Consider the following 276,105-nt stretch of genomic DNA (forward strand, 5'->3'; position numbering starts at 1 on the left):
CGGAATCACGCTCATTGGCAACAAACAGAAATCACGCTTATCAGCTAGATCCAGCTCCCTTTTAAAAATTAAATTATGTTTATCGGCCATATCCGGCTTCCTTTAATAAACATAATCCCCTTTATCCGATATATCTGGTGCCCTTTTATAAACAAAATCATGTTAATCGGCTATATCCAGCAACCTTCTATAACTAAAATCACGTTAATCAGCTATTTCAGACACCCCTTTTTCCAGCCACCCTTTTTACATGGAAAGAAAGTAGGGATAATAAAAATTGCCAAAATTGCTCAAATGACCTAAATTGGTCAGGGATGATTCCCCTTCCAAAAGGAGGGGGAAGTTACAGAATAAAGGGGAAAGAGGCGCCCAGAGAAGATAAAATGAGTAAAAAACAAATAAAATGAAAAAAGCTAGGTGGCTTACCTCAATGAAGACAAATTCACGTATTAATAGAATTTTTTTGCACTGGCAACAAGTTTTGTGGGTGCATACCCACTTCCCCAGGCCAAATAACAGTACCTAATAGTGTTTGTAGCCACAAATAAGGCGCCTCTCTGCGCCTTATTTATGGCTACAAGCACTATTAAGCACTGCTATTTGACCTGAGGAAGTGGGTATGCACCCAGGAAACGCATTGCCAGTGCAATTAAGTTCTATTAATACGTGAATTTGTCTTCATTGAGGTAAGCCACCTAGCTTTTTTTCATTTTATTTGTTTTTAACGCATTTTATCTGCTCTGGGCGCGTCTTTGCCCTTTACCGTTTTTACATATACACGTTTTTATTTCTGATGTGCCCTTTTACTATGTGTAAAAGCGGTAGGATCAGCCATACTATGCCAGGGAAAAAAAACACATATATAAGTAGATAAACACTTGATCTACTTACATAACACATGTATTATACTGTCCACGTTTTGATTTCAGTGAATGTTATATAGTAAATTACGAGAATTCTGTTCATGGTGGGGGCCATGTCTTTTGCCCACAGTTAAGGCTAACTCGTGATGTCATTTCTGCCCTTTATTTTTTTCTTGTCTCCTCCAATCGCTGAGTCACCTCAGCCTTGCTTGTAAACACAAGTGAGTAGGGGATTAGGTTTCAGATAAGAAGCTGGCAGGGAAATAAAGGGAAGAGGAGGAATAGATTATAGATAAAAAGAACCCCCAGCATGCAATTCTTTGGCACGACTACTAAAGGGCCAGTGTTCCTTAATTATGTGATAACTCTAAATCATAACAGCAGAAAACATTTTGAAAGTTTTGAATGCAGGATGAGCATCTTTATCACTTAATACACTCAGACCAGTTGCTGTTGAAATTTGATTTTTATGGTGACGATACCGCTTTAATAGAGTCTGTATTACACATATTGCACATTTTTGGCTATCTTTTCTAATTACACTGCAGAATTATACTGGATACTATATATGAACCCCTCTATCACAGTCACTGATGCTTAGGTATCACTTTCTGCATTAAGGGAAGACAAAAACTAAATAGGGTCAATGTATGACTACCCTTTGCTTTTAACATCTGTAATTTTTCTTCTCTGGTATACACTGAAATATAGATATTATTTAATCCTCCATATAGTAAGGAAGAGAAATGGGCATTCTTGATTTCTTTCCACAACATGAGAGTGTCCCCCACACAATCTGGGAATAGCTACAGAGCTATAGACAGGTAGAGATAGCAAGGAAAACCTGGAATTGCCGCATATCAAACCATTTTTATTGCAGTGTTAAAGCCATGCACAGGTGACAGAGCGCTGATAAGCCTTGCAAGCGTCACTATCGAAGTATAACATTTTAGAGATACCTGGGAGCTGTGCTGTGGGTGGTAGAGAATACAGGGCGGCCTAAAGACTGTTTTGTGCTCTCACGCTTCTTCAGAGACATTATACCCGGAGCCTCCGAAGAAGCATGTTACATTTTAAGGACTTGGTAAATATATCTTCTAGCTCAAAGGTATTTTTTTTCCTCAGCACCAGACAGGAAATGTAACATCAACACAATAAAGCTTTATTTTACACCCCTGCTTCAGTAATCTTCGGTCTTTTTCACCGGACTGCCTTGTTTTTTCTACAGCTAATCTGTTAAGATGATGTACCTGAGTGTAACCACACAGCGGTTTCTGATGCTAAAGGGTTACCTACGCTTCTGCAACTTCACTGGTAGATAATTATTTACATTATGGTTGTAATCAGGGGCGTAGCTAGAAATGATTGGGCCCCATAGCAAAAAAAAATGTTATGGGCCCCCCCTGCCCCACGACCTTCCAACCCCACAAAGCATATAGGTTAGCCAGACATGCGTGACACTGCCACCCCCCACAGCAAATAGGTTAGCCAGACATGGGTGTCACTGCCTCCCCCAGCATATAGATTAACCAGACATGGGTGCCATTGCCCCCCCCAGCATATAGGTTAGCCAGACATGGGTGCCACTGCCCCCCCCCCAGCATATAGGTTAGCCAGACATGGGTGCCACTGCCACCCCAGCATATAGATTAACCAGACATGGGTGCCATTGCCCCCCCCCAGCATATAGGTTAGCCAGACATGGGTGCCACTGCCCCCCCCCCCAGCATATAGTTTAGCCAGACATGGGTTCCACTGCCCCCCCCCCAGCATATACTTTAGTTTAGCCAGACATGAGTGCCACTGCCCCCCCCCCCCCAGCATATAGGTTAGCCAGACATGGGTGCCACTGCCCCCCAGCACATAGGGTGACCATATTTTGATTTCCAAAAGAGAGGACGATCACAACAGCATGTGGGCATGGTCATGGGTGGTGCCAAATATACAAGACCTTAGCAATGTGCTGTCCAACTTTGCGGGCATGGAGGGCCGTTTTTTTTTCCAGACCACATGGTGGAGGGCCGGCCGACCACAAAATGCAATCTTATTGGCAGCAGATTTCCCCACAAAATGCAATCTTATTGGCAGCAGATTTCCCCACAAAATGCAATCTTATTGGCAGCAGATTTCCACACAAAATGCAATCTTATTGGCAGCAGATTTCCCCACAAAATACAATCTTATTGGCAGCAGATTTCCGCACAAAATGCAATCTTATTGGCAGCAGATTTCCCCACAAAATGCAATCTTATTGGAAGCAGATTTCCCCACAAAATGCAATCTTATTGGCAGCAGATTTCCCCACGAAATGCAATCTTATTGGCAGCAGATTTCCCCACTGCAGCCCCCCCCCCCCCCCATATAGGTTAGCCAGCCATATAGGTGCCACTTCAGCCCCCCATATAGGTTAGCCAGCCATATAGGTGCCACTGCAGCCCCCCCACCCCATATAGGTTAGCCAGCCATATAGGTGCCACTGCAGCCCCCCCGCCCCCATATAAGTTACCCATACAGGACAGGTACACACATACATACTTACACTGGCGTGGGGTCAAGTCGGGTGACGGGTCGGGTGCGGGTCGGCTGATGCACAATCCAGGCAGGCCTTCAGCTCCAGTCACAGTCTGCGGTCTGCTGCACTCCCTCTCAGTGAGGCCGTTGATGTCACTCACTCCTCCTCCTTCCTCGCCGGCCCGCTCTTAGGGGGGGGGGTGCGGGTCGCGGGCCAGCATTATTATAATAGTAAAAAAAAAAGTCCTCTGACCCCGGGCCCCCTGTGACGTAGGGCTGCCCCAGGCCCCATAGCAACCGCTGTGGTTGCTATATTGATTGCTACGCCCCTGGTTGTAATGTACATTGTTTACTTTACATTACAGCATAATATTGCATATATGTTACCCAGTATGGAGGGCTTTGCAGGAGCGCCGTAAATAATTTGAGGACAGGGATGGTAGAACTTCCTTTATGTGAAAAAAATGTAGTTTGGCCATCTTTTCAACCTGGCATGTTCACTCTAGGAACAATTTAATATTTTGGTGAAACACAAACGAAAATGCACCCGACCACCGGGAGCCCGATCTGGTGTAATATCGCCTTATTGGATTTAGGGTGAAGTAATTTCGGTGAAGATATACTCACAAGTCTGGGTTGCTCCAGAGGCAACCACTCATTAGAGCAGATGGAGAAATACCGTCCCCACTCGGCCTTTTCTTGTTAGATGTCGGTCGCAACTCCAAATGAAAAAATATTCGGCTCGCTATACAAGCGGGGCAAATAAACCCTACTAGGTAGGGTGCAAGTATCAGTGGATAAGATAGGAGGCGCCCAATTAGAAATTTTGTATAAATTGTATCAGAGCTTGTATCTGACGACACATGCTCTTAGTAATGAAAACATTGATTCGTAATAGAATAAAAATATCTTTTCATTTATTGTATGCAATCAGCACTGTGACGCCGAGAAACGCGTTGTCACAGTGCTGATTGCATACAATAAATGAAAAGATATTTTTATTCTATTACGAATCAATGTTTTCATTACTAAGAGCACGTGTCGTCAGATACAAGCTCTGATACAATTTATACAAAATTTCTAATTGGGCGCCTCATATCTTATCCACTAATTTAATATTTTGCATTTTTTATTCAATCCCTTTATACGTGCATTATTATCTTACCATCAGTTTCTGTAACTCTGCTTCATTATCATCCCTCTGAGCCTTGCCTTCTGCATGTCTTATTTATGCTGCTCCCCCTATAAACAATACTTTAAATATTCTCTTGCTTCCATATTCATATGGTGGGCAGGGTTAGAACTGAGCTCAAGCATGATATCAGGCAGCATCAGGCAGTCTGTGCACATATGACAGGAAAAAGCTTAAGGGCATAAACTGATTCCCTGTGCTGAAACAGCAACACTCTGCCTGCTCTTTACAGCAGTCCTACATGTGTGCAATGCAGTGACACAGCAGCCTGGACACTATCAAGTGATAAAGAAGGTAAGTTACACAACTTCTATGCTGATTTTCAAAAACTTAAACTCATATTAGTACTTACATCCTTCTTAACATGTTATTGGGGGTGGTTTCCTTCTTTTCTGGAAAGATGTACAGCAATAAACATATTTATTAGAAAGATTAGAAAGATGTCCTGACTGCAAAATTAATTTCTAGAATTCTTTAAAGTTATTTACACAATGAATGAGAACAATTGTGCTTATTTCATTTGTATAATATATTTATCCAGCTAGGGCATTATCTGCACAGAGTTTGTATGTTCTCCTCGTGTCCGTGTGGATTTCCTCCGGGCATTTCAGTTTCCTCCCACATCCCAAAAACATACAGATAAGTTAATTGGCTTCCCCCTAAATTGGCCATAGACTACACAATACATACACTACACGATACATACATAGACATGTGACTATGATAGGGGTTAGATTGTGAGCCCCTCTGAGGGACAGTTAAGTGACAAGACAATAAACTCTGTACAGCGCTGCAGAAGATGCTGGCGCTATATAAATACTAAACAATAGTAATGCTATGTTTTATAGATGCATTTATGTGCTAGGAACCAAAGTGTTGACATCTTCTGTAGTGCTCTACAGAGTTCATAGCCATGTCATTAACTGCCCCTTTAAGAAACTCACAAACGATTGCACTTAAAATAGTCATATTCTGATATTTACCATGGTGTAAGGCCAGTTTTTGGGGAACAAATTAACTGTTTTTAGGGTGGTGGAGGAAACCAGAGTGACTGGAGGCAACTTATGCAACAATCATACAAAACTTCATCATACAAAACTTCATGCAGATAGTGTCATGACTGGAGATGGTCAGTTAGATGCAAATATTTCTGGCTTGCATTAAAATGTAATGCTAATTGTATGCATCTTGAAATTGGGACAATTGGATTCACTTACTGCTGAATATGATTGGCCCAATTCTAAATTGAATGTGATTTACATTGAATATCAACGGAAGACAGAATTATTTGCATTTCACAGACCATTGCTAGTCCTAATGAGGGACTCCAGTGTGACAAGGCAAACCTGCTATCCTCTATGCCATCATGCTGCCCACATGCATTTACCGGTACTTATACTCTGAACTCTACATGGTATAGCTGAATACTCAGATTTAATCCACAATCTGATCAGCTGGATTTGCTCATTTTATGTCACATATTATGATCAATAAATAAATGTAGTGCTGAAATGTATATCCAGTATGTCTGCATCTAGAATTGTGCATTGCTTCTGCTTCTAATCTCTTGGCAGAGAAGTAGGGATGTCAGAGCAGCAAGATAGAGAAGTCTAGCCTAAGGGTAATTTTACAATGTATGAACTGTGGCATTACACGGTATTGCTGTAGTATGACCCATATAGTGCAGCATACAATCCATACACTTTATCATTGCACCTCATCAGTCAGCCAGTAATGAACAGCATGCTGTACTTTATTATGCTGGAACACGCCACACCGCATCGGAAGTGCGTCCATGTATGTAGTGTGGTAAGACCCCAATACTATAAAATCCTGCATGTTAGGTCCCTTTCACACTATGTCTTCTGCTTAAGGTCCTCTCACTACCTACATTCACTTTATCCCTTCTTGACACTCTCTATGTAATGAGACATTTTCACTGATACCTTCAGTGCAGGCTGAGACCTCTAGGTCTTAGGCCAAACTAACGTCCATTTGGGGAAGTTAAATGGACACTCTTGATTGTCTCACAAAATTACAACTCCAGGATATGGATAAATAAAATGACCAAGGTTCTATTAGTTAAATACTTACTGTCTATTTCAGTTTTAATTTAAATGAACTCAGTTTGGCCAAACCTCCTGCAGTGTTAATGATAAACAATGTATTTAAGTCAGACACTCCATGGAGTTCCCCTTTGATTATTCTGTTAAGGTCATACTTTAAACTGTTACTTTGTATTCTTAAATGTATATTTGATTCATCAGTACTGTTTCAGCAAGTCTTATGCCATTTTAAGAGAAACTTTAGTGAAAATTACATAAAAAATAAAATTGCTTATATTTGAAAATATTCATTTATAGGTTATTTAGTCGGTGTTTGCCCATTGTAAAATCTTTCCTCTCCCTGATTTACATTCTGAAATTTATCACTGTTGGTGACATCTTTTAGTTCTGCCAGGTGATCTGTACGAAATGTTTGTTACTGACAGTTCTATGTTTGCTTGGCAGTTGGAAAAAGTCTTAATTTCCCACAATGCAACAAGACACAGACAGCAAGCTGTCAGGACCATGGTCATGACATCACACTGTGGGAGGGGTTTAACCACAATATCTGCCATGGGGTATCAGCTACTGATTGGGATGAATTTCAATCCTGGGTTAAAGTTCCTCTCTAGGCCTCTTTTGCTGAACTGCACACTTTTCAGGCAGTTCAGCCTCCCAATCTTATGTAGTAAATTTCAGAGTTTGTCACGGGATGCAGAGGCCACAGCCAGACGTGCCTTAAAGGGATGGATGCCTGTCCAGTGCCTGTGTTGAGCACTAGCAAGTGTCTGGCTGGTGAACAGGGCAGCTGATAGAGGAGAGTAATTCGCCGCTTTCTGCTGCCCATGTAAAGACGTAAGTGTGGCAGTTGCACCATATAAAATAACAGCACAAGTCAGTCTCAGTACTGTCTTTACTCCCTAAACGGGTTGCACACAGGTTTTTGCTACATTTCAGGTTCTTGTTAACCTTTCTGGTTTAAAAATCCAAAAATACCCCATTCCACCATTGTCAGGACCCTGCCAATCCTTGGCCAAGCCCCTGCCACCACTTATGACCAAGCTACTCCCCTGGCTACATCAATCATAGACTGGCCTTGAAGCCAATGCAGTAGCAGGATACTGATCACATGGAAAAGGAGGTGGGGGTTGTTATATGAGTCCATAGAGCAATCTCATATAGAGGCTTATTGCATCTCTCGAAATCTCAGTTAGTGAAAGCCAGTGCTTCTGGAGTGGTAAAGTTGCTCAATATGCAACACTGTTACCTATTTAGACAAGTGACCCACTACAAGGTCACTTTTATGATGTATTGATTAAATAATGTTTTAATGGTTAGACATGTAAACAATGCAAACACAGAAAAGTAAGAGCCACATGTGTCTCTCTAGTAGTTATAACTAGATCTCGGTTCGGATCGGATTATCTCATACTAGATATCATAGTTCTTTGCTGCAAAAGTTTGATGGGGCCTCCACTTATTCAATACATTTTCTTCTGAGTTTTTCCACCATAGTTGTTGTCCCATTGTGTCTTCAAAATACCCTTTTAAAACCTTGTAAGTGAAAAAGTACTTATAACTAATACGACGAGGACTTATTCCGAGGACCTTTTTGCTTGATGGGCACTAAATAAAGGTATTTTAATGATAAGATATGAAAACATCTTCAGTGAGAAATCACAGAAGAAAAGTTGAGCCAGGGTCTACAACACCCACTTGAACGTACAAATCCCTATACATCACAGGAACTAAAAATATGAGTATGTGTCATGTTTCACTTCTTTCAAAATGAAATCCACCATTAGTAATGATGATCACTAGGCCCTTATGCTTCCTATTAACAACTGCCTCTTGTTACAGTAGTCCAAGTGTGCGTGTAATAAATCTCACCTGAGCTTCCTGCTAACAAGTCATTGTACCTCTCTCCCCCAACCCCCCATCAAGTCTCTGCCCAAGTATGGTAATTTGAAATCTGTCCCGAGTACAGCTGAAATGAAATGGGCCTTGCCACTTTTATCTGGATCATATGAGATCATAATGAGCAATGTGGAACAGTTAGTGAGTTAGCGTTCCTGCAGTTCCAGTCACATACGTACATCTATGCTGAAAACTTTTTATTAAAACCTAAATAGGCTGAATCTTTTTAAGTAAAAAAAAAAAACTTTATCTGCAACAGTGTAAATTCAGCAATAGTAAAACAAGTACTAGTTCCCTTTCAAAAAGCCACACTGTTGTCCGGGGAGAGCAGTTAATTCTTACCATACCCCCAAAATTGTAGACAATATTTAATAAATATATGCCAGGTATGTACAGTCACTTATGATCACTTATGTTCTCTAGTTAAATTCAGCCTGGAGAACCTCAGTAAATCCGACCCATTGAGAAATCCAAAAAGACAACTTACTCAGGTAACCTTTTTTGAAAAGTTAAGCATGTTGTTAGCAATTATTACAGCTTCAGAGAAGACATTTTGCTCTTGATCAAACAGTCCATTTAAAATTATGCATTTTTTTCCCTCTAAAATGCTCAAGATTTTCTTTTTTCTAAGTTCACAGATGGCTTAATGCCGTAGAATACATAGGTAGATAGATGTGATAAATTACATATGTGACATAAAAGAGCGAGTGTTAGAAATAATGTACTGCCATTTCCTGCCTCCTGGAGATAGTATGGTGTTGGACTATCCTGGACTTTCGCCATCCACCAGCAGATGGCCTTTCACTGTGCTCAAGGACTTGCAGTTCCCATTCTGGCCTACAGGTAATTAAGGAGCACTGTCTGTAGATTCACACTATAGCTGCATACAGCTGTTATCATGTATGGACTAACCCCCTTGCCGGTCCAATTCTTACGGCAAGGGGGCAGCGCAGCACTTTAAAAAAATTTTTTTTTAATCATGTAGCTAGCCTAGCGCTAGCTACATGATAGCCGCTGAGCAGCGGCATCCCCCCACTCACTCCGATCGCCTCCGGCGATCAGAGTAAGCAGGAAATCCCGTTCAGAACGGGATTTCCTACTGGGCTTCCCCGGTCGCCATGGCGACAGGGCGGGATGATGTCACCAACGTCATGGACGTCGGGACATTAGAGGGAATCCTGATCCACCCCTCAGCACTGCCTGGCACTGATTGGCCAGGCTGCGCAGGGGTCTGGGGGGGGGGGCGGCTCGGCACGGCGGGTAGCGGCGAATCGGTGGGTAGCGGTACCACATGCAGCTAGCAAATTCTAGCTACGTGTAGGGAAAAAAAAATTGCAAAAATCCAGAGCAATCCTCCTGTGTGAGTTACCCCAAGCTCAGCTCGGGATAACCGGCAAGGAGGTTAAAAATTGCCCCTTCCTCCTGCTAGTTGTCAGATCTTAGTTGCTTCCAGGTTTCCTGTTCAGTAATCATATTTGCAAGTGGTGCTGACCTTCTAATCTCAGCAATAAATCAATGCCTGAACCAATGGCCCTTTTATCTGGTCCACATACTCCCAAGGCTATAAGAATATATATAGACACTTGAATTAATGGTTGCACTCACTTAATTATACAACCTTGGGCAATTTGAATGTGCTCACTGCAGTGACTATAAATCATAGATCTTTTATTAGACATTACTTTATGAACTGGTAATATATTGTATGATCACATTCATTTGTATCAGACATCTTAATTGTAGATGTCTGCTCCATAAAAATACCAATATGTACAGTATATGATCTCCTTAGAATTGGCTGAATTCCATCAAATTGTATGCACCCTAATTTCATGTCTCTTGTTTTATAGAGGATAGTTAATGTGGCTTTGCAAATAACTGCACCTTCTGAAAAAGAACCACAAAATACTGTAAAGCTGGCCCCTGATTAGTAACTCAATATGTTTGCCCTCTTGGTTTTTCATCACATTGGTTATTTACTGGAAATGTCTCTTTGCTGCGTAATTCTGGAACATATTTTTTTATGCTGCCCCAAACTGTCCTTTCTAAGCCCTAAGCTCCTAATAGTACTAATGTTTACCCCATCACCAACCAACCTTTTCCTCTTGCTAATGACTAATACTAACCTTAACCATTAACTTCTGGTAACTGAACAATTACCCATAGCCTTAACCCAAACTTTGGGCCAAACTAAAGGCCATGTCCATTACAAATTACCCTTTTTCTATCCTGCCCCCCCCCCCCCCTTTTCACTTCTCATCTAATGCTAGTAAGAGTACATACCCCTCAAACACCTTCAGGTACCCTCAAAATCTCCCCCAAGCCAGTGTCCTGCTCTTTGCGGAGGATGGCCATTATGTCATTGAATTGATTTGGTCTCCTGCAGTCCATTCTAGAAGAGAACATGTAGCACGCACCACTTGTGGGTTGCTTCAGACAGGGTCCTGGAATGCAGTAATGGAGGTTATTAGGGATGACCCACCATCCAACTCCTTTTTATTGTTCCCAAAGTTAGTAACGGCGTTTAAACATACAGATGGCAACCCTGGAATTTGAAAATTGTGGATCAATTTCAGTAGGAAAATTGTAGTAATAGTCATTCACTGACTAGAGAGTCTTCCTTTCCTTCACTTCGTGCCAATATCTGCAGTAGAGTTGTAGTTCCGAGAATAAAGCTGAATTGCAGGAACTGGAATGTGAGCGGGTTTCACATATAATAACAGGGAGCTTTACTTCATGCATAAAACAGAAACTTCAGGACATTTGTTTTTATTGCTGCTAGCACATATTTTTTAGAGTTTTTTTTTCTCTATTGGCCTATGTGGCTAGCTGTTGTCATACATACAATACACAAGCAACTCTTTTTTTTTTCATTTATTAATGTAATAACATTGCACTGCAGAACAGCAGGCATCCAAATCTGCAGTCAACCACTTAATATGTAAGAAACATAAAAATGTATAACAAACTTGAAAAATATTGCACAGAATTTAAGGTTAACAAACATACCAAATGTTTACACAGTTGATAGTTCCAGTTACTCTCCAGGTTTCCTGTTGATCTCTTTAACTTTGCCAATGCTAACAAATGTTTGTTGGCTGTAGCCAGCAGAATGTTGTAAGCAAATGTACTGTACATGCTCATAGAACTAAATGTCCTACTCCCAAATGCTTCCATTTCTTAGATGTTCAGTTTAGCAAGAACACATCAGTCACTACCCATCTTCTCAATTCTGCACTTGAATTTGAAAATCACTGTACAGATATTCAAGGAATGCTATCAGCTTGGGCTAATGAGTATGTGTTGGCAATGGCACTCATGCACTTTCTTACAGCATCAGCATTCAGGTTAATTGCAGGACTCTTATATTCTAAAAATGGTTCCCCTACATGATCTCTCCTGCCTCTGATTCCACTTTTTGACTTTAACTGTAACCTCCCAGAATGCCAAGCCCTAATATTAATCTTACCTCTTTCCCACTAGTCATACTTTTATCCTCTCTGTTACGCTCCCCATCTTGACATGCATAGATTAAGGCTGGTTTCACAGTGGGACGTTAAAGTCCCATGTTACAGCAGCCAGTAACGCAGCCTAACTCACAGCACTGTAAAATCAATGTGCTGTTCACAGTGCACACGTTGCGTTATATAGTAACGCAGCACGTTTAAATAAAGTGCTGCATGCTGTACGTTATACTGGGCTAAGCCACGTTAGACTGTTTGCACATGCTCAGTAATGTTGGAGGAGGAGGTCTCCCCTCCTCCTCAGCAGCCAGCCACATGGCTAATTAATATTCCCTGCACTGTGGTGACTCGTGGTGGGACTGTTGTGTTGTCCGGATCATGAACGAATCCTTCATTTGATCCGGATCTTTTTTGTGAGTCAAATCATCCGGATCATCACAATGAAAGATTCAGTTCACAGTGGATGTCTGTCTGGAAGAAACAGGAACATACAGAAAGTACAGTGCGGGGAAAGTCCTGTCCTGCTAGTCATTTCACCCAGTCTGCTTCCCTAGTAAAATGATTCAAATTATTCGGTTCAAAGATCCGGATCTTTTCAACGATCCGATTCAAATGATCCGAATCCTTAAAAAGATCCGGACTTCCTATCACTAACCTAGAGCGGCTGCTTTGAGAGCTGCATAACGCAGCTCAATCTGACGTCAACTTCAACACCACCATGAGTTGCGTTAGGGGCACGTTATGCGACCATAACGTCCCCTAAAACGCAACGTCTTGGTGGAAAAGTAGCCTTAAATCTACAGCTAATCTGAATACTTTCCCTGAATAATTCTTAACATTTACCTAGTGTTGGGCGAACAGTGTTCGCCACTGTTCGGGTTCTGCAGAACATCACCCTGTTCGGGTGATGTTCGAGTTCGGCCGAACATCTGATGGTGTTCGGCCAAACTGTTCGGCCATATGGCCGAACTAAGAGCGCATGGCCGAACGTTCCCCGAACGTTCGGCTAGCGCTGTGGTTGGCCGAACGGGTCACGTGTAGTGTTGGGCGAACATCTAGATGTTCGGGTTCGGGCCGAACATGGTCGCGATGTTCGGGTGTTCGAGCCGAACTCCGAACATAATGGAAGTCAATGGGGACCCGAACTTTCGTGCTTTGTAAAGCCTCCTTACATGCTACATACCCCAAATTTACAGGGTATGTGCACCTTGGGAGTGGGTACAAGAGGGGAAAAAAATTTAGCAAAAAGAGCTTATAGTTTTTGAGAAAATCGATTTTAAAGTTTCAAAGGGAAAACTGTCTTTTAAATGCGGGAAATGTCTGTTTTCTTTGCACAGGTAACATGCTTTTTGTCGGCATGCAGTCATAAATGTAATACAGATAAGAGTATGTAGAAGCTTTCCAGAGGCGCCAATAGAATAAAAATCACTTAAATGAGCTTAAAACCGATGGGGCAGTGGTGGGCCTATCCCATCCATGCAGACAAAGCAAACAAAGGAAGGACTGTGGCATCAACAGTCAAACAACAATTTATTTATACTCCACAGTAAAAATAGGCAACGCGTTTCACAGGCTCAATCCCGCTTCATCAGGCCAATCAAAAAGGAGCATACAGCTGAAAACAAAGTGTCAGAGGACATAGTGTAAGGCAGGTTTTGTGAGTATCACTCATGTTCACAAACAATTCAATGTCAAAACATAACTATATGAACATCAAAACATATTCAGAGGTACTTATTATGCAACACTCTTAAATCATGCAATTCTTTGCAAAGTGATTTTATGCAGAACATTTTCCTGTAGAAAACTCGGGATTTAGCCTATTAGCTCTACTGGCCACTGTATTCCTTTTGCTTTTGATGCAACAGATATAAATAGAGGTACATTTGATCAGGTGAATAAATGCATGTAAATTCATGTACAGATAAGAGGTTCCAGGAAAAGGGACCGGTAACGCTAACCCAGCAGCAGCACACGTGATGGAACAGGAGGAGGGCGGCGCAGGAGGAGAAGGCCACGCTTTGAGACACAACAACCCAGGCCTTGCATGAGGACAAGAAGCGTGCGGATAGCAATTTGCATTTTGTCGCCATGCAGTCATAAATGTAATACAGATGAGAGGTTCAATAAACAATAAACAGTAATTGGTGTTGTCCAGAATGCGCACAATGCGTAGGTCGCGTTCAATGCAGTCCTAGGCCGAAGAGGTCATAGCCTAGGGTCACAAAAACCTGTTTATTTGGGCAATTTCAATGGTGGCGAGTCTGACGTACATAAATCGCAGCAATGGCCGTTAGCAACGTCTGAATCTCAAGAAATGTCTCATGCAGGTAGAAGACATATTGTTAGACTTGGGCTCCAAAGATGGGTTCCCTACATCTCTGCAAACCAGAGTTACAGGGCTCCAAATTTGGTAAAATCCCCCATAGGCTTTCATTGGGCCTCCTATTTACAGTTCCAAAATCTCACATCTTTTCAAAGGGCAATTGCTCAGCAGGGGCAAATTTTCTAGCATTGTAGGGACCCTTAGGAGGAACATGACTGGTGAGTTTCGGGCCCCTAGGCCAAAGAGGTCATAGCCTAGGGTCACAAAAACCTGTTTATTTGGGCAATTTCAATGGTAGTTATGCTGACGTACATAAATCTCAGCTATGGCCGTTAGCAACGTCTGAATTTCACGAAATGTCTCATGCAGGTAGAAGACATATTGTTAGACTTGGATTCCAAAGATGGGGTCCCTACATCTCTGCAAACCAGAGTTACAGGGCTCCAAAATTGGTAAAATCCCCCATAGGCTTTCATTGGGCCTACTATTTACCGTTCCAAAATCTCACACCATTTCAAAGGGCAATGGCTCAGCAGTGGCAAAACTCACCAGTCATGATCCCCCTAAGGGTCCCTACAATGCTAGAAAATTTGGTACTGCTGAGCCATTGCCCATTGACTTGGATTCTTTGGAATCCAAGTCTAACAATATGTCTTCTACCTGCATGAGACATTTCGTGAAATTCAGACGTTGCTAACGGCCATGGCTGAGATTTATGTACGTCACCATCACTACCATTGAAATAGCCCAAATAAACAGGTTTTTGTGACCCTAGGCTATGACCTCTTTGGCCTAGGGGCCCGAAACTCACCAGTCATGTTCCCCCTAAGGGTCCCTACAATGCTAGAAAATTTGGTACTGCTGAGCCATTGTCCTTTGAAAAGATGTGAGATTTTGGAAAGTGAAATAGGGAGGCAATGAAAGTCTATGGGGGATTTTACCAATTTTGGACCCCTGTAACTCTGGTTTGCAGAGATGTAGGGACCCCATCTTTGGAATCCAAGTCTAACAATATGTCTTCTACCTGCATGAGACATTTCGTGAAATTCAGACGTTGCTAACGGCCATGGCTGAGATTTATGTACGTCACCATCACTACCATTGAAATAGCCCAAATAAACAGGTTTTTGTGACCCTAGGCTATGAGCTCTTTGGCCTAGGGGCCCGAAACTCACCAGTCATGTTCCCCCTAAGGGTCCCTACAATGCTAGAAAATTTGGTACTGCTGAGCCATTGCCCTTTGAAAAGATGTGAGATTTTGGAAAGTGAAATAGGGAGGCAATGAAAGTCTATGGGGGATTTTACCAATTTTGGACCCCTGTAACTCTGGTTTGCAGAGATGTAGGGACCCCATCTTTGGAATACAAGTCTAACAATATGTCTTCTACCTGCATGAGACATTTTGTGAAATTCAGACGTTGCTAACGGCCATAGCTGAGATTTATGTACGTCACCATCACTACCATTGAAATAGCCCAAATAAACAGGTTTTTGTGACCCTAGGCTATGACCTCTTTGGCCTAGGGGCCCGAAACTCACCAGTCATGTTCCCCCTAAGGGTCCCTACAATGCTAGAAAATTTGCCACTGCTGAGCAATTGCCCTTTGAAAAGATGTGAGATTTTGGAAAGTGAAATAGGGAGGCAATGGAAGCCTATGGGGGATTTTACCAAATTTGGAGCCCTGTAACTCTGGTTTGCAGAGATGTAGGGAACCCATCTTTGGAGCCCAAGTCTAACAATATGTCTTCTACCTGCATGAGACATTTCTTGAGATTCAGACGTTGCTAACGGCCATTGCTGCAATTTATGTACGTCAGACTCGCCACCATTGAAATTGCCCAAATAAACAGGTTTTTGTGACCCTAGGCTATGACCTCTTCGGCCTAGGACTGCATTGAACGCGACCCACGCATTGTGCGCATTCTGGACAACACCAATTACTGTTTATTGTTTATTGAACCTCTCATCTGTATTACATTTATGACTGCATGGCGACAAAATGCAAATTGCTATCCGCACGCTTCTTGTCCTCATGCAAGGCCTGGGTTGTTGTGTCTCAAAGCGTGGCCTTCTCCTCCTGCGCCGCCCTCCTCCTGTTCCATCCCGTGTGCTGCTGCTGGGTTAGCGTTACCGGTCCCTTTTCCTGGAACCTCTTATCTGTATTACATTTATGACTGCATGCCGACAAAAAGCATGTTACCTGTGCAAAGAAAACAGACATTTCCCGCATTTAAAAGACAGTTTTCCCTTTGAAACTTTAAAATCGATTTTCTCAAAAACTATAAGCTCTTTTTGCTAATTTTTTCCCCCTCTTGTACCCACTCCCAAGGTGCACATACCCTGTAAATTTGGGGTATGTAGCATGTAAGGAGGCTTTACCAAGCACGAAAGTTCGGGTCCCCATTGACTTCCATTATGTTCGGAGTTCGGCTCAAACACCCGAACATCGCGGCCATGTTCGGCCTGTTCGGCCCGAACCCGAACATCTAGATGTTCGCCCAACACTACATTTACCTAAGTTATCACATAACCAACATCCTCCTTTAACAATGCCAAACCATAGCTTGCCACCCAATCTATTGGTAATGCAAATTGAACCCTATATTTTCCCTTCATTATCAACCATTTTCTGATTCTAACCTAAAGCCAACTACTGTTTGAATGGAGTATCCAAATAACTGCTTTGGGTCACACCTTGAATCAATCAGTTGCAAAAATGTGACCACTTATGTGCGCTTGTGTCTTGGATCAGACATTGCCAAGTTCGGAAGTACTTCACTTTTAGGTTAAACACATATCCTTACTTGTGTTTCAGCTTTATGAGCTGCAGTACTGAATTGCATGTTGGTATTGGTTTAACCTTACTAATTTACCACATTATTAGTTATTTGAGAAGGCAAAGGCCTTCGGAAATGTAAGGGATTTGCAATTTAATAACTTATGATTGTACATTTTTTTCTTTTAGATCATATAAATCCACAACTGCATTCAAAATGAAACCTTTTTGTATACTCCCCATTCTTACAATAATAATGCATATACACTCTATAGAAGGACAACAGAGACAACAGATAAATGAAGAAGATACTCAAGCAGGTATGTCCCGTGTTTGTTTGCAAAAAATAAATGTGTAGACACAGAAGAGATTAGCATACTTTAGGGCCCGTTTCCACTTGTGCGGTGGGAATCGCTGCGATAAAAATTTTCATGCGGATGCAAATTTTCATGCGGTTATATGTGAATTTTCATGCAAATTTGCATATGCTTTTGCATGGATGACGATGTATGCGAATTTAACCATGGCAGTGCCTGTGTGCTTTTCCATTGATTCCATGCGAAATCGTATGCGAATTCGCATACCAATACCGCATGCGAATTCCCTATTAAATACATTGTATGCGATTCGCATAGCGGTATGCGGTATGTGAATTTTTTCTGCACAGAAAAACGCAAAGGAATCCTGACAAGTGGAAACAGTCCCATCCACTTGTATTGGCTATGTGAATTCGCATGTGTAAAAACACATGCGAATTTGCGATAGTGGAAACAGGGCTCTTAGGGTAATGCAACTTAAATACAAATAAATGTAAACATGCACATAACATCTAAAATCATCTAGATACTTATAAGTAGGCAGTGGAGGAGGCTGAGGAAACAAAGAGCTGCATTGGGTAATGGTCAGGCAAGAAGGGTACTGTCACACTTAGGCTGTCTACATGTAAAAACTGCTGGGAAAGTAAACAGTAGAGATGACAATCAGAATCAGAATCAATTTATTTTCGCCAAGTAAGTTTGCACCTACAAGGAATTTGTCTTGGCAGTTGCTTAACAAACACAAACAAAAACAATACTAGGACAGACAATGTGTATATTACAGGTCAAAAACATTATAAGTATAGTGGCAGTAAGCAATGTGAGAATTGTTCATTTTCAGTCCTGTGCTGATTACTTTCAAGTCCTAGCAGCTCTAACGTGGTTCAGCATTAAGTATGGCTACCGCTTGAGGAAAAAAGCTGTTCCTGTGTCTGGAGGTTTTGGTAGCGATTGACCGGAATCTTACTCCTGAAGGCATGCGCTGGAAGATGAAGTGAGCAGGGTGAGAGGGGTCAGAGGCAATTTTGGTCGCTCTCTTTCTGCACCTGCTAGCGTAAAGATCCTGCAGGGGAGGTAAGCTACAGCCAATTATCCTTTCCACTGATCGGATGATGCGCTGCAATGCTAAGGAGAACTCATGGAGAAGCATGTGAGAAGTTTGATCAGCTGATAGATTTCTAAGGTTCTGATTTGCTGGGCATGATCATGTGCTAAACCAGGAAGTCATCACAGCAAATCAGAACCTTACAAATCTATCAGCTGATCAAACTGATCACATACTTCTCCATGTGTTCTTCTAAGTGTTGCCATCCCTAGTAAACAAATTGCAAGAGAGTTCTTAGCTCCCTTCAGACTGTAAAATCTGTATCGCTAATGCATCCACACAGCATTATTAATCAAGGGTCAATTTTGCATTGAAATTACACATGTTAAAGGTTATTTATTCTTTAATTTAATAATTCTAGAAAATGTATACAACATGATAACTATTATTGCAGACACAATGGGCCCAGTCTAATGCATTTTTTCTCTTAAATTTTATACTAGGTGAGAGTTTCACATCTTATCAATAAAATGCCTTTTAAACAACCAGCAAGCAAGAAAATACTCAGAATAAATTTGACAGTACTTTTTTTCACCTACTTTTTGGTACTTTTTCAATGCAGAGTGCTGAAACGTTATGTTAAACAGAAGATGAAAAGTTATCTCATTGGAGAAAAAAATCATTGGAGCTTCATTGCACAACTACTGTATATATTGTAAAGAGCTACAGTCTCTCAGTTATATGCCCATCACATTACCTCATCTAACATCACCCAACTTTTGACTAACATCATTTAAAGGTTGTCTGAAAGTGAACCTGAACAGTCTCTTAAAAAGAGGTGGTAAGATTGTACTACAAAGCCTTACTATCCTGTGCACACTCAGCACTCTAAAGCCCCATCTACAGCATACAATTTTTTGTGTGATTTGATTCAATCCGACATGTCCTATCGGGATTCGATTGGATTTGCCATTGTTTTGCAATGGTGAATCAAATTGAATCCCGATCGGACAGGTCGGGTTGAATCAAATCAAATCGATGAATCGAATCACACAAAAAATTATATGGTGTAGATGGGGCTTAAAACAAGTCTCTACTTGGCTGATGGTGTAATGGTTAAGGGCTCTGCCTCTGACACAGGAGACCAGGGTTCGAATCTCGGCTCTGCCTGTTCAGTAAGCCAGCACTAATTCAGTAGGAGACCTTTGGCAAGTCTCCCTTACACTGCTACTGCCAATAGAGCGCACCCTAGTGGCTGCTGCTCTGTTCTGGCGCTTTGAGTCCGCAAGGAGAAAAGCGCAATATAAATGTTATTTGTCTTGTCTTGTCTTGTCTACTTAGTCTAGCAGGGTCCCTCTACTATGTAAGGACAAACTTGCAGGGAATTCCAGTCACATCCCTCTCAGCCATGGCAATGCTCCCTCTGCCCATGGACATGTCCCACATGGCCGCAGCTATGGCCGCCATCAGAGGGTACAGGTAGTACTGTAGTATCAGCCCCAAGAGGGGACCTAAAGTATACATTTTTATAGAGCTTACAAACTTTTATATGGATTCAGATAGTAAACATGTCCATGGCCATGGATTCTCACATTCCAAGCATGCCTCATTAAACTCCACAGACTGCATCCAGAGGGAACATGTGCAGGACTTAAGATGAGTCCAACTTGGACTCTTGGGGGACACACTGGGGCATAATAGATAAACATTTCACAGCACTAAAATGTATTTTTAACCCAATTGTGTCCTTCAGAACATTTTGTCATTGCTTTTAATAAAATTGTGTGCCAATGTGTTTTTTAGCTGTAAATAGAAGATGCTGTACAATTTCCAGCCTTTTTCATATTAGATTACTTCATGAATGATTTAAAGCCCTAGTAGACCCAAAATGAATAAAGGCAAACACCGGTGCTGATTAGGATTTATTTTTTTCCTTAATACACTTGTATTCTCAACAATTCTTCCATTTAAAGCACAAATAGAAAAAGTACATCAGTACAAATATTTCAGTCATATGTATACAGACATCATGGCATTATAGCTTTCAACAATCCCAGGAGGGGTTTAGGAAAAGGCAAAAAAAATATGCTCGTATTCTGGTTTTAGTTATCACTCCGTATGCTTGTATTTTGACAGGTTGCAGGACAGCAGTGAATGATTTGGTTTTTATTGTGGACGGGTCCTGGAGTGTCGGCTACAAAGACTTTGACATAGCGAAGAACTGGCTGATCAACATAACCAGCAGCTTTAACATTGGACTTGCTCACACACAGGTGGCTGTGGTTCAGTACAGTGATACACCAAGGCTGGAATTTCAGCTTGGACAACATTGGACAAACCAACAACTTCTTACTGCCCTGAAAAACATTAAATATTTGGGAGGGAATACTCAGACAGGCCGTTCAATTAAATTTGCCACTGAAAATGTATTTCCCTCTTCTCAAAGGCCAAACCTTGCCAAAAACAGGATTGCAATAGTGGTCACAGATGGGAAGTCCCAGGATGATGTGGTGGAGATTGCTGCACAGGCCAGGGCTCAGAAGATAATTCTGTTTGCAGTGGGTGTTGGTTCTGAAATAACAAAGTCTGAATTGGTGGCAATAGCCAACAGTCCTTCCACGGATTATGTCCTGTATGCAGATGACTACACTACAATAGACAGGATTAAGGAGACAATGCAACAGAAGATATGTGAAGGTAATGTACTGGAATTCTTTTCTCTTAGCTTATTTAGATATAAATTGTTTTTCATTTCAGCATGTTGATCATATTTTAACTACATAAGACAATGTAAAGGAAAGATATCATTGGTTTATTATGGTACAGTATGTAAAGGCAAACTTGATCACTGTGCAAGCAAATTATATGCAGTAGGTAAAAAGCTAAACCAGTACAGACATTAAAGGATCATCATCCAATCCAGTTGTTTATGGTTGCAGCAGACAGTAATCATGTGTCTGTATCGACCTTTCCAATAAAGACAGGTTCTCAAGAGTTAAAATTACTTTTTCTAACAAAAAATACAATTTTGATTCTCATAAAAATGACTATATTTTATTTTTAAATATTCATGAGGGCAGCCCCTATGAATTAGCTGTTCCCATTGTATATATACAGGTCTGTCGGTCAGTTATTTATATATACTGTACCTTTTTGAGTTTCTAGAGAAGATATGTGAGCTTTGTGAATGTACTGAGTTTGGAATGCTTGCATGCAAACCGAGTCAACCCCAGTAGCGGACTAGTTGAACAGGATGGAGTGGGCAGAGGATAGCCTGTGAGATTGGAGGAGTATACAGTGTACTGGTTAAGGGCTCTGCCTTTGACATGGGAGACCAGGGTTCAAATCCTGGCTAGGTCAAGTATCTATTCAGTAAGGAGTTCAAGGCAAGACTCCCTAACATTGCAGGGTGGCCTCTTGAGCGCGTCCCAGTGGCTGCAGCTCTTGAGCGCTTTGAGTCCGACAGGAGAAAAGCGCTATACAAATGTTCTAATTATTATTATTATTATTATTATATGCCTATTGAGCTGGTCTATAAAATGGTCAGCAACCGGCTCTGGTGAATGCACATTAGTACTTCATGAGATTGCAGGTGAAGGGGCATGCAACGTGTTGTGAGCACTGTACTTTAAGAGAGCTTGTGGTGGAGAAATTTTAATGTCCTGTTTGAAGCTATTTTGTTCATCTGATTGTCTATTTGAGAACAATCAGAAGACCTACTAAGAGACAGCTGGCATATGAAAGTTGCAAGGAAGAGTGAATATTTGTTTGGCGTTATTTGGTACACTTTGACTTGTAACGTTAAAATGTAGTGTTGAGCGCTGGTGCACATGATTAGCTGCAGTGGTTGTTTCTTTCATGCTGGAATTATCAGTGGCCAACATAGTGCATCAGAATGGGGTCTAAGAAATGTAATTTATTATACACTTTAAACCTGAACTCTGTGCTGTTTTTTGTTTTTTGGGGGGCAGTTGTCAGATAACTTAAAGGAATCTTGAACAGGAGAGTTCTGACTGGAGGATCAGTGTATAGGCAGAGTTCAAAATGGGTGTTTAGTGTGGCTTTGATTTTATGATTTAACAAAAAAAAAAAAAATAGAACTGTGCAATTTCACCCACCCCTAGTACTCATCATCTCAAAGCAGACTTGTTTGGGGAATAGTAATGGGCAATCACTGTTGCATTCTACCTTAGGAAGAGAACAGAAGTTTGCATTGTTTAAACTTGCTATTATTCAGGTTGGAGTGAGCTCTAAATTGTCCCACAGTGCATCACTGCTCAATATGCCAATCATCTCTTTGTTGTCCCTGATAGCTAACTCACCTCCAGAACCACAGGAATGCAATAATGTGTCAACTTGTTAATATTACGGAGCCAAACTAATCCAATATGCATACAGACTGTTTTGGATTGGTTGATCCTAATCAGTGCATGGCATGGATTAATATGGTTCTGTGTGGTAGGGCTTGAAACATCCAGAGTTACAGATTGCCCAGCAAGCGTTCAAAAAGCCCTCTTACTAAAATTCTACACAAAACAGAAACAGTCCCACTACCCTTCCATCAGCCTTGTACATTATGCTATGATTATGGTAAAAACAAGGTCTTTCAGTTCAAAGAAACTATGAAAAACATTTTCCCTCCATAGTGCAAACACACACCATGTAAGACAAGCCTCATTTTATGGTGATTTGGGGCACTCAAGCTGTAAATACAGGCTCTTTAGATAAGGACAGCTAAAAAGCATATGCGAATCAGTACCAGGTCAGAGGGTTATCTTGTTAATTATGGTCTAGAACAGAGGTAGGGAACCTATGGCTCGGGAGCCAGATGCGGCTCTTTTGATGGCTGCATCAGACTCGCAGACAAATCATTAGGGGTTGATTCACTAAGCTATGCTGCTCAAGCAGCGCAGCTTAGTGTGGCAGCACAAGTAACATTTTTAATGTAGACACGCTACTGCTGTAGCATGCACTACTAACTTACTCACGCTACCCCACAACTAACAGCCGCTCCAATTGTACTTGTATTTAGTTTGAAACATATTGTATGGCTCTCACTGAATTACATTTTAAAATATGTGGCGTTCATGGCTCTCTCTGCCAGAAAGGTTCCTGACCCCTAGGGATGGTGAGTGAGTTCCTGGCCTACTAGCAAGCTTATGTTTGCATTTAATAATCTCCATGCTGCAGGCAGTTGTGTGAATCCTGATATTGAAACTCTTGAACCGGAATCCTGTTGAACTATGTTGTGTATTTGAAATCCTGATCCTGTATTCCATTTAACCCACCCTTAGAGTCTGTGATTTACCTTGAATTTGCTGTCCATTATCTGGTGAACTTTGGTCTCTTCCTGGATTCTGATTGTTTGCAGCTTGCTTTTTGTCTTTGATTGTTTATGGATTTGCATCTGATTTTCGGAACCTCACCTGGATTTACTTACGTAGTTTATGAACTTGTAGTTTCCTCTAGCAATGCCATTTGCCAGTTACTGCAATTGCACTGAATTGTAGCCAGCAAAAATATGCCATTCATAACACAGCCAATAGATAACTGCACTGTTCTAGTCCCTCTGCTGTAGTCCCAGCAAAATACGCCCAGTGTTGTGCTAGGCTTTTCCGTCAGACCTGTTAGCAGGGCCGGAGCTACCATAGGAAAAATTGGGCAATTGCCCCAGGGCCCCAGAGCCTGTAGGGGCCCCCAAGGTGTCCTTCCCCCATCTTAACTGTTGCTCCCCAGGGACTCTGCAGAGTCTTTGGCAGAGTAGCGTCTCATCTCTGCTAGTGAGCAGGCGAGACACTACACTGACATAGATACTGCAGAGGTCCTAGGGAGCACAGTTAAGTTGGGAGGTGATTGGGGGAGGGTCAGCAGCCAGCTCAGGGGCCCAGGAGTGAAATGTGGCTGCAACAAAAGGCCCCTAATGACGCTTTTGAGTTGGAGGGTGACTGTTGGGGGGCCCCCAGGCTAATTTTGCCCTAGGGCCCAATTGTTACTTGAACCGGCTCTGCCTGTTAGTTCCTTTTGGGCTACTATAAAAATCCCAGTGTTTCTGGTTCTCCATAACTTAAAGCCCCAGCTCACCCTCCTGGATTTTTCTTTATAAACAAAGGTGAATTGGGAGGGGCTATTCACACCACTTTCACATGTGAAACAGCAGTTCAAAAAAGTTCCTTTGGAAAAGGCATTTACATGACCATGACCCATGCAAGCAAAGAGCTGGAGTTTCTTCATCTGTAGAGCTATTGCCTTGCTATACCTTCTTCCTCCCTCTGCTCCCTCACATGGAGCACAGGGAGAAGGTGGGCAGGGACAGCTCTATGCTCACAGGAAAAGACTGCCTGGTGCCCCTTCCAAGCTCCTTTCTGACTAACATCTATGTGTGATGATGAGATGGGGAGGAGACTGAACAGTTCATAGATTGATATTTAGTCCAGTCCCGCTGCATCTGACAATCATATAGGAAGTCAGTATTGCAAACCTAGACAGACAGGTAATAAAAAATAATGTAAAATGGTTCAAATGCAATGCACAAATCTTGATAAAACTTCTGGATGGATTTTGTATGTTCTCCCCAGGAATGCATGGGTTTCCTCCAGGCATTCCAGTTTTCTTCCACATTCCAACAACATATAGGTAAGTCAATTGGTTCGTACACACACTCACCAAAAATTGCTGCAAATAAACAACCAGTGTCATAGAAACAGCTTTATCGACGACAAAGACAAACGCTAGTATTTCCAACGACATTGTCCACACGCTGATATTGCAAATGACCAACTCTTTTGAATACTGCATATGCAAGTGGAAGTAAGATTCTGTAGAACAACATTTTTCTCACATGGCTGACTGCACGATATCTGCCCAACAACCATCTGAGTTGATCCACTGGATGGATTGGGCCTGATATCAGCTGCTCGTTGTTGTTTGGCTACATTTTTTAACACTATTGTTGTCTGATATTGCAAAATCTGTGGTTTGTAGGACATTTCAAACGACTTTTGTTAAGCATGTGTAGCTTTAAACTATGATAGAGACATTTTATGGTAGGGATTAAAATGAAATCTCAGCACTAGATGTCAGCACTATACTGTATAAATATGCAATAATAATACATTGTGATATATTCCATACATTAGAAAATTGATAGCAAACATGAACCTTAATTAAGGCTTTAAGTAGTTCACACTGACCTCAGTGGATTTTCTATGTTGTTAGCATGTTGATATATATAGATAGATATTCAGTAATGTAGGCTCTGTCTTGCACTGCGCAGCTGAGTGAATGCAGTCCCAGATCTAACATATGAATGGTTATGATGAAGCAGAGAGTATGTTTGCTTAACATTTGTAAAGCCTCAACTCAAAAACATGTCAAGCTCTAGGCATGCCAAATGTGAACAGTGAACATAGCTGTGACATTACTAAATAAAGAAAGAATCCTCCAATAAAAAAAAGCAGGTGACAACATCTGTTAGATGCTAGAACAAGTGTGCACTTTCACAGACTCAATTGTGGGGTGAAATGAAAGAGTTTAGAACATAACCTGGAGTGACTCTACATTCAGGATGAAATATTTTGTCCCTATGGGTCCCTGTTCTGCATCCCACTATTTATTCTACACACATCCCTCTTCACTTTCCTCAGCATGCTTTGATGCCACCAGGGCCGGGCCAAGGCATAGGTGAGAGAGGCCTCAGCCTCAGGGTGCAGTGTAGGAGGGGGCACACAACTCACTTAGGCATCATTCCCCTATTGTTTTTGAAGCAGAGATAAATAAGAAAGGGGGATACATGGCAGTGAATGCAAGCCTGATAACTACAGACTAAGTTGTGTGTGTGTGTGTGGGGGGGGGGGGGGGATTGGGGGCCCTTGGGCGCCTCTTAGTCTAATAGCAGTGGGGGGGGGGGGGGAATGGGGGCCCTTGGGCGACTCTTAGTCTAATAGCAGTGGGGGGGGGGGGGAATGGGGGCCCTGGGGCGCCTCTTCGTCTAATAGCAATCAGTGTGTGACGGCTGGGGTGGGAGGGATGGAGGAGCACAATTTGGTGCCTCAGCCTTGGATGATGGAGGACCTTGTCCCGGCTCTGAATGCCACTTATATTCCATGACAGCCACAACATTTAGGTTTACTTGAAACTCAGCGCACAGAGTTCATCACTAAGAATATTCAATATAACTCCTAACTCAGCTAAGTCAGCAAGCTCAATGACACTACAGTGCCTGTTTCTGAAGAGGTAAAATTCTAGTTCTGATCAAATTCTATATCATGCCTGAAGAATTCACTTTAAAGGACTTACGAGCCCAAACCAGTAAAAAAATGTCTTTACCTGTATGAAGTTGTAAGGCACGGAGGACGCCATCCGCGCCCTCCGTGCAGCTCCGCCGGGTCCCCGCTGCCTTTGCTCCCCCGGCCGGACCCCGACCCCACAGCCCGGGTCGGGCTCTCCTTCCTCCTCAAATATGGCCGCTGGAGGAGGCCGCGGCTGCGCAGTCCGAACCGACGCGAGTGCGGCTGCGCAGCTCTAGGGCCTCCCTCCCCGGTCCACGCTACGTAGGGGTCAGGGTCCGGCCGGGGGGAGCAAAGGCAGCGGGGACCCGGCGGAGCTGCACGGAGGGCACGGATGGCGTCCTCCGTGCCTTACAACTTCATACAGGTAAAGACATTTTTTTACTGGTTTGGGCTCGTAAGTCCTTTAAAAAGTTTTGAAAACTTGGAAGGAAATCTTGTACAGTTGCTCATTAAATGTATTACCATAAAGGCATTGTTATGTATTCGGAAAGGTACTGAAAGTGCTCTTATGAAAAGGTAAACACCACTTGCAGCCTAGGATCATACAGTAGAGTCTCGGTTATTCGGCACTGATGGGGATCAGCTGATGTCGATAAGTATGTTTTCTGATTGCTTGAGACTCAATGTTAAAATTAGGCCTAGCTAACACAGTACTATATACCCCAACTCTGCATTAAATGTTGAAATACAGTCATTGAAAAGATATTAACCTCGGGAAAGGGGTGGAACCCAGTCTTTAAGCAAACAAGAGCCTACAAACAGCCTGAGAAGTTGGCCTTCACCAATGTGAGTACTTCCAGCGATTTGTGCTGGTTAGCTGAGACTCTTGGATAGTTGAGTTCTGGATAACCGGGACCCTACTGTACTTTTTTATAGTATCTTGAAGGACACTGAAAAAGGAAAAATAAACTCACTTGCAGACTCTCTTCTCTTAATGCCAAGATATTGTGGAATCTTTATTTATACTTGATCAAGGGCTTTCCCTATGCCACCTTACAAAGGCAGCAGTCTAACCACAAACCTAACTGACAAAGAAATCTAAGTCCTTTTTCCCTACAGTCCCTTTTATATTCCTGTTAATATATTCCTCCTTTTAGGCAGTCTCTTTCTGTCAGTCCAATCATCACTAGCAAGTGGCAGCTTGCACCTCCTGACTGGGTGGGTCCACTGTGTCTTTCAAGATCACCTCAGGAGAATTCCTTGTAGGATAAGTTCTGTGTTTTGTTTCTGCCTTTGACTTTCATTTCTCCTTTATGACCTCAGGGACAGCCAGCCCTGGAATCTGGTTCAAACCGCCCTCTCAATGGACTCTCCTTTGTCCTCTGGAAGGTGGAATGTCACTATAAGGATATAAGAAAACTTGGCACAGTAACTGAGCTCCATATTCATATTCATTTGGTTACATTACGATAATTCTTAAAACAATACTATAATCATATTCTTAAAGCATCACTCTAGCACACTAGTTTGATTATATTAGAATGATTCTTTCAGCAGCATAGGAATATGAAAGGTATACTCACAATTAATTATAAAACCTTCGTTGATTCTTTCCACAACACCATACCCACTCCAGGTGTGCTAAACAACTGATACATACCAAAAAATTGGTAGTATCTCAATCAGGCTGATAACCATCACATGAGGAGCTCACAAGGCTGGGCAAATACACAGAGCAAAATTAAAAGGGACCTGGGCTCAAAACTCACAGATAGCCAGCGGTTAAACCATCATCCCAATATAAACAAGATTGTTGGTGCCAGATATCCAGCAGGCATGTGGGTTAAGCCCCTCTCCTAAGGGGGTCCCTATGCTAATGGTGGATTCTTCCGCATCCTACACATATAATGAGCATATCCATGATTGGATAAACATCTGATATAGTGTAAAAGCCTAAGAGCAAACTTACCTGGGTTCTCCCTCAGAGCCATGAGCCTCTAACCTTGTCGGGTGAAGTCTAAGATCAGGGGGCCACCAGCAGATTACCCCTGTGCCTCTGCACACAACAAAAAATACACTGGTGTGTGGAGAGGCACATGGGGAATCTGCTGGTGCGCCCCCCTACCCACCCTTGGAATCACTCCCAAAAGCTAATCCTTCAAGTAACTGTTGTTAATGCAATCCTGTACAGTACTCTTCTTTGTGTTATTTGGCTATCTGAATACTTACTGTACAATCTTTATTTCATGTTGGTAGTTACCCTATGTCATTGCACTTATGTTACTGTCTGTCTAGAGTTCAGCTTTAAAGTACACCTGAAGTGCGAAGCACATGGTAGCTGCCATATTTATTTCCTTTTAAACAATACCAGTTGCCTGGCATGCTGCAGATCTCTTTGGTTAGAGTAGTGTCTGAATCACACACCTGAAGAACTATGCAGCTAATCCAGTCAGACTTCAGTCAGAAACATCTGATCTGCATGCTTGTTTAGGTTCTATGCCTAAAAGTATTAGAGGCAGGGGATAAGCAGGACAGCCAGGCAATTTGCATTGTTCAATAGGTAGTAAATATGTCAGCCTCCATATTTCTCTCACTTTATCTCACTTTCAAAAATATTCTCCCCCCCCACCCCCCCACCCCTTAAGTATTTTTCCTGCTCTGCTCCTACTCCTCCCATTGCAGATGCCGATTGGTCTGCCTAATATATGGATATGCCCTTTAGTGAGTATATACAGTGGGATGCGAAAGTGTGGGCAACCTTGTTAATCGTCATGATTTTTCTGTATAAATCGTTGGTTGTTACAATAAAAATGTCAGTTAAATATATCATATTTTTGCTGATAATTGACTGCTTTGAGTCTATTTGGGGAGGTAAGTCTACCATTGTCTCCCATCTTAAACTGATTTTAAGGTTTTTATTCTGCTTTTGGCCCCTCTGTTTAAATATTAATCACAAGTAGGGATGAAGTTTTACATTAAATTTTAGGTAAGTTTACAGCTTTACATGTTGCAAAGTGTGAAGGAGAAATATTTGAGCAGTGAAATTAAGTTTATTGGATTTACAGAAAGTGTGCAATAATAATTTAAACAAAATTAGGAAGGTGCATAAATTTGGGTACCACAAAAAAGAAATAAAATCAATATTTAGTAGATCCTCCTTTTGCAGAAATTACAGCCTCTAAGCGCTTCCTGTAGGTTCCAATGAGAGTCTGGATTCTGCTTGATGGTATTTTGGACCATTCCTCTTTAAAAACATATCTAGTTTATTCAGGTTTGATGGCCTCCGAGCGTGGACAGCTCTTTTTAACTTACACCACAGATTTCAATTATATTCAGGTCTGGGGACTGAGATGGCAATTCCAGAACATTGTACTTGTTCTTCTGCATGAATGCCTTAGTTGATTTTGAGCAGTGTTTAGGGTCGTTTTCTTGTTGAAAGATCCAGCCCTGGCGCAGCTTCAGTTTTATCACTGATTCCTGGACATTGGTCTCCAGTAACTGCTGATACTGAGTGGAATCCATGCGTCCCTCAGCTTTGACAAGATTCCCAGTCCATGCACTGGCCACACAGCCCCACAGCATGATGGAACCACCACCATATTTTACTGTAGGTAGCAGGTGTTTTTCTTGGAATGCTGTGTTGCTTTTCCTCCATGCATAATGCCCCTTCTATGCCTGAATAACTCAATTTTAGTTTCATCTGTCCACAGCACCTTATTCCAAAATGAAGCTGGCTTGTCCAAATGTGCTTTAGCATACATCAAGCAGCTCTGTTTGTGCTGTGGGCGGAGAAAAGACTTCCTTTGCATCATTCTACATACAGCATCTCCTTGTGTAAAGTGCACCGAATGGTTGAACGATGCACAGTGACTCCATCTGCAGCAAGATGATGTGGTAGGACTTTGGTGCTGGTCTGTGGGTTGACTCTGACTGTTCTCACCATTCGTCGCTTCTGTTTATCCGAGATTTTTCTTGGTCTGCCCCTTCGAGCCTTAAAGTGAACCCGAGGTGAAAATAAACTGATGAGATAAACAATTATATTTATTCTCCTACTCCTAAAAATGACTTTTAAGAAATCCCAGTATTTTATTTTATATTTAAACATTTAGAAAGTAGATTGAATGTTTTGTTGTCTCTGCTCAGTTGCAGTCTATTAAGTGTCCCTAAATGAAAATACATGAACTATATTGACCCTTTCTCTCTCCATCTGCTCTCAGAAATATGTAGAAAATGTATTTTGCCACAAAAAACTTTTATGGTTGTAATTTGCTTATCAGTGATGTTTACTATATTCCTGACAAGGTTCTGACAAGACAGAAGCTGTCATTTCCAGCTTAAAAAATTAACTATTTCAGGCAGCAAAATAAAACAAGCAAAACACCCTGGTTATTAACCACTTTACCCCCAGCGGTACGAATTTCTCCGCCCCTTTTTTCCCTCCTAAAAAACCAGGGACGGAGAAATCCGTACCTTCCACGCTACCGCCGCTGTCCGCGCTCCCGCCGCTCATGCGCGCGCACCCGCCGCTCGTGCACGCCGCCGCCCGCTCGCCCGGAGATCAATGAACGGGAAAATCCATTTCCGTTCGTTGATCTAGCCCCCGCAATGATCTGCTGCTTCTTTCAGAAACAGCGAGATCATTGTGAGTCTCCCAGCCTCCTACTGCTTCCTGTAAGCGTCCTTCCGGACGCTTACAGGTCGCATGTAAACAAACACTCTGTGGCCATCTTGTGGCCAAATAGTAAACTACACCCTAAAAGCATTTTACATATACAAACATTACATTTACACAATAAATTAACTCATTACCTCCCACACTCCCCAATTTTTTTTTTTTTTTTGTAATTAAAAAAAAAAAAAATACAATAAAAAACAAAACATAAATAGTTACCTTAGGGACTGAACTTTTTAAATATTTATGTCAAGAGGGTATAACACTGTTACTTTATAAACTGCGGGCTTGTAATTAGGGATGGATGTAAAACTGAAAAAAATGCACCTTTATCTCCAAATAAAATATTGTCGCCAAACATTGTGATAGGGACATAATTTAAATGGTTTTATAACCGGGACAAATGGGTTAATACATTTCATGGGTTTTAATTACAGTAGCATGCTTTAGTTAAAAACTATAATGGCCGAAAACTGAAAAATAATAATTTTTTCCCACATTTTTTCCTATTTCCCCATTAAAACACATTTAGAATAAAATAATTCTTGGCATAATGTCCCACCTAAAGAAAGCCTAATTGGTGGCAAAAAAAACAAGATATAGTTCATTTCATTGGGATAAGTAATAATAAAGTTATAGACGAATAAATGGAAGGAGCGCTGAAAGGTGAAAATTGCTCTGGTGGTCAGGGGGTAAAACCCCTCAGTGGTGAAGTGGTTAATATGTTTAGTACTGTACCTACACATGTTTATCTCATCATGTCACATGTCACCTCGGGTACACTTTAACTTCCATTTCCTCAATATGTTCCTAACTGGGGAAACAGACAGCTGAAATCTCTGAGACAGCTTTTTGTATCCTTCCCCTAAACCATGATGGTGAACAATCGTTGTCTTCAGGTCATTTGAGAGTTATTTGGAGACCCCCATGTTGCTACTCTTCAGAGAAAATTAAAAGAGGAGGGAAATTTACAATTGACCCCTTAAATACTCTTTCTCATAATTGGATTCACCTGTGTATGTAGGTCAGGAGTCACTGAGCTTACCAAGCCAATTTGAGTTCCAATAATTAGTTCCAAAGGTTTGGGAATCAATAAAATGACAACTGTGCCAAAATGTATGCACCTGCCTAATTTTATTTAAACAAATATTGCACACGTTCTGTAAATCCAATAAACTTCATTTCACTTCGCAAATATCACTTTGTGTGTCTCCTATATGATATATTTAACAGACATTTTTTATCGTAACAACCAACGATTTATACAGGAAAATCATGTTGATTAACAAGGTTGCCCAAACTTTCGCATCCCACTGTATGTACATGGTGCTATTTGGGTATTTTATTACTGACCTGATGAAACAGAAAGTGGCTTTTCTGTGAAATGTGTCATCTTGTATCATTTTATGCCTCCTCTATGAACAATAAAGTACTTTTGTCATACACCCTATTGTTACATTAATATATTATTTCCCATATCGCCGCAGCGCTGCACTCCAGCACTGCATGTGATGACCTCTTTCAGAGACCGTGTGACAGCCACCCCTCCTCCCTTGCATAGTACCGAGTGAGAGAGTGGCGTCACGCACACACTGCCTTTGATGATTCACGCCGGCCGCCGACCCCTCCCACCTGTCACCACCGCCAGCTGACTGCTCCTATGTACTGATGAAGTGGATAAGGCTGGAGCGATCGCAAGCCTGGTACCCGGCGTAAGAAGGACACAGTCCTCTTAGGCTGATCCTTCTAGATGGCCACCATACATCAAGTGAGACCTGTCCTGGCTAGGAGGGCAGCTGCCAGCTTTTATTGTTGACACTCAGAGCTCTCTATTCTTTTATTTAACAGTGTTCCAGGGGATATCTTTAGAGCTGCCTGAATCCAGGATTGCCTGATCGCACCATAGGGGCATTTTTCCTCACCCCCCACATTGCTCCATCTTTTTGATAGCTCAGACTCAAATAGCAGTTACTCCTCTTATAGCCTGAGGAAGCGGGCTTGGACCCGAGAAACGCGGTGCAAATTTTGGAGTTACGAATAAAGTATTTTTGCTGATAATTGACTGCTTTGAGTCTATTTGGGGAGGTAAGTCTACCATTGCCTCCCATCTTAAACTGATTTTAAGCTTTTTATTCTGCTTTTGGCCCCGCTGTTTAAATATTAATCACAAGCAGGGATGAAGTTTTACATTCAATTTTAGGTAAGTTTACAGCTCCACATGTTGCAAAGTGGGAAAGAGAAGGGCAGACAAGCCCGGCAGACTGCAAAATAGGTGAGTTGAAAAAGAATGTGGGTGACGATGGGAGAGAGTAATGTACGGAAAATAGCATACAGTATGTTTAAAAGAATAGAGTCTGTGTGGTCAATGTGTCTATACTGTATATATTAGGTTCCAAGCCTAGATCTCTGAATATCTCATTGAAATACTTTCAGAAAAGTTGGAATTTGCACAAACACACGGCCCAAAGTAGTTCTCAATCTTACATGGTGACAGATGTGGGGGACCTAGTCTTCTGATACTACTCAGAGGTCAAAAGACCTTGAGAGCTAACTAGGGGGCTCTGGTCCCTTGTCTATCTCAGTGCTTTCAGTTGACTCTGATGGCAGCCTTAGGGTAAACTGATTTTTACTAGCTCACTACATGAACACTTTTACTTATATTACAATAATACACCACAAGCTTTTTCTATTTATATTAGCATAGCATCTCAGTATTTGTTACTTTTATTTTGTTACAATGATTTTTTTATATTTCACACAGAATCGGTATGCCCAACGCGAATACCTGTAGCCTCAAGGGACGAGAAGGGGTTTGAGCTGCTTGTAGGAATAAACATTGATAAAAAAGGGAAGAAGATAACTGGGTCATTGATCTCAGAAAAGGCATATCTTCTTACAACAGATGTAGACCTGACTGAAAATACCAGGTACAAGATGACTGGAACTCTAAACACTTCCAGTGTGAATGTGTCTATATGTTTTGCTTAAGATGTAGGTATACTTAGACCAGACATAGGGGTATATTCACTAAACTGCAGTAAGCACAATACTGTAAAGTCTTATGCACTATGAATAGAGTGTAATGCATGGCATGTAATGTATCGCATTGTACACTACTCATCGTGCGGTAAGACTTTATGCACATTATTCTGCTTACCATAGTTTAGCGAAGACATCCCATTGGTGAGTAATTTTGTTAGGAAAAGTGCCTATTGTTGATGCTTGGGAAAATGTACCCTGGGATGTCTGTGAGGCATCAGAACCAAAAGAGTAGTGTGCTCTACTATATGTGCTATTGTGTACTGGGAGACTAAGCTATAGAAGAATGGCCTATACTTGTTATGAGTGGAGATAATCAATAAAATGCTAATAATCAAATGCAGTAGGTACTGACTTCATTCGGTCCAACTCCAGGCAGTATAAATTTGCATACAATGAATCTAAAATCAACTAAATAGTTAGCATCTCGTTACCATCCAAAAAGCCAGTCCTAGACTTTTTGCTGCCTGAGGCGAACTTGTGAGGATGCCCCAGCCACCCCCTCCCCCCATTTGGAATGATCACAGAGCACCAAACAATTTACTCTGCTTCATGTAATATTCTCATTCAGCAAGGGTGCATATGCAACAGCTTAAGACATGAAATGCTGTAGCTCAACACAATAACACACTGGCTGGCTGCAAGTCTGTGACAAACTAACTGCTCACCCTCAGCCAGTCAGCCATCCTGCATTCCTTCTCAGTCAGGACAGCAGTGCCACCTCCTCCCTTCAGCCATACAAGTCAAATGAATCACTGCTGCTCTCCTGCCTGCCTCCCTCCTCACTCAATGTCAGTGATGACCTCTTCACCTCACTCGCTCTCCTCTCGCTTCTCCTCTTACTCATACGGCATGCTGTAAGTGTAAACACACAGTACAAACATGCCTCCCCTGTAATCTCCACACCTGATGCAAGTGTTTTACCTTGCTTCATGAGAGAACCGGCTCTGACCATACCTAGCTTTGAGCCATTCCTTTATAGACACCCCTCCACATACACAGTACTTCTAGACCTTTGCACTGTACAGAAACTGAGAAGAACACTGTCTCAAAGCAGGAGATTTGGTTGTGGGGCTCTACAGGAATCTAATTGACACCAATGCTAAATATGGTTAATTGGGCACCCAAGTGGTGTGTTGGGCGCCCGATGTAGGAATAGTAACTAATTGGCTGCATAAGTACCAGTAGTGGATCAGATGCTGTATAGGTTTTTAGTAGCGTACTAACTGATCAGCTACAAACAGCTGGCGCTAAGCAGGAAGTTTGGATTAGGCATTAGAAAGGGGTTTTGTTTTAGGCATTAGGTGGAGGGGTGTTTTGGTTTTAGGTACTGGCCTGGGAGGGGAAATTAGTTTTAGGCACTAGCAGGGGGGATTCGTTTTTGGCACTAGGGGGAGGGTCCAAGCGAGAATGGGTGCTGGGTGTGTCTATAGTAAAATATCTGTAATTTAAATTATCAATATTTTTATTATTGGTAACTCCTGTGTGTCCAACTCATGTAGTGGCTGCACTATATATATTGTGGTTTGCAAAAGTATTCGGCCCCCTTAAAGTTTTCCACATTTTGTCATATTACTGCCACAAACAGAAATCAATTTTATTGGAATTCCATGTGAAAGACCAATACAAAGTGGTGTACACGTGAGAAGTGGAACGAAAATCATACACGATTCCAAACATTTAAAAAAATAAAAACTGCAAAGTGGGGTGTGTGTAATTATTCAGCCCCCCTACTTTGTAGAACCACCTTTTGCTGCAATTACAGCTGCCAGCTGTCTTTTAGGGTATGTCTCTACCAGCTTTGCACATCTAGAGACTGAAATCCTTGCCCATTCTTCTTTGCAAAACAGCTCCAGCTCAGTCAGATTAGATGAACAGCAGTTTTCAGTTCTTGCCACAGATTCTCGATTGGATTTAGATCTGGACTTTGACTGGGCCATGCTAACACATGGATATGTTTTGTTTTAAACCATTCCATTGTTGCCCTGGCTTTATGTTTAGGGTCGTTGTCCTGCTGGAAGGTGAACATCTGCCCCAGTCTCAAGTCTTTTGCAGACTCCAAGAGGTTTTCTTCCAAGATTGCCTTGTATTTGGCTCCATCCATCTTCCCATCAACTCTGACCAGCTTACCTGTCCCTGCTAAAGAGAAGCAACCCAGAGCATGATGCTGCCATTACCATATTTGACAGTGGGGATGGTGTGTTCTGAGTGATGTGCAGTGTTAGTTTTCCACCACACATAGTGTTTCACATTTTGGCCAAAAAGTTCCATTTTGGTCTCATCTGACCAGAGCACCTTCTTCCACATGTTTGCTGTATCCCCCACATGGCTTATGGCAAACTGCAAACGGGACTTCTTATGCTTTTCTGTTAACAATGGCTTTCTTCTTGCCACTCTTCCATAAAGGTCAACTTTGTGCAGTGCTTGTCTAATAGTTGTCCTATGGACAGATTCCCCCGGCCTGTGAGTTTATGTGGACGGCCTTGTCTTGGTAGGTTTACAGTTGTGCCATACTCCTTCCATTTCTGAATGATCGCTTGAACAGTGCTCCGTGGGATGTTCAAGGTTTGGAAATCTTTTTGTAGCCTAAGCCTGCTTTACATTTCTCAATAACTTTATCCCTGACCTGTCTGGTGTGTTCTTTGGACTGCATGGTTTTGTTGCTCCCAATATTCTCTTAGACAACCTCTGAGGCCGTCACAGAGCAGCTGTATTTGTACTGACATTAGATTACACACAGGTGCACTCTATTTAGTCATTAGCACTCATCAGGAAATGTCTATGGGCAACTGACTGCACTCAGACCAAAAAGGGAGGAATAATTACGCACACCCCACTTTGCAGTTATTTATTTGTAAAAAATGTTTGGAATCATGTATGATTTTCGTTCCACTTCTCACATGTACACCACTTTGTATTGGTCTTTCACATGGAGTTCCAATAAAATTGATTCATGTTTGTGGCAGTAATATGACAAAATGTGGAAAACTTTTGCAAACCACTGTACTATACACTGTTCTGGTGCCTGCTAGGTGAGGCTGTTGGATAGCTTTATTCTAAGCATCTGAGGCATGCATATCCATTACCAAAAGTACATGATAGTTTAAAAGAAATGTAATAAAACAATTAGACTGATTCACTAAGTTTCTGCAAGGCTGAAAACCACTGAAGGAGATAAGTGATGCTGCATGCTTGCCTTTAGTAATAACAGTGCGAAGGCTGTTGAAAGCAGTGGTGTAACTATCATGAAAACAGCCCTGCAGCCCCAAAGGGAACAAACTGACCACAAAGATGGCAACATAGGAAAATGCCTTGATTAACCACTTCAGTACCAGCAGTCTCTGGCCCCTTAAAGAGAACCTGAGCTAAAAATAAAAATTCAAAATAGCCATAAATAGGTCATACTTACCTACTGTGTAGTCTACTCCTCAATCTCTTTCTCCTCTCCTGCGTCCCATTTGTCCACTGTAATCAATGGAATTCTCCGTCCATTTTAAAAATGGCCATTACCCCATAACAGCTTCCTGGTCAGCACACTGTTAAAGGGGCACTATGGCGAAAAATTTTAAAATTTAAAATATGTGCAAACATATACAAATAAGAAGTACGTTTTTTCCAGAGTAAGGCTGCTTTCACAGTGGGACGTTACAGGCTGACGTTACAGCAGCCTGTAACGCAGCCCAACTCACAGTACTGAAAAATCAATGGGCTGATCACAGTGCCCATGTTGTGTTACAGTGTAATGCTGGACATTGTATGAAAGTGCAGCATGCTCTGCGCTCTAAGCGGTTTTAGCCGCGTTAGACTGTTTGCACATGCTCAGTAATTTGTTTTTTTTAATTGTTTTGTGCAGGAGAGGAGGAGGGGAGAGTCCGCTATTGCGGCCAGCCACATGGCTAATTATTATTCACTGCACTGCAGTGTTTACTTCCTGGAGCGGCCGCTGATTGGCTGGCGGCACCACGTGATGCAGAGTGTTCCAATCACGTGGTCTCCACCGGCGCATGCGTCAAAAAGTATGCATCACGGACGCATCAAGAGCCGCATAACGCAGTTCTATGTAGCGTCCTCCTTTACCACCACCATGCGTTGCGTTAGGGGACGTTATGCGACCTTAACGTCCACTCTAACGCAACGTCCAAGTTTGAAAGAGCCCTAAAATGAGCCATACATTACTTTTCTCCTATGTTGCGGTCACTTACAGTAGGTACTGGAAATCTGACAGAAGCGACAGGTTTTGGACTAGCCCATCTCTTCATAGGGGGTTCTCAGGGACTTATTTTTTTTCAAAAGCACTTAATGAATGACAGTTGCTCTGTCCAACTGCCAAAAAACTGTGTAGCGGACAGGGGAGCATGGCCAGCATCATTGTTTAAATCCTTTTTAGGGAATATCTTTATAAAGAATAAAAGCCTTACTGAGAATCCCCTATGAAGAGATGGACTAGTCCAAAACCTGTCACTTCTTCAGATTTCTACTACCTACTGTAAGTGACAGCAACATAGGAGAAACTGCAAAATATTGTCAGAACTGAAAGGGATCACTGTAAGAAGAAAATGGTGAGCTTCTGAGAGGAGCTGACGGTGAGGTTAGTATGTAATATTCATTTTCAGCTACGTCATGTGTTTACTTTAAATAATTTTACTCACTACAGGTTTCCTTTAACGACCAGAGACTGCTGGTACAAAAAAACGGGGCTCCCTGATGTCATGCCGCACGGACCCGTCACTCTCGCCACTCCACCATTGCTAAAGCCCACTCGCTCTTCTGTCTCTATGACAGCAGAGCCCTGTGAACCGGTCAGGAGCTGATTTCATTGGCTCCTAGCGTGAGTGGCGGGAGAGCAAAGCGATCGTCAGTAGAAGGTGGGTCCATGCAGCGCGCTAATTGAAATCTACACCCTGGCAGAAAAAAGTGCGTAGGTTTCAATTGGCATGGCCCAGAAGTGGTTAAAAAGACTGGACACTATTTTGGCAAAACTCTAAGGCCATAAGTACACTATAGCTTTACAGTTTTGCAGTTTTCTGCAAATACAGATGGTTGTGTGCTTTGCACAAACACAGGGCAATTGTGTTGCAGTACTGACTGGGACTGACTGTATACTGAATGAAAAAGACCGGCACCGCTGTCTATAGTTAAAGCTCTTCATTAGCACCCAGTGGCAGCAGTGACAGACCGCCCCCTCTGTTTACAAAACCCTTCTTAAACTGCTCATAGCCTATGAGCAGTTTCAGAAGGGTTTTGTAAACCGAGACAGCGGTCTGTCACTGCTGCCACTGGGTGATAATGAAGAGCTGTAACTAAAGACAGCGGTGCCGGTCTTTTTGCTTTGGATGGACTGTTCTCCCCAGGAGGCACTGTGGTGAGACCTGGGCACGCTGCTTTCTCTCTTTGGAATGGTGCTCCCTTCCTTCAGTTTTTCTATACTGAATGAGACAGCATTGCTTTGCAATTACAAATGCATCCAGTAGTACACTGTCGGAATGCACAGCTACACAACGCATAAGTGTATCCTTTAGACAGTGCAGTCTATGCAACTACTCTACGTTCCTGAGTATAGAATACTGATACGCATTGCTGAATCATCTCAGAAATGCGTAAGTGTGCTCAAGCCCTCAGTATATACTTTGAAAACATTATTACATTGTCATCCATCAAAATAGAGTATAATGTTAATTTAGGTCTTTTTTTAACTTTGTACAAAGATACTTCAAAGAAAGTACATAGAACCAGTTTAAATATTGGTTACAACCAATATCTGTCACAGTCATACACGCAGATATGATACTGTAGTTTTAAAATGGTTAAAGTCCAGATTTTCTAGCAATGCAGACTGGGAGAGCAAAACCATGCAAACACAGGGAGAACCTAAAAACAACAGCTGATTGGGCCTTTGGTGGGAATTTAACATAGATCACCTCAGGTGCAAGAGAAGTATGCTATTTACTTACCAACCATGCTGCCTGGAAGAATGGCTTGTAGATGCAATGAGCTTCTGGAGAAGAGAAATGGTTGTCGGGAAGTAGGACAGCAAGAGGATAGTACAGTGGGATGCGAAAGTTTGGGCAACGTTGTTAATCGTCATGATTTTCCTGCGTTGGTTGTTATGATAAAAAATGTCAGTTAAAGCGTTTTAAAACCCTGACATAATATTTGATAAAAACATGTTTTCCTACTTTTTATATGCCATATGGTTATCATATTTGCATTTGTGCATAAATATTATTCATTTATAAGTTATAAGTTTCCAAAAGTACAGTTTTTTGCTTTGTGAGCTGACTTTGCATTTTATTAATAACTAGTTTTATTAATTCAGGCAGACATGCTTTGACTCTCTTTTTGTGTCCAATGCTTCTCCACAGTCAGAGAATGTGTCACATTCCTTACTTGATACATTTAAGTAAACACAAGATTACATTATGTAAACTTCAGATGTGGCATGCTCTGCTGGCAGGGAAGCTTCTAAAGCCTGTGTTTAACCCTTTGAATGATGTTCTAGTAAAAAAAAAAAATGCTGGTTGTATATAATATGCTGTGAATAATCTATTAGAGCAAAGAAGAAATTCTGGGTTATATTCCGCTTTAAATATATCATATAGGAGACACACAAAGTGATATTTGAGAAGTGAAATGAAGTTTATTGCATTTACAGAAAGTGTGCAATAGTTGTTTAAATAAAAGTAGTCAGGTGCATAAATTTGGGCACTGTTGTCATTTTATTGATTCCAAAACCTTTAGAACTAATTATTGAAACTCAAATTGGCTTGGAAAGCTCAGTGACCCCTGACCTACATATACAGGTGAATCCAATTACAAGAAAGAGTATTTAACCACTTGAGGACCGTGTGGTTTACCTATGATCTGTGCTGCGTCGGCTATTCAGCCTGCAGCACAGACCAGATTTCAGGCAGGGCGACCAGACTTCCCGCCTTTTTTCCCCACTAGGGGGATGTCCTGCTGGGGGGTCTGATCGCTGCCAGCTGTTTGAGGGTAGCGGGGAGGGGGGCTCCTCAAAGCCCCCCTCCGCAGCGCTATTCCCCCCTCCCTCTCCTTCCCTCGCTCCTGTCCTTTCTATGGGCGGTACAGGACGGCGATCCGTCCTGTACAACCTCTGATAGGCTTCAGCCTATCAGACGGCGGCGATCCCCGGCCATTCAGAGGCCGGGGATCGCTGATCTCCTTTACGGCGCTGCTGCAACAGCAGCGCCGTAGGATGTAAACACAGGGGATTTCTTCCCCGCGTGTTTACATTTCGCCTGCGAGCTGCGATCGGAGGCTCGCAGGCTGTTCATGGAGACACCCTCCGTGAACTGACATGGACCGTTTCCATGGAAACCCACTTACGCCCAGCCGAGGCGGTCGTTAAGTGGTTAAGGGGGACAATTGTAAGTTTCCCTGCTTTTTTTAACAAATCAATTTTTGTTTTTCAATAAAGAAAGCAAGATACAGAACTGACATCACTGAACTCCTACATGCAGGAGAGAACAATAATAATAAAGTAACAGTAACAAATGATAATAGTCTCATGCTTTATCATTACAATGAGTATTATATAAACCATTACATATAAATAACAGAGCCAATGTATAGTACATAGTATATAGGTCATTAATATGAGCAAGTATACCTATCATGGAGAAGGAGAAACAGCGCTGCCAAGGAAGGAGAGAGCAGAGAAAAAGGTAAACAAGAGTGAGGAGAGAAAATAATAGAAGAAGAAGAAGAAAAGAGAGAGGAAAGAAGAGAAGACTCCAAACCCATTCCCCGGCCCATCCCTAGAAACTACCAATAGCACAGATTAACACATTGTATGCAGCAGTATAGAGAAGTGATGCATTACATTTCTGGGTTAGATCCAGCTGTGGTAATGTTGTTATACCATGGTGCCCAAATTTGAATGAATCTTTGTGGACAGTTTCGATTTTTGTATGTCATTTGATAATAGTGGAAGGGCTATATTGACAGTACGTTTCCAATAGTTTATAGATGGGATGGTATCTCCCTTCCAGACCCTTAATATTTCCTTCCGAGCATAAAGGCATAAAATACGTACCAAATATTGAGTATGCTTATTACATGAGGGTTCGTCAAATAGGCCTAGTAGTGCTAGTTTAGGTGTACAATCAAAATGGGAATCTAAAATTTCATTTATAATAATAAATATATTGTTCCAAAAAGAGTTAATTTTATCACAGCTCCAGAACATGTGGAAAAAGGTGCCATCTTCTATGGAGCATTTTGGACATATTGGATCGTTTGCACTGCAGATGCTATGCATCCTCACAGGAGTAAAGTATGTTCTGTGTAAGAATTTGACCTGTATCAGTCTATCTCTGGCTGCAATGGGAATTTTCACAAAGTCTTCTGAAATATCCTCCCAGTCAGTGTTATCTAGGCCATTAACATCTTGAATCCATTTTTCTTGACAACGAAGAAGTTTGTCATTGTCATTGTTATAAGATAGGATTGCTGAATATATTACTGATAAGGGTTTGTCTAGATACTGTGTCATAAGGAGTTGTTCAAGAGCATTTGCTTCCAAAGTAGGGGCACCATCGGGAAATTGTGCTGAAAAGGCATGTCTAAGCTGTAGATAACGGAAGAACATTTTATTGGTAATGGGGAATATTTGCTTCAAATCATTAAAGGTAGAGAGTGAGCCATTATTGATAATGTGTTGTAGATGCTTTGGCCCAAATTTTGGGGTCTGGAATTTGCGTGAAGTGTTGCAGGTTAGGATTATCTCATATAGGGGTATAAGGGGAAATTTGGTTTCCAACCTAGGTATTTAACCACATCAGACCAGACCTTACAGACTGTTTGCATCAGAACAGTACATCATTCATCATTTGAGGTGCCTCTAAATAGTAATAGCGTAAGCCTTTCGTAGGAGCCTAAACGGGCTGCCTCTACTACCACTGCAGGGTTATATTTATCTTGTGCAAACCAACATCTAGCTGTGACTAATACTGCCGCGTAATAGTATAGTTGCATATTGGGAAGGGCCAGGCCCCCTTGATCTATGGGTAGCTGTAATGTGTTAAAGAAACTCTGTAACAAAACTGTCAGCCTTATTTCTTCTATCCTATAAGTTCCTATACCTGTTCAAATGTGGTCTAGCTTACTGCAGCCTTTTCTAGTTGCACAGTGGCTGTGTTATCTCTGTTATATAATCTAATCTTCTCTCTTCTGTCGGCTCTGTTGGGCTCAGGCGGGAATTTGCTGTCTGCTGTTACCTATCACAAGCTTTTGTTTGTTAATACTGTCTAAAACTGGCAATTACAAGCCAGGATTGCAGCAGGGAGTGGCAGAAACAGCACAGAGGGGCCCAGGAGAACACAATTAACAGAATGGTATGCTTTTTATTGTAAGAATTTTAGAGTACAGGTTCTCTTTAGGGGCAATTTTAGGGGTCTGACCCGTCCAGATAAAAGTTGAGATTAAGGAGTGTAGGTTTTTAAAGAATTTCTTGGAGATTGTAACTGGTGTATTGCAAAGAACACATAAGAATTTAGGTTGATAGATCATTGTAAAATATTGATTTTCCCAATAAGGGAAAGTGGTAGGTTTTTTCCAGATTTGAGTTTTCTTCCGAAAAGCCTTTACTACCGGTTCAATATTGAGCCTATAGTAATCTTGAACATGACAGGTTATCAAGATACCTAGATGTTTAAATTCTGATACCCACTGCAAGAGACTGGGGGACATAGTAGGATGGATATTATCCAAAGGCATGATGACAGACTTATCCTAATTAACCTTAAGCCCAGAAAATGACCCAAAGGTTGTAATGATTTCTAGTGCTATAGTTAAAGAGTGCTATGGGTCACCCAAGTAAAGTAAGGTATCGTCTGCATATAGAGATATTCTCTCTTCAATACAACCAATTGGAATTCCCCGGATTTGGTTAGATTCACATATAAGAATAGCCATGGGTTCAATTGCAAGAGCAAATAGGTATGGGGATAGTGGGCATCCCTGACGAGTACCTCGATGTAGTGGAAAGGGTTCTGAAATAGTATTACCAGTACAAATCCTGGCCCTTGGTGGCTGATACAAGGCTTGGACCCAGTTAATAAATTTGTTGCCAAACCCATAACGACTTAAAATTTCCCACAAGTATGGTGTAACGAGCGGCGGGGACACGACCACCGCCGTCCCCGCCGCTAAGCTCGAGACCCCGCGTGCTGGCTTGTCGCCGGCGCATAGCATCAGAGCAATGCGCGCGTGCAGCCAGCAGCAAGACCTTTACGCGTCTCGCAGGCGCGTCAGCTGACCAGCTGGTCGGCTGACGTCACAGGGAGCGCTGCTCGCTCCTGATTGGCCGAGCTGGCGGGGGCGTGTTTGGGAGTCCCCTGCCAGCATAAAGACAGCGAGCTGCCATTAGCTCGCTTTCTGTCGTTGCGAACACTTCGTGCTAGCCCTCAGACCTTAGACTAGTATCCGGGTGTTGAAATCAAGGACTTCACACCAGATTAGGAATTGTATATGTATATTATTTGATTACCTGTGTATGATTCTGGCTACCCTCTGACCTCGCTACTGCTGATTGATTCTGTACTTCTGCCTATCTGCCTCTCTGTTGCGGAACCTCTGCCTGATTACCGTTTACTCTCCTGCCTCACGATTCTGTACCGATACTTACCTCTCTGTTGCCGAACCTTGCCTGTCAGACCATTCTATTCACCAGTGGGCTCTAGCCACTAGTGAGGTGTGCTTTCTGTTGGAACCCACCAGCTGCTCTGGTTAGGTCTCATTAAACCAACCAGTTACTGTTGCACCAAGCACTTACACTTTGCATCCTTTTAGCTATTCTTGTATTATTGGTGATACTGCAGATCACCACATAATCAGGAATAGCGTCTCTATTATAGGTGATTCTGCAGATCACACATAATCAGACATCTGAGTTGCAGCACCCGATCGTTACATATGGCCATTCCAATGAGTCAAATGCCTTCTCGGTGTCCAGCGAGGCAACAACCCTACGGCCGGACCCCGAGGATGGCACAGAGATATTGATAAATAACCAACGCAGATTAATATCTGTGCCCTTGCCGGGCATAAAGCCTGATTGGTCTTCATGTATTAATGTAGTTATTACTGTTTTGACCCTATTGGCTAGTATTATTGCAAGGATTTTGGCATCCGTGTTTAACAATGATATTGGTCTGTAAGACCCACACTGAGTTGGATCCTTCCCAGGCTTAAGTATAAGTATTATTATAGCTTCCAAGAATGACTCAGGTATAGGATGTCCCTCCAGAACCCCATTAAACAAGGAGCAGAGTTTAGAAGCTAGAATTTCAGTATAGCAATGGTAAAATTCAGAGGGCAGACCATCTGAGCCAGGAGTTTTATTAGGTTTAAGCTCGGCAATGGCTTCTTGAACTTCCTCAATGTAAATTAATTTGTCAAGTAATAAACTGTGTTGCTCCGAAAGGTTCGGCATATCAATTTCCCTGCTCTTTTAAATTTCTCTGAAGAGTAGCAACATGGGGGATCTCAAAAAAATTCCAAATGACCTGAAGACAAAGATTGTTCACCATCATGGTTTAGGGGAAGGATACAGAAAGATTTCTCTGAGATCCAGCTGTCTGTTTCCACAGTTAGAAACATATTGAGGAAATGGAAGACCACAGGCTCAGTTCAAGTTAAAACTAGAAGTGGCAAACCAAGAAAAATCTCGGATAAACAGAAGCAACGAATGGTGAGAACAGTCAGAGTCAACCCACAGACCAGAACCAAAGACCTACAACATCATCTTGCTGAAGATGGAGTCACTGTACATCGTTAAACCATTCGGCGCACTTTACACAAGAAGATGCTGTATGCAGAGGAAGCCTTTTCTCCGCACAGCACAAACAGAGCTGCTTGAGGTATGCTAAAGCACATTTGGACAAGCCAGCTTAATTTTGAAATAAGGTGCTGTGGACTGCTGAAACTAAAATTTAGTTATTTGGGCATAACAAGGGGCGTTATGCATGGAGGAAAAGCAACACAGCATTTCAAGAAAAACACCTGCTACCTACAGTAAAATATGGTGGTGGTTCCATCATGCTGTGGGGCTGTGTGGCCAGTGCAGGGACTGGGAATCTTGTCAAAGCTGAGGGACACATAGATTCCACTCAGTATCAGCAGATTCTGGAGACCAATGTCCAGGAATCAGTGACAAAGCTGAAGCTGTGCCGGGGATGGATCTTTCAACAAGACAACGATTCTAAACAGTGCTCAAAATCCACTAAGGCATTCATGCAGAAGAACAAGTACAATGTTCTGGAATGGCCATCTCAGTCCCCAGACCTGAATACAACTTAAAATCTGTGGTGTGAGTTAAAGAGAGCTCTCCATGCTCGAAAGTTACCAAACCTGAATGAACTAGAGGTGTTTTGTAAAGAGGAATGGTCCAAAATACCTTCAACCAGAATCCAGACTCTCATTGGAACCTACAGGAAGCGTTTAGAGGCTGTAATTTCTGCAAAAGGAGGATCTACTAAATATTGATTGTATTTCTTTTTTTTGGTGCCCAAATTTATGCACCTGCCTAATTTTGTTTAAACAATTATTGCACACTTTCTGTAAATCCAATAAACTTCACTTCACTTCTCAAATATCACTGTGTGTGTCTCCTGTATCAACCAACAATTTATACAGGAAAATCATGACGATTAACAACGTTGACCAAACTTTCGCATCCCTCTGTATGATGTGTGGGACAGTGTTGAAGGGAGTGGTCCATATCATCCAGCTATCTGTGACCATATGCCTAATACTGACAGGAAGGCAGCATTGTGTAGGAAATTATATTTTTTACTATTGTTTTTGTTTTATATTCTAAAATGAAATCATTCATTATCTCTTTAGCTTAATTTGTCCTTTAAATAATCTATTTGAGTATTATACAATCTTATATGTCATTATGTGCCCAACAGAGAAATTTTCCCAGAAGGCTTGCCTCCCTCCTATGTATTTGTGGCTACCATACGCTTGCAGGCTCCTGAAACACAAGCGGTTATTGATCTATGGAGAATACTGTCCAAAGCAGGAGAGGTGCAAGCGGCTGTCACTCTAGATGGCACAGACAACTCTGTTATCTTCACTGTCACACAACTTGATGGAAATTTCCAAGTGATTAAGTTCAAAGATCCCAAATTAGAGGTAAGAACAAACATACACAGGTACTCCTAGACAGGTATAGCTACAAAGAGCAGAAGATAATATTCTTGATTGTCTTTGGACTTTAAAAATAAACTGGTTCTGCAAGTGCAAACTGATGCAAGCATGGCAAGGAAGAAAATATAAGTTCCCCACAGATGGGCAGAAAGTAAAACCAGGTCTTCAGAAATTGTTAAAAATTAGATCCTTTTAAGCCCAATCTAAACGATACGATTCTTTATACAATTCGATTACGATTCTATTTACGATTCGATTGAATCCGACATTGTTTTGCAATTGCAAATCGAACTGAATCTAATCGAAAGCCGATTGGACATGTCGGATTTAATCGAATCGTAAACAGAATCGTAATCGAATCGTACAAAGAATCGTATTGTGTAGATTGGGCTTAAAAGCTCATATATTATTTTGCTAACAGGGACAATAAATGTAAGTTCGCTAAGCCATTTTTATAATATTGTTTGCTGAATTTTGCCCCTCTGCTTCCCCCATGTATTTTAAGATGTGGTAAACAACTGGTATTGATATCACCTTGCTGTATGCCCTCACTTGGTAATGTCAGCAGAGATGTGATCAAATATTCCTGTCCCCACAACAACCACAGGCTTTGTACTGTATTGTAGATGTAGCACGAAGCCAGAGAGTCTTGTTCTCATCAGACTTTCCCAGTCATAGTTTGAGTGACAAGAAAAATAGAAAATTGATTGAGCGGACCTAATGTTTAACCTCCCTGGCGGTTTATTTATTTTGCCAGGGAGGCTGCGGGAGGGTTTTTTTTAAATTAAAAAAAAAATATTTCATGCAGCCAACTGAAAGTTGGCTGCATGAAAGCCCACTAGAGGGCGCTCCGGAAGCGTACTTTCGATCGCCTCCGGGAATCGAAAGTAACAAGATAGGCCGCAATGAGCGGCCTATCTTGTTTCGCTTTCCTCGTCGCCATGGCGACGAGCGGAGTGACGTCATGGACGTCAGTCGACGTCCTGACGTCAGAGCCGCCCGATCTAGCCCCTAGCGCCGGCCGGAACTGTTTGTTCCGGCTGCGCTGGGCTCGGGCGGCTGGGGGGACCCTCTTTCGCCGCTGCACGCGGCGGATCGCCGCGGAGCGGCGGCGATCGGGCAGCACACGCGGCTGGCAAAGTGCCGGCTGCGTGTGCTGCTTTTTTCAGAACTCAAATCGGCCCAGCAGGGCCTGAGCGGCGACCTCCGGCGGCATACCCCGAGCTCAGCTCGGGATTACCGCCAAGGAGGTTAATAGACATTTATGTGTATATCAAATCTAATGTCTAATCTATCTTTTAAACCAAGGCAAACTTAATGCAAAAAATTAGATACCTACCTATGAGTGGGAAGTTTCTGGATCCTCCAGAGGCGTCCCCCTTTCCTGCTGAAGATCACTGTCGCCACGATTGGACCCTCGGGATATATCTGACAAGGCGTGTATCAAAAAAGGGCGCCTGGAAAAAAGGGCGCGGGGTATAGCCGAAATTTTAAGTTTTAATGCAAAACCATATTTTTCTTTTAAGGGGTTGTAAACGAAAATTTAGTGCTAAATAGATTAAATAAACGGAAATGAAATGGCAAAATACCGTCTATAACAACAAACGAATTCTGAAAAAAAACGTCAAATAGCGTCTATAACAAAAACGATATTTACTAGGGCTGCTCGGTAAATTCCACGGAATTGTTAATTCCGTGATTCCGGACAGAATTAGATCAATTCCGATTCCGGTAGTCGGAACAGAGTTGTTAAACCTCTCAAACTGAATTCCGCGGAAATTTTTCTATTTCCGCGGAATTTTCCAGGGATAACACACACAAAAAATCTCTCCTCTCTCTCCTCCTCTCCTCCTCCTCTCTCCTCCTCCTCACATGTAGTGTGGTTGGTGGTCTAGGAGGTAAGACAAATACCTACTACACACTGAGACCTGGGTTCAAATCCTGGCTAAGGTATGTAAGCTGGCTTATAAAAAAGTACAAATCCTTAATCATGCTACTTTTTCTATTGAATTGATCATAATGGTACATGCATTGGTATAGCAATGCAAAAGTAGGTTTTACAGATATTTTACTGTAATTATACCTAACTGTAGGCTCACACAGATCTCTCCCTATCCCTATCCCTAACACCTAGACCTCCTCTTTATTTAAATATACATAATTTAATAAATTGTATATATTACATGTATTGTGCTGTAAATATACCTAACCTTACTCTCACACAGGCCCTCCCTGTACCTATCCCTAACCCCTAGACCCCCCTGGTGGTGCCTAACCCTAAGACCCCCCTGGTGGTGCCTAACCCTAAGACCCCCCCTGGTGGTGCCTAACCCTAAGACCCCCCTGGTGGTGCCTAACCCTAAGACCCCCTTGATGGTGCCTAACCCTAACCACCCCCCTGGTGGTGCCTAACCCTAACCACCCCCCTGGTGGTCTATATTGCACTGTAACTATACCTAACCCTCCCTGTACCTAACCCTAACCCCTAGACCCCCCTTAGTGGTGCTTAACCCTATCCACCCCCCAGGTGGTGCCTAACCCTAACCACCCCCTGGTTGCGTATATTATACTGTAATCATGGGCGTAGGGCCCGTGGTCGCAGGGGTCACTGTGGCGACCGGGCTCGCCTCCTAAAGAGGCGGGGGAGGGGCCTGGGGGCCTGGACCCCCCAAGTGTTGAAATCCCGGGGACTGGCTCCCGAAGGCAGAGCAGGATGCTGCAGCGGAGCAGCCAGTTTCTCCCGGAGGCAGAGCAGGGCTACGTCAAGATGGCTGCCGAAGCCCTGCACTAGAGACTATTTGTGTCTCCAGTACAGGGCTTCAGGCGCCATCTTCCCGTAGCCCTGCACTCTGCCTGTCAGCGAGGGAGAAACTGGCTGCTCCGCTGCAGGATCGTCGCTGGAGGAGCTGCACGAGGGAGGCTGGTTGCACGTCGGGGAGCTCATGTCAGAGGCTGGCCAGGTGAGTGAATTTTTTTTTATTTGTACAGGTTTATTTTCTGGTGACTGCCCCCACATAACGATTATTTTCTGGTGACTGTCCCCACATAACGATTATTTTCTGGTGACTGCCCCCACATAACGATTATTTTCTGGTGACTGCCCCCACATAACGATTATTTTCTGGTGACTGCTCCCCACATAACGATTATTTTCTGGTGACTGTCCCCACATAACGATTATTTTCTGGTGACTGCCCCCACATAACGATTATTTTCTGGTGACTGCCCCCACATAACGATTATTTTCTGGTGACTGCCCCCACATAACGATTATTTTCTGGTGACTGCTCCCCACATAACGATTATTTTCTGGTGACTGTCCCCACATAACGATTATTTTCTGGTGACTGCCCCCACATAACTATTATTTTCTGGTGACTGTCCCCACATAACGATTATTTTCTGGTGAATGCCCCCACATTGCGTTTATTTTCTGGTGAATGCCCCCACATTGCGTTTATTTTCTGGTGAATGCCCCCACATTGCGTTTATTTTCTGGTGAAAGCTCCCACATTGTGTTTATTTTCTGGGGAAAGCTCCCACATTGCGTTTATTTTCTGGTGAATGCTCCCACATTGCGTATATTTTCTGGTGAATGCTGCGCACATAACGATTATTTTCTGGTGACTGCTCCCCATAATGCGATTATTTTCTGGTGAATGCTCCCACATTGCCATTATTTTCTGGTGAATGCTGCGCACATAACGATTATCTTCTGGTGAATGCTGCGCACATAACGATTATTTTCTGGTGAATGCTGCACACATAACAATTTTCTGGTGAATGCTGCGTACATAACTAATATTTCCTGGTGAATGCTGCGCACATAACAATTTTCTGGTGAATGCTGCGCACATAACAATTATTATCTGGTGAATGCTGCGCACATAACTAATATTTTCTGGTGAATGCTGCGCACATAACGATTTTCTGGTGAATGCTGCGCACATAATAATTATTATCGGGTGAATGCTGCGCACATAACAATTATTTTCCTTCAGACTGGCATCTTGCTACTAATTGCCCTATTTCCTCTGGGTGCTGCGTATGTTTGCAAAGTGAACGTGGCAGCCATGCTGCTGGAAAGTGGAATTGATATAGCCATGCCATGCACAGCTATGGGGATTTGGATATGTGTGTGCTTCGGGTGTTGCGAGGGGGGGAGGGGCTGTTGTTGCCGGGAGGGGGGGCCCACATCCAGATTCCGCATCGGGGCCCAGAGGTTTCTAGCTACGCCACTGACTGTAACTATACCTAACCCTGTAGCTGTACCTATCCCTAACCCCTAGACCCCCCTGGTAATGCCTAAACCTAACCATCCCCACCGCACAAACACCCTAAACACATATAAACAATAATATATTTAATCCTTAAAATACTTCTCTACAAATAACATGAATAAAATAATTTATATATTTTTAATAGAATAAATAGCCCTAAATAGCCTTAAAATCACGTATACATTAATATTATAAATAGAGAAAAGTATATATAAATATATACAATACAATAGATAGCTTTACAATCACGTATGCATTAGAAATCCTAAAATAACAGTAATATTAAAAGCGATATTTTAGTAACTATAATCAACGCATTATAAGTGTAAAAACAAAGTTAATACCAAAAGCGATGTATTTCTAATACAATAAGGTTGAAAACTGTATTTACGCATTATACATATGAAAACAAATTTTTAAATGATCAAAGAAGTGTAAACGAAAATTTAGTTGTTATACTTTTGTAAGTGAAATATTTAAACTAACAAAGAGGTATAACACAAACTCAAAACGAACTTGAAAACGATCTTTGTTATAAACCTTATTCTGTAAACGAAAACTTTTGTTAACACGATCCCTGTAACCGCTATTTTTCGGGCTCCCTTTTTTCCTGTCGGGTGCAGAATAGCCGATATTTTGCATTGCAGTCTATGGTGGTGCCCTTTTTGTCCACTATCCCTGTGCGCCCTTTTTTACTAGCACCTCTGACAAGAGCTTGTCAGATATGTTACCGTGACTGCAGTCCCTGTTGTGTATGAATGTGGTCATACTGTGCCGGTGCGACTATGGACACGCCTGTGCAGTAAGCCAGAGCCGTTCGTCTACAAGTGCTTCCCTGCTACTGCACAGGCATGGCCGGGCTCACATGGGTGCAGTACAGCCACAGTTGTGCACAGCGGTGAAGACGGACACAAAGTTCACGAAGGTCCCAAGAAGTGGCAGTGGTCTCAAAGAGGACACAGGAAGCCTCTGGAGGATCCAGAGGTCTCCTTCATAGGTAACTATCTCACTTTTTGCATTAGGTTTGCCTTTGGTTTGCTTTAACTGTGTTTTATGACCCTTTAGGTTTTTTTTTATTGATTTATGGAGAATGTGACAGGAAAACATCAAGAGATACATGAATCCAGCAGGACACTTAAACCAACAATGCTATTTATATGGAATATACCCCCTTTCAAGATGCTTAAAGTGCTAAAAAAAATATTCTGTCATAAAGCGCATGAGATGGCAGACATTCATGTACTTATACTGCATACTAGTTCAGAGGCAATGCAGCATGGCCTATTCACTGAGCCATTGTCTAAGATATAATATAGAGGGAACAGCTGCTTCTGTCAGAGCTTTCTCGTACAGGTGTTTAACTTCAGGACACAGTTCCTTAATTTAACACTATGGTCTTTCCTGCTGTCAGATTTATTACACACAGAAACACAGTACACATTGCCCTGATTTTACACAGGGATTCAGGTCTCTTTCTTTGACTTGAAACTCTGCCAGATGTAAAGTAAAGTCGTTTGCTGGCTTGGCATATATAATCAAAACATCCTTCCATGAGATCACTCCTTCATGGTTCCCTGACCCATCAGAAATATTTATTTTAGAATTGGGCAAGCAATAATAGTGACAGAAATATAGTAGATATGATATAATAACAGCAGACTTTTTGTGCAGGAACTCTTTGATGAAAAATGGCACCAGCTGAAGATCCTTATTAGAAACAAAAATGCCATCTTATTTCTGGACGACAGTCTCATGGAAAGCCAGGTGCTGGAGGAAATTGGACCAATATTCATCAATGGCAAAACTCAAGCTCTAAAAAAGCAGGACACGGATGAGTCTGTTAAAGTAAGTTACATTTCATGCCTAAAAAGGGGCTCTAACTTATACAATGCTGATGTAACAGAAGTTAATTTTCTGAACGTCTGTATAGAGGGGCAGACAGCTCCTGATCATGGTCAGAAAATGTGGTGACTACTAGGAATACAGAGTGGAAGGCAGAGGCCAGCATTCAGCGGTTTAGCCAGAATTTGAAGCAAGCTGGAGTATAGAGTAATTATGTGCAACAACCTGAGATCTGATGACAGGGGATAGTGGAACAGATGCCAAAGAACAGATTAGGCATACATAAAGGGTTGAAAGTTTAGTTAGTCCCTTCTACTGATGGCAGTCTCTTTCTTTCGCTGCCTGAAAGAGTTAAACATCCGGTATGTAAGTGGCAGTTCCAGGACTGGATCAGACTACAATGTGACCCTCACTAATAAGAAATTACAACTATAAAACACTTTCCTAGAAGAAAATGGCTTCTGAGAGCAGGAAAGAGATAAAAAGTGTCAATAGCTCATAGATTTTAGCTCTGGCATAAGTCAATGAATGAGTTATTGAGAAAAAACAATAAAACCGTACAAAGTAGGTTTAAATCTAAAATAAAACTGTAGAATATCTTAAAAAGTCATTTTAGGAGAAGGAGGATAGATTGTGAGAAAACGCGGAAAAGCCGCCGCGTGTACTGACAGCAAGGCAGCTGGCTCCGCGTCCAGCGCGGCGGTTTGTATGCAGCAGCATGCGTCTGACACTATGATGGAACGCGGAAAAGCTGCCACATGTACTGGCAGCAAGGCGGCAGTTTCCACGTCCAACACGGCGGTTTGCACGCAGCAGTGTGTGTCTGGGATGGCTGGCTCTGTTAGTGCACCTGGATGGAGAGCTACGCGCGCGCGCGCCAGAAGTCAGGACCTTTATACCAGCTGGAGATGGATCAGCTGATCAGGACGATCAGCTGATTCCTGCTGGACTCCTAATTGGCTGAGTGCTCGGGCGGGGCGGCAGATTCCTGCAACTATATTTACTGCTTGCTTGCCAGTTGCTGGTTGTCTGCCATTGCGAACACTTACGTGGAAGCATTCAGACCATAGTCAGATCCTACAGTGTGCTTGAACCAGGAGGACCTGGGAATTCACACTGAGCCAGATTACTTTTGATTATCATTTGTGTTATACTCCAGACTAGTTCCAGGGTGCTGAGACCACGGACCTCGCATCCAAGACTAGGGAATTGTATTATCATTTGTGTTATACTCCAGACTAGTTCCAGGTTGCTGAGACCACGGACCTCGCATCCAAGACTAGGGAATTGTATTATCATTTGTGTTATACTCCAGACTAGTTCTAGGGTGCTGAGACCACGGACCTTGCATCCAAGACTAGGGAATTGTATTATCATTTGTGTTATACTCCAGACTAGTTCCAGGGTGCTGAGACCACGGACCTTGCATCCAAGACTAGGGAATTGTATTATCATTTGTGTTATACTCCAGACTAGTTCCAGGGTGCTGAGACCACGGACCTCGCACCCAAGACTAGGGAACTGTATTATCATTTGTGTTATACTCCAGACTAGTTCCAGGGTGCTGAGACCACGGACCTCGCATCCAAGACTAGAGAACTGTATTATCATTTGTGTTATTCTCCAGACTAGTTCCAGGGTGCTGAGACCACGGACCTCGCATCCAAGACTAGGGAACTGTATTATCATTTGTGTTATTCTCCAGACCTGCTTGTGACGCCCATCTTCCAGGGGTCACTACCCACCGGGTCTTCTTGCTACTCAGCCTGGGACTCTGCCCCCTTGGATGTCTCAGGCTGTACCACATGTGTGGCACTTTTTTACACCCTAAGTACGCTAAGGGGCCAAAAGTCCAATGAGTACCTTTAGGATTTCACAGGTCATTTTGAGGCATTTGTTTTCTAGACTACTCCTCACGGTTTAGGGCCCCTAAAATGACAGGGCAGTATAGGAACCCCACAAGTGACCCCATTCTAGAAAGAAGACACCCAAAGGTATTCCGTTAGGAGTATGGTGAGTTCATAGAAGATTTTATTTTTTGTCACAAGTTAGTGAAAAATGACACTTTGTGAAAAAAAAAAACAATAAAAATCAATTTCCGCTAACTTTTGACAAAAGATAAAATCTTCTATGAACTCACCATACTCCTAACGGAATACCTTGGGGTGTCTTCTTTCTAAAATGGGGTCATTAGTGGGGTTCCTATACTGCCCTGGCATTTTAGGGGCCCTAAACCGTGAGTAGTCTGGAAACCAAATGTCTCAAAATGACTGTTCAGGGGTATAAGCATCTGCAAATTTTGATGACAGGTGGTCTATGAGGGGGCGAATTTTGTGGAACCGGTCATAAGCAGGATGGCCTTTTAGATGACAGGTTGTATTGGGCCTGATCTGACGGATAGGAATGCTAGGGGGGGTGACAGGAGGTGATTGATGGGTGTCTCAGGGGGTGGTTAGAGGGGAAAATAGATGCAATCAATGCACTGGGGAGGTGATCGAAAGGGGGTCTGAGGGGGATCTGAGGGTTTGGCCGAGTGATCAGGAGCCCACACGGGGCAAATTAGGGCCTGGTCTGATAGGTAGGTGTGCTAGGGGGTGACAGGAGGTGATTGATGGGTGTCTCAAGGTGTGATTAGAGTTGGGAATAGATGCAAGCAATGCACTGGCGAGGTGATCAGGGCTGGGGTCTGAGGGCGTTCTGAGGGTGTGGGTGGGTGATTGAGTGCCCTAGGGGCAGATAGGGGTCTAATCTGATGGGTAGCAGTGACAGGGGGTGATTTATGGGTAATTAGTGGGTGTTTAGGGTAGAGAACAGATGTAAACAATGCACTTGGGAGGTGATCTGATGTCGGATCTGCGGGCGATCTATTGGTGTGGGTGGGTGATCAGATTGCCCGCAAGGGGCGGGTTAGGGGCTGATTGATGGGTGGCAGTGACAGGGAGTGATTGATGGGTGGCAGTGACAGGGGGTGATTGATGGGTGATTGACAGGTGATTGACAGGTGATCAGTGGGTTATTACAGGGAAGAACAGATGTAAATATTGCACTGGCAAATTGATAAGGGGGGGGTGTGAGGGCAATCTGAGCGTGTAGGCGGGTGATTGGGTGCCCGCAAGGGGCAGATTAAGGTCTGATCTGATGGGTAACAGTGACAGGTGGTGATAGGGGGTGATTGATGGGTGATTGATGGGTAATTAGTGGGTGTTTAGGGTAGAGAACAGATGTAAACACTGCACTTGGGAGGTGATCTGACGTCGGATCTGCGGGCGATCTATTGGTGTGGGTGGGTGATCATATTGCCCGCAAGGGGCAGGTTAGGGGCTGATTGATGGGTGGCAGTGACAGGGGGTGATTGATGGGTGGCAGTGACAGGGGGTGATTGATGGGTGATTGACAGGTGATTGACAGGTGATCAGTGGGTTATTACAGGGAAGAACAGATGTAAATATTGCACTGGCGAATTGATAAGGGGGGGGGGGGTCTGAGGGCAATCTGAGCGTGTAGGCGGGTGATTGGGTGCCCGCAAGGGGCAGATTAAGGTCTGATCTGATGGGTAACAGTGACAGGTGGTGATAGGCGGTGATTGATGGGTGATTGATGGGTAATTAGTGGGTGTTTAGGGTAGAGAACAGATGTAAACACTGCACTTGGGAGGTGATCTGACGTCGGATCTGCGGGCGATCTATTGGTGTGGGTGGGTGATCATATTGCCCGCAAGGGGCAGGTTAGGGGCTGATTGATGGGTGGCAGTGACAGGGGGTGATTGATGGGTGGCAGTGACAGGGGGTGATTGATGGGTGATTGACAGGTGATTGACAGGTGATCAGTGGGTTATTACAGGGAAGAACAGATGTAAATATTGCACTGGCGAATTGATAAGGGGGGGTCTGAGGGCAATCTGAGCGTGTAGGCGGGTGATTGGGTGCCCGCAAGGGGCAGATTAGGGTCTGATCTGATGGATAACAGTGACAGGTGGTGATAGGGGGTGATTGATGGGTGATTGATGGGTAATTAGTGGGTGTTTAGGGTAGAAAACAGATGTAAACACTACACTTGGGAGGTGATCCGACGTCGGATCTGCGGGTGATCTATTGGCGTGGGTGGGTGATCAGATTTCCCGCAAGGAGCAGGTTAGGGGCTGATTGATGGGTGGCAGTGACAGGGGGCGATTGATGGGTGATTGACAGGTGATCGGGGGGATAGAGGCATACAGTACACAGGGGGGGTGTCTGGGGGGGGTCTGGGGAGAATCTGAGGGGTGGGGGGGTGATCAGGAGGGAGCAGGGGGCAGTTTAGGGAATAAAAAAAAATAGTGTCGACAGATAGTGACAGGGAGTGACTGATGGGTGATTAGGGGGGTGATTGGGTGCAAACAGGGTTCTGGGGGGTGGGCAGGGGGGGGGTCTGAGGGGTTCTGTGGGCGATCAGGGGTCAGGGGGGGGGGAAATCAGTGTGCTCGGGTGCAGACTCGGGTGGCTGCAGCCTTCCCTGGTGGTCCCTCGAACACTGGGACCACCAGGGCAGGAGGCAGCCTGTATAATAGGCTTTGTATACATTACAAAGCCTATTATACAAATGGATCGGCGGATTTCTTCCTTCCTCCGCCCGCCGGCACTGCTAAGTGGCCGGCGAGCTGGAGGCTAAATCCCCAGCCATCGATCCCCGGCGGAGGATCGCGTCACGGATGATGCGATCGCTCCACCCATGCCCGTACAAGGCCCGCCGCCTCTCGTACATGCGGCGGTCCTTGCGGGATCCACTTTCCGGCCGCCCATGTGCAGTGGGCGGTCGTTAAGGGGTTAATATACTTAACCAAATATAACAAATTTAGAGTTTTAGAAAATGATCTTCTTTAAACACCACCAAATTAGTATTTTAGCTAAAAGCAATAGTGCCGGTAGATGCTTGGAAATTGTTTAGAACCAATTATCATCTACTTCTACAATTTAAATATATATTTGTCAAGGGGTACTTGTGATAATGTTTACCATGCTAGTAGGTACTTGGTGAGTACAGGGTTTTAAAAGGGGTACATACTAATAAAATCTTGAGAAACACTGCTCGTCTAGAGTACCTAATTAGGGATGGCCCTAATTAGGAGAACTCATGGAGAAGCATGTGATCAGTTTGATCAGCTGATAGATTTGTAAGGTCCTGATTTGCTGTGATGACTTCCTGGTTTAACACATGATCAGGACCAGCAAATCAGAACTTTACAAATCTATCAGCTGATCAAACTGATCACATGCTTCTCCATGAGTTCTCCTAAGCAGGGCCATCCCTATAACTAATCTCAGCAAGCTCTGCAGTGTGCTAAATTTCAGCGAAGCTCGGCTGAGTACAGTGAATCTCTCTGAAAAACGTACTGTACTGTTCATGAGGGACCTTCATGTGTATTATTGCTTTTTCACACATTTTAAGTATCCTCAGTACACCTGTATAACTTTTGTTATTTTAAGCAGCTCGTGTAAGTTAAATAAAACTATTGGCTGATCTGGTAGATCATGCTATTTTAAATTCAATTAAATGAAATGTGTGACATGAAATTGTACTGTACTTCTGTAACATGCAATATCCCACTGCTTATTTAGATGGAGATACAGAAACTGAGATTATACTGCGATCCAGAGCAGAGCGAACGCGAGACAGCCTGTGAGATTTATACTGTGGTGAGTGCAATGAAAACATAATAAAGCAAATAACTATAAAAATATTATATTAACATGCATTTATTTCAATACCTTTTGTAAAATGTCAAACCTGCACAGAAATCACCACGCAAATAATCTAAGTTTAAATGTTAATTTATTTTCTTTTGTTCTTCTTACAGGATGATCCAAGGGTGAGTATATTTTGCATTTCATCAAAGTACCGGTACTATTTACAGAGAGAGTTAAAGGGAACCTAAACAGAGAGGGATATGGATGTTTCCTTTTAAACAATACCAGTTGCTTGTCAGTCCTGCTGATCTCTTTGACTGCAGCAGTGGCTGAATCACACACCTGAAACAAGCATTCAGCTAATCCAGTCTGACTTCAGTCAGAGCACCTGATCTGCATGCTTGTTCAGGGACTGTGAACGAAAGTATTAGAGACACAGGATCAGCAGGAGAGTCAGGCAACTGGCATTATTTTAAAAGGGGAAATCCATATCCTTCTCAGTTTAGGTTCCCTTTAAAGAGAACCCGAGGTGGCCTTGTATTACGTTAGTGGGGCACAGAGGCTGGTTGGGCACACTAACACCAGCCTCTGTTGCCCCATCGTGTGTCTCAAAGACCCCCCTGCTCGCCGCTATACTCCCCGCAGTGCTGGCGACACGCAGCGCGTCGCCAGCACAATGTTTACTCTAGCGCTGTCTGTCAGCGCCGCTTCCACGCCTCCTCCGCATCGCCGCTACCCGCCCTCGTCCCTTCCCTCCAATCAGCGGGAGGGAAGGGACGAGGGCGGGTAGCGGCGATGCGGAGGAGGCGGTGGAGCGGCGCTGACAGACAGCGCTAGAGTAAACATTGTGCTGGCGACACGCTGCGTGTCGCAAGCACTGCGGGGGTATAGCGGCGAGCAGGGGGGTCTTTGAGACACACGATGGGGCAACAGAGGCTGGTGTTAGTGTGACCAACCAGCCTCTGTGACCCACTTACGTAATACAATGCCACCTCGGGTTCTCTTAAATGTACGTTTGTTTCTTTCACTGGAAGAGTAATTCACTATTGTAATGTTTTTGTCCCCCTTTTGACACTCTGCACATGCACATGTATGCACAATGTGTGCACCGTGCTGTCAAAAGTATCAACAATGGTCATATATGGCTACTACAAATTTATCTGATAAATGTGTGGGGAAACAGCCACCTGGGTAGTGTGATGGTTGTCTCCCATTTCATATCTCCATGTGCAGCTGAAGCTGCAGCTGCAGGTATACTGAGAGGCAGTAACTCTGGCACTGTCTGTATACCACTAGTGCTCACCTACTGCTTATGCAAACATGGCAGCACTAAGCTGAGGACCACAGTCTGCAATCCCTTGGCTTGATGGATGGCCCCCACACAGCTTATTATGAAGGTGCCCGCTCTGCTGGGAATACACCATTACTTTTTTCGGCTGACAGATGGCTCAATAAATCAAATCAGACCTGTGGGAAATTGATTGTTTTTCTGATCGATCAGAAAAACGATTGGAAAATCAATTGGAAAGTAAATCTGCCAAAATAACTCATTGTGTATTCCCAGCATATTGATACAATCTTGATCTTTTACAATCTAACCACTTTTAGGGCTCTTTTCCACTACGGCGTTTGCGATGGCTGAATCCCAAAACCGCAAACCACTAGTGATTTTTCAAATCGCTACAGTTTGCTTTTAACATAGGAATCGCGGTAGGTCATTTCCACGATTCGTTTTTTACCTGATCGCGACCGCACGGCGGAACGATTATTGCCGCGATTTTGCTATACAGTGCATAGCATAGCAAAATCGTAATCGCAAACGTCGGAAAATCGCCGCGAAATTTTGTGCATTTGCTGAATCGCAATCACTAGAGTTCAGCGCGAACGCTAGTGATTGCTAGTGGAAAAGGGCCCTTATGGAATATGAGGGACTACCTTAAAGCTTACCAGAGACGAGTAAACTTTTACCATGTACCATCGGTGCGGATGGGGCTTGAGGAAGCCCCAGGTATGTATAAAACTTTTAAGTTTACTCGTCTCTGGTTTCTTTTAAGTATCCATGCAAAGTACTGCATACCTGTCTAGTACAAAGATTCAGTAAAATTGTACACTCAAGATAGTGGGTACGTTTACACATACAACAAAAAAAGTTTACATACTGTTAAAACTTTTCATGTTGTCATTATAGAAGTGTATATATGCTAATATTCAGCCTTTTACAACCTATAGTGCCCACTTGAGCGCGTTCCATCTCCTGCTTGTCAATGCCCGGAGGGTCAGCCTGAGATCGCTGCAACATCACAACCAGAGGTACATTTCAACATTGAAAATTAATTAAATAGTTCCAAAAATGTTCAGTTCTGCATAATCTAATCCTTGCCATGCATAGAGACACGTGGAGGCTTAGGGCCTGCGAACATATACTACCGTGCATTAGGTTCTTACAACGATTGAACTGTGTTGATATTGCCATTGTGGTGCATTAGTGTATTTGTTCATTTTACAGTATTCATCATGTTGCTTTTATCACTGTCATTACCACTTCTGTATTTTGTATTCTGTATCATTTTTTGTATTTTGTCACTAGTTATGTATCTTGTATATTAGTGTACACCATTGTCTGTATTATGTACCCCATGTTTGTTCTTACTTTGTACAGCGCCACGGAATATGTTGGCGCTTTATAAATCAATAATGATAATAATTTGTTATTTTCCAAACACAGCAGAATAGAACTTGCCACATTTGAAAAATAATTACAGATCACCCATTGTTCAGCGACAGTAAATTTCTCATCTTCACAAGCAATTATAAGGAAACATTGCACTACATGGTCCTGTCTTTATTCAACACTAACAATATTTATTCAGGGAATGCAGATCCCTTATCTTACACTATATACAGTAATAAGGAGATACATATATTTTTAAAACAGAACCGCAACCGTCTTAGACATGGCCACCCTGAACTCATAGCATGACATTCAATGGCATCATACGTATGTTACTTCAGCAACTATTACTTGCAGTTTTCACTGTAGTGAACTTCTGCTTATTTATTTGTTCACCAATGTATGTTATACTATATTTATAAAAAAAAAATGAAAGTAACTGTAACACTTCTAGAATTTGAAGGTCAAAATGATAAAGTCCTGATTTCCAGTGGGCTCTGTTTGTGCTTGCATTTCTCAGTACTGAACATGGTGTCATCCTCTCTCCTCTGCACCAATGTAGAGAATGAAGCTGAATGATAGGCAAGACTATAATCCACAAACCCTTCAATCCCTGTCTCTCACAGGGGCACAAGAACACAACTGAGGTCCAATTTAACTATACAAATGGCCCACTTACTGGTTCTATTTTTATTGCATGTAAAATCATGTCAGTCTAAGAAACCTTGCTGTATCCATCATCATCACCAATAGAAACTCTTGCAAGTGACATTCTCATAGCTCTGCATTGCATCAGACAGTGCAAAGCTGGTGTGTGTGTGTGTTGGGGAAGGGGATGATGGATATCAGGCAACATTATTGCTGAAATCTTGTCCTATATCTAATGGTGGTGGAACAGGTAAACAATCAATGAGTCTGGCGCTTGTCCAAACAACTCGATCACAGCCTTCATGATTAAACAAAGAGTCCTTCTGGGGACTGTTTCAGTTTTTCTGGGATAACTTGTTTCATGGCTATCCCACCGCTATGGGTACTCATTTTTTTAACTTACCAATTTAATGTAAGTGCAAATCGGGTGTACTTCAAGGATTAATATAAAAAAATCAACTTTTTATTCTAAATTCACATATATAATGAACAATCACATACATTTCACTAAAAAATGCCTAGAGATTAGACTCAAAGTGTAACTGTACTACCTGCTGTGGCCACAGCAAAAAACTGAAGCAAAAGCAGCCTATTGACCAATAAAGAGAAACAGTTCACTAGCCTGATAAAAGGCTATGGTACTCCCAATTGGGAGAATCCAGTTTCCATAAACCCATGTCAGAAATCGTTCAGATGCAAAGCTTATATCCACGCATTGGTTAAAGTGCGCTTATTCCATTATGTCACATCAGTTCTGAGAACACAGTTCTCCAAGCCAGTAATCAAGTCAGAGATAAAATAATACACTGTTCCAGATTTGATAGCCCGTTTTATGATGACCTCTGGGAGATTTAAATTGTTATTCCTGAGGCAACAGTTACCCAAACCAGGCGTGAACAGAAGAATGTATTTCAAAGCTACATTTATGACGCAAAGATACTCCACATCAAGATATACATCTGGGGATGAATTATATACTTTGACTCTTGATATCCATAGTACATCCCACAGTGATAACTGCATTTTCACAAAAGGAATGTGTGATGCTTGTCTATATGTTTGTCTACAAAAGCATGTTATTGAAGACAATGCAAGGGAAACATATTCTGTAATTTCATTTATTTCTTCCCATAGGATGATAAATATGCCATTGGAGAGCGGGGTGCCCCGGGAGCTGACGGGAAGCCGGTAAGTATTAAACATACAGTATTTTTATACGGTTAATTTGAACATAATAAAATACAATAACCTTGGGTTTCTAACATTTGATAGACTAGGAAGGAAGTATTATTAACCAGATTACATTGACATCATTGCTCCATCGAGTTTTTTTTATTTCATTAGATCACTTAGATCAAATCTACCTGTGATCTTTTTCCTTACAACTTTCTGATCGATAAACTTCTTATAGATGTCAGACAATTTATTGACTGAATGTGTCACAAGGAGTGACAGTAATTGTTCAGGTTCAATCGCTGTTCCACCAGATTTCTAAGGGATTCTATCTGAGACTAATGCCCGGTTCACATTAGCATTCCCTGTCCGGATTCGCCGGCCCGGAACCGGACGGTAAACTGTACAAACGGAACGTACGTTCCGCATAGCAATGCAAAGGCTATGTGGAAGTTCACACGCGTCCGTTCCTTACAGTACGGAGCCGGACCGGATCCGGACTCCGGACACTTTTCCAACATGCGCTATTTTTCGGTCCGGATCATCCGGCCCAGGCACCCGGACTGGAGCCTGACTGCACCATCCGGAAATAGGAAGCAATGGGAAACGGAAGCCCAGAACACACTGGCTACAAACACCTGACGTTCTACCCCACTGCCTATGCGTATTCTAGCGGCGATTTTGGATGGGGACACATGGGAAGCATTTTGGAGTGAAGCAGCGGTGACCTTAACGTGCTGGAGCTGCTTGGCAGTATGTCGGAGGTGGAGGTGAGGCCGAAACAGCGAAGGACCTGATTCCACAGGTGCACCTTCTGCTGACCTCCCAGACCCCAAAATTTTTATTTATTTGTTCTCTCTTTTGCCAAACGGATCCGGATCACAGCCTGATGTACACCTGATGCAACCTGACCGGATCCGGATCGGATCCGGATCAGAACCGTACTGTTCCGATTCAGATCCGATCCGGATCCGGTCAGGTCATCCGGTCCGTTTGTCAGAGAAACGCAAGTGTGAACGGGGCCTAACTGATGCATTCATTGCTACCTACAATTGAAAGTCATACATTTGCATAATTGTGTAACTGGTGGTATGAAAATTAAGAATGTCACAGGAGTGCCAGAATATCACAGTTATGAATACTTGTTGCAGATGAATGATTATGAAAATATCATAGCCAGAGGAACAGCAATACAGTTAAAAAAATAGCATTTTTTATATGGCGGCCAGCACAACAGCCTTCATATATCGGCATGACAGGCATAATTTAAGAAATAATTCAGACACTAATTATGCTGAAGTACAGAATCAGGGTGACTGAAGACCAGCATACACTGATGAACAACGCCTTTTAAAGGCTCGTAGACTTTTTGCATCTGCTTCTTTAAAAGACACCAAAAGTGAGAGAGGTAAGGGGGCTGCCATGTGTATTTCAGTTTAAAATACCAGTTGTCTGGCGTCCTGCTGATCTTTCTGGCTTTAGTAGTGGTTGAATCTCACTCCTGAAACAAGCATGCAGCTAATCCAGTCAGACTTCAGTCAGAAACATCTGATCTGCATGCTTGTTCAGGGTCTATAGATACAATATTACAGGCAGAAGATCAGCAGGACAGCCAGACAATTTGCATTGGCATCCATATCCCTCTCACTTCAGGGGCCATATGCAATTCACTTTTTCACCTGAGTCTTCTCCTAGGTGAAATGTTCAAACTTCTGAATAAAATGCTTTTTAAACCATCAGCAAGCAAACAAAGACTCAAAATAGTTTTGATAGCACTTTTTCACCTACATTTTGGTACAGAGTGCTAAAAAGTTATTATAAATTGAAGATTAAAAATTTTCTCCTAGGAGAAAACTCAGGAGAAAAAGTTAATTGTATTTATCTCCAGGTGTGTTAATAGCTTTTACCAAGACATTGTCATGAACTAATCATAAATGATTGCAGAAGTTTATTTTACTGTTCTTCCACTTCAACTTTTCATCATTTGGATAAAACACATTCTGGTTGATTCACAGAGGTTACTTATTTTTCACCTTAAGAAGTGCTAATGTAGGAGATAGACAATTAAGGAGATATAATTAATGAGATAAATAGATAAGGAGAGCTGAACCATGATTTAAGTCAGTTAAGGAGAGTTAAGGAGCGTACACACGCTGTATTTTTACAAAAGACATGCCTGTCAGAACCGCCGAGCGGATCAGTCTGCTGACAGCCTGTACTCACGTGCTACTGTCGGCAGAACGACCGCCCCGCTGGAGGCGTGTAAAAATATGGCGTGTGTACGTGCCTTTATACAATGAATTAAGTCGGTTAAGGAGAGTTAAAACATTAGTTAAGTCAGTTGAGGAGAGCTAAATCATGAGTTAAGTCATTAAGGCTGGATTCACAGTGGTCAGTTGCATAATGCATGTGTTATAATGACTGAACTGCAATGGAGACCTGCCATAGTCTTTAATACAAAGCCTGCATGCAGGGAGTTAGAAAAATGCAATCCGTTACTGTGAACAGGCCCATAGAAATGTATGGGCAGTGAGTTGACATGCAGATTTTTTTCTGCAACACAACTGAGCACTGTGAACCTAGCCTTAAGGAAAGATAAATTGCGAGTTAATAAGTAAGGCGAGATAATTGAACAGAAAAGCTTTGTGAATCAGGCCCTTTGACATGTAAATTACAATTTTTTTGAGGATATGTTAAAGGTTCACTGTTTTTGTAGGGGATGTCAGGACCTCAAGGACCGCCTGGAATACCTGGATCTCCAGGACAAAGGGTAAGTTTATCATTGAATAGATCGCAGTATGAAGTGAAAGAACCACGGTTCAACCTTAACTAGAGTTGCACATGTGCAGCATAACTCATGAGGAAGTATCTGATCAGTTTGATCATCTGATGTGTAACGCTCTGATTTGCAGTCATCACTTCCTATTTAAAGGGGAACTTCAGCCTAAACAAACATACTGTCAAGTTATGTTAATTTAATTAGATGCAAATGTTTGTGATTTAATGGGGGCAGCCATCTTTTTGGTTGAAAGGAGGTGACAGGGAGCATGAGACACAGTTCCAAATGTCTAGCAATGTGCTAGCTGCGTGTTTGAAAAAAAAAATGATGTAAATCGGCCCAGCAGGGCCTGAGCGGCACCCTCCGGCGGCTTACCCCGTGTCACACACGGGGTTACCGCCAAGGAGGTTAATGGGAAATTGGACATGGTGTGCAATATTATGCTGCAGAATGGTTTTTTTCTTGCATTTGAAAATCACATTTAAAGGGGAACTGAAGAGAGAGGTATATGGAGGCTGCCATGTTTATTTCCTTTTAAGCAATACCAGTTGCCTGGCAGCCCTGCTGATCCTTTGCCTCTAATACTATTAGCCATAGCCCCTGAACAAGCACGCAGCAGATCAGGTGTTTCAGACTTTAAAGTCAGATCTTACAAGACTAGCTGCATGCTTGTTTCTGGTGTTATTCAGATACTACTGCAGAGAAATAGATCAGCAGCGCTGCCATGCAACTGGTATTGCTTAAAAGTGAGCCATCCCAATTAAATTGCATTGTAATGCAATTTTGCATGTACAAGAAAAAGGAACCTATGTAATTCAATATAATCTCCATAATCTACTGGAGTAGGGTGTATTTAATTGGCAGATAACCATATTTTATTGTCTATTTGTTTCATTTGTATAGGGTCCCAAAGGACCATCTGGGCAACAAGGTGATCCAGGGCTACCTGGTGTGCAGGTAAATGTATTACACAAATACAGCTTAACCTCCTTGCCGGTTATCCCGAACTCAGTTCGGGGTAACCTGCGCAGGAGGATTGCTCAGGCGCCGCTGGGCCGATTTGCATAATTTTTTTTTGTTACAAGCAGCTAGCACTTTGCTAGCTGCTTGTAACTTCCGATCGCCGCCGCTCGCCGCCGATCCGACGCAATCCGCTGCGCCGAGCCGCTCCCCCCCCCCGCCCCAGACCCCTGCGCTGCCTGGCCAATCAGTGCCAGGCAGCGTTGAGGGGCGGATCGGGATTCCCTATGACGTCCCGATGTCCATGACATCGGTGACGTCATCCCGCCCCGTCGCCATGGCGACCGGGGAAGCCCTGCAGGAAATCCCGTTCTCAACGGGATTTCCTGCATACTCTGATCGACGAAGGCGATTGAGTGGGTGGGGGGTTGCCGCCGCTCAGCGGCTATCATGTAGCGAGCCCTCGGCTCGCTACATGATTTAAAAAAAACAAAAACAAAAAAAAACCTCCTGCGCTGCCTCCTTGCCGGAGGAATTGAACCGGCAAGGAGGTTAAAGAGGTTGCGAAAATCGTAAAATTTAAAAAACATACAAATAAGAAGTACATTTTTCCTAGAGTAAAATGAGCCATAAATTATGTTGCTGTCACTTACAGTAAGTAGTAGAAATCGGACATTACCACAGATTTTGGACTAGCTCATCTTCTCATAGGGGGGTTCTCAGGGCTTTCTTTTTTTTTAAAAGCACATAGTAAATGGCAGTTGCTCTGTCTAACTGCCAAAATAGTGTGCAGTGAGCAGGGAGGCTGGCCAGCATCTTTGTATTAATCATTTTCAGGGAATGTCTTTATAAAGAATAAAGGCCATGCTGAGAATCCTCTATAGAGAGATGGACTAGCCCAAAATCTGTTGGTAATGTCAGATTTCTCCTAACTACTGTAAGTGACAGCAACATAGGAGAAAAGTAATTTTTTGCTCATTTTACTCTGGAAGAAATGCACTTCTTAATTGTATGTGTTTTAAATTTTTTTGCGACCGTTCCTCTTTAAAGGCCACCCAAGATGAAAATAAACTGATGAGAAAAACAATTATATCTATCTTCCTTCACCTAAAAATGACTTTTTTTTAGATATCCCACAGTTTTATTTTATATTTTCATCTAGTTTTTAAGTTTTTACTGTTTTATTGTCTCTGGTCAATGACACCTTCATTGAAGTATGCCAGAGTTCAAATCTATGAATTATTGACCCTTTTATCTCTTTCCTGCTTTCAGAAGCCATTTACTGACAGGAAAGTATTTTATGGCTGTAATTACTTATCAGTGAGGGTTGTTCTATAGTCTGATCTGATTTCTTCCTTTATTTAAAAAAACACGCAAAAAACAGCCTGACAGCCACGATTGCGGGCTGGAAGGCTGGTCTCCGTGTCCCGCTATGCCGGCTAACGGGCGCTCACGCTCGAGCAAACTCCCGTCTAATCTCACGCATCGCAAGATGACACAATACTGTGTTAGGCGGTCCCAGGGGAGCCACTCTGCAGCCACCATCTTGCGTTAGGCAGTCGCAGAGTGGTTAAAGTGTGGGGCTTGTAACTTCAGTGGTATGTACTCTAATTTTACTCTAGTACCAGTTATATAACAGATATTACAGGGATTAACAGAGAGGAAAAGTCACCTTGCATGCTTTGCATACAGTCCATGAAAAGTATGCTTCACTGGGACTGTTAATGCAAGCGTAATGCTGTAATGGACTGCATGCTCTGCATTGCGATACTGGAGTCCGTTGGATTACATTGCATCATCAGTTGCACTCTAAATGTCTCATAGACTTACAATTGCAGTGCGATACTGTACATTAAATTGCTCCCATTACATTGCACCGCAACACCCCACTGTTTGTGTGGGTTCATATATGGTTCTACTGTTCATTTTGAAGACCTCCTTGGACGCAGCAAAGACCAGCGCTGGTTCTCTCATGAAGCAAGGTAAAACATTTGATCAGTCGGCAGAGATTACAGGGGCAGCATTTTTGTACTGTGTTTACACTTAAAGCATGCAGTCGTAGTAGGAGGAGAATCGAGGGGAGAGCAAGCAAGGTGAAGAGGTCATCATTGGGGAAATGCCACTTGTGGCAGGAGAGCAGGGTGGGGGAGGCAGGAGAGCAGCAGTGTTTCATTTGACTTGCTCAGCAGAAGGGAGGAGGTGGCACTGTTGTCCTGACTGAGGCAGAATGGAGGATGGCCGACAGGCTGAGTGTAAACAGTGTGTTTGTTGCAGACTTGCAGTCAGCCAGCCAGTGTTTTATTGTGTTGAGCTGCATCATGTCATGTCTCAGGTTATTGCATATGCTCGTTTGCTGACTGAAAATATTAAATGAAGCAGAAATATGACATGGCATAATAGCATTTCATAACAAAACTCACAACGCAGTTGCAAGGAGGGGAAGGCAGGCGCATCCACCCAAGTTTGCCTCAGGCAGCAAAAAGTCTCGAACCGGCCTTGGAAAAGACGATGATGATGGTAAAGTAATCAACAAAAAGTTTGAGAAATATTAATTCAGAATGTGGCTACCAATAAAATGTATAATTGTATCTAAATACTTCCCCACCCCTTTTTAACCTGATATATTACAACATAACGCTGGTTTAAACTTTTAAGATAGTGCTCTGAAAAAGTACAGCGCCGTCCTGCCAAACATTGTTATCTGTATTTTTGAAAAATGAACTACCCAATAAATAGGATGTGAAAAATATTCTCTGGACACAGGTGGAGAAAATAATTGAGCCCATTCTACTTGATAAACCACTCCTTTTTTTTATTCAATGCCATCAATTAATCTGAGGTGTGCTACAAAGTGCTACAACCTCGGCCCTTGAGGACTGGCATTCAACACCCTGGTGATGTGCACAGCATTAACTTTATTTTTTATGAATTAGCATTACAGATTAGCAATAGCTCACGTTATTTTAGTAAAAATCCTCTTAAACTGTATGTTTTTGTAGGGCCTGCCTGGAAATAATGGTGTTCCTGGACCAATGGGACCTAAGGTAAACAAAAAATAAGTAGTAAATATCCAGTTTTGTAATCAGTATTCTAAACAGCCAAAGTTAGAGCACTAAATTATGATAATACTTGGTTCAGTGTGTTGGAGAGTCCAGTTCTATGTTTGGGTAGGTTTGAAACTATAGAAGTCCTGTGCAACTGCCTTGTTACTGAATACGCAAGAAGGACTTTGCTTTGTACTGTCTTCACAGTGGCGTAGCTATAGTGGATGCAGAGGTTGCGACTGCACCGGGGCCCCTGGACCAGAGGGGCCCACAAGGGACCCCTACTTCATCCATCTTTTTAGCTTTTCATTGGTGCTCTGCTGGTAATTAACACCTCTATATGTGCATTGAATAGTGGCAATCCTTAACAAACTGTTTCCTTACTCTGATCACACCTCTTTGACACTGAAACTGTCCTTGGTAGGTTTTGGGGCTCCATATCAATATAGTGCTTGGGGCCCCATGTAAAACTCGCACCGGTGCCCCAAACTCCTTCCTTACGCCACTGTGTCTATATATAATACTTATGGTAATCAACCCCCCCCCCCCAGATAGGTTGTTTTGCTGAATTTATTTTGATAAAATAAATAATTATATTCTTAATTTAATTTTACTAACCTCTTTCCTTCCTATACATATATAAAAATATATATTTTTATTTCAGTGGCATGGCTTAATCATTTTTAATACTTTTTCATGTCAGGGCCCAGTCGGACCAGCTGGTCAAGCAGGAATTCCTGGAATTCCAGGAAAAAAGGTAACGTTAAAGTTTTGTTGTCATGGTGAGAGAGTAACTAAAGTGACATGTGACACAATAGGATAATCAGAGTACATATAGTATTATTCCTACTAATAACTTCTCTAAGATCTTTTTTAATGTAATTTTTTTTACATTGTAAGAGCTAAAAAAAACTGCTTTTATCTATGCAAAGAAGGCAGTTGGGCAGCTGTCAAATTCAGCCTGGTTTCTTCTGAAAAGGAAATAGAAGCCTTCTGTTTGGCAGAGGAAACACAGTTGATAACAAGACAATTAACAAGGACAGTGAAGTTTAATGAGCTATAATTCATTTTGTTTTGCAGCTGAATTAAGCAAATTTTACGTGACACTGTAATGGCTGCTGTTTATCGTTCAGCCTTAGAAATTCAGTCTGTGGTGTACGAGTGAAATTAACTTCTTTGGCGCTGCTCTGGCCCCCTTAAAGACCAGCCCCTCCCCCCTTTTTTCCCTTTATGATAATTGTGATTGGCTCACAGTGACTGATCACAGGTTCTAAAGGCAATGAATTACCTCCCAACCAGCTCACGGCAGTCAGCTATCCTTATGCACGGAATACACAGTACTTTTTTGCTAAGAATCGTTTTGATAGATGCCTCCGATGATAAAATTCCGACATGTCCAATGTTCCGCTCGATTTGATTCTGCTCGTTTTCTCATAGAAGTCAATGGAAAAAAGATAAGAAAAACGAGTGGAAGATAAGAGAATCGAGCAGAAAACCGAATGGCTAATTGATCGTGCGCCAAATCGAACGCGAAAAATGTACTGTGAATTCCCAGTATTAGACAGCTGGATTTAGTGGAGATAAGCAGCCACAAACAGGACATAGATTTCAATAAGCTGCATACAGAAGAGATTAACATCCTGTGACTGTTTTGACTATCAGTGTACTGTATGCATGAATATCCGCCCTATGTCATGCTGTCTGCAATTCAATGGGTGGAGTTCAGGAACAAGAACAGACTTTTTAACTGCTTTAATATAGTTTTGCGATCCTACCTATAATAGGATCCACATAAGCTTTGGATTGGGGCAAAAAACCCGGAGACTGAGCAACATCATTATCATACTGAATGGTTTTGCACATTTCAGACTTGACAGAAATAACCTCTTTATTTGTGGTTGCTAGGGGCAACGAATCTTTTGGCTGACAAGCCGAATCCGAAGATTGGCCTGCAAGCACCAATTCATTAACATATGGTAATGACACAGAAATGTTGCATAACCCAATCTGATCAGCATCATGCACTGCAGGAAAAAACTCATAGAAATAACCTGGCAGGGGAATTCCCAACTTACGAGAAAATACATGACTCCGAAATCTGCGAGGGTTATGTCTCAGATTCTTGTGTCTGGCATACTCATCCGCCCACACAAACAGATCCCCTTGGAAAAGATTGTAAGCAATCTGACCACTCCAAGTGGAAATATTGGTGGCCTGAAATTCAGGATTTGCCAAGAATCTGGAACATTCTGATAAAAACTCATCTCTGGTTTCAGAGTCCAGTATCTTAAACCTCTTAAAGACACAGGACCCATATTTGACCAAATCGTACAAATCGGAAATTCCCTCTACACTGGGAATTTCGGTTGGGCTGGTCATACTGTAACGATTGTGGAATTCTCTCCGTGATCAGCGCACAAGACGTGCGCTGACACTGCGGAAATCCTCCACAAGCGTGTAATTTGAGGAAACCCAGCAAAAGGTGCAATGCACCTGTAGAGGGAAATTCCTGTCGGCAGGTGGAGCTGTGGAGTGCAGAGGAACAGCTCCTCTGCCCTGCCACAGATGCAAGACAGGAATTGCACGAAGTGAAGAAACGCAGGGCAAGATAGCCCTGAAGGAGAGAGAGCAAAGCGACAGAGGGTATGTGTGTGCACCAATCTAGTCACCAACCCGCGACAGTGCATACACAACCATGAAGAACAGGAGAGAAGGCAATCGCCAGAGATGGCGATTGCTAACAGCGACACAAGACTGAATAAGCACAGATGTGGAATGTATGTATGTCCACCAATCTAGCCGCCACCCTGCGACGGCGGACAAACAACAAAGGAAACCAAGTGAGAACGCAATCGCAAGAGAAGCGATTGCGAAAGAGAATGAGCACAGGGACAGATTGTATGTGTGTGCACCAAACTAGTCGCCAACCCGCGACGGTGCATGCACAACAGCAGATATGAAATAGGAACGCAATCGCGAGAGAGGCGATTGCCAGAGGTGACACAAGGCTACAGCAAGGCAGAGCACGAGAGTAGCAAAGGCACAGCAAATCATACAATGAGAAGATAAGGAAAATAACAAACGCTAGCTAAACGCGAACACCGCACTTATTCGCAACAGTGCACGCGTTTATGCGCGGTCTCCGCTTGTTAAGCACAACAGAGACAAGCATGCCTAACTAACCACCGACAGACAAACATGAAACAGTGGACGCAAGCGCTTGCTTAACGGTTACCTCACCGAGCCTCCAGCAAGCGTTCGTAGCAGACAAGACAGATACACGAAAACAGGAATAAGCGAGAGATAGGATCCACAGCACTAGCGCAAGAGGCTAGTGCGATCCAGGAAGACAGATCAGAAGGGGCTACCAGTAACAACCGCTGTTCCGGTTAGCACCCAGACACACAGAACGATTTCCTGTCGACCACCACTGGGACAGGACAATCGCAACAGACAAACAAAACAGATATGCAATCCTAACTGCACTAGGGAAACTGCCTAGTGCAGTCCCAGGAATTACTATAAGCTAATCTTCAACAATGAGCAAGGCTGACACTCCACCGAGTGTTTCACAGGACTAACCCTTATGACCAGCAAAGGACTCTGGGAAACATAGCTCTTTATACTGCCAGTCATCAAAGGAGGCAGGTAAGGGATTTGCATAACGAGTATATGCAAATTCCTCAGCAGCAGAACAGACCAGAAACTTGTAATGGAAAGACAGGTCTCTCTTGCAGAGACCTGCAGCCCACAGACTAGAGGAATGGTCAAACAGCTGTCTGCCAGTGCATCCAGCTAAGCGGATCATTACAGCATCACTTGAGAATTCCTAGATGATTATTCAACAAAACAGAGACCCAATGCTATCAATGACTGGAATTGTGTATTTGTCAAAGAGTCTGCAGAAACCTATAACAGTTAGGGAGCGTTCATTCTTCTTCTAGCGTTTTATGCATTCGTTATGCACAATTTTGCATGTAAACCCTATGTTAGGGAAAGGATTTCTTACGTGGTTCATGTTCTTTTAGGTCTGTGGAAAACATTTACCCAGGTGATTGTTGGGCGAACAGTGTTCGCCACTGTTCGGGTTCTGCAGAACATCACCCTGTTCGGATGATGTTCGAGTTCGACCGAACACCTGATGGTGTTCGGCCAAACAGTTCGGCCATATGGCCGAACTAAGAGCGCATGGCTGAACGTTCGGCTAGCGCTGTGATTGGCCGAACGGGTCACATGGTTTGGACCCGAACGTGCTCTGATTGGCCGAACGGGTCACGTGGTTCGGGTAAATAAATACCCGATCCACGTCATTTCTCCGCCATTTGTCTGTGGGTTTAGCTTTGGGTAGGCAGGAAGGGTAGTTCTCTCTCCAGCCAGGCTAGCCAGGGTCCCCCCAGTCATTGTGTCGCTGCTGGGAACAGTAGTACACCGCTCACCCACACTATATAGCATTGTGTTTACTGCCACTCTGTGTACACCGCTCACCCACCACTGTATAGCATTGTGTTTACTGCCACTCTGTGTCTCTGCTGGGAACAGTAGTACACCGCTCACCCGCCACTGTATAGCATTGTGCTCTGTGTCGCTGCTGGGAATAGTAGTACACTGCTCACCCACCACTGTATAGCATTGTGCTCTGTGTCGCTGCTGGGAACAGTAGTACACCGCTCACCCACCACTGTATAGCATTGTGCTCTGTGTCGCTGCTGGGAATAGTAGTACACCGCTCACCCACCACTGTATAGCATTGTGCTCTGTGTCGCTGCTGGGAATAGTAGTACACCGCTCACCCACCACTGTATAGCATTGTGCTCTGTGTTGCTGCTGGGAACAGTAGTACACCGCTCACCCACCACTGTATAGCATTGTGCTCTGTGTCGCTGCTGGGAACAGTAGTACACCACTCACCCACCACTGTATAGCATTGTGCTCTGTGTCGCTGCTGGGAATAGTAGTACACCGCTCACCCACCACTGTATAGCATTGTGCTCTGTGTCACTGCTGGGAATAGTAGTACACCGCACACCCACCACTGTATAGCATTGTGCTCTGTGTCGCTGCTGGGAACAGTAGTACACCGCTCACCCACCACTGTATAGCATTGTGCTCTGTGTCGCTGCTGGGAATAGTAGTACACCGCTCACCCACCACTATATAGCATTTCTGTACTGCCACTGTACTGCTGCCAGTCAGCGTGTACTTTAAGGATAAGTGAAATGAAGAAGAAATCCTGTGAAAGAGGGAGGGGCAAGGGAAGAGGTGTTTCCCCTGACGGTTCACGTACAGGCCACAGTGGAGCACCGAAGAAAACCCACTCAATACCGCCCATGTTGTCCAGGAAATCAACCTTCACAAATCCAAAAGAACAGGACCAGATAATTAATTGGATGACCTCTCAAGCGTCCAGCAGTGGGTTAAGCAGCACCAGCACATCACGCACAAGGTCCGAGTCCTCAGCCAGTTACAAGGAGCCAGTGGGCACAAAGCTGACACAACCGGCAGCGACACCACGCACACAACTGCCAAATAACCAGTCCGAAGAATTTCCTCAGGACACAATGGGGTATAGTTTTCTGACACCCATGCAGCAGCCCACAGAACAGCAAGCGTGCAGATCCACCTCCAACACCGATCGCCTGGAGAAGATGGTCAAGGACTACATGTCAGATGGCGTAGCTGTGTTGAACAATCCATCTGCACCCTTGAACTATTGGGTATCGAAGCTAGACACCTGGCACGAACTGGCAATGTACGCAATAGAGGTGCTGGCTTGCCCGGCAGCCAGCGTTATGTTGGAACGCTGTTTCAGTGCTGCCGGAGGCATCGTCACAGATCGGCGTATCCGCCTCTCCACAGAAAATGCAGACCGTCTGACTCAAATTAAAATGAATCAATCCTGGATTGGAAACGACTACGCAACACTCCCGGACCCCAACCAAGTAACATGAACAATGAACATCTGTGATGGGTTAGCGTTTCCGGTCCCTGTTTATTGAACCTCTCATCTGTATTACATTTATGACTGCATGGCGACAAAATGCATTGCTATCCGCAGGCTTCTTGTCCTCATGCAAGGCCTGGGTTGTTGTGTCTCAAAGCGTGGCCTTCTCCTCCTGCGCCGCCCTCCTCCTGTTCCATCACGTGTGCTGCTGCTGGGTTAGCGTTACCGGTCCCTTTTCCTGGAACCTCTTATCTGTATTACATTTATGACTGCATGGCGACAAAAAGCATGTTACCTGTGCAAAGAAAAATGACATTTTCCGCATTTAAAAGACATTTTTTCCTTTGAAATTTTACAATCAATTTTCTCAAAAACTATAAGCTCTTTTTCAAATATTTTTTTTTCCTCTTGTACCCACTCCCAAGGTGCACATACCCTGTAAATTTGGGGTATGTAGCATGTAAGGAGGCTTTACAAAGCACGAAAGTTCGGGTCCCCATTGACTTCCATTATGTTCGGAGTTCGTCTCGAACACCCGAACATCGCGGCCATGTTCGGCCTGTTCGGCCCGAACCCGAACATCTAGATGTTCGCCCAACTTTAGTGATTACTGATGTGTCCTTTGTATGATCTTAGCTTGAAAACTAAAGCATTTACATGTCTGGAATGCTTATCGATATCTGAAAACGTAATCTTTGCTGGTTATTATCTTTATAGTCACATAGTAGTTACCCTACTATGGGAGTCAGGTTAGTTGTAGTATTGCATTTTGTAACTATGCTGCTTTTTTAATCATAGTTTTTGAATAACGGCATTTCCAAAGTGCAGTATTTACACTTTGCATTTTATGCTTTCTGTGCAGGTTAGGAAAACAGGCACATTATTTGTGAAGTGCAAAGCCAAAAGCTTTTTCAGGCCTTACAAACAGATGAAACGGATAACATATTACTGCCGTGTCCCAATGACACACAGAAAGCAGGATGTATCAAGACTAAATTAGCTGGAAATGGTGTTTACATTCTAGGATTCCTCTAAGGCCTTAGCTTAGGGTGCTTGAGAGCAAAGGTGCAAATAGCAGCCGTGTGCATACCGTGAATCCAGGGAGGGTCTATAATGGTTGCGGGCACCCACTGTAGGTTCTCCACAGATTCACGGTATGCACCCTGCTTTTGTTTTTGGATGCAATTTACAATCTGTGTTACAATGCAGCTTCCATTCAATAGACTACAAGATTAACTGCAGCATTGCCAGGCATCTTTTGTCTATCAAAGATATTGTTGCAATGTGATGTTCTTTTGTACCTAGAGCATGCTGCTCATGCGCACCGTGAACCCTTGACTGATCTGGTCATAGTACTGTAGTGCTGACTTTGCTCCTTCTTTGCTATACTAAAGTGTATTATGCACTGTGTATATATAGTTACCTGACGTTTTCCCATGAAGATTGTAGAATATATTATTGCGTATTGTATATGGGCAGTCTATGAAAGGATCAGAGAGCGTTCAGGGCACTTCCAGACTAAGTTTACCTGTTTTATGTTGGGATCATGTAAACTAAAGCCTTGTAGGACAGAGGCGCTATTGCTCAGAAGGGGGTGGCTGATGATAGTGGGCTTTGGGTAGCAAAAAGCACAAATCCAGCCCTGCCTATAATAGAGCATTACGGACGTGTTTAAATCCAGACTGAAAACCCACCTGTTCAGTTTGGCATTTGCAGAAATATAACTTTGGTTGCGTGAATACTTCATCCTCCTACCAATTACTGAATCTGAGAGAGCCTAAGTGCTTTGAGTCCGATGGGAGAAAAGCGCTATAGAAATGTTATTGTATTGTATTATGCTGAAAGGCAATGGAGGAGTTTATAACAATTTTCAACAGAAAGAGGAAGGACAGTTTGCAATACAGCGACTTTAAGGAAGTGCGGAGGGTAAGCGTGTATAGCATCCGCTCATTAAAGGACATCCGAGGTGAAAATAAACGGATGAGAAAAACAATTGTATCTGTCCTCCTTCTCCTAAAAATGACTTTTTTTTAGATATCCCACAGTTTTACTTAATACTTAAATCTATTTTTTAAGTTTTTACTGTTTCATTGTCTCCATCAATGACATCTTCATTGAAGTATGCTAGAGTTCAAATCTATGAATTATTGACTCTTTTATCTTTTTCCTGCTCTCAGAACAAAATGTTTCATGGCTGTAATTCCTTATCAGTGAGGGTTATGCTAGTGTGACCCAGTCCAACCCAGTCCCGACCCCAACAGAAACTGTCCCGATCCGGACAGAAACTGTCACTTGATACTTGACTCTTTCAGGCAGAGAAAGAAAAGAAGAAACACAGTCTAGTTATTTCTGTGCTTGGCACTGTACATACACATGTCTATCTCATCATGTCACATGTCACCTCAGTTGTCCTTTAAAGGGTAAATGAAGCGAGAGAGATATGGAGGCTGCATATTTATTTCCTTTTAAAGTGGTCTGAAAGTCAGCATTTCTACTTAGCTCTAAAAGATTCCTCACAGCTTGAAAGCTACTATCCCAGAATTTTTTTTTAGCAGAACATCACTGAAATGGTTAAACAAAGCACTTTGTCCTGCTATTCAGCTTCAAATCTGCATCCAAACGGGAGATAACAGTATCTTTGTTTACATTCCAATGTAGACACATTGGGCTTGATTCACAAAGCGGTGCTAACCTACTTAGCACGTCTAAAGTCTTTAGACGTGCTAACCAGGGTGCTAAGTAGGTTAGCACCGGATTTCTCAATCAGATCGCGCGCTAACTTTGCGCGCGTAAAGTTTTACGCGCGCAAAGTTTTACGCGCGGTAAGTCCCATAGGCTTTAATGGGCACTTCGCGCGGTGCGCCCTGCGCTCTGTGCAGTACGCGCGTAAAGTTTTACGCGCATAAAGTTTTGCGCGCGTAAAGTTTTATGCGCGAAAAGCTTGTTTAGACGTGCTAAGGGGGTCTTCACAGACGTGCTAACAGTTAGCACCGCTTTGTGAATCAAGCCCATTGTGTGTAACAAGTAAAAAACACTTTCCGAGAAGCTGTCTTTGCTCCAGGCACACACACAACTCAGGAACAACTCATTAGAAGATTTTAATATATAATAAAAAGCAGTTGGCATAAAATGCAATGTAGTAGTTCCGGGCAAGAAAAAATACACTTTGGAAACTTATAATGTGTAGACAGACAATATTACTTGTGCACAAAAGCAAATATGATAACTGTATGAATAATAAAATGTGGAAAAACACATTTTTATTGACTGTTATGTCAGAGTTTCAGACCACTTTAAGCATTACCAGTTGCCTGGTTATCCTGCTAATTCTCTGCCTCTAATACTTTTAGCCATAGCACCTGAACAAGCATGCAGCATAACAGGTGGTTTCTGACATTATTGTCAAATCTAAAAGATTAGCTTCATGCTTGTTTCTTACATTATTCGGATACTACCGCATCCTAATAGATCAGCAGGACTGCCATGAAACTGGTATTCTGTAAAAGGAATACATATGGCAGTCTCCATATATTTCTCACTTCAGTTGTCCTTTAACCTCCTTAGCGGTAACCCCGTGTGTGACACGGGGTAAGCCGCCGGAGGGTGCCGCTCAGGCCCTGCTGGGCCGATTTACTTCATTTTTTTTTTGCTGGACGCAGCTAGCACTTTGCTAGCTGCGCCAGCACCGCGATCGCCGCTGCCGCGCGCCCGATCGCCGCTATCCGGTGCGGCGCGCGGCCCCCTCCCCCCAGACCCCGAGCGCTGCCTGGCCAATCAGTGCCAGGCAGCGCCGAGGGGTGGATCGGGTCTCCCAATGACGTCCCGACGTCGCTGACGTCGGTGACGTCATTCCGCCCCGTCGCCATGGCGACGGGGGAAGCCCTCCAGGAAATCCCGTTCTTTGAACGGGATTTCCTGATCGCCTATTGCCGGAGGCGATCGGCGGGGCTGGGGGGATGCCGCTGAGCAGCGGCTATCATGTAGCGAGCCCTCGGCTCGCTACATGATTTAAAAAAAATAATAATTAAAAAAAAACTGCTGCGCTGCCCCCTGGCGGTATTTTTCATACCGCCAAGGGGGTTAAGGAACACAGAGTGCTTTGGCTATGGTACTTCGAGATATGGTGAGTCAAACACACAATAGAGCGGTGGTTTGCACTGCTAAGTTCCTTTAATCATATAGTAATGCAGAAATGATCACTGTTATATTACATAAGTGAATACAGTTCATTGAACTTGCACATACCAGAGCGTGTGGAAGGGTGATGGGTGCCGGGAACTAAGAGCAATTTCACGTATAGTGCTTCATCCAAGGCTGTGAACAGAGTTTATAACAATCATCCACTTACACCAAAAGATTTAAAAAAGAGAAACTGAAAGTAGAATTTGCCACTAAGGGAAAAAAAAAATCTAAATTCAGATAAAATGTAGAATCTACTGTAAGTTATGGGAACAAAACTGATATCTCCCCAGGAAAACTCCCTCCCTGGCCCTGCTCTTCTCTTCTAAGGTTAATTGTCAGCAGTCCCAACAGCGACGTTTGTGGCCGATGTCTCTCCTCTGTGAAGCTCATCCATCCTCACTCTTTGTGGACACTGCTCTGCTGATATGGTAACAGACATGTCTGTCAGAGCCACCCCACAGAGTTGAGTACTGCAGAGAGCATAACTGGTGGCCATCTTGGATTAGGTATTTCTGCAGAATTATGGCAAGAACATTGGTACAAATGTTCTCATTCCAAACAGACACTGTAACAAGAAAAATCCCTGGGGGATACTTACCTTGGAAAGGGATACTTACCTTGGTAAGGCTTGGTGGGGAGGGAGGGGCTTCCCCCATCCTCCTAAGTCTCAGGGATCCAGCTCTGTCTCCCCAAAAATATAGCCGAGAAGGATGTTGCCGAGTCTGCTAGAGCAGACCCAATCGGGCTCAGCTATTTCCGCTTGATCCCAATCAGAAAGCCACTACTGCGCCTGCCAGATTGTGGTAGGTAAATATTTACCTCACCGGTGTTAGGGGGGCTGCCAGTGCTGAATCCTGGAGGTCAAGAAAATGGGGAAGCCCTTTAGGATTCAGTCTTTCATCTTTGTGCAATGGAACGCACGCTTTCCTACATAATTTATTATAATGGTTAAATATTTTAATAACTAAGGTTTCCTTTATCAACTGTATTTGTGATATATTTCTCAAATTGTTATTTTAATATTTTACGTCTTGCTACGAAAATTGCCTAAACTTTGGAAACTTTCCATTTTAGGGCAGTAAAGGTGAACGGGGACTAACAGGTCCCCCAGGACATCAGGGGCCACAAGTAAGTAATTTTTCCTTTTCTATAACTAGGTTGTGCAAAGCTATTAGAGTGTCACTATTAAAATGTCTTAAATCTGAGAGGACAGTAAGGCTGCATGTGAGTCACTGGATTGTTGTCAATTGTACCCTAATGGCAGAACTGCCTAGCAGTCCCAGCAATTCCCTGTGTTAATACTGTGTTTATCTAAAAATAATCCCTAGCTTGATTTTTTTGCAAATTTTGAAGATGCTCAAAATATAAGCCTTACTCCGAAACCCTGACGAATGCCAATTGCCTGAAACATGTATGCAGGCGGAGTCTGGACAGCATGCCAAATTTGAGCTTCTTTTGCCTATGCTGATCCCCACCGAGCAGGAGTGGAGCTATGAGAAGATCGCGGGCATCTCTAAACCCCCCATGCTAACTAGCTCCAACGACTATGTTGGCCACACTACATGAGTCACACTAGCGGAATATTTGAAGACGCTTGCCTGCATGATCCATTTGCAAAACACTCATATTGAGATGACATTTGTGCCTCATATTGAGGGCTTAGTGTTGGCTTAATGCTAATGTTATACGTGCATTCTGATTGTTTTGTTGTCTGACAGCCTTAACCCCTCCAGGACTATTATATTCAATCAAGTCCACGCATATTAGAAGAGGAGTTACTTTATCAGCTGCACAGCTTTAATCCATTTGGCTGATGAGTGATGGCCATATATGCTTGCAGTATGGTGGTGTGGAGAGGTGAATAAGTAGAAGGTTGACCACCGTCAGTGGCGTATCTAGAGTGGTCAGGCATGGCTTGTGCCATGGGCGCCATAGCACCATGCCTGCTCCTATGCCGCCCGCCATGCCCGCCCCTGTGCCTACCTGTCACTCAGACCTCAGATCATATTTTGTTATCTGGGAAACATGGCTTCTTGATTTATGTTTATATAGGGGTAACTTGGCTATTTAATTACTCTATCTTGACTCACCTGGCTAATTAATTTGTTTAAATTTATTTAAATTAATTGTTTATATTTTTACTGGAGAGGTATGGAAATATTTGATTCTTGTATCTGGAATAATATTTCTATATTTAATTAATTGAGAGGCACATGGCTACTTAATTCTAATATGTAGGGGACCATGGAGCCAGAATTTCAGTGTTTGCCATAAGCGCTATATTACCCAGAAACGCCCCTGCCTCAGTTCATTTTTTGTAAATTTGAAATTTGAAATGGTTTTATTATGTATGTGTACCACTACCTGCATGATTGATTTTAGCTCTGTCTAATGTACTGATCATTTCACTGACAATGTTTACAGAGAGTAAAGACTCACCATTGGCCATGGCCACACCCTGTATTCAAAATATGGTGAAGTCCTAATGAAATCACACGGGGATGATAAAGAATGCAAATATACCGTTCCAAACAAGAGACAAGGGGCCTGATGCTATTCAAGGTGATAAGTAGCTTGCAGATGCGAGCTACTTATCACCTTGCCATCGCACGAGGATTACCGGCAAATCCTATTGCCAGTTTCACTCATGCGATGGCCGATCATTAGGGAGCATTACTCAGGTGAAAGCCTGAGCGATGCTCCCTTGTCACTGGCGATAGGGAGCGAGGTTTACCCTGTGGTGCTGTCCATCAGCACCACGGCCTCACTCCCCACACATGCGCACACCCGCCGAGCATCCACCGCCATCTACCGCCGCTGCATCTGGGGGTCTCCTTTAATAAGGAGAGCCCCAGAGCTCCCCGCCGGCTGCTGCTAGTCTGTGTAACCCCCAACGTAGCTGCAAAAATATTTGAAAGCAATTTCCCTACCGCTTCTTAACACCCGCCGGCCGCCGTATCTCGCCGCAAGTTCCGCCGTGTAATTACAGTGTATGAGTCACTGTAATGACTCTACAGCAGAGTTCTGGCAAAGCATCTTTGAATCAGCTGCCGGGGCTCCCTATTGGTTCACAGGCTGGACCAATGAAAATGGCTCAGACTGTGAACCAATGGGGAGCCCCGGCGGCTGATTTAAAGATGCTTTGCTGGAACTCTGCTATAGAGAAATTACAGTGACTCATACACTGTAATTACCCAGCTGAACTTGCGGCGAGATGCGGCAGCCGGCGGGTGTTAAGGGCGGTAGGGAAATTGCTTTCAAATATCTTTGCAGCTACGTGGGGGGTTACACAGACTAGCGGCAGCCGGCGGGGAGATCTGAGGGTCTACTTATTAAAGGAGACCCCCAGATGCAGCGGCGATGACATGTGATAGCATGTTTAGACCTGCTTTTTGCAGGTCTAAGCTAACGCTCATGTCTGCTTGGAAGCATCGCTTCCCGGAGGCATGCAAAGTGTAATAGGATAGGGTGTAAGGAACTTGCTGGGCGATAATATCGCCCAAGCAAGTTTTATTAACACCTTGCCTAGGGCTAAATGCAATTGGATCAGGCGACTTTATTGTCGCCTGATTATCGGAATCACCAGCTTTCAATGCTGGCGAATCTGACAATTGCATCAGGCCCAAAGGAGGGAAGGAAAACTTCAGAAGCAGTAGTTGTAAGGATCCCTCCTGTAGCATATTCTGTCTGTTGCAGTGGAGCTGCAAACGGACAGTTCTGGCTTATCTCCATGCATTCGGTTGTGCATTCGTAATAAGTCTCATTGTCATTTGCAATCGCTCTGCAGTTCTGGGCAGCTCAGGATGCTGTCATCATTCCACCAATTGCTTGTTGCAGTTGAGCTGCGGCCAGATAGCCCTGGATTTCCTGCATGCAAGTTGTTACATAATGCTGCATGTATTTCTTATGGGAGTCCTTTGCATTCACAGCCAGCTAGCAAATGGTAATCAAACCAGCTCAGGATTGAATGATTACCATTCAGCTGTGTGGGAATTTGCATACCTGCATCCATTGGCTGATACCAGCATAAAAGTCTGCCTCCCATTTCAGACCCCGCCTGACATAGCGTTCAGCTCTCTGAGTTGTCGTTGGGTCTATGCTGTGAGAGTTATTATTGTAAATGTATAATGCCTTGCTCTGTATTGTCATGTCTGCTGGACGTTTGCTGACCTGCAGGGGTCAGTGAAGTCCTTCTGATCCTGATAGTTAGATTCTGCCAGCACCACGTTGGTGACTGTTAGTATTCCTTCTAGCCTTGTTCTTGAGGATGAACTATAGCAGCGGTTGGCATTAGTTCACTCCTACTTGTTAGTCTTATCTATCTCAGTGTAAATGTTTCCGTCGCTGAAACAGCGACTAGATTGGCTGAGCATTCCGTCTGTCTGTCTGTTGTCTGTCTTGTTAACTGTCATTACTTGTGCTTTAGCTAGTGAGTTATTTGAGAGCTACATTTCATATGTTGCGCATCAGCATGATATATTTGTACTCTAGTCAGTCAGTATTGTATTATTGTAATATTGTATTGTGTACTGACCTTTGCCCGCTTCTCGACTACGAATCTGCCTAATCTTCCAATACGACTGACATCTGAATTAACGTGTATGACCCAAGCCTGTTACTGACTACGTCTGTTGTGTATTGTATCACATAGCATCTAGCCTGATAGGCGGCCCAGAGCTGCAGTTGCTCTGGGCAATCTTGCCGCCTTGTTCATTACTCCTTTGTCCATCTGTAGAGCCTCTTCCATTATCCAGCTACTTAGCCTTGTTGCGCTGGGTGGTCAGAAAGTATGACGCCCCAGCATTACAGTAGTATCTTTGAAGCACATTTTTAAAGCTAGGGACTTGCATGCACAGGTGTAGTTTCCTTACTATCACTATAGTAAGGATACTATACTGTTCACCTTGTTGATGGCCTGCTGACATTATAAAATGGGGCAAATTAATTATGGAAGTACATGTTCCTTTTTTTTCATGGTCACATTTAAGACCTTTTAAGAGCATTAATGGAAATAAATGGCTTGACTTCTTGTTTTAGGGTGAACCAGGATTATCTGGAAGAAATGGTGCTCCTGGGTCTCCTGGAATGAAGGTTAATTGTTCTCATGTATTACCATCTATATTCCTTTGTAAATGTTATATATTGTTGTTTAAAAAATATGACTATTATTATAATTTTATAAATAATAAGCATTTTATTAAATTAAAGATAGGAAATTAAATATCATATAACCCTCTTAAAGGGACACTGAGCTGTACTTAAAAACTGAATTTGGACTTACCTGGGATTCCCTCCAGCCCACCCCCCCCCCCCCCGTAGCCTTCAAGGTCCTCCGTCATCCTTTTCTTTCTTCTCCTGGTCCCTCTAGTGGCTCAGGTCATCGCGACTTCTGGTTTCACGCATCAACAACCAGCATGATGGCGCAACGGGGGCACTCACGTGCGACGTCACCCAAAGTCGTTGATTACCGGAGCCGCCAAAGGGACCATGAGAAGAAAGAAGAGTATGTTGGAGGACCTCGCAGGCTACAGGGGGCTGGAGGAAGCCCCGGTAAGTCAAAATTAAATTTTTAAGTACAGCACAGGGTCCCTTTATACATGTCTAGAAACATACTACTAACACATACACGAAACCAAGCACTACATATCTGGTGTGTACATCCTGGGGTGGAGCTATCAGCCCACACACAGATTTAGCACAGCTACTTTTACAAATCAGATTCCATCAGCACGCCATGGAGGAAGATGTAAAGAGAGTTCTAATATCAACGTGCAATAATACTCCAATGGGTTTCCAATTAGTATAATGTCAGACAAAAATTTGCCACTCCTAATAGACACACTTTTAATTCAGAAAGATGCCAACTTTGACCTGAACATAACACATGTGGTTCTGGAAAGTTAGAAATGAGCATCTGCATGTATGAGGTCACAAACTTTGATGCAATGCAAAAATGTGCATTTTGCATAGTTTTATGTGCTCAATGATAATTATGTGTACTTAAGTACACATGTGGCTTTTAAAGTCAACGGGGTTCATTGCCATTGTTATATTATCAACTAGGACATGGCTTTATATGAAAACAACACAGGATAGCTAAAGGTAGAAGGCAGGTGATCTTGCAATACATAAAAACTGCAACCTCTCTCCCCCCCCTCCCCCTCCCCCCAAAAAAAAATCTTCATATGACACTTAGATCATTATTTGGTCCTGCCATTTGGGTAGCCATAAAAGGGTTACTGTGGGCAGCATTCCTGCAGCTGCCCTTTCTTAGCCATGCCAGATGCCTGTTGAACATTGAATTGTGTACCGTACAAGGAAGGCAGGCAAAGCCTACATACTTTGGAAAATACTCTTACCCTTTCACACCAAGATTCTGATCCAGTTTTTGGAACACTTGCATTGCATTTCGCCGATCACATGGTTGCCACCTTTATAATGGGAATCTGTAATCCATTTTCTAACCAAGGAAATGAAATTGTCTCTGCTGGTGGCTCCACTGACCGCACCCCAGGTCTACCTACTAGAAATGAACCATCCTTTCTCTGCTATAGCAGGACAGATTCTCCATGGAAATACAACATTTTGAAATTGCAAATTTGTGCATTTTCAAAACACCAAAATAACCTTTGTAGTTAGCTGTTCATGCAATCATTGTTCATCTGATGTTTTTCTTTTTTAACTCTGGAAAGCCTACTGATGCCTGATAACCAATTACTTATATGTTTGCAGGGAGAGCAAGGTCACCACGGTCAGCCTGGAACTGATGGGACTCCCGGATTACCAGTAAGAACAGCCACAGAAGTTACTGTACTTGTCAGAAACTGTCATGTCTTTTTAAAGTATATCCCAACAGTAAAACCTTGGATTGCAAGTAACTAGGTTTAAGAGCGCTTTGCAATGCAAGCAAAAAATCTCATAAAATTTTGACTTGATAAGCAAGCAACGTCCTGATGTACAAGCATAAAACATTTACACGCCGTGTTCATGGAGGCTGAGGTCGCTGGGTTAATGGAGCCACCAGCGGGACCACGGAGGGGACCCAGAGGACTCTGAGGGACTTTACGGGCTACGGGGGGCTGGAGGAAGCCCAAGGTAAGTCCGGATTTCCTTTCTTTAATGCTGCTCAGGGTCCCTTAAATTTGAGTGTAGTGACTGTGCAATGTCACCTTTCCGTGAAATCTTCAAAAGTAGGTAAAAGTAACTGTCACTGGCAAGTTCCTTGTTAAAGCCACAAATAAAAGGGTTAGGGCAGACCAACAGATAGCAATGATTCTGTTAGTTATAGAGAAAGTCTTTTCTTCAGCTTTTACTTTATAAAGTACAGTACTTTGTATTAAATATTTTTCTCTTAAGGGCTCTTTCACATCAGAGCTTGCGTTGGAGAACGCTCAAAGCATGCGTTTTGTTGTATGCCTTTTAATGCGTTTTGATATGCGTTGCACTGCAGTGAGTGTGCGTTTTTAATCCGTTTTCAATCCGTTACTGCACATAGAAAAACGCAGGTAATTTTTTTTTCTTTTAGTTTTCAACTTTCTACATTGTTCCTCTGTTGCATTCTGGGACTGATTGCCTGCGTTAACGGATTGAAAACGCGCATAGTGTGCGTTTTACATTGACTAACATTGTAACGCATAAAGCTAGCGTTGGCTGAAAAACTGCGCCTGGGTGCAGTGTAACGCAACGCACAAAAAGGCTGCGTTATATGTGAAAGCTAAAATGAAAGTCTATGGACTTTCATTTCACCTTGGGTAACGCAAACTTTACCCTTTGCGTTGAAACGCAGAAAATCTGCCCTAATGTGAAAGAGCCCTTATGTTTTTGGATTGTGGTATGAATCATCAGAGTTCCCATTAATCCTTATGGGGAAATACACTTTGATATAAAAGTGCTTTGGAGTACAAGCATGTTTCTGAAACTAATGATGCTCGCAAACCAAGGTTCCACTGTCCATACAAGCGTGAAACAAATGCCTGCTTCATTAGACATGTGATGGGAAGAACTACACTTCTAAACATACTGATTTATCATTTGTCTTAGGGTTTTCGTGGTGCTCCTGGTCTTCCTGGACCGTTAGGAATAAAGGTATCTCCAAATATATTTTTTTCTTTTAAGCGCCATTATACTTGTTCCACTTTGTACAAAGCTAAGCAAAATTTCACATAAACTGCATGAATATACAGTATATGTTATGAGGAAAATGAACTAAACAAAAAAAAAGACAGCAATTTTTAAATTTGAATAATACTACAAGTATTATGAGAGAAAAACAACAGTCTGACTTTGTCTAAAACAGCTGACAGTATCATACAGAGTACCCTGAATCTCGGAATCTAAAGTTGTCTCTGCCTGCACTGTATTTTAGTGGGGCACAAATCAATAGACTTTTTTTTAAAGCCTTGTTTTTTAATATTTCATTTAAATCTTGGCTCACATAAAGCTATAATTAGAAAAGTATTCATAGTTCACAGCTATATCTACTTATTTCCAGGGAGAAAGAGGAATGCCTGGACCAAAAGGAATCATTGGCATCCCTGGCCTCAAGGTAGGCACAACATATGAGCCCATATGCAATTCACTTTTTCACCTGAGTTTTCTCCTAGGAGATCATTTTTCATCTTCAATTTCAAATAACTTTCCAGCACTTTTTAACAAAAAAAGTACCAAAAAGTAGGTGAAAAGTACTATCAAAATTATTTTGAATATTTTCTTGCTTTGTGGTGACATAAAGGGCATATTATTGACAAGTTTGAAAATATCACCTGGGAGAAAACTCAGGAGTAAAAGTTAATTGCATGTGGGCCTGGAGTTAAAAAAAATCTGTGAAAAAACCTTACTGTAATAAGGTTATCTAATATTTGCTTACTGTGCTGTACAGTATAAAGGTAAATATGACTATAATAGAGTTAGATTGTAAGCTCTTCTGAGGGGCAGTTAGTGACAGGACTATATATCCTCTGTAAAGCGCCGCGGAAGATAACGGCACCATATAAATACTAAAAAATAATATAAAATGTAGTTGTTACAAGATGAACCTGGGTTCTTGATAACTTTGCTACAAGGTATGCATTCACAAAGACGGTTTGCAATGATTGTTACACACTGCCCCCATGTGGTAGTTGTTGGAGTCTCAGACACTTCAGCTGCTGTTTCTCTGCATTTTTGCATTTGTAATTGTAGTGAAAATATTACACTAAAATTACTCCTATGAAAAAAAAAACTTGGCTGGCATTTTTTTCAATGGAAAACACAGCAAAGTGGAGAGCAGGATATCAAAGATAATCATCCAACAGCCAAATCGAAGAAGAAGTTCCTAGTTTTCTACTAAACATATCAACTTATCCGTTTCAGGGCCTACCTATCTCCTGGGTGCCCCACTGCATAGTCTCTGGGCTTGTCTCAACCAGTCTGCAATCACTCTGTTTCCTCAGGCAGTGTAGTTAGGGTAAAACCATGCCTTTTTAGCCAGCTCACTTTTCCATAGGCCCTTTGAGCTTTACCAACACCTGGAATCTTCTCATACTAAGGCCTCCTTCACATGAGCAGTTGAAGGCACAACATTCACCTCTCACCTGCTCCTATGCACTGGAAGGGGGCATAATAGCCCTCGTTACAAGCAGTGGAGAGGCATCCATCTCGTTGAGACACATCTGGGCCCAGCAGCGGCCACACTCTGCAGATGCCACATTCCTGCCGCCAGGTAACCGCATTGGATGTCAAATGCTGACACGCATGAGATTACAAAAGCTGTCATTTGGCTGCATTAAATTTCAGCCAGAAGTTACTTAGGTGCCAGTAGATCGGGGGCTGAACAGTGCACTACAAGTGACATCTGTGTGATAGACACCTTAGCCAGGAAACCTGCAGAGCTGCTTCTTCTACTCTCAGATACAAGCTGTCTAACAGAATAACCTTACAAAGGCTCTGGCACTGTGCACCACACTTACCACTTGAGAGCCACCTGAGGCTGGCATTTGGTCTCAATCTCTCCTGCACAGGAAAGTGATTCTCTTTTTTTTGGTCTCCATAAGGTACAGTAGTTTCACCACATTCCTAGCCTGGAAAAGGAACCTGCAACTCTACAACTGTTTGGAACAGCATCCAGTTCCTTCTCCTTTTCTCCAGTGGAAATGGGGAAAACATAATGCCATTTTAACTCAGATCCTGACACTCATTCCCAATGTGATTGTAATGTACAGTATGTGAAGTACGGTACTTAACATGAGAATGACCTTTCCAATGAAATATGTGGCATGAATTATGTCGCCGCAAAGACATTTCAGTCCCTGTTCAATTCACCTTTTTTTTTAAAGTTTTCTCTTAGGAGACCATTTTTCATCTACTGTTTAAAGTAACTTTTCAGCACTCTGCAATTGAAAATGTGCCCAAAAGTAGGTGAAAAAAATGCTGTTAAAATGATTCTGAATATTGTCTTGCTTGCTGGTGGCATTTTACTTATAAGGTGTGAAAATATCACCTAGGAGAAAAAAAATGAACTAAATAAGAGCCATTGTGGCTTGATTTTGTTTTTGTAGGGTCACATGGGATCTAATGGACTTCCAGGACCAGCAGGACCTCAAGGGTCAAAGGTACTAATGAGGCTGCTTAGCCAGGTTAAAAAAAAAAAAATAATAAAATATGTAATTAAACATTTATCTTTACATACTTCAGGGTCTTCAAGGTGAACTGGGACCTCCAGGACCACCTGGATCACCTGGGCTGAAAGTGAGTAGAGATCTTCCAAAATCTTGATGGATTAATCTTGAACTTGTGTGATATGAACTTCTCATGATTCATCATAATTTATATAAAACAGCATTGGGAAATTCAGAAATTATGGCAATATTCCTACTTATATTCTTTTCAGTAGAACAGTGGATACCTTGTATATTTTGTGGAATAGGGAACCTTTAAATATGACCATACACTTTGATTGTCCTTTCTTATACTAGACTGTTTTTAGTATGGGAGAGAATGGGAAATGGCTTGCATTTGCCACAGGGACTTACTGCTGCCTGTATAGGGGACAGAGACAGCAGTCAAATCCAGATAGATGTTCAAACTTTCCTAACTTTACTATGGGAGTGTTTTTTGGTTGTTTATGTCCCACAGACAAGATTTCTCCCTCAGTAAGAGATGTGTCTGTGTTCACCAGAGTGCTGCAGCTAATGGACTGAACACATCACTTGCTCACCTGTGCATCCCGAAATGTTGGTTTTGTGTCTGGATGAATAAATTATATGAAAATTGAGGAAGTTCCATCCGTGTTGTATTGTATATGAACTTGTAGAGGGGGACCGGTCAATCACCCCAAGCATTTGGCTTCAGTATGTCTGATTACTTAATATTGGCCTAAACCAAGGGTGGATGGATTGAACACAATTGCTTATTCCCTCTCTGTTAGAGAAGTCAATGGTCGATAAGACAGGAAGGGATGGGAAATATTCACAATAAGGAATCAAAAGTTTAAAAATATAATAATAAAAATGATTCCACATGATGTATTCTCCCTCTTGGTATATTCATAAATCTTTTGATGACAGCAACTCTGGTTTACCCAATTACACAGCATGGTACAACAAATCATAGTGGTACAAATGATAAACATACATAGATAACAAGTACTATCTGTAACATAGACTACATACATCATACACTATGCAACATTTTTTATGGATGTTAGATTTGTTAAAAATATTGAATCCAACAAAATCTGTTGAAAGTCTTCTTGATTGATAATCTATCGAATAATCGTTTAGATCAGTGGTCCTCAAACTAAGGCCTGCGGGCCGAATGCGGCCCCCTGAGGCTTTTTTACCGGCCCCCCACATGCAAAATGTATTACTTATAGATGCGGTCAGTTATATATTTAAATATTGGTGGTCCACATATAGAATAGCAGTGCTGGCACCACCCATCCACATGGAATCCAGAAAGCAGTAATTTTGCTGGTTTCCAATCAAATTCCACATCAGGTGACACTGTTGTCCAATTGGACTTCAGTTTCTCACCTGGGTATGCGTCACTGTCTGGCCCGCAAAGACATCATTTTATGTATACTTCGGCCCCCCAGCAGTCTGAAGTATGTTGACCCGGCTCTCGACCCAAAACGTTTGGTGACCCCTGGTTTAGATAACCTATCAAATAATCGTTTGATGAAACTTTAATCAATTAAACATTTATTGAGAGATTCTACATATAATTGAGTAAGTTGGTGCACAGGTTGAGGGGCTGCAGGTAGGAGAGGTGGAAAACAATCTAATCAAGTTTTGTATCCTGATCATGGTTATAAAGTGACATCTGAAGGGCCACACAAACTATATACGTTTTTGTTAGTAGTTTAAAGAGGACCTTTAACCAAAGATTGAACTTCGTACTGGTCAGTAGCTGATAGCCCCTATTCCACAGGAAATCTTTACCTTTTCTCAAATAGGTAATTAGGGACATCTATATGGCTGATATTGTGGTGAGCCCCCTCCCACAGTGTGATGTTAGGGCCCAATTTCTCTCTGTGAAACTTGCTGCACAGTGTGAAATAATAGCTGTTTCCAACTGCCAAGCAAGCAGTATTTCCCTCTGTGCATAGCAATTGTAGAAACAAACATTCCCCAGAGATTACTTGGCAGAACTAAAGATGTCACCACCTGTGATACATTTCAGAATGTAAATCAGGGAGATGAAAGATTTTACAATGGGAAAACACTGACTAAATAATTTATAAATTTGCAACTAAGTAAAGTGGGATGTAGCATTATTTCCCAGAAAGGGAATGTGATGCCTTATACTGTATGACACACGATTCTCGAGGTGATTGTTTAATTTTTTTTTACATTTTAGGGTCAAAGAGGAGACACAGGTCTGCCTGGTTTGGAGGGTTCAATTGGAAGCCAAGGACCAAAGGGACACAAGGTAACTCAGAACGCAAACATCATTCTACTGACCTGCAAACATATAACATTTGTAAGTTATATCTTTGCAGGTTATATCTTTGCAGGTCAGTATAATGACCTTCAATGTAACCTTTAGACTTTCCATTCTTCATTATAAGCTTTTTGTTTAATAAAAATGTAAAAGATAATAAATTTAAACAGTGAAATTAGTACCGGTATATTACTTACACAAGGCGCACAAAATATACTTGTCAGACTAAGTATATATACACTTAGACTGATGACCAGTAACATCATTCTTTGTTTAGAAAGTAGTGATGTTACATCCACTGAAATACAGCATTACTAATAGGTATAGTCCCTGAGATGCTTGCAGCTGCTGCTAAATTTGATTGATCTATTTACAAACTACATAAGTTTGCATAAACTTAGCATCCAATTTGCATAAGCATGTATTAGTTAGCATCTAATTGACCATCCCTTGTTACTGATAATAGTAATTTCAGGTTGTCTTGTATGCATGGGGTTAAACATACTATACGATACTTCATAATTGAAGTTCAAAAAGGGACTGCTCTGCCTCACCTTATATGGATTGTGCTGTGCAAAGATAGAATGTACTGGAAGTGGGAGCATCACGCCAAACGATCATCACAAAAGTTTCCGCACTTCTTTGATATGGACAAAACATCAAAATCCTTTATTAAAGCATCCAATAAAAGGTACAGCAATGGTACATGTCAGCAACAGCAACAACACTGACACGCTTCTAATCTTGCTGGGTCAGAAATGTGTCAGCTCTTGTTGCTGACATGGACCATTGTTATACTTTTAATAGATGATCAATAAAAGATTTTGATGTTTATCAATATAAAAGGAGTGCAAAAACTTGATTTTGTAAAACTTCATAATTGCATGAGAAAGTAAAAGATTTGTAAGAAAAGATTGTACATAACATTGATTTGATTTTGATTGCAGGGTGACAGTGGAGATGAAGGAGCTAAGGGAGACCAGGTAATACCTTTGGAAACTACCACTTTATATTTATTTTGTGACTAATACACTGCATCTAGTATTTAAAGAGAATCTGTATTGTTAAAATCGCACAAAAGTAAACATACCAGTGCGTTAGGGGACATCTCCTATTACCCTCTGGCACAATTTCGCTGCTCCCTGCCGCATTAAAAGTGGTTAAAAACAGTTTTAAAAAATGTGCTTGTAAACAAACAAAATGGCCACCAAAACAGGAAGTAGGTTGATGTACAGCATATCCACACATACAAAATACATCCATACACAAGCAGCCTGTATACAGCCTTCCTTTTTAATCTCAAGAGATCATTTGTGTGTTTCTTTCCCCCTGCAGCTATCTTCCACTGAAGTGTCAGGCTGTTTCTTCCTGCAGAGTGCAGACAGCTCTCCCCATATGTAATTCCTCAGTATGTGAAAGCCCAGCCAGCTCAGAGGAGGATTTATCCAGCTTGTAAAAGATAATAGAGCAGAGAGATGTAAATAACACACAGGCAGTGTGCAGAGAGGGGCCTGGAGGGGGAGATGCATCACAGAACCACAACACTGAAGAACTTGGCAGCCTTCCAGACACAGGCTGACAAGTCTGACAGGGGAAAGATACATTGATTTATTACAGAGACTGTGATAGTGGAAAGTGCTGCAGTAAGCCAGAACACATTAGAATAGCTTTTGGAACTTGTAGGATGATAAAAAACAGGAAGCAATTTTTGTTACGGAGTCTCTTTAAAGCAAACCTGAAGTGAGGAAACTCGCGTCAGGCTAGATACATACCTATGTTAAGGGACAGCTCTGGATACTATAGAGCCTTCCTGGTCCTTGGTCCATCCTGTCATTCCAGCAATGTCCCCTATTAAATTTCTGCGACCGCTTATATTTTCGGTAGTCCTTAGGCAGCCTTCGGTAAGACTTGCATTCCCAAGTGCTTCCGAAGACAAGCCCGGACTCGCATGTGATGTACTCATCTTCAGAAGTACTCAAGGATACAAGCACTTCCAAAGACTGCCTGAGAAGTGCCAAAGAGGTATTCAACATAGCAGGGTTAGGTTTAGCTGTAGTAAAATATCAGTAACATTTCCCGATATTTTACTTTGGAATTACCCCTGTAAAATAGTAGAATATCAGTAAATGTTACCAATATCCTAATATTGGCTATTTCCCAACACATTTATTTACCGTGTGCAAGCTTCAGAGCTCAGCTCACTTTAGTCTCACTTCCACTCAGTCTTCTGCTTCAGTTTCTGGAACTACTGGAAATTTACCCCTGCAGATTTCACCGAAGGTAACCTCTGATTATGTAGTTTATCCTCATATGAATTTGTCTTGCTCAAGTTTACTTCAGAATTATATTTAGTATCCCTACTCCACTACACAGAATGCAGTCTCTGTAGGTTCTGGGAGGTTCACTAGATGAATTTCAGGTTTGAAAACTCAGGTACCGGTAAGAAAAGTAGACAAAAAGAGCACCAGGGGCCTGATTCACAAAGCGGTGCTAACAGTTAGCACCCTGGTGAAAAGCCCTTTATCATGCCTAAACTCAGTTTAGGCATGATAAGTTTAGGTGTGATAAGTTTAGGTGTGATAAGTTTAGGCATGATAAGTTTAGGTGTGATAAGTTTAGGCATGATAAGTTTAAGCACCAACTGCGTTAGCACCGCAGTGCACAGCTGATCAAAATTTTATGCTAGCAAAGACTGGCGCACTTCGTATAAAGTTTAATGGCGCTGCTTTGCGTGCGGGACTTTGCAAGCGATCTAAACTTATCTAAACTTATCATGCCTAAATTTATCACACCTAAACTTATCATGCCTAAACTTATCACACCTAAACTGGCTTTTCACCAGAGTGGTGCAATGGTTATCATGCCTAAAGTCTCTAACTGGGTTAGCACCGCTTTGTGAATCGAGCCCCAGGAGTGTCAATAAGTGTAGTATTTCTAAAAAAGGAAAATGTAAAGAAATAACAACTACTCACAAATATTGGTTGCTATAGGCAACCACAATTTCAGCATGTGGAGAAGAACCATCTCTACTCAGTTTTGATTACTTAGTTGATCAACGTGGGTCGCGCTCCAGAAAAAACAAAGGACCACCATATGTAGTCACTGAGGTAACCCTTGGGACAGGGGAAGAGACAATGCAAGATGGAAGTAGGCGCCCCAATTGTGATACAATGTGTAGTGAGTGGAGGTAAGTAATAGGAACAGTCTTACCTCGTGATAAGAGGTTAACATTTTTATTGTTAGTTACCAATAAAAATACAACTCATTTCACAGGACCTGTGCGCTTCCTCAGGGTCAATATGAGACCGTGTCTGAGCTGTGTACCTCTGTTTCAGAGCACCAAATTTGGCACTCTGAAACAGAGATACACAGCTCAGACACGGTCTCGTATTGACCTGAGGAATTGGTAATTCTTTTTATTGGTGTATAACAATAAAAATCGTAACCTCTTGTCACGAGGTACATAGTTACATAGTTACTTTGGTTGAAAAAAGACATACGTCCATCGAGTTCAACCAGTACAAAGTACAACTCCAGCCTGCTCCCTCACATATCCCTGTTGATCCAGAGGAAGGCGAAAAAACCCTTACAAGGTAAAAATTCCTTCCCGACTCCAGATGGCAATCAGATAAAATCCCTGGATCAACATCATTGGCATTACCTAGTAATTGTAGCCATGGATGTCATTCAACGCAAGGAAAGCATCTAAGCCCCCTTTAAATGCAGGTATAGAGTTTGCCATAACGACTTCCTGTGGCAATGCATTCCACATCTTAATCACTCTTACTGTAAAGAACCCTTTCCTAAATAAATGGCTAAAACGTTTTTCCTCCATGCGCAGATCATGTCCTCTAGTCCTTTGAGAAGGCCTAGGGACAAAAAGCTCATCCGCCAAGCTATTATATTGCCCTCTGATGTATTTATACATGTTAATTAGATCTCCTCTAAGGCGTCTTTTCTCTAGACTAAATAAACCCAGTTTATCTAACCTTTCTTGGTAAGTGAGACCTTCCATCCCACGTATCAATTTGGTTGCTCGTCTCTGCACCTGCTCTAGAACTGCAATATCTTTTTTGTAATGTGGTGCCCAGAACTGAATTCCATATTCCAGATGTGGCCTTACTAGAGAGTTAAACAGGGGCAATATTATGCTAGCATCTCGAGTTTTTATTTCCCTTTTAATGCATCCCAAAATTTTGTTAGCTTTAGCTGCAGCGGCTTGGCATTGAGTACGATTATTTAACTTGTTGTCGATGAGTACTCCTAAGTCCTTCTCCAAGTTTGATGTCCCCAACTGTATCCCATTTATTTTGTATGGTGTTAGACCATTGGTACGACCAAAATGCATGACTTTACATTTGTCAACATTGAATTTCATCTGCCATGTATGTGCCCATATAGCCATCCTATCCAGATCCTGTTGCAATATAACACTATCTTCCTTAGAGTTGATGATTCTGCACAATTTTGTATCATCTGCAAAAATAGCAACATTGCTCACTACTGTATCCACTAGGTCATTAATAAATAAATTGAAGAGCACTGGACCCAGTACAGACCCCTGTGGGACCCCACTGCTAACAGTCTCCCATTTTGAGTATGATCCATTGACCACAACTCTTTGTTTTCTGTCCATTAGCCAGTTCCCTATCCAAGCACACAGACTCTTCCCCAGTCCTTGCATCCTCATCTTTTGCACCAGACTTTTGTGGGGAACAGTGTCGAAGGCCTTAGCAAAGTCTAAGTATATCACATCTACAGCATTCCCAATATCCATATTAGCATTCACTACCTCATAAAAGCTGAGCATGTTAGTCAAACAGGACCTGTCTTTAGTAAACCCATGTTGATGCTGAGAAATAAGATTATTTTCTACTATGAAGTCATGTATAGTATCTCTTAGTAACCCCTCAAATAGTTTGCATACAACTGATGTTAAGCTTACAGGTCTATAATTTCCTGGATCTGATTTTTTGCCCTTCTTAAATAATGGGAAAACGTGGGCTGTACGCCAATCCACTGGGACTCTGCCAGTTGCAAGAGAGTCACAAAAGATAAGATAAAGGGGTTTATCTATAACTGAACTTAATTCCCTTAGGACCCGAGGATGCATGCCATCCGGGCCAGGTGCCTTGTCTATTTTTAATTTATTTAGTCTTGCCTTTACTTCTTCCTGCGTTAAGTATTTAATATTACAGTTAGAAGATTGAGACTCTTCCGCCTCTGTAATTTGCAACAGTGCTGTTTCCTTTGTAAAGACAGAAGCAAAGAAAGCATTTAATAACTCTGCCTTACCTTGGTCATCCACCATTGAGTTTCCACCTTCATCCTTTAGGAGTCCTATACAGTCAACCTTTCTTTTTTTAGAGTTGATGTACTTGTAAAACTTTTTTGGGTTAGATTTGATATCCCTAGCGATTTGATTTTCAGCTTCGATCTTTGCTAGCCTAATTTCTTTTTTACAATTTTTATTGCACTCCTTGTAATTGCTGAGTGCAGCCTCGGACCCCTCCTGTTTTAGGACCTTATAGGCATTCTTTTTCCTCTTCATTTTATCTCTAACCTTTCTATTCATCCATAGAGGCCTTTTTTTATTCCTAGACATTTTGTTTCCATATGGGATATACATACTACAATATTGATTGAGAATACGTTTAAAAGCTTGCCATTTCCCTTCAGTGTCCTCCCCTTGTAGTACATTATCCCAGTTCACCAAACTTAGTGCCTGCCTAATTTGAGGTAAGACTGTTCCTATTACTTACCTCCACTCACTACACATTGTATCACAATTGGGGAGTCTCTGTAGATTGTACCATGAAATCTTATTTTGTGTGGATGAAGGCTTCCATGGTCTATATAGCCCATAAAAAAAGGCTCAAGCTACCTCATCAGTGCTACTGTAATTCATTATGCTCCCTCAAGCACACTTTACAGAAGTAAACAGCTAACATGCAATGTAAACGCCCCACCAGAGGACTACAAATGGTGAGTGAGCAACAAATCAGGAAAGTGATCACAAGGGGCACTATCTTCTTAAAGTTTGGATGTTTTCCCCATGCATGTTTTTCCCTCGTGCTTCATTTTTTTTCCAACCTCCAAAATCAAGTTGCCCCTCCATTTTTATTGAGTATGGTAGCAACATTATGGCCCATACTCACGAGGGACTTTTGTCGCCTCAACACGCGGCGCGTGCGTGTTGCGGCGACAGGTCGCCCGTGAGTATGGGCCGTCGCGCGCGCGCGCACCCCGAACTGTCGCCCGTCGCTCATGTCGCCATGCGATTGAAAGTTTCAATCGCATGGCGACAGTCGCCGCCGCACCTCCCCCGCAACTGTCGCTAGTCCGCGTGAGTACGCGGACTAGCGACAGCAACCTCCATTGTGGTAAATGGAGCTTCCGGCGGGGGGAGGAGGAACGTCGGCGACAGCTTCCGTCTCGCCGCTGGTCCCTCTTCCGCGTGTGTACGCGGAGGGACCTGGCGAGGAGCTGTCGCCGGCCTGTCGCCCACACGCTCACGTGTGCTGGCGACAGGCCACTTCTGCAGCCCGTGAGTACGGGACATTAGATTGTAGGCCCCATTAAGAAACAGTAAGTGATATAATTTGTTCAATGCTTTTTTGTAAAGTGAAATAAAGAATGTGTCAGCTAAAAGTTGTAGTTGTTTGATATAACTTCGGATTAGGTTGAGCAAATTGCATGGATTAATCTCTGATGGTAATCAAATATTTTACCAATATTTAAGGGGCACAATTTATTTTTTTGTATTTATTTTTTATTTCTAATTTCGTATACATAAATATTCATTTTTTTCCAGGGTGAAAAGGGAGAAGCAGGCCAGCCTGGGATTCCTGGGATAAGGGTGAAAAAGCCATTTTTGTTTTTTCATTAGTAGAATATGAACATTATTTATCAATATTACACAATCCTGACAATTTTTTCAATCTACAAATTTCATGTAGGGGGAAGAAGGCAACAAAGGAGCAAAAGGAGAGGTAATACAACCATTATGCATGCACTTTCTTTATTGCTTATTAATAAAAGGGATGTCAAGTAAAGAGATTAAAACAAATAATAGTTTGTTGATGCACAAAAAAACATCAAAAAACAGAAACGAAGCAGGTAAAAGCCAGCAACTGCTGATCAATTTGCTGCCAGCTTGTTAATTGACCACCTGCTAGTGGCCTTGATTGACTCAGTTTGACTGTCTCTCTGTGTCAGTGGAGCATTGCATGTTAAGAGAACTCATCACTACTACAGTACTATCATGTTCACAGTAATAAGGGCATGAATTAATAAATGGAATCGACAATATTTTTCAATAGTAAGCGTTTTACTTGTAAAGGTTGGACAAATTAACTAGACAGCCACAAAAATCTATCAAATCATTCATTGTTTGATAACAGCTGTAAAAGTAAAAGAGAAATGCAGTTTTTGTACTAAAACAAATTCGAGGTAAACTATTACACATCACAAAGATTTTAGCAAACACTATTGCAGATTCTTACCTATGTCCCTCTCTAGTGTCTGTACATATGTAAACAGAAACTCCAGTAAATGAGTTCATTATATACAGAAAAACACTGGATTGCAAGTAACTTGTTTTAAGAGCTCTTTGCAAGACAAGCACATGTTTTAATGAAATTATGATAAGCAAGTAATATCTTAATATACAAGCATAGGACGTTTACGTGCGTCATGTCATCACAACTGAACTGATGGTTCTTTAACCTTTGATGCTGCAGGCTTGTATTTAATTTGAGTGTAGGGACTGTACAATGTCACATTTCCGTGAAATCCTCAAACACAGGCAAAAGAAATTGTCATTGGCTAAGTTCCTTGTTAAAGCCAAACACAAAAAAAGTTGGGATGAACCAAAAGATAGCAATGATTTAGTTATAGTGAAAGTATTTTTTTACATGTTTACATAGTAGAAATGTTTTTCTAGTTTCCATTGATCCTTATGGGTAAATTTGCTTTGATATACAGTGGGTTGCAAAAGTATTTGGCCCCATTGAAGTTTTCCACATTTTGTCACATTACTGCCACAAACATGCATCAATTTTATTGGAATTCCATGTGAAAGACCAATACAAAGTGGTGTACATGTGAGAAGTGGATCGAAAATCATTCATCATTCCTAACATTTTTTACAAATAAATAACTGCAAAGTGGGGTGTGCATAATTATTTGGCCCCCTGAGTCAATACTTTGTAGAACCACCTTTTGCTGCAATTACAGCTGCCAGTCTTTTAGGGTATGTCTCTACCAGCTTTGCACATCTAGAGACTGAAATCCTTGCCCATTCTTCTTTGCAAAACAGCTCCAGCTCAGTCAGATAAGATGGACAGCGTTTCTGAACAGCAGTTTTCAGATCTTGCCACAGATTCTCGATTGGATTTAGATCTGGACTTTGACTGGGCCATTCTAACACATAGATATGTTTTGTTTTAAACCATTCCATTGTTGCCCTGACTTTATGTTTAAGGTCGTTGTCCTCCTAGAAGGTGAGCCTCCGCCCCAGTCTCAAGTCTTTTGCAGTCTCCAAGAGGTTTTCTTCCAAGGTTGCCCTGTATTTGGCTCCATCCATCTTCCCATCAACTCTGACCAGCTGCCCTGTCCCTGCTGAAGAGATGCACCCCCCGAGCATGATGCTGCCACCACCATATTTGACAGTGGGGATGGTGTGTTCAGAGTGATGTGCAGTGTTAGTTTTCTGCCACACATAGCGTTTTGCATTTTGGCCAAAAAGTTCCATTTTGGTCTCATCTGACCAGAGCACCTTCTTCCACATGGTTGTTGTGTCCCCCACATGGCTTGTGGCAAACTGCAAACGGGACTTCTTATGCTTTCTGTTAACAATGCCTTTCTTCTTGCCACTCTTCCATAAAGGCCAATTTTGTACAGTGCACAACTAATAGTTGTTGTATGGACAGAGTCTCCCACCTGAGCTGTAGATCTCTGCAGCTCGTCCAGAGTCACCATGGGCCTCTTGACTGCATTTCTGATCAGTGCTCTCCTTGTTCGGCCTGTGAGTTTAGGTGGATGGCCTTGTCTTGGTAGGTTTACAGTTGTGCCATACTCCTTCCATTTCTGAATGATCGCTTGAACAGTGCTCCTTGGGATGTTCAAGGCTTTGGAAATCTTTTTGTAGCCTAAGCCTGCTTTAAATTTCTCAATAACTTGATCCCTGACTTGTCTTGGACCTGTCTTGTGTGTTCTTTGGACTTCATGGTGTTGTTGCTCCCAATATTCTCTTAGACAACCTCTGGGGCCCTCACAGAGCAGCTGTATTTGTACTGACATTAGATTACACACAGGTGCACTCTATTTAGTCATTAGCACTCATCAGGCAACGTCTATAGGCAACTGACTGCACTCAGATCAAAGGGGGCCGAATAATTATGCACACACCACTTTGCAGTTATTTATTTGTAAAACATGTTTGGAATCATGTATGATTTTCTTTCCACTTCTCATGTGTACACCACTTTGTGTTGGTCTTTCATGTAAAATTCCAATAAAATTGATTCCTGTTTGTGGCAGTAATATGACAAAATGTGGAAAACTTCAAGGGGGCTGAATACTTTTGCAACCCACTGTACGAGTGTTTTGGATTACAAGCATGTTTCCGAAACAAATTATGTTCGCAACTCCATTATGTAATGGCTTGTCAGTCAAGGAGGATTGTTCTCGCTGATCACAATTTATCCTACTTGAGGCTTCCACAGAATTATTGTGTAACAGCTTCAATGATCTCATTCTAGGGATGGGGCAGTGAAAACTGCTGTACTGTCTTCTGCTTTGCTTTCAGGAAGGTTTTGCCTGGTCTGAGAAGCAGCACTGTGAAATAGTTATACACAGAATCGAAAAAGAAGGGAGATCTAGCAAGCAGATGAATGCGGGAAAAATGTATTAATGATCTTTCAAAATGCTCTTTGTAGTATCTTAGTCCTCTGAATTACTGTTACTAGCGAAATGTTATAAACTGAGACCTTAACCACCCTGGCGTTCTGATAAGATCGCCAGGGAGGCTGCGGGAGGGTTTTTTTTTAATTAAAAAAAAACTATTTCATGCAGCCAACTGAAAGTTGGCTGCATGAAAGCCCACTAGAGGGCGCTCCGGAGGCGTTCTTCCGAACGCCTCCGGCGCCCAGAATAAACAAGGAAGGCCGCAATGAGCGGCCTTCCTTGTTTTGCTTAGATCGTCGCCATAGCGACGAGCGGAGTGACGTCATGGACGTCAGCCGACGTCCTGACGTCAGCCGCCTCCGATCCAGTAGAGATGGGAAGTTCGGATCTTTTCAATGATCCGGATGATTCGAATCGGATCATTGAAGAGATCCGGATCTTTGATCCGAATCTCGGATCATTTTACTACCGGAAGCATTCGGGGGTGAAATGACTAGCAGGACAGGTCTGTGGACAAGAGAAGGAGAGGGGGTGGACACACAGAGAAGGGGAGAAGATGGACAGAGGGCAGGGAGTGGACAGAGAAGGGAGGAGGGACGAGCAGAGAGCAGAAATGTTTGCACGTAATACCCACATGCTGAAGTCATATGCTTTACATATATTTCACCTATATGCTCATCTGTACACTTTGAAAGAAAAGGTCGCACAGTGAAAGAAAGCATTCCCAGAAGTGTAGTGCAGCTGTTTAGAGCGAGTGCAGGAGGATCATATTACGCTGCAATCACAGTGCCTGCAAAGTTACTGAGCTGTGCTGAGCTGAGCCAAAAGCTTCCAATGTGATCACTGTGCAGCACTACGGAACAGACAGCCTGTAATGAGCAGCACATTGCAGCCAGTACGTGTGCTCTACACATATCTGGCAGTGGCACCCATGTCCCCTCTACCTGTCCCTGCAAGGCTGGCTCCCCTGAGTCCCCTCCAACAGAGCAATCCATCTCTGCTCTGCTTCCAGGACCCCGCTGCTACCCGCTGAGAGGGGGCGTGTCGCTCCTGGCCCCGCCCTTTTTGCGATCCGAATCACTCATTTTGATGATTCGGATGATCGACTCATAAAATAGATTCGGATCAAAGATCCGAATCGTTCATGATCCGGACAACACTACGATCCAGCCCTTAGCGCTGGCCGGAACTTTTTGTTCCGGCTACGCTGGGCTCAGGCGGCTGGGGGGACCCTCTTTAGCCGCTGCTCGGCGGCAATCGGGCAGCACACGCGGCTGGCAAAGTGCCGGCTGCGTGTGCTGCTCTTTATTTGAAGAAAATCGGCCCAGCAGGGCCTGAGCGGCAGCCTCCGGCGGTGATGGACGAGCTGAGCTCGTCCATACCGCCAGGCTGGTTAATAGCCTCTGACTGTCACAGAATGAAGTGCAAATTACTAGCCCACATTGGGAGATTTCTACACGCAGTTGTAAGCCAACTCTGGCCATAATCTAAAGGGGCCCATACACCTAACGATTTTCCCACCGATATACAGCAGATTCGATCACTGTGATCGAATCTGCGGTGAACAATTGATTTCCATCCGAAATCAATCGTTCCCGTCGAGCCGTCCATGCGGAAGATTTTGCTCGATCGCTGGTGGGTCGGAAGTGCGTCGATAGCGTCGTTCGAATGCCCAACGACCGACGCAATACAGCGGCAATACATTACCTGTTCCACCGGCGTGAGTCCCCACTGTCACCGCTGCTCCGTCTCCACGCTGGGCTCCGAGTCCGACAGGCTGCACTTCTTCCTGTCTCGGCAGGAAGTTTAAACAGTAGAGCGCCCTCTACTGTTTAAACTTCCCCGGACAGAAACAAGTGAAGCCTGCCGGTCCGGAAGCCAGTGGAGAAGAGACAGCGGTGACAGTGGGGACTCGCACCGGCCAGAGCAGGTAATGTATGCAGGGGGGGGGATCGGGCGGCAGCGGCAGCACAACCACAGATTGTGATCGGTTTCATGCTGAAATCGATTCACAATCTATTTGCAGTAAAGGCAGCCATACGATCCCTCTCTGGTCAGATTCGATCAGAGAGGAATCTATCTGTTGGTCGAATCTGATGGCAAATTGACCAGTGTATGGCCACCTTTATCCTGTCCATTGCACTGATTAACTTTCACTGCACGATGGCAAGTTTGATCTGGGATCATGTTATTGCCATTTTTCACCTAAAATCTACAATGAGTGGGTAGAGCAGTGCCTTTAGTTTCAATCCTGGAATGCCAGCTTAAATCCACAAAAGAGTAATGAAACCTTCCTTACTTGAAATAGCTTGGTGGTGTTTGGTCACATTGACAAAATGGGTGAGCAGTACTAGACCAATGTCACTATTGCAGGGGTGCCCACACTTTTTCAACATGCGAGCTACTTTGAAACTTACCGAGCCCCAGAGATCTACCAACATTTAAAATCCCCACCCCCCATCATGATTGGGCAAAGGCAGATTTTTCCACTTACTACCAAATTATCATGGGGACTTTCCTTCCCCCAGTACAGGTAGCCAGGCATGGGTGCCCCCAATATAGGCTAGCCAGGCATGGGTGCCCTCAGTATAGGTTAAACAGGCATGGGTGCCCCCAGTATAGGTAGCCAGGCATATGTGGCCAGTACAGGTAGCCAGGCATATGTGGCCAGTACAGGTAGCCAGGCATATGTGGCAAGTACAGGTAGCCAGGGATATGTGGCCAGAACAGGTAGCCAGGGATATTTGGCCAGTACAGGTAGCCAGACATATGTGACCAGTATATGTAGCCAGGCATATGTGTCCAGTATAGGTAGCCAGGCATGTGTGTCCAGTATAGGTAGCCAAACATATGTGTCCAGTATAGGTAGCCAGACATATGTGTCCAGTATAGGTAGCCAGGCATATGTGTCCAGTATAGGTAGCCAGGCATATGTGTCCAGTATAGGTGGCCAGGCATATGTGTCGTCCAGTATAGATAGCCAGGTATATCTGTCCAGTATAGGTAGCCAGGCATATGTGGCCAGTATAGATAGCCAGGTATAGTTAGCCCAGCATATGTGTGCTAGTATAGATAGCAAGGCATATGTGGCCAGTATAGATAGCCAGGCATAGTTAGGCAGGCATTTGTGGCCAGTATAGGTAGCCAGGCATATGTGGCCAGTATAGGTAGCCAGGCATATGTGTCCAGTATAGATAGCCAGGCATATGTGTCCAGTATAGGTAGCCAGGCATATGTGGCCAGTATAGGTAGCCAGGCATATGTGGCCAGTATAGGTAGCCAGGCATAGGTAGCAAGGCATATGTGGCCAGTATAGGTAGCCAGGCATATGTGGCCAGTATAGGTAGCCAGGCATATCTGTCCAGTATAGATAGCCAGGCGTATGTGGCCAGTATAAATAGCCAGGTATATCTGTCCAGTATAGATAGCTAGGCGTATGTGGCCAGTATAGATAGCCAGGCGTATGTGGCCAGTATAGATAGCCAGGCGTATGTGGCCAGTATAGATAGCCCGGCGTATGTGGCCAGTATAGATAGCCAGGTATATCTGTCCAGTATAGATAGCCAGGCGTATGTGGCCAGTATAGATAGCCAGGTATAGTTAGCACAGCATATGTGTGCTAGTATAGATAGCCAGGCATATGTGGCCAGTATAGATAGCCAGGTATAGTTAGCCCAGCATATGTGTGCAAGTATAGATAGCTAGGCGTATGTGGCCAGTATAGATAGCCAGGTATAGTTAGTCAGGCATATGTGCGCTAGTGTAGGTAGCCAGGGATTGCTCACCCACCCCCCCTCCACCGGCCACCCTCTTCCTCTGCCCCTCTCCTTCACACGCTAGGATCCCACTCACTGGGGCTGCAGGCAGGGCTCAAAGACCTAACAGCGCGTATATGCGCTGTTACTACGCCACCGCTCTCCTCTGCACTGCGGGTCGCCGCTGATTTGAGGTCTCCGACCCCGGCATGCAGCAACAGCGAGAAGGATCCCAAAGAGCAGAAGAAGAGAGAGGCTGAATGGCGGCTGGGGAGGAAGTAAGATGGACCCAAAAAGAAGAGGTAAAAGGTCCGCCCCGGCTCTCCCTTCGCCTCCTCTGATTGGCTGTGTGCATAGGGCAGCAGAGCAGCACACATAGATAGCACGCCGGCGCTGCACAGTCAGCGTCCGGTGCACTATTTTCCAAAAGTCCTTCGCTATCTACTCAGTAGTCCTTCGCGATCTACTGGTTGATCGCGATCGACGCATTGGGCAGCCCTGCACTATTGCATCCTTATTTTGACAGATTAGCCAAATATTTCTGGGATAACTTGTGTACACATAAAAATCTCTTACAAAAGCCAAAAATATATGTTCCGAATTTTAACTTGTATATCCTCAAATTTAGGAAATATGACAGGTAACCACTCCTCTCAGGCATCATGCACAGTGACAGGCCTGCATTGGAAGTAGCACTTATTCCATAAACTGTTATTTCCTGCTTTTTGCAATTAACATACTGTAAGATACCTTCAGGCTACATTCATAGTGGCCATTGGGATGTGCAACGCAATGGATTGGGAGATAAGTGCCACATTATTGGCTCGTGTTGCGTTGGGTACAGTGACCAATACAGTCAATGAAAACTACTGTATGTTTCACCACCACTGTTAACGCTCACATTTACCGACTTCTAGTTTCATGCAGTGCGTTATCATACTGCAACCCATTATACTGCAGCGCACCTGCTGCCCTGTGAACATTACATAGGTGATGCATTGCAAAGCAGAAAGCTCCATAACAAAGCAACTGTTACACCACACTGCCATGCTCCACTGTGAATGTGGCCTTAGTAGAAAGTATAACTGCAAGAAGAATGCTTCAGAAAAGAAAATAGGAAAATAATTATTACATTCCTTAGTTGCACAGCTGTTGTACCATCCATTTTGGAACTTGTAATTTGTTCTAATAGTTCAGTAACTACTTTTCAGCTGTCACTGTGTTTCAATACCTGTGTGTTGGATTACAGAAAGGTGAAATTGGTGACATGGGCGAGAAGGGATCGGATGGGAAGAAAGGAGAAGTCGGTGGACTTGGATCCCCAGGGCCTCGAGGTTTTCCAGGTGAAGGTGGCCTACAAGGAAGGTCTGGAATACCTGGAACTCCAGGAAAACCGGTGCGTAGAAATTAATCTGTTTGAATGTAATAGAAAAAAAGTCGGGGGGGAGGGGGGGGTTGTCCAAAACTAATGATAAATGACTCATCATTCAGAAATAAATTGAGGACAGTTAGACAAATGATCCACAATGATTCTCGTGCATTTGGAATGACCGGCATGATGGATCACTTCCAGATAGCTGTTCATAGTCAGCAGTGTATACAGAGCTATGAACAATTATTAAATGATGTGTTTACAAAGTTTACACCACTTTGCCTACATCCGCCATCATTTAACTATTTGATTGTTTATGGTATCATTCGTAGTGTTTTAATTCCATTGACATCACATAACACCAATATCTTGAAAGATAGGATGATCGTTTATCAGTCGTTAAACATGATCTATGTTTCTGTGTGTACGTAGTTTTACTAATTACTCAGCTCTTTTATTTTTTTTATCACAACGTGTTGGGAAGGTTGGTGAAAACAATCCACTGATAAATAAGTAACTTTGTGTATAGGCTAGGTATAGTGGACCTTGGAAGATGGTGTCCTGTGTCATTTCAAAACATCCTTATCAAGAAAATGGACCTATGACCTTCAGTACTCTGTATACAGACGTGAAAGACATTGGGCTTGATTCACAAAGCGGTGCTAACCTACTTAGCACGTCTAAAGTCTTTAGACGTGCTAACCAGGGTGCTAAGTAGGTTAATCAATTGAGAAATCCGGTGCTAACCTACTTAGCACCCTGGTTAGCACGTCTAAAGACTTTAGACGTGCTAAGTAGGTTAGCACCGCTTTGTGAATCAAGCCCATAGTGGGATAGCAGGAGTACAGTGAAAGTCTATGATAAGGACAAAAAAGTGATTGGCTCTTGTCTGCATGCAAAAGAATACAGTATACAGTACATTTTATTGCAAAATTATGAGATACATCACAAACATATAACATGTACAAAACAGCCTATTGAAAATTAAATTCCACATTTGTATAAAAGTTGGAAAACAACACCTATCAGATTCAGCCATTATCATGAAGGCGGCTGCAGTCCTCATTGTTTGAATCCGATCTTCAAAACACTTTCCAAAGTACCCCTTGATAATTGCTGCCAAACTACAGTTCCAGTTTGATCCAGTAGTCCTCAATGGCATAGCAAAATGGCTTGAATGGTGCACGATCCCAGATGCAAAGCAGCACCAAAGTCCAAACACTACAACAAGCAATGCAATCCAGGACCCAATCACAGTCCTTGATGATACCAGCGTTGTAGAACCTCAAAGGCCTTTGGCTATGATGAGGTCTGTTACCAGTTCATGTGTGTAGACAAAATAGGTAGTGATGGCCTGAACGGTTCGCACGCGAACTTATTCACGTGAACATCGCTGGTTCGCGTTTGAACACAAACTTTATGCGAGTTTGACCCGCCCCCCTATACTACATCATTGGGCTAAACTTTGACCCTCTACATCACAGTCAGCAGACACATGGCAGCCAATCAGGCTGCACTCCCTCCTGGAGCCCCCCCCCCCTTTATAAAAGGCAGCAGCGTCGGCCATTTTCTCACTCTGTGTGCTGCTGTGTTAGTGAGAGAAGGGAGAGAGGTTGCTGCAGAGATAGGAAAAGCTTAGTTAGGCTCTTGTTAGGTTTGTTAGCTTGCTCCTTGCTGATATTTATTGCTAAAAAGCACCCCAAAACAGCTCTCTTGAGAACTAATGTTTTTGTGATGTGTTTTTTTTTGTGTGTGTGGCCCACTGACACTTGCATATACAGCCCTGTCTGTCACAGCTGGCCCTTGCTAATTGCTATACTGTGCCAGGCCCAGCACATTCAGTGCCTACATTTTCACTGCACCACCTGACCTGTGTGACTGCTGCACTGCACATTGTATTGTAATACCAGTCACTGCATACCTTTTACTGCACCTGTGTGACAGCATGCAGTTTTAAATACCAGTGACTGCATACCTGTTCACTGCACCTGTGTGTGTGACAGCTGCACATTGTATTGTAATACCAGTCCATGCATACCTTTCACTGCACCTGTGTGACAGCACGCTGTTTAATATACCAGTCCATGCATACCTTTTAACTGCACTTGTGTGTGTGACAGCTGCACATTGTATTGTAATACCAGTCACTGCATACCTTTTCACTGCACCTGTGTGACTGCACATTGTTATACCAGCAGTCACTGCATACCTTTTCACTGCACCTGTGTGACTGCACTTTGTTATACCAGCAGTCACTGCATACCTTTCACTGCACTTGTGTGACTGCACATTGTTATACCAGCAGTCAGTGTATACCTTTCACTGCACCTGTGTGACTGCACATTGTATTAGTTCACTCGACAAAACTGGCGCTCACTGTCCAAATAGTGCAATCATCCTCAGATGGTTGATTCTTCAGAACATATCTACACCTTTAAATGGAAAAGACATAAGAGACAGAGACACATCATAGTGTAGGATGCCTGTATAACGTTGTTTTTCACCTCCGTGCACCCCAATACCCGCATACAAGAGCGCACCAGCAGTGTTAACAAACTCTGCCACCTTAGGGATAGGGGATCTAAGCACCCCCCTTTAAACCCTGCTCACCAGATAGTCTCTTTTATGCTTGCATATCACTCCACGTCGTAACTTCCAATAGCCATATACCTCCTAAAACAAAGGAACTTATCATGTGTAAAACCATTATTTAATAGGCTTCTCGCCTAAAAATTCATATGCGTACATAAAAAACCTTGGTTAAAAGCGTATCTCACAATCTCCAAAGCCCGCGGGAAAGGTTCCGGTCTCGGCTGTGCAGATTACTTCCTCCTTCAGCGCGTCCACCTTGTATGGTCTAATGACCAATTTATCACACTCGTCATTTAATGTCTCATAATACCAAATCCTTATTACCCTCTACGTTATATATTAGTATTATTCGTGATAAAGTGCTCCTACTGCAAAATTGTGCTATTATGCATGTTACTTGTAAAAAATTACAACCTGTTTACAACCTATTATCTACAACATAACAAACCATACATGTCAACGTGAAGCCATAAATACAAATGCCTGATCAACAGTCTCTGCAAAAAAAATGTGCATTTGCGTATTCACATAGTGCTCATATAATACTTATATATAATCGTGTTACATAAACATTTCCAATTACTCCATCTGTATCTCCTATTACGTGCATTACGTGTATCCCTCTACATGCTGCAACATATGCTATCTACATATAGTGCTATCCTACTTATTTCATAGTGCTTACATAATTGCCACATTTTCCTACTATTTCTCCACTCTAGTGTTAGCTTTATCCACTCACCCTAATTACTACGGTCACATATACTAATTCCATATAATATTGCCCCACATACTTCATCATATACTACCTACATTGAGTGCTATCCTGCATATTTCATAGTGCTTACATTATTGCCTCAATTTTTCTGCTATTATCCACTCGAGTGTCTTAATCCACCCTCACATAATGTGCATACTGACATCTACACCATTAGAAATCATGCAGTTAACCCTGTGCCTCTACATAACTGATATGTCAAAAACTGACTAAATTGTACATATACTATACTTCACGTATTATCATACTGATGGTTGCTGTCCATACACAAGCACAACCCTAAAATTGCTAATTAAGAGAAAAAACAATCGGATGGAAAGATTAGGTAAAAAGATTGAAGATATAAGGACTAAACTAGAACCATACAAAAATAGTGAGGATTATAAAAAGAAATTGGATAGACTCCAAGATATTCTCAATAGGAATGAAAAAGAAATTATTGTGGACAAACAAAAACAATATAATAAGGATAAGGATGAATATAAAAACAAGACAGCATATAAATGGCAGAAGAAACAGCAACAGCAGGAACAAAAAGCTGAAGTGATAAAACGGTGTGGGGGTAGTGGAACCTAAACAGGACACAAATGACCCCAGCGAACAAATGAGAGGAATAGATATAAGACTTTCAGGGAATATGAGAGGGGCAATAACAAGACAAGGCAGGGGACAATATGCCCCTAACCGAAACCCCTCTATTATCCACTAGAGTGGATAATAGCAGAAAAATTGAGGCAATAATATAAGAACTATGAAGTATGCAGGATTGCACTCAATGTAGGTAGTATATTGTTGAAGTGTGTGGGGCAATATTATATGGAATTAGTATATGTGACCGTAGTAATTAGTAATTAGGGTGAGTTGATCAGTTCCAGTCTGGCTTTCGCTCTAACCACTCCATGGAAACAGCCCTTACCAAAGTGGCCGATGACCTTCTTACAGCCAAATCCAAAGGTCAATTTTCCATACTCATCCTTCTTGACCTGTCATCAGCATTTGATACTGTCGACCACACCTTACTCCTACAAATACTTTCAAATGTCGGAATAAAGGGCCTTGCTTTCACATGGTTATCTTCCTACCTCTCTGGAAGGTCCTTCACAGTCTCCTACTCAGATCCGATCTCTTCTCCTCATGCTTTGTCTGTCGGGGTTCCCCAAGGCTCTGTCCTTGGTCCCCTCCTCTTTTCCATCTACATGCATGGTCTTGGTGATTTAATCAACTCATTCGGGTTTCAATACCACCTCTATACAGATGATACACAACTGTACCTCTCTGCCCTAGACCTTAACTCCCTCCTTAAACGTGTTCCTGACTGCTTGTCTGCTATATCCTCCTTCATGTCCTCTCGCTTCCTAAAACGTAATATGAGTAAAACGGAACCAATAATTTTTCCACCCTCTCTGTCCACCTCCCTGCCTGAAGTAACAATAAATGTTAATAACACTCCCATAACTTCAGTTCCCAAAGCTCGGTGCTTGGGGGTGATATTCGACTCATCTCTCTCTTTTATTCCTCATGTTCACTCCATAACCAACTCCTGCCATCTCCAACTCAAAAACATATCTCGCATCCGTCCCTTTCTCACTCGGGACACAACTAAAATGTTAATACATGCTCTCATAATTTCTCGTCTGGACTACTGCAACGTACTACTTTGTGGACTACCGTCTAACAAACTGGCCCCGCTCCAGTCAGTACTGAACTCAGCTGTTCGTCTCATTCATCTTTCTAATCGATCTTCCTCTGCCGACCCTCTTTGTCAAGCTATTCACTGGCTGCCAATTAACCAGAGGATTCAGTTCAAACTCCTAACCCTAACCTACAAAGCTCTCCATAATCTCTCTCCCCGGTACATATCCTCACTAATCTCCAGATACAAACTCAATCGCAATCTCAGATCGGCACATGATCTTCTGTTGTCCTCCTCTAGAATCAACTCCTCGCATTCACGTTTACAAGACTTCGCACGTGCTTCACCCCTCCTCTGGAATGCCCTCCCACAACACATCCGTCACTCGCCAACCTTTGTTACCTTTAAACGCTCTCTAAAAACACACTTGTTCCGACAAGCATATGCTCTACCTTAGGCCACTTCCCTTTGTACTAAGTCCAAATTGCACTCCTACTAGGTATCCTAAAACAGAAAGCCTCTATATATTTGCTGCATACTACCCCTTCTCCTGTTCCCCTCCCCCCCCCCCCCCATTCCCTTTAGATTGTAAGCTCGCAAGGGCAGAGCTCTCTCCCCCTTTTGTGTCTTGGTAACCATTATACATTTTATTCATCATGTTAATTTTATCACTGTCATTACCAATTCTATAATTTGTATTTTGTATCATTCTTTGTATTTTGTCACTAATTATGTATCTTGTATATTGGTGTACACTATTGTCTGCATTATTATGTACCCCATGTTTGTTTCTTACTTTGTACAGCGCCACGGAATATGTTGGCACTTTATAAATCAATAATAATAATAATAATAACACTAGAGTGGAGAAATAGTAGGAAAATGTGGCAATTATGTAAGCACTATGAAATAAGTAGGATAGCACTATATGTAGATAGCATATGTTGCCGCATGTAGAGGGATACACGTAATGCACGTAATAGGAGATACAGATGGAGTAATTGGAAATGTTTATGTAACACGATTATATATAAGTATTATATGAGCACTATGTGAATACGCAAATGCACATTTTTTTTTGCAGAGACTGTTGATCAGGCATTTGTATTTATGGCTTCACGTTGACACGTATGGTTTGTTATGTTGTAGATAATAGGTTGTAAACAGGTTGTAATTTTTTACAAGTAACATGCATAATAGCACAATTTTGCAGTAGGAGCACTTTATCACGAATAATACTAATATATAACGTAGAGGGTAATAAGGATTTGGTATTATGAGACATTAAATGACGAGTGTGATAAATTGGTCATTAGACCATACAAGGTGGATACAGTTTGCTATATAAACTTGAAGTTACGAGTTAGCGCAGGCACGGTATGAGCGCTTAAACAATGGGAAAACTATGTTATAGAGTATTGCAATGACGGGCTAGCGCATGCGTGGTATCAGTGCTCGAAAATTTAGATTGAATTATCAGAGCGGCGCACATCTTAGAATGCTTTAGATAAATAGGCACAGTTCCCTTCATACTTGGTATAACATATAATGTTTATATTTATTTCTATGTATATATGTTGTGAACTAAAGGAAAGTTTCCGGACTTGGAGTAGGAAATTGACAAGCAGGGTTATTGGCCAATCATTGAGCGGGAGGGGAGGGGACAGCGGGACTCTTCCCAGCTACATATTATGGAATTCAGCGCATGCTCCTCAGGCCCGTGATGAGTCATACTTGATGACAAAACCGGTAGGGCGGAGCTTAGGAGACACGCTGAAGGAGGAAGTAATCTGCACAGCCGAGACCGGAACCTTTCCCGCGGGCTTTGGAGATTGTGAGATACGCTTTTAACCAAGATTTTTTATGTACGCATATGAATTTTTAGGCGAGAAGCCAATTAAATAATGGTTTTACACATGATAAGTTCCTTTGTTTTAGGAGGTATATGGCTATTGGAAGTTACGACGTGGAGTGATATGCAAGCATAAAAGAGACTATCTGGTGAGAAGGGTTTAAAGGGGGGTGCTTAGATCCCCTATCCCTAAGGTGGCAGAGTTTGTTAACACTGCTGGTGCTCTCTTGTATGCGGGTATTGGGGTGCACGGAGGTGAAAAACAATGTTATACAGGCATCATACACTATGATGTGTCTCTGTCTCTTATGTCTTTTCAATTTAAAGGTGTAGATATGTTCTGAAGAATCAACCATCTGAGGATGATTGCACTATTTGGACAGTGAGCGCCAGTTTTGTCGAGTGAACTGACTTTTTACCGGGGGAGGTTTTTACTGTGCTGCTCCACCTTTTGCTATATTTCTAGTGTTGTTTGAATTTTGAATTTATCATCTTGTAGTGTATGTCCACCATAGCGCGGCTTCACATCTGTTATTTGAATAAGTGCACATTGTATTAGTCAAGTCAGTGCATAACTTTCACTTCATCCCCCCCAATATGGACAAAACAGGTAGAGGCAGAGCCAGAGGCAGGAAACCCAGCAGGTCTGTTCGAGGTCTGCAAAGCACGGTCCGGCCTGCCCCAAGACTAAGTCAGTCCCCACACACACAGCATCTCTGCCTGCCTGCCCCAAGACTAAGTCGGTCCCCAGTCCCCACACAGCATCTCTGCCTGCAGGCCGGTTGACTGCCTTCTCCGCCACCACCAACAGGGTCCAGGACTCCAGGTGGATTCCTGAACTTTTAAGCAGCGGCCGCTAACAAAAACTATAACTATTTTTTTCTGGCACGTGTACATGCCTGCCTAATTTTTCTGGCTGCACTGCGGCTGCAAGAACAAAACAAAAGGCATGTACATGTGTCAATTCCCCTTCGTGATCGTTACTTTGCCGCGGGGAAGGGACTTGTGGATCACAATGAAGCAATGACCGGCTATATGAGTGTGTTGGGGGGCACACCTGACCCAATATAATAAGGTCGTTGCTTCATTGTGGACAGACCAAATTCAATCAGCTGGACAGTCACTGTTGTTCTGTCATTGAGCTACTTCATCCCGGCGACCATATGCGCTTGAAAAACGCCTTCGCCTGCACTATCGCCATGGTGCGCACCAGTCCAGCACGGCCATCACTACACAAACAGCTGTTTGCGGTGCATTACACAGTGAGTTTGGTTTGTCAGTGTGAAGCAGTACAGTAATTACACTACCTGGTTGATGTATACACACGCAAGATGTTTTAAAGCATTTTATGCCTCCAATTTAGCATGCAATGTGATTTCTGCCCTTAAAACCCTGCTCTGCGTCAAATCCGTCATTTTCCCCGGGACTTTTGGCATGTATCCCACTCCGCTATGCCCCCCTCCAGGTGTTAGATCCCTTGAAACATCTTTTCCATCACTTTTGTGGCCAGAATTAGCGTTTGAGGTGTTGAAAGTTTGCCTGCCCATTGAAGTCTATTGCGGTTCGCAAAGGCTGCAGTTTCGTAAACTTTTGCGGAAGTTTGCGTTTGAGGTTCGCGAACCTAAAATCAGAGGTTCGAGCCATCTCTAAAACTAGGCCACATGGTGCTGTGCATCTGCAAAGTTGTATGCCTTATGACCAATTGTGCAAACAGTTTGTATCGGCTGTATATTTACCACTCCTCAATGGAAGGAACCCCTCCGTAGTCCTCAGTAATTGGCAGATGAATAGTAGGTGTAGGTAGGCAGCTAAATGTTTTGTGCGGAATTGTGCCATAAATAGTGGGTGAATGCTGGTCACTTCCTCCTGTATGGATCCAGGGGCGTAACTAGGCCCCACCGGGCCCCCCTGTAGAATTTCAGAGCTCGTGGCCGTTTCGTGGGGGCTGGAGGGATGGCAGCATGAGGGGAAAGCCTTGGCCACAGTCGGCGGGGAGGGGGAAAGCTGGGGGAGAGGGGAAGGGGGGGAAAGGGGGGAAAGGGGAATGGTGTTGGGGGCCCACAGAATCCATCCTGGTGACTAACATTAGCTTATGGCTCAGGAGGTGAGAATGAGCGCATGCCATGGTTCCCAGATTTTGTTGAATTTATCTACCTTGTCCTCAAGGATCGCAGCCATCCTTTCCAGGTCACCCTGCTCTTGACTTCCTTAAATGAGGCGAATTGAGTTCTCCAGGCCCTGGCTATACTTTGTTTAACTGCGACTATAACAAAGTGGGCCAGCACTTGCTGGGATCTATTCAGGGAGGCAATCTCAAAATGTAACAGGGCTATCCAGGGGTCCCTAAAAATTGAGACCTTGAAAAGCTGGCTCAGCAACCTAAAAACTTTGGTCCAGAATCTCCCTAACATAGGGCAGGACCAAAAGGTATGTAGCATGTCCCCAGAAGCGCCACAGCCGCGGAAGCAGAGACCGGAAGTGTTACCCGCCACATGCCTCAACCTGGCGGGAACCCAGTACCATCTGAGGGCTACCTTGTATGCAGACTCTACTATTGCCAGATTTATAGACAGTCTCGAGTAGGTCTTCCAGGCCTCCTTCCATCTGTCTATAGTTTTAGTTTTCCCCAGGTCAGATTCCCATCTGGACACAAACGGATGTGAAAAAGATGCATGAGGTTCGTTGAGGATATTATAGAGAGTGGAGATGGCCCCTTTCCCGCAAGGGTCTTTTATACAAAGATGTTCGAAGCCAGAGATGTCTTATTTGCATGTAACGCAAACGCTCAGAAGGAGGGATTTGATATTTATCAAGCAATTTTTCCCAGGTAAGGATACCGGAACCATCAATTAGGTTGTATATGCATTCCAGGCCATGGTCTCTCCACGACTTGAAACTTAAAGGATTGTCCCTTCCAGGAACAAACATAGGGTTATAAAGGACATCAGGGGTAGTGTGGGAGACATCAGGCCTTTAGAGTACCTGATGTTGTCCCATGTCCTTAAGCAATGATTGAGGACCTTACTCATGTACTGAGGACGGTAAGGCCTTGAGGTCCAGATGGGAGTCTGAACCCACTGAGGTGCACAGTATGAAATGTCAAAATAGGTCCAAAGGGGCATCCTGTCACCCTTGTAGAGGTCCACCAGGTGTACTAATTGTGCAGCTTGGTAATATCGTGATAGATTGGGAACACTCAGGCCACCTTTATCTTTACTAGTGTAAAGGGTGGACTTGGGAACTCTAGATCGTGTGTTACCCCATATGAATTTGAGCAATTTGCTCTGCAGCATTCTGAGAAAGTGAGGGTGGACCTTGATTGGGAGTAGTCTAACATAGTATAAAATCTTTGGAAGCAGGGTCATTTTTATAGCGTTAATCCTCCCTAGCCAGGAGAGATTATAAGCAGACCATTGTGTCAATTGCTGAGAGACCATTTTTGCTAGCGGATAGTAATTTTGAGCAAATAAGGACTCATAAGAGTTGGTTAAATTGATTCCCAGGTAATCTATGTAGTGTGAGCACCACTGAAAGGAGTACTGCGACTTCAAGAAGGCTAGGGTGTCTGTCGGCAAAGTTATACTTAGGGCTTTAGACTTGGCAGGGTTAATTGTTAAACCAGAGGCCTGGGAAAATCTAGAAAGCAGTGACAGCAGCTCAGGGATGGAGGAAGCAGGCTCTGAGATGAATAGAAGTAAATCATCAACAAATATATTCGTCTTATGTTGTACTCCTGCTAGATCCACTCCAGAAATTGCTTCATTTTGCCTGATCGCGATCACTAAAGGTTCCATAGCTATAATGAAAAGAAGTGGTGAAAGAGGACACCTTTGACGCGTCCCTTTGTTAATATAAAGTAAATCAGAGGTATATCCTGCGTATTGTACTCTAGTCTTGCTGAAAGCCTAGAGTATAACACTCTGATCCAGGTTGAAAAAGATTCTCCAAATCCCCACCTTGCCAAAACCTTAAACAGGTAGGCCCAAGAGACCGTATCAAAGGCCTTGTAGATATCCAGGGCCAGACACAACCCAGGAATCCTTCTGGATCGCATCAATTCGATGACTTGCATTGCCCGCAGCGTGGCATGTGAAGCCTGGCGGCCCGGAACAAAACCAACCTGGTCCTTGTGTATTATTGAGGCCAGGAATAGGTTGATCCGGGCGGCCAGGATCTTTCCTAACAGTTTAAAGTCTGCGTTTATTAAAGAAATAGGCCTAAATTGGTGAGAATCTAGGGGCTCTTTCTCTATTTTAGGAATCATGGCAATATTTGCATGTAAGAAGTCTACATGAGGATAAACCCCCCTTCTCATCTCGTTAAACGCAGACGCCAGAAAGGGGGACAGCTCAGTTTGGAACTTTTTGTAGAAAAGGTTTGAGTACCCATCTGGATCGGGGGTTTTGGAACTTTTTAGAAACTTAATTGCCAATAGGACCTCTTCCCCTGAAATATCCTTATTAAGATTTTCTACTAGTTCTGCTGAAATAGGAGGTAAGTTAATTGCCTCCAAAAAGGACTCTATAGATTGACTTGTTTGGGATTCAGGACGACTATAAAGAGTGCTTAAAAATTCCTGGAAGGTATTTACCACTATATGGGGATTGCAGGATACTTGCCCATTAGACAAACAAACAGACAGTGTGGGCGGTTTGTAAGATCTATTCTTAAGCCTGTTTGCTAGAAGAGTATGCGACTTTATTTGCCCACCTGTAGTATTTATTCTTTTGCCACCTTAGGGACTTTTCAGCCACCTCTGTCAGGAGAGAGTCTAATTTGACACGGAGAGTATCACAGGCTTTTTGGACGCAACACAAGGTGTGTTTTTCCAGTTCATTTCAGCTTGCTCTAGATCATTGGTGAGATCAGTAATTAGGTTAGCACGTTGCTTCTTCTTGAACGATGCAAAACTTATAATGCGACCACGCAGTGATACTTTAAGAGCTTCCCAAAAGGTTATAGAGGATTGGACCGAGCCAGCATTTTCATCAACATATTCTTCAAGGTAGGAACGAAGTTTTCCCAGAGTCTCAGGATCAGACAGAAGGGAATCATTCATTCTCCAGTTGAAGGATGTCTTTTTAGGATTTAATAAAGAAAGACTGACTTTTAAAGGGCTGTGATCGGACCAAGTTACACTAAGAATCTTTGCAGAGCAGACATTTGGAAGGAAATGTTGCTTCAAGAAGAAATGATCAATTCTGCAAAAACTATCATGCGGGTGTGAATAAAACGTAAAGTCATTTGTGGTTGGGTGTAATTCTCTCCACGTGTCGATTAGACCCTGGGATTTAAACAAAGTGGCTATTACTGAGGGGTGGGGGGATCCAGGGCTTTAAAAAGGGGAAGGAGTGCTCGTGGGACGGGATCTGTCTAAGGTGTCACTCAAGACCGCGTTAGTGTCCCCACACAGAATCAGGACCCCCGCACTGTGATCATTAACAACCTGGATCAAGTGTGATAAGAACCTATCCTGAAATCTATTAGGGGCGTAGTAGGACACCACAGTAAGTGCGGTGTCATACAACGTCCCGGTTAGCAAAAGATATCTCCCTGTGGGATCCGCCAACTGCTTAGTGCATTTAAAGGGAAGGCCACGCCTGAAGGCTATGGTAACCCCCCTCACTTTCTCTGAGAGCACAGAAGGGGCAAGAGTCACGTATGCGTGGGACAGAATCTGAACCACCAGTACGGATTTCAAGGGGGAGACGGCCTCCTCCAACTGCACAATGCTTACAATAACTAAAGGGCAATTTCAGATTACCAGAACTATCTACTAAGAAAAAATGCATAACAGAAAATCACCCCAAAAACACTTGTACCCACCCCCATAATACAGCTAATCAAACCCTCATAAAAAAACTAAGCAAACAATCAAGAACAGTCTACTTATTAAAGCACGCACATAACTGACACGGGCATGTATTTCAACTACTCGAACCTCTGGAGAGAAAGCATGTCCTACAGCCAGGGGCCGTGTGTTCCAAAGAGCTCCATCAGAGCTAGTGCAGTAATATAATGTCCACTGGGAACTAAGCCAAGATAGCTCAAAAGCAAGTTCCAGCAAACGGGCATATAACATTGAGCAATAGAGTTTACGGTGCCAAGGGCCAGAGTCCGGGTAACACGGGACAGAGGTTTGGCAGAGAAACTCCTCGGGAAGTAAAGAAAGTTAGAGGAAAAACAAATTAGTCACCCATCCTTCTGGTTGTATTATATCACCCCGGATCGGACAGGTGAGATGGCGAAAGGGAAGCTTGACGTTTTTGGTTCGCTTCGGCTTCACAGTCTCCTAGGGAGGGTGAGAAGCTGCGGAATGTTGACTTGGAGTGAGCGAACCCGCAGGCAGGCAGAGTCGTAGTTGCTCAAATTTTTGCTGGGCCTCGTCCGGAGAAGCAACGGCTACTTGTTTATTCTTATAGGTGAACTGCAGCTTAAAGGGGAAGCCCCATTTATACTTAATTTCTTTGTTCTGGAGGATTTGAACAAAGGGCTTCATTGCTCTTCTGCGTTGCACTGTAGCTGGAGCAAGGTCTGCAAAAAGTTGGTATTTGCGCTCCTGGAACTGGAGCTCCTCCTTGTCTCTAGCTGCTTTCAGGAGGGCTTCTTTGGTGTTGTAGTAAGTCAATTTGACTATAATGTCTCGCGGTGGGCCCCCAGGTTTCAGAGGGGTTAATGCACGGTGAATTCGATCGAACTCTAGACGCTCTATAGGAATCGCCGAGTCCAATTCCTGAAAAAGGGCCGTGACTGTGGAGGTTAAAGGGGAACTGAAGAGAGAGGTATATGGAGGCTGTCATGTTTATTTCCTTTTAGACAATACCAGTTGCCTGGCAGCCAGTGCTGGTCGTAATGGAGAAAGCTACGCTTACGGATCATTACGCGTAATTTTACGCTATTACGCATTACGAAATTACGCTTACGGCATAGACATTCAATTTCGGAACATGTCTGTAATTACGCATAGCACTTACGCAATTACGCGTAAGTATACCGTAATTCAGGTTATTACGTTATAGGCTTACGCGTAAAATCCTACTAGCAATTAATGCGTAAGGTCATGCTGCCAAGCGGAAAAGTTGACGCATGGATCAATGTTAGGTAGCCGCCGACTTTAAGGGTTAATAGCAAAGCCCCCTTAAGTGCTAAGAGCCTCAAATTTGGAGAATATATTAAGGAGATCAGAAGGAATAAGAGGAAATCAGAATCAAATCAGAAGGAACCCCATTGGTCTGCTAAGGACCAATGGGGTCCTTGGAGCCCAAATACAAAGATGCTTTCGAGAGCTCTGAGCTAATATAGCTCAGAGCTCTGTCGGGTGAAGGGACGCTAAGTCCCCGCCGGCTCCGCTGCCCTCCCCGCCTCTCCCACATGTCACCTACATGTCACCTATATACATGTATATGGGTGACAGGTGTGGGCGGAGTGGACGGCGGGAGCCGGCGGGGACTAGCGTGTATGCGGCGGCCGGCGGGTGAGCGGCGAGTGACGTCGGGTGCGGTGGTGTTACAAAGTAACAAAGTTGTTACATTGTAATAACTTTGTTACATTGTAACTGATTAGTATATTTCCGAGGATATTGCGTGGGAACTGGCTTTTAAAGGGACAGGTAAGTATTAATGGTTAATTAAGAATATTAAAGGACTTTTTTCGTGGTTATGTTTTTTGTTCAATTAAAATACTTTTTCTATGTGTTTGTGTGTTTATTTACTTTTAACTCTTAAAGGAAATGGGTAAGGGGTACAAGTACCTCTATACTCATTTCTCCTGGGAGGGGGGGTGGGCATCTGGGGGACCCCTTTTTAAAGGGGACTCCCAGATGCCACCATGAACCCCTCCCCAGGAAATCGCGGCCTCCACCTCCACCGCCCATCGGAGGTGGAGAAGAGCCCCTTGTCCTTGGATTGGACAAGGGCTCGGAGGGGGAGGGGAAAGCTTGGCTGCCCCTCCCCTTCCGAGACCCCCCAATCCATGGACCATGCGGGCTGGTATAGTCAGGGTGCGGAGCCCCACGCGGCCGGTGCTCCGCATTCTGGCTATCCCAGTCTGCATGGGGGACAAGGGGTTAAAGAGGTCTGGGAGGAGGGACCCCACGTCGTTTTTTTTTTATATTTCCCACACTCAGAACGAAGTAAGTAAAACTCTTCCCACTTGGGGGAATCTATGAAAATAAAACACTATTGTTACCTGTGCAAAAAAAACTGACATTTTCTGCATTTAAAAGACATTTTCGCCCTTGAAACTTAAAAATCGATTTTCTCAAAAACTATAGGGTCTTTTTGAAAAAAAAATGTTTCCTCTTATTCCCACTGATCCCCTTAATATACCCTGTGAATTTGGTGTTCCTAAATTTTAAGCAGGCTTTGCTATTAACCGTTAAAGTTGGCGGGTTTTTAAATGTATATATTTTTCCTTTGAAACTTTAACATCGATTTTCTCAAAAACTATAAGGTCTTTTTGAAAAAAAAAATTTTCCTTTTTATTCCTTCTGATCTCCTTAATATATTCTCCAAATTTGAGGCTCTTAGCACTTAAGGGGGCTTTGCTATTAACCCTTAAAGTCGGCGGCTTTTTTATATTATACGGGAGCATAATATTACGCGATTACGGCAGACTGTGTAATTTCAATGGGAGTTTACTGTCTTACACGTAATTTGTTACGCGTAAAACGTAACCCCACGGTCTACGCGTAATTAATTACGCGTAATACCGTAACCTTACACGTAACGCTTACGCTGCATTTGTAGTGAATTACGATGCGTAATTACGTTAATGCGTAATTTCGGCCCAGCACTGCTGGCAGCCCTGCTGATCCTCTGCCTCTAATACTATTAGCCATAGCCCCTGAACAAGCATGCAGCAGATCAGGTGTTTCAGTGGTTTAGACTTATAAGTCTGATCTGACTAGACTAGCTGCATGCTTGTTTCTGGTTTTAATCAGATACTACTGCAGAGAAATAGACCAGCAGGGCTGCCAGGCAACTGGTATTGATTAAAAGGAAATACACATTACAGCCTCCATATACCTCTCTCTTCAGTTCCCCTTTAAGTCCTCAATTGACTCCGGGAGCCCCCTGATCCTCAGGTTGCCCTGCCGGGCCCTGTTTTCAAAGTCCTCCATTTTTAATTGCGAGTGTAGGGCGTCAGTTTGTGATATCCCTATATCTTTTTTGTGAGCGTCTAACACCACATCTGTCTTGTCCGCTCGTCGCTCTAAATCACTGGTTCGAGTACCCAGCTCTCTAATCTCTTTTTTAAGCTGTGAGGTTATGCGGGTCGTGGCTTCATTCAGCTTGCGCTGCAGGATCTGCTCGAACTGGTCAAGCATCGCTTGATCTCTAGAGTCTGGTTTAGACTGACCTTTCACAGCTGGTTTGCCTTTAGTAGTACTCCTGGTAGACGAGCGGAGTGATGAGACGCTGCTGTCGTCTGACATCCGATGTGGAGATTCCTCACGCTGCTGCTTATCAGTCGCCATCTTAGAGGTCATGCTGGGAGCGTCTCCTGCAAGGATGTTATCGTCTTTCTCCTGCACACACCTTAATAAATCAGGCTGAGCTTATTGTCGGAGGTGCTACCAACTGCAATTAGCTTCCAGGGTCAAAAAGCTGTATGAGGTGGGACTGATAGCCGTTTATGCAGCCAGAGGGAGCAGAGCAAGGCTAGACTACGACCATCTTCCTCGGCTGCCGGCCAAGCCCCCCTGCCCACACTATATCTAGCTGGAAGGGAGCGCAGAGGGGAGAGCCCAGAGGTGAGGGAGAGGGGGGGAACTTCCTCTCTCCCCGCCGACTGTGGCCAAGGCTTTCCCAGTCAACAGTATGCACAGGGGTGTCTGCGGGCTTCAGGTAATGATTAATATTGTGGGGAGTTCCTATGGCAGGAGGGGTCACCAATCCTCCCAAACATCCAGTCAGTCCACGCAATTCCCACAAGGAACTTGACAAAGGGCACCTCGCCCGAAACGTTGTGCTGGAGGTGATATGCTGTGTATACTCGTGTAACACTTCAATAAATGGACATCGTTGGATAAGTATCCGCTAAGGGTTGAGTTCCTTGTGGGAATTGCGTGGACTGCCAAGGCTTTCCCCTCATGCTGCCACCCCTCCAGCCCCCACAAAACGGCCCCGAGCGGGGCAACTATGCACTAATCCCAAATCAAAATAAATTGAATGCAAACTGATACACATTAATGCAGCTAGCCACAAGTAGACTTACATTTTTGCTGCAACCGAATTGACTAGCTGCATAGATGTGCAGAGCCCATACATGGGCAACTTACACAACTTACATTCAACACAGATGCAGCAATGGAGGATGTTGGCTTCAAAAACAGCCTTTGCACATATTGTTCAATATTAGTCTCTTCCACGATGATGACGTGCCCTCTCGGAAGAGACCTAACACTAACTGATAATTAAACATAGTTAAAACCTGGTGCTGCTCTTTGAATATTGTCTATTCTTGTTTAGACGATAGTTCTTACCGATCTAATGTTATATACTCTGTTCATGTATTTCTTGTACACTCCTCATTTTATAAAACTCAATAAAAAATGATTGAAACAAAAAACCTGGTGCCGCTGGCCCATAAATGGTCTACACATTTTTTTCCAAAGAAGAGCAAGAAATAGGCAGCGCTCCAAGGCTGCAAATGAAATTAAACAAACAGAGTACAAACTACCTCCACAACTATAGGTACCCCTCACTGTACAGTGCGCATTCCTGGGTTTCTGGCTGAAATGACTGTATGCCACCAAGTCTTGTATCGTGAAAATGATTAGAATCCATCAAGATAACCAGTATTTTAATGGATCTTTGTTAGTGTCAAGAACAAGCTTCAGGCAAGAGAAACAAACTTCAATGTTACCAGTCTAATAATGTTACTTTCTTTTTTCTGCTTCAGGGTAGAGCCTTAACAGACGAGCACATCATGAAGCTCTGTAGCAACGTGTTACGTGGTAAGTTGTACTTAGGTACAAGAGAGATTTTGTTACGTGTAAGTTGTACTTAGGTACAAGAGATTTTGTTTACATTTCACTGCAAACTGAAGTAATTCTGGGTGATGCAAACTAGTCATCGTAATAAAGTCCCTCATCACACGTTATCTACAGTGAAAACTGCTTGTTAAATGTTCCAGTAGTTCCCGACCAATGGAGTAACTACAATTCATGGGGAGTCCCAGCAAAACCTTGATGGGGCCCCCCAATGCTCATACCCCTTTCTTTGCCTCCCCTTTTGCTCTTCCCTGTAGTCATATATCCAACTCAAGCTGACAGATAAGTAGAGGATAAGATTACTTGGTCAGCAGCTCCAGAGACATGAGCGTTATCTTCAAAAGACAGTTAAGTGGTGAGGTATCCTTATTAATCCAGCAGGAGGTGTAAAACACTTTCCTAAATTAATTGAAATGCATTCTGGAGTATTTCTTTACATGTATATATGCTCTAATTACAGTATGTTTAATTCACTTATTTAATTTCTAGCCCAGTTACCATCCTTACTTCAAAATGTTCCAACTCCAAGCTGCCAACCATGTGAAGGAAAACCGGGTTTACCAGGAGTGCCAGGTGCCCAAGGCCAGACTGGTGAAAAAGGACCTCCTGGGTACCCTGGAAGAGGAGGCAGATCTGGCTACCCTGGGGCTCAGGGGTTGCCTGGACCACAAGGATTAAAGGGTAATATTGGATGTAATTACATAATGATGCAGTTCTGTGGACACTTTTTAAATTCCCCAAACTATTTCTATTGAACAACTTGCATATGTACTATAGCATTGATGTTACATAAATTAAATATACAAACACATTTAGACTTCTATAGTGTATTTTTATTTCTTAAAGGGGAAACAGGACCAAAAGGAAGTAAAGGTTCCAAGGGAGAACGTGGCATAGGACAGCCCGGTCCATCTGGACCTTCAGGTAATTGACATACATTTATTATTAAACTTTATTTATACTGCTCTAACATATTATGCAGCACTGTACAATAGACAGAGGAGACATTACAACTTTAAACAAACCCATACAGGGACATTACAGCATTAAACAATGATACACAAAATAGTGATGTAAAAATATAAGGATAAATATATACAATCCATAAAGATATCATCTAATATCATCTGAATGAGGATACTTTGTACAAACCGGATCTACATGAGGGGATATAGTTATAGTTGTAGATTGTTGTTATTAGTAGTTAGCCATTAAGGCGTAATATATGAATATATAAATTCACAGCTTCCTATGTTATTGTTAAAATCTCAGATGAAAGATCTTACCCCCAAAAGCTTGCCATTTTCCTTATTAGAAATATTCACAGCAGTTTTAACCTAAGAATACTCATATTATTGGTACATTCCTTTTTATAATACCAACCTATAATATACCTAATACCCCTGGACATTTCTTACGAACAACTGAGTAAAATATCTTTTTTTTTTTCTTATCAATGTGGTAGGTAGGTCACTGACCACTGCTCCTACCATCTAGTGTCACTGGGGGGCTATCTGAAGCGCCGTCCAACCCTAATTTTTGGTGTAGTGGACAGAGCTTCTTTTTTTTGTCCCTCTGAACAAGTAAGAAATAGTACAAGGGTGCCAAAACCAATTCCGGGTACGATCCACCGGGTGTACTTGGCGATAATAAATTCTGATTCTGATTTATCTATTTTAAAGTATACTCAAATTATTGGTTGAATGGACTTGTTTGAATCTGTACCACTACTATTTGCTGTACAAGATAATATAATACTAAGTTTAATTGTAAAAAACAACCTTCAAGATGTATAATTGCTGACCTGTAAAAATCTTGATTCTGAAATAAAAAAAAATTATGATAAAAAAATATAAGGATAAATATAACAGACAATGGTGGTGGAAAAGAACACATGAGGAGGAAGGCCCTGCCAAATAGGTTTAAAAATCTAAGGGATGGGGAAGAGGGGCACATAAGGGGGTGGGGGGTGGGGGAGGTATGTCTAAGGGAGGAGGTTGGAACTATGAAGATGGCATGTAAGCAATGGCGAACGGTTGTGTCTTTAAGCCCGGCTTGCATGTCATCACAGGCTGGCTAGGCAGATTGAGAATATTTGTCACTGACCTTTAAAAAAGTGTGTTACTGAAAAGTACGGAGAAGAGGAAAGGAGAAGAAGGAAGGGAATTAAGTGCAGGTGGCCTTCCAGGCAGACAGGATGGAGTAAATTGCTAAATGGTTGTGCAGGTTAGTTGTAAGAGGATGGGATGATGTGCATGTAGAACAGGGTTCAGTGCCGGGAAGTCCTGCAGACAGGTGTTTGATTGGTGCTTGCTGCAAAGGAAGAGAAGGCATGAAGTGCTAGAAGATTCACTAATGCTAAGTGGAAATGGTGGGGTTAAATGTTGCACTGTTCAAGCAAAGAAAAGGTTAAAGACACAATGTTGTGAAGTAAGAGAGGGCTTGAAATGTTGGGTGGCTAAGCGGACAGAGAAGGAATAAGTGCTGTGTGGCAGAAAAGGAGTTAAATGCTGAGTGGTGTAACCAGGCAGAGAGAAGGTTAAACTTGGTGCATAAAGTCATTATACGGTTCACAGCCGAAATGATTGTTCATCATTTATTTTATCAACTTAATGTCTGTACACGTATCCCCTGCCACTGTCAACCTTTCCAGGCAGGATACGTGTGGGATAGCTGAATTTATACATGCCAATGAACTCTAGGTATAAAAACTAAGATAACCAATGCTACCATCAGCTCACACCCTTTCAGATGGCTGAACTGCACGCCTATTGGGCTGCTGCCCATAAACACCATTTCGGGTGCAATTTAAATGCATTTAAATGGCAACGTTTGTAACATCACAAGTACAAAACAACAATCGATTGCGCTCACCCTGAGACCAACACCAATCCCATCCAATTCAGGTCTGCAGCACTCCTATTGAATATGCTACAAGCACATTTAGTTAAATCTAGTGTTTATATTAGAGTGGTGGTGGAGGTGGCCCAACAGAAACACAGAAACACTGTTTGCTTATGCAGGGAGAGAAATGGTTGAAGTCATACATGAAAAACAAGTTCTTTGTGAGAATCAAGCAAGGTCTGTGCTATCTATCCTTACTACTAACCCAGAAATGCAAACTACTAACTCAGAAATGCAATGAGGTACCTCAGTAAACAACATTAAAATGCATGCAGTAGAAAAGTGCTGGCCATGCACAAATTTCACAAGACATGCAAACATAGAGCATTGTGCCAGATTCTGGAGCTCTTAAAGAACAACTGCGGTGACATGATGAGATAGACAAGTGTATGTGCAGTGCCAAGCACACAAATAACTGGGCTATGTTCCTTTTTTTCCTTTCTCTGCCTGAAAAAGTTAAACATCGGGTATGGAAGTGACAGTTTCTGTCTGGGTCGGGACTGGGTCGAACTGGGTAAGACTATGCCATAACCCTCTCTGATAAGTAGTTACGGCCATAAAACACTTTCCTGTCAGTAAATGGCTTCTGAGAGCAGGAAAGAGATAAAAAGGGTCCATTATTCATAGATTTGAGCTCTAGCATACTACAATGAAGGTGTCACAGAGCAGAGACAATGAAACAGTACAAACTTAAGAACTGGCTTTAACTATAAAATAAAACTGTGGGATATCTAAAAAAGTCATTTTTAGGAGACTGAGGATAGATACAATTGTTTTTCTCATCAGTTTATTTTCATCTCAGGTGTCCATTGAGGAGCTCATGCAGTACTGTAAATATATATACAGACTCATCTAGGAAAATCCTTCACCAGTTTACTCTTGTTCCTACGCTCTGCATGTAAGCTGGGAAGCACATTTGCATTACGTTCCAGCTGTAATACCCTATTGAGCCCAGCAGGTGGCATTTGCACTCTCCACCAACAGAACTCTGCCTTCCACTGGAAAAATAAAAGAGGATTCTGGTTTTCTGCTAAATATAGTTGAGAGATGGCTAGCAAAGCAGCCAGACAGCTACATGCTAAATTTTATTTTAACAAACAAGCTACTCAGATCCACTAGTTGCCTAGCATTTGTAAGAATCTGATTCCCCGCAAAGAGATTGTTATTATAGTAAAGTTTTATCACTGAATCACAGCTTTTTGCCTTATTTATACACATAGCCATAGGTGCTTGCCTCTTCAAATCTATGTACATAAGTTCATTACGCCCTGGCTGATCAATCTCTCCGAATTGATATTTGATTTAACAGTGATCGGTTCCGACAAAACACTACACAATAGATTTCAGGAGAAAGTGAACCTCCAGTCTAAAAATCTACTCAGCAGCACTGAAAAGACTTGGTGTTTCTTTAGTTTCACAGTATCAGAACTTTGTTTTTCTTACCTAAGCCTAATTTTTACAGAAGGTAAGCTCCGCCCCATCAAAGAAAACTGCCTGGGCATTTATCCCTTGATGCTGTGCAAAGCATGATGGGATTTCCTATGCTGTTGTTCTCGTTGCCTAGCAACTGGGAGGCGTGATCAGGACACAGGACAGTTGGAACTGTGTCTCATACTCCCTGTCACCTCCTTTTAACCAAAAAGATGGCTCCCCTCATGAAATCAAACATTTGCCTGTTTCCCTTTTTAAACAGGGTGGGTAAGAGATTATATTACCTATCTATTTTAATTAACATAACTAATGCACCTTAATGACAGTATGTTTGTTTAGGCCTAAGTTCCTCTTTAAACATTCATCAAACCACAAACTCTGCACCACTCAATACAGTGCAGCGTTATATGCTCTTCAATCCCTCACCACGTCTCCTTCCCCCACTCCCTGAATAATTTTCAACGTTTCTGATTACTTTTTTGATTGATAAACAGAAACTGATTGATTAGATATATTCATTCACTAAACTGAGGTAATCAGAGTAACGTGTGTAAAGTCATGTATGCATTCTGCTGTACTCATTTTGTAGTAAGACTTTACGGATGTTATTGTGATTAGTGCAGTTTAGTGAATATACCCCATTGAAGGAAATAGATATCCATCACATTCAGTCAACTTAATTGAATTAGTAAGAAAAAAAGATACGTGTGAGTCTAGCTTTGGTCCGGGACACTTTGTATTGAGTGTCAGGCTGAGTTGCTGTCTGAGCACGTTACTAATAACAAGCGTTCATATAACTGTGACCTATCGATGGTGCCTGTCAGTGGAAATGATTCCAAGAGTCTTTCTTAGCACTATTTCTAGTGAGAACACCTTTGGGAGAAAAAAATGACAATATAATGAAAATGGAACGCATTCAACACATCACCCTGTGTGCCACTGCAAGCACTAGCAGGCCCGGATTTACCTCACAGGAGGCTATAGGCACAAATGCACTGGCAACTTAGACTTTGCCCTCCATGAACCAACAAACCCCCACCAAACCGCACCGCAAGTGTGCTGGCTGGCCCAGCTGTCACTTCTCCCTTACCCTTCATAGGTAGCTACAAGTGCCCCTTATTATTAGGTAGCCAGAAGTAACCTCAACATTAAGTAGCTAGAGGTTGCCCTGACTAATGGGGGATATGGTCAGTGGAATGCCGAGAGCCAGGTGAGTAACCTCTCATTTATACTCTCACCAGGACTCTGCATAGATAGAAGGGATGGTGGTGCCCGGATAGGGGAGTGAGCCGCCTTTCCATCATCAGGCGCCTGCAGACATGTGCCCACAATGCCCTATGGTAAATCTGGCCCTGATCACTAGTGTCATCCAGTGAGGGATATGAATAGGAACCTCCGCTGCAGACTCAGGCTCTCTCCCCCCCCAGTATATTTCCTGCTCACCACAGCATTCATTCAACTTTAGCTTTAAATAAACTGCTGCGCCTCTTTCCTTCTTTCTGTACAAATTCAAAAGTACTGCACATGTTTAAAACCAGACATTTTAATTAAAAAAAAAAAAAAAGGTTTAAAAGTAATGGCCGTACATACAAATGAATAAAAAGCGCATTGATCATCACCAACTTCCTGATCCGCGAGTCATAGCATGCATCAGATGCTCTCTCTTGTCCTCTGTCCTCAGCACATTCAACTCCTATCTCTGCCCTACTGGTTTCATCATTAGATGACTCATCAGGAGCCTTACTGAATTGTAATTTACAGGAAGGGGACTTATTGAATTGTAATGGTGTGCTTTTCTGCTTTCTGGCAGGTTCACCTGGAACAAATGGAATAAATGGAGAAGGCCTCATTGGACCTCCTGGAAATCCAGGAAAAAATGGCATACCCGGAATGCCAGGGAAACGAGGATTACCGGGAACCACTGGAGTCTGTGACCTATCCACCTGTGTCTCCTATGGAACAGTAGAGGATCCATTTAGAAAAGGACCTAATTTCTGAAGCAACAATTTCTTTTCATTTGTATTTCTAAGATCCTGATGATAATCTCAAGAAAGGGGATTATACCTTCCTACTGCAATGTACAGCAGAAGTCTGTACAGCATACGTTTTTGCACTGAAATCAGCATTTCCTCTAATTTTGAAGTAGCACAAGTAAAATGCTTCCCCTTAAACTATTAAGGGTCATATCAGTCTGGCAACTGAGTTAAGAGTCAAAGCAAGGTGTAGCTGTGACTAGACTTCATTGCATTTTTATTAAGTTGACAGCAGTCTCTAGAACTACTCACAGTAACTAGCTACTATAATTAGTGACCAGTGAGGAATTGCTAGTGACTTCGTACATGGCCTCTAGGCTGGCTACAATTGTATATTTTGATATTTAACTACAAAGTAGTTACAAATGCCATAATTATAGTTTATATTATTTTTAAAATGTTTCAAGTTTTAAATAAAATATTGGACATAATATAGATAAACCCCTACCCTCTAGTGGTGTTACTAATACATATGTGTCTATAGATGATTTAGATAAACCCCTACCCTCTAGTGGTGTTACTAATACATTTGTGTCTATAGATGATTTTGAATAAATCTGAAGTGGAGGTGGAATGGATCTGATTTATTTTTGCAAAAACACTAGAGTGAACGTAGACCAATTTCCCAGGACAGCTAACCAAAACCCTTGTATCTTTTCACATCTGAAAACTGGCTGGTTACTCTGGGCCCTTTGTAACTCTTTTAGGGCTCTTTCGCAAGTGCTGTGTTGACAACAGTCTGCCTGTCACTTGCTCTTGTGGATCTGCCAGGCGCTTGCAGTTACCTGCAAGCGTATGGTGCTGGCAGAGGGCTGGCGCCTATCCACTGCATGTTGATTTGAGCAGGCCAGGTGGCAGCTGCTTTCCCGAATCTACATTAGGTGGTTTCCTGCTGCTCTTTAACATCACCATGGGCCATATGCAATTCCCTTTTTCTCCTAGGTGATGATTTTTCATCTTCTCTTTAAAGAGACACTGAAGCGAAAAAAAATTATGATATAGTGATTTGTATGTGTAGTACAGCTAAGAAATAAAACACTATAAGCAGAGACATAAGTCAATATTGTTTCCGGTACAGGAAGGGTTAAGAAATTCCAGTTGTTATCTATGCAAAAGAGCCATTGAGCTCCATGACTTTCAAAGTCGCAGAGAGCTCTGTCTTCTGAAGCTTGTCATCTCAACTGTCAGTCACTGTATTTTTTTGTCTCTCCAGAGGACAGGTCAATAGTTCACAGCCTGCTCTGTAAAATCATTTAGAATGCTGAGTAGTGTGTAAACTGCAAATATTAGAGAATGATGCAATTGTAAAAAACACTATATAACTGAAAATAAAAATATGAGAATATTTTCTTTGCTACTAATGTTCTAGTAATTATTCGTACTACACAACCAATTCATTATATTTTTTTTTTTCACTTCAGTTTCTCTTTAAAATAACTTTTCAACATTTCACAATTTAAAAAGTACCAAAAGCAGTGATACAAAGTACTATCAAAATGATTTTGTGTATTTTCTTGCTTGCTGGGTGTTTAAAAAGCACTTTATTGACAAGGTGTGAAAATATCAACTTGTTGAAAACTAAGGAGAAAAAGTGAATTGTATATGGCCCCATGTGTCAACTGCTAACACATGTGTGGTTAAAAAGGCCATTAGTAGTGGGATGGCGCATGTTCCTCCTCAGATGGGCAGCTGAACTTTGGGACAAGTGCACACAGTGCAATCATTCTTGTGATTTAGTACAAATTAATGTCTTGTTTGAACTTGTGTTGCTAAATCAGGTGTTGCTTCTCAAGCCAAAGATATGTGCACAATTAGCCTCTGAGAAGACAGAGAAATTACCAGCGAATGATCACGAAGTTCTGGGGAGCAGGAAGTAGATTGAAGTATAGCTATCTGTTGAATTAAAAATGCAATTTTTTTATGTTTGCTTGTGACATATATAATCGACAGACAAATTTTATATAATGTGTGTACCATTCTGCTTTAACATGCATAAGAGTCACAGCATGAAATCAGGGGGAGGGGGGGGGGGGGGGGGTGTTCCTTCCAAATGAAACAGACCTATTTAGAAATAAGAGTTATGTGTTCCCCAAAGGGACAATCCCCTGGCACACTAAAACATCAACACTGTGTAGATATATATATATATATATATATATATATATATATATATATATATATATATATATATATATATATATATAGTATATATCAGACAGTGCTGCACACACTGTGCCTATATGTAAAGGCACAGGTAGGACTGAGTGGTAGGAGTACTGGTTTGTAGGATTGCCAGTTGGTAGTGCGTGAAATGCAAAAATACACGGACAGATGTCTAAATGTGAGGATAGTGAGCGGGGTTGCTCCACTAACCTAATTGGTGGAATGCCACCATATATAGGCTAATCCACAAACACTCACTCAGTCTAAGCTGGCATCAATTCATCAAAGGATGCTAGGTACACACCATACAATTTTCTGTTATATTTACCTGCCAGCAGGGCCGGATTTGTACTGTCCAGCACCCTAGGCCGGCTGTTACCAACCCCCCCCCATTCTGTCCAACTCAACACTGACTAGTTGGAACGGGCCCCCCTTTGTTTTGCTGCTTTGCCCCTTTCAACAAAGAAGCAGTGCATGCTCTGTCCACTCCATGTAATTTTGCTCTCCTGTCTGCATGCACAGCAGGCGATAGTGTTCTGGGCTTGCATATTTCAGAAATGATGCTCATGTATGAGCACTCAGCAGCACTTGTCAAGTACACATACCCATAACACTCCCTCGGCTCCTGTGCACATCCGTACAGGAGTGCAAAATCAAAAGGAGCCCCAGTGGACAGCGCTGCTTCTTTGACCTCTGTGCAACTAGCTGCAGTCAGAGCCACAAATAGGGGACAGTGTAGCACAATGCAGAGAAGCCCATCCAAAACAGAGAACAGGTAAGTAGAAGGATCCGACACTACACACACTGGCATAGATGTAGTGTAATGCTAGGTACACATGATGCAATTTTCTGACAGATTTACTGTCAGTTCGATTATTTCCATCATGTCTGATCTAATTTCAATTTTTCGATCAATTTGCTGTTCACTTCTATGAAAAATCATTCAGAAAAGTGATTGGAAAGCAGGTCGGACATGTTGGAAATAGTCGATCTGACAGTAAATCTGTCCGAAAATTGCATTGTGTGTACCCAGCATAAGCTCAGGTGTACTTTACACAGTGACAATTTAGCACTTAAGACACATCTTAAAATCAGTCAGCAGGAAGTTTTGTAACAGAATAACACTTTTTATTGGCTAACCAAAAGAAAAACAGTGAGCCTTTGGTTAATGAGCCGTCTTCAGACTTTGTTACTGTATACAAGATGTTAGGACACACAGCTATATATACAGTCAGCAGGAGATGCATTGATTGTTTTGTAAATATAAATACATGTAACACAGTTGTCATTCTGTTTCAAAACATCCTGCTTTCACTGATGGTCAACTAGTACTTTGCTGGCAAAAAAAGCCAGGAAAGAGTTAAACTGTAGCACAAAGAATGTTGTTGTCATTCTCTAGGAGAATAAAAGCCATACATTTAACAGATCTGAAGTCTTTAACAGCACTGACCTACTAGTAATAAACTAACATCAGTCAGGGAGGGGGAGAGCTGCTAATTCCTGCCCGTGAATGCGTGCTGCATGAAAAAAACTAATCGGAACTCAAGAGTTCTGCTACTTGAGCCCATATATTTTTCTTCTCACAGCAGATTGTTTGTCCCTTCTCATCATACAGGTGACGGCAGATGCTGACTGCCATAACACACACTTTGCACAAGTAAAAGAGATGCAGGGATCTCTGGAATTCAGGCAGACCAGAGCAAAGCAGGAGAGGTGATTTACTTTGACATGTGACCTCTTATCTCTCCAAGTCCTGCGCCCTGCTGATGTTTATCACCCTAGGCCATGGCCTCTGTGACCTTCCCAGAAATCCGGCCCTGCCTGCTAGATAGATTTTTACAACATGTTGGAAAAAATCTATGTTGGCAAAAATCTATCTGGCAGGTAAATCTAACAGAAAATTGTATGGTGTGTAAAAGTTTGGTGAGGTGATAAGACACACACCCTAGTATCTACCACATGCTCAACATGTTTCACCCTTGCAGGCTTTGTCAGGAATGACAATATAATACGGTACATGTTGAGCATGTGATAAAGTGTGTGGTAGATAGGATTAGGTTAGTGGAGTAACCCTGTTCACACATTTAGACATCTGCTCTTACATAGTGGTTAAATACTGCAGTACTGTGTCTGTGCATTAAAGGACAACTGAAGTGAGAGGTATAGTGAGAGGTTTATGGAGGCTGCCATATTTATTTGCTTTAAGCAATACCAGTTGTCTGGCTGTCCTGCTGATACACTGCCTCTAATACTTTTAGCCATAGACCCTGAACAAACATACAGAAGATCAGGTGTTTTTGACATTATTGTCTGATCTGACAAGATTAGCAGCATGCTTGTTTCTGGTGTTATTCAGACACCACTGCAGCCAAATAGATCAGTAGGGTTGCTAGGCAACTGGCATTGTTTAACTGCTGAAATGAAAAAAATAAAAAAGGAACTCACCCAAGTTATTAGCAACACAATATGTACCCAGGTTAATCTCATCATGTCACATGTGAGTTCAGGTATGCTTTGAAAGGTTTACATAAATTGAATTTATCAGTATTATATGATTGTTGTATATTCTTTATATTTTAGTAATTTGTTTTCTAAGTAAATGATGGTGCAAATTTTTACTTGTAATGAATCATTCTTGTTTCAATAAAATTATTTTTTAAGTTTGTGTTTAAACAAATGTAAAATTCCTTTTTACATTTTTTTAGTTCAAGTGCATGTTTTTTAATGCATGCTAGTGGAATGTATGATGAGTTGCAGTACATTAAACACAAACCATTTTTGCATTATTCATGTTTGACAGCTTGGTTAGAGGGAATAGCAGTCTCTGAACTGTCTAAACTCCTCCCCATCACCATCATGAAGTTGCCAGGGAGGAGTTGAGAGGGCACCAGCTAGTCTTTCATCATGTGATCACAGAGCTGACCATGCACGCCTACCCACTGCTATTGCTAAACGATGAACTCTTTGGGACTAGCACTGAAGCTCTGCAGAGTCTGACTATCAATACCTGTATAATTCCACCTAGATCAGTTTGTAATAAAGTATTTATACCTCCCACAACATCTACAGTGTGTTTATCACAAAATAGATCAGTGAGAAATGTTTTCTTACTGCAGGCATGGCAAGGTGATGTGCGTTACGGTATACACTTATAGTCTTTTATAAACACACTGGGACTGTTTGAGATGGGCTGAAGTACTTCATAACACACTAAGGGCTTGATTCACTATCCGGCGCTAACCTAGTTAGCACGCCTAAAGAGTTTAGGCGTGCAAACTAGGGCGCTAGTTTGGGCGCACAAAGTCAGTACCTATCGCTCGCAGCGCAGTGCGCCGAACGGAGCGCCGTTAACGTTGCACCGTTTGCGAGGTAATTCGCCTTTGCGCGCTAAACGGCGCATCATCCATGTGAAGTTAACGGCGCACCGCGTGATCGGTACTTACTTTATGTGCGCAACTGCTTGCGTGCATATTAGTGCGAGCATGGCCATTTACCGAAGGAAAACCCGCTTAGCGCTACGGCGCTAATACTTAGTGACTTAGTGAATCAAGCTCTAAGCAGGAAAGAACTGCAAAGCTTTAGTGTTGCAGTGGGAGGAGGTGGGCTGGGTCAGGTTAACCATTGTGTGTTTGGCTGTGTAGGGATCTCCTATGCAAATGGCAATAAGGAGCTACTGAATACTGCAATCCAGGTTTCTTTTTTTTACTGCTAAAGGGTTCAGGCATGCAAATAAATAAAAAAAAATAGGGTACTTTTCCGTTAGCCAAGCGTATCCACTAGGTGGCGATAAAACTCCACCAGAATTACATCTTTCCCTACTATCCATGGCGGCCTGGAGGTGGAATAGTAATTAACGCCACCTAGTGGATGCGCCCGGCTAACGTAAAAGTACCAAAAATAGTTGTAAAAATTGCATTGAGGGTATGGATCTGCAAGCTTGGTACTCACGCTAAATGGATCCCAGATGAAGCCGCAGGTTGGGGCAATCTCTGCTGAGAATCCAGTGTGTGTACATCCTCCCTGATCCCCCCTCAATGCATCTGTGAGTGATCCACCAAGCAAAAGGTATTGTTCTCCTCCTCACCCCTATTGCTCTGTGCTGCTCCATCAAGAGGTGACATGTCCTGAGCCCTCTGCTTCCCTACATAGCAACAGTCTGTACAGCATCAGGCCCTACACTGTCACCTGAAAAATTGAGTCCCTTTTTGGCAGGTGACAGAATTTGAAGGTGTTTATGCACACTTGCTTTCCATCAAACCTCACTCATCTATCTCTGCCATGTTTTAAATACCTAAATAAAATTGTTTTACTAGTACACAGTGCCATCTCACCTTGCTGCCGGGAGCTTCAGACTGTGCTGCATTTGTTTCATTCCATGTGGGGATTCCATGTTGTTTTCTGGAAATTCTAAAAAAATAATATAATCTCCAGAACTGATGCTTATAAGTATAACTTGTTCCAAACACCAAAGAGTTTTCTTTGCCTTTAAAGGGTACCCGAGCTGGTGTGTGTGTGTGTGTGTGTGAGGGAGTTAGATGGGACGCAGAGGCATGTTACCTGCTAATAGTAAAAAGAGATGCGGAGTCGGCACTGCTGTAAGCTGTATTTAATCCACAGTTGGTAAACATCACATGCGTGTGAAAATAGAAGAGGTACACGTACCATGCAGTGGAAGCGGTGAGGTAGCCTCCGTAGAAGCGTTTAGATAGCGCGAAACGGCCGTCAGGCTGATCCTGTACCTAGCACCCACCACCAGCTCACAGCTTCCACTGCATGGTACGTGTACCTCTTCTATTTTCACACGCATGTGATGTTTACCACCTGTGGATTAAATACAGCTCACAGCAGTGCCGACTCCGCATCTCTTTTTACTATTCACTGACCAATGTCTATTTTCCAGTTTGAAGTGAAGTCTACCGCAAATCTGTTGGTCTCCTATACTCCATGTAGATCCAGCTGTAGTGCCGACTCCCTCTCTCCCTCCTTGCGTTTCCCTGCATGTTACCTGCTTCCTGACACGCCCCTGTGTCCCCCTCGCTCCGCACACTGCCCCCCGTACCATGCGGTCACCCAGGGGAGTTGCTAGCCCCAAAGATCAGTGGCACGTGCCATGGATCTATTCTGGGGTGCCCTGGATGTCCCCCAGGCAGAGTCCAGAATATCTTCTCCCCCTAGTGTTTTTTTTTTTTTTAATGAATGGAGAGGGGGGCTTCATCCAACATTTTGCTGGGCAGGCCTACTTGGTTCCCTTTTAAGTTCATGTAAATTTGGCCCCACCCACATTCTGGTGAGTGGCCACACCCATTTTTGGCTGGAGTGCCCAAAAGTGCCCCAAATCTCTTAGGACCCTAGAAACGCCCCTGCGGTCACTCAAAGAAAACATAAGCAGCTTACTGGCAGCTAACGGGAGGGGTGTCCCTTGCAGTATAGGCACTCCTGCAAAGGGCCCCCTCTGGTGTTAGGAATGCCCCTTCCCAGCTGCCATTGGCCTCTCCTCCCCCCATTCTCTGCCTCCCTGCACTCTACTCTGTGATGAGACTCACAGAGCAGAGTTTGCAGCGTCCTGAACCTGGGGTTGCGGCCATTTTATTTTTTCAACTCACCGATTGCCGTGAGAAGGAGCAGTGGTAATGTATGCTACCTGATCCAGCTATCTCCCTGTATCAGGTATTGTGTTTTTTAGCATTATTTTACCACCTCAGGCTCTCTTAAAGGAATAATTGTACATGTGTCTCAACCAACATCCAGGTGCTTATAGAGATTAGATACTATCAAACATATTTAGCATGACTCAGAGTGGTTTGGTTTCACAGAAGCAGAACCCATCTGCATACAATTAACACTCAAAGAGCCATGTAATTATAAAAGTAGAAAACATTTATTAGCATCAATAAAAAAAATACCCATTATCTAAGACAAGGCAGACATGGAAAAGATAGTCTAACTGCCAGCACAGCTCATATATCAATTGTATTATCTCCAATGCAGTGTTTATTATATTTGTGGATGCAATATTTCCTGGGGTGGTTGAAGGTATCCAGAGATGGAATTAGAACAAATATCAGACACATCCAAGAATATCCAAATGCATAGTCAATCATTTATGTATAACTCCAAGGGCATAGATCACTTATAATATAAGCTTTAGATGCAATGTTTTATGAGGTAATAACAGTTCATCCATAAGCAGGAGTGGAGAGGTCAGGTATAAACTAACGATTCAATAGCAAGCAGTTTGCAAAGCATAGATGTAAGTATATATGTAAGGCAACATCGTTCTTAGTTCTGATGCAGGCCAACGATAAGTTGCTGCCAATAATCATGCATACTGGGCATGGACGAGTAGGGTCTTTGCATGCCCAGTAGAATGAAGCCACTCATGCACAGCTTTTTTTTCTGTGTGTACGAGAAGCTTCGTTTTACTGGGCATGCGCAAGCCTTACTCGTGAATGTCCAGTACAGAGAAACACATACGTGTGAACCTAAGTAGTAAGAGAAAACCTTGTACTGTGCCTGCGCAGGACGCTTTCGCAGACGTGAACATGTATGAGGATGCGCGCGGCCAGGGCCGTGCAGGCGCAGTGGACTGCCGACTGATCAGTCGGCAGAATGAAATGTAAGCGGCGGCAAGGGAATGGAGGATCGTTGAGGACCGGCATTATTACCAGGAGTCGTAGAGGCTGAACAGAGGGACCTAAGAGGACAGCGAGGGACCTAAGAGGATGGCAGTAAGAGAAAACGTTGTACAGCGCAGGGCACTCTTGACTACAGGGATGCGAACAAGGATGCCGTGGCCAGGGCCGTGCAGGTACAGTGGCCCGATGACTCTCAGTCGGCTGCAAACTAAACTAAGCTGCGGTGAGAGTCCGGAGAGGGACCAGGACAGCTGCAGGGGACTTGGGGAAGCCTCAGGTAAGTGTAACTTTTTTTTTAAAGTCAATTAAGATTAATTATACAAATCCCTGGATTATCAATCGTCCAATTAGATTGCAATGATCAATTGGAAACTATCAATCAGGCCCAGTAACAGAAGGAAAAGGTGATTGATTCCATTAACCTGATCAAATTGGTTAGCAGTTTCCCATTTCTGTTAGTGGGCCCAAACAATCTTTACAATTGAGTTGGACGAGCAATCGTCCAGAGAACTGTATCGTTAATGGGCACTTTAACACTAACCTCCCCAGCCATTTATCGAATCAGCTGAACAGTACATAAATACCCAACTGTTTTCCTCATTTACGTTCAGTCGGAAGCTTCTCCATCTTGTAGTTGTCCCTTATCCCCTCCTCACAGCAGATGTGTCATTTGGCTGTACGAAGCTTGTACACATCAGTGTCCCCTGTAGCATTTGCAGAACACACTAGTCTGCTCCTTTTGAAGTGACATGACTGCAGTTATGGAGGAAGGGGGGCACATGATGGGTACATCTAGCTGTAATGAAGAAAGGAAGAATAATAATGCCACCTGTCACATACAGGTTCCAGTCATACAGCATAGCTTCCTAAAACTACTATACTATGCAATTACAATTCTTTTTTGTTCCCTTGAAAATGTGTCTGCAGTAAAAGTTGCAAATTTTGCTACCCAGTGCATCCATGCTTAGGGACACTTCCTACAAAATAGTAGCACGTCATTCCAGGCTGAATTCTCCTGCAGAGTGCAGACTTGCGCATGTTTTTTTTTTCTAACTTTCAAGTTCCAAGATGCCTTGCGTTCAGAAGCTTCGTTCTAGCAGGCTGCACGCTCCTGCATCACGCGCGCTCTAATGCTGGACTGAACTGGTTCCGTATTCCGTTGCGCACAGAATAGGTAGGCATGGATCTGTTCTGTTATGTCAACGCGCGTGTGGCAGACTTGGCAGCGTTGTACTTCCTGTGGGTGTTATGCTATTTGGCACTCTGCTGAAAATGTAATCAACACAAAAAATAAGTGATTTGATTTTTTTTACAATAGAGACTCAGTAATGCAAAACCATACTGCAGTTAATGGTCATGTGCTGCAAGAGATGGGGCAATTAAGATTAGTACGAGTGAACTGAAGCTCATAGGCATTGGGGAGATATATGTAAAAGGCAAAACTTGTGTGGACATTTTTGAAACTCATTTTGGGTGTTTTGTCCCATGTCCCATCATTTGATTTCTGTGACCTGTGCAGGTGCAGAGGTCATTGTCGATAGGACTGACACTGGCTGAGTGGCCACCTTGGCTAAGTTTCATCTGGCATGTGTACTGAGCCATATGTTGCTAAACATAGTTTAGTTAAACAATTTTACATGGTCTTGTGAAAACAATCGTCATGAAAAAAACATGCACCGGGAAAATCGCCACAAAAATCATGTTGTGGGTACAAGCTTTTACAGTGGAGCACCAGCCACTCTAAGCATTTTGCCCTTCTCTGCTTTGGGCCGGGGGCGTCGCGCATCGCACCGAAGAATGGGTGTGGCTATGACATTGTATGGGCGGAGCTAACATAATGATGTAACAGCGAGGCATGAGAAAGCAGTGTTTTACGCCATGATGTGGTCAAACTAGGTTTCACATCATGGGTGTGCAGAAACTGTGTGATGCTATTTAATAGTATACCGTAACCCCAAAGCAGCAAACATAGCCAACTATGACCATTAAATAATAAATGCAGCAACAGTTACCCCAGACACCAGAAAATAAACGCAATGTGGGCAAAATTTCAGCACAAAATAAATGCAATGGGCAACATGTCAGCACAAAATAAACGCACTGCGGGCAAACATGTCAGCACAAAATAAACGCACTGCAGGCAAACATGTCAGCACAAAATAAACGCACTGCGGGCAAACATGTCAGCACAAAATAAACGCACTGCGGGCAAACCTGTCAGCACAAAATAAACCCACTAACGTACTGCACCAGATTGGGCTCCCGGACCCCCTGTGTTTTTTCACCCAATACCTCTACTTATTTTGTACTGATATGTTTGCCCGCAGTGCATTTATTTTGTGCTGACATGTTTTCCCGCAGTGCGTTTATTTTGTGCTGACATGTTTGCCCGCAGTGCGTTTATTTTGTGCTGACATGTTGCCTATTGCGTTTATTTTGTGCTGACATGTTGCCCACAATGCGTTTATTTTGTGCTGACATGTTGCCCATTGCCTTTATTTTGTGCTGAAATTTTGCCCACATTGCGTTTATTTTCTGGTGTCTGGGGTAACTGTTGCTGCATTTATTATTTAATGGTCACAGTTGGCTATGTTTGCTGCTTTGGGGTTACGGTATACTATTAAATAGCATCACACAGTTTCTGCACACCCATGATGCGAAACCTAGTCTGACCACATCATGGCGTAAACACTGCTTTCTCATGCCTCGCTGTTACATCATTATGTTAGCTCCACCCATACAATGTCATGGCCACACCCATTATTCGGCGTGGCGCTCCCATCCGGCCGGATACATTCATCCATGGCCTACAACATGATAACCCCTGTCTATGGAAAAGATTTATAGATGACGTGTTTTTTTATTTGGAAAGGAGATGAAACATCACTAAAAGAGTTTATTGCTTTTATTAATTCTAATAATGAGAATCTGATTTTTAACTGTGAATACAGTACATAAAAAGTAAATTTTTTAGATTTAGTGATTAAGAATGAAGTAGAAAAATGCAGCACGTCAACCTTTTTTAAATCTACAGATCGCAATAGTTACACTCCTTTGGAATGCTGCCACCACCCGAGCTGGATTAAGGCCATACCATCCAGCCAGTTTTTAAGTGTTTTTAGATATTGCACCTATATTCAGTGGCGGCTCCTGGAATTTTTTTTAGGGGGTGCTATGCAGGTGCTGGACCAATTTCCGGGGTAGCTGACGGGCTGCGCGCCGCGGCAAAAATGGTTGTGGCTACGACCGCGGCGAGGTCATGACCGGATGAGGGCGGGCTAACTGTAATTTAAAGTGAACCCGGGGTGAGAGTGATATGGAGGCTGCCATATTTATTTCCTTTTAAACAATTCTAGTTGCCTGGCAGCCCTGCTGATCTATTTGGCTGCAGTAGTGAACTGAATGACACCAGAAACAAGCATGCAGCTAATCTTGTCAGTTCTGACAATATTGTCAGAAACCCCTGACCTGCTGCATGCTTGTTCAGGGTCTATGGTTGAAAGAATTAGAGGCAGAGGACCAACACGGCAGCCAGGCAGCTGGTATTGCTTAAAAGGAGATAAATATGGCAGCCTCAATATTATTCTCACCTCGGGTTCCCTTTAAAAGTGCAACGCAAAGACAGAGGGCCCAAGTTTTGGTGACCCTTTCCCCAGAAAATTCACATAATTGTGCAGGTTTTCTCAAGAAAATACACGTAATGTGAGCAGATTTGAACAAAAAACACGTTCAATGACCCCAATATGCACAATCGTTATCAGATATGACCCCAATATGCACAACCGTTATCAGATATGACCCCAATATGCACAATCGTTATCAGATATGACCTCAAAATGCACAATCGTTATCAGATATGACCCCAATATGCACAATCGTTATCAGATATGACCCCAATATGCACAATCGTTATCAGATATGACCCCAATATGCACAATCCTTAGCAGATCTGACCCCAATATGCACAATCCTCAGCAGATCTGACCACAATATGCACAATGCTCAGCAGATCTGACCCTAATATCCACAATCCTCTGCAGATCTGACCACAATATGCACAATGCTCAGCAGTTCTGACCACAATCAGCAGCACCACCTGAAAAAGAAAAGAAAAATCTATTTACTCACCTACAGTCAGAAGACCTCCTGTCCCGACCTCCTCCTGTCCCGACCTCCTTGTGGCGCGCGCGCAGGGCCGGGCCGAGGCATAGGCTGGAGAGGCTCAAGCCTCAGGGCGCAGTGTAGGAGGGGGAGCACAATTCATTCAGCTGTCATTCCTAATTGTGTTTGAAGCAGAGAGAAATAAGAAAAGGGGATACATAGCAGTGACTGCAAGCCAGATAACTAGAGATTAAGGTGTTGGGGAGGTTGTGGGCCCTGTGGCGCCTCTTAGTCTAATAGCAAACAGTGTGGGACAGCTGGGATAGGAGGGATGGGGGGGCGCACTTTGGTGTCTCAGCCTTGGGTGCTGGAGGACCTTGTCCCTGCACTGCGCGTGCGCAGCTCCCACGATCCTCTTCCTTCACGTGGCTTCCTGCCTTCAACCTGCATTACCCGGCGAGCAGGGCTACGGGAAAATGGCCGCCCAAAGCCCTGCACTGCAGGCTCTAAGTCTGCAGAGCAGGGCTTTGGGCGGCCATCTTACCGTAGTCCTGCTCTGCTGCTTCGGGCTGCCGCTATGAACTGATTCAGCGTCTCTTAGACGCCTGAAGTCAGTTCACGCCAAGGGGTGCTTTGGGGGTGCTTGCACAATTCTAGGGGGTGCTTGAGCATCCCCTTGCACCCCCCTGGCGCCGCCCATGCCTATATTGAAGATTTTTTTACTCAATCTGATGTTCTTATCGGCAGATTTGTAGAAAAAGGATATGATCTGGATGAGTTATTAAAACTACGAGATGAGATTGGTCCACGGAATAGACTGGACATTATCAAGAGCCATAGTATAAAAACAAGAGAGAATGAAGGAAACCCTTTTAAATGTGCTTTTATCACAGATGTTAATACACAATATAAGGACTTTAAAGAGGAACTCCAGTGAAAATAATTTAATATAAAAAGGTGCTTAATTTTTACAATAATTATGTATACATGATTTAGTCAGAGTTTGCTCATTGTAAAATCTTTCCTCTCCCAGATTCACATTCTGACATGTATTACATGGTGACATTGTTACTGTGGGCAGATTATGTAGCTGTTCTGGCTTTAACAGACAGCTATAAACAGCCATTTCCTGTGTGTGTCATTGTTACATTGTGGCAGTTTGCCCAGAGTACCGTACGGTACCAGAGCCTCTTGTGGGAGGGGTTTCAGCACAAAATCAGTCATACAGCGCCCCCTGATGGTCTGTTTGTGAAAATCATTATATTTTTCATGTAAAAGTGGGTATCAGCTACTGATTGGGATAAAGTTCAATTCTTGGTCGGAGTTTCTCTTTAAAAAACTCGTGGAGAAACACTGGTTGGTTTTGAGATTGGATCCTGATTTGACGGAAATAATCACTGAAAAATCGCATGTTATTTTTAGGAGGGCCCCAAATCTTTAGATAGAGTGACCAGACGTCCCGGATTGCCCGGGACACGTCCCGGATTCAGGGTCCGCTGTCCCAGGCTGAATGAGGTCCCGGGAAACGTCCCGCTTTCAGCAGCGGGACGTCCCGGCCTCGGGACTCTGGCCACTCTATCCTTATGAACTGGCAGCGGCGTCTATAGACGCCGTGCCAATTCATTGCCCGCAGCCCCGCTCCAGCCTCCTCTTCCGGTGTCTGTTCCGACACCGGCAGGCGAGCAGGGCTACGGCAAGATGGCTGCCGGAGTCCTGTACTGGAGACTGTTTGTCTCCAGTACAGGGCTTCGGGCGCCATCTTGCCGTAGCCCTGCTCTGCCAGGCTGTCAGCGTGGGAGACTTCAGGAGGAAGGTGGTCCCGGGAGCAGCGCGCCAGAGGCCGGAGACTTCTGCCAGGTGAGTAAATGCTTTATTTTCCAGGTGAAATGTTTGCCCGCATTGCGTTTCTTTTCTGGTGAAATGTTTGCCCGCATTGCGTTTCTTTTCCAGGTGAAATGTTTGCCCGCATTGCGTTTCTTTTTTAGGTGAAATGTTTGCCCGCATTGCGTTTTTTTTTCCAGGTGAAATGTTTGCCCGCATTGCGTTTCTTTTCCAGGTGAAATGTTTGCCCGCATTGTGTTTCTTTTCTGGTGAAATGTTTGCCCGCATTGCGTTTTTTTTTTTTCCAGGTGAAATGTTTGCCCGCATTGCGTTTCTTTTCCAGGTGAAATGTTTGCCCGCATTGCGTTTCTTTTCTGGTGAAATGTTTGCCCGCATTATGTTTCTTTTCTGGTGAAATGTTTGCCCGCATTGCTTTTCTTTTCTGGTGAAATGTTTGCCTGCATTGCGTTTCTGTTCTGGTGAAATGTTTGCCCGCATTGCGTTTCTTTTCTGGTGAAATGTTTGCCCGCATTGCGTTAATTTTCTGGTGAAATGTTTGCCCGCATTGCGTTTTTTTTTCCAGGTGAAATGTTTGCCCGCATTGCGTTTCTTTTCTGGTGAAATGTTTGCCCGCATTGCATTTATTTTGTACTGACATGTTTGCCCGCATTGCATTTATTTTGTACTGACATGTTTGCCCGCATTGCGTTTATTTTGTACTGACATGTTGCCCGCATTGCGTTTATTTTGTGCTGACATGTTGCCCAATGCATTTATTTTCTGGTGTCCGGGGTAACTGTTACTGCATTTATTATTTAATGGTCATAGGTGGCTATGTTTGCTGCTTTGTGGTTACGGTATACTATTAGCATCACACAGTTTCTGCACACCCATGATGCAAAGTCTCGTTTGTCCACATCATGGCGTAAACACTGCTTTCTTATGCCTCGCTGTTACATTATTATGTTAGCTCCGCCCATACAATGGCATGGCCACGCCCATTTTCCCCCTCTCCAGTCTTCGCCGCTGTGCGCTCCTCAGTCCTCCCCACTTTTCGCCCCCCCCCCCCTCACGCCCCCCCTCCCCGTCCCGGGTTGGACCCACAAAAATCTGGTCACTCTACTTTAGAGTCGAATCACAAGCAGTACCCTATATAAACAACCAGCTATCAGTAATACTTTTTGGGATATAGAAGGTTTTTTTAAATGTAAAAAATGCTTTGGATGTCGTACTTGCACTAAACAACCAAGAAAGATGACTTCATTTACTAGCAGATATACTGGAGAAACATTTCAGATCAAACGTTTCTATAATTGCAACAGTATGTATATAGTATATCTCCTAAAATGCCCTTGCGGGCTCCAATATGTAGGCAAAACTGAAAGAGAGTTTAGAAGAAGATTATACAAGCATGTCTACAATATTGGAAAGGCAGAAATAGACCACTCTGTCCTAAATCATTTCAAAACTGTCCACAATAAAGATCCCTCAGTATTAAGATTTTGCATCATAGATCAGGTAAAACCGGACTGGAGGGGATCCAATAAAGACAGAGAACTATATAGAGACAAAGTGGATTTTTACACTTAAAACAATGCAACCAAGAGGTTTGAACATCGATTTTAAGAAAAACTGTTTCATAGACAATTCTTAAGTGTAATAATTCTTTTATCCACTAGATGGCAATATACAGTGTAATACTATAGGGAATACTGCAATAAGTATATTAATGGGAAGTGCAATACGATTTGTTGTTTTTATCTTATTATTTTATAACTTTTATGCTAAATTATTACTAGCACTGCTTTTCTATTTATTCATTTTATAAAAATCTTGCATTAATCTATGTGAAAACCTAGGAAGTGTATGTGGAATGCATGGGTTTTAAAAACTACATCTCCCAGCATCCTCAGTGTTTGTAACCGGCCAATGGCATGAGTATGCTGTCCCATGTGACTGCTGTGACCAATCACGCTATGGCAAGGGTCCCATGATGATGTAACTATCCCAGAGTTACAGTGCGTCACCTGACAGGATTGAGCCTAATCAGTGAGGTGCATTACAGGCAGCCGGGAGATTCAGTGTTTTGAGCTTGCAGTGACATCGATCCATTGATAGAAAGGTAATTACTGGGCAATCTATCTGATATCTATGTGAGATAGTTCTGGATATATGTGTATTGTGATACACTACAGGCATACCTCCCAACTTTTTGAGATGAGAAAAAGGGACACTTAAACCACGCCCCTGCCACACCCCTGATCCCGCCCCCGGCACACCCCTAGTCACGCATACCATAAAGATTTCATAAGAAAAATATGTTGTATAATAATTCAATACACACTGGTCCTTTCTATCCTGGTGCATTTTCCTTCGTATTAACATTTGAAAATAAGAGATATATCAATTTACAATAACATTTCTATAGCGCTTTTCTCCCATAGGACTCAAAGCGCTTAGGCTCTCTCAGATTCAGTAATTAGTAGGATGAAGTATTCACACAACAAAAGTTATATTTCTGCAAATGCCAGACTGAACAGGTGGGTTTTTTAGTCTGGATTTAAACACGTCCAGGGATGGGGCTGTCCTGATCTATTGAGGTAAGGAGTTCCAAAACGTAAGGGCAGCATGACAGAAGGCTCTGGGACCAAAAGTTTCCAAGTGGACTCTGGGTTTGACTAGATTATTAGAACCTGTGGATCTGAGAATGCGGGGATTGCTACGCAGCTGTAACATATCTTTCATGTATCCAGGGCCTAAATTATTCAGGGATTTAAATGTCAGTAGGCGGATCTTGAATAGGACCCTCCATTCTATAGGTAGCCAGTGAAGGGAATGCAGGACTGGCATTATGTGGCAGTGACGGGTTTGGTTGGTTAGCAGTCTGGCAGCAGTATTCTGTATCAGCTGTAGGCGGTACAAGGCCTTTTTTGGTAGGCCAGTGTAGAGAGCATTGCAGTAGTCCAGTCGGGATGTGATGAAGGCGTGGACTAAGGTTGGCAGATCTTCTGGGGGTATGAGGTGCTTGATTTTTGCAATGTTCTTCAGGTGAAAATAGGATGATTTCACCACAGCAGAGATTTGAGTTCTGAAGTTTAAATCCCCATCAATTAGAACTCCCAGGCTACGCACATGATCAGAGCTGCGTAGATCCGTGCCTCCTATTCCCAGTGGTGAAGACTGCAAGTTAAGTTGTTTTTTTATCATGCTCTGCCCTCCAATCAGAAGGACTTCAGTTTTGTCTGCATTTAGTTTCAGCCAGTTGTCATTCATCCATTGCTGTAGTTCACGTAAGCAGGCGTTTATAGTTAGAGTTGGGTCTGTCACACAAGGCTTGAATGAAAGATATAGTTGGGTGTCGTCTGCATAGCAGTGGTATGTCAGGCCATGTTTTTGGATTAGTTTTCCCAACGGTAGCATGTAAATTGTGAAAAGCAGGGGAGAGAGGATTGAGCCCTGGGGCACCCCATACTTAAGTGTTACAGGGGTGGGCAGGAGGGGCCCCATAGACACTTTGTGGGTTCTGCCACTCAAGAAGGATTGGAACCACTGAAGTACTATGCCATCAATGCCGCAGTATTCCTGTAGCCTGTTTATCAAGATGTCATGGTCAACTGTGTCAAAGGCTGCAGAAAGGTCTAGCAGTATGAGGATCGAGCACTCTCCTCTGTCTCTTGCCATGAGCAGGTGGTTGCATATTTGGATGAGGGCAGTTTCAGTGCTGTGGTGTTTCCTGAAGCCAGACTGGAATGGGTCATAACTGTTATTTTGTAGGATTCTGGCTTCTAGCTGGAGGTATACAGCTTTTTCAATTAGCTTGCCCAGAAAGGGGAGGTTAGAGACAGGTCTGTAGCTGGTCATTGCATCTGGGTCCAGGGAGGGTTTTTTGAGGAGAGGTCTGACGATTGCTTCCTTCAGTAAAGCAGGAAATATCCCTGATTGTAAGGAACAGTTAACAATTTTGAGGAATACCGGTACGAACAGGTCGGGGCAGTTCAACATGAACTGTGTTGGGCCAGGATCCAGGTCACAGGTAGTTAGGCGGATGTGAAGGAGGATGCTTGATGTGACTTCTTCATCAATTTCTTTGAAGTTTGACCAAGGTGTTACGTTGTCTCTGCTAATGGTCTTCGGCGCTATATTAGGCTCAGATGCTGTAAGTTGGATGGCAGACCTTATAGCGGAGACTTTGTCTGTGAAGAAATGGGCAAATTGGTCACAGAGGTCCTTTGAAGACTCGATATTAATTTTTTGACATGCTGGGTTGCAGAGTTTTTCCACTGTGCGGAACAGTTGGGCTGGTTTGTTAACTGCATTTGCAATCTCTTGTGATAGAAAGGATGATTTTTTTTCCCGTGATTACCTTTTGGTTGCTCTTCAAGTGGAAGATTAAGGCATGTTTGTCTTCTGGGGACTGAGATTTGCGCCACAGCCTTTCAAGTTTTCGGCCTTGTCTTTTCAGCTCTTTTATAGCGTTATCAAACCACTGTGCATGATGGTGTGGAGTAGGATATTTGGTGCGCAGAGGAGCAATGGTCTCAAAGGTGGAGGACACACATTTGTTGTATTTAAACACCAGAGTATCAGGGTCCAAGCTGGAGTCAGTCAATTCATCAAAGCTAAGGTTATCTCGGATATGTTGAGGTGTTAGCCCTTTTAAGCGGCGATATTTTATTTGATTCTTGACCTGGTGTTTGACGGCTGGTATTGAGGGAGAGAAGTGGATAGTGTGATGGTCTGACCAGGCAACAGGATTAATTTCCACATTGGCTATTGACAGCCCAGTATGGAATATAAGGTCCAGAGTGTGGCCTTTCCTGTGAGTAGCAGAGCTGATTGATTGGAGGAAGCCCAGTTCATGTAAGACACGAGGTAGCTCTTTTCCAAATTGTGAGGAGTCGTCGTCCACCCATGTATTGAAATCTCCAAGAACAATCCATCTGGGGTGTTCCAGTGTTAGGTTGCATAGGAGGTCTACAAGTTCCTCAAGGAAGTCTGAGTATTTTTCTGGTGGGCGGTAGATCAGCAATATGTTAATGTTTTCCTCAGCTGAAAGTTGCACCCCCAAGCATTCAAACGAGTTGGTAGGACCTACAGTAAGTAGTCTGATTTTCAAAGCTGATCTAAAGCAAAGTGCAACCCCTCCTTCCCTGCGTTCTTTCCTGTTGCAGTATATCACGGAATAGTTTGTTGGCACAGCTGCCTCCAGGGTGGGGCCAACAGGTTCAGAAAGCCAGGTTTCAGTCAGGCAGGCCAGATCAGAAGACTCTATTAGATCATGTATGATTGCTGTTTTGTTGTTTATTGATCTAACGTTGCAGAGGACAGCCTTGATGGGGCTACCCTGGGAGCTGAGGTCTGAGATTGAGGACTCCAGGAGGGAACAGTCTCCAGATGTGTGGCTGTCATCTCTGCTGGATTGTGCTGGAGCTATTAGGGTTGTTGGCTGGGTGTACTCTGTAGATTTTGTCACAGAGTTATTTTGGTTCTGCAGTGAATAACGTCTTTTCCCACGTCCCCTGGATCCTTTCTTTGTGTTTCTGTAGATTCCAACAGACTTGAGTAGAATTATTGTTGATTTGTCAATTGGATATATATTTCTTGGTTGGTATACAGCTAGAAGTGTCTGTGCTGAATATTGATGTTTACACATTAGGATGGACAAGAGACAGCTCAGGGCTCCTGCTAAGAAAGGCCCTATTTAAAGTCAAGGTGTGAACTTTCACAGCTGTGGCTGGTATCCTGCAGAGATCAAAGGGCCTGTATAGACTGAATTGTCCTTACACAGAGATGTATGGATGGACAGCATGGATTTGAAAACACAGTCCTTTGTTTAGGAGTTTGAAGATATAATATATAATATATGTAGAAAAATATAGTCTATTGAGCATAGATGCTGTAGATAATCGATGAGTTACTCACAGGATGGGAGACGGCGGGCACAAAGAGGCAGAAAGTCTTTAAGGTCTCAGGTCAATTCCAAGGAAGGTGTGCAGTGTCCAGCAGTGTGTGATACCAAGGAAGATCCAATCCAGCTTAAATCTTTGCCACCCCAAGTAATCCAGGTGTTCTGAAAGGTTATAGGTGTTGCTGGAGAAGTGATACATTAGAATCCACTGAAATTTCGGTCCAGTCTTTCTATTAAGAGGTTTAAAGTAGCAGAAATGAGATGTAATGTCTGGAGCAGCCTTAGAGAGCAGCAGCACCAGTCTGGGCGCGCTCAGTAATGTAGAGAAATAGATATATTTACATAGAAAGGGGGACAAAGTCCTGGAAGAGGGACAAATGAGGAGGAAAAAGGGGACAGAGGGACAAGGCTCCCAAAGAGGGACTGTCCCTCCGAAAGAGGGACAGTTGGGAGCTATGCTACAGGCTTTTATCTACTTAGGGTCCCTGTGAAAAGGACCCTGGAAGTAAGTCCTTGTATATGTGATGTTTTTTTTTTTTTTTAAACATATTTTATTTTGATTTTTCAGGAGTTTTTACATGACAAAACAAATAGCAGGTGTTAACATGTTTCCTGGAGCGTAAGAAATCTGAGGCACCAGATTGTAGCCCAACATGGGTGATATAACATACAGGATAATAAAAGGGTGCCTGATATTTGTCCATATGTCACATGAGGTTGCCCCAAACCAGGGCAACAAAACAAAAGAACAATTTAACTTCTCCTCCCTAACCCACCCCTGTTGGTCAATCCTTTCCTAGGTGCTTTGCCATTAGGACGAATTTTTACTAGAGTCCCCTATTACAGCAGTATTTATTTCCAGCATAAAGCATGGTAAATGCCTTTAATTTGTAATTTCCAGTCTGCCCAAGGTGCCTTGTAGTTGGGCAGTACAGTACCAGCCGGTATACTTGAAATGTTCCATGAGTTTATTTTTTTCCGCTGTTGTAAAGGTGGCCAGGATGAAAGGCTTCCAAATTTTAAAGAGGTGCTTAGTCCGTTTCTCTTTATGGACTAGGGCGTCCAGCTTGTCTAGGTTGAACAAATGTGTTAGTTCTTCCTTGACATCCCAAATGGAGGGATGTGTTGCATGGATCCATTTGTTAAAGATTACTTTTCTGGATGCGATAATGACCAAGTGTGGAAAAGGGCCCACACCCTTGGCTGTGCTTTCCGCTCAGTCTCGTGTCTCAGGAGTCTCATGGAAATTAAATAACAGTAGTGCTGGGTCTAGTTGCAATTTTTGTTTGCACAATTTATAGATGTAATCTACAACCTTTAGCCAAAATAGTCTAATATGAGGGCACGACCATACACAGTGTAATATATCTGCGTTTAGAAATTGGCATTTGGGGCATTTTGGTGAGTAGTATGGGGGGGGGGTCTGGTATATTTAATGTTGAAAGCATATTTTGCTCTGTGAATGAACTTGAGGTGCGATTCTCTCCATTTTTCCCCTATCATCAGTTTTCTGAAAGTTCCCAGTCCCGAGATTATTTTGGATGGTATGTTTGGGTCTGCCAGGTCCTTGCTCCATGATTGGAAAGAAAGGCATGCCTTCGAGGGGCTATCCTGAATCTGTAGAGAGGATTGAAGTTGGGATAGGGACACCCTTGTTAGGTGCGGGGCAATGAAGGTATCAAATGCATTTATATGTACTAAGCTAGATAGGTCTTTCAGCTTACTGGCTATGTGGGCTCTCATCTGTCCAAAGTACAAAAAGTGGTGAGGAGGGAGGGAGAATTTTGCTCTGGTTTCAGAGAAGGACAATATTTTATTTTCTCTTAGGTGTATGAGCTGGCCTAGTTTTACTAGGCCTTTCTTTTCCCAATCCAAGAAACCCCTATGTGTCAGGCTGGGAGGGAAGCCAGGGTTGCCCCAAAATGGCATGTATTTTGTGATCTGATAAGGTATTTTAAATCTTTTGCAGATTTCCCTCCATGTGATTATTGTGTCTCGCATCGTTTCGCTGTATCTGAGGCATAGGGGCAAAGATGTGATTTTGCTGTGTAGAAGGCCCGGTAGGGACCATGGTTCAGCATATGCTGCCTCTAAAGTGTGATTTGAAAAGATGCTAGAGCCGTTGATCCAGTCTCTAATATGTCTAGTCATACACGCCAGGTTGTAGCGTCTAATATCGGGTAAATTCAACCCACCTTTTTCTTTGGGCAGCTGAAGTTTAGTAAGGGCAATCCTGTGTTTTCCCTTCCCCCACAAGAAGTGCGTAAAGGCCCTGTTGAGTTCTTTGATATCTATGTGTTTCATGAGGATTGGCAGGGTTTGGAGTGGGTATAGAAGCCTGCCAAAGCTGACAGATTTGAGTAATGCTGCTCTGCCCACTAGATTGATTGGCAGTGAAGCCCAGCTCGACAATTGGCGCTTTATTTTGGCTATCAAAGGGGTGTAATTAAGTGTGTATAGCTTGTCTGGGTGTCTACTAAAATTCAGTCCTAGGTATTTAACTTGTGAGCATATTTTTATGGGATAAGTAGATTGCGGGGGGATCAGAGCCTGCTTAGATAGAAACATGATTTCGCATTTTGCTACATTTGCTTTAAACCCACTCTCTTTTCCCACCTCTTCCAATAAGCTAAAAACTGTTTGTAATTGGTTTGCGGGATCAGATAGGAAGATCATAACATCATCCGCAAATAGTGCTTGGGTCAGTGTGGTGTCTCCTATGCGAATGCCTTCTATGTGCGTTTCCAGTATTCGAGTCAGTGGATCCAGTGCTAGATTGAAAAGGAGGGGGGGCAGGGGGCAACCCTGCCTTGTTCCTTTTTCTAACTTAAACCTTGGGGAGAGAAATCCTGGTGTATAAATTTGGGCACAGGGGTCAGTCTGTGTAGCTTTGACTAAGTTGCGGAAAGGGCCTGTGATATTTAGCTTGTCCAATACTCTGTCTAGCCAATCCCATTGCACATTGTCGAAAGCTTTTTCCGCGTCAATTAAAAGAACAGCGTAGTTCTTGCATGTGGCGGGGTATGCTTTTACATAATCTTGGGCTATTAATAGCTTGCGTATATTTGAGACCGCTGACCTCTGTCTGATGAAGCCTGCTTGGTGGGGGCTTACTAATTGAGGCATCAACTCTGCCAGGCGATCTGCCATTATTTTAGATAAAAGCTTGAGATCTTGGTTTATGAGCGATATGGGTCTATATGAGCTGGGTAGCAGGGGGTCTTTACCTGATTTTAATAATATTTTAATGTATGCTATGTTTGCCGAGTTGGGGTATTTGCCTTCTTTTAGGATATGATTGAAGAGGGATGTGAGCACCGGGGCAAGGTCGGTTTTAAGTAGCTTATAGAATTCTGGGGTTAATCCATCCGGTCCGGGGGCCTTGTTATTTGCTAAATGTTTAATAGTAGAAGTGACCTCGGCTTCAGTTATTTCTGCATTTAGAAAAGTAAGGTCGTCTTCGCTAAGCGTAGGCAATTTAATGTTTCTTAGCAGATCTTGGTCTCGCACGGGGATCGTTTGAGTTTTTTGGTTACGGTACAGGGACTCGTAGAAGACTTTGAATGTATTTTTTATTTTGCGTGGGTCGTGGGTGATTTGGCCTGGGCTCATATATATGCTAGATATTACGGAATTTGTGTGGGGGGGTCTCGCTAGTTTGGACAGTAGAGTGCCCATTTTGTTGCCAAATTTATGGTAGTACAGGTCTCTGTAGGTTTTAAGGTATTTATCTCTAGCTTTTAAGCATTGATCAGCCAGGCCCTTAGCTCGTAGCCAAGCTAGCTTATTTTCTAAGGATGGCCTATCTAGGAAATTTTTGTGCGCTGCGCGTAGGGTATCCACTGACTCCAAGTACTGTGCATTTGAGTGCTTCCTTTTCCCTGCTACATAGCTGATTATTCTTCCTCTAAGGACCGGTTTGGCCGCTTCCCAAAATAGAAAAACATTACCCCTATGCTCTTTGTTTGTTTCCCTGTATTCCCACCACCATTGCTGAAGTAGAGCTGCGAACCCTTCATCCTGATATAAGTAATTTGGAAATCTCCAGAGAATATCAGAGCCTTTCGGCATTTTAGGGAGTACTGATAATTGTACAGGGGCGTGATCTGAGATTAAGAGGTCGAGAATTTCCGCGGATTCAATTTGTTGCATTAGGAGGGGCGAAGTGAAAAAATAGTCTAATCGGGACCAGGAGTTATGGGGGTTTGAGTAGAAAGTGTATTGGGATTCATCAGGATGGAGGGTCCTCCAACTATCACATAGCCTGGCTTCATTTGCATAATCTACCAGCAGTTTTGATTTGTTTCTAGTTGAGGGGCTGATTAAGGAAGACCCAGATCTGTCCTCTTTAGTATGCATTAGTGAATTAAAGTCCCCCCCTTGAATTAGCTTAGCTGTATTGGCTGATAGTGTAGTAGCAAGGAGAGATCTGAAAAAGCCCTTATCCTCATCTGTTGGAGCATACACACTCATTATCTCATATTCTTCGCAGTGAACCCGCAGTCGGATCTTTACCCATCTCCCTTTATCATCATTGCTATATTCTATCATTTCCCCCGGGAAGTTTTTATGAATTAGGATTAGCACCCCTGATTTCCTCTCTTGGGATGGAGAGCCATAGACCTGTCCAACCCATGACTTTTTCATATAGGTGAATTGTTCTTTGGTTAGGTGGGTTTCCTGTAATAAGGCTATATCAGTGTGGATTTTTTTTAGGTGCCTCAGGATCACTGAGCGCTTACCTGGGGATCTAAGTCCCTTCACATTCCAACTGGTAATTTTAAAAGACATCTTAACCAGGGTCTAAGAGTCCGACTGCGCGTTTCACATCCCATAAAACATCAAACATTAGGCAATAGAAAGGATTGACCAACTGTAACCCTCCCCCCTTCCCCCCTAAACAGTAAAATCGTGGCTGGAAATCAGATGCATATATAATAATATGGCGTTGGAAGCAGTCCAGCAAGCCACGGCCGGAGTCGTGGAACATGTCGTGCTGGAAATGTTCATGTAGCATCAGGTCTCCATGAATTTGAAAAGCTTTTAAAAGGAAACAAAAAAACAAAACCGAAAACCAAACCATGGTAAATGAGGCTTCACTTCTTCCCTGGAAGCAGTTAGTTCTATAGTAGCTCCAAGACCTGGCCTCCTTATATACAGCCTTTGTAAGTAAGTTCTAAACAGTGTTCCTGCGTGCTGTGTGAATTTCAAAGATAAGAGATGGTGAAAGTTTTCCAGCACCGTGGATTATTACTAGTGCAACAGTGCCCCCTAGTGGTTCTGAAGATGCTTTCAGAGAAATACACATTAAAGTCATTCTGGAAGATTCTGTGGTGGAGGGAAATTCTTGCTTTTTAGGAATTTTAAAGCCTCCTTTGCTGATGTGAAGAGTGCAGTTCTTCATCTCCGTCTGTAATCTTTAGTATAGCCGGGTATTGCAAAGAGAATTTTATCTTCTTCTGGATGCACAAGGCACATGCAGGGTTGAAGGCTTGTCTTTGCCTAGAGACCTCTGCAGAGTAATCATTAAATAGTCTGATGGTGTTGCCCTGAAAATCAAGGGGGCCTTCCATTGCTCTGTATGCCCTCATTATAGCAGTTTTATCTGCAAAATCAAGGTAGCGAGTCATTACCATTCTAGGGGGTTTCTTGTCATCTGAGCTGCGGGGGGGCCCGACTCTGTGGGAGCGTTCCACTTTGTACCCTTTCTTTAGGCCTAACAGTTTGGGTAGTGTCGCGGCAGAAAAATCATGGAGGGCTTGCATTTGCATAGATTCTGGGAGGCCTACTATTCTGATGTTGTTTCGCCTAGATCGGTTTTCTAAATCCTGCAGTTTAGAGTACATTTGCTTATTGTCATCCAGGAGGAACTGTACTCTCTGCTGTTCTCTATCTTCCAGCTTTTGTATGCGGTCTTCTGCATGTGCAAATCTGTATTCGTGCTTTTGCAGCTGCCTGTGAATGTCCCTCATGGACCTGTCCAGGGCGGCCTGTATTGCAGCATGTAGCTCGGGCTTGAGCGTTGCTACTACCTCAGCGGCTATTCTTTTATAGTCAACTGTGGACATCTGCTCACCTGCTCCCTGGGGATCGGCTACAGAGTCCCAGCCGTCACGCTGTTGACTGTTCTCCCACTCAGGGGATTGGCTGCCGGCATTGGAGTTCTGCGGGGAGGCGTCAGGCGCCATCTTGCCATCCTCTCCTTCCTCGCCCTCCTTGCTTCTCTTGCGGCCCGACCGCATTACATAACGGTCCATGCTCGGTTCCGGGGGGAGCGCTGATCACGCTGGAGGATATCCGCAGCTTGCACAAGTGAGTGGGGGCACTTTAGAAGCTGTTGCGGCTGATAACGGTCAGCGCGGTCTGCGGAGCTCTCTTCCCCTCCTGCTTACATCCAGGCGCCGGAACCGGAAGTCATATGTGATGTTTTAAATGCAAATAAATATGCTTATTTTACTGGATGGAAAAGTGACCTGTTGATTTGTTTTGGTGAGGGTCACTATGAATTATTGTTTTTTGAGCACTGTGGTGAGACTACAGATGCTGCTCTGGGCACCAAGCGCTGTGGATTTATGTACTTTTTACATTGCTACTGTGGCTTGTCTGAGTAAAGAGCACAGTGAAACAAAACCTGTGCAGATCTGTGCTTCTATGGTTATTCTAGGTAATAGGTGCCCACACTTTTTCAGCTTATGAGCTACTTTAAAAATTAGCAAGTCAAAATGATCTACCTATTCACAATTTTTGGAGCACAATTGTATATACACATTGGAAAATGTAGTGCGGTCGGGATCTACCATGAAGTCCTTCGCGATCCTCCGTTAGATGCGATCTACTCAATGGGCACCCCTGCTCTAGGTCTTTAGGATTGTTGGGTGGGTATTCTCAAGATAAAAAAATATAAAGTGGAACTGGTAGAGCTTTGGGTTTCTATTTTCAAATTTTTCTGTCAAGATTCTCACTAATTTTTTATCTCAATGACAGGGTCACCAAAAATAGGACAGGACTTCTAATCTTTTCAGTGTGGATAAAAAGAGAAATGCATTTTTTTGTAGTGTGAGTAAGTGCTTGAACATCTGCAAGGATATATTTTATTTCTGTGTGTAGTCTTTACATTCTGTCTTGATGATGTGCCACAAGAGCAAAGGATGGGAAGTCTCAGTGTAAAAACTCCTGTCTTTACTCCATTCAAAATGAACCCTTGGTTGCAAACAAAGTTACATATTTACTTAGGTAAAGGGAGGTCCAGAGGCTTCCTATGTCCTCAACCCCACAGTTGCTCGGGAACAGGCCCTCTGAACATATCTGAGGCCTAGTGCACACCAAGCGGTTTTGGTAGCATTTTCAAAACCGCCGCTGCTTCTGAAAACGCTTGGCTAATATATCTCAATGGGATGGTGCACACCAGCGGTTTGAGGCTTTTAGCAAACCGCAAATGTGGCTCCTGCAGCATTTTTGCGGTTTGCAGATGTGTTTCTGCCTCAGTGTAAAGTATAGGAAAAGCTCAAACCGCTCTGAAAAACGCTAGATCAGAGCGGTTTTCCAGGCGTTTTTGTTTCAGTAGCTGTTCAGTAACAGCTTTACTGTAACAATATATGAATTCTGCTACACAAAAACGCTCCCAAAAAGCTAGGCATGTTTAGAAAACCTCTCTAAACATGCCTTGAATGGCTCTGAAAATCTGCTTCAAAGACCTCTTGCGTTTTGCAGATCTGTTAGAGGTTTTTGGTGTGCACTGGACCTTGCAAGAGCTTGTCAGATATGTTCTTGTGGCTGCACTCCCCGCCATGTACAAGTACAGCCATTCTGAGCCTATGCAGTAAGCAGAAGCCACTTGTCCACAAGTGGCTTTCTGCTTCTGTGTAGGCAGGGGCGTTGTTAGGATCCGAAGAGATCCGGGGCACTTTTGGGCACTCCAGCTGGAAAATGGGTGTGACCATGCACTAGAATGTGGGTTTGGTCATCTGTGGGGCCAAATTTACATGAATTTAATGGAGGTCTATGCAGGCCTGCCCAGCAAAATATTGGATGAAGCCTACCCTCTCCAGTAATGCTGGAAAAAATAAAATGCAGCATATCCCATAAATAGGCAGTGTCACATTAGCATATAGGATATGCTTGGTGCTGTGAGGTGCCATGCTGGGTGTTGTGGTGACATGCTGGAAGCTGTGGAGCCTCCATAGGGAGCATGCACTATTGTGTGTGTCCTCACTGTTACTCCCCCTGACCCCCCCCCCCCCCCCCTTCCAGAGTAGCGCAGCAGGAACAACTACTTATATCCTCCATCCACTCTACAATTCTGGAGACATCCTCCGTAGCTGGCAATTCTCCCACTAGCATCTGAGAATCAGATGCTAGGAGCTCTAGCATATAATTCATTCTCAGACACTAGGGGAGAAGCCTGGAAGAGAAGATGTCTACAGAATCTGGAGACAAAGCAGCCGGAGGTGAGTACTACCCGCCCGCTGCCTGGGGGACATTCAGAGCACTGCAGAATAGATGCGGAGCGTGTGCCACAGATCTTTGGAGCTAGCAATGTCCCTGTGTGCAGGCATGCCCGTACCCAAGCAGTCGCAGTATGGCCGTGGTTGTACATGAAGGAGAGCGTGGCCACAAACTAGAGCTACGTACACACATACGACAACGATCGTTCGTTGTGAACGATGAACACATTTTTAATTGACGAAAGAACGACCTAAATAAAGTTAGCTTTTAAAGGTGTGGAACGATTTGATCGTTAGAACGAACATTGAATCACATAAAGCAACTATTGCGCTTGCGCATAAAAATGAAAAGTTGCATGGAAAAATAGCGAAATGCGCATGTCAAGCCTAGTACGAACGATCCTTTTCCAACGATGTACTACCTTTGCAAATGATCGTGGTTTTTTTTTTTTTTTTTTTTTTTTTTTGTTTAAACGATTGTCGTTTGAAATGACCCAGGAACGATTGTTTTAAACGACTATAGTCGCATGTGTGTACGCACCTTTAGGAAGTGTCCTTGTCAGCTATGGTGAAATTGAGGAGGATGTGGAAAGCCTCTAGAACAGGGGTCTCAAACTCGCGGCCCGCGGGCCATTTGCGGCCCTCGATACAATATTTTGTGGCCCTCGCCGGCAACAGCTTCCTTATAGTTCGCTTCAGTGCTCCCAAGTAATCCGCCGCATCCCCGCCACTAAACAAGGGCTGCAGAGCCCCCAAATCGCCTGGGGGGCAATTCGCCTGCATTTCCTGGAAGGGGCAGAGCTTTCAGCTTCAGCTCTGCCCCCCCCCTGACGTCAATCGCCGCACTGATCGCCGCCTCTCCTCGCCCCTCTCTGTGAAGGAAGAGTGAGAGGGGCGGGCAGAGGCGGCGATGCACCGCGATTGTGAAATACCTTATGCGGCCCAGCCTCATCCTGACTTTGCCTCCTGCGGCCCCCAGGTAAATTGAGTTTGAGATCCCTGCTGTAGAACATCCGGAACAGTACCGGTATCTAACTTTTGGTTGCGGTACATGATAAATTAGCTTCCGGCGGGCAGCTTAAGGAGGGTTTCTGTTATCTGTATGTAGTTTTATGGTGCATACACATGCAGGGCCAATGTTGCAGGCAGGCATCTGCACTTGTTCCCTCTGGCAACATTTCCAGGGCAAGTGCTGTACTGATGCATCCTGAGGCAGTTTGTTTTACTGAATTGACAGTACAATTGAATGTTTTAGGTTGAAATGCATGTGCCCAGCATTACTTTTCTTTTTGCACCCCATACACTTAGCATTAGAAGTTATTTAATACTAGTGCACTTTTCTTTCATTATTTAGAATTCTAGAAAGAACGGGGATGTTCCTTACCTCCGTATTCAGGATACAGCTTCTTAAATCTCATCTTGTGCACTCAAGAGTGCATGTTGCTCTGCTTTCTGATAAGAAGAGATGGTTCACTACTAGTGGTGACAAGTCACAGCTGAGAGGTATGTATGTTATGCATATAACCACAAAACAACTATAGAAAATGATGAAACTCCTGAGGTTTCATTGCTATGTGCAACTAAAGAATGGGAATCTTCCTTAATTTACATTTTGTTTCATTTACTTTTTTATTGTTTTCAATTCAAAATAAAGGAAAGCATTTCAGTAGCAGAAGTACATAACCTCTGTGCAGACAGATGCTTGTACAAACACCAATCACCACCAGGAGGAGTACAGTCAAATAGCTTTCATACACTGTCACATCATAACCCAAGTACCGTATATACTGGGTAGGATCCTGCACAGTGCAAGTTCTTATCAGGGATCAGCTTATACTTTGGACTGTCAATAGAGCATTACTCCAGGTCAAGAATTCCTGAGTTTACACACAGCAGTTTAACAGGCGGCTAAATTCTGGCTTGTTCAAGGTAGTCAGGTAATTTTTTGCTTATGATTTACTTATGTTTGCTTCTATTAACAGGCTATCATATATGTGCTTTTTATACTCAAGTTTAGAAATTTAGTAAATAAATACAGCGATTTAGGTCTTGTACACAACAGTTTATATGTACTGCCCATAGACATATAAGCTGCTAAAAATAATAGAATTGGTTGATTCATCAAAAGGGAATTAGACCAAGAATCAATCGCTTTAAGTGTACCCGAGGCGACATGTGACATGAGATAAACGTGTATGTAAGGTACAAACAGAATAATAACCAGGCTGTTTTACTTGGTGCATGAAAGACTTAATTTTTAGACATGAACGTGATAGCTTCTGTCTTGTTGGTACCTTGTTGGGAATACAGTACTGTATAGTAAACATCACTGATAAGCTAATTACAGCCATACAAATTTTCCTGGCATAATACAACTTCGGAGAGCAGGGAGAGATTAAATACACAAACGATTGACCTTTTTCTAACTCTGGGACATTTATTAGGCTGGCACTGAGGAGAGGCAACAAAACCTTCAATGTACCGTAGTTTGTAAATGTTTAAATATAAAATAAAACCATGGGATGTCTAAAAAAAAAAATAATTTTTAGGAGTAGGAGCATAAATACAATTTTTTTTTATCTCATCAGTTTATTTTCACCTCGGGTTCACTTTAAGTGATCGGTTGTGCACGTGACATCACGCGGGCGTGAAAGCAATCAGTACATATAATGGGGCAGAGGCAGCAAGCCTGATGAAACTTGCTGATGAGGTAAAATTAGATAGATGAACTATCATACAAATATTTATATTGACCTGCAATTTCACATTGATGGAGTACAGATCTGAAAATCAGTCAAAGTCATCAGTTGGCCAGGCATGTAGGTAAGGGCCTGAGCAGTGTGTGAGGAGCAAACCGCATCAGTGAAATGTCTCCTGCTATTTCATTCGTGTTTACTAATTCCTTACTCCAGCAGACAGGCTGTGTAGTGTTAAACATGGGCAAAAAACCTGTGACCGATAACTGTGCATGCCTGTGTTAGATTTACAAAAATGAGTAAATAGTATGTCAGCATATTAAATTCATTTATTAGAATTGAAATATGTTCTAATGGAAAAATTCTGTGTGATTTATGTGATATACTAAAATGAATTGTAATTATGATGATGAAAATAAAATTGTGCTGTGGTTTGTTTGAGGGTTTAATTTACTAATGCTGTCCAAACACACACAGACAGGGAAACTAGAAGGATATAATGACTGGTTTGCTTTGCCGTTCCTGACAATCCACACAGTTTGTAGGGTAATGTGAACCATCCTTCGTGCCCCTGCTAACTATGAGCTCTGAAGCGAGATTTATTCTCGCTTCAGAGTCTCTTCTAGAGTTTTATTTTAAATTGTCAGCAGACCTCTTTAAAAGGTGCCTAAAACCGTGGAAAATTGAAAAGAGGAAAAGGGGTTAAGAATAAGACTTACATGAGGGAGGAGAACGACAACGACTGTGTACACCGCTACACGCCTAAATGCATCGCGCGGGCCCTACCCGCTTCAGAAAGAGGCCTCTTTCTGAAGCGGGTAGAGCCCGCGCGATGCATTTAGGCGTGTAGCGGTGTACACAGTCCTCTTCCTCCTCCCCTTTTCCTCTTTTCAATTTTCCACGGTCTTAGGCACCTTTTTAAAGAGGTCTGCTGACAATTTTTAAAATAAAACTCTTAAGCATCAAGGTATCTATAGTGTGCAATCACACTGCTCACTGTTTAATTAGACCTCTTTTTACGCTTTATTTAGTACGGCACATTATTTATATATACTGCACCATATGCACTTTATATAATAAATTTTATTCGCACTTGCATAATATATGGTTCTATATTATTAACCTATTTTGGTTCCTGGACGTAGAAACTACGTCCAGGAACCATGCGCGCTACCGCGGCCGATCGCGCGCGTGCACGCGTGCTCCCGGCCCGCGGTTCGTTAGCCAGGCAATCGGTGAATCGGGCTATGGTGCCCAATCACTTATTCCTCTCCCCGCTGAAAAAGCGACAGCTTCTCTCGGAAGCTGCGCCTTTTCTGGCTGTTCCCTCCCCGATGCGTCACTCTAAGCGTGTGTTCCGCTTAGAGTGACGTAAGTGAAGAGGATGCGGGGAGGCACACTTGTCCCAGTGGTGAATTTCGGGTGCATGACCTGGGATGCTAAGCAACATCCATAGTGATCACAGAAAGTAAGGAGGTTGGTCAGCACACCGGCTTCTTCAATGAAGTGAAGTTTTAATCAATCACATGTCAACACTTAAGTTAACAATTGTTTCGGGGCCACCAAGGGTCCCCTTCATCAGAACAGTGCAGACAAATATTGTGACAAAGATTGCACCAATATATACACCAAGTGATAAAACAAAGCCACCCCCAATCATGAGATACACCCCTCCCTCATCTCGATGTAAACATTACGTTTCTATCCCCTAATTCAACAATCACAATTCCAGCAAATGCTTATATGTAATCACCATGATATAAGGAGATGAAAAACATGAGGCATGAGTAGATATACATGCATAATCATTATACATACTCCTAATCAGTATCCCACCATTACCTGTCAATAACACAAAGTTTCAAATCCATTGGCTCCAAGAACCGCGCCAAGCCGCCGCCTCCCGTTGGTCTGGCCGTTATCCCCGCCGGGTCTGCCTCCGTGGTTAGTTGCCAATGCAACCTGTTACCCATAGGGCTGTGCGCTGCTAACAGGCCAATCCGCGCATCGCGGACTGGAGACTCCCCGCCCTCCGTGCGCGTCACAGGTCATGCGTAGTGCGTACCATGGGACGCGTCCGCGTCGCTATGGAAACGACGTAGTGCGGGTTGCGATGGCAATCCATAAACAAAGTTGAACACAAGGATTGTGCGCATACGTACTAAGAGATACGGAGAGTTGCTATAGAACCGACGCTATGCAGGTCGCGATGGCAACACAGCCATCTGCTCCATACAGCCATAACTTTGTTTATGGATTGCCATCGCAACCCGCACTACGTCGTTTCCATAGCGACGCGGACGCGTCCCATGGTACGCACTACGCATGACCTGTGACGCGCACGGAGGGCAGGGAGTCTCCAGTCCGCGATGCGCGGATTGGCCTGTTAGCAGCGCACAGCCCTATGGGTAACAGGTTGCATTGGCAACTAACCACGGAGGCAGACCCGGCGGGGATAACGGCCAGACCAACGGGAGGCGGCGGCTTGGCGCGGTTCTTGGAGCCAATGGATTTGAAACTTTGTGTTATTGACAGGTAATGGTGGGATACTGATTAGGAGTATGTATAATGATTATGCATGTATATCTACTCATGCCTCATGTTTTTCATCTCCTTATATCATGGTGATTACATATAAGCATTTGCTGGAATTGTGATTGTTGAATTAGGGGATAGAAACGTAATGTTTACATCGAGATGAGGGAGGGGTGTATCTCATGATTGGGGGTGGCTTTGTTTTATCACTTGGTGTATATATTGGTGCAATCTTTGTCACAATATTTGTCTGCACTGTTCTGATGAAGGGGACCCTTGGTGGCCCCGAAAAACAATTGTTAACTTAAGTGTTGACATGTGATTGATTAAAACTCCGCTTAGAGTGACGTCATGTAAACAAACTCGCGGCCGCCATCCTGTGGCCAAAAAGTAAAACTACAACAAAAAGTGAAAAAAATTTAAATCAACACACAATTACATTAAAAAAAATATGGTTTACATCCCACCCTCCCAAAAATACCCAAATAAAATGTTTAATATAAAAAAAAACCCATTACAATAAAAAAAAACATGTAAATATTTACCTAAGGGTCTAAACTTTTTAAATATCAATGTAAAGATGAAATATTTCTATTTTTTTTTTTTATTTTAAACTTGTAAATAGTGATAGATGCAAAACGGAAAAAATGCACCTTTATTTCCAAATAAATTATTGTCGCCATACATTGTGATAGGGACATAATTTTAACGGTGTAATAACCGGGACATATGGGCAAATACAATACGTGAGTTTTAATTATGGAGGCATGTATTATTTTAAAACTATAATGGCTGAAAACTGAGAAATAATGAATTTTTTCCGTTTTTTCTTATTCTTCCTGTTAAAATGCATGTACAGTAAAGTGGCTCTTAGCAAAATGTACCCCCCCAAAAGAAAGCCTAATTGGTGGCGGAAAAAACAAGATATAGATCAGTTCATTGCGATAAGTAGTGATAAAGTTATAGGCTAATGAATGGGAGGTGAACATTGCTCAAATGAAAACGACGGAACGCGAATGGGTTAAGGTTTTGGGGTCATCACTGACCTATTGAATTGGTATATGGTTATATTATATTATTCTAATGAATTTTGGGATTGGTTGTGAGGATTTGTGATTCATGTATGGACTATTTATTATTAATCATGTACACCGCTGCTATCACAAATTGTGATTTTTAATATGGTTTTTAACAATTGTTTGTTCTGTACCAATAAAGTTTTGTAATTTTGAACATTATTCGGAGTGGTTTGGTGCTGTTTAGTATTTGGGTACTTGTCTCCTTTTGTGTCTATGCTTGCTTTGGTTTGCCCAATTAGCACATCCCTCCTTTATTATTACAATCATTATTTATGATGGTGCTTGTCCATAAGTTTTTTTTTTTTTTTTAAAGGCCTTTGGGGTACACAGCAAACATGTGGATGAAGGTGCTCTGGTCGGATGAGACCAAAATGGAACTTTTTGGCCAAAATGCAAAACTCTATGTGTGGCAGAAAACTAACACTGCACATCACTCAGAACACACCATTCCCACTGTCAAATATGGTGTTGGCAGCATCATGCTCTGGGGGTGCTTCTCTTCAGCAGGGACAGGGAAGCTGGTCAAAGTTGATGGGAAGATGGATGGAGCCAAATACAGGGCAATCTTGGAAGAAACCCTCTTGGAGTCTGCAAAAGACTTGAGACTGGGGCGGAGGTTCACCTTCCAGCAGGACAACGGCCCTAAGCATAAAGCCAGGGCAACAATGGAATGGTTTAAAACAAAACATATGCATGTGTTAGAATGGCCCAGTCAAAGTCCAGATCTAAATCCAGTCGAGAATCTATGGCAAGATCTGTAAACTGCTGTTCACAAACGCTGTCCATCTAATCTGACTGAGCTGGAGCTGTTTTGCAAATAAGAAATGGGCAAGGATTTCAGTCTCTAGATGTGCAAAGCTGGTAGAGACATACCCTAAATGACTGGCAGCTGTAATTGCAGCAAAAGGTGGTTCTACAAAGTATTGACTCAGGGGGCTGAATAATTACGCACACCCCACTTTGCAGTTATTGATTTGTAAAAAATGTTTGCAATAATGTATGATTTTCATTCCACTTCTCACGTGTACACCACTTTGTATTGGTCTTTCATGTGGAATTCCAATAAAATTGATTCATGTTTGTGGCAGTAATGTGACAAAATGTGGAAAACTTCAAAGGGGGCTGAATACTTTTTCAAGCCACTGTATACTTTTTCTCCCCATTCAGAATTTCTGCATAATATGTAAAATGTAACTTATGCACATGTTTTCTCCTGCCCGGATTACCACAATGGCCTCAATTTACTAAGCTTATCTCCTGTCTTTAACCTATTTTGGTTCCTGGACGTAGAAACTATGTCCAGGAACAATGCGCGCTCCCGCGGCCAATCGCGGTTCGTTAGCCAGGCAATCAGTGAATCGGGCTATGGTGCCCGATCACTGATTCCTCTCCCCCGCTGAAAAAGCGACAGTTTCTCTCAGAAGCTGCGCCTTTTCTGGCTGTTACCTCCACCATGCGTCGCTCTAAGCGTATGTTACGCTTAGAGTGACGTCATGTAAACAGACTCATGGCTGCCATCTTGTGGCCAAAAAGTAATACTACAACTAAAAGTTAAAAAAGATAAAAATTAACACACATTTACATTATAAACATATTGTTTACAACCCACCCTCCCAAAACTACCCAAATGAAATTTTTAATATAAAAAAAAAAATACAATAAAACAAGTGTAAATATTTACCTAAGGGTCTAAACTTTTTAAATATCAATGCAAAGATGATATATTTATATATATATTTTTATTTTAAACTTGTTAATAGTGATAGATGCAAAATGGAAAAAAATGCACCTTTATTTCCAAATAAAATATTGTCGCCATACATTGTGATAGGGACATAATTTTAACGGTGTAATAACCGGGACATATGGGCAAATACAATACGCGAGTTTTAATTATGGAGGCATGTATTATTTTAAAACTATAATGGCTGAAAACTGAGAAATAATAGTTTTTTTTCCGTTTTTTTCTTATTCTTCCTGTTAAAATGCATTTACAGTAAAGTGGCTCTTAGCAAAATGTACCACCCCAAAGAAAGCCTAATTGGTGGCGGAAAAAACAAGATATAGATCAGTTCATTGTGATAAGTAGTATTAAAGTTATAGGCTAATAAATGGGAGGTGAACATTTCTCAAGTGAAAACGACGGAACGCGAATGGGTTAATAACGTTTCTAGAGTTGTTACCATGGTGATAAGGCATGTAGTATTCGGGAAACATTTTACCTCAGGCAAACCGAAAGTTAACTCTTCTAACTTTAAGTTAACTCTCCAATCCTTAACCTCCTGGGCGATAATCCCGAGCTGAGCTCGGGGGTATATCGCGCAGGAGGATTTCTCAGGCCCTGGTTTGCCGATTTGCATAATTTTTTTTTTGTTACACGCAGTTAGCACTTTGCTAGCTGCGTGTAACTTCCGATCGCCGCCGATCCGCCGCTACCCGCCGTGCCGCGCAGCCCCCCCCCAGACCCCTTGCGCAGCCTGGCCAATCAGTGCCAGGCAGCGCTGAGGGGTGGATCGAGACTCCCTCTGACATCACGATGTCCATGACGATGTCCTGCTTACTCTGATCGCCGAAGGCGATCGGAGTGGGTGGGGGGATGCCGCTGCGCAGCGGCTATCATGTAGCGAGCCCAGGGCTCGCTACATGATTTAAAAAATGAAAAAAAAAGTGCTGCGCCCCCTCCTGGGCGATGCAATTGTATCGCCCAGAGGGTTAAAATAACTCCAGAGTTAAAGCCAGGCTGTTAATTAACTGCGTGTGAAAATAACTACAGAGGAGGTAACTTAAGGAATGAAGAGATAAGACAACTCTCTCACTGTGTGGAGGTAAGTTTTTTTTTTTTTTTTTTTTTTTTTTTTTTTTTTTTTCCTCTTGCCTTATTATCTCCAGCATGATCTTAGTGAATTGAGGCCAATATCCTGTTCATAGGATCATCAGAAAAAGTCTGTCCTTCCTTACAGTCAGTGCATAATTCCACATCTAGAATACCAGCAAGATGTTCCCTGGTGCTCACATATTCTTTAATTTGGCTATCTTACAAATTGGTTGCCAGTAAATGGATAGTCTACTTTAAGATTTGTCTGCCGACATTTAGGGCTCTTTCACAGTGCGACGTTAAAGTTGCACGTTATAAAATACTTTAACGCGGAGTAACGCACATCAATGCAAAGTCTTTGCGACATTCACAGTGCACATGTTGTGTTAGTGTGTAGCGTTATTAAAAAGTGCTGCATGCTGTGCATTTAGCAATGTATCTGCTGCATTATGTGTGTTGCACATGCTCAGTAATTTTTTTTAATTGTAATGCATGCGCCGTTTTTGTTCCATCAGTATGCAACGAAAATGGTGCACCAAGAGACACATAACGCATTGCAAAATAACGCCCAATTTCATAACCTACATGTGCTGCATTAGGAGCATATTGTGCGACTTTAACGTCGCATCAAACGCAACGTCTCGCTGTGAAAGAGGCCTAAATGCTTTGTATAATTTGGGTTCCAGATACCTGGAGGAACTACTGGCCCTTAGTGATTTCCAGGATCCACTTAAAAACATATAATACATAGGCTTTCTCACATGTGGTTCCACTGTGAAACACATTCCTATAGTCAGATCTATCTCTAAAAAAAATATTTAAAAGATAGTTTAGAAAAAATTATTATTACATATGAGATTGTTTTCTGTGGCTGAAAACCTACATATAAAACTAAGATCTTGATGAGAAATCCCAAACTTCACTTGGAGTGGTGTAATATATGCTGCCATTATCCACTAAAACAGTGAAAACATTTTCTAGTGGGATACTTCACACTTCAACATCTGATAGATATATTTTGCAGGTCTGATTCAAAATTTAGGCTTACAGTTAAGTTATGGAAACCCAAAACCAACAGTATTTGATATAGTGGACCAGAGGAACGTAAAAGACCTCTACTAAAGAAGACTGCAGTGTACAGTATTCCATTAAAACAAAGGAACACCTTATGAGATCTCCTAAGTTCCTTTAGGCCCCTTTCACACATAGCGTGTTGCATCATGTCTCGGTAAACTCCCCCACCTCTCCCCCATTGTAGTGGCCATTAGTCTCTCTGACACTGGCTACACTACCCACGGTGCGACGCGATGCGTGGAAGTGGTTAAGACAATGCAGAGGCGATGCAGACTCTGTGGATTGTTGCCGAGCATTAACGCATGGCAGGCATTCGCATTGTAGCTTATGGCACTGCAATAATCTATTCAGATTGTTGCAGTGACGGTGCAGCATGCATCCGATCAGACAAAAAACTGTGATGTACCTCAAGTCCAGCAAGGACTGTTCAGGGCAGAGCTATGAAAATCACCCTGTCGGTGCCGTCTTCCACAGGGTGTGGGAAATAGGACATGGTGAGGTGAGATTGTCCTGCCCCGGGCGCTCATGCCACAGGACAACCGCACCGCACCAGGGTTTTTCACATGTTTTCCTCTGTTTTCACCTTATCTTTGTAACATTTTTAAGCTCCCAAAGAGCAAAAAAGATAATGTAATTAAGGTAAGAAAAGTAATACTAAAATGAAGTTAATCAGGAACAACTTACTTCGAGTGATTATTTTGCTTGTAAATGTGCTGAAAGGTTATTTGTAGTAATTAGTTCATAAGTCATGTTTGAAAGTTTTGTGAATAGAGCCCAATATCAGTTGCTCTCAGTTATAACTGAAAGGACAACTGTTTTCAAAGTAATGCCTATGTTTTCCTATGGCTTAGTTCACATGTTACGCATTTTAAAGCCTTCACTTTCCTTAGGTGAGTATCTGTTTATTTTTTTTTATTTTAACTACAGATTCTCTCTACATGACCCACAACTGTTGCAGATTATCTTGATTCTGGGGACTCTAATAAACTTCATACATGTCGAATATAATGAATGTGTTTCTGGATCACTTGTGAAACAGACCACATGCACAGACCCTCATTCTTTTTCTGCATGTTGGGAACTAAATTAAGATTAAATTAATCTACTGAACTTTTTTTCTTGAAGTTCAACTAACGTATCAGATATGGAAGAGATCCAGGCATTTCCAATTAACACGACAAAGTGCGTAAAGGGTGGGACCACATAGCTAAGATGTGACATGGCCCTGTGCTGTTTTTATCTGCACAACCCTACACCATGTCTAAAGGATACAGATTTGCTGTATGGTTTGTGTTTCTCCCTGTTGTGCTCAACATTTAAGTCATCAGCATGGCAGATGTTTAAATGGCGTCATTCAGACCTCTGTAATGAATTGATTTGGGAATGACAATGTTTAGCTTGGTTTCAGGTTTATAGCATGTTTTGAAAATATATAATTAATGCTGTTTCACATTACATTGGCAAAACTGTTGAGCAGGACTCATTCCAACTAGTAGATATTAGTTCATAATTTTTTGTTTTTTAGTTTTTTTACCTTTGAAGCCATGCCGCATGATAAATATGCTATGATAAATACTGAAAATTGAACTGAGACCTGACCTCATCCTCTAAGTTTCATAGTTTAGTAGGCACTTCCTTTTCCTTAAATGCTTATTTAGTCTACTGATACCTACTACACACAGACCACAGAAGATGTGGATTGAGTTGGATCACAGAAGGAGACATCTTAGCTTCTAACTATATTCCACTGGCTTCTTAGCAAAATTGAGGGGGTTGTCAGGGCACCGATGGAAGACGTGGGGCTTCTCCAAACCGCAGAACCTAAGTTGCCGCAGGTGTTTACCAGACCAGCCCACAAGTAACAATGCTGCTACCAATGACTAACAGCAGTTTCGTTTGAGGCAAGTAGCCATCAGGATGAGTCCCCCATGATTGACCTCTCCAGCGACAAATTAAACTAGAGGTCTAACTGAAGTGTGAAGAGAGCGAAACTGGGATCTAGGTAAGGGAAACATAACTGATTAAAAGGGATTGAGACTGGACTGATAGGCAGGCACAAAAAGAACAAGGCCAGCAAAGTATGGACTGGAGTGGTAGAACAGGAATAAGGACAACAGATGCAGAGTGCACTGGCTCACAGACCAACTAGCATACCAGGACAAAAGGATAGACCGGCTGACTGTCTGGCAATAGTAACAGGTCAGGGAGGCAGTGTGGATCACACTATGGCTCTGTGACGCAAACAGCACTGAGTGTTGTTTACACCAGTGCCATGGCCATGTATCCTGCCAGACTGTTCTGAAGTGTCCTGAACTTTGTGCACGACAAAGGAGCTGAAGGCAAACATGCAAGCCACTCCAAGGCATATTATAGGGAGGGAGGAGGCGCCACTTCCCTCCCCATATTGTCTGTCCCCTATTTTGGGGTTCTGTTTGGATGCAGAGATTTTTTTTTTTTCTGTATTTTTTTTTTTTATTATCAATTTTTGGTTTTGGAGAGCTACCACTGATACCAGCAAGGGATACCACACCCCCCAGTGGGGATGGGTCTTTCTCGCACACATATACTGTGGTTGTTGTATAACAACCTAGGTTTATGAGTATCTCTCTTTCTTCAATTTATTTATTTGTATATACTGGCAAACTGCACTATATTGATGCTCCTGGTTTTCTCAAAATTTGCTTTTATTCCTATGCAGTGTTCTCCCCAGAATTTTTTTCCAGCCGGGTGGCATGAAAAAGTAGCCAGGTGGCATGAAAAAGTAGCCGGGTGGGGCGAGATGAAAATGCAGGGCAACTCTGCTTACAGCATAGGAGGAGGTGAAAAGGTGAGCCGATGACAGCCGGGTGGTCACCAAATCTAGCCGGGTGGAGCACCCGGCTAAAAGAGCCTGGGGAGAACACTGCTATGTGAATTACACTATAGACAAGAGATGTACGGTCAGGTCCATAAATATTGGGACATCGACACGATTCTAACATTTTTGGTGCTATACACAACCATAATGGATTTGAAGTGAAACAAACACCATGGACTTGATTCACTAAGACAAATAGCATGCCTTATCAAAGTTAACACGCCTTATCAGAGTAGCATACGAACCCGCAGGGGCTCAGGGCAGGACGAGTTGAGCACTTGTCATTGCCAATTAGCAGGCATAAGTTTGTAGCGTTCACTATGCTACTTTGATAAAGCGTGTTAACTTTGATAAGGTGTGCTATTTGTTTTAGTGAATCAAGCCCAATGTGCTGTAACTGCAGACTTTTGGCTTTAATTTGAGGGTATTTACATCCAAATCAGGTGAACGGTGTAGGAATTACAACAGTTTGCATATGTGCCTCCCACTTGTTACCAAAAGTAATGTGACAGAATAAAAATCATAAATAAAACTTTCAGTTTTTAATACTTGGTTGCAAATCCTTTGCATTCAGTTACTCCCTGAAGTCTGGAACGCATAGACATCACCAGGCGCTGGGTTTCATCCTTGGTGATGCTCTGCCAGATCTCTGCTGCAACTGTCTTCAGTTCCTGCTTGTTCTTGGGGCATTTTCCCTTTAGTTTTGTCTTCAGCAAGTGAAATGGATGCTCAATCAGATTTCAGATTCACGTCAGGTTCTTGACTTGGTCACTGCATAACATTCCCTTTGGTTCAGCCAAAAAGTTTTTGAAGGGAAAGAAGTGAAATATTATTCAATGGCGAAAGTCAATCACCTGACCTGAATCCGATCATGCATGCATTTCAATTACTGAAGGGAAAATGCCCCAAGAACAAGCAGGAACTGAAGACAGTTGCAGTAGAGGCCTGGCAGAGCATCACCAGGGATGAAACTCAGCGTCTGGTGATGTCTATGCGTTCCAGACTTCTGGCTGTAATTGACTGTAAAGGATTTGCAACCAAATATTAAGTGAAACTTATTTATTATTTTTATTGTGTCCTATTACTTTTGCTCCCTTAATAAGTAGGAGGTACATATGCAAACTGTTGTAATTCCTACACCGTTCACCTGATTTGGATGTAAATACCCTTAAATTAAAGCTGACAGTCTACAGTTAAAGCACATGGTGTTTGTTTCATTTCAAATAAATTGTGGTTGTGTATAGAGACAAAAATGTTAGAATTGTGTAGAGGTCCCAATATTTATGGACCTAACTGTATTTGGTGCATGACCCCCATTGTATTCAGGGGTCATGTGGTGCCAATTAAACCTGTGAATCAGGAACGGTGGCCATCTTAACATCAGACTTTGCTTCTACAAAGATCATGTGGTACAAATACAACCAATAGATCAACTTATACCATTATGTCACCCACACAAGTCCTGTTTGTATGTGCAAAATCGCACTTAGAACCTATATTGATAGTTTAAAACAATGTGAACAAAGGCTGCAGTTCCAAGTACCAAAGTGTAGGGATAAGGCTACTATCATGATTATAATTAATTGAATTATTCTGAGATCGCAATTTCAGTGTAACCCTAATTTTATCCCATATTATTAGTCTTTCAAAAAGGCACTAAAGGGAATATGGTCATTAGGTCCAGTAATTGTGTGGTGTGTAAATTGACTATGAATACAAAAGAAAGGACATTGAGAGCCCAATATAGTGTAGTAAGTACTGGCAAAGGATGAATACGTAAAGCAAGTAGATAAATACTTCCAAACCAGGGTCACCACAAAGGCAACCACTGTATTGCAGGTGGGGAGAATAGACCTGTCCCCACTCAGGATTAAGAAGTCCCTCTCCGTAGATCAGAAAAAGGAGTAGCACCCCTCCACCAAGGGAAAATGTTATTTGAATACTTCAGAATATTGTGGATTGTGTAAACAAAATGTGTGACTGTGACTGTTCAAATCAACAGTTCTTTGTGTCTGCTTGGAGGAGGAAAGTCCACCACTGCCTTCTATCTATCTATCTATCATTCTTTTTTATTTTGTTTAAACCATTTTAGTCTTTTTTTTTTTTTTCCTGATGGTGCCTCAGTTTTTATCCTTGTACAGTAAATGGACAATGAATCTTGTTGCTCTCTGCAATAGTCATGTATCAGCATTACGTAATATGTGGATGTATATGATCCAAAACCAAGAATCTGAACCCAACAAAGGCACTCAGGTGATTCATCCATAGATGTCTCACTATTGCAGATCTGAAGCTGCTTGAATCCAAATCATGGAGGTGTTCATAAATCCACTTAAGGAATCCATTTTTCTATAAGGAAGACATACTATTTTTGTATGCTATACAGGACAAGCTTGTCCAAAGTGTTGCTGGCAAGTGTTAGCATAGCAATAGTAAAATACCAATAATATACTTTTTACATATGAGGTCAATTTTGTATGTGCATAGTTTTAGCGCACATTGTGTATTTTTTATAACTTCAAGAGTAGCCTGGTATATCTTTTTCTTAGATTACATAATAGAATATAAAATGTATTTGGTGCAAGATATTTGTTATATTAGCTTAGTCTATCAGTATTGTTGAAATGGAGATGTCAAAAATCATACTGGGATGCACTAATGTTGTCACGTCTTTTAGTGTCGTCGTAAACATTTGCCCACAAATGGTAAAAGAAAGTATAATAGATTGTTTAAGCATTGCTCTGACATTGATAAACCTCCAAGTATATATGACATGCAAAGTTAATGATACACAGAATATGCAGTTTAGAAGCTTTTCACTTTTCTTCTTCACTTTTTTTATCCTATTTGTGTATCAGAAACAGCAGTACCGGTCTAATGCGTGAAAAATAAAGCTGAAATTAGACATTAGGGGCTATCCTTCCACACGCAATGTCATTAAATCTTGCCACACGGGAGGAGCTTTGTTTATTGAATATAGTTATTGACTTCTTAGCGGTGAAACTACCTGAACACCCACACCTTTCTATTTAAGCAGTTGTGGTTATCTATAGCACAGCCAAAATAAGCAGTTATTAACCCCAAAGTCCAGTAACCCTGTACAAGAACAAGATCGTTCTGTTAAAACAAGCAGATGGCATCATTTAAAGACCTGCAAACCACTTACCTGGCGATCTTCCTGAAACACTTATATCTGCTAGAGATCACTGTACACCTTCAATGCTAGACCACATTTCCTTCCTGCAAGTTTCTTAGCTGGATAAAGACAGGCGATGGATAAAGCACCGCTGCGTTATAATTTTATTTTGTCTATGAATTATTTAATTTGCTCTTATTACTTTCAAATTGTACTATTACTATTTCGTTATATAGCTCCAGCATATTCTGTGGCATTTTACTATTGCAGCGGCACAAGCAGGTTACATACAGTGGGATGCGAAAGTTTGGGCAACCTTGTTAATCGTCATGATTTTCCTGTATAATTCGTTGGTTGTTAAGTCAGTTAACCTCCTTAGCGGTAACCCCGTGTGTGACACGGGGTAAGCCACCGGAGGGTGCCGCTCAGGCCCTGCTGGGCCGATTTACATAATTTTATTTTTGCTGGACGCAGCTAGCACTTTGCTAGCTGCGCCAGCACACTGATCGCCGCCGGCCCGCGCCCGATCGCCGCTATCCGTTGCGGCGCGCGGGCCCCCCCCCCCCAGACCCCGTGCGCTGCCTGGCCAATCAGTGCCAGGCAGCGACGAGGGGTGGATCGGGACTCCCAATGACGTACTGACGTCGGTGACGTCATCCCGCCCCGTCGCCATGGCGACGGGGGAAGCCCTCCAGGAAATCCCGTTCTTTGAACGGGATTTCCTGATCGGAGATCGCCGAAGGCGATCATGTAGCGAGCCCTGGGCTCACTACATGATTTAAAAAAAAAAAAAATGAATAAAAAAAACTGCTGCGCTGCCCCCTGGCGGAATTTTTCATACTGCCAGGGGGGGTTAAATATATCATATAGGAGACACACTCAGTGATATTTAAGAAGTGAAATGAAGTTTATTGGATTTACAGAAAGTGCGCAATAATTGTTTAAATAAAATTAGGCAGATGCATAAATTTGGGCACTGTCATTTTATTGATTCCAAAATCTTTATAACTAATTATTGGAACTGAAATTGGCTTGGTAAGCTCAGTGACCCCTGACCTACATACACAGGTGAATCCAATTATGAGAGAGTATTTAAAGAACAAGCGACACCCATGCTAACTTAGAAATAAAAAACACATATATAAGTAGATAAATACTACTTCTACTTACATAACAGATGTATTGTGCTATGCACATAATGATTCATGTGAATTTCATAGAGGAAAAGCAGAAAATCCTATTCTAGGCAGTGGCCATCTTGCCAAGCTAATGCTGACATCATATCCTCCCTGACTCTTGTCCCCCCCCCCTCCTCCCTTCTCTTGCTCATTGTGTATTTATTAGCTTCCCTCCTCCCAGAGTCTTCAGACACTCCCACTGAGGTGTATACTAACAACTGCACTGTCTATTTTTTATTTTACACATCCAATCACTGAGTCACCTCAGCCTTGCTTGTAAACACAAGTAATCAGAGAGTGTTTCTGATAAGCAGCTAAATAGGGGAATAAATGGAAGAGGAGGAATATATTATAGATAAAAAAAAAACTCCCAGCATTCAACTCTTTGGCACTGTTTGGCACTAGGACCAGTGCTCCTAAAGTATGTGATAACTACAAACCATAGCAGCAGAAAAAGTTTTTTGCAAGTTTTGAATGCAGGATTAGCATCTTTATCACTTAATACACTCAGACCAGTTGCTGTTGAAATTAGATTTTTATTGTGACAATACCGCTTTAAGGGGTCAATTGTAAGTTTCCCTCTTTTAATTTTCTCTGAAGTGTAGCAGCATGGGGGTCTCAAAACAACTTTCAAATTACCTGAAGACAAAGATTGTTCACCATCATGGTGTAGGGGAAGAATACAGAAAGCTGTCTCAGAGATTTCAGCTGTCTGTTTCCACAATTAGGAACATATTGAGGAAATGGAAGACCACAGGCTCAATTCAAGTCAAGGCTTGAAGTGGCAGAACAAGAAAAATCTCGGACAGAAGCAACAAATGGTGAGAACGGTCAAAGTCAACCCACAGACCAGCACCAAAGACCTACAACAACATCATTTTGTTGCAGATGGGAGTCACTATGCATCGTTCAACCATTCGGCGAACTTCACACAAGGAGATGCTGTATGCGAGAGTGATGCAGAGGAAATCTTTTCTTGGTCCACAGCACAAACCGAACCACTTGAGGTATGCTAAAGCACATTTGAACAAGCCAGCATTATTTTGGAATAAGGTGCTGTGGACTGATGAAACTAAAATTGAGCTATTTGGTTATAAAGGGTGTTCTGCATGGAGGAAAAAGAACACAGCATTCCAAGAAAAACACCTGCTACCTATCGTAAAATATGGTGGTGGTTCCATCATGCTGTGGGGCTGTGTGGCCAGTGCAGGAACTGGGAATCTTGTTAAAGTTGAGGGACGCATGGATTCCACTCAGTATCAGCAGATTCTGAAGACAAAGCTGAAGTTGCACCGAGGCTGGATCTTTCAACTAGTCAATGACCATAATACTGCTCAAAATCCACTAAGGCCCGGTTCACATTAGCGGTTGCTATCCGGAATCGCCGTGCCGGAGCCGGACCGCATGCGGACCGGACGAAACGGACGCACGGCATAGCAATGAAAGTCTATGCGACCGTTCACATGCGTCCGGACCGGATCCGGACTCTGGCGTCCGTTCCAACATGCGCTATTTTTTGGTCCGGCTGACGTATCCGGACCGGAGCCGGAATGTTGCATCCGGCCAATGGAAACCAATGAGAACCGGAGAGCGCACAACACACTGGCTATAAAAACCGGATGTTATACCACACTTCCTATGCTGACTCTATGGTATGGTGGCCATTTTGGATGGGGACCACATGGCACCAGCGTTCACAGAGTGGAGCAGCAGTGACTTCATGCTGGAGCTGTTTGGCAGCAACATGTCTGACGATATGTCTGATAACGAAGGGGTGAGGCCCTACACATCAGAAGACCTCATCCTACAGGTGCAGCAGGTACCAGCCCTGTGGGACAAGGGGGATGCGGACCACAGCAACATCAAAAAATGCAGAGGCCTGTGGAAAAAAATTGCCAAGCTGTATGTGGAGGACTTTGAGCACTTGAGCAAGAGACAGCAAGGCACAGAGGGTATGTTGACTAGAAGTTTTTGGGGGGGCTTGTGGTTTAGCTTGTGATGTATTCCACTTTTGCTATGGATTTGTGTCACCCACGTGTTGCCCACCCACCCGTGGCCCACCCACCTGTTCCCCACCCACCTGTACCCCACCTGTGATGTATCCCACCCACCTGTGATGTATCCCACCCACCTGTACCCCACCTGTGATGTATCCCACCCACCTGTACCCCACCTGTGATGTATCCCACCCACCTGCGATGTATCCCACCCACCTGTACCCCACCTGTGATGTATCCCACCCACCTGTACCCCACCTGTGATGTATCCCACCCACCTGCGATGTATCCCACCCACCTGTGATGTATCCCACCCACCTGTACCCCACCTGTGATGTATCCCACCCACCTGTACCCCACCTGTGATGTATCCCACCCACCTGTACCCCACCTGTGCTGTATCCCACCCACCTGTACCCCACCTGTGATGTATCCCACCCACCTGTGATGTATCCCACCCACCTGTGATGTATCCCACCCACCTGTACCCCACCTGTGATGTATCCCACCCACCTGTACCCCACCTGTGATGTATCCCACCCACCTGTACCCCACCTGTGCTGTATCCCACCCACCTGTACCCCACCTGTGATGTATCCCACCCACCTGTGATGTATCCCACCCACCTGTGATGTCTCCCACCCACCTGTGATGTATCCCACCCACCTGTACCCCACCTGTGATGTATCCCACCCACCTGTGATGTCTCCCACCCACCTGTGATGTATCCCACCCACCTGTACCCCACCTGTGATGTATCCCACCCACCTGTACCCCACCTGTGATGTATCCCACCCACCTGTACCCCACCTGTGATGTATCCCACCCACCTGTACCCCACCTGTGCTGTATCCCACCCACCTGTACCCCACCTGTGATGTATCCCACCCACCTGTGATGTATCCCACCCACCTGTACCCCACCTGTGATGTATCCCACCCACCTGTACCCCACCTGTGATGTATCCCACCCACCTGTACCCCACCTGTGCTGTATCCCACCCACCTGTGATGTATCCCACCCACCTGTGATGTATCCCACCCACCTGTACCCCACCTGTGATGTATCCCACCCACCTGTACCCCACCTGTGATGTATCCCACCCACCTGTACCCCACCTGTGATGTATCCCACCCACCTGTACCCCACCTGTGCTGTATCCCACCCACCTGTACCCCACCTGTGATGTATCCCACCCACCTGTGATGTATCCCACCCACCTGTGATGTATCCCACCCACCTGTACCCCACCTGTGATGTATCCCACCCACCTGTACCCCACCTGTGATGTATCCCACCCACCTGTACCCCACCTGTGATGTCTCCCACCCACCTGTACCCCACCTGTGATGTATCCCACCCACCTGTACCCCACCTGTGATGTCTCCCACCCACCTGCGATGTACCCCACCTGTGCACATAAAACATACACAATGACCAATTATTAAACATCAATTTATTGTAAAAAATTAAGACATTTAAAATCACTTAAAAACTTGAAACTCCAAAATAAACACATTTCAACAAAACATATTAAAAACCAAACATTCACCCTCGTCCTGGTGGTGTGGTAAAATAAAGTCTCAGTTGGTCCCTGTTCCGCAGTGACACTACCCTTGGCCTGGTTGCATACCTCCGCAGGGGCATTAGTGGAAGCACATTCGGGGGTTCCGGAGTCTCTCTTTCCTCCTGCCGCACAAAGTTGTGGAGGATGCATGCTGCCTTCACCACGACAACTGCGTTGCCTGGTTTCAGCAGCATGGGCGTGTGGAACACCCTCCACTTTGACACCAGGATCCCAAATGTGCACTCCACCATTCTCCTTGCACGGCTCAACCGAGCATTGAAGTGTAGCTGGCTGGCATCAAGTCCCCTGTCTGGGTACGGACGCATTACATGGTCGGACAGGGCGAAGGCCTCGTCCCCCACAAACACATAGGGGTAGGCCGGTGCCCTTGTCCCAGGCCAGGGTCTGTCACGGGGGAGACGCAGTCTGCCTTCCTCCATCAGCCGGCAAAGGGTCGTACGCTGGAAAATTCCAGAGTCATTGGAACTACCGTACGACCCCACGTCCACGTACACAAACTTGTAGTCCGCATCTGCCACTGCCATTAGAACAATGCTGAAGTATTTTTTATAGTTGAAATAATGGCTGCCACTCCCCACGGGTTTCTGAATCCGGATGTGTTTCCCATCCAGTGCGCCAACACAATTAGGAAACTTGCACTCGGTCCAGAAGCCCTGGGCGATCTCCTCCCATTTCGTGGTGTCCGGCACAGGCATGTATCTGGCCCTCAGTCGCGTCCAAAGGATCCTCGAAGTCCTCACGACGATGCCTGCCACCGTGCTCTTCCCAATACGAAATGTGACATGTAGCGATGTATATGTTTGTCCAGTTGCGATGTACCTACAAGAGAAATAATCGAAATCAATTTTTCATGTCGTTACAGGAGAAAGGTTCAAGACAAGGTGGCGCAATATACGTGATGCATACGTGAAATGGCTACGGAAGAAAAAACTTGCCGAACGAAGTGGCAGTGGCGGGGGAAAGCGACAAAAAGACTACCAATTTGCCAAGCAATTGTCTTTCATCAATGCAAGCCTGGAACCTAGACTGTAAGTACCACTACTGTGGGCAGGAACTGAGAGCTCATTTTAGCAGACAACTACCATGACTTCGGCCATGTATTGCTATAAACTGGCCTCAATTCCCATGGCTAGCGAACTTTTCTCACAAGCTTTATCAAATGTTTGGTAGAAACGGTTGATAAAGTGTTTGCTAGCTCTGTGAATTGACGCCACATGCTGTTTGGCACACCAATAAATATTGTTTTTATCTACAGGACTGAAGACAATTTGGAGCAAGAGGAACCGACCCAGGAGGCACGGTTCAGCAGTGAGGAGAGCTTGGTGGATGATGACGTCGCCGATGTAACCTATGTCCCCGAGGAGAGGAGTAGGAGGAGGGAGTCCTTAGCTATCCCAGCTCTCTCCTTTGATGATGACTTGGGAGAAGAGAGCTTGGATGTTGAGGTTGCAGGACCGAGTGTGGATGAAGCTGCACCTCCACAATCGACCGCTATGGAAGCTCCCGGGGAACAAGAACAAAGTGAGGAGCACCGAGAGACTGCAGCACAACCAGCGCGCAGGGCAACCCCGACACAGGCCAGAGGACGGGAAGATGCTGCCACACCACCAGTGAGGACCACCACACCAGTGAGGCGTCGAGGTACCCTCCCCCCAACAAGGAGAGAGATAGAGTCCGAGATGTCCGGGGCTGTCTCCGGACTTCTCGGGATTCTTCAGAGCCACCAAACTCTCATAACCCGGCAGTTGCAAGATGAGGACAGGGGCCATATCATGGAGCAGTACAAGTCCCACATCACTTCACTGCAATGTGAGCTTGACGCTGTACATGGGCACTACAGGGACGAGCTTAAAATGATGCATGAGATGCACAGAGGAGAAATCGACCAACTGCGTGCGCAGCATCATCAGTCGGTGGGCCAGCTGCAGAACATGATGCAGCAAATGCATCAACAAAGCAAGGAACTACTGAAATTGCAGGCACACCCGTGTTTTCACACAGTGATGTCTCTAATACCATATTTGGAAAAGGTGCCTTCCCAAAACTTGATGGCGTGCCATTCCACTTTGCTGGAGGTGATTAAACAGCACATGGACACGCCATTATTGCAACCACCAATTTTTAGACCCCCACAACCAACAGCGGTGCCCACCTGGCAATCATCACAGATGTACACCGGCTACAGAGGCAGTCAATATGGGCCACCGTTGTCAGGGTCCAGCTCATCCACGACCAGCACCCAAGAGAGTCCAGATTTCCAGGCAGCAACTCCCACCTTTTCTAGTAGTGGTGCCGATACAATTTGAAAAAAAAAAGTCAAATTGTTCCTGGACATGCTCCTCTGAATACCTCCGATCCTCGGAGGAAGGATACCATCACAGGGCTTTTTAGCCCAACCTTTTCCCTGCCCCATCTCCTTCAACCAAGGTTCAGAGGTGTTCAGATGACCATGTCAGGGAACTTTTGGTTTTGCTGGACTTGAACTTTAGGGCCTGGTGTCCCCGAAAGACACTACCTGGGTCACAACCTTGTGCCTGTTGCACTGCACCTGTAGTCCTGCACCTGTGCCTTTGATTCCTCTTGTTCCTTACTTTGTTGTTCCTAATCACTTGCACAAGACCCTTGGAGCCATGGGTGAAGGACACCTTCACTGGTCGGTGAGAGGCCTAGCCTTTTCACTGACCTGTGTCCTTCATCCATGGCTCAGAGGGTCCTGTGCCAGTGGTTAGGTTTTAGAAGCACTAATAATTTAGGGCCTGGTGTCCCCGAAAGACACTACCTGTAGTCCTGCTCCTCTGCCATCGGTTCCTCTTGCTCCTCACTTTGTTCTTGTTCCTAATCACTTGCACAAGACCCTTGGAGCCATGGATGAAGGACACCTTGACTGGTTGGTGAGAGGCCTAGCCTTTTCACTGACCTGTGTCCTTCATCCATGGCTCAGAGGGTCCTGTGCCAGTGGTTAGGTTTTAGAAGCACTAATAATTTAGGGCCTGGTGTCCCCGAAAGACACTACCTGTAGTCCTGCTCCTCTGCCATCGGTTCCTCTTGCTCCTCACTTTGTTCTTGTTCCTAATCACTTGCACAAGACCCTTGGAGCCATGGATGAAGGACACCTTGACTGGTCGGTGAGAGGCCTAGCCTTTTCACTGACCTGTGTCCTTCATCCATGGCTCAGAGGGTCATGTGCCAGTGGTTAGGTTTTTGAAGCACTAATAATTTATGGCCTTTTGTCCCCAAAAGACACTACCTGTAGTCCTGCTCCTCTGCCATCGGTTCCTCTTGCTCCTCACTTTGTTCTTGTTCCTAATCACTTGCACAAGACCCTTGGAGCCATGGATGAAGGACACCTTGACTGGTCGGTGAGAGGCCTAGCCTTTTCACTGACCTGTGTCCTTCATCCATGGCTCAGAGGGTCATGTGCCAGTGCTTAGGTTTTTGAAGCACTTCAATTTTAGGGCCTGGTGTCCCCGAAAGACACTACCTGGGTCACAACCTTGTGCCTGTTGCACTGCACCTGTAGTCATGCACCTCTGCCATCGGTTCCTCTTGCTCCTCACTTTGTTCTTGTTCCTAACCACTTGCACAAGACCCTTTGAACCATGGATGAAGGACACCTTGACTGGTCGGTGAGAGGCCTAGCCTTTTCACTGACCTGTGTCCTTCATCCATGGCTCAGAGGGTCATGTGCCAGTGGTTAGGTTTTTAAAGCACTTCAATTTTAGGGCCTGGTGTCCCCGAAAGACACTACCTGGGTCACAACCTTGTGCCTGTTGCACTGCACCTGTAGTCATGCACCTCTGCCATCGGTTCCTCTTGCTCCTCACTTTGTTCTTGTTCCTAACCACTTGCACAAGACCCTTGAAACCATGGATGAAGGACACCTACACTGGTCGGTGAGAGGCCTAGCCTTTTCACTGACCTGTGTCCTTCATCCATGGCTCAGAGGGTCCTGTGCCAGTGGTTAGGTTTTTGAAGCACTTCAATTTATTAGGGCCTGGTGTCCCCGAAAGACACTTGGGCAGCTATGCCCTGCAACTCTTCCAGCACAAAGTTGGTGGTTGGTGTTCCTTAAAACTGACCGGGCTATACCATAGATATGTTATTTTTTTGTCTTCCATGTTGGAAGAATGTTTCCATGTTGGAAAGTGGTTGTTTTTGCAATAAAAAAATTTGTTTTTACATACCTCAGTGTGATGAGTAGTTGTTCTTGTGGTGTGACTGCTCTCCTGAACGTGGTATCCTTCTTCCTAAGGTCATCCTTCACCATCTCCAAAAGGGTATCAAAACTGTCAGGAGATGGAAAGGAAGAAGCTGTAAAGTATGTTGTGGGACAAGGTGTTGGGTGGAGGATGGGGGAGGTGTGTTTACAGAGGTTTGGGAGTGTTGTGGAGGGTGGGGGTGTAGTGTATAGCTAGGTATACAGGGGTGTGGGGGTCAGGGTGGTGTGTTTAGCTGGGTATACAGGGATGAGGTGTTGTGGGGGTGAGGGTGGGGTGTTTAGGAATGGTGGGGGTTGGTGTATTTAGGCCTATATACTTACAGGGGAATAGACATCCGAGTGTAGCTGTAGAACTTCTGTGGGTGTCGTCTGAGGTCCCGGTAGAGGGCCTGGAACTCTCCCTTCCTCTGCCTCCTGGCTAGTAGAGGGTGCACCCACCATCTCCTGCGAGGAGCACGCCTTCTCCCCACATAGTAGTAGGTAAACAACAGGAAGGAGAGAATTCCCAGGTAATAAGCGTAAAAAATGACTGGATCCATGGTCCCAACTGCTGTCTCTGTATCCAAGGATGGTCTCCACACGTCCAGCTGTCTCCAACAATGACCCCAGAGCTTCTGCTGACCTCCCAGAACCCCAGGTATTTATACAGGTTGTCATCTATTTAAGAATCCGGACCGCAACCGTGTTCATACCGCACGGAAACCGTATGCAACCGGACCGGATCCTGACAGGAACCGTACGGTTCAGGTCCGATCCGGCTCCGGTGCGGTCCGGACATCCGGTGCGGTTTTCGCAAAACCGCAAGTGTGAACGGGGCCTAAGGCATTCATGCAGAGGAACAAGTACAACTTTCTGGAATGGCCCTCTCAGTCACCAGACCTGAATATAATTGAAAATCTGTGGTGTGAGTTAAAGAGAGCTGTCCATGCTCGGAAGCCATCAAACCTGAATGAACTAGAGATGTTTTGTAAAGAGGAATGGTCCAAAATACCTTCAACCAGAATCCAGACTCTACAGAAAGCGTTTAGAGGCTGTAATTTCTGCAAAAGGAGGATCTACTAAATGTTGATTTCATTTCTTTTTTTGTGGTGCCCAAATTTATGCACCTGCCTAATTTTGTTTAAACAATTATTGCACACTTTCTGTAAATCCAATAAACTTCATTTCACTACTCAAATATCACTGAGTGTGTCTTCTATTTGATATATTTAACTGACATTTTTATCGTAACAACCAATGATTTATACAGGAAAATCATGACGATTAAGAAGGTTGCCCAAACTTTCGCATCCCACCGTTTACAATAATATGATACAAACAAGTGTAATGGAGCCCATACACGTTACAATAAAAACGTTCAATTTACCCATTTATTTAAACAAAACGATCGAATCGAATGAAAGTTTAAAAGAATCCTTTTTTTTTTTTTTCAAGAAAAAAAGAATCTATTCCGGTTTTTTTTCCAATAAAAATCCGATTGGACATGTTGGAAAAATCTTTATATTAGATCTAACGGAATAATCAAACAGAATTATGTAATCTAAAAAAAAAATTGAAAAATTGTACCATGTATGGGCACCATAAGAGAGAGAATGAACAGTCATAACAGTATACCTAGTAGGAGGTACATATCAGAAACGAAGTGCTGTGACAAATTTGGAAGGATATCCCTGGCCATATTAGCCTACTGTATAAAGAAATAGTGAGGTAAAACACTAGATGAAAGAAATTGATATCCGCACACACACATACAATCAAAATGTTTTCCACCATGTATCTATACAGGGACTGAACCTGAAAAGAAAACAATTATCCAAACCTTTTTTTGTTCAACCCTCTGCTCTATTCAAAACACCATATCTATACGATTATGTCCAACAACGGATTCAATATTGTGAATTCTCAGAACAGGAGACTTAAAGGATACCTGAGCTGAAGTAATGTGATTAAAATTAGGATATAGAGATGTGTGGAGTAGTACAGAGGCTTACTGCTTCTCTGTTTCGTACCCCACCATGCCACTGAAAAATGCCCCGTTACTCTCTGCAAGAGCAATTTATCATCATAACCCCCTGTAATATGAGGATGTATATGATCCAAAATGAGGACCCACTGCACATGCCCAAGTTGATTCGCCGAAGTAACAGGGACTTTTGCAGTGGAACAGTGGGGCACGGAAGTGCAATGGAGGAGTGGTAAGCCTCTGCACTGCTCCACACATCTCTCTGTAGCCTCCATTGCTTTAGCTTGGGTAGCCTTTAAAATGATTTTATATAATTTGTTTAAGAAAGTAAAAACTGTGTTTTAAAAGATTATAGAAAAATGTCAACAAAAGCTAACAAACAACATTGCCCATAGTGAATAAAATGAAAAGAAGTTACTTAGTTTCTGTTTAGTCTTCTGGTTACTGTGGATGCTGTAAAATTAATTGGAAATAGAATCCTGCTTTAACCTTCCGGAGACTCTGTCCAGTCCACTTCTTCATGTGATGTTACAATTGGAAGGCCAACTCTAGCAATTGAAATGGTCCTTATATGTCCTTAGAGTCTCAGACCATTAGGAAGGGGTTTTTAGCCTCTGAATAGGACGAGACCTTTAAAGAAAATCTGTAATTAAAAAAAAAACCCTCTGGGGGATACTTACCTCGGAAGGTGGAAGCCTCTGGATCCTAATGAGGCTTTCCCCGTCCTCCGGTGTCACGGCAATCCAGCGCTGCGGCCCTGAACTGTGGCGGTGTGAATATTTACCTACCACAATCCTTTTTTAGTACAAAGTCTCTTTACCACTAATGGCACCATTTCAATATTGAGATACAGTTTCTGAATATTTGTATAATTTCCACTGACTTTGATTTACTAGCTTTATTTCAATACAATCATTGTACACTCATATTTTCCTTCATGTGGATATGAAACATTAATATCATCTCTAGGTTGAGAATCGAAATTAGTTAATCTTGCCATATTTGATAAAATGAACACTGATATGATATATTACCAGCCCTCTCCACTAGGCTACATCTGTTAAACCTTTGTTGGTATTTTGTTCATATTACTCCTAAGGCCTCTTTCACAGTGCAACATTAAAGTTGCATGTTAAAAAATGTTCCAACGCAGACTAACGCACAGCAATGCAAAGTCTGTGCGACATTCACAGTGCACACGTTGCGTTGTGTGTAACGTGTAGCAATATTTAGAGAGTGCTGCATGCTGTGCGTTTAGCAATACATTTGCTGCATTATGTGTGTTGCACATTCTCAGTTATGTGGTTTTTTTTTATTGTTTTTTTTATTAGTATGCGTCGAAAATGGCGCACCAAGAGACCCATAACGTAGTACAAAATAACCTTCAATTTTATAACCTACATGCACTGCGTTAGGGGCACGTTGTGCGACTTTAACGTTGCATCAAACGCACCGTCCCACTGTGAAAGAGGCCATAAAGTAAGAATATAAAATTGTAACTCTAATGCAGATACAGATTTACAGCTCTAAACAGGATGTGTATTCCAAAAGGTCTGGTGTCTAGATATGCTTTCTGGCTGTTGCATGACCATCTTAGTTGTTTCACAACCATTGTTTTTATGATGCCATTAGTTGGACGGTTTGTGTTAGTAGACAGACCTGTCTATCTGAGGGAACTCTGCACACTGAATTTTTCTGCAAAAAGGGGAACTCCGTGCTAATTATGCATGTCAGTCAGGAAACTTCTGTATCTGGGAAGTATAGTAAGACTAAGGTGGTGAGTTTGCTCATACAGTAATTCTGAAGAAAGATGGAACATAGTTTGCATCGTAGTGGGTTGGATGTGGAGGAGGGGAGTCATTTCCACCTTTAGTTCTGCCATTGCCAAAGGCTGCAAATTTCCAGATCAAGTATTGAGAGTTACCTTAACAGGATACATTTCACTAATGCACACCCTCAATATGTGTTACACAGAAGCTTCTATTCCAGTGACAAGGTTAGGACCTGGTTAAGGTATAACTTTGAGTTGCTGCCCATTTTATGTTAAAGTGGACCTGAACTTCTGCACTGAACACTAGGAAAACTCAGATTAATCCACCCAGTTTGTGTTTAGAGTGAAGAGCTTGTCTAATTCACCCTCAGCTGCAAGTAGTACAATTGTAATTTTATCTCTTAGCTGTGTTAGTACAGGAATCTCTGCAGCCTCCGCTAATTTGTAAACACAGGATGTTAACCCTTCCATAAAAGCAGGAAGTAGATACACTGCAGAATTATTGCAGGAGTTCTTTGGGCTGGAACAAAGATTTTTTTTTCTTTAAAGGTTATTATGCTGTTGCTGATCTTTTAGAGCAGAGAAGAGGTTCTGAGTTCAGGTCTGCTTTAATTTAATGCAAATTTATGCAACCTGGAACTGAACTAATCAAAATCATCAGCTGCATAAATGTGCATAAATTTAACATAACATTTGCCTGAGCTAAATTATTAGCATCTCATTGACCATCTCTGCTCTGTATCAGTGCTTTGTAGCCTTGCGGTTCCTTATTACCATGACTGTAGAGGAAATTGTCTTTTTAACAGCAATGAAGTGATGCTTACGCCATGTCTATTTATATTTTACAGCGGATTTACACATCATAACTCTGTTTATTTTTCACAGAAAACAAATGTATTAGTGATCCATATGAAATGGGTCAAACATTATAAATTGACATGCTTTTACTGGAATGTTTCTTGTGTCCTTTCTGTACAGGCAACATGAACGTAATCACCGAAAGACATGGCACGATTCTTACAATTGGCATTAATAGGCCGGAGGCCAGAAATGCTGTCAATCCGGAGACTGCGGCTCAGCTTGTCCAAGCATTCCAGGAATTTGAGAAGGACCCATCTCTAACAGCAGCTGTTTTTCATGGATTAGGTGACAATTTTTAAGTTTTATTTTTTGCCAGATGCTTTATCAATGTGAGTTGCAGTAGTGTGGGTGTGTACAAAGAATTATTCCAATGTCATTAATAGATTCCTGTGAATTCTTGTTATATGGATTATGTACAAATGTATGTAGTTATGAGTTACAGAGCCTGTGACACAAAAACCCTAGACAAAATTGTATTCTAGTTTAGCATTAAAAGGGCAATGTTATGCCCTTCTGCGAGGCTGGTATTGCTTTATATTTAACCATTGGAGGAACTTCACCTCACCAGGATGAACAAAAGGTGTATATATATAGCATAAATACACATAACTGTAGCGTAGCAAACATTTAGAGTCTGTTATAGTTTATCGTTGGTAATTTTCATTACTACTGTGTCTTTGTTGTCAAAGCACTTAATTTTGATGCAGCAGTATGTGCCACTTCCCGGCAGTACTGTAGCCTGGAATGTTAATTGCAGCTATAGAGTGCCGGCTGAGTTTAGAATTGGCATGACTGGCCAAGTGGCAGCACTATGGCTAAGACAATCGGCAAGCGGTGGCACAACGTTAAGGACAGATCAGTAAGAATGCCGGTACTAAAGATAGTGGTAGGTGTAGTAGGAGGACGGCTAGTGATACTGTAGTGGCAGTGAGGTTAGTGTACAGAGGTAGCGTGGTCAGTGTTAGGTGTAGTGGTAGTGAGGTTAGTGTTAGGCGCAGATGTAGTGATCTTAGTGTTATGCGCAGCAGTAGTAGATGTAGCATTAATGGCACAAGTGTTAGGGGTTGCGGTAATAGGAGAGTTAGTGTTAGGTGAAGCGGCAGTAGGAGGGTTAGTGCAATAGGGAAGGATTAGAAGAGGATTTTGACACAAGCTCTATATTTTAAATAGTATAATATTAGTAATCTAAAAGTATCAATATTATACTAATGGCTACCGCTTATAACAAACTCATTAGCATGAAAGTAATTGTAGATCTTGCTGTTTAAATGCTACGTAATGTCAGTGTTAGAGTTTGGATGGAGAGCAGTTTCCATTATCTCAGTTTTTTTGTTCCCCGTTAAATAAATATGGACATTCTGGTTATGAGTTCACTTAATTCTGCACATAATTAGTATGGGCATAAAAAATAGAAAAAATACACAGAAGAATACAGGCAAAAATAGAAGAGTATGGACAGTTGAAAATAAAGTGAGGAAATCTCTTAGCAGTGGACGAAAACTAATCGTGCCACAAAATTTTACTGGTACCAGCAGATGGCAGCACCTGCATTATTCTTTGTATCTTACATATGTCTACACATAGTATTGGATACAAATGTCCAGTGGCACAGGTAGTGGAACTAACAAAGAGATTAGAGCTCAACTGCAAAAAAAAAAAAAATTTCTAGCAAAGAAAGGTTTAGAAACCATTGTAGGTTGCTACTTCTGTCCTCCACAAGCAGGAAAATTCCCTTCACTTAAACCTCTAGCCCAGGGTGGTCACTTGAACATGAAATGAGAAGCAAACTGAAGTTTTAACTCTGTACTAAAAAGTTTTCTGTTTCTATTGTGACATTGGATAGTAACAAAATTCTCTCTAGTTAGGATGCAGGTCTTACCAAAGCTTCTGGCCCTTTGTCATATTATTTAAATCTGAACTGTGTTTTGTCTGAAACTGAATTTCTAAAGGGATCCATTTCTGATTTTGGAGTTGTTTTTTATTAGATCTGTAAAGTATGTGAAAATGATCAGTTTAAAGGAGTGCTCAATGACGTTTCATTTGACTGGACATTAAAGAACCACTATAGCCAAAAAAAAAAAAAAAAAAAAAAAGTAAGCAGTAAAATCTGACAGATTTTGGACTAGTCTGTTCCTCATGGGGGTTTTCAGTATTTCATTTATTTTAAAAAGCATTCCCTGAATGGTAGTTGCTAATTCTACCTGCCAAAATAGTATGCAAGCGAGTAGGGAGGCTAGCCGCTATCCTACTATTTTGGCAGTAAGACTTAACTGCCGTTCAGGAAGTGCTTTTTACAACAAAGAAAACCCTGAATACCCCATAAGGAGATGGACTAGTCCAAAACCAGTTACATCTGTTAGATTTTAACTGCTTACTTTTTAGCTATAGTGCTCCTATAAATAAATAGGACATTAGGTAACGTAACCTTTTCAAATATTTTTGTAATTTGAACGTTAAATGGCAAACATAGTTAGCTCCAGAAGTTTTAGTCTTCAGAAACGTGTCAACTAACAAAGGAGTAAAGTCTTAAATCAAAATATTTTGATGTAACTGCTGGAGGGTTGGGACTGATTTTCTTTTACAACAAACTTTTAGAATAATTCTCTCCAGTTCATTAGAAGACAAAATAACTAATATCATTATATTCACATAACCGTCATGGGAGGTAGACGTAGTCGAATAAAAAGAGTGAATGGCTGTTGTTGTATCCACTATGAAAAGTTATGGATGATCTAACAAGCTACGAGCATGTCTGCACAGTGTAATGGGCGCATGCATAGAAGACTGTGTGGCACAAAAGCAAGGCCTGTGGCTGTAACATAGAGGCTGGAGGAGCTAAGCAGAGAAAACTCAACCCCCCCCCCTCAAGAATTGCCCTTACCAGTTTATTTACCTGATTTTCTCTGGTGTACTTAAGAACAGTTTTTATACGTACAAGATGGTATTGTGATTTTAAAATCCAATATTATGCCATCATGTGAACAGCTATATGTATATAGCTATATGTACATAAAGGAACGGCTTTGCACCATTAAAAATAAAATGCCTGTTGGTAGAAAATCAAACTTCGAAGCCAGGTCATTATAGCCTTGAGGTCCCACTCCTTCTTCACAGGTTCAGGTAAGTGACCTTGGCCCAAATGAAAAGATATTTAATTCCTGAGTAATGTCGGTACTTCTGCCAGATGCAGCAGCCGTAGCTAGAAATCATGGGACCCCTTAGAAAAATTGTGGTTGGGGCTCCCCACAAAAAAAAAACATCTTTGTGCCCTCCCAGACAAACCAGTTTTAAGTAACCAGAGGTGTCCTTCAGAATTAGGCGACCCCTACCCCCAGTATTGGTAGCCAGAGTTGACAAAGGGACTAGAAGATACAGCAGTGACTTGATATCTGGTGCAAATGTAGATAAGGCTCAGAAGAGGCACTATGGTGTTATATGCTTGATTGAAGATGTGCACCTTGTTTTTGTAAGGCTGCTGAGTAGTTTGTTGCAGTAGTCAAGGCTATATGATATGATATAAGGGCATGCACAAGTAACCTTTCGTATGAGGAAGTGACATGTCTGAAATATATATTTGAGATAAAAGTAGCAGAAGGTACTTATTGAGGTAATATGAGGCCTAAAATGAAGGTCAGAGTCAAATATTACCCCTAGACAGTGGGCATTAGGAACTGATGTTGGGATTTTGTCCATATTTATAGTGGAAAGAGATGATTAAATGCTAACAATTACCATTTTACTTACTCATATTATGTTTAAGAAAATGGTATCATATTAATGTGGACACAGCAGCCAGGCAGAAAGAAACTCAAGATAATAGAGTAGAATTGAAGCCTGAAGAGACTATGTTGTAAGGGAATACTGTTTAATGATTAGTAAGGGGGACAAAGTTCTCAAGGGCTGTTGAGTATAAGAGAGAGAGTGGAGACCAAGCTTGTGGTAATTCCTACACAAGAGCAGCATGGTGCAGAAGTAGGTGGACATACAGAAAACTAGATTGTGAAAGTTACAAGGTGTGGGGAAAGGTTTCATGCTTGAGATCGAGCTAGTAAAGCTGAGGTTCAGAGTGTAGCCAACTTTATGGGTAGAGATAAGTACCACCGGGAGAGGTCAAAGGAGGAGAGGGCTGAAAGATACTCAGCGGCAGTAGGGCAATTTATGTCTAAGAAGATACTAAAGTCACCAATATTGAGGATAAGAAGTGGAGAAGTCATGCAAAGAAGCAGTCTATAAAAGGAAAGACTTTGGCGGGAGGATGGTAGATGACTGCAATCTGGAAGTGGTGAGAAGTGTAAACACGGAAAGCCTGAACCTCAAAAGGTGAAAGAGGGAGGGAATTTGCAGGGGTAAAAGGCTTAAAGGAAGAGTTCAGAAAGGAAAATAGCACCCTATCCCATACCCCTGTGTCTGCTGCCAAATCTTTAAGTTTACATTAACATTATTGTCAGAGAAATGAGCTAACAGTAAAGAAGTGGTTAATGGACACTGAATGCTTTCCATATTTATTTGAGAAATCTGGGAGCTTATTTTTATTCTATGAGCTTTCAAGAGAGATGTAAGCTGAGTTTTCTCATAGATTTGCCATTAGGCAATGTAACTCTACCTTATACACACTAATCCCAGTCGTCGTTCTGACGTATAAGTAGAGGGGCCAAGTGTAAGTTTCCATGTTCTCCGTCAGTTTGCTTCAGAATGAGATACAGGCTCCTTTTTTCACTGTTTGCTAAGAAAATATGACTTGCACCTTTTGTTACATGACCAGGAAGTCAGAGAGCTGAGTTGGGAAGCTATTAAGTTGAAACTTTCCTAAGAAACTTGTTTTTATTATTTCATACTCTACATTTTTCATCTGTGGAAAGAAATCTTTGATTATTGGGCACTGACTTTGTGAAAGGCCTGCTTAGACGAGTTTGTTGTGAATGCAAACAAAATTACATCATTGGTGAAGTCATGTTTAACCCATTTTCCTCACTTTGCTATTTTATGAGCTATTTTTAGAGAACCTTACTTAATCCGTTTTATTTGATCATCCTTCTCACTTATTAAGTTCTACGAAGCAGTTACACTTTACCTTATTAGCCACTGAAATATATTATACTTTCATACATATTAATGTTACTATACAAAGTTGATCCTTGGTTTAAAAATTACAATAAAGGATTTAGTAAATAGCATTTAACAATCAGGTTTTCATGCAATGAAACAGAGAAATAACTCCATATCATGGACCCACAATATAAGGGGGTCCCCAGATTTAGGAACACTTAAGCAATTACATGTTTCCTTCTTTTTCCTTGTACATAGTAAGAGTGGGATTGGTTGACCTTTAGATACCCCAAATACCCAGATGGAAATATCAGCACCTCTCCTGTGATTGTCTTGGAGAGAGGTACAGGTCCTACTCGGACAGTGTATTTAGGAGACATGCTCACTGCATCTGGATGTACACACTTACTTCCCCAATGTCTTCTCTTCTTGAATAAAGAAATGACTTCTATGAGACATGAATCACATGTTTTTTCTTTCTTGCAATCCCTTTAAGCATGTGTTCTACATAGAGGATAACAAATTCATTACATGTCTTTATCCTTAGGACTTCCTCTAATGTAACCAGATTGATCCAGAACAATAAACCACTAAGTTGCCTTTGGCTTGGAATTTTTTTTTCTGAAAATATATATGTATACATAGTATATTAAAGAGTAACTGTTAGGCATTAAATCCAGTATCAATGATCTATTTCCATCTGTTAAATAAGTAAAAAGGATGCTAAACAGGCAATGCAAAAGTTCATAACCAATCTGACATTTTTATTCTATATCAATATCAATCCCCATGTCCCCTATCTCTTACTTGGTACATCAGCCGCAAAAGAGAAGTTACAGTGCATGCTGGGGGTTTGTTCTCTTTCTCCGCTCCTCTCTGGCCGTATCTACGTATCTCCCCCCCCACACACACACACACACAGGCTCCCACAGGTTGAAGCCAATCCTGATTTCATTTCCCCTCTTAAGGGCCTCCTCTCTCCTCCCCGCACTATTACAGAGCAAAGCGGGGAGAAATAAATGCAGCGCACACAGACTCACACATGACTTATGTATTTTATTAGTTTCTCTTTCGTGTTGAAGCGTGGTACATTATTACATTGTGTGATACATTATTTTTTGATGCATATGTGTTAGCACCAGATGATCTTGGTACTGAGTTTAGGGGGCTGATGAGTTGCACTGATAGTAGAAAATTTAACCCTGTAACCCCCATAAGCACAAAATGCTAAATAACATCTGACCTAACTCCTAAATTTTCCATTTCACTAACCGTCCCCAGTAACCTATGCTTAACAATGACCCTGTTATTTAACCTGACCTGATTGTCGCTCCTAAGGCCTCTTTCACACTGAGGGCTGGTTCAGACAGGCATCTAAACAATCAGCGTGCAAGCATGCAGAAAAGCATTTGACTACCTTCAGCAGTGCTCCCCATTGTTCGCTCCATGCGTCACATTTTGACCCCTGCAGGAAGACACGGAAGTACCACGGTTGCTCTGGATGCTGCAGGTTGTGTTCAGGAAAAAAGGAAAAGAGGGGACAAATAGGGAATGAAATGCAGCGTTTGCGCAAACAAGAAGCGACAGTAAACAACAATACCAAGCACTTTCCCTTCATCGCTTAAACGATGAGTGCCGGAACCGTCATTTACCCCCACAAGTGTCTGTGTGAACCAGTCTTAACTGCATTTGTGTGCTTATTTTTCTGACACATACCATACACGTTTGTACACATTTTTTGGGCACATTTTTGGGCACTAATAATGGACAGATATGTGGAAAAGGAGGGAACAACTGTACTTTTTTTTTTTTTTCCTCTAGATATAAAAATACATCGCATGTGAACACCCCACTGGCTTATCTTCACACTGATTTATGTGGGCTGTCAGTCCTAATGTGTTTTCACACCATGGAAAAAAGCAAAACAAAAACCGCCAAAAGTTGGAACAAGCCCTAACCATCACTAAAAAGACCATTAAAAGCACTGAAAAGTACACTTGATTAAATACATTTATGTGTATAATCTATTGCTTACTTTCTGCACATGATGGTGCTCTTAACCCTCCTTCGGTAGTTTTTGGATAGTGTACTGGTTAAGGCAGGGGCGTACCTAGAAAGCCCCGGGCCCCCCTGCAAAAAATAGATTCCAGGGCCCGCTCAGGGACTTTTTGGGGGCAGGAGGGGTCGCAGCATAAGAAGAGAGCTGTGGCCGCAGATCTGTGGGGAGGGGGAAAATTCCCCCCCCCCTCCCCTCGGGCACTCCTCTCAGCGCTCCCCTCCTGCAAGCAATCATTGGTGGTGCTCGGGGCAGCAGCGGCGGTGGCGGCAGGCAAGCTGAGCAGCACATACCTCCTTCTGGCCGGAGGTCTCCGATCACTAAGTGCTTCATAGAACTTCCTGTTTACACAGGAAGTTCCATAAAGCACTCAGTGATCGGAGACCAGCCAGAAGGAGGTATGTGCTCAGCTGGCCTGCCGCCGCCGTGGCTGCCACGAGCACCACCAATGATAGCCTGCAGGAGGGGAGCCCGAGGTGAGGGAGGGGGGGGGGGAATTTCCCCCCTCCCCACCGATCTGCGGCCACAGCTCTCCTCTTATGCTGCGGCCCCTCCTGCCGCCAAAAATCCCCTATTGTCACGACAGTGGGTTAAGGGCACTGCCTCTGACATAGGGACCAGAGCTTGAATCTTCATTCCTATTCCATAAACCAGTTCCTATTCAGTAAAGAGTTCTTGGACAAGACTCCCTAACACTTCAGGATGGCCTATTGAGTGTGCCCATAGTGGCTGCAGCTCTCAAGCGCTTTTACTCCAACAGGAGAAAAGTGCTATACAAATGTTAGAATTTTTATTATAATATTTATTTGAGATTTATTGTCCACACTATTTTATCATGAAGTTGCTTTTAATGTGTTGTTTGAAATCCATTACTAAATATAGGTTTCCATTGGTGCATTTCCTTTTAAAGCCCCAGGTCTTCCTTTTAAGCAACTCCTTACCTTATAGGTGCTAATTGTGTTATGTATATGTTACAGCCAGAACCCAAAGTCTAGCCACTTCGGGTTCTGGCCGGTCAAAACTAGAAGTGTTATATTTCCAGTGCTGCTGCGCCTACAATCCTCTCAAGTGTCCAACGATACAACATGTAAAAAAAGAGAAGAGATACACAAACACAGGGTGTAACGTAAAACTATAACACCCTTTGTACCACGCCACACCCTTCCTGAAATGGTGTAAATGCCCAGCCACAAACAGAGATAGCAACCGCAGCTCCCTATGGAGTGGCCGCTTACCCTCAATCAACTTGCTTTCAAGCGTAGTCTCTGGCAGCCATTGCCCTCACAAAACAGATCCTGAGACCAGTAAAAAAAGTATACATACAGTAGCTTAATCCTATTTATTGATAACTTAAAATCCCTGCTATAAAATCTACGTACAATGTAGCTACTTGTGAATGAGCGTATCATATCGTACTCCACCGCAACATCAGCGCATCCGCCGGTCTGGTATAGGAGACAGTCCTCGCTCCGTACCATGCGTGCGTCCAAGCTCCGCCCTACACGTTTTGTCACAGGGGCGTGACTCATCAGGGGCTGGACGCACGCCCATTCCATTCACATTTATATTCATACCGGTATTCTACTACGGCCTATGGTAGACCGAATATTCTATACGTCACAACACTAACTCCTATCCCCCTCTGCTGGCTGAGGGGACTATTGCACATAGAGATTATATTAAACAAATCCACATTCATGATTTCATTATGTATAACATAAAATTGATAAAATACATAAAAATGCATAAAACAAATATAAATACAAGGCCTCGCCCCGCACATATATCAGAATTAATGGCAATTACAACCATATTGCATAGTAGACCACATATACAAGCCTTTAGACTGGCTGAAAACCCATATTACTGTGGCTGCAATGATGGTGTGGCAACACCCGAAATTTAAATCCACAAACACGACACCAATGTGTACGGTGATGATGGTGTGGAAACACCCGATATCGCTGCATACACCTGTCATATTGCTGGCTGATGTTTCACACTATAATAGCTGGCAAGTGATACAGCAACATAAGTCACACTCTACACAGCGATGTCAAGGACTGTAGCATGCACAGCGGTAATAGTGCGAGACCAACCGGAGCCACTGCGCATGCATATCCTATAAATCGAGTAAGGCACCTAATCCAATTACTCTCGTGTTAGAGCAAACACTCACAGTGTGAACTAAATGTTACCCCAAACTACACACTATCTCAGTTCCAGCCTCCCCCTCTATGCACTAAAAACTACCTCTCCCAAGCATAAATAAACATGCATTAACACTTGTAAAACCACTGTTAGTCATTATTGATAAAACAATATCGACCTCAATGTTGAGCCCCTCTGGAGTGAGTGTACGTAACGTGTATATCCATTTTGTTCCCATTCTGGAGAGTTCACAATAACTATTTGAACCCCTCCAGAATGGTACAAATTTATCGATAGCACAGTATTGCATGAGAGTGGGGTCACACTTATGCATTTGCTTGAAATGGGCAGAGACACCATGGTCTTCGTGACCCTTCCCAATTTTATAGATGTGCTCAGAGATACGCTTTTTTAGCCGTCTAGTTGTGCGTCCAACTTATTGGAACGCACTATATTAGGTATACAACATGATAGGAGCCACATGTCAGGAATGATCTGATGTCATATGTCCTCTGATTGGAAACTAGATGTTTTTTAGCAACACTCAGCTCACATTCTCTACATGCCCCACATGGAAAAAAGCCAGGTCTTTGCCAACCTATTAGTCTTTGTGTAACCGGTGGGTCCACACAGCTTGGCACCAATTTATCTCGCAGATTCGGAGCCCTGCAATATATAAATAGGGCGTGCTCTGACAGGGCCTTCCGTAGGGCTGTATCTGTTAAGAGAACAGGCCAGTGTTTTATTATGGCCCTTTTCAATTGTTTATATTGGACTGAAAAATCAGATATGATTGCTGTACCATAGGAGTTGGAATTGGTATCCCCTCCAGTGTTTTCTCTATTCATCAAGAGTTTCCCTGTCCATATAGTTCACACATTCTACCGTAGCATTTAGCTCATCATCCTTATATCGTTTTTGAATGAACCTACTTTTAATAGAAGCCGCTTGGCGTTCATAGTCAGCTACCTCAGTACAGTTTCTCCGTACTCTGATTAGTTGTCCCATCGGTACTGCCTTAATCCAAACTGGATGATGGCAGCTGTTTACCAGAATGAATCCATTACGATCAGTTTTTTAAAGTAGCATTTCGTCTTTAAATTGTCACCCACCCGGCTGATCTCCTCCAAATCTAAAAAATGGACAGTATTTACATCACATTCCAATGTGAGTTTGATGTTAGTAGTTAGGGTATTTATGTGGGATATATAGGCCTGAAAGGTGTCCGTATACCCTCTATAGATGACCAAGAGGTCATCTATATACCTCCTCCATAGTAGAATGTTTTGGGATCCTTCTCCAATAGCTCTCTCCTCCCACCTTGCCATATAGAAATTCGCTAATGAGGGTGCAAATGAGGCCCCCATCGCACATCCGAACTGCTGTAGATAATATTAACCCCTATACCAAAAATAGTATCTTGACAAGGCAAACTCCAACAGCTCTAGGAGGAAGGTGACCTGATCATGGTCAATCTCCTTCTCCATCTCTAGATAGTATCTAGCTGCCTCAATCCCACCCTGGTGTGGTATGTTCGTGTAAAGGGAGCTCACATCTGCTGTGCCAAGCACTGCATCAGACGTGAGTACCACTTCTTTAAGGGTTTGCAAAGTGTGTTTGGTATCAAACAACACATACGGTAACCTTTTAACCAATGGTTGCAAAAAAAATCTAAGTATTCCCCAACCCTGTGCGTTATGCTGGGCATACACGGCTCGAGAATGCACCTGTATCGAGCCAGCGCGTCACCGCTCGTCCGCGCGTGCGTGGATCGATTCCCGCTCGTCCCCGCGGGCGCCGCTAATCAGCGTTTTGTTTGCTCCCTTTGATCTCCCCGCCGGTACCGAGCGCGGAATCGATCCGGCGGGATATCGGACAGGTTGAATAGCCCACTCCGTTAATTATAGGCCTCCCCGGTGGGTTTATGAGGTCTTTATATCTGGTATATCACAGGGGTTTTTGGGGCGGACGGTATGAGGTACGCATAGTCCTGATCTGTTAGTATTCCCTTCATCAGGCCCCTTTTGAGGATGGCAACTAGTTCATTCTTAAAGCCCCCCACTGGGTTACCATTCAGTTCCTGATATGTGTTCCCATCAAGTACAATCCTATCCAGTTTGGAAAAATATTTATCTGTATCCAGTATGACCACTCCCCCCCCCCCCCCTTTTATCCAAAGATCAGATCACCAGATCATTCGCTTTCAATAGTTTCTGCATGTCTTTGGAGTGGTTCGGCAACCTTTTCACCTTAATCCTATCAATATCCTCTAATATTAATTTCTTGAACACCTCAATAGAATTCTGACTCTGATTATACTGTGAGTTAAAGGTGGAATTCATTTTGATCTTAGTGTGTTTAAACACATCACAAGTAGTGGCATTAGCTTTAGTGGTTGGACCCTCCTTGTCTAGGAAGTATCTCCTCAAATTACGTTTTCTAATAAATTTGTGCGCATCCACATATGCATTGAATTTATTAATATTTTTTCGGAATGCGAACTTAAGTCCTTTATCCAATATTCTGAGCTCAGCTCTGCCCAGTTGGACTTTGCTTAAATTAAAGATCCCCTACCAGTTCCTTAGCCTTTTGTACTCTTCTGCCTGCTCTGCATTCCCGTCTGCTCTGCGTTTTCTGGCTTTTCCCGGGGTGTGAAATGATTGAGCATGGTAACTCTCTCTCTCTCTCTCTCTCTCTCTCTCTCTCTCTGGGCAGTTGCATGGGTAACCTCTCCCTAAAAAATCCCTCTCTATGTCCCCCTGTTCTTGTTGTAAAGGGAGGTATCTACTGTATGTGGGCACCCGATACTCAGGTCGTCCGTACCCATTTCTAGGGGGTGTGTACCCACCATAAACACCCTCCGGTCTGCACCTATATTGTGGTCTGGGGTGTTGGGCTTGTAGTCCTACGAGGTGTATAGACTTGTCTGGGGGTGGTATGAGGGACTCTACCCCTCCCCCCTCCATAGCCCCCCCCCCCCCATTATGGGATGGTATACCCCATCCTCTGCCCTGCGGTTGGGCCCCCTGATTTCGGGGCTCTGGCTGTATGCCCCCAGTGTGTACATCCACTTGTTCAGGGGGTTTAATGATTTTTTTTCTTCTGCTACCTAAAAGCGGACTGGTTGGAATATGCCTCAACATCCCGGTTATACTGCTTTTGTTTATCACTCACTATTTCCCTTTTTTTAAAAATTCCTCTACCTGCTCTGATTTTTTTTTGTAGTCTTCTGTGTGTTTAACTGCGTCTAGTTTTAATTTAATAGAATCCACCTACTTTCCTAGTCTAAGCGGCCATTTTTTCTCTTGATCAGTAATTTAACTAACCCCTGGCCACACTTTTTCAGATACTCAAACAGCCAAAACTAGAAGTGGCTGTGCCACTGCAGCCAATATCAGAAATGAATGAAGATTTCCAGCGGCAATAGTGAAAGAAATGAAGTCAGCTCTTGCTCCTCTTGCTGCCCACCTCCTATTCAGTTCTGGCAGGGGACACACGCAATTCCCCCAGAGTCGTTCATAGCAGCTGGGAAGCAGAGCAGGAAGGCTGCAGACTTTGCTTCTGCCAGCACCCTCTCTACAGGAACGAACGGCAGGAATCACTGCCGCTACGAACGACTCTGGGGGACATGCATGTCCTCGGCTGCCAGAGCTGAATAGGAAGGGGGCAGCGGGTGGAGCCAGAGCTGAGAAGCCAGCTTAATTTCTCTCACTATTGCTGTTGGGAATCCGGAAATCTTCATTCATTTCTGATATTGGCTGCAGTGAGACGGCCCCTTTCAGTTCTGACCGGCCAGAACCCTAAGTGGCTGGACTTTGGGTTCTGGCCGTAACATATATATTAAGGATAGTGGTTAATCACTAAAGTTGGGAAACAGTGGAAAACATAAATGGACCAGCATGAACTGCCTGTGATATCCCTCTTCCCTTTCTCTTGTGGTCCATCGGAGGCCCTGGAAAGCTTGGGCGCACAATGGGAGAGCTGTGGAGCTGAGACAAAACTCTGTTCTGTGTGGCCACCTCCATTCTGATCCTCCATGTATCTAGGCTGAAATGATCTTTACCATACACCTCTTTTAAGCTTGGACAGCACTGTACTGAGGTTGTATTACCATTTTATGTTGTTACCTAATCGCAGACAGGTTTTAGCAAATATAATCCAAAATTTTGGATCATTTATGTTCTCTCCTTTTAATAAATCGGATCTAATGCTTAACTTTATGTCACCAGTACACAGTAGTAGAACTCCACTAGAAATTCCTTTCTAACTGGGATTAGCAGCTAGCAAGATCCCTGCCAGCCCCTGGTTCCAGTAAAGGTTGGACATAATAGGAATCCTCAGTGCTGAGAGCCCTCTAGTAGAGCAGTTGCGAATGAGCTGGCTGTTGCCCAACACATTGGCTCAGTTTCTTGTACTATGATGTTGTTTCTGTGACAGAATAGAGTGATATCATATTCACATTTTCTCCTTGATTAGCAAGTATTCCACCATTTAGTAACCTTAAATTTCATAAAGGAAGTAGAAATGGGGCCATACTACTTTACTTCAGAGCTCTGCTCTCATATTAATAGACAGCGTAGAGCACCTGCCAGGCTACTTTAACATCATGCAATGTGATTATAAACGGATTGTAAAATTATCCAACATCTATGTAATATGAATTCCAGCAGATGGGTTATAAATTAAAGGTAGGCCCTTTTGCTACAGTAAGACTGTATGAAGCTAGTACAGTCAGATTGTATGGTGTGTTGCCAGTAGGGCTACACAGATTATTTTCCTATAATGCAGATCTTCATTGACTCAAAAAGTTGAAGCTATTTTAGCAAATGGAAGCAACTAACGTATAAGGAATTATCTAGCAGCATATTAGCCAACACAGCTGCCAGCTACCTTATTTACTCGACTATAAGTCTAGAAATTTAGGCCTGACTCACTAAATAAAAGTATAGGGGTCGACTTGTATTCAAGTCAGACCTTAATTTCATGGCTTATCAGGTATGGGCCCAGCTCTTTCTCAAAGCTTGCAGTGCGAGCTTCAGTGGCCAGCGTGCTTTATATCCCCCTACTGTCACCTTTTGCTTGGAAAAGCACTACTTTGTATAGCTTACTATTATGAGAAGGTTTTAAAGACATCCATTGCCTGTGAGACACTGACATTTTTACCAACCAATGGCTGCAACACTGAGCAATGTATGTACTATTAGTGACATTCCCATTTGCACCAATTTATTCAGTGATAAGTGACATTTTCTTGATAAAGAAAATGCCAAGAAAACAGGTATGAAAGTCCTGGCTGGCGTGGGTTTTCTCTGGGCATTCCCATTTCCTTCCACATCTCAAAAACATATGGATTAGTTAATTGGCTTACCCCTAAATTGGCCCTAGACTACAATGGACATACAGTATAACTATGGTAGAGATTAGTTTGGGACCTCCTCGAAAAGACATGTATATGTACTTTGTATAGTACTGTGGAAGATGTCATCCTAATATAAATACTAAATAAAAAATAATAATACCTACATCCTTTGATTAGTTTATAGAATGCTGTATACTGTCAGTTCTTTTTTCCACTGATGCATTAGATGCGAATGAGCCTATTGATTTAAACAGGCTGTCACTTCTAATGTATTTCTGTATTGTGATAAAACAATAGTGTATGTAGCAGGAACAAGCTAGTTATTGAACTGAAAGCAAACAGAACCTGGACATAACCGTTAGACTACCTTTTTTCCAGTTCCAGCTAATAAGAGAGGGGTGGCAGCTTGTAGATCCACCAGTGTTTCACTACTGCAGAAACTTAGCAAAATGACTTTTTCCCCATTTGTGAGAAATGTCTTCCATTTTCTCATCTTTTAGTGTTAAGCAATACTGGATGTACATTATAGAGTAGATAATTAGGAGCGTTTATGCATTTCGGGGTTTGAATAATTGTTGCCTGCAGACTGCTTCCATCCATTTTTAATTTGTGTTCAAGTTTCCACTATCGTAGAGATTTCTCTGATTATCTGAACACTTGATATTCAAGCCGTTGCATTCTTAAAGGAATTTGCGTGTCTCATACTTTTTGCACAATGTTATAAAACTAGTGTCTCAGACCCCACACATATTTGTCAAAACAACTGTTTCACAAGCTGACCCAGGAGTCAGTTGTTGGGGGAAAAAAAAAAAAAACTTGTGAAGATCTAATTAAAACAGCCTTCTGAAATGCAAAATTATTTTAGGGCCATAACAATATAAATGTGTTTCCACTTAGAAATATTACAAATGAAATAGAGGAAAGTCCGTTGGCACTATGTTAGAGGGATTCTGATAGTCCCTGTCAGATTGAGTTTTGCTGGTATACTGCATGTCCCCGCTCTGTCTAGAGGGGGAGACAGGTCAAAAAAGCCTTTAAGAGAAGAAACATTGCTGATTTTACGCAGTGATGCTATGAGCCCTTTGGACTTAAATGATTACATGGATTGGCCCTGTTTTTTGGATCCATGATTATGAGCGGAAATTTGTTGTGGGCTTGACCAACGCTGTATTTTTCATGTGCCCCTTCTTGTATTTTATGCATCTGGTGTATTGGAATGCGTAATGTAATATGATTGTTGTAATGGTTAGTGTCAAAATAGTGGATTTATAATCTGATGATTATGCCAGAAGAGGCAGCACATTGATTTAACTGCTTGCCTGAGCAGTTGCCGAGCCAAGCAGGGGTTCGTAAACATGGCAACCAGGGCAAGGTTCAGGGAGGCAGAGCCATTCCAAAGACGTGGTATGATCATGCCTTGGTGACGCATATAGTCGGAAATGCTGCTCCCACCCACTTGTTACAGCCTTGGAAGAAGCATGTTTCACAAAACGGTCGTCAGGCTATCTGTGCCCAGCTCCCAGCACCTTTTACCCACATTGGTATGTCTTTTTATGCACGGACTTGAATAGTGTGTTATACACTTTGCATACCTACATATTACAATTAATGGCTTGTGCCGACTGTCCCCTCCATCTTTGCCACTTAGAGAAATTCTGCAGCATTATTATTAATTTTAAACTCTAGATATTTACTAATACTACAAAACTGTTTTTTTTTTCCCCGCATGCAGCAAGATATATTAATTTGTGTGAAGCTACTCATTTATCCAGGTGATCGCATATCCAAAGTAAAATAAAGAAGATTCATTGTCAGTGGTGGGCATTCACTTTCTGCTAAAAGTTATTGAGGGTCTAATCATTTTGTTTGGGCTCAAATCTACAGTAAAGTTGCCATGCGCTGGGAGTGCACAACAATTTTACCGTTACTAGCGCAAGGGAAACACTGGCCATTGACCCATTAACACCACGTGCTTTACGGGGTTAACATGCATGCTGCTATGGTAACGAACAGGGTAACGCGGATTACCATAGCAATAAACGTACCTTTACTGTACTTTAATACATCAGGCCCCTCATGCCTAATTATGTTATTTGGGGGAGTCGTGCCACCTAAATTACATTATTAAACATGGTATCTAATTATTTAAATCTGAAGTTATGTTGCCAAATTGACATTTGGGAGTTTTGATTTCATTCGGGGGACTTGCTGCCTAATTATGTTGTTTGGAGTTATGTTGCTGAACTATGTTACTAATTGTGTTGATATTATGTTAACCATGCTGATAATACCTGTGTACATCATTTAAAGAAAGGTTACTTAATTATGTAATTTGAGGGACATGACGCATAATTGTATTATTTGGAGCACATGCTGCTACGCATGCTGCCATGCACGCGCTACACATAAATCAGTAATTTACTAAAAGCCAGTTGGTCAGAAATGCTGTTGTGCATATGTGTACATTCAGAAAATCAATGGAAACCTCAATTGTATGCACTAGTTTAGAAATGCTGTATCACATGTCTAGTATTTTGGTGTTCTTGCATTAATAATAACAGTAAATACACACTATTTACCAAGTGCAGGGGGTAATGCAAATTAGTCTGAGGACTTGAGGTAGGTACTAGTTTCTGAGCAGTCAGTCACTCGTCCAGCTGTCATTTGTCCAGCTTGGAATGTTTGCTTCAGGACGCTTGGCAGAGACGGGTAAGAGAAAACTGCATGTGACATTTAAATAATATCTGTTCTTAAATTCTGTAGGAGGAAATTTTTGTGCTGGCTTTGATCTGAAAGAAGTAGCTCGCAATGCAAGTTCTCTATCCATGGAACTGGATGTAACTAAAGGACCTGGACCTATGGTACGCAAACCATCTTAAAGAGAATCTGTATTGTTAAAATCGCACAAAAGTAAACATGCCAGTGCGTTAGGGGACATCTCCTATTACCCTCTGTCACAATTTCGCCGCTCCTCGCCGCATTAAAAGTGGTTAAAACAGTTTTAAAAAGTTTGTTTATAAACAAACAAAATGGCCACCAAAACAGGAAGTAGATTGATGTACAGTATGTCCACACATAAAAAATACATCCATACACAAGCAGGCTGTATACAGCCATCCTTTTGAATCTCAAGAGATCATTTGTGTGTTTCTTTCCCCCTGCAGCTATCTTCCACTGAAGTGTCAGGCTATTTCTTCCTGCAGAGTGCAGACAGCTGTGCCTGTATGTAATTCCTCAGTATGTGAAAGCCCAGCCAGCTCAGAGGAGGATTTATCCAGCTTGTAAAAGAGAAGAGAGAATCTGCTCTAATCTACATATCACACAGGCAGTGTGCAGAGAGGGGCCTGAAAGGGGGAGTTCATAGCAGAACCACAACACTGAAGAACTTGGCAGCCTTCCAGACACAGGCCTGACAAGTCTGACAAGAGAGAGATACGTTGATTTATTACAGAGATGGTGATAGTAGAACGTGCTGCAGTAAGCCAGAACACATTAGAATAGCTTTTGGAACTTGTAGGATGATAAAAAACAGGATGCAATTTTTGTTACGGAGTCTCTTTAAATGGAATTATTCAAAAATTAAGTTGTTTACACTCACCTAAAGGATTATTAGCAACACCTGTTCAATTTCTCATAAATGCAATTATCTAATCAACCAATCACTTGGCAGTTGCTTCAATGCATTTAAGGGTGTGGTCCTGGTCAAGACAATCTCCTGAACCCCAAACTGAATGTCAGAATGGGAAAGAAAGGTGATTTAAGCAATTTTCAGCGTGGCATGGTTGTTGGTGCCAGAGGGGCCGGTCTGAGTTTTTCACAATCTGCTCAGTTACTGGGATTTTCACGCACAACCATTTTTACGCACAAAAACATCCAGTATGCACCAGTCCTGTGGGTGAAAATGCCTTGTTGATGCTAGAGGTCAGAGGAGAATGGGCCTTGAGGCACAACCTTGAGGCAGATGGGCTACAAGAGCAGAAGACCCCACCAGGTACCACTCATCTCCTCTACAAATAGGTAAAAGAGGCTACAATTTGCACGAGCTCACCAAAATTGGACAGTTGAAGACTGGAAAAATGTTACCTGGTCTGATGAGTCTTGATAGTCAGAATTTGGTGTAAACAGAATGAGAACATGTATTATTATTATTATTATTATTATTTATTGTATTTATAAAGCGCCAATATATTATGCATGTATCCATCATGCCTTGTTACCATTGTGCAGGCTGGTGGTGGTGTAATGGTGTGGGGGATGTTTTCTTGGCACACTTTAGGCCCCTTAGTGCCAACTGGGCATCGTTTAAATGCCATAGGCTACCTGAGCATCGTTTCTGACCATGTCCATCCCTTCATGACCACCATGTACCCATCCTCTGATGGCTACTTCCAGAAGGATAATGCACCATGTCACAAAGCTCGAATCATTTCAAATTGGGTTCTTGAACATGACAATGAAATGGCCCCCACAATCTCCAGATCTCAACCCAATAGAGCATCTTTGGGATGTGATGGAACGGGAGCTTCGTGCTCTGGATGTGCATCCCACAAAACTCCATCAACTGCAAGATGCTGTCCTATCAATATGGGCCAACATTTCTAAAGAATGCTTTCAGCACCTTGTTGAATCAATGCCACATAGAATTAAGGATTAAGGCAGTTCTGAAGGCGAAAGGGGGTCTAACACCGTATTTGTATGGTGTTCCTAATAATCCTTTAGGTGAGTGTATAATATGTTTTTGCATTATTCTTGAACTGAAATAATAGCCAATTAAGTATGGTTTCGCACGTGCAAAAAGTCCTCCCGGTGTGCAATGCCCAAAGACAATAAAATGTACATGAAAACAACAAGGAAAGCGGTCCCAAATGCATAGGCTGCACCACACAATTATATAACCACTATACAAATACTTTATTTAGACAATAATAATGATGACATAATCCCCCTTATAACAGGCTGTATTAGTAGTCAGAATGGTTCACTATTTTTTACATCAGAGCGCTGGTATTTTGTTTCCTCCACCATAGCAAATGTTGAAGGTTTTTCTTATTCAGTTTTAATTGATTGGTTTTACATTTTGTACTGTACCCATTATTGTCTATGCAGAGGATTTGTAAATTGATTATATAATTGTGTGGTGCAGCTCACCTATTGGGGACTACTTTCCTAGTTGTTTTTTCTTGAACTCAAATAAGTAATGTACAGTATGTATTTACTGACACTATATTTCTCTTTAGGGGCCCAGCAGGATGCAGTTTTCCAAGCCAGTGATTGCTGCTGTCAGTGGTTATGCAGTAGCTGGGGGCCTTGAGCTGTCTCTTCTGGCTGACCTTCGTGTGGTGGAAGAAAGTGCTACCTTTGGTGTATTCTGCAGACGTTTTGGTAAGTTTGAATAGTAAAAGGTGTGATTGAGGCAACAAGAAAAATTACTTGGAAAACTGCCAATGCGGAACAGGAGACAAATGATGCCGAAGTCAGAATGTTTTATGCATAATTTTCATTTGGACTCAATGATTTCATTGTGCTTCTGGGATAGACAAATATCTCTTCTTGCATTCAAAACTATTTCTCAACCTTCTGTGTGTGACAGTGCCTTATTAAGAACATGGTCTTAGTTTGCACTATCACAACTGTGATTTTGAATGAAAACATCTATTTTCTAAAACATGATCACACTACTGATCCTTGACAATTCCTGCACCTGTGGTGCTTTAACTAGTTCACCACTAAAGATTTTTTCCCCTTATGGACCAGAGCAATTTTAACATTTCAGTGCTTCCCCCTTTAATTTGCCAATAACTTTCACTACTTAGTACAACAAAATTATCTATATGTTGTTTTTTTCTCCACCAATTAGGTTTTCTTTGGGTGTTACTTTTTGTTAAGAATGATGATTTTATTCTAAATGCATTTCAACATGAATAGTAACAGAAAAATAAAAAAATGAATTATTTCTCAGTTTTCGGCCATTATAGTGTTAAAATAAAACGTGCTACCGTAGATGAAACCCACACATTTTATTTGTCCCGGGTATTACAACGTTCAAAATGAGTTCCTAGTACAATGTATGGTGTGAATATTTTATTTGGAAATAAAGGTATGTTTCGGTTTGGCATCCGTCACTAATTACAAGCCCATATTTGCAAAAATAACAGTAATATACCCTCATGACATACATATTAAAAAAGTAAAGTCCCTAAGGTAACTATTATATATTTTTTTGAAATGTCACTTTTTTATATAAAAGTGTTTTATTTTGGTAACTATAGGGGGGAGGTAAAGGGTCAATTAACGGGGTATTTGATTTATTTTTATTTAATGGGATGTATGTAGGTGTAATTTTACTATTTAGCCAATAGATGTCCCTCCCACTTTAGTAAGCACGTATGAATGCATGCAAACAGGTCATCCTCCCCAGTCATCTCAATGATTACCAAGTGATTCTGCCATCAAAAAGAAAGAATTGCCCACATTGCGGTCGTGTGTGTGCACATAATCCACTTTTAGGGATTTGTAGAACTGCTGAGAAACCACTATAAAGCACAAATAGTGCAAAATATCCCAAGACTACTGTAATATTTTTTTTTTTTACTTAATTAAAATTCTCAAGATTTACAATAAAACAAGGTTAAAATGAATGCTGCATTATCCTACTCTTTGTGTAAGATGCCAACAATCATGGGCAAAATAGGTAATTTGAGCGTATATACACTACCTCTGTAAAAGGTCACCTCATTACTTTCAATGTAAATTGCAGCAAAAAGGTGCCCATTCAGAAATCTGGGTGTCCGCTATGTAATTATCAGCATTACCTTTCTATATCGGCAGTGCAATTTTTATCTTTTGTGAAACCCAAAATTTCTCTACAAGCCCACAGAACTATATTGCGAATGGGGGACAGGTCTATTGCAGATGCAGAAGTGGGCGGGACTCTTAGGGAAACTTGGGCACTGAACATAACAGCAAGCCCACAGAACTCTAATGCGAACGGGGTCAGGTCTATTGCGGAAGAGGACAGGACCCTTAGGGAAGCTTAAGTGCAGAACATAACGGCATAACGGCAAGCCCATACATTTCCATTACTAATGGAGGGCATTTCTATTGTGATGTTGGACAGGATTCTTATAGAAAAATAGGAGCTGAACATAACGGCAAGCCCACACAACTCTATTGCTGAGGGGACCAGGTCTATTGCAGAATAGGACAGGACTCTTATGGAAACCTGGGCTCTGAACATAATGGCAAGCCCACACAACTCTATTCCTTATGGGGGACAGGTCTATTACAGCATTGGACAGAACTCTTATGTGAACTTGAGCTTTGAACATAATGGCAAGCCCACACAAATCTGCTACTGCTGAACAGGCTGCTATATACTTGTCCAACATTAGCAATAGAGTGTTTGCCATTATGTGCAGCAATATTTCCATAGTCCTGTTCATTTCTGAAATAGATCTGTCTCCCATTAGAAATAGAGTTGTGTGGACTTGCCGTTATGTTCAGTGTCCATGTTTCTATAAGAGTCAACAGACCTAACAATAGAGTTGTGTGGATTTGCCATTATGTCCAGCGACTAAGTTTGCAGAAAAGTCCAATGCCGCATTTCACCTTCCTCTTAGCAGTAGAATTCTGTGGGCTTGATAGAAAGTATGTTCTGTTTTCCCACTGTATCCAACAACGAAATAAGAGTTAGAATTTTGTGGGCTTGCTGTTCTCTCCCAAATGGGTTCATAGAAAGTATGTTCTGTATTTCCACTATATCCAACAACGAAATAAGAGTTTTGGCTTAAAACTAAAGTTTCACAATATGTATATGATTATGTAGTAAAAGGTAATTTTATAGTGCTATTTTACCAGTGAAGTGCTATATACTGTACCTATAGATATAAGAAGTTAGTGCAAGGTTCTTTTTACTTACAAGCGAGACATGTTTATACTTTTAAGTATTTTAAACAAATGACTACATTGTGCTTATAATATGAACATATAGACTAGATATGGATAAATACATAGAAGAGATATCTGAAGCAGTTTACTGATGCACGGCAGTGCCTGTGATGTCTGAGCTTAGAGGAAAGGAATAAGAATGAGTGCATTTAGTTTAGGTGTTGCAGTCTGCACAACAGATGACAGTCTATTTTTAAACTCTGGCATCCTAACGTCTGTTCATAATCTGCATACAAAATCTGTAGAAGTGGAATACATTATACTTTTGTTTTCCTGACCAATCTAACCTTATCCAAAGAAGAAATACTGAATAATAGGCCTTGCTTTACAGTGCCAGATATATTCACAAAAAGTTGATAAACTCATGCCTGGTACACACCATGCAATTTTCCGTCGGATATATGGGTCGATAGATAATTTCGGACAGATCAGATCTGATTTTGATTGTTTTTCTGATCGATTTTCTGATCACTTCTATACAAATCGATCAGAAATGCAATCGGAATGAAGATCGGACCTGTCAGAAAATGTCTATCGACCCACCTTTCTGAGGGAAAATTGCATGGTGTGTACCAGGTAATACAGTATGATGTAAGGTTTTACGCAATCTATATAGCAAGTTATTTAAATGGTGTAACTTTCTTTACACGTTCAACACTTATGTTAGTTGTTAAAGTTTTCTGACCTTTTGTGAATATACCCTGTGTACATACAGTAGTCTCCTGTGCTCTGAGCAATTTTTGCTTTTATCAGGATACATCTAATGAAGGGCTGAATCAAAAAAAACTATACATAATTTGCTCTTCCAGTCCAGCATATATCTGGTGTAAGAGACACGGTCACAGAGTGCAGCAGTGACTGGAGCTGACCACAAAGATAGGCAGAGAAGGGTTGTACCTATTCACCCCCTTAAGTCATTCCATTGCCATCTGTTGCTAGAAGCAGAGTACAGTTTAGATCTGATCTCTCCATTAAACTGTCAAGGGTTTAATTTTATTCAGAACTTTTAAGAGCCAGTTGTTCCATTTCTGAAACTAAATAGTGTTATTAATGCCACTTTAATACTAAATACTTATATATTATTAAATGGTGTTGTTAAAAAAAATAGCAGGAGCATGTTGTATAATCAAGGCCACAGGGGTGTAACGATAAATCATGGCCCCCACCTAGTATGTATATGTATGTGTGTGTTGTATGTGTGTGTGTGTATATATGTATATATATATGTGTGTGTATATATATATATATATATATATATATATATATATATATATATATATATATATATATATATATATAACATTTGTGTCCTGCAGCCTAACATATCCCAGTTGATCCAGCAGTATTGCCTCATGCAGCACTTGAGGTCAGCAATATGGGAACTGTAAAAATGTCCCACTGAAAACTGCCTGTAAACCACTTTTGAGAGAAAAATAAAGCATCTTTGCTTCCATGTTTACATTTATTCGTGTTTGTTATATCTCCCATAAGGTCAACAGCAGGCCTACAAATATAAAGTGCATTATAATAATAGTGCATTATAATAATAAATAATAATCCTATACAATAAAACCCCTGTGTCCCTGAATCCTCCTCCTGTGTGTCCCAGTGTCCGTGCTGTTGCATACCGCACATGCGGGCAGCAGTTAGAGCAGGAGGAGAATGAGGCCAGGGGGTGCGGGCGGGCGCAGGCGGGCGCTGACATGCGGCACCGGTCACAGGGGTGGAAAGGGAGGGGGGTTGTGAGGAAGGCCTAGAGCCTGCTATATTAACAGGCTTAGGTCCACTAGTAATAAAGTACAATTATACAGTGTTTGCAAGTAGTGAATTTTAACTGCCAGTGAAGACTTTGCCTAATAGCAGTAGAAAAGGCTCCACAGGTCAAGTGCCAGCTATAGTATGTTGGATAGTTGTTGCCTGACCAATTCTGTGTACCCAGTCCTCTGTCAGGCTGCAGAACTGGTGCATCACTACAGAAGAACATGTTTTTGCTAACTGAAATGTTTTATAAAAGTTAACAATAGCTACAGCAGAACTCCAAGGATCTTTTATAAAATACTTTTTATCAGCCACTCATTGATTAAGGTGAGTGGGAAATGACATTTATGAACACCAATGGGTAAAACTGATGGTTGTATGGTCTTTCTGGTAAATACCTGGCGATCGGATCCTTTTCTTACATTCACACCAGCTGTATATGATGCAAACATGGGTCTTTGCTGAGGAGTAGAGCAGAGGTGTTGGCCTACTCTGCATTGTCTACTGTTGAGGAAAGAAACTATTGGGTTGCATTGACTCGGGATGGAAGAGGGGAAATGACCAGAAGGAAGATTGGCTGCTGTGTTTTTCTTCATAGTCATCTATTGATTAACTATGTGTAGGTAACAGAGTATTTGACTCCAGACAAAAGAGGGTGCTCTTTCTATATGCTTTGCTCTGGATCTGCTCATTGCTGTAATAACACAGATGGTTCATTTGGTGAGAAAACGCATTTGTTGAAATACACAATATACTGTCAACAAATCCTTAAAGTGGATTTCCAGGAATATTATGAAACATTTTCTTGGCAATGTCACCTCCCCCACCCCCTTCCTCGCTCTTCATAACAATGCTTATATAGTTACTAAAATGAGCAACTGAATATCTGTTTCTACTTTTTGGGAGTTCTGGATTTTCAGCCTGGCCTGAAAGACAAAATGGGGGTGATATGACTTGGAGGAAGAAAAAGACTTCAGTAGGTTTTTCTTTTTGTGGTTTATATATGAGCAGCAATAAATCAATGAATTGGCTAAGGGGTGTTATGATGTGTATTATTGGGCCAGACAATCTGCTTTCATTTTGATTTTAGACAGGAAAGGCAGGACAAAATATTTCCATATTCCACTATATCAGAGTTTACTATAACGAGATCCTGCTGTATCTGATAAGTCAGAGTGCATTTTTGTTCCTATTCATCCCCTCATTTGGATCTACCGTAAGTCTTCTAACATCCATGTCGCTCTGCCACAGTGATGCCACAATAAAATGTTGCACCGGAGTGTCAGTGTGCCAAAACTTGTGGGCTAAATTAGTAAGTTTAGTGAAGGTGGATCTCTCCAAAATTATCACTTTAATTTACCTACTTTCGTCCACCTCCGAAAACTCACCTAGGAAATGAAGGCATGCAGAGACATGCAGTCTCCTGGCAGAAGAGGCTTAGGCTCTGTATCACTCCCTTCTTAAAGGGACCCAGAGCTGTGAATAAAAATGAAATTTGGACTTACCTGGGGCTTCCTTTAGCCCCATGTAGCCCGCAAGGTCCCCCAGCGTCCTCCTGGTCCCTTCCGTTGTCCTGGTCCCGACTCTGGTAATCTGGTAACTTTGGCTGAAGTCCCTGTGTGCATGCTGCATGTCATCACGCCAGCTAGCGTAAAAGTCCAGAGCATGCGTAGTTCTCTAAGACTGAACCGCGCATGTGCAGGACTCTTATGATGACAGGCACAGGCAACTTCAGCCAAAGTCGCTGGATTACCGGAGCTGGGACCAGGACCACAGAAGGGACAAGGAGGATGCCGGGGGACCTCGTGGGCTACGGGGGACTGGAGGAAGCCCCAGGTAAGTCCAAATTTCATTTTTATTCGCAGCTCGGTGTCCCTTTAACCGGTGGTTTATGCTTGTTATTATTGATTTATAAAGCTCCAGCATTCCATGGTGCTACACAGAGTAAGAAACTAAACATGGGGTACATACTAATACAGACAGTGGTATACATAAAATATAGACACTGGTACATAGTACAGAATTGGTAGACACAGCAATTACAATGCCAAGTGTAACATGATAAACAAAATATATAGCAAATTCCAAGACACAAAAGGGTGCGAGAGCCCTACCCTTGCAAGCTTACAATCTAAAGGAATAGGGAGAAAGCAAGAGGTTGAGTAGTATATAATATGTATAGCTAGAGGCAGTTTGTTTTTAAGTTATATTTAGTAAGGCGTATGGTTTTCATGAATGCAGCAGATGCTACAGAATGGCCACATGGTGGCATATTTAGGATAGAAAAAAAACTGATTTTTATCAAGTAAAAAACAAAATTGTACTTTAAAGCACTGCTTTCAGAGTTCTCGGCAACAAGCTCTGAGCATATGATGTACATACACAATCAGAGCTTGCCTTTCAGTGGATTCTTGTAAAGAAAAACAAAAAAAGACACAAGGAGACCGGGAGCCCGATCTGGTGTATTATCAAAGGGACACCAGGATATGTGTGTAAGACAGTGATATACTCACAAAATTAGGTTGCTGAAGAAAGCAACCACTCTTCTCGCATGTGAGGAAGTACCGTCCTCACTCGGCCTTGCTTCCGATGTTAAGTTTGGTCGCAACTCCAGGTAAAAAGTTGGCCACTTGGATAGCCTCCAAGTGTGCACTCCCCTATACAGGGGTAACAGAGATTGGCGGAAGGTAGGAGGCGCCCACGGACATATATCGTTAAAAGGTAATATAATACTAGGAAAGAAGATTCTCTTGTTCCTACCTTATAGTAGTGAAACTCACACATAAGGTAGTAGTAAATACTTCATAAATTTTTTTGGGGCACAAATGACAACGCATTTCTCGGCTACAGCCGCTTCCTCAGGTCTATGGATGTGCCTTTAAATACAAATACAAATGGCAATGTTCAAGATAGACACATAACACTCAGCACCAGTAACCATAAATATAAATATACACAAAATAATCAATAAAACAATAAAATGTGAAATAGCCCATTAAAACAACAACATAATCAATGTTTTAATGGGCTATTTCACATTTTATTGTTTTGTTGATTATTTCGTGTATATTTATATTTATGGTTACTGGTGCTGAGTGTTATGTGTCTATCTTGAACATTGCCATTTGTATTTGTATTTAAAGGCACATCCCTAGACCTGAGGAAGCGGCTGTAGCCGAGAAACGCGTTGTCATTTGTGCCCCAATAAAATTTATGAAGTATTTACTACTACCTTATGTGTGAGTTTCACTACTATAAGGTAGGAACAAGATAATCTTCTTTCCTAGTATTATATTACCTTTTATCGATATATGTCTGTGGGCGCCTTCCGCCAATGCCTTGTCAGTGGTTACTGAATTGTTGGCTAAAGAAATAGGTAAATGCAAACTTGTCCCATAAATGTGCCACATGGTCTTTTGCTTCCAGCTTCCAAACTTTTTTAAATGAAACCAATAACTTTAGAAATGAAATGCTCCAGTTGATCATGCTCAGAGCTTTGCACTGGAGTTGACAATTGCATAATTTGGAAAATCAAATCAGGCAAACAATTTAGTAATACTGCATATCCAAAAGTTCAATAGCAGGGATTAGAGCTTGACTATTTATGCCTTTCAGTCAGATTTACTGCATTATGATGTCAATGGTAAACAGAATCACAGCTTAAGAACACAGCACACTGACTATTTATCCATTCTCAGGTGCTGGCTAGAAGGGCTTTTCCCCCAAAACAAGGGTAAGCTCCACTCAACCAGCTTATCTGCTGTTCAACATGTGAACTGCGGACAAGAGAGCCTCTGGTCCTAGAACTTATCTGTATAGTTGGTAACACTCTGGCCATGCAGTGCTAGACCCCCTAGGTTCAGATTTCAGTCCACGTTCATACGCACCTGGCTTGTCTTCTGGAGTTTCTTCTCGCAACCCAAAACATGCTGGTCGGATTAATGGCCTCCTCTAAAAATTGTCTCTGCCTTTGAAATATTGGCGTAAGAAGAACACAGCACATTACTATTTATCCTTTCTTAGGTGCTGACTGGAAGAGCTGTTCCCCAAAAACGAGGGTGAGCTCCCCCCTGCTTATCTGCTGTTCAACGTGTGAACTGCAGACAAGGGAGCCTCTGATCCTCGAAATTATCTGCATGAGTGGTTAGCACTCTGGCCCTGCAGTGCTAAACCCTGATTATTGACCTCCTCTAAAATTTGTGTCTGCCTTTAGTAGGAACTTTTAAGCATCCCCAGTGATATGTAGCATAATGTGATAAACATGTTTATATACACTCACCTAAAAGATTATTAGGAACACCTGTTCAATTTCTCATTAATGCAGTTATCTAATTCAGACCTTTTCAACCTATGGTACGCGTACCAGCAGTGGTACGTTGTGTCTGGCCAGGTGGTACGCTCTGTGGAGATGAAAAGGAAGTTTGGGCTGGTGGGGGAGGTCAAAGGGAAAAGTGATTTAGGGCTGGTCCAGTGCCTGGTGTAATTATGTTTGTTTTTGTATAAGACAATGTGAAGCACTAGGCTAGCTGATAAAAGTGCAATTACAGAGCAATGAGAGGGCAAGTTGGCAAATCTACACAGCATGATACAGAGCTTGCCTGGAGGGTCTGTGGGAAAAAAAATCTGTCTGGTCTCTCCCCACTGTTATGACTGCATGTGTGTGTAAGGTGTTAAACAGGTTGAAAAGTTTTTGACAGTCCCTAGACTCCAGGAGGGCTGCTTTCTGACTTGTGTGAAAGACCAGCAGGGACAGGAGTCCTATTACAGGCAAGTAGCCTCTGTGTGATGTGGGACTGCAATACATATAAGCTCTCTGCTCCATCTCAGGCTATTCTCAGTCTCCCTCCACTTCTCTCTCTGGGCTAGTGCACGCCAAAATCGCAATAGCAATCACTAGCAATTTGCGAGTGCAATTTTTGTGAAACAATTTTAAGAGCGATTTTTGAATGAATCGCTCCAAAAAATGCTACATGCACAGTGTTTGTTATTTTGATAAAAACAACAATGCTGCTGTGAGAACACCCTCATAGTGTAACATTAGCCAAGTGCTTTTCAAATCGCTGACATCTGTTGGTGTGCACCAGCCCTCCCTCATTCACCTTTGTTTCCCCCATTTCCCCTAGTGCTGACTGTGTCTTCTTGTCATATAGGAAAGCTAAATAAAAGTGCAATTCTGGTGAGGCAAATATCTGCTTCCATCTTTTTCAGCTTTCCCCCCCCCCCCCTCTCCTTACTGTTTCTCCCCTTCTCTGCATAAGTATTTCTATGCCGCCAGTGAGCTGGGCGCAGGGTGAGCCGAATGGCGGTTCTCCCTGCTGCTACTAAAATCCCCTGCGCCGTTAAATACTATTCCCCCTCCGAGTCTGTACTTTACCTGTCACACTATCCCTTGAATGTTATTGCTGTATTCACCCCACGTGACTACTGGCATATACGATGTGGGGTGCGTATGTGACGTCATTTGGGCTGATGCTGCCATGATATCAGGCCTCTAGTTTGAGTTTTCCCCCCAGGCCAAAAGGTCCCAGTCCTCCACTTGGGGGGAAAGAGATGAAAAATAAAAGTGTCTGCCAGGGTGTTTAAGTGAAGATAAGGAAAAGTGAGGGAAATCAATAGGAGGAGAGCAGCAAGGTCTCCAGGAGTGTTCCTTCCTTTCTCTGGCTGGCTATTTGCCATATCGTGTGGCAGGAGGGGCTCGTACGTGCCGTTCGTGAGTGCCCCGACAATGTGAAAGGCTGCAAGGTATTGTAGAACAATTTCTATATATAGTATATTTGGAAAAGTTTACAAATGCATTATATTCCTGGTTGGACCTGATTCCAAGGCACAGCCAAAAGGCAACCATGATCAGTGTTTCACCATGTTCGTACAAACAATTCTTATCTTGTGACCTAGTTCTAGATCAGGGTTTTAAAATCTACAGTGTAGTCAGTGACATGTATAAAAACTAAAAAAAGGAACTGTCTTCAGCTGGAATCAGACTTGCTTTTATCAGTAAGCACTCTCCAGCCACGACTGCAAAGACTGATGTCAGAGAAACGGGCACAAATTTCCCATTAAGTTTAATATTGGTTAACACTGTATGTATCCCTAATTATTGGCCAGCACTGCGTAATATGTTGGCGCTTTAATAAATAATAGTATTGTTATTATTAAATGTACATATTTTATTAATGTTTTTTTTCACTTATTGAGTTGTTGACATCTTGCAAAATCACAGGTGGTACTTGAAAAATTTCATGCGATAAAAGTGGTACAATTTTTGAAAAGGTTGAAAAGCCCTGATCTAATCAACCAATCACATGGCAGTTGCTTTAATGCATTTAGGTGTGTGGTCCTGGTCAAGACAAACTCCTGAACTCCAAACTGAATGTCAGAATGGGAAAGAAAGGTGATTTAAAGAGCCGCCGGGGAGCCCTTTCTGACCAGGACCTGGGAGAAGAGCCAGATGGACGTCGAGGGACCTCCCGACCTACGGTGGGCTGGAGAAAGCCCCAGGTAAGTTCAGATTTTGATTTTCGTTAGAGCTTAGAGTCCCTTTAAGCAATTTTGAGCGTGGCATGGTTTTTGGAGCCAGAGGGGCCGGTCTGAGTAGTTCACAATCTGCTCAGTTACTGGGATTTTCATGCACAACCATTTCTAGAGGTTACAAAGAATGGTGTAAAAAGGGAAAAACATCTAGTATGCGGCAGTCTTGTGGGCGAAAATGCCTTGTTGATGCTAGAGGTCAGAGGAGAATGGGCCAACTGATTCAAGTTGATAGAAGAGCATTGTTGACTGAAATAACCACTCGTTACAACCGAGGCATGCAGCAAAGCATTTGTGAAGCCACAACACGCACAACCTTGAGGCGGATGGGCTATAACTGCAGAAGACCCCACCGGGTACCACTCATCTCCACTACAAATAGGAAAAAGAGGCTACAATTTGCACGAGCTCTCCAAAATTGGAAGTTTAAGACTGGAAAAATGTTGCCTGGTCTGACGAGTCTCGATAGTCAGAATTTGGCATAAACATAATGAGAACATGGATCCATCATGCCTTGTTACCACTGCAGGCTGATGGAGGTGGTGTAATGGTGTGGGGGATGTTTTCTTGGCACACTTTAGGCCCCTTAGTGCCAATTGGGCATTGTTTAAATGCCATAGGCTATCTGAGCATTGTTTCTGACCATGTTCATCTCTTCATGACCACCATGTACCCATCCTCTGATGGCTACTTCCAGCAGGATAATGCACCATGTCACAAAGCTCAAATAATTTCAAATTGGTTTCTTGAACATGACAATGAGTTCACTGTACTAAAATGGCCCCCACAGTCACCAGATCTCAAACCTGGATCAGCTGATTTCGGCACGTGGCTCTCAGAGCCGAGCGCCGAAACTGGGCACTCCATAGCAGCAATGCTATGCTGCGCGGGGTGCGTAGCGGTAATTCGGGGCTCTGGCGGCTGCCAGACCCTAAATTACATCTCCCTCCGAGTTGCGACAACTCGGAGGGGGAATAGTATTTAACACCGCCTCGGAGTTTAGCGGCAGAGGTGAGAGCCGTCATTCGGCTCTCACCACGCCGAACTGAGCAGCGCCGAAATAATATGCACCCCTCAGCCCAATAGAGCATCTTTGGGATGTGATGGAATGGGAGCTTCGTGCCCTGGATGTGTATCCCACAATTCTCCATCAACTGCAAGATGCTATCCTATCAATATGGGCCAACATTTCTAAAGAATACTTTCAGCACCTTGTTGAATCAATGCCACGTAGAATTAAGGCAGTTCTAAAGGTGAAAGGGGGTCAAACACCGTATTAGTATGGTGTTCCTAATAATCCTTTAGGTGAGTGTATAGTACCAATAGGGCATTCCAGAGGAGTGGTGAAACACGTGAGAAATCTTGTATGTGTGAATGCAAGGAGATGATTTTAGAGGAGGGCAAAAGAAAGTTGTGTGGAGGACAAAAGTCGGCTATTTCTGCCTGAACCCGATCGGAAAGCTGATACTGCGGCTGCGCAGGAGCACAGATTGTAAATATTGCTGTTTGTGGTGTTCGGGATCTGCCAGCGCTGGGTCCCAGAGGGTGCTTCTGGGGGGCACTTACCTCTGGAAGGGGAAGCCTTTGGATCCTAATGAGGCTTCCCCATCCAGAGGTAAGTACCCCACAGGAGCAGTTTTTTATTACAGATTTCCTTTCCTCCTCCACTCCAGACTCCAGGGACCTTTTGAACTGTTTGATGGACTTGTTGAATATTTATATTTATATTACTTGTTTAGTTGGATACGTTCCCGTTCTTGTATGAGTGTGGCCATGTAATACAGGAAAGATGGCCTGGGCAGTAGCACGGAGCTGCTCATGCACAGCTTTTTCCTCTGTGCAAAAGCGGCTCCATACTACTGCACCACCACAGGATTGAGGCCGCAAGGAAGAAGTTTCTGCCAAGAATCAATGGGGTACAGGAGACTCAAAGACTTCTGGATCATCCAAAGGCTTCCCTCAACCATGGTAAGTATCTGACTTTTCTTTTCTTTTTTTTAACTCACAGGTTCACTTTATCTAGAAAGAACAACCAGAGTTCCCAACTGTCACTTTTCTGTATGGAAAGCCCCTCTTAAAGGGACTCCGAGCAGTGCAGAAACTATGGAAAGTAGCATAGCATTTTAAAGCTCTCTTTCTCCTCTTTCCAATGATATATAAACCGCCACCCTACGCCTTTTAGTTTTCTCTATTTTTGCTATTGAAATTGCCCCGGCCGCGATTTCGATTGCAAAAATAGAGAAAACTAAAAGGCGTAGGGCGACGATTTAGGTGTCGCCAGAAAGAGGAGAAAGAGAGCTTTAAAATGATATCCATCTTTCCATAGTTACATTGTATTACACAGCGCGACCTTTTCTGCTGAATGGAGCTGCTGACTTTGAGAAAAAGTCGCCCTGTGTAATACAATGTAACTATATAAAGATGGACATCATTTTAAAGCTCTCTTTCTCCTCTTTCTGGCAACACCAAAATCGCCGCCCTATGCCTTTTAGTTTTCTCTATTTTCGTGATCGAAATCGCGTCCGCGGCATTTTCAATCGCAAAAGTAGCGAAAACTAAAAGGCGTAGGGTGGCGGTTTATATATCATTGGAAAGAGGAGAAAAAGAGCTTTAAAATGATATGCATCTTTCCCTAGTTTCTGCACTGCTCGGAGTCCCTTTAAAGAACCAAATCACCCTGTTCCTCTTCATTGGTTCCTTTTACAGGACTGATGTACAGGTCTCTGTAAATATATATTTTTTACTAAATGGCCTCAATTCACTAAACTTTATCAAACACTTTATCAAACGTTTGATAATTTACCTCATGGGTAAAATCTAATTTTTAATTCACTAAGGTGTTATAGACTTATCGAATATTTTATCTATAAAACGTTCAATAAACCTAAAACATCTTAGTGAATTCAAAATAAGATTTTACCCATGAGGTAAATTATCAAACATTCGATAAAGTGTTTGATAAAGCTTAGTGAATTGAGGCCAATGTGTTTCACATTAAACATTATTCCCATCCTTTTAAATTGGTATTTTTAATTCTAAAATGCTAATATGAAGGAAGACTAATGATGATAGAAAAGATCAGAGTAGTTTGAAATATAAAACCATGTTTTTGCTTATAAATTCTTTGTTGTATGCTTGCCTAGGGGTGTGGTAGGAGTATGATTAGAGGTGTGACAAGGGCACATCTCAAAGGTAGCCCTCTTTTTTTTTTATCTCAAAAGGTTATGAGGTATGTGTTTCCTTGTGACGTATTGGTTTAAAGGCACTAGTATTCCAGTTAATTGTACAACTATATTGTCATTCCTGTTCTCTAAACTCAATGCCAACTGGTGGCCATGCATGGATCTAACACTTTCCTCTTTAAAAGATGTAACTGAACAATTGATCCGAAAATTATATTGTGTAGACTAAATCAGCATAAGTTGGAGAGGGCTAGAAGAGAATTTTAATTTAAAATGACCAGTCTAAAGCACCAGAGCAGTCTTTTCATTGGTCAGACCTTGCCTGTAAATTCACAGTGAATCTAGGTCAGTCAGGTGATGGACTGGTACTCTTTATTGTATATGTTTTGATTCAGTATATGCAAAGATCCTTGGATGGTTTCATTCATTTCATTTATTCCATGCATGTCCACCATTAAAGAAATCATGGTGGACATGCATGGTATAGAGTGCATGAGGGGGTCTAAAGTAAAACTTGCACTGGGGCTGTTTGCTGATGCACTTACTATTATTTAATACATGTTAGAAGCATACACAAGATCTGTGCACAAAACAAGTAGCACATCATGGGTTTCTGCTGGGAAATGCTTGTTTCGAAAGGCATGCAGTTTCATTAGATATTTATGGTAAGTGTTTGTTGAATTTAGTTTACAGCTTTTGTTTTTAGATACTGTTTTTGTGCTTGCTTGGTCGCTATTGTCTATGTTTATACTATTGCTGGGATGCTTAACATCTGCCATACTAGTGTTTGCATGCATTCTCTTACAAAATACATTCTGGAATGTGTGCATGTTGTGTAAGCGTGCTGTATGTCAAAAGATCAGACCTCACAGCTTCTCAAAAGGCTGATGAAGTGCAGTAAGTGGAAGAACACATAAATTCATCCTCTGAATGTGGCAGCATCTGCTTCTGAGGCAGTACATAATGTCACTCATTCAGAACTAACATGGGTGGTGCTCAGGCTCGGAAAAGAAATTGCAATACAGCCCTTCCAGTTACAGCTGCAGTCTGCTGAATGACTTCTCAAAGCTGTAGCAGTAGAGTATTGTACCGTGTTAGCCATCAGTAAAAGCAAGAAGTTTTGAATCAGGATGATACCATTTATTGTCTAATTCAAAAGAAAAAGGGTAAGCTTCTGGTTTTTCATCCTGATTCAAAACGTCTTGCTTTTTCTCAAAAATGGAAATAACATAAATTCACATTTAAAGGGAAGGTTCAGGGAGGGTGGGTAAAAAATAAAAATCAATTTCCACTTACCTGGGGCTTCCTCCAGCCCGTGGCAGGCAGGAGGTGCCCTCGCCGCCGCTCCGCAGGCTCCCGGTGGTCTCCGGTGGCCGACCCGACCTAGCCAGGCCGGCTGCCAGGTCGGGCTCTTCTGCGCTCCAAGGCCCGGAACTTCTGCGTCCCACGCCGGCGCGCTGACGTCATCTGCGCCTGCGCAGTAGAGCCCGGAGGACGTCCGATGACGTCAGAGCGCCGGCGTGGGACGCAGAAGTTCCGGGCCTTGGAGCGCAGAAGAGCCCGACCTGGCAGCCGGCCTGGCCAGGTCGGGTCGGCCACCGGAGACCACCGGGAACCTGCGGAGCGGCGGCGAAGGCACCTCCTGCCTGCCACGGGCTGGAGGAAGCCCCAGGTAAGTGGAAATTGATTTTTATTTTTTACCCACCCTCCCTGAACCTTCCCTTTAAAGTGACACTGAAGTGAAAAAAGTATGACATAATTAATTGTGTGTGTAGTATGAATAACTAATAAAGCATTAGTTGCAAAGAAAAGAGTCTCATGTTTTTATTTTCAGGTATATAGCTTTTTTTATAGCATTGCATCATTCTATCATATTTTACAAACCACACTGTATTTTAAACTATGTAACAGAGCAGGGCTAATGAACCTTTCAACTTCCATGCAGCAAAAATCTTATCTGAAGCTGCCTGTCACTGTTTCTTTGAAGTAAAAGTGACTCAGAAAACAGAGACCCAAGTTGGGTCAGAGAGCTCAGAGAAGCTGTTTTGCATGGATACCAAGTGATGTTTCTTAACTCTTCCTGTACTGGAAACAATATGAGACTGGTTTCTGAGCTACTAATGTTCGATTTCTTAGCTGTACTACACATGCAATGCATTATTTCATAAGTTTATTTTCACTTCAGATCCCCTTTAAGACCCTGTAGTGCTCTAAAGCAAATCTATTGGATGTCTAGGTAACAGAAACAGGATATGTGATGAAAAAGTCAAATTAAGGGAAAACTACGTCTGACTTTTCAGTAGTTCCAGAGATTGGAGCCAATGTAATTTGACTAAGTGACAGTAAAGTGAGTTGAGATTCCCTATGATCAGTGAAGCCTTTGTCACATTAAAAGGTCACTAGAAATCTTTGAAAGGGCAAATAGGGAGAGACGTCCTCCTGACACAGTGGGTGCAACCTTTATCTATAGGGTTGATGCGTGAACCAGCGTTACGCTTTAACACACAATTTTATGCACAGATTACTATGCCAACTTAACTCTCAAGATCTATGACTTTAATATAGAGCACAATGGGATGTATTCACTAGATAACTGCGTACAGAAGGCTACATTTTACTGGGCATTGCGCAAAGTATATGACCTGCATAATACACACAGCCTGTACGTTGCTTGTGTAACATACATTTCATCCCAAGACAATTTTTGGATTTGCCAGATTGACAAAGGAACACGTTTTACATTGCCAATATCTAAATGTATGTATGTGTAAGTAAGTTATTTATATCGTTACAATTTTATAGGTAATTGTGTTAAATACACAGGTGGGGACTAATTGGCTCATATCCTATTAAGTTTTCTCCGAGGAGATATTTTCAAACCTTACCAATAAAATACCTTTAAGGCTGTATTCACAGTGGTCAGTTGCATAACACACATGTTATGAGTGTGAACTGCAATGGCAATTGGATATAGACTTTATTACAAGGTCTGTAACGCGATCCGTTACAACGAAGTACATACAATTGTATGGGTAGTGGGTTGACATGCATAACTATTTTGCAAAGGAATTGAGCCCTGTGAACTAGCCCTAAAGCTCCATCCATGCAAGGAAATACTCAAAATAAGTTTGATGTTGTATTAACTTTCTACTCACTTTTAGTACTTTTTGCTAAATGCTGAAGTTATTTTTTTAGATACATCTGAAAATTATCTCCTGGGAGAAAACCCAGGAGAAAAAGTTAATTGGATAAGGGCCATTGGCCCACATACAATTAACTTTTCGTGCCTGATCTAATTTACTTTTTCTTCTAAATTTTCTCAAAGGGGAGTTTTTCATCTTCTGTTTAAAATGACTTTTGCCCTCAGCAATTGAAAAAGTACCAAAAAGTAGGTGAAAAAGTACTGTCAAAATTATGGACAAAAGTTAATTGGATCAGGTCCTTTCTCCTAGGAGATTATTTTTCATCTTCTCTTTAAAGAGACTCCGGGCACCTCTCATGGGTATGCCTAGAGACTCCGACCAGTAGACCTGTACTGCAAAGTACTTAAAGATGCATACCTTTCTGTAGCTTGTGCTCTCCTCTTTCATTTGATGCCTAACACCACATAGTTTTCATTCGATTTCAATTTAAAAATCGCAGCTTCCACCTTAGCTATGTTATAACTTCCGGGTCACCCCTATCTTCTCTGTTAGAGAAGTGCATCACTGAATGAAGCAGGAAGAGGAAGTGGCACACATGGCCATTGCAAGAGGCTCCTCCAGAGGGGTCATAGCACAACTTTGTTGGAAGTTGTCTGGCGTAAAGGCATACCTATGAGAGGTGCTCGGAGTCCCTTTAAAGGCCCGTACAGTCCTCACAATCTTTCTAACGATTTTCCTGCCGACAGGTGATTTTTTTTTTGATCGTTTACGCAGTCTTTCGATGTGGGTACAGGCACATAATCACGCAAACTTTGTTTAGTGTCGCGTGGCAATAATGACTATCACGGCGGATTGGAGCTTTAAGATCCCTGACGACTCCCATGCAAAGTAGCGTGAATGTTTGAAGTCTCGTTTGGCCGTTGTGTAATATCGCATGACGTCGTGCATACCCACAGGCTGGAACATGGAGGAAGATGGATCGGGGGAGCGCTCGCTCGTTGTCAGGGAAACGTAGCTGGATCCATCTCCCTGCATTGCGAGATGAGTACATAGCTTAAAATAACTTTTCAGCGCTCTGCAATTGAATAAGTACCACAAAAGTAGGTGAAAAGTACTATCAAAATCATTATTCTTTATTTTTAGTTTTAGCTCTTAGCTGTACAAGCTACAGACAGGGGCTTGTGTGCAGTAAAGCTTCACATTTCCAAATGGTTGGCAAGTCGCATCATATTGAACTAGACATAACATGCTACTCCATGTAGTTATTTACCTTTGTATCACAGTCATGGTGCTCTTAAAATGAATAAAGAAAAACCTTGTTTACTGTTGCAGGAGTGCCTTTAATTGATGGAGGAACAGTAAGGTTGCCAAAGCTAATTGGCCTTTCAAGGGCTCTGGATCTTATACTTACCGGAAGGCCGGTTAGTGCCCAGGAAGCATTGGCCTTTGGACTAGCAAATCGTGTGGTCCCTGATGGACAAGGTCAGTACAGAACTTAAATTGCACCTTGAATGTTGCATTTTACTTTCAAGAAGATCAGAAGCAAAATACGAATGCCCAAATCTAAGTGTATATCTAAACTGTATTCATTCCATATGGTAACTGGTTTGCAGAGTGCTCTATGGTTACCTTTCTGTGTGAAGACTGTTTCTGATGCTGAAGCACTGTTTCCAGAAACTTGGCCAGATAATCTGAAGCGTCCCAGCTGAAGGAGTTAATAGCAGCCCATGTCTTCTAAGCTGCTGCTTGGGTGGGGCATAGAGGTTTGTGAGAAAACTGCAGCTTTCAGCTCTGGAAATCTATGCTGCTGGAAGTAGCTAGTGAATGGGCTGCTGACTACTAACTTTTAAAGGATTACGCCAGCAAAAAAAGCAAGCAGTTTAATTCTGAAAGAATTGGCATGTTTTGGACTAGTCCATCCACTCATGGTGGATTCTCAGGGCTTTCTTTGTTTTCAAAAGCATTTCCTGAACAGCAGATTAGCTGCCAAAACAGTAAGATACCAGCCAGCCTCCCCACTTATCTGCACTTTATTTCTGCAGATAGACTTAGGAACTGATGGTCAGGAAATGCTTCTGAAATCAAAGGAAACCCTGAGCACCCGCCATGAGGAGAGAGACTACTTCAAAATCTGTTGGTTCTCTCAGATTTTAACTGCTTACTTTTTTTGCTGAAGTGGTCCTTTAAGTGTACCTGACCTCAAATGCCAAACAGGAACTGACACTCCTCTTCTCCCCAGTACAGAACTGTAGCTGAATTGCATCAGTTGATCACGCTCTCTACTCCACATAACATGCTTCAGCATCTCCTGACTTGCAAATGAAAATCTTAGAACGCCTGGTTTTCAGAATTGCCACATGACCCTTACCATCGTTGGGTTACTGACACCCCATCAAATAAGCTGGACAGGAAAGGGTTGCTGTGCATATAACTTGAAAGAGCTTGGCTACATGTGAAAATATTGAGGATGATGGTGCATGAGAATGTCTGATACAACTGAAATATTCAAGCTTAAAATATGTATGTTGAAAGGTGAGCTGAGGCTCATCTCTCTGCACAGGTGAATTTGTGTAAAAACATATGTGGGGGAGAAGGGATGGAGATATTGTGATCTGCCTTCTCAGGATTTATGCAGGCTGAAATTTTGGCATTAGCGAGCACACCAAATGACCTATCTGCAGCACTCTCAAGACTACAACTGCAGTACCCAATTAAGACAATCTTATGTAATAATAGGCTATTAGGTTTCAACCAGTTTTGGAAACCATACAGTCACATTTCTTTGACTGGTAATTGGCGATAATCAATGAGAAATGCAATGAGATGCATTTGGAGTTGGATGTAGCTTGGAATTGGGCCAATGAAAACAGCAGGAAGCTCATTTGCAGCATGGTGGCATAGTGGATAGCCTTGCAGCAGTGGGTCCTCTGTGTGAATCCCAGCCAGGGTACTATATGCAGAGTTTCCCTATGTTTGGGTGGATTTCCTTTGAGCACTCTGATTTTCTTCCATATGCCAAAAAGACATACAGATATGTTAATTGGCTTCCCCCTAAACTGACCCTAGACTACAATGCACATATGACTCTAATAGGCATTCGTTTCTGAGCCCTTCTGATGGCCATTTAGTGACAAAACTATATACTCAGTAAAAGAGCTATTTTGCCAGCATTACATAAATACTAACTAATAATTAAAATTTGATTGGTCAAGCTCCAAGCTGCATGCAACATGCATTTCATCTAGTTAACCATCTCTACTGCCAGGCCCGGATTTACATCACAGGAGCCTATAGGCACTGATGTCCTGGCACCTTAGACTTTGCACTTCAGGAACCTACAAACCCCCACCGAACCGCAACACAAGTGTGCTGGCTGTCACCTCTCCCCTACTTCAGCAAAAACCAAGCTCTACCACTGAATCCCCACAGCGGACTAGGGAAATACATGTGCGTTCATTTGGGTTTTAACCAGTTGGTACTTAGAAATACACTTTACTCAGAAACATCCTTGATTTTACATCAAATTTGGTCACTGAAGACTAAATCCTTCCAAGACTTTAGCCTTCTGTTTCCCTTAAAAATGCTTATGATCTTTTGGATTAAAAGCTATAACGCTAGGGAAGGGGTAGCAGGTGTTTTTGCCTCCTGGGACAGGCACAGTAAAAAGCAAGTTTGGAGACAGTCTTTGTGATTCACCAAGACCAGTGCTTTATCTGTGCTGTAATGGCTATTGACAAGCTATTTACAGAAAAACAAGCACCAAAAACAACTGAAAGCAAGTCTTTTAACGGACAGAAATGTGATAGATTATTGTTAATCCACCTCAGCCACATGGACCGTAGAATAGGAAAACTTTGGACTGAACTAATTATCCTTTTATTCTCATAGGGGTGATCACAGATATGCAAATTATTCTGAGTTGATGCAAATTTATGCAATTTTTTTATGCAAATGTGTGCAGCTTGAAAATGGACCAATCATTGTAAACCTGGGTTTAAATTGATTGGTCTATTTTCAAACAGCATACATTTGCATAAAAATTTGCATAATTATGAACAATTTGCATCTCATTGATCATCCCTAATCAGGAACAACATGAAATCCTGGAGATGATTTGCTTTCTTACCTTAGTATGTGTCTCAAGAAGTTATATTTCCACACACAAGACTTCCATTAAAACTGAGTGCTTGTTGAAAGTCAATTAGCTGTTTCCATCTAAATGTTTTTTTCCAGGCTTGTTCACATACGGAAAAAATTTACAGCATGTAACTTTTTTTTCTGGACGCCACGTGCGATTGTCCGTTGACAAACGTGCAGAGCTACAGAGTATGTGTATGTTTCAATGCAAATGAATGCACACTGTGTCTGGAAAAACACACAAAAAAGCACTACAGGACACTGAAGGTCCTAGTGGAAATGAAGCTTTACAGTTGAATCTTGCCAGTCTAATATCTCAGGTCTGTAGCTGCACAGCAAGGTTCAGTACTGAATACTTGAATCCTGCAGCACACAATTACTAAATGTACCACTTTGTAATTTACTTCAGAATCAAGACCATAAGTATTTCCACTCATATAGGATACGCTGCTATCCTGCAAACAGCAGGCCTAAGTTATACTAATCATCCCTTTAATATTTGTCCCTTGGGTTAAGCACCAATGCTGTGACTCATCACTGCCACCAAAGAATTAAAAGACTTTAGGCTCAGAGGATTTCTTTTTCCTCTTGAACAGAACAAACTTCTGCAATATTTTCCAAATTTTACTTTTTTTTTCACATTTCAGAGTAAAACTGAGTACAGTGTTATGAAGGTAATACGCTAAGTGAAAAGCCCTTGATACACATCAACAGTTTTCACTTTCTGTTCTTTCCGTGTTTACTGGTGAAAAGTACTATAACTCTACCACCTTAGAGCAATATAACTTTGTGGCCAAAGGTTAAATTGTCATATATGACTCTGCACTGACTCTGGCATACAGTCAGAATAGTCACTTGTGTCTGCTTGGTAGTCTATAGGCAAGTATTACTCATCGATGTAGCTACTATTTTAGTGAAATGCATCATGCCACTTACTCACCGTCAAAACATATTCATAATTTTTCATTATTAGGAAAATAACCCTGGAATATATTACTGAATTAGACATCTTGTGACGGACTGAGGTAGACATGTGTGTGTACACTAAAGATAAAAATATGTATGTAGTAATGTTGTGGGAATGGAGAGCCAGGTTTGGGACTAGATTTGTAACATCCCACCTGGAAGATGTAATGAATAACCTGGCTTTAGTCAGAATGAAATGCAGTGTTGTCTTTAAATCTTGATGGGTTTGGGATCCAAGTTCTTGTGCTCTCTAAGGAATAGGTGAGCCAAACACTTCATCAGTCTACAAGCCGGGAACTGGCAGAAACTGTAGTACACCTGGTTAAAACATTTAAAACGGAGTTACTTCCCTGTGCAGAGAGAAGTGGGGAGGGGTGTTGGGGTACATCCCCAGGTGATGTTGGAAGAGCAGCCTTGCACAGACTTTGGGGATCAGTGGGAGACAGCTTAGGTCTGCAAGTTAGAGGATCAGCTTTGCAGGGATCTTGGCTCAGAATGAGACTGTTGCTAATAGGATTATCTCTTATGCTGGGAATAAACCATGAGATTTTTCGGCAAATAGATGGCTCGATAGATAATCTCCAGCAGGTCTTATATGATGATGATCGTTTTTCTGATCGATTTTTCATAAAAGTGAATGGAAATCAATCAGAAAAACGATCTGAGAATTGATCGGAAAGCAAATCTGCAAAAAAAAAAAAATCATGTATTCCCAGCATTAGACCTTGTGGAACACAGCCCACAGTTTCAGTAAACAAACTAAATAAATGCAGGTATAAAGTTTGTCAAATACACAATATATTATTAAGGTAATGCAAGATAAAAACAATTAGAAAACTCATACATGCAAAATGTGCCCCAACCTATCCCCTGATACACCTCCGACCTCTGAATAAGCTGGCGGCCATATAGCCTTCTGGATCAATGATGTAATCGGGGGCAGTAGATAGCATGTATGTGTTCAGTATGCATGCACAGCAAATCCTCGTGAATAAAGTATAATCTTTAACATGAGATGTTTTATTTGTATACATGACAGTAGTTGTCATGATTGTTTTAGACATCTACTATCTCACTGCTTTGCAATAAGAAAAGGGATTCCGCTACACCAATGACTGGATGAAAAAAAAAATCTCCATTTATTGTCACGTCAGTGGATACACAGTGTTAAAAAAGCTCACGCGTATCGGAGCTTATGGCTCCTTAATCATACCTTACAAACTGTTACTAAGCATTGGTTTAAATAGTATGGCCCCACCTCACAGGAAGTGCGGCGTGGCCACCAACCTTAAAGCAACATGTACAAATATTTCAATATAAAATGGCAAAGGCCTGTATATAAAGTTACATAAAACCAAGGTACACATAGTACATTAACAATGTCAAGTAATCCTAGTTGCACAAGATAGAAATACAATAATACTATAGACGGGTAGATGGTTGTATCTGTTGCTGTGTGGCTTCAATAAACAGAAGTTATCCTATGGAGTGCCAGAGTCTGTGAATTTCTTCCTTGACCTATAGACGGGTAAGGTGTCAAATTTGTCAGTAACTTCACAACAAGGTAGATGGATATGGCAGACTGATACATTATCAAAACTGGTCTGACTAGAAGCCCGTATCATAGGATAGGCTAATGTCCATTCTGGAATTTAAACCCATAGGGATCCGTGTGGCCAATCTCCAAATCCAGAAGGCCTCTCTTTTTCTAAAAAATCTATATGTGTCACCGCCTCTAATGGAACATGTGACCCTCTCCACCCCCTGAAACACAAATCCCTTCATATCTCCCTGGTGAATATAAAAAAATGTTTGGACACACTGGAGACCTGAGAAACGTAAGCTTCGTTTCTCAGGCATCCGGAAGGACCATTGTAGTGTTCAGAGATGAGTTGGCGTAGAGGTCGCATAGTACATCCTACATACTGCAATCTGCAAAGGGTGCAGCCAATGAGATAAACCACGCTATAAGTATTACAATGAATGTACTGTTTAATTTGAAACCTTGCACCATTTGAAGTGGAAAATATCTCACTGGGTCGAACCATGAACACAGCAGTATCTATAGGTATTGTACCCGCATTGGAAAGAGCCTTTATACGTCAACCAGGTAGAGACCTGTATTTCTGAGCTGGAGAAGAGACTAGGGGAGAGTTGAGACTCCAGGGTGGGGGCTCGGCGTGCAGAAAAACTGCAACCTTCCTCCAGAATCCTCCGGAGCTTTGGGTGCGAGTGCAGAATGGGTATTTTTTGACAATATTAATAACTTTATTATACTCTAGACTATAAGGGGTCGTAAACGTTACCCCCTTTCTTCTCTGTCCCATTCTGCTGTCAGTACCCTTGTATAACAACTCTGCGATTTTTACAGCGCACTTGATTTCTGACTTTTTTAATCAGAGTTGTCATAGCCCCTATCCTGGAGTCCCCTCTCCACCACGTCCAGTTCCCTCTCCATATCCCTGGGGTCAGAGCAATTTATAGCTGCTCTCAATAATTTTCCATAGGGGAACGCCCTCAAGCTATGTTTCGGATGGTAGCTAGAGGCTAAAAGGAGATAGTTCCCTGCACAATCCTTACGGTAAGTTTTGGTAACTATCCTATTCAAAAATCGCGATCCACTGAGAGTAAGATCCAGATAAGTGATTTCTGTAGGATCGCAGCTAACCGTAAATGACAAGATGAGATCATTGTCATTGCAGTAGGATAGAAACTGAGACACGGAATCTGGAAACCCCCCCCCCCCCCCATTTATTAGCAGAGCAGATCATCTATGTAGCGACCATACCAAAAAACTAAATCTCTAAAGGGGTTCTCTGGTCCAAAGATGTGGAGCTCCTCCCACCATCCCATATATAAATTGGCCAGGGATGGTGAGAACTTGGCTCCCATAGAAGCTCCGCATCTCTGGAGATAGTAAACCCCGTCAAACATAAAATAATTATGGGTCAACAGACGATCCACCGCTGATACGAGGAACCCCTCGAGCTCCCTAGAAAAAAAAACCATACTTCTGAATGTGAAAATCTAGAGCTTTCAAAGCTAAATCATGAGGAATTGAGGAATAAAGTGAAGCCATGTCCATGGTGACCCATGAGAAGTGATTCTCCCACCGCAAAGGATTCAGGCTGTTAAGTACGTGTGTCGTATCTCGCAAGTATCCAGAGAGCCTTTGGACTAGGGGTTGAAGACTGCAGTCTACCCACTGACCTAGACGCTCCCCCAAGGAGCCAATGCCTGCAACAATCGCCCACTGACCTAGACGCTCCCCCAAGGAGCCAATGCCCGCAACAATCGCCACCCCTTGGTGGAACTTCCGGTTTGTGCACCTTAGGGAGATGGTGGAATATAGCAATAACTGGTGCTTCCACCATAAGATAATCCCGCTCCCTTTCCATAAAGACTCACAAGGATACCCCCGTATTCAACATTTGTTTCAATTTAGCCTGAAAACATGCCGTGGGATCCTTGCTCAAAACTTGATAAGTAATGGTGTCATGTAGCTGTCGCAAGGCCTCCACCTTATAGGAGTCAGCGTCCAGAACAACTACGGCCAACCCTTTGTCTGGATTGCGTACTCCTGTGCAGAAAGATCTGACCTGGCCCTGGACACCTTTGTAATGCGCATAAGTTTGCTTTCTATTATATCCTGAAATGTGTCCACTAAGCCAGTCCTGACCTGCACAGGATAGAAGGATGGATTGGAGACGGATATGGGGCCCGCATCCGCCACGGCGACCGGGCTGCTGCTCTTTCTGGAACAAACTACTACTCCTATAAACTGCAAAACTTTTCTTTTTGCTGTTTATATGAGTCCTCTGGATTCCTGACTCCCTCTGGCGTTTGTGTGGTTGGTAGTAGTGGGTCCATTCCTGTTTCATATCTCACTGCTTTGTTATCTTCTGATTGTATACTATCTAGAATCTTGCTGGCATCCATACCTAGCTCAGTTCTGTATCATAAAGCTAACTATACACATTTAAATTCTCAAAAAAAACAGGTTGTTAGAGGTTAGTGTTTTAGTCTTGAAAAAAATAAATCAATTGGAAAATATATTTAAATCCTAGGCCCTCTAAATCAATTTTTAATAAGTAACACAAAAAATGCTATTTTTTCATCTGTAGAACTACAGCAGGAGGATTATGCCTGTTACACACAATTCAGTTTTCCCATCGGATAGGAAATTCCCTTTCGTTCTGAAAAGGCAAATACAGCACTAACTCAACCATGTGTACAACCCAACTACTGCAAAAATGCAGGGATGACGTCACTAAAACCATTAATCATGTGCCAAAACAATGGAAGCGACATCACTCTGTAAGTATGTTAAAGTATAAAGTACAAACTTTATTCAAATTATGTGTATGACTAACACTAAAACCATCTAAAAACATAAGTGGAGCGTTCCATAAACACAGCACAACGTCATCTCAAAACACAAACACTCCCTTTTACACTCTCATCAAGGTACCGATACCAAACAAATAGTTGGCATCTTCAAAATGAAGGAGCAGGGAGAGACTGGTGATGCTGGCTATGGCAAGCCATTCAGACCAAAAGAAGTAGAAAGGTCAGTGTTAACAGTTCCTTCAGGCAGGGAACACACTTGACTTTTAGTTTTCCGTGCGCATTTTTCTGCATACTTTTTCTGCACACCAAGTGTGTTTCCATGCAGAAAAACGTGCGCGTTTTTTCACAGCAGCTGATGTAATTGATAGAAAAAACTGCCAAAATGTGCAGAGTCATCATGCAGAATGTCAATTTTTTTCTGCGTGCGAATAACACAGTAAGTGTGCACTAGCCCATTGATTAACATGAAACGCACACGAAAACAGTCAAGTGTGTTCCCTGCCTCAAGCTGTGAAGCCGGTGCAGATTCTGGTCGTGTGAGCTGTATATCTGGCACTGCATGCATAGCCAACAAAGCACTCTGGACAAGCTACTGCAAAGCCTGACCTACATCTACAGCTGGTGCGGGGGCTGACAGCGTAAAGGAACTCAAGTTTGGTGAGACTGACCTTTCTGCTTCTTTTGGCCTGAACGGCTTGTGGTAGCCAGCATCGTCGGTCTCTCCCTGCTCCTCCATTCTGAAGATGCAATCTGTTTGGAACCTTAGTGAGAGTGTAGAAAGGAGTGTGTTTTGAGATGTTGTGCTGTGTTGAATGGAGTGTTCCACTTATGTTTTGATAAAGATTTATTGTTGGTTATACATCCAATTTGAATAAAGATTGCACTTAATACTTTAACATAGAGTGATGTCCCTTCTATTGTTTTGGCAAATTCCTCACATTCCATATTTTCCGCATTATCCGATCTGCTTTCGATGGAGAAGGGGACCAATTTTTAGATCAGTATTGCTCAAAATACATCTCTTTCTCACTAAGAAGCAGATCGGATATGTGGGATATTATCTGACAGGAAAATTACAACGTGTGTACCAGGTATTACAGGTAAGGGAGCAATACAAGTCCAGCATCAGCATTCTGTTCAGTAGTCAGATTTCTTCTAATATCCAATTAGATATCTAGAGATACAGGTGGTAATCAGTAAATAGTTGATATCAGAAAGTTATTGGTTTGCAATCAAGGCTAGTGGCACAGATTTAAAGGAAAAGCAAGGAGTGTACCGGAAGCAGATGTTCTGTATTGTGATATTCGAATAATTCACACTATATAACGTGAAATATAAAAATTGAACATCTTCAGTTTTGCATTTAGTTGGGCTTGTAGAATGCACAAAGCTAAAAGGCATTCCCCAGTCATATACTGTACAAGAAATGTCTTTCTGGTACAGTGTAATGTGAAATGAGAGGGTTCATCTTTACAATTCCACAGGTTTTTTCGTTTACAAAGTCCCTAATGTTTGTTTCTAATTTCCATTGGTTGAGCATTGTTACACATGAATGGAGAAGTCCTACCTATTAAACATAAGCCAGTGGCTAAATCCAAACATCACATTCTAGATAAAGGTTGAAAACAAAAAGGAGGTGGGGCTTACTAATGCCAGAATTTGATCTTTCAAGTTTTGTAAATAAAGTATGAGCAACAGCAGCCAGGAAACCTTTCTTGACAGCAATGGGAAACCTTTACAAACCATTGTATTTATCAGAGAGTGTTTGAAGGACTTCATTCTTACTGTAGGCATTCAGTGAAGCAGTTGTTCCAAGCTGAGAGGTTCTGAAAAGTGAGTAGGTGTTGAGAACGCACTGTGAGCAAACAAGAAGGGATGGTAGCTACATGTACTTTCTAAGCAGCTTTTTCTGGAGTCGGCCCCTTTGTATCATGGTTTCATAGCTTTACAAATTGTTTATTTGTCCCTTCTTTCCATTCCAGTTATCATGCAAACCAATCCCACCAGTTACTGTCCCCACAGCAGCCTCTAGTCTAATGTCCCTCCATAGACATTTGCATGGTTTACATTATAAGCTGCGGCTAGAATACTTTTCCATGAACCACTTCTACACACTGCTGTAATGAGCATAATGTTTCAGAATTTAGTGCCAAGACATTTTCTGCCTGATGTTTTTCCTTGCAAGTGTACAGTTTGTATACAAGGAGTACCTAGGGTGGTGATCACGTATGAAGTGTACAAAATGACAACATAGAACGATATTTAGACCTCCTGAAACTAACAGCACTTCGTCCAAGAAGTGACTAATGTCTCTTTAGTCTCACTACGGCTGCCTTGCAGCCCTGGCCATGTTGTTTCCCTAATTCAAATTAAAATATGAGTGTTTTAGTTGGCAGGTATTGGGCTATCTTTAAAACTAAGGCTAATAAAATCAAGTGGTGTTTGCAGAATATACTGTAAGCAAAGTAGAATGACATTTGGCATGTTGTTTCTGGCTAGATGTAGTAACTTAGGGATGTTCAGGTGGAGATGGACATCATGAAGAATAAATTAGAGACATTAGTTTCAGCAGCAAACTAACATGATTTGTATTGAAGGGAAACGCAGGAGCTGAATATTCTTATCAGTTTTTCTAATTATTTTAGGAATTCAGGTAGGAGGTCCTAATTACACCTTATGGTATTTCATCATCCAGCTATTTTTAAGGCTTTCTCCAGCTTTCTGTGGGGCCAGCTGTGGTATTCGCTGCTATATAGCCCAGTACACACATGGACAATCCTGGTCCAAATTAACGTGCGGAGAAAAAGCTGCAAATCACCCTTAGTGGAACGACCCCTAACACTTACCTGAAGAAGGTCTTAAACTGTGTAACGATCGGTGAAGCACAGAGAGGGTCTGATTACCGGTGCTCTGCAGTATCACTGGGAATACAGATATATACCAGATTATAAGTGATCTGCAGTATCACCAATAATCCGATATACCAGCTAACCTCTGTTCACCTGAGTAGAGTGTAGTGTTTGGTGTAACAGTAACACTTAGAGGACTAGGCCTCAGTGTAGTAGGGAGTACTACACAGATTCCTTCCGAAGACCTGAACTCTCCAAGACGGGAGGAGTCAGGCTGAAAGAGTAGGAAGGTTAGTCTGAAAGTGACACTCTGGGGGAAGTGTCACTAACAGGACGGGGAACCGCCTCCAACAGTAAGGTTGGTTCTCGAGGTCGGACAAGCCAGGTTGTAAACACACGGACAGATAAGGTACAGATACAGTAGGCAGAGGCGGAGTCTAAGGTACAGGCAGGGTTCGGCAACAGGGTATCAGAAATATCGAGGTACAAGATCAGGAGGCAGAAACAGAGTCTAAGGACGAGCCGGGGTTCGGCAACAGAGTATCAGAAATATCGAGGTACAAGGTCAGAGTTCAGGAGGATAGTCAGGCAGGCAAAAAGTCATAACAGATAATCACAATCAAACTAGTACTTTAGCTATCAACAGAATCTAGCTAAGTGTAGGATTACAGCTCCAGCTGGTCCCAGCACACTTAAGGATCTGACTACAGGTCTGAGTGCTCCCACGTATGTGTTCGCAACGCCAGACACCAGAGAAATGACCAGCTAGCAGTATATATACACGGGGATCTCTCCAGCACCTCCCTAAGTGCTGGACCAATGAGAGGAGGCAGGGATGTCAGCTGACCAGCCTGGTCAGCTGACCTGATTCTGGCTGCCATATAGGTCCTGCCTTTCCGCGCGCAAGCGCGTCCTTCTAAATCTAAATGGATTACGAGTCCCAGCCACAGCAGCCCCGCTCTGTGGTGTCTCCGGCGCGGGGACATGCGCGCTAACCGCCGTGTCCGACGCGGCGGTTTCTCCGTGCTCCGTTCTGCCCTGCACGGAGACAGCCGCCTTACACTGAGAGGAGGCGGCTGCCTCTCTGTGTCCAGGCACACTACGCGCGGAAAGAGCCGACTGCCGCTGACTCCCCCCGAGGAGTGGACTCCGGACAGCTCCTACCAGGTTTCTCGGGATGTAGGGCGTGAAACTCCTTTCTTAATTCGTCCGCATGCATGCGGCTCCCAGGTACCCATTGCCTCTCTTCAATGCCATACCCTTTCCAATGCACCAGGTATTGTACTGAGTTTTGTACTATACGAGAGTCTAAAACCTTCTCGACTTCATATTCAGGTCGATCATCTATCATTACAGGGGGAGGAGGAGTGGGGCCCACATGAACCGCAGGTTTAAGTAGGGACACATGGAAGGACCTTGCACCATGCATGCTAGCGGGAAGATCAACGGTATACGTGACATTGTTGATCTTTCTTGCTACCCGGAACGGACCCACGTACCTGGGCCCCAACTTGGCTGAGGGCTGTCTCAAGGTCAAGTGGCGGGTGGACACCCAGACCAAATCTCCTGGTTGAAATCTCCACTCTAAAGAGCGTCTCTTGTCAGCTTGACCTTTCTGACTCTGAAATGCCTTCACTAGGTTATCCTTTATGATCCACCACATATCCTTGAATGACCTTTGCCAGGCCTCCAGGGCTGGAAACGGAGTGGACGCAATCGGCAACGGAGAAAATGTAGGTAGTTTCCCGGTGACTATCTGAAACGGACAGAATCCCGAGGAAGAACTCTTTAAGTTATTGTGCGCAAATTCTGCGTAAGGTAAGAATTTAACCCACTCATTCTGCGCTTCGGCAACGTAGCATCTTAAAAATTGCTCTAACGATTGGTTGACCCTTTCAGTCTGACCATTGGTCTGTGGGTGGTAGCCCGACGAAAATGACAGTCTCATGCCCATTTGGTGACTGAATGCCCTCCAAAATTTTGAGACAAACTGGACTCCCCGATCGGATATTATGTCTTCCGGAATGCCATGCAGTCGGAAGATATGGGTGATGAATAAATCGGCCAGTTCCTGAGCCGAGGGGAGTCCCTTCAGGGGCACGAAATGGGCCATTTTACTGAAGCGGTCAACTACCACCCAAATGACCGACATGCCCTCAGACCTAGGAAGCTCACCCACAAAATCCATGGACAAGTGGGTCCATGGTTCACTCGGGGTGGGCAAAGGCTGCAGCGTACCTACAGGTGCCAGCCGGGAGGGCTTGCTTTTTGCGCACACCGCACATTCCCTAACAAACTCCTTGCAGTCTGCTGCTAGAGAGGGCCACCACGCACACCTGGCCACGAGATCTTGCGTTCTAGACGCCCCAGGGTGTCCAGCATTCTTGTGTGAATGGACCATTTCCAGGATCTGGAGACGGAATGGTAACGGGATAAACAAAACCCCATCTGGTTTCTCTTCCGGGATATCCTGCTGGAAAGGACTCAAAGTTTCCTTCCAGTCCTCCCAAGTCTCGGTAGCGGCTAACACCAATTTCCATGGGACAATGGTCTCGGGGACCGAGGGCTGTGCTGTCTCCGGCTCGAAACACCTAGAGAGTGCATCCGCCTTAGTATTCTTACTACCTGGAGTGTACGTGATCAAGAATGTGAACCTTGAGAAAAACAGGGACCATCGAGCCTCCCGAGGGCTTAATCTCTTAGCCTCCTTGATGTATTCCAGATTCTTGTGGTCTGTATAAACCGTGATCGTGTGCTCTGCTCCTTCTAGCCAATGACACCACTCTTCGAAGGCTAATTTAATAGCTAGGAGCTCCCTGTTGCCTATATCGTAGTTTCTCTCTGCAGGAGAGAACCTCCGAGAAAAAAAGGCACACGCTTGCAATCTACCCTATAGGCCTGAACGTTGGGACAGCACAGCCCCCACCCCGACCTCTGAGGCGTCTACCTCAACTATAAAAGGAAAAGAAGTGTCCACGTGTCTCAGTAAGGGTGCTGAGCAGAACAGCTCCTTTAACGTAGAGAATGCCTGTAGGGCCTCGGGAGGCCAGTGAGTGGTGTCTGCCCCTTTCTTTGTAAGATTGGTGAGGGGTGCGACTACTGTGGAGTACCCCTTTATGAACCTTCTGTAATAGTTTGCAAAACCCAAAAACCGTTGTAAAGACTTTAACCCCACCGGCTGCGGCCACTCCAGGACCGCGGAGACCTTGGCAGGGTCCATAGACAGGCCCGAGGTGGAGATTATATATCCCAAAAAGGCGACAGACGTAACCTCGAAAATACACTTCTCAAGTTTAGCGTACAACAAATTCTGCCTCAGTTTGTCCAGTACAATTCTGACATGGGTTCTGTGTTCAGAGAGGTTGTTAGAAAAGATAAGAATGTCGTCTAGATAGACTAAAACGAACTTCCCTAACACTTCCTTAAAGACCTCATTAATGAGTTCCTGGAAAACGGCCGGGGCATTGCATAACCCGAAGGGCATCACCAGGTACTCGTAATGCCCGTCAGGTGTATTGAAGGCCGTTTTCCATTCATCGCCCTTTCTTATACGCACCAGATTGTATGCCCCCCGTAAATCTAGTTTCGAAAAAATCTTTGCATCAGTGACCTGTGTGAATAAATCGTCTATTAATGGCAACGGGTAGCGATTCTTCACTGTGATTTTATTTAGGCTCCGGTAATCGATACATGGCCGCAAGCCCCCGTCTTTTTTCTTAACAAAAAAGAAACCTGCCTCGGCCGGCGACCGGGACGGGCGAATGAAGCCCTTGGCTAAGTTTTCACGGATATACTCCTGCATGGCTAGTTTTTCAGGTCCAGATAGATTATACAGATGGCCTCGAGGGGGCATACAACCAGAACGGAGGTCAATGGGGCAGTCGAAAGGGCGATGCGGGGGCAATTTATCCGCAGCTTTAGGACAGAACACATCAGCATAATCCGAGTACTGTTCAGGTACTCCTTCCACCTGTACCCTGGTTTGACCTAGCGTCAGTCTCCCTAAACACTGCTGGAAACAATGAGGTGACCATGCTGTTAACTGCCCCGTGGCCCAGTCTATCTGTGGTGAGTGGATTTGTAACCACGGCATGCCTAGGATGATAGTGGAGGTGGACATATGTAATACAAAAAACTGCAATTGTTCCCCATGCAGTACCCCAATAGTGACCTTCATCTCAGGAGTCTGTGACAGGGAACGATTCCGTTGCAGGGGAGAATCATCCACTGCCATGACTTGAATGGGAGGCTTCACTGGGGTGAGAGGAATACCCAATTTTTTAGCAAATTCAATGCTCATGAAATTAGCAGCTGAGCCGGAATCCACAAAAGCTTCAGTGGCTACCGAATTGTTCTCCCATGTAATCATACAAGGGAGAAGCAACTTTTTCTCTTTAAGGGGTGAGAATTGTGTGTCTAGGGTGTCACCCCCCACTACTCCTAGGCAAGCCATTTCCCTGGTTCTTGGGACCACCTCCTGGCTTGTTGGGGCAGTTTCGTACTCAATGACCTTGCTCCGCACAATATAGACACAACTGCTCTGTCATTCTGCGTCTCCGCTCTACCTGAGACAGTTTTGACCGACCTATCTGCATAGGTTCAGGTGAGGGTAAAACAGGCGAAGGTGGCGTCTCAGGGGGAGCTGCATAGGAGACTAGTTTAACCTGGTCTTTACCCCGGGTTTGCCGCTGGTAGCGCAATCTGCGATCAATCCTGATGGCCGCAGAGATGGCTCCATCAAGTGTCGTGGGCTCCGGCTGACTCAACATGAGACTAGAGTCCTCGTCCAAAAACCCAGATAAGAAGCGGTCTAACAGGGCGAACTTGTCCCACCTGGTTGTCACTGACCACCTCCTAAATTCAGAGGCGTAATCCTCGACTGGACCCTTGCCTTGACGTAATAACTTGAGCTTCTGCTCTGAGGTTGAGGCAATATCTGGGTCGTCGTAAATTACTGCCATTGCTTTGAAGAATTCATCGACAGATGTCAAGGCTAAGTCACCCTCAGGTAAGCTGTACGCCCAGGTCTGGGAATTGCCTGACAGTAATGTCTTGATAAATGTGACCCTTTGGGTCATTGTGCCTGAAGATTGGGGTTTCAACTCGAAATACGACAACACTCTACTCCTAAAATTGCGGAAGTCAGATCTGTGGCCGGAAAATCTCTCAGGTACTGGCATACGTATATCAGCACTAGGAGGGGATCGTACCTCATCAATAGCCGTCCGGAGGGTTTGTAACGACCCGGACAATGAATCAATCAGTGTCTGGTGCCCACCCAGCACTCAATTGATATCGTCCATTGAGGAGGCCATTGCCCCCAGACGGTCAGAATGTACATCCATATTGGTTTTGGTCTGGCGTTCTGTAACGATCAGTGAAGCACAGAGAGGGTCTGATTACCGGTGATCTGCAGTATCACTGGGAATACAGATATATACCAGATTATAAGTGATCTGCAGTATCACCGATAATCCGATATACCAGCTAACCTCTGTTCACCTGAGTAGAGTGTAGTGTTTGGTGTAACAGTAACACTTAGAGGACTAGGCCTCAGTGTAGTAGGGAGTACTACACAGATTCCTTCCGAAGACCTGAACTCTCCAAGGCGGGAGGAGTCAGGCTGAAAGAGTAGGAAGGTTAGTCTGAAAGTGACACTCTGGGGGAAGTGTCACTAACAGGACGGGGAACCGCCTCCAACAGTAAGGTCGGTTCTCGAGGTCGGACAAGCCAGGTTGTAAACACATGGACAGATAAGGTACAGATACAGTAGGCAGAGGCGGAGTCTAAGGTACAGGCAGGGTTCGGCAACAGGGTATCAGAAATATCGAGGTACAAGATCAGGAGGCAGAAACAGAGTCTAAGGACGAGCCGGGGTTCGGCAACAGAGTATCAGATATATCGAGGTACAAGGTCAGAGTTCAGGAGGATAGTCAGGCAGGCAAAAAGTCATAACAGATAATCACAATCAAACTAGTACTTTAGCTATCAACAGAATCTAGCTAAGTGTAGGATTACAGCTCCAGCTGGTCCCGGCACACTTAAGGATCTGACTACAGGTCTGAGTGCTCCCACGTATGTGTTCGCAACGCCAGACACCAGAGAAATGACCAGCTAGCAGTATATATACACGGGGATCTCTCCAGCACCTCCCTAAGTGCTGGACCAATGAGAGGAGGCAGGGATGTCAGCTGACCAGCCTGGTCAGCTGACCTGATTCTGGCTGCCATATAGGTCCTGCCTTTCCGCGCGCACGCGTGTCCTTCTAAATCTAAATGGACTTACGAGTCCCAGCCACAGCAGCCCCGCTCTGCGGTGTCTCTGCAGCGGGGACATGCGTGCTAACAGCCGCGTCCGACGTGGCGGTTTCTCCGTGCTCCGTTCTGCCCTGCACGGAGACAGCCGCCTCACACTGAGAGGAGGCGGCTGCTTCTCCGTGTCCAGGCACACTATGCGCGGAAAGAGCCACCTGCCGCTGACTCATGGCGGTGGCTCTTCCGCGCTTCTTCACAAACTGACAGTGCATATTATCCTGCCTTGTCCAAGCTGTGCTTTTGTTATGTGAACAGCTGGGGATTGTTTTTCTTATTTTCAGTAAATAAGAAGGAAACCAGTAGTTAGGCCTGAATTATTTTAGGAACAGCTTGAAATGCACGATTTCTGCCAGAAGTTGCTATTTCGATTTGATTTACGATTTTCCATACACAACGATGGATCAGTACACAGATGGTGAGTATGAGTGCCCTTAGTATAGGTAGCCAAGTATAGGTGCCCCCAGTTTAGTTTAGCCAGCTATAGGTGCCCCAGTAAAGGTTTGCTAGCTATAGATACCCCCATATATGTAAGCCCAGTACAGGTTAGCCAGTATAGGTGTCACAGTACAGATTAGCCATCCAGATCCCCTTTAGTGTATATAGCCAGATCCCTCTTTTAGTGTATTTAGGCAGATCCTCCCCTTTAGTGCATATGGTCAGATCCCCTTTAGTGTAGATAGGCAGATCCCCCCCCCCCCCTTTAGTGTATATAGGCAGATATCCCTCCCCCTTTTAATGTATATAGGCAGATCCCCCCTTCTTAGTTTATATAGGCAGAAATCCCCCTCCCCTTTAGTGCATATGGTCAGATCCCCTTTAGTGTAGATAGGCAGATCCCCCCCTTTAGTGTATATAGGCAGATCACCCCCCCCCCCCCCCCCTTTTAATGTTTATAGGCAATTCCCCTCTTCTTAGTTTATATAGGCAGAAATCCCCCCCCCCCTTTAGTGTATATAGGCAGATCCCCTAAGTAGTGCATCCCGTGCTACTGCTGTTACCTGCTCTGCTCCAGGCCCCCTCCTCCAGTGAAACCAGATCTCCCTCGCCGCACCGCTGTGAAAAGGCAATGAGCGTTCGCTCAGTAACAGCGGGGCCTGTAACAGGAAGTGACATAATTTCTTGGCGGCTGACTGGGCAACGCATGCCGCCACTTCACAGTGGCCCACCGCATGAAAATACAGCGAGGGGGATCGGGACTTACTGGAGGAGGGGGCCGGAGCAGAGCAGGTACCAGCGGGGTGTGGAAAACCCGCAGCTTTGACGATCTCAAGATCTTCTTGCCCCTAATCACAATTTCGGTACCATCAAGAGAGAAGTCACTTCAATGCCTAAAATTTACTCTTTCAGGCAGCAAAATAAATAAAGGAAAAAGAAACAGCCTGGTTATTAATATATTTTGCACTGTACATAAAGGTTTATCTCTTCATGTCACGCAGGTACACTTTAATAGGCACCAGGAAATCCAATACTAAATGTTCAGTACTAAATGGATCTAACATTCATGCTTTTATAAATGCATCTGAGATAAGATTTGTCTTAATCCATCTTGACACGAATTTCAATAATATTACTGTTGCTGTAAGGTTGGCAAAGTAACTAATACTATATATTATTTTACTATTTGGATTAACTACAACATTATCTTTATGTTATGTTATTTGTAATTTAACTTTTGTTACTGTTCTAATTTACTTTTGTTTGGGGAGGGGAATCACTATTAATGCATTAAAATAATTGCATGTTCTTTCTTGCAGGACTTAAATGTGCAATTGAGTTAGCAGAAAAAATATCAACTTTTCCACAGAGATGTATGAATACTGACAGAACCTCTGCTTACTACAGTTCATTTGATGCTACCAGCTTTACAGATGCTATGCAGTTTGAATTCAACAATGGAGTCAAAGTTGTTGCTGAAGAGTCCGTAGCTGGCGCCAAGAGGTTCACCACAGGAGAAGGGAGACACGGAAAATTGTAGACATATATATGTTGCAACTACAGTACATGATCACTCACATTTTTATTTTCATTTGTTTTGCTTGAATGTAATTCTTACTGTTTTTACCATAAGATATGAAATAGAAGATTGTAATGTAATCAAAAGGGAACAACAAAGTGGGCAGGCCACACTTGGTATATTGTCCTACATATGCAATTCTGTAACAATAATGTAATAATGAAAACATTTACATTGTCCAGTGTAAACCAACCACCTGATATGTTTGAGGAGAAGGCTAAAGGTGGTTTCCTCTGTCATATGTAAATGAAACAAAACCCTATTTATGCTCGTTGTAGAGAGCTATAGAGCTACCGTATATAAAACTTAACTTTTAATAAAACATTTATAACATCCGGTACAGCCTGTATTGCCTATATGGTTTGCTTAACATGTGACATAGGAGGTAAATATATGTAGGAACACCCTATTTGGATTAATATAGCCTCAGTATTTGCAGGATGTCTCCCTCTTTAAATCACATAAAAATGAATGCATAGTCATACACAACACCACCCTCCACCTAGCCTGACATGTTTCCCTCCCATAACTACTGGAAGCTTCATCAGAGGACAATTACAGCACAGTAGTGCAAAACGTGCAAAACATACAGTTAAAATACATTCATATTGTCATTTTTTTCAATATATTGGATGGATACTTTAGGCAGCCCCTTATATTACATAGAAAATGGTAAGATTGGACAAAAAAGAATGGATCTGTTAGGATGTAGGGTCTGTTGACTACACCAGTGAGATAGGATCACCCAAGCACAGGATCTAAGTGACCATAGGTTTTCACCACCGTCTCCCTAGTGAAGACCATGGACTTCGCTGCCTAGTGCCCACCAGGTTGCGCTTAAAGTAATCCCACAGTGGTTTTTAGAACAGGAGACGCTGCTGAGTGGATAATCAGAGAAGACGTATTCCAGAAGCAAGCTAAGGTTCAAGGCAGGCGGCAAACAGCAGAGGTCGGGGTCACAAGCCAAGGGTCGAGGCAGGCGGCAAACAGCAGAGGTCGGGGTCACAAGCCAAGGGTCGAGGCAGGCGGATAGCAAGGATAGTCGAGGTCACAGGCCGAGGTCGCAACCGAAAGATCACAGTAATAACAGCGTAGAAAGCACTAACAACAGTTAAACAAACTGTCAGATCAGACAGCACTGCAGTTGAGGGCAGTGCTGTTTAAATACTGGTGGGACTTGAATCTGGCGCCAGAATTAACACCTGGTAAGTTCAGATTTTGTTTTGAATCACTGTTCGGAGTCCCTTTAAGGAGCCACTCATTTTGTCTGTGTCATTTAACAAGAAAGGTTTGAACACTATCATCCATAGTCAAAGAGACTTTTACATCTAAAGAGGCCATCAGCATCTAGTGAAATGTATTGAGAATTAAGTTTTATATTTCATTCTACCAAATCCAGTTTTCCTTCCTGCTTAAAAATAAGCTGCTCTCCTATGTGTAAAATTATTTTATCACACTGAGTACCACTTATACTTCTTTTCAGTCTTCTTTTTCTGCTGCACTAGCACGGTTTCGTTGTATTTTTTGTTGTTTTTTCTTTAATTAAATAATGTACTCATCTTTACTATACTCATTGAATTTCTTTAAAGGTGATGGAGGTTTAATAAGGGAATGTCCTGTTTTTCTGTCTCATGATTTTATAATAGTTTGTCTCAAGTATGTAATCTGTACCCCCATTCATTGAATATACAGTACATATGGAATTTTATACATAAAGCATAATAGAGTGGAATAACAAGTGAGCTTAGAATATTTTTACAGTTTTATAACTGACATTATGCAATTTTATAAGTAGGTACTTTAAAATATACATGGAGCCATCTTTAACAGACACTTTTTTCTTTAGTGTTTACACAACTCAGGCAAAATTTTCATAAAATTTCGCTTTTGAATATATATATGCATTTTTTATGTTGGTCTTTTAATCATGATTATGCTGTGAATAAACAAAAAGGGAATAAAGAAACTCTGCAGTGTTATTTTTAGGAAGGTAATTTAGGCATGATGTTGGCCTGGTAAAATGCAGAGCTGTGGAGTCGGTACAAAAACCTTCCGACTCCAACTCCGACTCCAGGTACCCAAAATGGCTCCAACTCCTCGACTACGACTCCTTAGTCTAATACTTACCAGGTCTGTGGATTTTGTACAAAATTCATCAGACTCCGACTCCTCATGGGTACTGCTAAAGGCTCAAATGCAATTGGCGACTTCGGTAGCACCCTGGTAATTTGGGTGTTCAAGGTGCATGATAGCTATACATATTGGATAAATTGCAGCAGCTAAAGTGGGTGCTGGAGGCAGGCATTACAGCTGTACATAGCAGTGGTGGTACAGTGGTGGCCACAACGAGGGCGAGAGGCTGGCATTATGGTGGAGGTACAGTTCCGGCTACAATGGGTGCTGGAGGCAGCCATTGCAGCTATACATATTAGTTTTGGAACAGTGCCAGGTGAATTGGACACCATAAGTGCTATGGACAGCAGCTTGGCCTTGGTAGTAGAGGATCATGGTGGTGAGTTTGGCTTTTGTGTTAGGTGTAGATGGGGAGAGGTTATTGTTAGATGTAGAGAAGGGGAAGGTTAGTGTTAGGTGTAAATGGGGGGGAGGTTATTGTTAGGTGTAAATAGGAAGAGGTTATTATTAGATGTAGAAAAGGGGGAGCTTAGTGTTAGGTTTAGATGGGGGGGAAGTTATTGTTAGGTGTAAATGGGGGGAGGTTAGTGTTAGGTGTTGACGGGGCGGAGGTTATTGTTAGGTGTTGACGGGGGGGGGGGGGAGGTTAGTGTTAGGTGTAGATGGGGGGAGGTTAGTGTTAGGTGTAGATGGAGGGAGGTTATTGTTAATTGTAAATGGGGGAATTAGTGTTAGGTGTAGATAGGGAGGAAATTAGTGTTAGGTGTAGATGCGGGAGGTTAGTGTTAGGTGTTGATGGGTGGAGGTTAGTGTTAGGTATTGACAGGGGGAAGTTCGTTTTAGGTGTAGATGCGGGAGGTTAGTGTTAGGTGTCAATGGGGGGAGGTTAGTGTTAGGTGTAGATGTGGGAGGTTAGTGTTAGGTGTTGATGGGTTGAGGTTAGTGTTAAGTATTGACAGGGGGAGGTTAGTTTTAGGTGTAGATGGGGGAAGGTTAGTGTAAGGTGTAAATGGGGGAGGTTAGTGTTAGGTATATGAAGGAAGGAGGTTAGCGAGAGAATGGATAAGGCAGTAGTAGAATATCGGTAAATTTAAACTGACTTGTTCTGAGTTCAGCAAGAACCTTCACTGTCCTTTAATAAGTAGGTCTGTGTTTCCACAGCCCTACTTATTATTGTGTTTTTTGCATGCATTTTTATGTATGTGAATTTTCTATCAAGTTTATGCAACCTTTTATACAAAGTTTTGCATGCGTCTAGCATAATTGATAATCATTACACAGGAAACAGATGCAGTGTCCGAAAGAATGCAGCATGCTGTAAATTTTTCCTTGCACATATTCACAGTCGCAAATTCACATTTTCTGGAAAATAAGCTTATTGTCTTTCATTGTAGTGCATTCTTATGCAATTTTTGTATACCGCTGAAAACTGCATGGTGTGGAAACCCAGCCTAAATCATGTGATTTTTTTTTTTCATGAGGCATTTCATCTTTGTATACTGCTAAAGGTGGCCACTAACAATCCAATTTCTAGCGAAAAATCATTTCAGCGATCAGATAATTCTGAACGGATGTGAAATATCATAATACATCGTTCACTACTACTTTCACAACCAACAAGAAAATCCAAATTTTGGTTCGACGAAAATCCAATCGGACGGCTGTTTTTATAATCATTTGTAATTGATTGTGCCCATCAACGGAGATTATTTACAACCAATCAGATCACATCCAATCAGAATTATCTGATCGCTCGAGCGATTTTTCGCTAGAAATTGGACCGTTGGAGCCCACCTTTAAGGGACTCAGAGCTGGATTAAACAAAACGTTTTATACATACCTGGGGCTTCCTCCAGCCCCATGCGCACAGATTGCTCCCACGCTGCTGTCAGTCTTTCCGCAGCTCCGATAACGGGTCCCCGCACTTCCATCAGTCAGGCCAGTTTACGCAGGAGAAGTGGGCCCTCTATTTATCTCTCCAGCGGCTTCACTTATGTCAGAATAGCTCCGGCTGATGGAAGTGCGCGGACCCAGTATCGGAGCTGTGGGAAGACAGGACAGCGGCGTGGGAGTGATCCGTGCGTATGGGGCTAAAGGAAGCCCCAGATATGTATAAAATGTTTTGTTTAACCCAGCTCTGGTACACTTTAAGGAGAAATTTCTGATATATCTCCCAATATATCAAAAAATACCATTATATATATATATATATTATATCCTGGAGCTTGCAGTGTTTCAAAGATAAAACCTGCTATCTTACTTTAGGGAAATGACCACAGCAGTCAACCACATTTCAGCTGTGAGATTTTTACTGGTCGGTAACTAAAAGCAGACATCTGACTGCTTGTTTTGGGAATGGCTGACACTATTCTGTCTATACAGTTCTTAGCTGTGCTCTCCATTTTAATTCAGAAAATCTTCCTTCCAAACCACATCATCTGAAGCGGAGTGCTCATCAGTCAAACATGGTTCCCATCCATAGCGGTCCGCAGAGCCTGAACTCTGTTACTGCTGTTTTTGATAAGGTTATGTCTTGAAGTCAGTAGTATGTTTATATTAGCAGTATGTTTATCTTCGTAGCCTGCCAAGATCTCAGCCAAAATGAGGTATTTTCATGGAGAGCTATAAAAACAAGAATGGGAATATAGTTTTGAGCTTCATCATCTTTAACGTATAAGAATTATAAACTTCATTGTTTTTTAAATATCATAAACATGATAAATTTTGTGATTGAAAGAGACAAGGAGGGTGATTCACTAAGTAACAACACAGCAAGCATGTTGGTTGTACAGAAATTCAGTAACTGAATCCCAGCCATTGGCAGTGGTGGGAAGCTGCACCAATGCATTTACAATGTGTGCAGAAATGTGTTTTTTCTGAAATTCTTAATTAAAATATTAATCTCCCCCCCCCCCCCCCACCAAGCCCTATCAAGTACTTGTCCTTCATGCAGACTGGTATAACCCTGAGCAATACCAGTCTATGCAGTCTATAACATTCGGTAGCAGTCTGAAATATCAGGGAAGGGGGTGACAATACCTAGACCCCTCAACCTTGTACAAAGCCCTTGTTATATTTTAAGTATATCCCCAATTTGTGCTCTGGGAGTTGGGACTATAGGCCCATATATATGGTAGATTAAAGCCAGCTGAGGTGGTTGATGACAACCCCCACCTATATCAGCCCCCAACTGACACCTGGTCAGCAATCCACCAGGCAGATCAACTCGGCTGAGCAACAGCCAATAGTTCTGTTGTCGCCACTCATCCCGCATCCTGCGTGACATAACTTCTGTGTGGTTCCGTTTGGCCCTCAGCCCAGCAATGTCACCCGAGGGATCGGGTTCCGATTCCAATCGGGCAACCTCTATCATGCTTGTGCAGTTGCATAGCTAGAGATCATGGGGCCCCATAGTAAAACGTTCATGGGACCCTCAGATGTAGGCACTTAAAGTGACTCTGAAGTCTCCCAAAAAATCATGTTTTTACTTTAAAAACCTCTTTAACATAATTTCCCCACCTAAAAAGCCGCATCCCGAGGCTGAAAACTCGATTAATCACCGAAAGCTCCCCGGGGAACATTGCGGGGAGCGCTTCCGCATAGAGCCAGAGCTTTGGGCTGTAGCTCTGCCTCTACATGCATCCATCTGCGCGGATCACCGCCTCTCCCCGCCCCTCTCAGTCTTCTTTCACTGAGAGGGCCGGGGAGAGGCGGCGATCAGCGCTGATTGGCGCGCACGCAGGCAGAGCTACAGCCCAAAGCTCTACCTCCTTAGGGCAGAAAAATCCATTTAATTGAGTTTTCAGTCACGGGGATGGAGCGTTTTAGGTGGGGCAATTATGTTAAAGAGGTTTTCAAAGTAAAAACCTGCATTTTTGGAGGCTTCAGAGTCTCTCTTTAATCAATGCCACCTGCCTTTACCCTGTGGATTTTAGTTAATTAGGCAATTTACATCATCATGCAATCGACAGTTCACATAGTTCATGGGCACTGAGACAAAGTCAGAGGGTGGAGAAACACAAGAAAGTTATTCGTGAATACATGATGCACCCACTGGGCCCTCTATGCTCCAGGACCCCATAGCGGCTGCTATGACTGCTATGGTTATTGCTATGCACCTGTGCATGTGTATGGTTTTTACGACCCTGAGATGTGAAATATGGTGGAATCTATTAATATATGGACCATTGAAGTTCACCCTATCCCAAATAAAAAAGTAGAGGGGTCAGTTTTGCCCCGGTACGTATTTATAATAAAAGGTTCAATGTGAACATTTGTTTGCATTGAAACATTAAACTTTAAAAAATCCTTTTTGTTGTGTTTTCCTGTGCTTTTTTTTGTGTGTGTGTGTGTGTGTAAAGAATCATATAAGGTAGCAACACAATTCTATGAAGTCCATAACAATCAACAATTTAACCACTTCACCACTGAGGGGAGTTTCCCCTTATAGACCAGAGCAATTTTCACCTTTCAGCGCTCCTTCTATTCATTTGCCAATAACTTTATCACTATTCATCACATAAAAATTATCTACATCTTGTTTTTTTGCCAACAATTAGATTTTCTTTGCGTGGTAGATTTTGCTAAGAATTATTTTATTCTAAATGTATTTTAACCACTTGAGGACCATGGGCTTTACCCCCCTTAAGGACCAGGCACTTTTTTTCCATTCAGACCACTGCAGCTTTCACGGTTTATTGCTCGCTCATACAACCTACCACCTAAATGAATTTTGGCTCCTTTTCTTGTCACTATTCACTAATAAAGCTTTCTTTTGGTGCTATTTGATTGCTGCTGCGATTTTTACTTTTTATTATATTCATCAAAAAAAGACATGAATTTTGGCAAAAAAATGATTTTTTTAACTTTCTGTGCTGACATTTTTCAAATAAAGTAAAATTTCTGTATACATTCAGCGCGAAAAATGTGGACAAACATGTTTTTGATAAAAAAAACCCCATTCAGCCTAAATTTATTGGTTTGGGTAAAAGTTATAGCGTTTACAAACTATGGTGCAAAAAGTGAATTTTCCCATTTTCCATCATCACTGAGAGGCATAGTGAGTTCATAGAAGATATTATTTTTTGTCACAAGCGGAAAATGACACTTTGTGACAAAAAAATAAAAGTTTCCATTTCTTCTAACTTGCGACAAAAAAAAAAATGAAATCTGCCACGGACTCACTATGCTCCTCTCTGAATACCTTGAAGTGTCTACTTTCCAAAATGGGGTCATTTGTGGGGTGTGTTTACTGTCCTGACATTTTGGGGGTGCTAAATTGTAAGCACCCCTGTAAAGCCTAAAGGTGCTCATTGGACTTTGGGCCCCTTAGCGCAGTTAGGCTGCAAAAAAGTGCCACACATGTGGTATTGCCGTACTCAGGAGAAGTAGTATAATGTGTTTTGGGGTGTATTTCTACACATACCCATGCTGGGTGGGAGAAATATCTCTGTAAATGACAATTGTTTGATTTTTGTTACACACAATTGTCCATTTACAGAGATATTTCTCCCACTCAGCATGGGTATGTGTAAAAATACACCCCAAAACACATTATACTACTTCTCCTGAGTACGGCGATACCACATGTGTGGCACTTTTTTGCACCCTAACTGCGCTAAGGGGCCCAAAGTCCTATGAGTACCTTTAGGATTTCACAGGTCATTTTTGTTTCAAGACTACTCCTCACGGTTTAGGGCCCCTAAAATGCCAGGGCAGTATAGGAACCCCACTTATAACCCCATTTTAGAAAGAAGACACCCCAAGGATCTTCCGTTAGGAGTATGGCGAGTTCATAGAAGATTTTATTTTTTGTCGCAAGTTAGCGGAAATTGATTTTAATTGTTTTTTTTCACAAAGTGTCATTTTCCGCTAATTTGTGACAAAAAATAAAATATTCTATGAACTCACCATACTCCTAACGGAATACCTTTGGGTGTCTTCTTTCTAGAATGGGGTCATTTGTGGGGTTCCTATACTGCCCTGGCATTTTAGGGGCCCTAAACCGTGAGGAGTAGTCTTGAAACCAAATGTCGCAAAATGACCTGTGAAATCCTAAAGGTACTCATTGGACTTTGGGCCCCTTAGCGTACTTAGGGTGTAAAAAAGTGCCACACATGTGGTACTGCCGTACTCAGGAGAAGTAGTATAATGTGTTTTGGGGTGTATTCTTACACATACCCATGCTGGGTGGGAGAAATATCTCTGTAAATGACAATTGTTTGATTTTTTTTACACACAATTGTCCATTTACAGAGAGATTTCTCCCACCCAGCATGGGTATGTGTAAAAATACACCCCAAAACACATTATACTACTTTTCCTGAGTACGGCGGTACCACATGTGTGACACTTTTTTGCAGCCTAGGTGCGCTAAGGGGCCCAACGTCCTATTCACAGGTCATTTTGAGGCATTTGTTTTCTAGACTACTCCTCACGGTTTAGGGCCCCTAAAATGCCAGGGCAGTATAAGAACCCCACAAGTGACCCCATTTTAGAAAGAAGACACCCCAAAGCATTCCGTTAGGTGTATGGCGAGTTCATATAAGATTTTATTTTTTGTCACAAGTTAGTGAAAAATGACACTTTGTGAAAAAAAAACAATAAAATCAATTTCTGCTAACTTTTGTCAAAAAATAAAATCTTCTATGAACTTGTCATACACCTAACAGAATACCTTGGGGTGTCTTTTTTTCTAAAATGGGGTCACTTGTGGGGTTCCTATACCGCCCTGGCATTTTAGGGGCCCAAAACCGTGAGTAGTCTGGAAACCAAATGTCTAAAAATGACTGTTCAGGGGTATAAGCATCTGCAAATTTTGATGACAGGTGGTCTATGAGGGGGCGAATTTTGTGGAACCGGTCATAAGCAGGGTGGCCTTTTAGATGACAGGTTGTATTGGGCCTGATCTGATGGATAGGAGTGCTAGGGGGGTGACAGGAGGTGGTTGATGGGTGTCTCAGGGGGTGGTTAGAGGGGAAAATAGATGCAATCAATGCACTGGGGAGGTGATCGGAAGGGGGTCTGAGGGGGATCTGAGGGTTTGGCCGAGTGATCAGGAGCCCACACGGGGCAAATTAGGGCCTGATCTGATGGGTAGGTGTGCTAGGGGGTGACAGGAGGTGATTGATGGGTGTCTCAAGGTGTGATTAGAGGGGGGAATAGATGCAAGCAATGCACTGGCGAGGTGATCAGGGCTGGGGTCTGAGGGCGTTCTGAGGGTGTGGGCAGGTGATTGAGTGCCCTAGGGGCAGATAGGGGTCTAATCTGATAGGTAGCCGTGACAGGGGGTGATTGATGGGTAATTAGTGGGTGTTTAGGGTAGAGAACAGATGTAAACACTGCACTTGGGAGGTGATCTGACGTCGGATCTGCGGGCGATCTATTGGTGTGGGTGGGCGATCAGATTGCCCGCAAGGGGCAGGTTAGTGGCTGATTGATGGGTGGCAGTGACAGGGGGTGATTGATGGGTGGCAGTGACGGGGTGATTGATGGGTGATTGACAGGTGATCAGTGGGTTATTACAGGGAAGAACAGATGTAAATATTGCACTGGCGAATTGATAAAGGGGGGTCTGAGGGCAATCTGAGCGTGTAGGCGGGTGATTGGGTGCCTGCAAGGGGCAGATTAGGGTCTGATCTGATGGGTAACGGTGATAGGGGGTGATTGATGGGTAATTAGTGGGTGTTTAGGGTAGAGAACAGATGTAAACACCACACTTGGGAGGTGATCTGACGTCGGATCTGCGGGCGATCTATTGGTGTGGGTGGGTGATCAGATTGCCCGCAAGGGGCAGGTTAGGGGCTGATTGATGGGTGGCAGTGACAGGCGGTGATTGATGGGTGATTGACAGGTGATCAGGGGGATAGATGCATACAGTACACAGGGGGGGTGTCTGGGGGGGGTTCTGGGGAGAATCTGAGGGGTGGGGGGTGATCAGGAGGGAGCAGGGGGCAGTTTAGGGAATAAAAAAAAAATAGCGTTGACAGATAGTGACAGGGAGTGATTGATGGGTGATTAGGGGGGTGATTGGGTGCAAACAGGGGTCTGGGGGTGGGCAGGGGGGGTCTGAGGGGTGCTGTGGGCATTCAGGGGGCAGGGGGAGGGAAATCAGTGTGCTTGGGTGCAGACTAGGGTGGCTGCAGCCTGCCCTGGTGGTCCCTCGGACACTGGGACCACCAGGGCAGGAGGCAGCCTGTGTAATACACTTTGTATACTTTACAAAGTGTATTATACACTTTGTATGCGGCGATCCGGGTGCTAGTAACCCGCCGGCGCTTCCGATCGGCCGGCGGGTTACAACGCGAGGTAGGCGGAGCAAGTCCCCGGCGGCCGATCGCGTCACGAATGACGCGATCGCGCCGCCCATGCCCCTACAAGGACCGCCGCCTCTGGGCATGAGCTGCTCCTTGCGGGATCCACTTTCCGACCGCCTCTGTGCGTTGGGCGGTCGGGAAGTGGTTAATGGGAATAAGAAAAAAATTTAAACAAAATAATTATTTCTCCATTTTTGGTCATTATCGTTTTAAAATAATACATGCTACCATAATTAAAAATCGTATTTTATTTGCCCATTTGTCCTGGTTATTACACCGTTTAAATTATTTCCCTATCACAATGTATGGTGCCAATATTTTATTTGGAAATAAAGGTGCATTTTTCAGTTTTGCGTCCATCGCTCTTTACAAGCCCATATTTTCAAAAATAACTTTAATATACCCTCTTGACATACATATTAAAAAAGTTCAGTCTCTAAGGTAACTATTTATGTATTTTTTTTTTTTAATGCAAAACTTGGGTGTTTATTGGAGAGTGTGGAAGGTTAGAAATTAATTTTGAATTATGTTTAAGTCTTTTTATTTATACAATTGTAAGCAGGTGTAATTTTACTAGTTGGCCACAAGATGTCCTCACACATTTTCTTTCTGCCACGTACTAATAGTACACAATTAGGAAGTAATGTGTGCCTGTGTAATTCAGGTTGCTACAATGAACACAGGCATCTCATTGATGCCCGCAATCATTGACACAGGGAACTTGGTTCGATTAATAAAAATCAATAACCCTTCGCACACTCACATGTAAATGTTCAAACAAATGCATTCACAGATTCACTCATCCAGGCACCACTGTTTTCCCTACAGCTAAGTTAAAAGCTGGGCTCTTAGTTCACAGAAGAATGCATTCTTTTGCTTAGTCACCTACACTGTGCAGAAGTACCCAGGTAAACGTAGGTGTCCTAACTCTAGCCCTGTAACATCCATACATGCAAACATTCATTGCATCAAGCCTATCAAGGGATTAAGAGCACACATCCTGACATCCTCTCCTGGGACAGATAGCGCATCATACTAAACGCACAAGGGAGCTAACGTAATGTATCCATGCGCACCATGCACATACACCAGCATAAGCTGTGTGCATGCTGACAAAAAACACAAGCGGGAAGGATGGAGTGCACTGAATTAAAACCCTGGCCATGGGGTCAGCTACAAAAAGGCCCCATAAAGATGTATTGCCTCTGTTCATGTAATCCTTTAGTAACTCTTTCAGTCTTCAAAAACAAGATATCTGCAGCAATTCTCTACTACAGAGATAAGAAGTTATACAAGCAGACACACAGAGAGTTAACCCCCTCCCCTTAACCACTTCCCGACCGCCTAACGCACAGGGGCAGCCGGAAAGTGGAGCCCGCAAAGACCAGCTCACCCACAGAGGCGGCGGTCCTTGTAAGGGCATGGGCGGAGCGATCGCGTCATCCGTGACGCGATCCTCCGCCGGCGCCTGTCTCCGCTCACCCGCCGCAACATCCCGCCGGCCATACGGAAGCGCCGGCGGGATGTTAACCCCGCGATCGCCGCATACAAAGTGTATAATACACTTTGTAATGTTTACAAAGTGTATTATACAGGCTGCCTCCTGCCCTGGTGGTCCCAGTGTCCGAGGGACCACCAGGGCAGGCTGCAGCCACCCTATGTCGCACCCAAGCACACTGATTTCTCCCCCCCCTGCCCCAGATCGCCCACAGCACCCCTCAGACCCCCCCCTGCCCACCCCCCAGACCCCTGTTTGCACCCAATCACCCCCCTAATCACCCATCAATCACTCCCTGTCACTATCTGTAAACGCTATTTTTTTTATCCCTCCCCCTGCCCCCTCCTGATCACCCCCCCCACCCCTCAGATGCAGTGTTTATATCTGTTCTCTACCCTAAACACCCACTAATTACCCATCAATCACCCCCTGTCACTGCTACCTATCAGATTAGACCCCTATCTGCCCCTAGGGCACGCAATCACCCGCCCACACCCTCAGAATGCCCTCAGGCCCCAGCCCTGATCACCTCGCCAGTGCATTGCTTGCATCTATTCCCTTCTCTAATCACACCTTGAGACACCCATCAATCACCTCCTGTCACCCCCTAGCACACCTACCCATCAGATCAGGCCCCTCATTTGCCCCGTGTGGGCTCCTGATCACTCGGCCAAACCCTCAGATCCCCCTCAGACCCCCTTCCGATCACCTCCCCAGTGCATTGATTGCATCTATTTTCCCCTCTAACCACCCCCTGAGACACCCATCAATCACCTCCTGTCACCCCCCTAGCACTCCTATCCATCAGATCAGGCCCAATACAACCTGTCATCTAAAAGGCCACCCTGCATATGACCGGTTCCACAAAATTCGCCCCCTCATAGACCACCTGTCATCAAAATTTGCAGATGCTTATACCCCTGAACAGTCATTTTTAGACATTTGGTTTCCAGACTACTCACGGTTTTGGGCCCGTAAAATGCCAGGGCGGTATAGGAACCCCACAAACTGACCCCATTTTAGAAAAAAGACAGCCCAATGTATTCTGTTAGGTGTATGACGAGTTCATAGAAGATTTTATTTTTTGTCAAAAGTTAGCGGAAAATGACACTTTGTGAAAAAAAAACAATTAAAATCAATTTCCGCTAACTTGTGACAAAAAAATAAAATCTTCTATGAACTCACCATACTCCTAACGGAATACCTTGGGGTGTCTTCTTTCTAAAATGGGGTCATTAGTGGGGTTCCTATACTGCCCTGGCATTTTAGGGGCCCTAAACCGTGAGGAGTAGTCTTGAAACAAAAATGACCTGTGAAATCCTAAAGGTACTCATTGGACTTTGGGCCCCTTAGCGCAGTTAGGGTGCAAAAAAGTGCCACACATGTGGTATCGCCGTACTCGGGAGAAGTAGAACAATGTGTTTTGGGGTGTATTTTTACACATACCCATGCTGGGTGGGAGAAATACCTCTGTAAATGACAATCTTTTGATTTTTTTACACACAATTGTCCATTTACAGAGTTATTTCTCCCACCCAGCATGGGTATGTGTAAAAATACACCCCAAAACACATTGTACTACTTCTCCCGAGTACGGCGATACCACATGTGTGGCAATTTTTGCACCCTAACTGCGCTAAGGGGCCCATGGTCCAATGAGTACCTTTAGGATTTCACAGGTCATTTTGAGAAATTTTGTTTCAAGACTACTCCTCACGGTTTAGGGCCCCTAAAATGCCAGGACAGTATAGGAACCCCACAAATGACTCCATTTTAGAAAGAAGACACCCCAAGGTATTCTGTTAGTAGTACGGTGAGTTCATAGAAGATTTTACATTTTGTCACAAGTTAGCGGAAATTGATTTTTATTGTTTTTTTTCACAAAGTGTCATTTTCCGCTAACTTGTGACAAAAAATAAAATCTTCTATGAACTCACCGTACTACTAACGGAATACCTTGGGGTGTCTTCTTTCTAAAATGGGGTCATTTGTGGGGTTCCTGTACTGTCTTGGCATTTTAGGGGCCCTAAACCGTGAGGAGTAGTCTTGAAACGAAATTTCTCAAAATGACCTGTGAAATCCTAAAGGTACTCATTGGACTTTGGGCCCCTTAGCGCAGTTAGGGTGCAAAAAAGTGCCACACATGTGGTATCGCCGTACTCAGGAGAAGTAGTATAATGTGTTTTGGGGTGTATTTTTACACATACCCATGCTGAGTGGGAGAAAGATCTCTGTAAATGGACAATTGTGTGTAAAAAAAATTAAAAAATTGTCATTTACAGAGATATTTCTCCCACCCAGCATCGGTATGTGTAAAAATACACCCCAAAACACATTATACTACTTCTCCTGAGTACGGCAATACCACGTGTGGCACTTTTTTGCAGCCTAACTGCGCTAAGGGGCCCAAAGTCTAATGAGCACCTTTAGGCTTTACAGGGGTGCTTACAAATTAGCACCCCCCAAAATGCGAGGACAGTAAACACACCCCACAAATAACCCCATTTTGGAAAATAGACACTTCAAGGTATTCAGAGAGGGGCATGGTGAGTCCGTGGCAGATTTCATTTTTTTTTGTCGCAAGTTAGAAGAAATGGAAACTTTTTTTTTTTTTTTTGTCACAAAGTGTCATTTTCCGCTTACTTGTGACAAAAATTAATATCTTCTATGAACTCACTATGCCTTTCAGTGAATACTTTGGGATGTCTTCTTTCCAAAATGGGGTCATTTGGGGGGTATTTATACTATCCTGGAATTCTAGCCCCTCATGAAACATGTCAGGTGGTCAGAAAAGTCATAGATGCTTGAAAATGGGAAAATTCACTTTTTGCACCATAGTTTGTAAACGCTATAACTTTTACCCAAACCAATAAATATACACTGAATGGGGTTCTTTTTATCAAAAACATGTTTGTCCACATTTTTCGCGCTGCATGTATACAGAAATTTTACTTTATTTGAAAAATGTCAGCACAGAAAGTTAAAAAAAATCATTTTTTTGCCAAAATTCATGTCTTTTTTGATGAATATAATAAAAAGTAAAAATCGCAGGAGCAATCAAATAGCACCAAAAGAAAGTTTTATTAGTGACAAGAAAAGGAGCCAAAATTCATTTAGGTGGTAGGTTGTATGAGCGAGCAATAAACCGTGAAAGCTGCAGTGGTCTGAATGGAAAAAAAGTGGCCGGTCCTTAAGGGGGATAAAGCCCACGGTCCTCAAGTGGTTAAATCAGAGCTGTTAGACATGGGCTGGGTGCTGGAATGTGAACTCTTCATACAGTCTTAGTTTATAGATAGATAGCGCTCCACTCCGCACTTGTTCATAGAAAAATTCATCAATATTCAAAGAACGCCAACACAGGTCCCCCTTAGGGGCTGCACTCACCCAAGTCGTGTGACCACTGTGAGACTGGTCAACAGACGCATCTATCTCCTCCTATGGCCGACTGCCCGATCTCGGTCCTCAGGGTTTCCCCACTCCAGACAGCATTCCTCAGTGTAGATTCCCCGCTGGTTGCTCCTTAGAGTGTAGTCCCGGTATAGTGCCCACCTCAAACAAATTAAGCCTCATATAGCGTAATTCCGTTTTAAAAGATATAGCTTTATTCCATAAAATATACTCACAAACATGTGAAGTTTAACAGCGTTTAGAGTGTTTATACGGGCTCTCCCCCGTGCCTCTCCGGATAGGCGCGATAGGTGTCCTCCGCAAACCGCTGCTGAAACCGCCGCTAGATTCCTCCGCTGAAACGCCGCTGCGTTAGGTCCAGATCGTCCTGCGGGCGTTAGCTCCTCCCTACGCGTTTCGTCACCGTCGCGTGACTCATCAGGGGCGTGGCTGGCCCCAGGACGTCTGGATATTTAAAAGTACGGGAGCATTGCTCCTCCCAATCCCGCTCTGGCCAAAAGATAGTTTGCGCATGCGCGATACGGCCCTCCTCGCGATGTCACATCGAGGCCTGAAATGTAAATAATGGCCACGTGTCATCTCGCCGCTAGACCATGCGCGTAGCATACATGGCTGAGGCAGAAGGGAGGCCCAGATACATAATAGAATAGTGATTTGAATACACATAATTTTTACCTAGAAACTAAAATCCAAAATCATTAAAATGTTTTGACACAATGCATATGCCACTCCTCGTATTCAACGTGCTTGGGGTACCGGCCCCTACGCACAGGCACCATCTTGTGGTCACTTACTATATAGCACAACATTAATTCCACATTAACAGTAGCCATACAAATGTTGGTACATTGTATTTGCACATAATGTGTAGCACACCATGCGTTCCACATTACAAATGGCCACATAGATGTTAGTACATTGTATTTGCACAAGGGCCATTGGTCATCCATCAGACTAATTAGTACAAGTTGCTTGAATCAACATAGAATGAATAAAATAAAATAAAATAAATGATCATAGATATAAAATAAAATAAATATGCATTCAGATGCCCATATATGCTATCATATGGGTAACCCCTAAAAAGTTACACAGTAACAGTATTTTCTCACCTACAGATCTATGCTAGTGATGGTTTATACTCCTAGTTTTAGCTATTTGCTATATAGCAATTGAGGTCAATTTCCACATTATGCCCCCCTGGTTGTAGAGTTCCCATTTGATAAATCCATTTAGTTTCGGCCTTTGAAATTTCTCGAATCTTGTTGCAACCTCTCCACGAATAGTTCGCCTTTTCTATTCCACAGAATTTTAAGGTACTGGGGTCTGATTGATGGTGTATTCTATAGTGGTCTGATACACTGTGTCCTTCCAATCCCCGCCTTATGTTTCCAATGTGTTCTCCAATTCTCTTTTTTAATTTCCTAGTTGTTCTACCAATATATTGGATGTTGCAGGGGCACCACACCATATACACCACCCCCTTAGTGTTACATGTTATGTTCTGCCTTATTTTATGGGTGGTTCCTTTTGATGTGGACGCCACTTCATTGCATCTAATTGGCAACCCCTCTCTGCATCCTACACAGCCTCTGCAGGGAAAAAAACCTTTTTGTTGCCAGAATGGGACCACTTCCCTAGGGGGATTTACACAGCTTGGTGCCAGGTAGTTCCTCAGGTTCTTTGCCTTGCGATATATAAACTTAGGGCAGTCTGGTAAAATCTTCTTGAGTTGATGGTCTTCTCTTAGTATGGCCCAGTGTTTCCTTATGATATGTTCCACTTGTTTATATTGAACATTAAAATCACTTAGGAAAGGTATATTCTCCATCTGCTGTTCCCTTACATTCCTCGGGCCCTTTTTTACTAGTTCTGATCTATCTATTCTGCCCACGTCCATTATCTGCCTTTGAATTTCGAGCTCATCATACCCCTTATCTATAAACTGGTCAGCTAGCACCTGTGACTGACCCACATAGTCTCTAATGTCGGTACAATTCCTCCGAAGCCTTATCATTTGTCCTTTCGGTATTGCGTTTTTCCACTTTGGATGGTGGCAGCTGTCTTTGTTAAGGTATCCATTTCTGTCAGTCGGTTTGAAGTAGGTGGTTGTACATATCCTTCCGTCCCTTTTGGCAATATTTAGATCCAAGAAGTGTATCATTGTGCTACTTTTCTCCATTGTTAACTCAATATTCATCCCATTCTGGTTCAGATTTTCAAAGAACCCAGGAAGGTCATCCTCATCTCCCCTCCATATCACGAAAAGATCGTCTATAAATCTCCGCCAGACGTAGATTCTTTCGTCTCCACCATTCCCCAGTACCATTTCTTCCCATCTTCCCATGAATAGGTTCGCCAGGGAGGGAGCAAACCCCGCCCCCATGGCACACCCCTTGATCTGTAGAAAATAGGCCCCATCATGCCAAAAATAATTTCGCGTGAGGGCAAACTCTAAAAGTTTCATAATAAACCCACACTGTTTCTCATTTAGTTGTTGTTCTTTGTCGAGATAGTACTTCACTGCCTCCAGACCCGCCTCATGCGGAATGTTCGTATATAACGATGGACACAGTGTATCAGACCACTATAGAATACACCATCAATCAGACCCCAGTACCTTAAAATTCTGTGGAATAGAAAAGGCGAACTATTCGTGGAGAGGTTGCAACAAGATTCGAGAAATTTCAAAGGCCGAAACTAAATGGATTTATCAAATGTGAACTCTACAACCAGGGGGGCATAATGTGGAAATTGACCTCAATTGCTATATAGCAAATAGCTAAAACTAGGAGTATAAACCATCACTAGCATAGATCTGTAGGTGAGAAAATACTGTTACTGTGTAACTTTTTAGGGGTTACCCATATGATAGCATATATGGGCATCTGAATGCATATTTATTTTATTTTATATCTATGATCATTTATTTTATTTTATTTTATTCATTCTATGTTGATTCAAGCAACTTGTACTAATTAGTCTGATGGATGACCAATGGCCCTTGTGCAAATACAATGTACTAACATCTATGTGGCCATTTGTAATGTGGAACGCATGGTGTGCTACACATTATGTGCAAATACAATGTACCAACATTTGTATGGCTACTGTTAATGTGGAATTAATGTTGTGCTATATAGTAAGTGACCACAAGATGGTGCCTGTGCGTAGGGGCCGGTACCCCAAGCACATTGAATACGAGGAGTGGCATATGCATTGTGTCAAAACATTTTAATGATTTTGGATTTTAGTTTCTAGGTAAAAATTATGTGTATTCAAATCACTATTCTATTATGTATCTGGGCCTCCCTTCTGCCTCAGCCATGTATGCTACGCGCATGGTCTAGCGGCGAGATGACACGTGGCCATTATTTACATTTCAGGCCTCGATGTGACATCGCGAGGAGGGCCGTATCGCGCATGCGCAAACTATCTTTTGGCCAGAGCGGGATTGGGAGGAGCAATGCTCCCGTACTTTTAAATATCCAGACGTCCTGGGGCCAGCCACGCCCCTGATGAGTCACGCGACGGTGACGAAACGCGTAGGGAGGAGCTAACGCCCGCAGGACGATCTGGACCTAATGCAGCGGCGTTTCAGCGGAGGAATCTAGCGGCGGTTTCAGCAGCGGTTTGCGGAGGACACCTATCGCGCCTATCCGGAGAGGCACGGGGGAGAGCCCGTATAAACACTCTAAACGCTGTTAAACTTCACATGTTTGTGAGTATATTTTATGGAATAAAGCTATATCTTTTAAAACGGAATTACGCTATATGAGGCTTAATTTGTTTGAGGTGGGCACTATACCGGGACTACACTCTAAGGAGCAACCAGCGGGGAATCTACACTGAGGAATGCTGTCTGGAGTGGGGAAACCCTGAGGACCGAGATCGGGCAGTCGGCCATAGGAGGAGATAGATGCGTCTGTTGACCAGTCTCACAGTGGTCACACGACTTGGGTGAGTGCAGCCCCTAAGGGGGACCTGTGTTGGCGTTCTTTGAATATTGATTAATTTTTCTATGAACAAGTGCGGAGTGGAGCGCTATCTATCTATAAACTAAGACTGTACAAGGGGACTTGCTGAACCTCAATAGAGCGCATACACACGGGAGTTTTGGGCCATAAGTGAAGGAAGGAGTGAACTATTCTGTTATTTACTGCACTGTTATACTGAACTCAATTTTGTATATATCTGTGTAGATTTACTGCAGCGCTGTACACTATACATACAGAGTCTAAGCTTTTCAGCCATACCTATACAGCAGCTTAAAAATGATGGACATATTTGAATATAGGGATAAACATAATGTAGATACAGAGGTTATCTTCAATACAGGGGAGGAGGAAAATCATGATGAGGTTAAAAAAGACATAGAAGATAAATTTAGATTACTGGAACACACGGTTCTGAAGGAACAAGCCACGTGGTGGGACGTGACCACCCTAAACAAATATATATCTAAGGGAGTAGTGCCGCAGAAGCTAAGGTGGGATATGTGCCCTGATGATGGTGAAGAAAGTGAACAAAATGATAAAGAGTGGGGTGAATACTTTGATGGATGTGGCATAGGCCTGATGGAACTACTGATAAAGAGAAAAACAGCAAGGCTGGAGCGACTTGGAAGGGAGGTTAACCAGATAAAAATTGATTTAAACCTTCATAAGGAGGAGACCCTGTATAAAACCCTCTCGGAACGCACGTGTGAAACACTTATCAAGCAGGAAAGAGAAATTATTATGAAGAAAAAGAGAAAGTTCCAACTGGACTGGAATGCTTACAGGCTTAAGAAGGCGTATAAGTGGCAGAGTAAAGGAAAACCAAATGTACCCATACACACGACACCTAAAGAACAAGCACCGAGTGGGGGAATAGTGATGAATGGGGATGCCCCAATTAATGGAGGAGCGATACCGAAAAGACCATCAAATGCTATACAGCAGGTCAATCATAGGGATTTACCAGTCACCCCTAATCCAAGGGGGTATAGGCAACCAAGACAATATGTACAGAATCTCAATGGGCCGCAATATGGGAATCAATTTAAGCCGCAGTATGAAAGAAGGAATCAGTTTGAAAGGAGACAATATGATATACCAATACAGAATAGATATGACCCGCTGAGACAGGAGAAGAATTACCAGCATTTTTTGGGGGACATCCCAGGGAAATACAAGCCACCATGGAACCCACAAGCGAGGATGGAATACGAGCCGATGCAACAACCTACACCAGGAGGGAACAAACGAAGACCCGAAGGGGGGTACGAGGGGGGAGGCGCATACAAGAGAAGAAGAGAGAGATAGGGAAAGGCATATACAATCTATCGGGGGTAACCTTAACGAACCAGGAATTGAAGATACTCGATAAGGGCCTCAAGCATGCGCCGCAACAACCATTGAATAAATTTACAACATATATAGACTTGCAAAAATATACCAGAGTCCTTAACATCAAAAAGTACTTCCTTAGCAAAGAGGGACCAACAAGTAGGAATAATCCTGTGAGCCAATATCAGCATACAGGCATGAAAAATCGGTCCCTATTTAACCCACACCATACAACTAACCCTAACTGTGTTGAGGTATTTAAGAAGATGGTGGAGACAGATCTCGAGAAAATCCAACCACAAAGAGTCAGAGGAGTGGCAAAAATAGCCAGGGAAATGTTGGAAGACAAAAAACTGGTAGTGCGCCCAGCAGATAAGGGAGGGGGGGTTGTTGTCCTTGGCCAGAGGCAGTATACAGATGAACTGAATAAACTAGTCAAGGATGAGACAACATATAAAAAACTGAAGGGCAACCCATGTAATGAGTTCGCCACTGAACTGAGAGAAATATTGAAGATGGGATTAAATGAGGGGATCCTGGATGACAAGGAATACGAGTTTTTGATACCTACGGCACCAAGAACGCCGATAATTTATCAGATCCCGAAGATACACAAGAATCAGGAAAAACCACCGGGGAGGCCCATCATAAGCGGCATAGGATCCATCACACACAGGCTGGGCCAATATTTGGATTTCTTCCTGCAACCGCTTGTGCTGGGCCTCCCCCAAGTAATAAAGGATACGAAACATATGCTACAAATCCTTGAGAATCTGAACCTGGAGGAGGGAGACATACTGGTAACCGCTGACGTAACATCGTTATATACGAACATTCCGCATGAGGCGGGTCTGGAGGCAGTGAAGTACTATCTCGACAAAGAACAACAACTAAATGAGAAACAGTGTGGGTTTATTATGAAACTTTTAGAGTTTGCCCTCACGCGAAATTATTTTTGGCATGATGGGGCCTATTTTCTACAGATCAAGGGGTGTGCCATGGGGGCGGGGTTTGCTCCCTCCCTGGCGAACCTATTCATGGGAAGATGGGAAGAAATGGTACTGGGGAATGGTGGAGACGAAAGAATCTACGTCTGGCGGAGATTTATAGACGATCTTTTCGTGATATGGAGGGGAGATGAGGATGACCTTCCTGGGTTCTTTGAAAATCTGAACCAGAATGGGATGAATATTGAGTTAACAATGGAGAAAAGTAGCACAATGATACACTTCTTGGATCTAAATATTGCCAAAAGGGACGGAAGGATATGTACAACCACCTACTTCAAACCGACTGACAGAAATGGATACCTTAACAAAGACAGCTGCCACCATCCAAAGTGGAAAAACGCAATACCGAAAGGACAAATGATAAGGCTTCGGAGGAATTGTACCGACATTAGAGACTATGTGGGTCAGTCACAGGTGCTAGCTGACCAGTTTATAGATAAGGGGTATGATGAGCTCGAAATTCAAAGGCAGATAATGGACGTGGGCAGAATAGATAGATCAGAACTAGTAAAAAAAGGGCCCGAGGAATGTAAGGGAACAGCAGATGGAGAATATACCTTTCCTAAGTGATTTTAATGTTCAATATAAACAAGTGGAACATATCATAAGGAAACACTGGGCCATACTAAGAGAAGACCATCAACTCAAGAAGATTTTACCAGACTGCCCTAAGTTTATATATCGCAAGGCAAAGAACCTGAGGAACTACCTGGCACCAAGCTGTGTAAATCCCCCTAGGGAAGTGGTCCCATTCTGGCAACAAAAAGGTTTTTTTCCCTGCAGAGGCTGTGTAGGATGCAGAGAGGGGTTGCCAATTAGATGCAATGAAGTGGCGTCCACATCAAAAGGAACCACCCATAAAATAAGGCAGAACATAACATGTAACACTAAGGGGGTGGTGTATATGGTGTGGTGCCCCTGCAACATCCAATATATTGGTAGAACAACTAGGAAATTAAAAAAGAGAATTGGAGAACACATTGGAAACATAAGGCGGGGATTGGAAGGACACAGTGTATCAGACCACTATAGAATACACCATCAATCAGACCCCAGTACCTTAAAATTCTGTGGAATAGAAAAGGCGAACTATTCGTGGAGAGGTTGCAACAAGATTCGAGAAATTTCAAAGGCCGAAACTAAATGGATTTATCAAATGGGAACTCTACAACCAGGGGGGCATAATGTGGAAATTGACCTCAATTGCTATATAGCAAATAGCTAAAACTAGGAGTATAAACCATCACTAGCATAGATCTGTAGGTGAGAAAATACTGTTACTGTGTAACTTTTTAGGGGTTACCCATATGATAGCATATATGGGCATCTGAATGCATATTTATTTTATTTTATATCTATGATCATTTATTTTATTTTATTTTATTCATTCTATGTTGATTCAAGCAACTTGTACTAATTAGTCTGATGGATGACCAATGGCCCTTGTGCAAATACAATGTACTAACATCTATGTGGCCATTTGTAATGTGGAACGCATGGTGTGCTACACATTATGTGCAAATACAATGTACCAACATTTGTATGGCTACTGTTAATGTGGAATTAATGTTGTGCTATATAGTAAGTGACCACAAGATGGTGCCTGTGCGTAGGGGCCGGTACCCCAAGCACGTTGAATACGAGGAGTGGCATATGCATTGTGTCAAAACATTTTAATGATTTTGGATTTTAGTTTCTAGGTAAAAATTATGTGTATTCAAATCACTATTCTATTATGTATCTGGGCCTCCCTTCTGCCTCAGCCATGTATGCTACGCGCATGGTCTAGCGGCGAGATGACACGTGGCCATTATTTACATTTCAGGCCTCGATGTGACATCGCGAGGAGGGCCGTATCGCGCATGCGCAAACTATCTTTTGGCCAGAGCGGGATTGGGAGGAGCAATGCTCCCGTACTTTTAAATATCCAGACGTCCTGGGGCCAGCCACGCCCCTGATGAGTCACGCGACGGTGACGAAACGCGTAGGGAGGAGCTAACGCCCGCAGGACGATCTGGACCTAACGCAGCGGCGTTTCAGCGGAGGAATCTAGCGGCGGTTTCAGCAGCGGTTTGCGGAGGACACCTATCGCGCCTATCCGGAGAGGCACGGGGGAGAGCCCGTATAAACACTCTAAACGCTGTTAAACTTCACATGTTTGTGAGTATATTTTATGGAATAAAGCTATATCTTTTAAAACGGAATTACGCTATATGAGGCTTAATTTGTTTGAGGTGGGCACTATACCGGGACTACACTCTAAGGAGCAACCAGCGGGGAATCTACACTGAGGAATGCTGTCTGGAGTGGGGAAACCCTGAGGACCGAGATCGGGCAGTCGGCCATAGGAGGAGATAGATGCGTCTGTTGACCAGTCTCACAGTGGTCACACGACTTGGGTGAGTGCAGCCCCTAAGGGGGACCTGTGTTGGCGTTCTTTGAATATTGATTAATTTTTCTATGAACAAGTGCGGAGTGGAGCGCTATCTATCTATAAACTAAGACTGTACAAGGGGACTTGCTGAACCTCAATAGAGCGCATACACACGGGAGTTTTGGGCCATAAGTGAAGGAAGGAGTGAACTATTCTGTTATTTACTGCACTGTTATACTGAACTCAATTTTGTATATATCTGTGTAGATTTACTGCAGCGCTGTACACTATACATACAGAACTCTTCATACAGGAGCCACTTGCTAGCTTAGCTAGAGAAATTTGATGTGACAAAAACATGTGTAGTTAAACTTTTTTCATAGTAGCATCATTTATGACTTCTGTGCGTAATGTTTACATTTAGTTCCGGTCTTGGCTGAACTTATTAGCCTTAATTTTATCTCCCACATAAGAGGCATATAAAGATTTATTGTCTGTCTCTGTTCTGTTTATTGTCTCTGTTCAACTCTTTCAGTCTTTAGATCTCTGCAGCAATGCTCTACTACAGAGATAAGAGATCTGCTTGTGATGTTCCTGTCATTGCTGAACTTGACCTTAATTGTATCACCCTAGTTTGCCAAAAAATATCTAAAGCTGGCTATGCACACATCGATTTTGAACACTGATTGAATCTTCCAGTAATCTATTGCTCATATACTGTATATCCAATTGATTGGCTTTCAAGCAATATTGTGCTGTTTATCAATCTCTGTGGCATGGGGGCAGGACAGTAGTGGTTGGGGATCGATGGTCCATAACTTGGCTCTGCATTGAGCAGTACAGCACTTGCAGTTTGATTGAAGCTTGATAGAGTTCTGCTGAAGCCTATCAGAATTAAACTTGTTGTGACAGAGGTTCATCACTAACCAATTGAATGTAATAATGATCAATTGGCTACACATATTGGGGCATTATTGACCTGTGTATGACTAATGAGAATGAGGGAGTGAAACTGAAAAATTTGGTCTTGCAGTGAATAAACTCCAATCTTGCTTTACGAGATCCTCACAACCCGAATGCCCAGTACATACTATGCAATTTCCCTGTCAGATAGATAGGTCAAATGGATTATTTCTGGCAGATCTGATCGTGATCCAATTCTGATTTCTGATCGTTTTTCTGATCAATTTTGTATAGAAGTGTTTGGAAAATGATCAGAAAAATGATTGGAAATCCATTCAGACTTTTCAGCTAATTGATTTAACTCATCTATCTAATGGGAAATAGCATGGTGTGTACAAGACATTGCAGTCACATTTGCCATGTGGCAGGCTTAGGCAACAATAAAGAAGTACAAGGGGTCTTTACATTTTTGGTGTAAACAATCATGAAGTTGATCTTAAATCTGCCTCGCTGTACTTACTTTTGCTGCCAGTGGTTTAGACATTAAAGGACAACTGTAGCGAGAGGAATATGGCGGCTGCCATATTTATTATCTTTTAAACAATACCAGTTTCCTGGCAGCCCTGCTGATCTATTTGGCTGCAGTAGTGTTGAATCGCACCAAAAACAAGCATGCAGCTAATATCAGGTCTGACAATAATGTCACCTGATCTGCTGCATGCTTGTTCAGGGGCAATGGCTAAATATCTTAGAGACAGAGGATCAACAGGATAGCCAGGAAACTGGTATTGCTTAAAAGTAAATAAATATGGTAGCCTCCACATACATTTTTCGCTACAGTTGTCCTTTAATGGCTGTGTGTTGATGTTATTGCACAGCAAATAACCTTACTGTTAGAAAAGCTGTACACTGACTGCTCTACAGAGTATCACAGCGTCAAATCTTCAGTGCTGTCTGTTCCATGAAAAGATGAAACACAATATTTACAAAAAAGTGAGCGGTGAACTCACTACTGTGAGATGCTGTATGCTGAGGAGACATCCTTTCAACAGTGTGGCGGGGCCTAAATTTATTGCTCTGCTTGGGGCCCTGCATGGTCTTAATCCGGCTCTGGGTGGGGCCTATCCAGTGCATGCCAGCAGTGCCATTACACGTCTCGGCATGACTCTGCCTTCATCAGTTACTATATGGAAAATTAGTAGGCTAAAAAAAGTTTGAAAGAATAGAGTTTAGATGCGGTCAATGTACTGCAATTCTTAACCACTTCCCGACCGCCTAACGCACAGGGGCGGCCGGGAAGTGGAGCCCGCAAGGACCAGCTCATGCCCAAAGGCGGCGGTCCTTGTAAGGGCATGGGTGGAGCGATCGCGTCATCGTTGACGCGATCCTCCGCCGGCGCCTGTCTCCGCTCACCCGCCGCAACATCCCGCCGGCCATACGGAAGCGCCGGCGGGATGTTAACCCTGCGATCGCCGCATACAAAGTGTATAATACACTTTGTAATGTTTACAAAGTGTATTATACAGGCTGCCTCCTGCCCTGGTGGTCCCAATGTCCGAGGGACCACC

General features: G+C 42.9%; 2 protein-coding genes across 3 annotated transcripts; both read left to right on the top strand.

Annotated features, from left to right (window-relative positions):
* Positions 1–4,808: 4,808 nt before the first annotated feature.
* Positions 4,809–133,499, top strand: LOC137519378 (collagen alpha-1(XXI) chain-like). Its single transcript, XM_068238334.1, has 30 exons — positions 4,809–4,860; positions 17,285–17,415; positions 20,594–21,154; positions 34,119–34,284; positions 47,329–47,554; positions 53,521–53,694; positions 59,283–59,360; positions 59,522–59,533; positions 61,581–61,661; positions 63,805–63,858; positions 66,560–66,613; positions 67,526–67,579; positions 70,582–70,626; positions 71,330–71,383; positions 81,824–81,877; positions 85,787–85,840; positions 87,482–87,535; positions 88,790–88,834; positions 89,241–89,294; positions 91,285–91,338; positions 91,421–91,474; positions 93,587–93,658; positions 94,618–94,653; positions 100,485–100,529; positions 100,630–100,662; positions 108,584–108,730; positions 126,467–126,521; positions 127,047–127,238; positions 127,404–127,481; positions 132,703–133,499. The coding sequence occupies exons 2-30, from the start codon at positions 17,313–17,315 to the stop codon at positions 132,888–132,890; spliced, it is 2,877 nt and encodes a 958-aa protein (XP_068094435.1). The 5' UTR covers positions 4,809–4,860; positions 17,285–17,312; the 3' UTR covers positions 132,891–133,499.
* A 16,160-nt stretch (positions 133,500–149,659) lies between these two features.
* On the top strand, positions 149,660–249,906 carry LOC137518691 (enoyl-CoA hydratase EchA19-like). 2 transcript variants are annotated; one of them, XM_068236862.1, is made up of 7 exons: positions 149,660–149,767; positions 163,352–163,500; positions 191,884–192,051; positions 209,142–209,239; positions 211,616–211,760; positions 230,269–230,418; positions 249,307–249,906. In XM_068236862.1, exons 2-7 carry the CDS (start codon positions 163,371–163,373, stop codon positions 249,525–249,527), a joined length of 912 nt encoding a protein of 303 aa, XP_068092963.1. In that variant the 5' UTR covers positions 149,660–149,767; positions 163,352–163,370; the 3' UTR covers positions 249,528–249,906. The 2 variants fall into 2 exon arrangements, with proteins under 2 accessions (XP_068092963.1, XP_068092964.1); XM_068236863.1 differs by lacking the exons at positions 149,660–149,767; positions 163,352–163,500 and adding an exon at positions 163,889–163,934.
* Positions 249,907–276,105: the final 26,199 nt, after the last annotated feature.

The sequence above is a fragment of the Hyperolius riggenbachi genome, chromosome 5 (assembly GCF_040937935.1).
Source record: "Hyperolius riggenbachi isolate aHypRig1 chromosome 5, aHypRig1.pri, whole genome shotgun sequence".
Taxonomy (NCBI): domain Eukaryota; kingdom Metazoa; phylum Chordata; class Amphibia; order Anura; family Hyperoliidae; genus Hyperolius; species Hyperolius riggenbachi.

Coding starts and splice junctions, on each gene's coding strand:
- LOC137519378 (XM_068238334.1), top strand. CDS start 17,313: ATGAAACCTTTTTGTATACTCCCCATTCTTACAATAATAATGCATATA. Junction 53,695..59,282: donor ACACGGATGAGTCTGTTAAA/GTAAGTTACATT, acceptor CTGCTTATTTAG/ATGGAGATACAGAAACTGAG. Junction 100,663..108,583: donor ACAAAGGAGCAAAAGGAGAG/GTAATACAACCA, acceptor GTTGGATTACAG/AAAGGTGAAATTGGTGACAT.
- LOC137518691 (XM_068236862.1), top strand. CDS start 163,371: ATGTTCCTTACCTCCGTATTCAGGATACAGCTTCTTAAATCTCATCTT. Junction 163,501..191,883: donor TGACAAGTCACAGCTGAGAG/GTATGTATGTTA, acceptor CTTTCTGTACAG/GCAACATGAACGTAATCACC. Junction 211,761..230,268: donor TGTATTCTGCAGACGTTTTG/GTAAGTTTGAAT, acceptor TTACTGTTGCAG/GAGTGCCTTTAATTGATGGA.